General features: G+C 38.7%; 4 protein-coding genes and 2 pseudogenes across 7 annotated transcripts; 2 read left to right on the top strand and 4 right to left on the bottom strand.

Annotated features, from left to right (window-relative positions):
• The first annotated feature begins 29,823 nt into the window (after positions 1-29,823).
• On the top strand, positions 29,824-30,307 carry LOC134364509 (glucosamine-6-phosphate isomerase 2-like; annotated as a pseudogene).
• Positions 30,308-91,884: 61,577 nt separating this feature from the next.
• ABHD17B (abhydrolase domain containing 17B, depalmitoylase) lies at positions 91,885-136,687 on the bottom strand. 4 transcript variants are annotated; one of them, XM_063080774.1, is made up of 5 exons: positions 136,609-136,687; positions 103,240-103,299; positions 100,917-101,386; positions 96,897-97,076; positions 91,885-93,407 (listed from the first exon to the last, which is right to left on the bottom strand). In XM_063080774.1, the coding sequence occupies exons 3-5, from the start codon at positions 101,381-101,383 to the stop codon at positions 93,188-93,190; spliced, it is 867 nt and encodes a 288-aa protein (XP_062936844.1). In that variant the 5' UTR covers positions 101,384-101,386; positions 103,240-103,299; positions 136,609-136,687; the 3' UTR covers positions 91,885-93,187. The 4 variants fall into 4 exon arrangements, with proteins under 4 accessions (XP_062936844.1, XP_062936845.1, XP_062936846.1 ...); XM_063080775.1 differs by lacking the exon at positions 136,609-136,687 and adding an exon at positions 114,372-114,422; XM_063080776.1 differs by lacking the exon at positions 103,240-103,299.
• Positions 136,688-137,631: 944 nt separating this feature from the next.
• On the top strand, positions 137,632-198,538 carry C16H9orf85 (chromosome 16 C9orf85 homolog). The gene is made up of 4 exons (XM_063081057.1): positions 137,632-137,791; positions 179,879-179,985; positions 195,143-195,256; positions 195,743-198,538. Exons 1-4 carry the CDS (start codon positions 137,690-137,692, stop codon positions 195,894-195,896), a joined length of 477 nt encoding a protein of 158 aa, XP_062937127.1. The 5' UTR covers positions 137,632-137,689; the 3' UTR covers positions 195,897-198,538.
• Positions 138,417-139,382, bottom strand: LOC134365047 (large ribosomal subunit protein uL18-like; annotated as a pseudogene).
• On the bottom strand, positions 176,764-177,312 carry LOC134364951 (large ribosomal subunit protein uL22-like). Its single transcript, XM_063081165.1, has one exon. It carries the CDS (start codon positions 177,310-177,312, stop codon positions 176,764-176,766), a length of 549 nt encoding a protein of 182 aa, XP_062937235.1.
• Positions 198,539-239,824: 41,286 nt separating the features above from the next.
• Positions 239,825-271,839, bottom strand: C16H9orf57 (chromosome 16 C9orf57 homolog). The gene is made up of 4 exons (XM_063080408.1): positions 271,788-271,839; positions 267,204-267,326; positions 263,799-263,863; positions 239,825-239,926 (listed from the first exon to the last, which is right to left on the bottom strand). The coding sequence occupies exons 1-4, from the start codon at positions 271,837-271,839 to the stop codon at positions 239,825-239,827; spliced, it is 342 nt and encodes a 113-aa protein (XP_062936478.1).
• Between the last annotated feature and the right edge of the window lie 1,510 nt (positions 271,840-273,349).

The raw sequence follows: 273,349 nt of genomic DNA, 5'->3' as shown, positions 1-273,349 counted from the left end.
GAGCGTGATCCTGAGCCCGCATCACCCCCGGCCTGGCTGCAGGGGAGCCTGAGTCCGCATCACCCAGGGTTGAGCCGGACTGTGCGCTCCATCAGCCCCCAAGGGCCACTCCCGCGAATTTTCCGAGCGTCGGGTCCCCGCACCACGGCCTCCCCCACCTGGCCAGCCAGGAGCGCTGGGTTCATAGCCCTCTTCGGAACCAGCCTGCTCTCGGGCTCAGGACAGCTCCTCGAGTAGCTTGCAGCGGCCCTGGCACCCCGCTCTCGGGCTGGAATAAATATACCTACGTCTCCCCACGCCCCCTGCCCACGCTGGAGTGGCTGCCGCTTGCAGGGGTGGCGCTGAAAGCCACTCCCCAGCCCACCCCAAGGCCGCAGGACCTCTCCAGGGACGCCCGCCTCGGGTCTGGAGGAGCCCACCCAGTACCCAGCTCCCCCTCGCTGGAGCTGCTCTCAGAGAAGCCTTGGCTCGCTCCCGCGGAGGGCGCGGCTGGCCTTGATCAGTCAGACCCACGAGGTCCCGACCTAGTGACAGCTGCAGGACTGCCAAATCCGGGCCGTCGTCATCCTTTATTTAATTCAGAATTGGAAATTTTCCCGCTGGGGAATTCTTGCAGTGAATATCGTACAGGTAGTTCTCAGGGTTGCTCTGCCCCTTTCCCCCCACCGTTTTAATAAAAACCTGGTCGTGTAACCATGACACACCCAGCAGGCAGGAAGGGGAATTCCCTGTTTCGAGGGCTTTGGTTCAAGGCTTTGTAGAAGGGTTCTGTGTTTCCAAATCTTGGCTGATGATGAGAATCCCCTAGGGCACTTTGAGAAGACTGGATTCCCAGACATCACCCCATCTACTGAATCCGAGGCGCCGGAAATATGTAAGTTTGGGAAATGGTACTAGAATTAATTAAATTCAAGTTCATCGAAGTAATGAAAACCTTGGAAAGATGCCTCCAAAACCGCAACTGGCCTAGTGCTGAGACCTAACAGAAACCTTACCCAACTGCAAGACAGATGATTTTCAACAACAAGCTAGAAGGGATAAAAGACTATTTTCATGGTCCAAAGGTGCAATGTTTAGGACCATGTCTTATGAAGAAAAGACAGGTACTGTGTCATCCCATGTGGTAGGCTGAAAAATGCCCCCTTCCCCAAGATATAAGGTTCTGGAACCTGTAAATGTTACCTTATATAAAAACAGGGTCTTTGCAGATGTGATTAAATTAAGGGTCTTTGAGTTGGGGGGATTATTGTGGATCATCAGGCCCACCTTGATGGCCCTAACTGCAATCACATGTGCCCTTATAAGAGGAAGGCAGAGGGAGATTTCATGCACAGAGATGAGAAGGTAATGTGACCATGGAGGCAGAGATTGGGAGTGATGTGGTCACAAGACAATGAATGCCAGCAGCCAGAGGTAGGTGGGAAAGACAAGAAAGGATTCTCTTCTAGAACCTCTGGAGGGAGTGGGGCCCTGTCGATGCTTTGATATGGGCCAGTGAAACTGAGTTTTGTCTTCTGGCCTCCAGAATCGTGAGAGGATGAAATTCTATTGTTTAAGCCACCAAGTTTGTGGTAATGTGGTACAGCAGCCATAGGAAAATAACACACCCTGAGTCCAACTTTATATATAAATGCCCATTTTCTGCATCCTTATTAAACACCAGGCACTTTGCTTGGAGTTAGGATATGTTATCTAATTGAATCCTCCCAATAATTATTATTCCAGTTCTCGAGATGGGACACTGGGACTCAGAAAGTTTAAGGAGTCTACGCAAGGCCACGCAGCAAGAACCTTTTGGAATCAAATCTGCCAACCACTCAAATGTTTTAAAAAAGCAATTAAAATTTTGTATAAACTATTTTAATAAAATTTCTGGTTTTAAAGAGGTCTTACTTACTTCCACAATCTATTGCTGAAACCAAGGGAGATGGATGTTGGTAGAAAGGGAGGGTGTCTGGGTGCAGAGCTAGGGTAAAGGGGAACTCTCTGTATCTTCTGCTCAATTTTGTTGTGAACCTAAAACAGCTTTAAAAAATGAAGTCTGTCAGCCAAAAAAAAGATGAGAAATGGGGACTGAATCTTTGTGTTGCCTGTCTTTGAGAATTTTATAAACTTTTGTTCTTAGATAGTTATCTGGAACACGAAAAATCAAAGGAAACTCAATGTGAAAGGAAGTTATGGAGACAAAATGGGAGAACACAGATTTCTCTGGTCAATGGAATTGATGTCATAGATTGAGTTCCCAGGGAAGCAGGCTCTGAGACAGAGTGGCAGGATGTTCTTTCAGGGATGCCCACAGGGTCAACATCTGTGGCAGGAGGGGCAGGAAGCAGGATGGAAAGAGCTACAGTGTCCCCAGCGACACTACTGCAGGCTCCAGAGCTAGTCTGGCCCTTCAGGTTATTAGGCCTAAAGGGCTAGACCCTTCAATGCCCTCCTGAATCAAGCATTGGATGTGATCCAATGGGAAATGGTATGACATTGAACAAGGCAACTGTGCAGCTGAGGCAGTCCCCAAAAGGGCCAGCTGCCAACAGGACTCAGAGCTGGACGGCAAGTCCCTCTTTGCAGACAGATCTGGGCGGTGCATATCTGTGTCACCGGCTCACACAGTACGTGACATCCTCACCACTGCGCTGTTCTTTCCAAATGAGCAGAGCAAGCCCCAGCATGAGTGCGATGCTCACATCACACATTTTTTCCTGGTCGTTGACTGTGCATTCATGTGAGATAGCACACTCACTAAGACTTGACACCCTTCAGTCAGATCGCCTGTTGCTCACTAGGATAACTCTGGACAAGATGCCAAGCCTCTCTGTGCCTCAGGTTTTTTTTTATTTTAAAATGGGAATAATAATAGTGCCTAGCCCAGGGACTCATCATTACAGTTAAAACAGAGAAATGCTGGAAGGGACTTAACTACACATTTCATAAGTGCTCAGCAAATATTGGTGCCCCTGGTCATCTCTTCTTCGGCCCTCCATGGTTGGCTAAATTGGAAGTTTATATCAGATTACACTTGTAATGACTTCTAGGTGGGGATAGGAAACTGAGTGCTCTTGGGACTCAGGTCATAGGTGAAGGCCATGAAATATGCGCTACCTAAAGGAAGCCAGAACTTTCTTTCTAATGGTGAGAAATAGCAGCCATGCTCTTCAAATACCTTGTTCTTTTGAACCTCTCTGCCTCTATATTTGCTCCCCTGGCTACTTTGTCTCTCCTTTCTGTACCCTGGTGGCCCCAAGCCTTTACTACACTTGCCTTTTCGTGTCATGAGGACTATATCAAGTGTCACTCTCTGTGAAACATTACAGGGTCAGTCATGGCCTCGCCTCAGCTCCGATGGCTCTGCACACACACAGCTGCAATTCTTACCACACTGAACTGCAATGATTTAATGGTCTTACCCACACCCATTCGCATCCTGTCCCCTCCGCCCTCAACAGCTGGTGGACTGGGCACGTGAAGATTCAGAGATTCATGATGGAAGCTTATTCACTTATAAATCTTCAGAGCCTGTGTTTGCTGAGTGACACTGCCTGAGTGGATGACAAAGGAATCAGCAGAGGCCTTTAGAGAGGGGAAAAGACTGAATCCATGATATGGTGGATAACACCAACGTCAGGGGTTTGGATCTCCATTCAAGCCAGCCACCCCAAAACAAACAAAAAGCAAATGCCATGATATGGAAAGAGTCTGTGCACCTCTGTGTTCAGCACTTCCAGTACTTTTGCATTTTCGAGCTCCAAACCCTTTTAAGACAGAACCTCTCTTGACTATTCCCATCTTTCGCCTTTCTGTTTCCCCCAGGTTGTTAGAAATTATTTCCTTCAAACAGTGTTTCATTCCATGGGCATCTGAACAAATCATTTTTAAATAATATTTTGCTGTTCATACTTGTTTCTGATACTCCAGTGCATGGGTGTGGAAAAAATTCACCAAGTGACTAATGGCTCACTAGGAAGGTATTGATATGCACCTTAATTAAAAGTCTTAAAAGAATTTTCCTGCAGTTGGCCCAGGGCAATGACATTACAGAATGTCAGTGTGACCTTTCTCCACTGTTATGCAGCTGCATGTCTACAAAATCATCTTTTCTTTCTTTATTTCCTTCCATCCAATCAACTTTATTCTCCTGCTTCATCATCTCATTATGAAGTCTGCTTGTTTCCTGTTAAACAATCTGGACACTTGCTTTAAATTATTATGTAAGCAATTCTGATATAGCTAAAATTCTGACAGTCTTCCCAGAGAAAGGAAAACATTTATTTTATTTCAAGCCTCTAAATTCTGTTAGATCACTAAGAATTAAACCTCTTTTTTCATTTGAAAACATGGCTTTTTACTCTTAAAAAAAGTCATATTCCACTCTGATTCCCATCTGACATCAAAATTTACACAAAACTCTTTTAAGTTATATACTGTTAGTATTTTTTCTTTTTTTAGGGCCTATACAGTCATCTTTATATAAGTGGTTTTGCTTTGTTCCTGGCACCCGGACCCAAGAACTAGCAGGAACATTCCCCCAATTCTCATTTTATAGCTGAGGACACTAGTCCTGAGAAGAGAAACGAGTCGCCTGAGATCACTCAGCTAGAATGAAGGTGCTTCTGTAACTTACTTTAAATTAAGATTTTCTTAATTCAGGGGACTTCCAGTCAAGATGGTGGAATAGACGGTCCCCAGCATCACTCTCTCTCACAAATCAACCAATTTACAACTATAAAAAAGCAACAACAGCCAAGCTGAGGCTGCTAGAGCTCAGGGGAACAGGAGGTGAGACCTACGGAGTTCATGAAGGTGGGAGAAGCCACGATGAGAGAAAGAAAAAACCACTCCAATTGTTTCAAGCCCTGGCCACTTCCAGGCTGGAGCTGCTGAATGCATGCAGCGGGAGCCGGCAAAAGCCTCAGCTCTGCCCTTCAGATGAAGTTACTTGGATATGGCAGAAGAGGGCCTTGGTGACGTCCAGGCCAGCAAGACCACTAGTAGGGTTCCCATGGACCCACATGAGAGTGAGGATCCACAACAACTGAAAAAAAGGAGCCACTCAGAGGCTGCTGAGTCATCACAAGGGACCAGATCACAGCCCATCCCATGGGAAGTGTTTGCAGAATGGGCGGTGGGGAAGACAGACTCACCAGGAGAACACTGGGGCACAGCAAGGACAGCCCGCAATCAGCACAGGACCACTCAGAGGAGACTGGTCAGGAATGCAGAATTGCAGGGGGTGCAGCTTGATGTAAAGACTCAGGCCCAGACCAGAGTTTCTACACAACCCAGGTGCACTGGATCTCACCAGATCTGGAAGTACCTATAAAGCCAATCATTAAAACCTGAGCAGCACAAAAAGCTATCCCCAGGGAATCAGCAGCCAAGTAGCAACTTAGCTCAACCACACAGCTCAAGTACTGGTCCTCACAGGAAGTTTCCCCATTTTAGAAGTAAGCAAAAGACAACAAATTAGCTCCAGTGCAGAGTTTAAGTGGTGGGAACAGCAAATAATCCAACACAGAACTGAAAGAAAAAACAATGTACCCACAACCAGAGACAAAGTTTGATAGTAACTAGTAAAGGTCTCATGTCATCAAAGAACTGCTATAACATCTAGAAGGAGCAGAAGTCCCCTGGGCTACCAAACCAGAAAGGGGGGAGGGCCGGGATCCTCAGCCATGACCCCTTGACACCCACAACCAGTCCCAAAGGTGGGGGTCAAGGGCCTCAGCCACACACCCCTGACACATACAACCACCCCAGCAATGACCACTGAACCACCACAGTAAGCACTCCAGGCTCTCCCGGGCTGGGGTGGTGGGGGGCCTCAGGCCTCATCCATGCCTCACCCAACATGAGCAACCAGCCCAGCAATGACCACCAACCCACAGCACAAAGGGCCTTGGGTTCCCAAGCTCAGGTGGTGAGAGGTGAGGGCTTTTGCCACGACCCCCTGGCATTTGCACCTAGCCCAGCAATGACCAAGTCACTGCTGGAAGCCCCCCAGTCTCCCCTGGGGGAATGTGGGGGTGCCACAGGCCTCAACCCTGCTCCTCCCCCTTTCTCCTTCTTCCATCACATTTCCTTCTCCTTTCCCCTCTCTCTCTCCCTCCCAACTGCTCTGCAATAACCTCATACAATGTAAAAAAAATAGTAATATTAATAAAATTAAAAAATAAGAAATTTTCTTAAATCATGTCTAAGATATATGTGGTTTTGCCACCACTATCTTATGTTTGCTATATGCAGATTACATGATCTATGTAAACTGAAGAAATACACACAGGAAATGTAGCATGATTTTAGTATATTCACATGTGGATGTGTACTGAAAGGTTTTAAATAATTTTGTATAAGAATTGAGAAAGCTGGTTATGCATATAGATTTTCATTTGAAATGATACCAATAATACCAATATCCTGAAATCATGCATTATTTCCTGGGTTTTATCTCTTTCTTCCTGTTCCTCCCTTCCAGGCAACCAGCAAAGTATAAACACACTCTACCTAGAAAGATTAAGAATCCTGTATACTCTTCAAAGGGGCATAATTAGAAAGCAAAAGAAAGGTTAGGAGCACCTTACTTGCATAAAAGCAAAGCTGTCAAAATTCCCTGAAAGTACTTTAAATAAAAGTTCTCTATATTTTCCATTGTTTTTATTAAAAACTTAAAGTACAAGCAAAAAAAAGAAAAACCCCTGCAAAGTTCCCAGTCCATCTGCACAACAAAAGAGCTCTCCAGGAAACTGTGAGCTCACACCATTGATTCGAAAATCCAGTTAACAACTAATTAGAAGTTATCATCAGTCCAGCTCAATGCCACACATCTTTTTTCTGACATTTCTACGTTTCTCTCTAAAGAAATGAGCATGATGGCTGGCCTGTTAGCTCAGTTGGTTAGAGTGTGGTGCTGATAACAATTAGGTCAGGGGTTCAGATCCAGTAAGGACCAGCCACAAAACAAGCAAACAAAAAGAAATGAGCATGAGACGATTTCGAAAGATAATCAGGATTACTGGATTCTGTATGTGATGATGGATATGTTGATTAATTTGATTGTGGTAATCATTACACACTGTGTACATACTTCAAATCATCATGAACTACTTCAATATATACTAGTTTTTTTGTCAATTATACCTCAGTAAAGCTAGAAAAAAAGATGATAAAATAATTTTAACAAACAAAAATTATCAAATATTTCCCATTTCTAAGAATACAATGGGAAAATGCCATTCATGACAAAAGTAGAAAACTCTGAGTTTGTATTCCATTTGGATATAAGAATTTACCACACAATTAAACTATAGCATTGTTTTCAGAAAACCGCTGTTAAAATATACAAGGTGGTTTAAAAAAGAAGGAATGCCAAAGCTCTTCATGGTCACGTTAACAAAGTCTTTTGTAGACGAGCTAAACACAGCTTAGAAAACTCAGAGCTCAGCTGTTTATTCAACAAATATTTATTGTTGGCCTATGTCCAAACACTGATAGATTCTGGAGGGGAAGACAGCGAAGTTCCTACACTTCAGTAGGGGTTCCTCCCCTAACAAAAGGAAACTGACAAGTAAACCAATAAGCAAATGATAATAGAGACTGTGGTAAACTCTGTAAAGGAAATGAAATTATGAATAATGAGTGGGATAGAAGTTACACTGATTGCCTTCAATAAACCACACTTTCTGATATTCACATTCTTTGAGGTTCTCTCCCACATTGACCCTGGACTTGCCCATGTGAACTACCTTGGCAATACTGCAGTGAAAGAGTGACGTAAGCAGAAGCCTCAAAAGCATTTGCGCTAGGAGTAGGGGGTGGGGTAGGGGACAAAGTATTTAAGATAATGTGGCCAGGGAATACGTCTCCAAGGAAGAGATAGTTTAGCTAATATTTAAAGGATATCAACCCTGAGAATAGAAATTTGAGAAGGAAGGTAAGCTATAATGGTGAAAAAGGAAGGTTCAGAGCAGGTTAAGGCCTGAGGACAAGGGAATCCAGGCTTGAAACACTGTGGACCCAGGAAAACAATGGCAAATTTCTTGCATAATTTCTGCTTGGATTGCCCTAATTCAGATTCCACAAGAAATTAAAAGAGGTCATAAAGGCCCATTATTTTTCTGGACAGATTCTTCACTTTATACAGAAATGTAGAAATATTGCTTAGTTGAGATGCTCTTGCTCAGCCATCACCATGTGATGCCCTGTGCTGTCTCGGGACCAGATGTGCCCCCTGGACCTTAGACTTCCCAGTCTCCAGAATTGTAAGAAATAAATTTTTCTTTATACTTTTTTTAATGGGTTAGTTGAAAATCAGAAACAGTTTTAAGAAGGCCAAGCAGCTTTCATTTCTGTGTCCTTGGAAGCCCTGAGTTGCCTTGTAAAAACCTAGCTAACCCGCTGGAGAGATCACATGGAGAGTGTTGCACCCTTACTTTTAACTACACTGAGAGGTTGTATGTGGAGGAAGAGGACCAAGATGTCACAGACAGGAGACCCAGCCATCTCAGCATCCCAGATGAGTTTACCCTCACCTGCCCCACCAAATAAATGCAGCCATTTGGTGACTGCTGGCAAGAACAGCAAAAGATGTGCCCAGCTGAGCCCAATCCAGACTTCAGAACAATGAGCAAATAAAATAGTTGCTATTTTAAACCACTAAGTTTAGGGTGGTTGTTACGCAGCAATAAAAAACTTGAACCAGTGGTTCTTAAATGGAGGTGATTTTTGCCCCCCAGAAGGTATTTGGCAATGTCTGGAGGTAATTTTGATTTTCACACTGAGGGGGAGGGGTGCTACTGGCATCGAGTGCGTAGAGGGCAGACATGCTGCTAAACATCATGCAACACACAGGATGAAGAAATATCTTGCCCAAAAATGTCAATAGTGCCAAGGATGAGAAAGCCTGGCCCAAACAAAGGACTTACACCTTTATGATTTTAATAGGTAATTGTCAAACAGTATTCCATAGAGGCTATGCCAATGTATTTTTCCAAGAGCAATACATGAGAATACCTATTTTCCTATCCCCTCAGCAGCAGAAAATATCACCAGATATATAGACATGTAGAAGTAAATATAGACATAGACATATACCCATCTTTGCCTTATGAAAAAGTAATATGACTTCAATATATATTTCTCCAATAACAATTGAGGGTGAGTGTCTTTTCATACATGCAAGGGCCATTTGTAGTTTCTTGTCCGTGACCTGTCTGCTCATATGCTTTGCTCATTTTTCTATGTGGCTGTTGTTCTTTTTCTCATTGATTTATAAGAGCTCTATGTGTATTTTTTTTTCCTACTTGAGAATTTAGTTTAACTCACTGAAATAGAGCAGCCAAAAGTGCGTTTACTATGCTAAAATTCAAATTTAAGTGCATAGGAAATATTGATTAGCAGCATTAAAGAAATTGTTTAAAATCATCAGTATAAAACTCATTAGAACAACAGTGATACATCATTCCTGGTGATGAAAATACATATCTCATGAATGTATTTCCTGAAATTACAATTGTGAATGCCTATAACAAATTTTATTAAAAGCAGCATTAAAAAAAAAAAATGAACCACAAACATCAGTACAAAACTTAAGTGAAAGACAATGACACATCATTTGTAGCTCAGAATTAAGTATAATTCAGTGAAGTGAAGCAGCTAAAAGTGCTTCTTTCATCTACATCAGTGAAATTCTGTTTTTTTTTTTCCTTTAGAATTCATCTTTATATATTTCAGTATGTGTCTCTAAAAGATAAGAACTCTTATAAAAGACATAACCACAGTACATAATCACATTTTTTAAATCAATAATAATTCCTTGATATAATCAAACATTAAACATGTTTCAATTTCTCCAATTCCCTCCCCCTCCCTCTTTCTTTCTTACAATTGATTTGTTTACATCAGGATCCAAACGAGTTCTGCTGGTTGTATTGGTTGCTGTCAGCTGTCTCTTAAGTTCATTTTAATCTATAGGTTTCCCCTTCATCTAATTTTTTCCCCTTTACCCCATAGAGTTTCCCAAGGTCTAGATTTGCTGGCTCCATCCCAGTAGTGTCATTTAACATGTTCTGCCATCCGCTGCATTTCCTGATGATTGGTTGCTGGATCCTGAGGCTTGGTCTCACTCAGCATAGGTTTGGCTTTGGAGGTGAATGTTCTTACTGCAGGAGGCCCACATGTCTGATCGTCAGACAATGATGGTCATTTGCTAGATCCATTATTTCAATAGGAGTTTGCAAAATACCATCTTCTAATTATTTTATTCCCTCTTCATTTACTAGCTGGGATACTTCAATAGACAGAAATGTTCCCTCTTCAGTCATTTATGGTTACCCTGAGGAGCAATTCATATAGGAAAGACAGGATAAATGGTTGACTCTTTCCTTTTACTTAGTCGTTTTAGAAAAATTTATTGTTCCCCTGTCATCTTCCAAAGAGACTGAGAGTTCATTTGCTTTTGTTTCATTGTCATTATGGTTTTTTGTGGTGGTAAGATTTAATTTCTTTCTCTCTCTCTCATTTGCATTTTTGTTCTACTTTGGATTTTGTTCTTTCTTGTGTATTAATGGTAGTGATTATTGTTTTTCAGATTCCAGATGTGGGACTCCCTTGAAGATTTCTTGTGGGGCTGGTTGTGTGGTGGTGAACTACAGTTTTTGTGTGTCTGGAAAATACACTATTTCTCCCTTATTTCTGAAGGATAGCCTTGCTGGGTATAGTGTTGTTGGGCAGTTTTTTTCTTTTAGTATTTTGAATATATCATGCCATTTTCTTCTGGCCTGTAGAGTTTCTATTGAGAAGTCTGATGTTAGTCTGATAGGGGCTTCCTTATAGGTGACTTGACACTTTTCTCTTGCTGCTTTTAAGATTCTCTCTTTGGCTGCTGGCTGGTTAGCTCAGTTGGTTAGAGCATAGCCTTGTAACACCAAGGTCACAGGTTTGTATCCCTGAACCAGCCAGTCACACAAACAAACAAAAAAAGATTCTCTCTTTGTCTTTGAGCTTTGCCAGTTTGAGTATAATGTGTCTTGGAGAATATCTTTTTGGGATGAATCTGTTTGGGGATCTTTGGGCCTCCTGAATCTGAAGGTCCATATCTCTCCCTATACCTGGGAATTTTTCTGTTTTATTTCATTGAATAGGTTTTCCATGTTTTTTCCTTTCTCCTCCCCTTCTGGAACACCCATGATTCAAATGTTTGTGTGCTTAAGGTTGTCTGCTAGCTCTCTTAGATTTTCTTCATTTTTTTAAATTCTTTTTTCTTTTTTTTGTCTGTCTGGGTTATTTTGAAAAGACTATCTTCAAGATCAGAAATGCTTTATTCTGTTTGTTCTAGCCTCAGTTTTGTTTTCCATTTCATTGAGAGAATCTTTCAGTTCCATGAGCTCTGCTACATTCATTTTTAAGGTACTAATCTCTTCATAAATTTCCTCCTTCGTATCCTGGATTTTTTTTCTTTTTTCTCATTTCGTTATGCTGTCTGAGTATTCTCGTATCACTGTGAGTTTCTTAAAATTGTTGCTTGGAATTCCTTCTCAGTCATTTCAAGGTTTTCCTGCTCTGTAGGGCCTGGTATTTGAGAATTACTCTATTCTATCGGTGGTGTCATATTTTCTTGGGTTTTCATATTTCTAGTGTCTCTACGTTGATGTCTGGTCATCTGGTAGAGCAGTAGCTTCTTTTATTATCCTAGAGTAGGCCTTCAGGAGAGAGGCTTCCTCTTTCTGGTCTCCACTGGTGACTCTCCTTGTGTCAATGCAGCTGAGTATCTGGCAGGCTGCCTGCAAAATGGCTGTGATTACTGCTGTAGTGGCGAGCTGCTTCTGTGGCAGCCATGGCTGTGGTGGTGGCTGTGGGGGGCTACCCATGCAGAAGTGGTATTTTTGGCATGCTCCTTGCCTGCTCCCAGGTAGGGGATACTGCCTCTCGGCTCCTGCCTAGGACTCTGGGTGTGCTCCTTGCCTGTTTCCAGGTGGTGGGGGCTTTATAAGAGCTCTATATGTATTAAGGAAATTATCTCTTTTGTTTTGTTTTGTTTTGTTCCATTTTTTGCAGGGTTTTTCTTTTTTTCTTTTTTAATTATCACATTCTTTATGATTTGAGCTGAAACTATGCTTTCCCTGTTTAGCAGACTGACAGAGTAGTAAATAACTAGAAACAAACTATACTAAAAAACCACACTTAAGTAAAAAAATATGTTTGTAAGTTGCAACATAAACTAATGAAAGAAATTAACACGGGCTGGGCAGTTAGCTCAGTTGGTTAGATCACAGCCTTCTAACCCCATGATCATAGGTTCAGATCCCTGTACTGGCCAGACACAAAAAACAAAACAAAAAAAAAGAAAGAAAGAAAGAAGAAACTAACAAAACATATGATGTGTTAAGAAAAAAATACCAATATTTGCTGCCAAGAGCTGCAGAGTGAAGTATAAAGAGAGCCAGAGCATGTGGTAGGTGGTTGAATGAACTGGATGCTGAAAACAGGGCACAAAGAAGACCCCTCAGAGGCCAGATGTGCAGACTGTGAACCCGAGAGACTAAATTTCAAACTATAAGCAATTATTTAAAATAGTAGATGACATTACTGGTGAAGATCAGTTACATTTTACCTACTGAATCGTTTGACTCTTCTTCCTCTTTCAGAACCAACTAGTGTTCTGGAGCCACACTGTCTCAGATCCAGTCTCAGCTCCACCACTTACTAGCAGTGTGACTTTAGACAAGTTTCTTAATCTCTCTGTGCCTCCATTTTCTCATCTGTAAAATGAGAATAATCACGTACCCACCCCACAGAGCAGTTATGATAGTTAATTAGCTAATCAATGTGACACTTTCAGAAGGTCACCCAGTACGTGTATACACAGAATTAAAGCTATCTAATGTGTTTATGCACACTAATTCACACACATCTTTATTCTGTTTCAGACAAGTAACACAATATCTGAAATTTTCAGTCACCTATTAAGAATCATTATCTTCATTTCACAAGTAGAGAAACCAAGGCTGAGAGAAAGTAAATAAAACCCATCTTCTTTTGTCACCTTTAGGTCATCTGCAGTATTAAAGAAAGTACTATCTTTACAAGGAAAGCCTGGAGGAAAAAAAATCTTAGTCACACAGGCAACTGGCAAACCATTTTCAAGTATATGAAGGGTTGTTGTGGGGACCCAAAGTCACCCTTGCTCACTGTTGATCCAGAGGGCAGCAGTGACACCAATAGGTAGAAGACCAAGGGATGCAGAATTTGGTTCAGCTTTAGGAAGAACTTGCTGTTTTCACTTCCTGTTGTATCCTCCGTGCCTAGCTCTGTGCTCGGCGCACAGATCTCAGCTCTCATTAAATACCACAAGCACCAGGCAAATGGTCCACCAACCACTGGAGTGCATTCACACAAGGAGAGTCCCCAGCAGAGTCAAAAAAGAAGACGATGTCTCTTTCCACCAAGCCCATTTCAGAGTGACAGAAGGAGCATCTGCTCTATGATAATATTGGGGGACCCAATCATGTCTCTCAGCATCAGACAGATCATCTAGGCAACAAATTAACAGAGTAACCATGATTCTTTCAGAAGGAGAGAAGAAATCTAGGGCAATTAGAGGGGGGAGGGGGAGGAAATGGGGGCAGGGGAGAGATTGGACAAGGAGCATAAAGAATAATTACGATTTGTAACAATACATATGCTAGTAATATTGATTTGATCAACATATCTCAATGTTGAACCCCCAAAATATGTATAAGTGATTTTGATTCAATAAATAAAATAAAATTTTTAAAAAATAAATAAATATTTGTTGAATAAATGAAGTAAATAATAGGCACAAAAATGAAAACGGCTGCCTTGGAGCACTTCATCCTGGCCATGTGCAAAAAGAGCCTACATTCATATTTTACCTGAGTCTTCAGGGAGAAAAATGATATTAGTGAAAATGCAATAAAATAAACTTTCCTCAGAACCAGAAGGGACTGAATCCTGACTCCAAAACTTCCCCTACTAGAGGAGAAAGGAACGTCAAAAGGGACTCTTTTCAAAGCTTCTCTACCATCGTTTCTGTGGGACACAAGTTTCCAGAAGCAAGACCAATCTTTGATACTTTGTGTGGGTAGCATCAAGTAAAGGAGAATTCGTAAGCAGCCTGCCTCAGCAAGACAAAAAGGAAGGGATGGTTCAAAACAGCATTGGCAGCATATAAAGTGTTATAGAAAATAACAACAATAACAGTTCCTATCGTTTGAGACCTTACTATGTGCAACCACTGTGAAAAACTAAAGTCGCCATGGAAAAATAACATCTATCTTCCAATATGTGAAGATATTAGAGCCAAAGAAGCCCAAGTTCATGTCCTCACTCAACCATTTATTCATTGTTTGACTCTGGACAAGTTTCCCAGACCCTCTGTGCTTCAGTTGTGCCACATGTATGTGAATAAAAGGGGGATAAATAACTCCACAGGATTGCAGCACAGTATATGCAAAAAAATCTACCATCATAGCTAGTGTATTTTTTGCATCCTTGTATTTTTTGCATCCCTTCCTCCCTCAGTCACACATAGAAGGAGCTGCTTATGATAATTGGAACTAACCAAAGACTAAATGACTTGCTTCAAGAATGGGAAGTTGTCCATCCCTGGAGGTGTTTTTGAAGAGGCTGGACAGCTACTAGCAAATAACAACACTTTATAGTGCTTACTGTGAGCCAGGCACTATGGTGAGTGTTTTACAGATAAATATTAATTCCTCTCATCCACGCAACAACCCTATGAAGTAGGCATATCTACGTTTTATAGATGAGGGAACTACGACAGAGCCCCTAAGTAATTTATGTAAGATTATACAGCTAGTAGGTGCCAGAAATTTGAACCCAGGGAGTTTTGGCTCTTGGTCACTGCTGACTGCACATAAGCAACAGTGACTGCTGGGTGGGTGCTGGTGTCAATGACTTTGATGTCCCTTCCAGCACAGAGATCCCATGGGCCCATAATCTCAGTAAGGTGTGAACCTCTAAAGGGATTCAACCGTGACAGACAGAGAAACAAGTTTAAAACAGGAAGCAAGATACACCCACACCTGGTGCTGCCAAAGGACTAGAATCTTCCAAGCCCAGTGACAACACATTGCTCAGAGATGGGGCTGCTCAGGTGGAAACACTGGCATCCAAGGCAGGGCAGTGAACCAGAGATGTTTCCTAAAGCCAGACCCTCAGTGTCACCAGTATGACAGGGCGACCCATCATCGCCCCATCCTTTTGTCCTTGCATTTACACATTTCATACATATGACAGGAAATAACAGTGTCTGCAGCTCAGTCACTCACAGCGTGTGCTGCACAGGGGCTGACGCACAGGAGGGTGGAAGGGCGGAGGGGGGAGGTGGCTTGTTTGTGCCAACAAGTTACAAACTGTCCTGATGCTCTGCCTGCTGTGGTGCTCTTCCTTGCCCCGGGCCACACCTGGCAGCTGCTTACACAAGGCTCAGGTTGTTTGGAGCAGGGCAGGGGGAACAATCCACATTACATATTCACAGCTTTGGTTTTTGATATGTAATTGATACATTACATATCAATTCAGGTTTGGGGAGAAGGGGAACAAGAGGATTCATGGTGTCATGCCCTGTCACGCTGGTGACACTGAGGGTCTGGCTTATATCATCCCCATTATAAAGTCCTAACAGGACTTTTCTTCCCTTGCTCCCCTCTGCCTTTCAAAGTATTTAGATTTCATGTCTCATGCTAACTCTCCAGGTAAAAGTGGTAAAGTCATTCTGCTGGAAAAAATAATAAAAGTAATGCTGACTTACAGATGCATATTAGTGAAGGCTTTCACAAACTCCGTCTTGTCATCATAACACACCTATGGAACAGACGGGACGAGGACTATCATCCCCATTTTACAGATGACAAGAGTGAGGTTTCAGGAAATGCTTTCACTATTCAAAACAGTATTCAGTTTGTTTCTAAGAAAGAAAAACATCCCTGTTCAATTAAATATTTTGGTATAATTAATCTATGTTATGTATAAAGACTCAGCCTTATTCAAATTCCCTATTGACACCCCCCCCCCACCTTCCAGCCCCTGATCCCCCAGATTATTTGCTGTTCATAAGGGAGAAAAGTTACAGGCCAGAGCAAGGAAGGGGACTGTTTTAGATTACAAGAGAATTAAGATAAGCAATAATCAAATACAATATGTTGTCTTTGGATCCTGATTTGTTCAAATCAATGAAAGATAAATTTGAGATCAAACAGGAAAATTTGAACATGAACCAGGAATTAGGTGACATTAAAAAATTACTGTTAATCTTGTTAGGTATGATAATGGTGTTATAGTTATAAAGGAAAAAGTTTTCTGATTTTTAGAGTTCTTCAGCGAAGTATTAGGGGTGAAATGTCATGACATCTTTACTGTAAAATACATTAGCAGGGGGCAGCCAGTGAGCTCAGTTACTTAGAGTAGTGTTATAACACCAAGGTCAACATCCCTGTACTGCCCAGCCACCAAAAAAAAAATTATTCACAATAAAAAGTTAAAGAAAAACTGTTGGAAAACAGTCACTCATTTTTTCTTTTTCACTTGAATGTCTCTGTCTATTTTATTTTTTGTATTTTTATGTTATCCTTAACTCCCTTTCAGTGTGTAGAAAAACTGGTGTTCCCCATACAGGCCAGCTGCCAAAAAAATGGAAAAATAAAAATTGGTGTGCATGAGATATAAATTGAGTAAAAGGCCTGATTTCACATTTGACTGCAGTTTTACAGCTGTAACTATTTTTGATCCCATCCCACCCTATACCACTTGGGAAAAAAAAAAAAAAGTGCTCCAGAAAGGCTTTTTTTTTTTTTCAATTTTGCTTTTCATTTTGAAACCATTTCAAACTTACAGCAGTTGCAAGAATAGAGTAAGAATTTATGTACCCTTCACCCACATTCATCAATTGTTAACTCTTTGTCACATGTGCTTATATTTATTAATCTCTTTCTCATGATCTTCACAGTTACACACATTTTTTTCTGAACCATTTGAAAATAAATGGCAGACGTCATTCCGTTTGAGGCCCGATGCTTCAGTGTGTATCTCCCGGGAACAGAGTTTTTTGTTTTATTTTTTAATATAACTGCAACATAATTTTCAAGTTCAGAAAATTTAGCATACGGTCCATATTAAAACTTTGTCAATTGCCTCAACAAAACAATGTCCTTTCTAGAATATTCCCCAGATCCAGAATGCAGGACTAACCAAGGATCATGTATTGCATTTAGTTGTCATGTCTCTTCAGTCCCTCTTAATCTGGAACAGTTCCTCGGCCTTTCTTCATATTTCATGACAAGAACATTGACGAGTATAAGCCAAATGTTTTGTGTCATGTCTCTTAATTTAGACAGAAAAACTAATAACTCTATCTATAATTCCTATCTATCCAAGAATAGCTAGAATTATGTTTATAGGAAAAGAGAAAAATTGAACTGTTAAACTTTGAAAGTATACATAAAGAAAATTATTCTCCAAAATGTTCAGACAGCCTCCACTAATGAGTAAAATTACTTAGATGAATTTACAAGACAATATCAGTTTAAGCTAGTCAAAAAGACAACTAGCAGCTATAACAATTTATTATTAAAACATATTACCATGGGAATCTCTAGCAGTTTCTAAAAGCTTGAGTTTCTTTTTTTTTTAATTTATTTTTAATTTTTAAAATAACATAAATATTTCCTTATCTGGGATGTGCAACATATGTTTATACAAAAGCAAGAAAATCTAATTTGAAGTTAAGATATCTTCCAAAATTGGATTCTTATATAGAAGGAACCTTAGAGATCATCTAATTCAACTTTTTGTTTTACAAGAGAAGAGACAAAGACACAAACTATATCCTACAGAAATATTCAGACAAGTGCACATTTATACAAGGAAGTTCACTCACCACTGTTTATAATGATGGGGGAAAGGAAATGATTTCAGTGTCCCTCAATGGGAGCTTGTTTTCAAAGATTATTTTGTCAATACAGTAGATTCTCTATAGCTGTTAAATAACGGTGGGAATGTATATGTAGTGAAAGAAATTCATCATATATAAAATGGAAAAGCAAATTCTAAAATAGCCATGTATAATATAATCCCATGTTTGTAAAAGTAAATGTATATGGGTGTGTGTGGATGGAGAAAAGAGTCTTGAGGGCCAGCCTGTGGCTCACTTGGGAGAGTGTGGTGCTGATAACACCAAGGCCACAGGTTCGGATCCCATATAGGGATGGCCGGTTTGCTCACTTGGGAGAGCGTGGTGCTGACAACACCAAGTCAAGGGTTGAGATCCCCTTACCGGTCATCTTCAAAAAAAAAAAAAAAAGTCTTAAGCTAAATATTCCAAAATATCACTAGTGGTATCACTTTTTTTGTTCTTAGTAAGGTGTGAATTTTATTTCAAAAAGAGGCAAAAATCTTCTCTTCACTTACACTTTCACTAATGAATATTAACCACCATCAAAAGTGTTTGAAATTGTTACTGGCGGTGTTATTCTAATGTCCAAGATCAGAACTTCATTGAAAATAACAAGGAGGAAAGTTATCTCAAATTGGATTCATGGGCCGAGCCTGTGGCGCACTTGGTAGAGTGCTGCGCTGGCAGCGCGGCGACGCTCCCGCCGCGGGTTCGGATCCTATATAGGACTGACCGGTGCACTCACTGGCTGAGTGCCGGTCACGAAAAAAAAAAAAAAAAAAAAAAAAAATTGGATTCAACAATGGAATTACCACTAGAATTAGAATCTTGAGGGAAAACAGAATGTCTCACACTCATTTGAGAAAGACTTGCTATAGGGGATTTTTTTGGATGGATGGATAGAAGTGTGGATGGATGTACTTAAATATGTATGAATGTCATAGGATACTATTCTATCAAGGACTGGAGATGGCTGGGAGGAGGGAAAGACTGCTGGATTGGTTCTAGGTTTTCCTCCATTAGTATTCACAGCCAGCTTTCACAGTAACCATCTATCTTCATGTTGTGACACCTTCTCAGGGAAAGAAGGTAGCACTTCAGGCTCTGCTACTCCTTGAACCTTGTCCAGTCAATAGTCTTGTATCATGAAACGCTGTCACGCAGCCTGTGACTTCAAACAGCACATGGAGGTGTGGTAAGTAGAGACGATCACAACTATCTGAGGAGTTATAAACCTCTGTAGAAGGTGCTGAGTCCTCTTTGCACACTGAATAAAGCTAGGACCCATCCCTCCAGAAACATCGAGCCCACTATTCTGGCACAATTTCAGAAGATTCATGAGCTCCCAGAACCCTGTCCGCTGATTTCACTGAGGTTCACCAACTCCATGAGCTAAGTTGTAGCGAGAGGTGACTGGAGCTGGCAATGACAGGCAGAATCGACCATAGAAGCTTCAGCGATCAAGCCCATGTATCTCCTTTTGACATAGAGGACCCTGGCTACCTTGAATACAGCTGAAGTTACCAGACACTTAAAACTAGGAGGAAAAAGCTAGAAGTTAATATTTTTTTTGCTTAATATTTTGAGTTAAAGCAATGCCTTTCAGAATAAGTAATTCACCACAGTCCTAAGTGGTGAATTAAGGACAAGACTCCATGATTCCAGACAAAGAAAAGAAGGAAAACTAAGGATGTATTCATTTATTAGACTAGTCTATGTTGAGTTCCCACTATATGCCAGGACTCATTCCAGAAGCTGGAGACATAACAAAGAACAAAACAGACAAAGTGCCTGCCATGTGGAACACGCTTTCTTGCTGTGGTGGGGGAGGGAGACAATAAACAAATAATTATACAACATAACGTCACATTGTAATAAGTGCCCAAAAGAAAAATACAGCAGGGTAAGGAGAGAGCAAGGCTGCGTGCCGGGGCAGTTAGGGAGAGCCCCACTGACAAAGACATGTGAACAGAAGCCAGACTGGAGTGATGGGGTGAGCCAGGCAGGCATCTGAAGAGTTTTCCAGGAAAAAAGAACAGGAAATGCAAAGGCCTTGAAGAAGAAATGTGTCCCATGTGTTTGAGAAGCAGCTAGGAGGCCACTGGGGTTGGAAGGAGGTGAGCAAGGCAGTGGTGGTTAGTCTGGGAGGTATCCCAGGGTACCATGCAAAGGCTTGGAGGTCATGGGAAGGAACTGCAATTGTCTTCTGAGCGTAGTGGAGAGCCACTGGAAGGTTTCAGCAAGGTGGTGGCATGACCAGGCTTGTGTTTTATGAAGGGTCCGTCCAGCTGCCTGTGAAGAAAAGACAGTAAGAGGGTGAGAGTGAGAGCAGAGGAAATGAGACAGAGTGCGTGTTTTCCATTTCCACATGGTAACCCGTGATTTTTGGTGGCCCTAGGAAAAGAAGATATAAGATTATTGGGATCAAACTGCATCCTTTAGACCAGATCATTCTACTCAGTACTCATATGTTACCAACATCCAGCTGATAGGCCCTGCAAACCAGATAGCAATCACCCACTCCACATTAGCTCTTATCTGTTTTATGCAAATAATTGTTTGTCTTTTCCTCAGTCTTCCCAGTGCAAGGTAAGAACGATAGCTAAGATATAGCTCTGGACAAAGCCCTGGACTTGGATTAGGAAGACCTGGTTCAAGTCCTGGGTCTGACACCAAGAACCTGTGTAGATTGGGTAAGTTATTTAACTTCTCTAGACCTCAGATTCTTCATCTGTGAGATGAGAAATGATGTCAGATTCTTCACAGAGCAGTTATAAGAAGTAAAATTCAAAAATGTATTTGAAAGGGCTTTCTGAACTACAAAGGGCTATGCAAATGTAAGGAATTATTAAATCTTAACCCAGCTCAGACCTGGCAATCACTAAAAGAAAGAAGATGAAAAAAGAAAGAAAGAAAAGAAATGGTTCTCCCGTTACTCTGTTGCACTCAGCCCTGGAGATAGTACATTGGACAGCAAGCTAGGATTTTGCAGAATGGGAATAAACAGAGCAGACAAGAGAAAGGTGAATGGAGAGAGAAAGTGAGAGAGAGTGGGAATCTGAAACTGGAGGGGGAAAAAGAGAGAAACTGCCTGAAGAAAGGTGAGTCTGGGAAGTAGACAGAGGTGCACTGCCCAGATCCCCCTGCAAGGCTGGTGGTCAGCAGACAGCCTCCAATGATCAGTTCCATCAGGGTCTGTCTTGACTGCAGAGAGCCACCTCATCCAAGGCCCCATCCTCATGGGACAGCATGTATCCGTGACTGATACAAGAAGGAAATGAAGGCCCAGCCATTGTGACCCAATGATGGGCAACTATGACAGGCAATTCACTCCAACACTGCCACCCAAACTCTGTTTCAGCATCTGCTTCTGCAGAACCTGGACTATACCAGGAGTGGTCTGAGACAGCAGGTGATAAGGTGGGGTTTTAAAGCTGGTCATTCCTACCTGTTCCCCAATGTTCATCGCAGCACTCTTTACAATAGCCAAGAGTTGGAACCAGCCCAAATGTCCATCATCAGATGAGTGGATACGGAAAATGTGGTACATCTACACAATGGAATACTACTCAGCTATAAAAACGAATGAAATACTGCCATTTGCAACAACATGGATGGACCTTGAGAGAATTATATTAAGTGAAACAAGTCAGGCACAGAAAGAGAAATACCACATGTTCTCACTTATTGGTGGGAGCTAAAGATTAATATATAATTCACACACACACACACACACACACAAAAAAAAACGGGGGGGGGAAGAAGATATAACAACCACAATTACTTGAAGTTGATACGACAAGCAAACAGAAAGGACATTGTTGGGGGGGGGAGGGAGGTTTTGGTGATGGGGAACAATAATCAGCCACAATGTATATCGACAAAATAAAATTTAAAATAAATAAATAATTTTTTTAAAAGTTAATGGAATAAAAAAAAAGAAAAAAAGAATTCTGAATTTCACCACTCTCACTTGTGCTTTTTTGGAATTACTTAATAATAAACTTTAGATTTATTAGGCTCAAAATAAATAAATAAATAAAGCTGGTCATTCCTGCCCAGACTGGTGATAAGTACTTCATTATTGAAGCACGGACAATCCCTGTCATAAACTCTCACTGGTGATGAATTAAGAAGGTAAACTTACAAAAGGGAAGTTTTAGCCATCATGAAGTGTTAGGCATTTGAGACATATGGAAGAAATAATAACTATAAGGACAGGTATTAGATGGCTATTGCTAAACACCATTGATAAACTACAGAAAAATAATGAGTAGGTGAAGTAGGGCAATGGAAAGCTGGTGCCTGCAAGGGAGTTCTCATCTCCTGCAGCTGGAGGGTGGGGAAAATCAAGGTCCAAGCCCAAGTCTTAATAGAATGGCTGAACTTCAAAGATAATTAAAAGTCTAACCAAGGCTGAGGGCAATCACTGGGATAAAAATTCCTTGCCCAATATTCAACCCAGATTTGAATGAAGAAATGGACCAGTCACTGTGACAAAGCATTTCACAACATCCCATCAAGCATTTACAGTGGTTTTCTTAGTCCTTTCCCAATGGGGGACCAATGGCCACTTACTCATATAACCTGGCACTGGTTAAAGGAGGATACCAAGACATTTTGGGAACTGTTGGACACAAGATCTGAGTTGACATTGAAACTCAGAGACCTGAAGCATCATCATGGCACGCTGTTAAGGGTCGGGGTGTGTGGGAGCCAGGTAATAAGTAAAGTCCTGGCCAAGGTCCAACTTACAGTGGAGTCACTGGATCTGTGGACGCATCTGGTAGCCATTCCTCAGTCTCTGAATGTGTAATTAGGAGTGACATATTTTCCAATAGATCCAACCTTCACATTAGTTCTTTAGTCTATCAAAAGACTAGACTAAGACTAGACTAGACTATCACAGGGGGAAAAGCCAAGGGAAGCCTCTATAACTAGTCCTATCCCCCAGCCAACATAGTGAATCAATAACAATATTGCATCCCAGGATCTAAAGGATTTAGGAGTGGGAGTCCCTATCATATCTCCATTAATTCACCAGTCTGGTGCCTGCAGACAGGATCTATGAGAGTGACTGTAGACTACTGCAAACTTCACCAAGTAGTAGACTAATCACGGCTGCCAGACCAGACCTGACATCTTTGATAGAGAGATTAATATGGCCTCAGGCACATAGTTTGTAGCTATTGATTTTGCAAATGAGTTGTTTTCTACTCCAGTCAGGAAAGAAGGACCAAAAACAGTTGGAATTCACATATAACAGACAGTAATACACATTTGCAGGCTTTCCCCGGGACTGTATCAGCTCTCAGCCTACTGCCATAATACTCATATGGTCCAAAGATATCTGGAACATCTGGACAACCCACAGAAGATTCCAGAATGAAAGGGGCCCAATGCAGACAATGTCCTCCTTAGTCTCTGTTGATGGCAGTTTGACGTTTAGCAGTGGCAGTCTTAGTAAGCAGGAATCCACAACACATGTTCCCTGCATGACTATCACCCCTGCTATCATGGCCACTTGATTCGTGTGTCCGTCATGCCAGCACTGGGGTTGCCATTGACAGGGGCTGGCTGTCAGTAGGCCGGACCATTTTGTCTACTTGGGTTTCAGTGCCTCTTCTGTGGGTGCTCTCTGGTGGATGTTGACATCTGATGCACTTCCTGCCCATTCCCATACGTCTGTCCACATGCCTCTACCCCAGACCTCCAGTCTTTTTTCCTTCCAGGCCCCTGGACAACTGGCCAGGCCATTTACCATTGCCTTTGAGTTCATGTATATTCTGACCTCAGCCTACTGCCCTATTTCTCCTTCCACACAAAGTGGATGACGTAGCGCGCCACTCAGAGCTCCACTTGCTGGGAGGATCACCCCTCGCCACTGTTCTCAAGGCCACCTCTGAGTGGACTGTAAAGAAGCCACCATCCATTGCCAGCCTGCACTCACATTCAGGGCAGACCCCTCTGCAAAGCAAGTTCAGACTTTTATCTTCCTTCCGTCGGTCATGCAGAGTCCCCCACACAGCTGTGGGTGTGTGCTGGGGGAGGGGCACTGGGACAACAGTGGCAGGTACCTTGGGGGTCCGGGCTATTGCTCAAGCAGCTTACTGGTGACCGCTAGTCCTGTTTATGCTCAATCCTGGATGTAGCACCTTCATTTTATGATGGGTCGCTGCTGGTCTCCCTCATCTTATGACTTGGTTGATCTGCCCCAGCTCGTGATGAGAAGTTTCACTGCATGGTCACTTGATGACCATTGACAGGCTTTCTGTCTTTACCACAGCCCTGCAGCATGGCAAGAGTCATTTTTCAAAGGCATGTGATTCTTCACTGGAGATGGCATAGGCTTGCTCCCAGTTCCCAAGGCCCTGAATTGTGATTCTCCCACTGGTGCTTGCCACAAAAATCCATATAGCTGACACCTCCCACCACTGATACCTCCTACACCCGTGGGTCTGCAGGATCATATGACCCAAGTGACAGGGCCCAGACCTGCTGCAGAGTGCTTTCCTGCACTAGGCTCCACACAAATCTGGCAGTCTTTTATGTCATTGAGTATATGAGCCACAGCAATGAGCAAACTATGCATATGGCTTCAAGTTTTCATCAATTTTTGGTAAACATAATAATGAAGGTAGTCGAAAGCTAAAACTCATATACCCAGCAGAAGTACATCAGTTTAAGGTAAGGTCCAGCCTGGGTAAGTAAAAACTAGAGAATACAATCCCCAAAACTACCTAGGATAGGAAGCATGCAAAAATCAAACTTTCCAGTTGATTAGCCAGGCATAAGAGCTCTACCTTGACAAGAGGAAAGTACATCCTGTTGTCCTCATATCTTGATCTCAAACGGGCTCCTGTCAGATATCAATGCGCTTTGTTTCTTTAAGCACAGGAAGTGGTTAGGGCAAATTTTCTCAAAGGCTCAGAATGGCACAATGCTCCTCCCTTCTTCTCAGACATAGAAGATATCTGACAATATAAGATGTCTGTGAAAAGTTTGTGGAAAATGCATATAACGAAAAAGCTATGCATGAATTTCAAAAATTTTCTGCACCAGAATAAACTCATACCAACATGGTATAACATGTCTGGACAGGATCTAGTTTGGGGCACTAAGAAAGAAAAGATGTCAGTTTGAAAACAGCCCCTATCAGAGCAACTTGAATTCTGCTAAAATTGAAGTAAAAACAAATATTGAATTTAGGGTGAAACTTGGGTGGAAGAATAGTGAAATCATCAATGCTTTACAAAAAAGTTTATGAGGACAATGCCCCAAAGACATTAGCAGTTTTCAAATGGAGAACTCTTTTTAAGAAGGAACAAGAAAATGTTGGAGATAAAGCCCACAGCAGCAGACCATCCACATCAATTTGTGAGGAAAAATTAATCGTGTTCATGCCCTAATTGAAAAGAACAGACAATTGATAGCAGAAACAGTAGCTAGCACCACAAACACCTCAAATGGTTTAGCAATTTTTAGTACACAATTCTGACTGAAAAATTAAAGCTGAGCAAACTTTCTGCTCAATGGGTACGAAAACTGTTGTGCCCAGATCAGCTGCAGACATGAGCAGAGCTTTCTATGGCAATTTTAAACAAGTGGGATCAAGATCCTGAAGCATTTCTTCAAAGAACTGTAACAGGTGATGAGACATGTCTTTAGCAGTTACAATCCTGAAAACAAAGCACAATCAAAGCCATGGCTACCAAGAGGTGGAAGTGGTCCAGTCAAAGCAAAAGTGGACTGATCAAGAGCAACAGTTTTTGGGGATGATCAAGGCATTTTGCTTGTTGACTTTCTGGAAGGCCAGAGAACAATAACATCTGCTTATTATGAGAGTGTTTTGAGAAAGTTAGCCAAAGCTTTAGCAGAAAAACACCCAGGAAAGCTTTTCCAGAGAATCTTTCTCCACCACAACAATGCTCCTGCTCATTCTTCTCATCAGACAAGGGCAATTTGGGGAGAACTTTGATAGGAAAACATTAGGCATCCACCTTAAAGTCCTGATTTGGGTCTTTCTGACTTATTTTTATCTCCTAATCTTAAGAAATCTTTAAAGAGTACCCATTTTTCTTCAATTAAAAACGTAAGGAAGACTGCATTGACATGTTCGAAGTCCCAGCACCTCAGTTCTTCAGGGATAGACTAAACGGCTGGTATGATCACTTACAAAAGTGTTTTGAACTTGATAGAGCTAATGTTGAGAAATAAAGTTTATATTATTTTTATCTTTTTATTCCACTTTTCCACAAATTTTTTGAAGATTCCTTATATATCTAGCTAGTATGCATAAAGTTTTTATTGACGTGGAAGAACGGTCCAAGCAGTAATACATATCCTAATTGTTCTAGTGTAAATTAAAGCTCTATTCTTATTTGTAGTCTACCTTGGAAAATATTCAGAACAGCTCAGGCTTGGCTAATGGTATTTTTCTGTCCCACATCCTTTAGCATATGACTCAAATTTACCATGTTATCACAAGATAAATAATATTATTATTTATAATTTATTAGTGTTTATTATTTATTATTTTAATATAATGCAAACTATAATTTCATTTAATACTTAGAAAAATATAGTAAAGGAGGCTGTGTCAGGCACCCACATGGCCACTCCAGTACAAGCCAGCCACCAAAATAAAAAGGTGGGGGGAGGTCGTGGGGCTGGCCAGTTTAGCTCCCTTGGGAGGGTGTGGTGCTAGTAACACCAGGGTCATGGGTTCAGATCCATAGTGTTGGCATTTTTCTTATGTATGGGCACTGGGTATTGGGAAAGTCATGCAAAAATCCAGACAGGGCCTATCGTGACAATTGTTGGGAGTCTGGGGGCCCATCTGGGACTGAAGAAGAGCTGAATGTCACAAGATACCAGGAAACAGAAAGACTGAGCACCAGCTGAGACTCTGGAGATAACTTTGGAAGCAGGAATGAAGGCTACATTTCCTGGCACTTTCTTGTAATCTTTCCCAATAAACTTTTGCTTATTTGGCATGTGGGTTGCTATATTTATGACATGACGGGAAGGAATTGTGCAACAGACAGTGCTAATCTATTTAAAGTCTAGTAAAGTCTATTTCTTTGAGGTAAAACTGTGGCAGCACATACCTAGCTGCCAAGATGCCGGTGAGCATCATGAGTTTGTCCTGACCTACATTTCCTTGTGACACAGGAAGGCAACCACTTGGGCTGAGTAGTAGGGTTTGGTGAAGGTTGGGGACTGCTTGTAGCTGTAAGAGTTTGCTAATTAAAGGATCTAGAATGTGTTACTCTGAAATTATAAAAAGAGCTTGAGATTTGAAATGACAAAAATTTGGGGTTCAAAGCTTGCCTCAACCACTTAATAGCTTTGCATCCCTGGATATGTTAGTTTACCTCTAGAACCTTATACAACAGGACAACAGTGCCTGCTCTCTCTACTTTAGGGTTATTATAAGAATCAAGTGTATTAACAGACATGGAAATGTCTCATGAACTGTCACCCATCATAAAGATATTTTGGTGCTACCCAAATGACTTGCCATGGAGTGAGGCTCCATGCAACCTTTGTAGAGAAATTGTTCCTCGTCTCCCAGAATAAATTTAATGAACTGAATTAGAAGGTGACAATCCCCAACAATCCACCAATTTAATGTGCACCAAAATAAGAACTTTGAAAAAGCACTACATTCTACTTTTTTTTTTTTTTTTTTTTTCCTGGCTGGCCAGTATAGGGATCCAAATCCTTGACTTCGGTGTTATAACACCATGCTCTAACCAAGTGAGCTAACCGGCCATCCCCTCAACATGATATTTCTTAAACCTGTTTACTTTCTCTCTTGAATTTCTGGTTATTCATTTAAAAAATAAATAAAATAGAAAGTAAAATTAGTGCAGGTCCCTTTAGATCACACCTAAACAAAGAATCAAGTTGTAAAATGTGGGACAATTCACAAATATGATCCCTTGGAATAATGGTCCAATCTATAAGCCACTCAGATATACTCCTATGAAAACTATTGCCAGTAAGTATGGGTGAGGTTGCTAAATATTCTTCAAGCTGATTTTTTAACCTATTAAAAGATTTGACAGGTTATGCCTAAATTTCCTTGCAGTTGGTATTCTGAGTTGTTTCCACCCAGAGGTCAAGGTTTCTGTATTTGGGGTTATGATTTCTATTTTTGTATGTATTTGATAAGTGCAATTGTCAGTTTCATAAATGAACTAATTTCCTATCCTCTAGCTGTAATGAGATTTTTTTAAATGAGGAGGTTAGAGATGAAAGAGGCTCTTATTTTTATATTTTTTTATCTGTGAACATTTTATTCTAACATGTGGGGTACATTATTTGCTGATGTCCTTAAGCAACAGCAGCGTAAGCCAAGTTTCAGCATATGTGTAAGATCATTTTCTTAAACATATGCTTCCATTTTCTATCTATTCTATCCTTGAAGATGTCATATCCTTTGTAAAGAGCATGAATAAAATATAAAGTATGATATATTTCCATCTCTGCAGAATATTTTTCATTTCATTGAAACCTGATACATAGATTTCAACATAGAATATTAGTTCTAAAATTATTAAAGTGTCCTTTTTTGAGTGTCTATATTAAGATTTAGTAAATATTTTATTTTTTTGTAACATGATGTATTTTACAAGGTTTGTAGCTTTTTTTTTTTTTTTTTTTTTTTGGCGGCTGGGCAGTACAGGAATCCGAACCCTTGACCTCCATGTTACAACACCGAGCTAACCAGCCAGCCCCGATTTGCAACATTTTAAAAAGTATTTCCCTCCCAAAATGAATAGTCTTTTTTCTTCTTAATTGGACAATAAATAGAACTATTGAAAAGAAGCCATTGGTTTAAAACTACATAGCAATATAAAAGGCTTTTGCTTTCACTTGCTTTGAGGAAATTCAATATAGTGTTTTAGAAAGGTTGGCAGAGGTGCAGATGGGGAGAAAAGGAGGCCCGCTTGCCCCAGTTTCAAGTGTTTTTTTTTTTTAAAAAAGATGACCGGTAAGGGGATCTTAACCCTTGACTTGGTGTTGTGAGCACCACGCTCAGCCAGTGAGCGAACCGGCCATCCGTATATGGGATCCGAACCCGGGGCCTTGGTGTTCTCAGCACCACACTCTCCCAAGTGAGCCACGGGCCGGCCCAGTTTCAAGTGTTTTAAACTGAACTTGCATTCTAGGCCATCCACTGTGTGTGGTGGTTAGGCTCTTGGCTTAGAATATTTTACGTAGATAAAGAGAGCCTTTTTTAAAAAAAGAAGTGTTTCATAATCTGTATTGGAAAGAAAAATACGATGAAAGCCCCAACGAGGATAAGCAGCTCATACCACACTGTGACATCAGAATGCTGTGCCAAATTCTTTATGTCCCCAAACACGGTAGACCTCAGCAGTCAGCTGCAGGATAATTTCAGGCCTTTTTGGCAATGACATAAGGAAAGGAAAATACAAAGTGAAGATCATTACTTTGCTACATTCTCTATTAATGACATGCAGATTGCCTCTCCAAAACTGGTTCATTGTCAAATAGCCCATCAACTTTGGCTATTATGCTAATGTATGTCTACGCCAGCACAAAAGAGCAAGGAAATCATCTGATTAAGAAGAACAGAATAGTTTAATTTTTAATAGGTATAACTGCATCTATACCTTGATAAAAAGGAATTTGGCTCAATGCATTTAAAATTGTAGTGTCACCCAAGTTACTCTGTAAGTAACTGCAAGTTTAGACGCTAGTGTTGTGTAGATGGCATTCGCAGTTTTCTTTCCAAGAGAGAAAAATGGAAACATGAAAGTGTTTAATACAGCAGTATAAACCAGGTCATTTTTCTCTCTGAAAAAGCTGTCTGGGCTTCCTGCTGCTCTAGTGCCATTAGAGTCAGTTGGTCCATGGGGAGTACACCTCTAGGATGTCATTAAAAACTAAAGGACTATTGCAAGAATGGAGGCCCTTCTTTTAAATATGTGAAGACATTTAACATGGAGGAATATGTAAGAAATCATCCTGAAAGCTACCATTCTCCTATGTGGAATAACTTTTTAAAGCATGATAATATAGTTCCTAATAATGCTCAAATTCTTGATGGGAATGCTGCAAGTTTACGAGCAGAATGTAATGAATTTGAAAAGAAAAGTTAAAAAGCTGGAGGAGTAGATCCCTTTGTTGGAAGTACTGATCCTCACAACAGGCACACATGAGGCATTTGCCCTGTACATAACGATAGAGGAATAGCCAATACGTGTAGACGATTTCATCTTTTCCGCAGCATCTCCAAGCCATTTTTAGTGTGATGAAGATGCCACTTTAGAACTAAAAGTCAAAATTGTGAAATACTTTGAAGGTGTAATGCACATGCACCTTAAACTTATTGGTTCACTATAGAGCACAGTAGAAGGAAATTGAAGGAGACTGGAGTAAAATTCTGCTTGAAGAAACAGAGCACTTTTTATAAGAAGTAGATAAATTTTCAGCTATGCAATATGTCAAAACATGGTGAATTTTGGAGATTGTTAGTTTTTTAAAATTTCATAACAACATGCTCAACATTCCATATTTAAAAGGTGTCTATTTTACACTGGGGCTTAGAAGTAGTTTACTCTTGGGCCGAGCCCGTGGCGCACTCGGGAGAGTGCAGCGTTGGGAGTGAAGCAACGCTCCCACCGCGGGTTCGGATCCTATATGGGACTGGCCAGTGCACTCACTGGCTGAGTGCCGGCCACGAAAAAGACAAAAAAAAAAAAAAAAGAAGTAGTTTACTCTTACAACTGATCAGCTATTATAAATAAACATCTTATTTGTGAATAAACTGTACTATACATAGCCAGCCTATAAACAGCATAGAAATAAAATATCTGCGTGTTTAAAAAATTGTAAAAGTCATTTTATTTATTTATTTTCGGGGTAGGGGCAGCTGGCCAAGATGGGGATCTGAACTCTTGACCTTGGTGTTATAACACCACACTCTAACCAGTTGAGCTAACCGTGTAAGAGTCATTTTAAAGGCAAAGACTCAGGGCTAGCTAGTTGGCTCAGTTGGTTAGATCATGGTGCTGCTAACATCAGGGTCAAGGGTTCAGATCCCCCTACTGGCCAGGTACCAAAAAAGCAAAGATTCTACACATTAAGTACCATTCAAAATACAACTCCAGTGACACTACACTGCCTTAGTCCACCTTGGCTGCTGTGACAAATACCTTAAACAGGATAATTTACAAATATTAGAAGTTTATTTTTCACAGTTCTGGAGGCTGGGAAGTTCAAGATCAAGGCGCCAGCAGATTCGCTATCTGGTGAGGTCTTTCTGCTCCATAGATGGCATCTTCTTGTGGCTCCCTCACATGGCAGGAGGCAAGGCCCCTCTCTTCAACCTCTTTTATAAAAGCACTAATCGCATCTGCCCTCATGATTTAATCATTTCCCCAAAGACTCCACCTCTTAACACTACACATTGAGTATTAGGTTCCAACATATGAATTTTGGGGGGACACCAACATTAAACCATAGCATATACATAGATTTTTAGTCTTAGTTTTTTGGTAGCTAGCCAGTACCAAGGGATCAAGGGATCCCTTTGGTCAAGGGATCCAAACCGTTGACTCTGGTCTTATAACACTGTGCTCTTACCAGCTGAGCTGAACACCAGCCCCAGGTCTTTATTTTTGAAGTACGTGAAGTGAAGCCAAGTCTTTCAGGTCAAACAGCTATCTTTGCAAACTGTTATTTTTGAAAGGCTCTCTTTGTATTTTCTGTGAATAATACACAAGCTTTTCTGCATGCAGTTGCCTTAATCATCTTCCTGCAGTAGCATCTGAATGTCACAAATCCTGCTGTACTCAGCTGGGTAGAGCACAGCCTTATAACATCTAGGGTATAGGTTCGGATCCTTGTACCGACCAGCTGCCAAAAAAAAAAAAAAAAGTCTGCTATATATTGTTGGTAAAGGAAATTTGAACAGAAAGGATGCCTAAAAGTACAGTTTACGTCCTTTTGAAAAGTATGGATAAGTGCATGTTTTCTGTGCACCTTCTTCTATAGCATGTTTTTACAAATGTGTTTTTATTTTTATTTAACGACTTGGTTTTATTCCCTTAATATAAGTAACTTATCAATTATGAGCTCTATACCGACAATATGCTAAAAGAATTTTTTTGAAGAAAATTTTCTGATTATTGTTAAACTTCATACATAATTAATCTTATTTCTTATGTATAAAAAAGTCCAAAAGGATAATATGATGATGTACATGTAAAATAAATTATGTAAACTATTTTACATAACCATAGCAACTTGCATCATTAAATTGCAAATAAGGGACTTGCCGGCTAGCTCAGTTGGTTAGAGCCTGGTGTAATAACAAGGTCAACGGTTCAGATCGCCAAAAAAAAAAAAATTGCAAATAGAAGCATATTGTTTTTTTACCTTCAATTCAAATAAAGTTTATAATAAACAAACAAAAAACTATCAGGAAGATCTCAGCATGTACTATGGTCTGATTTAGTAGAATAACAAAAGCCATCAGCAATCCCATTCCCCATCCCCTTTCTGGAACTGGCCCTGCTCGGCCAGTAGAGGGCACCATGTGCATACCGGGCAGAGAGGGCCAAAGGCTTATTACAGTTGCCTCTTGCACTTGGCCTCTCGCTTTGAAGGAACAGCCCAGCCAGCGTGGGTGTGAGTGGATGAATGAGAGCTGGGATGGAGGTTGCCACAGCAATTCTGTGGAACTTCAAGCTTTCTCGTGATGTGCCTCGTCAGTTCAGCACCCAGAAGAGTCTGAGTTCAGCCTTGGCCCAAATGGGAACACAGAAAGTAACTATAATCAGATTGTTGTTTTTAGACATTGCTGGCAAAGTGGACAGAGTGAGAGTTGAGGAGGATTTGAGGTAGTCCATGTAGCAAAAATCAGACCAAACTGGGGGTCAGGAGACCTGGTTCTAGTCTGTTATCCCAGTTCCTGAGTCGCTTTGTACAAACCAAGAGGGGAAACCGAGTTTCATAGATAGTTAGAGGCTTTGCTTTTGCTTTTTGGGGGGTGGGAGAGGGGGCTGCTAGCTGGTACAGGAATGGGACCCTGAATCGTGGTGTTATCAGAACCACACTCTAACCAACTGAGCTAACCAGCCAGCCCTGCTTTGGTTTTTATTAGGCTCAGTATAAGAATTACTCATTTTTTTTTAATTTTGCTGTTATAATTATGAAAATTTATATTTCTATTCATTTAAATATTCATTAAATATTTGGTTTGGAAGAATACATTCAAACTTTTTATGCATAGTATGTCAAAATGGATTAGAAAGAAGCATGAGGAAAATTTTTAGGTGATGTAAATGTTTGTTAAAAAAAGTCCTGATTAGGGGCCAACCCATGGCTCACTTAGGAGAGTGTGGTGCTGATAACACGAAGGCCACGGGTTCAGATCCTACATAGGGATGGCCGGTTTGCTCACTGGCTGAGCGTGCTGCTAACAACACCAAGCCAAGGGTTAAGATCCCCTTACTGGTCATCTTTTAAAAAAAAAAAAAAAAAAAAGTCCTGATTGTGGTGATTGTTTAACAGGTATAATATATCAAAGGGTACACTATATACGTGCAGTTTACTGTATTTCAACTGTGCTTCAATGAAGTTTTTAAAAAGTGGGGAAAAAAGATTTAACTCCAACTAATATTTATTTTAACTATGTAATGTTAACGTAATTTAGATTAATTTAACTAATTTTTAATCTAGCAAAGAACAGAGAGTAATAGCTGACATTACTGCAGAAATTTGCAAAATTATACATATTTAATTTAAGATTTCTTTGAGACTGTCCTTAAGAGCAGGTAAAATGTCCAGCTTTCCACTTTCCAGAGGCAGAATTTTACATAGACCAAAAAAAAAAAAAAAAAAACGATGTACATTGTAGAATTATTCAAAATATCAGACATAATACAAGGTGTCTTCAAAAAGTTAGTGGAAAGATTTGTATTATTTTTTAATTTCACCTCTCCACAAACTTTTGAAGTACCCGCCATGGGAAATGATTGACACATACACAATAGTGGTCTCTCTTTCTGCTTTTTGATAACATTATTTTAGCAGTGGTGGCTGCAGTTAAAGCTGCTTTCTCTAGCTCATAAATCTAACCTGGAAACAACAGGGCCATCTCCTGTTCAGGTATTGTCATATCTATAAGGAACACAAACAAATCCTGCCAAAAAGAGCAATGTAGAGGTTATACAGGCCTTAATCTGGGTCTCTTGAAGAGGCAGCAAAACAAAGGAATTTCATTGCACAGCACAGAGCAAATCTTCATAAACATCCTCCTTCGAGAACATCTACCTCTCCTTTTCTCCCACATCAAGGGCTCCCTTCTTCGATCACTCTCCGTAAAACACTCACCCTTCAGCCTTTATTCTCCAGTCTCTTGCTTCTCATTTTTCTTTTTTTCTTTTTTTCCTTTTTCTTGCAGCTGGCTGGTACAGGGATCTGAACGCATGACCTTAGTGTTATAAGGCTGGCGCTAACCACTTGAGAACCGGCCAGCCAGTTCTTTGTCCTTGCTTCTGTAGAATAATAATTCAGCTTTCTTCAACTTTGCATCTGTTTCATTTCCTTTCTCAACAAAAATCCCTGGGAAAATAAAGGAGGGAGAAAGACTGTACTTCTTTGTATATCACATAAGAAATAACGGGACTATTGCACTTACAAAAAGAAAAGGAACAAGAGAGAAAGAAACTCTGAAAAGAAATTCTGCAAAGAGATACTTTTCAAAATAATGTTTGCTTTTGCTAGATTCAACATCAGCCAAATTATTGACCAAATTTGACACAATCTGCTAAATTTCATGATCAAAATTACAAACACAATCAGAAACTCTTTGACCTGGAAGGGATCAGCAAGTCCAAATCCCATATTTTACAGATTGCACGGCTGAAACCAGAGAGGGTGATTGGATCGTCCAAGTTTTCCTGATTATTTACAAAGATCACAGTCCAGAAGCACTGACTCCCACCTTCTTTGTCCATTACAGCACACTGCCTTGAGCTAAGTTTTCACCTACACATTTGCATTGTGATGAAGTCTTTCTTAATATAGGAAAAGCCAGAATCTTAAAACAGAAATAAAATCATCTTTCTTAGGATTTTCTTTTCCCACTGGGATTATAGAAAACTTTTCTGACTACACAGAGAGCAATCAATATTAAATAAAATATTTAGTAATCACTATAAATACTTCAGAAACATAACGTATTTTTATAAAACTTGATTTTGCAAATATATTGAGGAAACCATATGTAGGTAACATTATACAAGCTAATTTAAAATACAACCACTAAACTTTTTTTTTTTGGCAGTTGGCCAGTAGGGGGATCCAAACCCTTGATTTTGGTGTTATTAGCACCATGCTCTAACCATTGAGCAACCGGCCAGCCCTAAACTTTTTTATTTATTTATTTATTTATTTTTATTTTTTTATTTTTTTTAAAGATGACCGGTAAGGGGATCTTAACCCTTGACTTGGTGTTGTCAGCACCACGCTCACCCAGTGAGCTAACTGGCCATCCCTATATGGGATCTGAACCAGTGGTCTTGGTGTTATCAGCACCACACTCTCCCAAGTGAGCCACGGGCCGGCCCTGCCCTAAACTTTTTTAAAATTGAGATTTGTCTATTTTTTTTTTAATTTTTATTGAATCAAAATTGATTATATATATTTTTGGGTTTCAACATTGAGATATATTGATCAAATCAATATTACTAGCATATATATCGTTACAAATTGTAATTATTCTTTATGCCCCTGTCCAATCCCTCCTCATTCCCCTTCCTCTCCCCCTCCCCCCTCTAATCACCCTAGATTTCTTCTCTCCCTCTAAAAGAATGGTTACTGTGTTGATTTGCTGCTCAAATGATCTGTCCAATGCTGAGAGGCATGATCAGGTCCCCCAATACTATCATAGAGCAGATGCCTCTTCTGTCACTATGGAATGGGCTCTGTGGAGACAGATATCCTCCTCCTTTCTTTATCTCTGCTGGTGACTCTCCTTGTGTCAACTCACTCCAGTGGCTGGTGGACCATCTGTGCAGTGGTTGTGGCATCTAGCCGCCTTCACAGCAGCCATGGTTATCGTGGTGGCAGTGGTGGGTCACCCACATGGAGATGTTTCTGGCCTGCTCTGTGGTGCTAGCGGTGTGCCTGGTTGTGGAGAGTGTCTGATCCCTAATTCCATGCCCCAGGTCCCTGGAGGTTCAGTCCCCTTCTGCATGCCTTGGGTCCCAGGGCAGGCCCTGAGGCACTGGTGCAGTGTTTCTGGTTGTGGGAGGGGATCCAGTCCCCTTCTCCATGCCCCGGGTCTCAAGGAAGGCCCCAAGGCACTGGCATGGAGTGCCTGTTTGTGGGAGGGGGGTCCAGACCTCGGTTCCATACCCAGGGTCCTTGGGAGGGCCCCGGGGTGCTGGCGCAGGGTGCCTGGTTGTGGGATGGGGGTCTTGTCCCTGTCTCCATGCCCCAGGACCCCAGGTAGTCCCCAAGGTGGTGGCACGGTGTGCCTGGTTGTGGGAGGGGGGTCCAGTCCCCTTCTCCACGCCTCAGGCCCCTGGGCAGGGGAGATTTGTCTATCTAATCGTCTCAATTTTTTTGATAAAGAGCATAAAGAACTCTTTTTCTCCTTTACCATCTCTGGTTTTGTTCTCAGAGTAAGTGCTAAACCTTCAAGAGAAATACTAAATTCTGAGCAGAATGTATTTCCCCACACTGTCACAGGCACTAGCAATACAAAGATAAGTAAGTCATTCTCTTGAGCACTTCAGCCTAGTAGAACAACCCAGCTAGTCTCACTCTTAATTATTTAAACCATCCCATCAACCAAAATGTCCTCCTCTCTAAGGTCTTCTAAGTAATTCCACTAAAAATCCAGAAGGTAAAGAAAAGTCTATTCCAATAATACTTCTGCTTTCTGAAACACAACAATACATTTCCATCTTATCAAAGTATTGCTACACATAACACAATAAAAGAAAAAAATAAAGAAAGAAATAAAAATTGAAAAAAAATAAGAAAAAAATTTTGCTACACAGAAGCATTTATCCTGACTTTCCTGGCAGCATACCTAAGATACACACAAAAATAAAGTTGCTGGAAATATTCTTACCAGCTCTGAAAAAGACAGGGTAACCACTTTCTCTACAAACAAAAAAAGAAAGAGAGGTGGGGGGGGGGACGAAGGGATGAGTATTAGCACCTGCAAACTGAATCAAGGATGGTATCATGGCTTTCAGTGTGATTAACAAGAAAAAAAAGATTGTATTTGCAAAACTATCTCGTGTGATTGTCTTTATCTGGGAACAAACGCAACTGCCCATGAACTTTTGTAACCTAAGCTTGGTTGAAATTCAGAAAACTTGCTGTGGAAAACCACCTGCATTTAAGTGTAGAGGTCAAATGCTAACATTTTTCATTTATCACATTGACAAAGATTTTAAAAGCTACCTCCCCATATTGGTGATGACACTGGGAAATTTGGCTTTTAATACATCATTAGTGGAAACAGAAATTGGCATAAAGTTGTTGGCAGGCGATTTGACAGGGAATAGCAAAAGCTTTAAAACTAGAAAGTAGGGCCGAGCCCGTGGCGCACTCGGGAGAGTGCGGCGCTGGGAGCGCAGCTACGCTCCCACCACAGGTTCGGATCCTATATAGGAATGGCCGGTGCACTCACTGGCTGAGTGCCGGTCACGAAAAAGACAAAAAAAAAAAAAAAAAAAAACTGGAAAGTAGTCATGACCTATGCCTCAACAATTTTGCTTTTAAGAATTTTTATGAGGGGCTGGTATTATAACACCAAGGCAACAAGGTCAAGGGTTCAGATCCTGTACTGGCCAACTGCCAAAAAAAAAGAAAGAAAGAAATTTGCTTATGAAAACAATCAATCAGAGTTAGGGAATAAGGAGGTTTATGTTTATCACCACATTACTTATAATAATAAAAAAACTGAAGAACACTTAAGTATCCAACAATAGGGGACTGGTTAAAATATTACACAGAATGGAATACTATGTGACTGCTGAAAATATTGCTCAATAAGATTTAATGGTACAAGAAAATGTTTATGATGTATTTTAAGAAAAAATAATATATACACACACATAGAATACTACAAATATTTTAAAAGTTGTGAAGAGTACATAACAAAAACTTCACAATGTTTCTCTCTAAATGGTATTATAATAAATGGCATTTATTTTCTTCTTTGTATTCTTCTGTACTCTCTAAATTTTCTGCAATAAACATGTATTACTTTTGTAATTAAGAAAAAATGATTTTTTTTTTTTTTAAAGCCAGGCCTTCCTCAGTTGACTACGTAAATGCTGTAAGGACATGTATTTAGGAGAAAGTCTGCAACAGCGCTGCAATGCATTCAGGTCACATGTGCTGTTGCAGTTTCGTGCAAACCATTTGTCAGGACTCAAGTACACCCTTGGCTCTGGAGCTCAGCACAGTTTCCCTTCCTTTAACAGCTTGCAATCCAAGGAGGAACACCTCAGCGGGCTGCTCCTGAGCCACTAAGTTTTCCAAAACCCTGTTAGAGTAGCAGAAAGGCCAATTCCCCACCAAACAGGCAGATGGCAAAACATCCCCTTGGCTCTTATACATGCAGCCATATGGGTGCAGACACAGCTGAAAAAAGACAAGCTATTTCCCCAAGGCCAGACAAAATTAGTCCTCTCTCAAGAGAGTGCTGTGCCATGCCAGCTGGCATTTCCTGCCATGCCCCCGGCCTGTTTCAAGGGTGACAAGAGGGCTTAAACTGAAGGCCTGCATATCTCAACCAGTGAGGGCTTTGAGCAGTGTGAACACACTGTTGGGAAAGGACAGTCTTTCAGAAAGCAAAGAATCCCTTATGGCAGCAACATAGAAAGAGGCCTGGACCGTGACAAGTTAGGATCCCTGGGTGATTGTGACTTCTCACATTCCCCCTCTTTAAATTCCAGTTCCCTCTATAAAATATTGGGGTGGGGGTGGGGAGTAGATAGATAAAATGAGCTACAAGGTTGCGTCCAGCCTTTACAGACTTTATAATGATTTATAATGAAGTTATACAGTACACATTTCAGTCAATGAAAATTGACCTTATGCCTGTTATATGTGGCAAGGAGTAGCCACGTAAATAAAACACTGTGCCAACACACAGGACTCACAGTCCAAAGCCTTCAAAAACTTCCTGGTTCTGAGATGTATGATTATCCACTACACCATTTATTTAAGAGAATGTTTTTCACCAAGACTGAATTTCCTCTGTTGCCAATAAAGCTTGTCTCACTGTTACTGAGCAATGTGTGTACCGTATACTGGGAGACAATACAGGTTTGGGTTAAAAGCATGAATTACAGAATCAGAGAGTCCCAGTTAAATCTGAGCTCCACAATTTCCTAATTCGGTGACTTTGGAAAAATTACTTCAATTCTCTCAGCTTCAGTTTTCTCATCTGTAAAATGGGAAGAATAACATCTACTTCCTAAGGTACTGTTACATTCTCTCTGTGTAACGGAGAGGCGAAAAAGGATTACTCAAAGCAACATGAATGCAACAAGAAGCCCGAACATACTGCACCTCAGCAACTCCTCTGTTAGAAGGAGAAAACTGGGTACAGCCCTGATTCAAAGTTAGCTCCTGTTTTTTATTGTAAAGACAAGGAAGTTTCACAAGAAAAATCAGTTGATTCAATCATTTCGAAAGGACACAAAGACATGGGCCATATGACAAAAGTTATCTAAGGCTATGTATAGCTTAAACAATGGAAACCAGTAACATCAGTAAAATTCACAAAGTGACATTGCAAAGTACAATTTCTGAAAAGCTAAGATGGTCAAACCGTGATCCTTATCTAAAATATAACCTCTCCTTAAATGATTTAAGCAAAAGTTACATTCTTATGATTAAATCTAAGTATAATTATCTCTAAAGTTTCCACCAACAGACAGCTTGCCCTTAGCAAACATTTTTTCTCATTTTTCCCTACAGCAATTCTTTAAAATCTCTTAACAGGAGTGGTATGTCAACCATCTGTAAGCTCTAAAATCGCTAAAGTATACAATCCCATACTTAAACAGTGATTAGAGTTGATTAGATGGGCTGTTGCCTCGCTATCTGTGGGCTTTTGCCCCTTAACCGAGGGCTTTTGCCCCTTAACCGAGGGCTTTTGCCCCATACATGCATTACCTAAAAACCGTATTCTAAAAAGCAACTGAGAATCAAGATTTCTAACCCTCTACAAGGTACTGTTTTAGAGACTAGATTACCTGAAGCATGCCAAGTAAGTTCTCAGTAAATCACTGTTATTTGTTATTAGTATAGGGAGTATAAAAATAATTTTAATGTCAGTTTAAATAAAGTACAAAATCTTGTAGTGTTAGATTTAAAAGGGACCCTAGAAATAATTTCATTTTAATCCTCTCATTTTACATAAAGAAATTGTGATTCAAAGAGGTTAAATAGGGCCTGGAGACCCCTAAGAGCTATTTTATTCTCTTTATGTATTCCGTTAATTAATTAGAAAATATAATGTGCTTTTCTGAGAAACTAAAAATGTATTTATTTGCAAATCATGTGGAAACTATTTCTACCGATTCTATTATTTTGCATTATCTATTTGCTGCTTACTGAAATTTGACGACCTTTTCAGAAAGTCTTTCCAAGAAGAATCTGGCATTTTGGCTTAACAGCTCAATTGACCCTTGCCCCAGCTTCACAAAATTCATTGCAATTGACCTAAGTAGATTCAGAATTTTCCTCCCTGTGCATATCTGCCACTCAGCCTCTTGGTTTTCTTTTTCCTCTTGGCTTTTCTAGCCACTTTTAACTAGGCAGAAAAAATAATTTCAAGTTTAAAAAAGCTTAGTTTGTTTCATTGACCCCAATCAGACAAAAATACCTTTTCTAGAAATCAAAACTGTGGATATATGACAGTATCTGGAGAGTAATAAGAAAACAGAAGGAAATGGGACTCAGAGATTAGAGAGAAAGGGAGCTAACATTTATCTTATGCTTTCCATGTGCTCAGGGTCTCATTCAGTCCTCACGACAACCCTGTGACTTAGATATTTACTATCCCCACTACAGGTGAAAAGGCTGAAGGTCAGAGAGCGACTCACCTGAAGTTACAAAGCCAGGAAATGATGGAGTAGGAATTTGAACACAGGCCAGTCTGTTTCCAAACTCTTTCCAGTAAGTCAGCCATTCTCCCTGCAACCCACAGTCTTAATTATATTCAACTGATAGAAAACCTCTTAATGCAAAAAATTTTTTTTAATTAAAATAGTTTGTACAAGATGGTGTAGTCACATATTTGGAGAAAAGAGATACATTATGCAATTCTCTAAAATGTGTCGAATGTCTACTAAGTGTTACCAAAGCACTAATTTTCAATCATTAAGACTCATTCAAAGTATGATAAGTGATGCTTTAGTCCTTCTGAATATGGTTTTCTGGTATGATGTATTATGATTGTTGTATTGTCAGAAGAGAGTGAAACTTAACAGATAGAGATGAAGAAAAAATTTTAAGTGTACATTTTGAGTATAATTTTACTTCTCTAAATCCAAATGCCTTGTAATCGACTGGTTCATTTTTTGTGGCCCTTTTGAAAGTTAAGGTTTTGTGTTCTCCTTAGCCTCCCTCCCTGGCTTTCTTTCAAAGCATTTTTCCAGTCCACTTACAGTTGAGAACAGATGTAGATGCTGGCCTGCTCCCAGAATGTTGCTGCTAAATCATGACTCTGCCATTCCCCGTGGACTGAGTAGTGCCGAAGTAGAAAATGACTTCAGTCCTCAGCAGAGTCTGTGTTGCTGCCAATCCAGTTTAAGCCCAGAGGAGTCAATCCTATTTGCAGCATTTTTTTTCATTTCCAGTTCATACCGAGAATGTTTGTACAGTACATCCATTTTGATGATTTATAGATTTTATCTTAAGGCCTCTCTCTCCCCTACCACCCAAACATTGTCATTTGTCAATTCCCCAGACTTGAGGAGCAGCAAAATGAGCAAAGTCTTCAAAAAACCTACAGCACACGATAGATCAAGATGATCTAGACTTGGCTGCCATGCCAATGAATACAAACTCAAAGAGAAAATAAGATGCGTCTTTATGAAAATAACTGCAAATCATTTAAAATGTGAATAAAGTTTGAGTATATGACCTGGAAGATTAATACAGCATAACTTTGGGTTACTCATGGGTACTTACATCAGCTGTGTCATTTCCCCGTCACTGATGGGTACAGGAAACTACTGTGTCGATAAAGAGCAGATGAGAAAGGGATGGCTGGCAGTAACTCAGCCCTTATTACAGGAAAACTATTCCAGAAAACCCTGGCCTCAAACTATTGAAACACACAACAGCAGGAACACAAAGGGACCAAAAGATATTGTGACCAACTTCAATTCTAGAAACATTTAGAGACTATCCCCACAGAAAGGTGTTAAGTAGGTACAGCCGAACATCATTCCAGATAAAGCAGAATCACCAAGTGGTGTCTTTATGGCAAATTTGGGGGCACAAAGAACCTATCTTTTCAAGGTTCTCTTTTTCACTTGCTTCAATAGACAGGGGTACTTCAAAAAGTGGAATAATTAAATTGAAAGATAATACAAATCCTTCTATGGACTTTTGAAGACCCCTCATATTTAGGCTCTTTGAGCTACAACATTCCCCCAAACAGGCTTTTTAACCTCATTCACTTTTTTTTTTTTTTTTTTTTGTCAATATACATTGTGGCTGATTATTGCTCCCCATCACCAAAACCTCCCTCCCTTCTCCCTCCCCCCTCCCCCCCAACAATGTCCTTTCTGTTTGCTTGTCGTATCAACTTCAAGTAATTGTCGTTGTTATATCTTCTTCCCCCCCCCCCCGGTTTTGTGTGTGTGTGTGTGTGTGTGAATTTATATATTAATTTTTAGCTCCCACCAATAAGTGAGAACATGTGGTATTTCTCTTTCTGTGCCTGACTTGTTTCACTTAATATAATTCTCTCGAGGTCCATCCATGTTGTTGCAAATGGCAGTATTTCATTCGTTTTTATAGCTGAGTAGTATTCCATTGTGTAGATGTACCACATTTTCCGTATCCACTCATCTGATGATGGACATTTGGGATGGTTCCAACTCTTGGCTATTGTAAAGAGTGCTGCGATGAACATTGGGGAACAGGTATACCTTCGACTTGATGATTTCCATTCCTCTGGGTATATTCCCAACAGTGGGATAGCTGGGTCGTATGGTAGATCTATCTGCAGTTGTTTGAGGAACCTCCATACCATTTTCCATAGAGGCAGCACCATTTTGCAGTCCCACCAACAATGTATGAGAGTTCCTTTTTCTCCGCAGCCTCGCCAGCATTTATCGTTCAGAGTCTTTTGGATTTTAGCCATCCTAACTGGGGTTAGGTGGTATCTCAGTGTGGTTTTGATTTGCATTTCCCAGATGCTGAGTGATGTTGAGCATTTTTTTATATGTCTGTTGGCCATTTGTATATCTTCCTTAGAGAAATGCCTACTTAGCTCTTTTGCCCATTTTTTAATTGGGTTGCTTAACCTCATTCACTTATTCATTCACCAAATATTTGTTGAGCTCTACGATGGGTCAAGCACTGTCCGAGGTACTGGACAGAATATTGAATGAGGACAAGGTCCTTGCTGTCATGAGACATTCATGCCAAAGTCATTCTTCGCATGTTCTCAACAGGTAAATTTTAAGCATGTGAACTATTATCAGTGTAGAAAATTCTCAGTCCTCAGAACTGGTATTTCAGAATGAACTTGTTTTACTACTGATTTCAAAATTTTTTTTTCTCCAAGGGATCCCTTCATTTTTTAGCCACAAAACATATAGTCTTAAATAATAGTAAAAACAAGCCATGAAGACTTAGAGCTTTTAGAAGATTCATTTATTGCTATAAAACTGGGCTAAGCTTACTCTACCCTAAAATCTCTGTAGAATAAAAACTTAAGAATCCAAAGGGATGCACATTCACCTGGAGTATGGGGCGCCAATCTTGGACTTACTCTAAAGAAATAACTTGTTAGTTTCTGTTAATGTTTGATGAACTTTGACAAATTAGCATGAAGGATTACATCCAATGAGCTGTCTGAACAAGAGGTCTAATCACATAAAACACAAAATAAAATGTAACTCTCTTACAAGGGATGTTAGACTAAAGCATACCCTTTCTATAGATAAGAAAACTGAGACTTCTATAGGGGACAAGGGAAGACATCCCCTTCAACCCCCTGAAGGTTCTCTGAAAAATTACCTGATAAATACAGATTAATGTGAGGAAAAGTCATAACAAATTTTATTATATCATAGTTTTACATGACACAGGAGACCTCTGAATAAAGACCCAAAGATATGGGGGAAATTGTCCATTTTTATGTTTAGGCTCTATGAAGCAGGCACAGCCATGTAGAAATGTGATTGGACAAGACACGTGTGATCTGATGCCAATAGACTGAGTGGGGAAAGATTCTTCTTGCCCTGTCTGTGTAGTATTCATTCCTCCAGGGTATGGGGCTGGACCCTTTCTGGAATGGGGGTCTTTTGACCTACAATCAGACAAGGTAGGTCAGAGAATTTTTTTATGAACAGCTCCCAGACAGAGGCAGGGGACAGTTAGAGTATATCTATGATCTACCTTGGGAAGAGGGATTCTAGATTCTATGGCTGCTTCAGGGGAGAATGGGGCTGAGAGACAGGGGGGCAGGAGAAGGTCAGAGGAAAGTTTGCTTTTGAGGCTGCTTCTGAGGCCCTCACTTTGGAGTATCACTTTCTGGGTCCCAATACTCTAAGAGGTAAAGCGACTGGCTCCAAAACATAGGATTAGGGTAAAGGGAAAGAGATCACTGGGGACAGCTAGAGTGGGGGTGAGCTCTGTAAGTAACAATCATGACCACTGGATTTCAGCTCCTCATCAGTGAAGGCTCACTTCCTCCACATGCAGATAAAGCTTAAAAAATAATAATAATTCTAGTGAGAGTAGCTAAGAGCCAAGCCTCAGCTGGGAACATCAGGAAGCAGCAGCAAATTGAGTTCTCTGTGGCAGCTGCAAATGACAAGAGGTAAGGAACTAGCATGTCCAGCAAATGAAAATGGATCTCTGAATGTGAGAGGACAGAAATCAGGATTTCAGGATCTGAAGGTGGAGTAATGCATAAGACATGGGGCACTCTGTTCTGAAGAAATCTGAGTTTAGAATAGGTGTCGCACTCTTTTACCTGCCAGTAATCCTGCTGACTGGGCCAATTATCGAGCTAGGGCTGGGTCTGGAGCTCACAGACTTCTCAAGTCCATTCACAGACTGGGTCACAAACCCTTCATATGCCAGGCTGGGTCCCCAGGCCCCACACATGCCAGGCTGGGTCACCAGACCCCTTCACGCAGGTCTATGAGCTAGCATAGTAACTGGCGAAAAGGTCCTTGGAAGCTGACGGAATTTGGATGTGTTGTCCCCTCCAAAACTCATGTGGAAATTTGATCTCCAATGTGGCAGTGTTGGAAACTGATTGAGTCATGGGGGCGGATCCCTCATGAATGGATTAATGCTCTCCCTGGGGGAGGAGGGGTAGTGAGTGAGTTCTCGCTCTGTTAGTTCCTGTGAGAGCTGATTGTTTGTAGGACCCTGGCACCTCCTCTTGCTTCGCTCTCTTGCTTCCTCTCGCCATGTGATCTACTCGTACCTGCCAGCTCCTTGCCACTTTCCACCATGAGTAGAAGCAGCCTGAGGCCTGTGCCAGATGCAGCTGTCCCAGAATCGTAAGCCAAATAAACCTCTCTTCTTTATAAATTATCCAGTCTCAGGTAATTCTGTTATAGCAACACAAAACAGACTAAAACAGAAGCCGGAGGTTGGAGAGCATGGCCGCGTGTGGTAGACGCCTGAGGCAAACACCAGCCAAGCCATGACAGCACACATACACACTAACTCCACCCCCTCACATACAATTTGCTTACAAAGAATGCACTGCACCACTCCCAACCAGACCTAAGGTGAGGGGGCCTGATTAAATTATTCTATTTTCCCAACAATCCACCCCTTCAGGGTCCCTCCCCATACAATCTACATATTCAGAATCTTCTGCAATGTTCCTTTGGTGAGGATAGATGACCCTTACATTCACATATTATACATTCCATCCCAGACCCAAAAGTCTTTAGCTTGTTGCAGCACCAACTCAAAAGTCCAAAGTCTCATCTGAGACTAAAGGCAAAATTCCTTTCAGCTGTGAACCTGTAAATAGTCATAAACAAGTTTATCTACTTCCAAGATACAGGGGAACAGACATTGGGTACACATTCCCATTCCAGAAGGGAGGAATAGAAAGGAAAAATAGGCCCCAAACAAATCCAAAACCCAAACAGGGCAAACAGTAAGCACACTGGGGCACCTGGACCACTAAAGCGCTGGGCCACTTCACTCCTACAGCTCTGCCAAGTGCAGCCCACTGAGTTGCCCTGGTGCTTGCAGTTTTTCCAGGCTAGCACTGCACACTGCCAACAGCCTCACAGTTCTGGGCTTCTGGTGGCAGTCTTGCCATCCTGGCTCCACTAGACATTTCCTCAGTGGGGGCTTTCTGTGGGGGCTCCAACCCCACTTTTCTGCTCCACATTGCTCCATTGATGACCTCTGCAGTGGCTCCACCCCTGCAGCAGGTCTCTGCCTGAGTCCCCTGGCTTTTTCATACATCTTCTGAAATCTAGGTGGAGGCTGCCATGGCTCCACTGATGTCACGTTCTGCAGGCCTGCAAACTTAGTACAATGTGAACGCCCCCAAGGTTTTCAGCTTTTGCTCTTCAGAGCTGCTGAGGCAGGATTGCTCCTGCCAGAGCAGTTGGGATACAGGGAGCAGTTTGCCTAGGGCAGCAGTGCCCCAGATCTGTCCTCCAGAGAAACACAGTTCTCCTAGGCTTCAGGGTTTGTGATGGGTGGGGCATCCTTCCAGACTTCTTAAATGCCTTTAGGGCTTTTTTCTCATTATCTTGGCTCTTAGTATCTAGCTGCCCCATCCCCGGCTCCTGAATTACTTGAAACAGCTCTGCTTACACTGGCTATTCACTCAGTCTCAGGCAGTTCTGCAGAGTTCGCCCACAGCTGTATTCACTCGGTCATCAAGGAGTGTCTGCCCTGCCCCTGTGCATATCTGCTTCTCTCCTGTAACTGCTGCCACCAAGACAGGTGTGTTGTAATGGAGACTAAGTTTTCCACCTTTTCACCAGGTGAAAACATACCTGAAATTCTGCAGGTGCACCTGTCCTTGGATCATCTGCCCATCTGCATGTGGCACTCTTTTCTTGGGTTTATATGGCACTCTTCAAGCCATCAGGTTTAAGTGGCACCCTTCGAGCCTTCTGCCTTTGGACAAACATGACCTGCATTTACTATATTGTCTCCAGAGCATGTTACACCATCCACCCCTAGGTCCCATGGCTTCAGCAGCCAGGGGCTCTCCCTGTTTCTGCTGCTTTACTGTCTCCCCAAGTCAACCAGTTCAGCATGGGTATAAAGGACATAGGTGTTGAAGTGCATCACTTGTGGATCGCCCACCGGTTGTCTGTCCAGTCCCATAGGCTGCTCGCGTTTCAATTTCTCATGCACAACAGGTCATGCCTGGAGACACACAGTCTCCCTCAACTCACCACTGGGTTGGTCGTCTTCCCTGGTGTGAGAGGCAGGAGTGGCCAGTCACTGCACATCATCCTCCAGGATGTTCATTCATGCTTCCAACGACTCTCCTTTCTGCTGCAAATCTCGATCAGTTTGCAGCCAGGCTCCAGTCAGCAGAAAAGTGGCCACTGGGCATCACATGCTCAAGGATAGCCACATTTCCTCCCCTTCCCAAGGGGTTTTCCTTTGTAGTGCTTTGTCCCAACCCCCAGGATATTCAACGCAGACCCTGGAGGGGGGAGTGGGAATTGGATGGGACAAGAGACACGAGAAATGGAGACAAGACAGTATTCTGATCAAGTCTCGTTTATTAGCCAGAAGGTCACAGCTTATATAGCCAGCAGGAGGGAATCAGCAGATAAGGAAGTATGCAGATGTTTTCCGGGAAAAACCACAGGGCAAGTCCTTCCGGGAAATGGAACATTTCTCAGCTATCTAAAGCAATGCAGCTGCGTTATCTAGGGCTGTGCAAGCAGTAAGAAGAAGAAAAGGGCGGAAAGGTCACAGCATTTATATCTTTAGTGCCAGAGGGCTATTGGCAGGGCTTCATGACCCTGGGCAGGCTATGACTGGGCTCTTTGGCCCCGGACAGTGCTTGGTCTATGCTGCCTTGCAGTACACTGTGCAGCAACCAGATCCCGGTCAACAGGAAGGTGGCCATAGGGCAGAGCATATTCAGAGGTAGCCACATTTCCTCCTTCTTCCAAGGGCTTTCAGCCCCTATATCTGCTCAGAAGCCTGCTGACCACACCTATTGTCAGGCTCTTTTACCTGCCTGTAATCCTGCTGACTGAGCCAATTGTTGAGCTAGGGCTGGGTCTGGAGCTCACAGACCCCTTAAGCCCATTCACAGACTGGTCACAAACCCTTCGCATGCCAGGCTGGGTCAGCAGACCCCTCACACACAGGTCTATGAGCTAGGTAACTAGCAAAAAGGTCCTTGGAAGCCATAAGTTTGAGGGCATAGACGCACATGGTGCAGACACCTGAGGCAGATGCCAGGCAAGCCACAGTGCCGTGCATGCTCACTAACTCCACCCACACACACATAATTTGCTTACAAAGAATGTACCACACCACCCCCAACCAGACCTAAGGCAAGGGGACCTGATTAAATTATTCTATTTTCCCAACAATAAGAAACAGACTAATTACACTGTGTGAGAAAAGGAGACAAGAATCGGAATGAGGAACACAGTAAGCTGAAGGAGGCAGGTGATTAATTCATCAAACAACACAGGCCTCATCCAGGAGGGGTTATATGCTGGGGATTAAAGCATAAACTGGAGTTTCCCAGGTAGACAAGTGGGGGAAGACCGTAGCATCCCAACTTGGAGAACAGCGAGTGAAAAGTAATGAACTCAAATCATGTACAGTGGCTGAAGTGTAAACATCAGAGGAGAGAACAGTAAGAAATGTGTCTGGAGAAATAGCTAAGGGCTTTCTTTGGATATCATTCTGAAAACAAACAGTGAAGTATTTTGTTTTGCTTCTTTAACTTTGTTCTGAAAATCATTTTAAGCTTACAGAAAAGTTGGAATAACCATTTTGGGGTTCTTTTGGGGCCGCTGGCAGAATGGGTATCCAAATCCGTGACTTTGGGTTTATACAGCTGCACTCTCACCAACTGAGCTAACCAGCCAGCCCAGAAAAGTTGCAACAGCAAAAAACGAAATTACATAGACACCCGCATACCATTCACCTATTGTTAACATTTTGCCTTATTTGATTTCTCTCTGCCTTTCTCAATACACACATGCACATAATTATTTTTAACTCTTTGACAGTAAAGCGCATACAGACATTGAAGTGATTTTATTAGTGGGAGAACATCAGATTTGTGTTTTAGAGCAACCATTCTCATGGAGGCAGGGAGACTTTCAGGAATATACATCGAGGTCTGGAAGTAAAGTAATGAGAGATCAAATGAAGGGAGTGTCTGTGAGGCTGAGGAGGAGAAAAGAAAGAAAGAAGTATTGACAATTGGACGTGACATCTGAGGGACAGGGGAGCAAAGAGTGGGACCATGTCTTGGGACTGGGTAACTGAGTGGTGAAAAGTAATGATAACTCAACAAGAACATGAATAGTTTATATAGATTGAATGCTAATTATATGCTAGGCACTGGTCCAAATGCTCTCGATGTATTCACCCACTTAATGCTCACAACAAACCTATGAGGTTAGTTCTCTTGTTAACGTCATTTTACAAAGGAGAGAAAAAAGCTGCTTTGAGGAGAAAGGAGGTGGAGTCAGTTTTTGAGATGGTAAGCATAATGGAACATACCTTTCTAGAAGCTTCCCAAAAAAAGAGCAAGAGAAATGTGGGGCCATGGGTCTAGGAATTGCCTTACAAAATTCAGAACAAGGCTGGCCAGTTCACACCACCAGCACCAAGGAGCATGCCAAAAACTTCACCTCCATGTGGGTGGCCCACCACAGCCACCACAATAACCACGGCTGCCGCGAAAGCAGCTAGATGCCACAACCACCATGCAGATTGTCCACCAGCCATTGGAGTGCTTTGACACAAGGAGAGTCACCAGCAGAGAAAAAGAAAAGAAGAGGATGTCTCTCTCCACAAAGCCCATTCCAGAGTGACAGAAGAAGCATCTGCTCTGTGATAATATTGGGGGACCTGATCACACCTCTCAGCATTGGACAGATCATCTAGGCAACAAATCAACAAAGTAACCATTATCCTTTCAGAAGGAGAGAAGAAATCGAGGGTAATTGGTGGGGGGGAGATTGTACAAGGGGCATAAAGAGTAATTACGATTTGTAACAAAATATATGCAAGTAATATTGATTTGATCAACATATCTCAATATTGAACCCAAAAATTATGTATAATCAATTTTGATTCAATAAATAAAATAAATTTAAAATAATAATAATAATTTTACCTAGAAAAAACCAATTACTCTATAATAATTTCTTTAAAATATAGCTTAAAACTTAAATAAATAAACTTAAATAACTAAATAAATAAAATAATAAATAAATAAATAAATAAAAACTTAAATAAATAAATAAATACATAAAACTTAATAAATAAAACTTAAATAAATAAATAAATACATAAAAAGGCTGGCCGGTTGGCTCTGTTGATTAGAGCAAAGCCTTGTAACACCAGGGTCAAGGATTTGTTCCCTGCACCCGACAGTTGGAAAAAAAAAAAATTAGGAATATTTAACCTTCATTCTCCTCAGGAAATAGCTTGACCACTCTCCAAACCTCTGATCTTAGCTTAAGTGCTGAAGATTACATTAATTTTACGTATAATTTTATGTGTCCGTAAATCTGGAGATTACGTACATATTATATTTATTAATATAGCTTTAGCTCACACAGAAGAAAATTAAACTTAAAATACTGGAGAGTAAGAGATGCTTTCAATCACAAATATCTTTTAATTGATATAAAGCAAAATTAGGTATGGAAATGGCAAATCAATTTTATCTCTTTTGATATTCAAAATGGTTTTAAATCACGGGTATGAAAATCAGCATTTCTCAGGCGCCTCCTTGTGGCTTGAATTAATGATTCCCAAATTTATCTGATGGACAGAATTTACCTGGAAAACTTTATGAAAACAGTTTCCAAGGCTGCATCCACAAATTATCAGAGCAGGGTAGAAGGAGATCTATATTTCTGGAAAGCTCTCCAAAGTGATTACGATGACCAGCCACTGTGAAAGCCTGAAGCTTAAATATTCTTTTTTATCTGAAACAACTTCAGAAACAAACTTTTTAGAACCAGAAGGAAACTTAGAGATTATTTTGTCCCATCGTTTTATTTTACAAGTGAAAAAGCTGAAATCAGAGATATGAAATGGTTTGCCCAAGGTCACAGAGTCTGTAAACGTCAGGGCCAAGAGCAGAGCCTAACATCTCCTAGCTCTAACTCTGGTGTGATTCGTTGAAACAATGCTGTCTAGTCCAATCCAACTCCACATGCTTATCCCTTAAGTCACTGAGAATTCTACAGTGTTCCTACCCCCCACATCAACCTCTGACTGAGAAGAGCATGGGCAAAGTTGCCAACTGATATTCTTTGGAGATAAATTCTTCCCTTTTTAATATGTGGCACACCTTACAGACTGATTTTAAGGAGGCACAGGGAAATGAGCAGGAGAAAGTATTCCTTACAGGACAAGCCACTTGAACAAGTTGAGTCTCTTCCCTCCTCCAGGCCTTGTTGATAATTGATATTGGAGGATCACTGAGCAGGGACCCTCCCCACAAACATCAAAGTATTGCCTGTCATTCCACATTAAACTTTTATTCCTTTGGGTCTTGAAATTTGAAAGTGCATCTGAAAATGCAGCTTTCCAGGGAGGGGAGAGGTAAGGTGTAACAGGACAAACCAGCTGCCAGTCTGCCTCCAGGCAAGGATTAGTTGACGATCTGCAGAAAGATGGACTAAGGCCTGGGCAAGATGTAGAATGGGAAAAGGAATTCGGAAAGTAGGGAAATAGGCCTGGCTATATTTGTCTGCCTCACCATTTTGCAAGATCTAGTTCTGTTTATCCCCGACATATTTATTTATATTTCTGAGATTTCTTTGGGTCCTTTGCCTCTGATCTCTCTCAGTGCCCTCATCTACTTTGAGAAGTTCTGAGTTCATCTAAAGCCTTGTTTTCTTAAAAGTCAGACCAGCAGCATGGGCGTCCCCTGGGAGCTTGTTAAAAATGCAGAAAGTTGGGGCCCCACCCCAGACCTACTGAAGTAGAACTGGCATTTTAACAAGATCTCCAAGTGATTCATATGCACATTAAGGTTTGAGAAACACTGCGCTAAAAGCTCAACTGCAGTATCCTGTGGCTGGCTGAGAACCAAAAGGTTGCCTAGGCCAGTTCGGAATTTTCTCAACTGTATTGAAATCTAGGCTTTCGTGAAACGTTTCCATGATTCCAAGAAGCATAGTTATGTTGTGCTGAAATTGCTGAATGTATAAATATTTTAAGTTTGAGGATTGTATCAGAACCCAGTTTCTTCTTCTCTTTCTTTAAATCACACATTTAACTTCACCTAGGGTGGTGCATTGGTTTCCATTGGAAACTGTTTTTTTATTTTTATTTTTTTGGCAGCTACCCAGTATAGGGATTGAACCCTTGACTTCAGTGTTATCAGTAATAAATCTGCAACATAAGCAGTGCCACTTTAGACAAGCCCAAGTACAAAATGGCACCGCCCACCTCCTCCCCTCCCTTCCCCCTTCCCTTTACGAGAAGCCTCCTGCTTTAAACAGAAACCCCTTTTGCTTCCGCAAGGACACAGTTCACCCGGATCCACGTTAGCATAATGCCCCTCCTTGATGGTATCAGCCAGCCCTTGGTGCACTATATAAGCTCTACCACCCCCACACCTGGTGCTGTCCCCCATTTTCAGGGCAGCCCTGGGCCCTGTGCCACTCTGAGTACAGCCCAGCAGATTTCTTCCTTTAATAAAGCTTGAACGGTACTGAGCAGCTCAGCTCACTTTCTTTCAATCAGCACCACACTTTAACCAACTGAGCTAACTGGCCAGCCCCTCATTTGTTCCCAGTTCAACCAAAGAGAACCGTATAGCAAACAGTTCAAGCTGTCACTTGAAGTAGAAAATATAAGAAGACAGCAGCTCTCAGAATGTAATGAGATATGTGGACTTCAGCAAATTACTTAGTTTTCTTGAATATTATTCACTACATCAATAAGATGGAAACCATTTTGTCTGCTCTGTATATGTCTCCCCAGAATGTTAGAAGATCAAGAGTTCCCATCACCAAGGTCAAGGCTTCGAATCCTTGTGCCAGCCATCTGCAAAAAAGAAAGAAAGGAAGAGTTCCCAGTCTCCAGAAATGGCTCTGCTAAGTGGCTCCAGTCAGAAACGTGGAAGCCATCCTTGACTTCCCACGTCAACTCCTTCGCCAATTAACACCAAGTTTATCACTCCTCTCAAAACTTTTCCTTTCTGCTGTCCTCACTGCCATGACTCTGAACCAAGCCACCATCATATTTTGCCTAAACCACATCCTCCTTTTGGTGACTCCTGCCTCTACCTCCCTTCAAATCATCATTTAGCCTGAAACTAGTGGGATTTTTTTTAAAGCATGATTTTGATTACAAAAATTCCTCTACCTCTAACTCTTCAATTGCTTTCTAAGAAGGTCCCTTAGGGAAAAGTCCCAAATCCCCATATGATTTTTTCTTCCTTCAGATCTGGCCCTTGCCACCTTCTCTACAATCTCTTCTCTTGCCACTCTCTACATATATCACAGTTGAAAATCAGGACGCAGGGCCGAGCCCGTGGTGCACTCAGGAGAGTGCGGCGCTGGGAGCGCTGCGACGCTCCTGCCATGGGTTCGGATCCTATATAGGAATGGCCGGTGCACTCACTGGCTGAGTGCCGGTCACGAAAAGGACAAAAAAAAAAAAAAAGAAAAAAAAGAAATAAAAGAAAATCAGGACACATAGAATATAGTCAGGAGGAAACAACTTAAAATCTGTCTCCCACCGTCCCTTTAACCCTTGTTATATAAAAGTTATTGCAAGCCATTGTTCTGGATTAAGCTCCTGCACCATGTCCCAACAGACTAGACTAACAACCAGAATGGAGTCACCCCTGCTAAATTCCACAGCACAGGCCAGTTTAAATCTTCAATAGGCATGATAAGGAAGCACCCCCTGCCTTAATCCTTACACAAAAGAGATGCCTGAAGTAACCTGATGTCAACTAATCACTTACTTTCCTATTGTTCTGTCTCCCTGTCCCTGCCTCACAAGGAAAGTGACTTTGAGATGACCAGCCCACCTTTTGTTCTTTGTCTCTGCTTTCTTCAGCCTCTTCTGCCTATAAAACCCTTGTTATTTACAATAGACTTGGGAGCACTTCTCTGACTCTGTTGGATGATGTTTCCTGGGTGGGTCCTCACATTTGGCTCCCAATAGACTTTACAAAATTATTTCTGCCTCAACAGCCTTAATTTCAGTCGAAACTCTTCAAATGATCGTTCCTTCTCCAACACTTGGACGAAAGTGCCAGCAGTTTCAATAACTTTTTGGTTTCTTTGGGGGTAATAGAAAACATTATAGGGCTGGCCAGTTTGTTCAGTTGGTTAGAGCACAGTGCTTGATAACACCAAGGTCAAGCGTTTGGATTCCTATGCAGGCCAGCCACCAAAACAGAAAACAACAACAAAATATAGTCACTTCAAGTGCCAAGCACATTCACACTTCAATATTTTAAAACATCTAGTCCCATATAAACCATCAAGACACTGAACGTGATTTCAACTTAAATTGTGCCACTCCCACACTGGAGCCCAGTGTGGGCTGGCAGCTCGTGGAGGACAGGCTGGGTCATGGTCCCTCCCATTTTCTCCTGTAGCGCTCCCACCTTCTTCAACACTAAATCTGGTTTCTGACTCCACCAGGGATCCAAATCCATAACGTTAGTGTTATAAGGCTGCACTCTAACCAGCTGAGCTAACCAGCCAGCCCCAAGGAGAGGATTAAAGTTCTTCCTGGCTGATATTACTGGAGGATGCCTCACCAAATGTAAAAGTCAAGCTGCTCCCACTGCTGGCCTCTCTCCTGACTCTGCCTGCAGATGACTCCAGCCATTTTGCCTGGAGACTTTGAAAGCATGAGTTGACATCTGTCCACTGGGTTCCCCAGACTTCTCAGGATACACGTCAAATCCTCCTACTGATCCCATTGAAGTCCTTCTCTCTGGTCTTGAGCTGAAAAGGAGTACCCCATTCCCCTTCCCCTTGGAGGGTGCTATGGGACAAATGTGTCACCCAAAAGTTCATGGATTGGAAACTTGATCTCCATAATAGTGTTAAGAGAATGGGAAATCCTATTACGGTATTTGAAAGGTGGGGCTTTTGAGAAGTGACTGGATCATGAGGACTGTGCCTTCGTGAATGGATTAATTCATTCAAGAGGTAATGAGTTATCATGAGCATGGTTCTGATGGTTTTGTAAGGTAAGAGAGTGAGTAGCTTAGCTCTCTCTTGCTCAGCCCGTTCGCACCATGTGACACCCTGCGTCCCTGCAGAGTCACAACCAAGAAGGCCCTTACTAGACATGTTTCCTGAAACTCGGGCTTCCCTGCCTCCAATCTGTAAGGAATAAATTTTATTTATTTATAAATTACCCAGTTTTAGGTACTCTGTTATGAGCAACAGAAACGGGCTAATACAGAGGGGTTGGACAATCAGCTCTCCCTTCCAAAAATCATCTCCACAAATCTTTTCTACATATCCATTCTCTCAACCCTTTTGTATTATTATATGGCTAAGGGATTTGAGAGTAATATAACCATCCTGGCCAGCTGCCAAAAAAAAAAAAAAAGTCATGTACCAGTTTCTAGATACCTTCAATATTAGTCACTACAGCAATAAGATGGAGATAATATTGTCTGCTCTACCTATCTCCCAAGAATGTTAAAGGATCAAAAGAGTTCCCAGTCTCTGGAAATGGCACTGCTGATGGCTAAGTGGCTCCAGTAAGAAATGCAGAGCCTTGAAATTACTATAGGGTAGTCTGTCTTGGAACTCGCTTCAGATCCTGATCTCTCTCTCACCTTAAAGTCAAAACTTGCATTTTAACATTGTGTTGCATGGGATTTCTGTTGGTTTCTCAAATACCATATTCTCACTGACGTCTGAGCTTTCAGACATGGTGTCTCCTCTTGCTGGACCCTTCTTCTGCCTGGTTCTCCTCATTTGGCTCATTGGTACTCATGCACCTTCGATTCCTCATCCACACTGCAGATGCTCAGAGAGTGACGACAAGGACAGGATTTGTAGGCCAAAGATATGGACTGGCATTTATTTCACAGATAAGGAAATAAGTAAAATTGATAAACATAAGAAAAGATACACATTCTAATTAATTATGCAGGAACTGCACATTAAAACCATAAGACACCATTTTCCACCACCACACTGGCAAACATGAAAAAGTGTGACAACATCAAATGTTTGGAGGATATATCAACACTTAACTATGGCTCATAGGAGTGTAAACTTGTCCAAACTCCTTAGAAAACAATTTGTCATTACCTTGTCATGGTGAATACGTGCGTATGCTGTGACTCAGCATACACCTAGAGGAACACTTACACATGTGAATCAGGAGACACGTACAGTACAAGAATGTCCAAGATCAGGCTGGCCCAAAGAGCGTGGTACTGATAACACCAAGGTCAAGCATTCAGATCCCCATACTGGCCAGTAGCCAAAAAAAAAAAAAAAAGAATGTTCGTGGTAGCACTGCTTGTGGTGGTCAAAAACTGGTAACAATCCAAATGCCCATTGGCAGAATGGGCAATAGATCATGGCATGTTCATATAGTGGGATGCTATCAGCAGTGAAAAATGAACAAACCACAGCTCGTGTGACAAAATAGATAAATCTCAGGAACATGATGTTAAATTTAAAAAGCAAGTTGCAGGCCAGCCGTGGCTCACTTGGGAGAGTGTGGTGCTGATAACACCAAGGCCACGCGTTGGGATCTCTATATAGGGATGTCTGGTTAGCTCACTTGGGAGAGCGTGGTGCTGACAACACCAAGTGAAGGGTTAAGATCCCCTTACCGGTCATCTTTTTAAAATAAATAAATAAATAATAAAAAGCAAGTTGCAAGGCATTCGCTGGTTAGCTCACTTGGTTAGGGCAGGGTGCTGATAACACCAAGGTCGAGGGGGTCAAGTGTTCGGGTTCCCTTACTGGCCAGCCATGCCCCACTCCAAAAAATAAAAACAAGTTGTAGAAGAAGACTTGTAGTATAAAACCTTGTGTATAAAGTTCAAAAGCAAAGTTAATAGTATATTTTGGACAGACATATACATAGACATGTATTAAAATCATAAAGAAAAGCAAAGGAAGGATAAAAAAAAATCGGGATAGTGGTTTTTTTCTGGGCCAAGAGACACAGTGAAGAAATGGTACACATAACTGGATGATGGACACGTGAGTGTTTAATTTATTGTATTCTTTATATTCTATCTATTTTATACATATCTTATACGTATGAATGACATATTCATAAATGACTTTGTTTTATTGGTTTATTTATTGGCAGTGGCCACTTAGGGTATCTGAACCCTTGAGTTTGGTATTATAACACCACACTCTAACAAACTTAGCTATCGGCCAGCCCATAAATAATTTTGTATGTATAAAATACTTGATAAAACAAAAAAAGTGGGGGTTTAGTTATTTCTCCCTCTATTATCAATTGTTTCTGTCATAATCAGTCATCTCTTTGTTATCTCAAGGTGCCACAGGGCCTATGAATGTCAACCTCTTTCAAGGCCACCATCTGAGTCCATGTCTGAGGACCCATTTTGCCCATGAACTAAATTTGGTATTAGACAGTCGGGGAAAGTGGGAGGATAAAAGCTAGGTTCTGCAATGCTTTGTAACACCAAGGTCAAGGGTTCGGATCCCGGTACCAGCCAGCCGCAAAAAAAAAAAAAAAAAAAAAGTGAGCTAGATTCCAGTCCTGGCTCTACTACTTACCAGCTCTTCAGTCTTAAGAATCTTAGCCTTAGTTTTCTCTCCTCCAAAATGGGATTGACAGGGCCAGCCCGTGGCTCACTCGGGAGAGTGTGGTGCTGATAACACCAAGGCCACGGGTTCGGATCCCATATAGGGATGGCCGGTTGCTCACTGGGTGAGCGTGGTGCTAACAACACCAAGTCAAGGGTTGAGATCCCCTTACCGGTCATCTTTAAAAAAAAAAAAAATAGGACTGACAACTCCAGTGTTACAGGGTTGCTGTGAGGACTAAATGAGATAAACAGGTATCAGGTGCTTGGAACGTAGTAAGTGCTCAGAACACGTTAATTTCCTTCCCTGTCATGAAAGAAATAGGTAAGAGGGTGTGCTCAAAGTGGCATACAACTATCACCGTTACTTACAAACCAAATTTAAGCCTGTACACTTTTTTTTTTTTTTTTTTTTCTGTCTGCCGGCCAGTGTGGGATCCAAATTCTTGACCTTGGTGTTATAGCACCATGCTCTAACTAACTATCCGGCCCTCACTATTTTAGTGAACTCACTCTTTCATTTGACAGATATTCATTGAATAGTTATTATGTGCCACATATTTTGGTGCTAGATCAGTAGCTTCAATCTCACACATGAAAAATGGTGTCTTTTCTAACCTTAAGCCTAGACTGAATGAAGAGATTTCTGACCCAAGCCATGTACTACATAAGAATGGAGTAACAGAGACTCAGGCTCTGGGCAAGTGAAATGTTTAATAAATAATGACAATATGACCCTCGGCGCCAGGATGGTACTTAAGGCCATTCACACTCCCTTCCATCCGCTGAGTCATCGCTAAGCTGGGGAAACAAGAGTTCCCGAAGCTACCTGGAAGGCTGGTTATGTCATCTCTGGTTGAAATGGATCCGAAATATATGTCATCTCCTGGGTGGTGACAGAGAGGTTTTAACTCCTGGGAAGTGAGACATGATTTTGTTCCAGTTTACAAAAATGATGTATTAGACTCCATTCCCAGAAAATGTATTCTGAATGACTTAAAGCAGGTCTAAGGAAACAGAATGCATACTTTTAATGGACTGTATCTTTCTCTGAGCTGAGCTCCAAGTCACCTAATACATTTTAAAATTCCCAAAGAGCTAGCTGCATTCAGAGGGACTCCAAAGAAGATGTTCTCATTTGGGATGTCACCAGCATCACTGCCATAAATCATTGCAAACAAAATTGCTGCTTTAATTGTAGGCTGTATGAAAAGATGTCCTTTTCGTCCTCCTCATCTGCTTTCACCTTCTTCACTTTATTGGTTATCAGTTCTCAAAATCAGGATACGAATCCCATCTATCCTCTCATTAATAATTTAGATGTTAGGTCACAGAAGTGCCATAGGATCTCGCAGCTGGCAACTGGAGCTTGGAGTTGTCACATGCGTTGCTCAAGGTCGCATGTCTTAGTTCGGTCTTTCTAAATTGTAGTGAGCATTAGAGTCACCTGGAGGACTTGTTAAAATGCAGTTAGCTGGGCCCCATGGCAGAGTTTCTGATCCAGTATGTATTGAGTGGGGCCTTAGAATATGCATTTCTAGAAAGTTTCCAAGTGTTACTGATGCTTCTGGTCCAGGAACCAGGCTTTGAGAACCACTGCCTTAGTTAATTGTAGGAAAAGGTATAGGAAGTAGTCTAGTACTTTTTCCAAGGGGGGCCTTCTCCAGGGTAGAGATTTTATGCTGAGGTTATGGAAGCCACATCTGCATTTCACAGTGAGAGGTTTTCTTCTCCTCTGGGACTCCTGAAGTAGGAGGATTTCATTGGAGCTAAAAAGCATGAGCTTTGGAATTAGATTTGTGTAAGGGATCAGGCAGTCCACAATTTAGCTATGTGACTCTGGGCAAGTTACTTAACTTATTTCAGTCCCAGTTTCTTTATCTGTAAATTAGAAATTAGAAATTACTACTTCTGAAGATTTGACATTTCTGAAGTCCAATAAGTATCTAACATAGAGTTATAAGATTGTAAGCATCTAATTTATAAAACATCTAATTTAGTTTCTTCACTTTTCAGATGTGGAAATAAAGGTCCAGGGAAAGTAAGTGTCTTAGCCAAGATCTCATGGAATATGGCAGAAGGAAGACCAGACCAGGTATTTTAATGATTTTTGTTTTAATCCTTCATGCTGGATGAATATTTTCAAACTGGACACTTCAAAAATAAACATTTTAATACTGGAAGTTTATTGTATTCGTCCATTTCTGTTGCTTATAGCAGAATACCTGAACTGGGTAATTTATGAAGAAATTAAATTTACAGCTTACAGTTTTGGAGACTGGAAAGTCCAAAGTCCAGGGGATGCATCTGGTGAGGGCATGTCACAGGGTGTCACATGGTGAAAGTGAGCTGACCAAGAGAGCAAACCTGCTCACTTTCTCACCTTATAAAGCCATCAGAACCATGCCCATGACCACTCATTAAACCATCAATAGATTAATCCATTCACAAGGGCACAGTCCTCATATCTAATAATCTCCTAAAGGCCCTACCTTGCAATTACCATAATAGAATTTCCCACCCTCTTAACACTGTTACAGTGGAGATGAAGTCTCCAACACATGATCCTTTGAGGGGCACATTCAACCCATAGTGTTTTGTTTTTTTCATATGGCAAGATATAAATGTAGGCTCATGGCAAGCATTTTAGCCATTGTATTAGTCCATTGATTAGTCTGTTGCTTATAACAAGATACATGGAACTGGGTAATTTATAAAGAAAACAAAATTTATTGCTTACAGTTTCTGAGGCTGGGAAGTTCAAAGTCCATAGTCCATCTGGTTGTGGTGACAATGACCTAGATGTCTCACATTGCAAGATGGTGGAAGCAGAGAAAGCAGAGAGAGAGAGACAGAATCTCCTCTTCTTTTAAAGTCCTCAGAACCATGCCCCTGACCACCATTTTTAATCCATTCACTATGGCATGGTCCTACAATCCAATCACCTCTTCAAGGCTCCACCTTTCAATTACCATTACAGCACTTCCCACCCTCTTAACAGTCACAGTGGGGGCTGAGTTTCTATACATAAAACTCAGGGGACACGATTCAAGCTTCAGTGAGTTTTTTTTTTTTTTTTTTTTTTTTTTAAGATGACCGGTAAGGGGATCTTAACCCTTGACTTGGTGTTGTGAGCACCATGCTCAGCCAGTGAGCGAACCGGCCATCCGTATATGGGATCCGAACCCGGGGCCTTGGTGTTATCAGCACCACACTCTCCCGAGTGAGCCACGGGCCGGCCCAAGCTTCAGTGAGTTTTGATGGGACATAATTCAATCCATATTAGCTAAGTTCTGTGATCTAATCCACTTTTCAAAATACCATTCCTTGTACAATGTTGGGAAACATTATTAATAGTAAAATAATAAAGAATTTATTCTGCTCACCCCTAACTACTAAAAGAAAGCTTATAGGAAGTCTCCTAAATTGATTTATTTTTCTGTATAGTGGATTTTCAAACAAGAGTCTTCTTTTTGGCATACTAGTGTTTTGTAAAAAGGGTATGATTATTCATAGATTTCGTGTCTTCAATGTTAGAAATGATTATATTTGAAACAGGAGAGATTAATAGATGAGAATCAATTTCCACATCCAGGAGAAAAAAGTTTTAAATAAATTAGTAAAATAAAAGTAAACATTTAAAAGAAAAAAAATGCAACTCAAAGGATTTACTCAAGCCATACTATTGTACTTGTTTCAGACGTATGAAAATGAGAGTGTTTTAGAGGCAACTAAAACTCTCGTCTTGTAGACATGACCCTGAGCTACAGAGGTGTTGAGAGATTTGCTGGACTGAGCAAATGATAATGGAGGGGAGCAGGAGAAGGGGTGTTGAGGCCCAGGGTTCCTCAACCCCAGTTCAGTGCTTTTGACACTGTAACCAGCTCATCATAATCATTTTCATTTTTGAGTATAATATTTTGGTGAAGCTAGTAAATAAAGGGCCAGTCTTGTGTATTAAGAGGCCATTACATGCTTTGGTGCTGTCTTGTTATTTGCCTTGATATGAGCCAACTGTTTTACACCTGTTAAAGAAAAACATTGGGCTGGCCGGTCAGCTCACTTGGCTAGAGTATGGCGCTGATAACACAGAGGTCTAGGGCTCAAGTTCCTTTACCCACCAGTCACCAAAAACAAAAGACAACAACAACAAAAAAAACCCAAATCCTTGTTAAAGATGGTAAGATCAACTAAATTCAAGAGGGGCTGTGGTGATAGGTATAGGGACCATTACAACAGGGTCTTGCAATGGAGGAGAGAGATGGAACTCAACTCTGACTCCAACAAGGTATTTATAACCAAGAAGCAGTGGGGGTCAGTGCAGGGAAAATTAATAAGAGGAAATATCAAGCATAAAGGGCTTCTGGCTAAACTGACTTGATAGGATTATTGCTGAAAGCAGACCAGAATGATGAGATAAGGGTGGTCAGATACCAAGGGTAGGAGATTTTTGCTAAAGTGATTTAGCAGGATTCTTGCTCAAATTGGCCTTGTGAAGCAAAGGGCTCAGAGGAAACTGACTAATGTTTTGGTCAAAGGAGAGAGTCTTTGTCACACTTTACTCAACACTTGGTTTATAGTTAGACTAGGACCAATAGTATATTTTATAAAGTTACTTTGATCCAAGGAATTTGAAGCACTTATTCTAAGAGCTATATTCTTTAAGTGACCACTAGCTGGCTAAGTAGACAAACAACTTTTCATAGCTGTTTAGTTACTTGTTTGAAGCTTCAGCACCCAGATTTATTCAGTGATGAAGATACTCCCGCATAGCAGAGATTTTCAACTGTCAGTGAGGGTGGGGAGGGAGAAATGTGTTCACAGCTAAGGGGCAGGGAATTGTGAATATCAGGAAGCCTACGTTATCTACCCAGCACCTGAAAGTTAACAACCCTTAGTGATGGGAAGGTGTATTGTCTCAGGGAGATAATGAAAAATCTCTTTAAAAAGCCAATTTGACCCTGGCCAAAATTTACAATATGTTCTTCCTCAGATGATTTGGAGCTTATTTAAATAGGCTTGAAAATCTGAAAATAAATTATTTTGAAGTGATAATATGAATTATGTATGAGTATCAATTGAATATTCAAGGATAATGAGTTTATGGAATACAAGAGAATGTTTCTTTTGAGAAGCTGCAACACTGCTATTGTTAGGTTCAGGACCCAGCTGATTGCATATAAAAAGGCTTTGTGCAAATTTGAAAAAGGCACCCCCTCTGAGTGATGCAGCCCTTGGGTACATGATCTGGCAAGTAGAGCTTGGGCTGGATCTTAGCTCCCTTTTGTCCCATTCGGTGGTTCCAGTGCTTAAGTGGCAATCCTGATTGCTATTGGAAATGAGCACCAGCAGAAAAGATTGAAAGGCTTGAAGGGCTTGCGTTGGTTGTTAGAAAGTACTTTTTTTTCCCCAATGCTAGTCAAGCAAAGCAGTGGGAGTAGAGAAGGAACAATGAAATCTGTAACTGGCTGTGACCAATTAGTTGTAAACACCACTGCTCTTGGACTGCTGAGAGAACATTTTGAATATGTAGGGCTGGCCGGTTACGTAGCTCGCTCACTCGGTTAGAGTGGGGTACTGATAATACCAAGGTCAAGGGTTCAGATCCTCATACTGGTCAGCTGACCAAAAAAAAAAAAGTGGAATATGTAAAAATGATTGGCTCTTACCCCAATATAGAGTTTATTTGCAGGAGATAAAGTGTCAGTTAAGCTCTAAAATACCATGAAAACAGGTGGAGCCTTCATGACAGAGAATTGAGATCTTGCCATAGTATGTTCCCTCAAGAACTGCAGCTGGTGGGGCCACCCTTCCAAGCAGAAGTAAATAACCCGACACCTGGAAAATTTAGATTTTTGGCACTAGAATCCCCATTTGCCACCTGCTGCATAACACTGGAAGAGAAAAGCTGTGTTGTGGTAGGTATAGAGCTAAAACTCTGTACACCCACCTAGATGGATTGGAACTTAGGGGTGATGGGTGTTAGCAATAAAAAGTATATGGGCTTTAATGTCCATTTTCCCTCCTAGAAACATTGCTTTATGATGACACGGCAATGAGACCACAGGAATCCAATACAGTTTCTGTTTCCAGGACAAAATGAACTAGACACACATCTTCCTTTTCCTTCTGCTAAGTACAGCTTACAGCCGTGGACATTATATGTAAAACATATATAAGAATCTTCTCAAAGATAGAGAGAAGATGGCTTCGGCTAAGGAATCTCAGGACCCAAAGAATGACATGGCAACATGGGTTTTCTTCTTGTCTCATGTAGCTTAGATAGGGTGCTGGAGAAGCAGTCTGAAGATGCTGACAGGCGCAGCCAAAAAGGCATGAGAAAATTCAGCTCCCTCAAGCTATAGGACAAGGAAAGGGACAGCCTCACAAAACAGATAACTTTTAGACAATAATTGCTCCAATCCAGCCAAATACCACAGAAACAATGTGACCTGCCCCCATCCACACCAGTGAAGGCCAGTTTAGGAGCTAGAATTATGCCCTGCACAGCTACAACAAGTCACCACCCCCACCTCCCATGGTGTTAGAGAAGGCCTAGTGGAGAGTGGGACTTTTATCCCCATCTGGCATTATCAAGACCACCTCCCCAACCTCTGCCCCAGGTTTCAGTAAAGACCACGTGGGGATCCAGGACCTCTACCCCAACCCAGCAGTAATGAGGTGCTCCTCTCTGCTATGGTGACAGGGCTGAGTGGGAAGCTAGGACTTTACAACATTCCAGTGATAACTAAGCTTCCCAGACCCACGTAGTGTTAGCAGAGGCCAAGTGGGGAGCCTGAACTTCCATAACATCTGGCAGTAATAAGGAATCACTCCCTTTCCCTCACTGGTGTGGTATCATAGAAGCTCCATTAAAACGAAAGATTTAAATATGACCCAGAATCTTATAACATAACAGCAAAAATATTCAAGATACAATTGAGAATCTCTCATATCAAGAATCAGAAAAATCTCAGCTTAAATGAAAAAAGACAGTCAACACACACTAATACCAAGATTACACAGATGCTGAAATTATCTGATAGGAATTTTAAAGCTGCCATCAGAAAAAAACATGCTTCAAGAGGCAATTACAAACACACTTGAAACAAACGAAAAAGCCAATAACCTTGGCAAAGAAATAGAAGATATAAAGTGGAACCAAATGGGAGTTTTGAAACTGAAAATACAATAGAATAAAAAAATCAATGGCATTAAGAGCAGAATGTAGAGGTAAGAGGAAAGAATTGATGAGCTTAAAGATAGAGCAATAGAAATTACCCAGTATGACTGGCTGGTTAACTCAGTTGGTGAGAGCACAGCCTTGTAATACCAAGATCAAGGGTTTGCATCCCCATACCAGCCAGCTGCCAAAAAAAAGAAAAAAACAGACTAGAAAAAAAAAAATAAACAGAACACCAGAGACCAGTGGGACTATAAAAAGGATACAATAGTTATGTCATCAGAGTCCCAAAAGGAGAAGAGAAATAGGGTGGGACTTAAAAAGTATTCAAAGAAATAACTGCTAAAAGTTTCCTAAATTTTTTGTGGAAGATGTTATAGTAAAAGGAAAAGAAATTCCTAAATTTGGCAAAAGCTATAAACATAGATTTAATGAAGACAGTTGTGCCTCTGTCCATTTTGGTTGTAATGTTTTTCTCCCCCATCCTCTCAAGATCAGAAACTGAGCAAACCCCAACCAGGAGAGTCTAGTACTGAGCCTTCTTTTTGGAAGGAGCTGTAAGAAGATGTCAACTACACAGTCAGGTGAGTCACATTTTTTTAAAAAAAGGGTGATAACATTGCTTTACAGCATCACTGTCATATTGTTAAGCATAGTAAGTTAAAAAAAACACACATAAGGGCTGGCTGGTTACCTCAGTTCATTAGAGTGCAGTGTTATAATGCCAAGGTCAAGGGTTCGGATCCCCATACCAGCCAGCTGCCAAAAAACAAACAAACAAAAATAAATAAATAAATAAATAACATACATAATTTGAGGATCGACAACTTAGTTTCAGAGAAGTTTCCATCTGCTAAGCAAATGCATGGTAATGTAATTCATTCAGTCAACCACCAAAGTGGTTTGGGGAGGTGATTTTTCAGGAGAAACTTTGGTTTTCATAACCTACCCACGTGACTCCTTCTACAACTTTCACATTTATTTATTTTCTACCCTCTAAGCAGTTTGGCAGCAAAATTAAGATATGGGTATTTAAAAATAAATGTATTATTGTTTATTTAATGTATTTAGTACTTAAGTTGTTTAAATTTAACATTCTAGTGAAAACAACATTCAGAATTTCTATTTTCAACTAAATCCAATAGCCACATATATTATTAATTCCATCTAGAAATAAGACCAGCTTCTTTGGCAGCTTCTAGAATCAAATGAACCAAAGAGATGAGACTCCTCTGGCAAGCTGATTATTTTTCAATGTGTATAGCAAAGGGGGAAACTAATTTTGTCACAAAAATGACATATGGAAAGTGCTTGTTGGTTCATAAAAATTTTTATTTAAACATTTTCTCCTGTAGTCCTCATAGCAACCCAGAAAGCCATTAACCTTCTCTTTATAGGGAAGAACAAGGAGATTCACTAAGATGAAGGTTTGTGCAGGTCACAAATCTGATACCCTTTCCACTTCAGTATCTCATAAAGCATACCAACATCGTCTCATTTGGAGGTCTTAACTACCAACTTACGGGGGAAATATCACCTAGATTTATGTTAATCAACCTGAAATTGTTTGCTAAATGATATAGACTATAAATGAGAATATTTAGTGTTCCACAATAAATATTCTTAATAAAAGAGTAAATGAAAACAAAAACAAAATAATAAACACAATAAGTATTCTTATCCCAAAGCTGTATCTTGTTCAATATCTACTAGCTTTAAAGACTGCACTTTTTGATTATTTTCCCTCATTTTAACAAATATTTGTGTCTACACATGGGTACCTCAAAAAGTTTATGGAAAAATAGAATTGAAAGATACTACAAAGGGGCTGGCCAGCAGCTCAGTTGGTAAGAGAGCTGTGTTATAATACCAAAGTCAAGGGTGCAGGTCCCTGTACTGGCCAGCCACCAAAAAAATAAAATTAAATTAAAAAATAACAATAACATGAATCTTTTCATGAATTTTTTGAAGACCCCTCCTATGCCAGGCACAAGAATGGTTCCCGCTCTTGAGGAGGCTGAAAATTTGGGGGAAATATGGCCATTTGTGTGTTTTGGGGCATATTGAGTTCTATTATCAGCTCTAATCTCAAGAATCAGAGCTTTGTGTCTTTTGAGTCCTTGGATAATGTTCTTTTATTTTTTTCCTCCCAAACCATCAAAATCAACTATTTGTTAGGTGATCCTCAGTTTAGTATTCAGAATACTACTAAATACTTTCAACCAGAAGCCTGCTAAGCAGTTAAAAACTCCAAGTAAATTTTTGTGCATATGTTGTAAAATCTCCTGGTTTTTCCTTGTTCCTCCATCCCCAGCCAGTCATAATGGCCCAACTAGAAACTGTCTGAGCAAGAATATGTCAATTCATTAACCTGCCCTCTCCCAAGAATCAAAAAATCAAAACATCATCCTCTCCACTATGTCTATTTCTTCCTCATTTTTTTTTCTCTCTTCTCTCCACACTCTTCTCCCATCCAAATGCTTTGCCATTTAGTATTTCCCCATTTTCCCTCCCCCACCCCACCCCCACACCTCCTTTGATTACAGAAGTTTTGAGAACAGGCTGTAATCCTCAGGGTAAGTACGAGAGATTTCCAGCATAGGTTCAGTTGTTTCTTGTCTTGTTCATAAGAGACAGTGTGGGGAAGTCTTCAGTCCCTTCCAAAACGGTGTGACCTGAATCTGATAAGATCATGGCAAACAGCTTGATTTGAGTTTGATTTTATCTTTTGGCATCTTCTTTAGAATCTCTTAGTTCTCTGAAGTTGTGTTTAAAAGTGCTGAGGCTTGGGCGTGGCTGATTGTGTTTGAATTAAAAATATGATGCAATTCAATGTCATATTAGACATGATAGTGAAAAGGGACTGTCCTTGCATGCCCTCTTACTTTATTTGCCAACTATGTCTAAGTTTGGTAATAGAAAAAAAGTATATTCTCTTGGCACTGTGCCTACCACACGTTTCTTAGAACATGCTTTTTGCGGGGCCAAAATTCAGTGAGTTAATACGAATAAACAAAGTCTGAGTAGCTCCACTCTACCCAACAGAGCAGGTGTCAGAGCAGGTTGGACCCTGCTGAACTTCATGATGAATCAACAAATCAGTTATTTCCTGAGACCAGAGATTCACTTTTCATCATAAGGTAATATAAGCATAGTTATTAGTGGTTACTGTTTATTGGGAAAATAGAATAATTTAATCAGGTCCCCTGGCCTTAGGCCTGGTTGGGGGTGGTATGGTGCATTCTTTGTAAATAAGTTGTGTGGGGTGGAGTTCATGCACATGCACAGCTCCATGACTTGGCTGGCGACTGCCTCGGGCATCCACCGCGTGGTCGTGCTCTCCAACCTCTGGCTTCCAAGGACCTGTTTGCCACTTACCTACCTCATAGACCTGCATGTGAGGGGGTCTGGTGACCCAGTCTGGACAATGGGCTTGAGGGGTCTGTGAGCTCCAGATCCAGAACAAGCTCGACAATTGGCCCAGTCAGCAGGATTACAGGTAGGTAAAAGAGCTTGACACTGTTCGTTTATTTTTGCATAAGAGATTATTTATTTATTTATTTAAATTGACATGTATCAATTGTACATGTTTATGAGGTACAGAATTATATTTCAATCCATGCATACAATGTGTGATGATCAAATCAGGGTAATTTAGCATATTCATCATCACAAAAATGTATGGTTTCTTTGTGATGAGAACATTTGAGCTCCTCTCTTCTAGCCATTTGAGAACATACAGTAAGTTATTGTTAATTATAGATGCCTAGCACTCCTGTACACCACTGGAACTTATTTGTTCTGTCTAGCTGTAATTTTGTGTCTACAACCAACCTCTCCCTATCTCTGCTACCTCTCCCCTTCCCAGCCTCTAGGTTACTGTTTATTTTTATTTTCCAATTTAAAACGATGTAACAGCTTGGTGAAATGATCTGTTGTTGACTTAGAGAAAATTTTGAATGGCATTCAAAAGAGGGGATGAAACAGAGTAACCAAACTGACTCCATTTTCCCTGCAGAGGACAGTTTGTTACTTTTCCACTCCTCAGTCATGAGACCGGCAGGGCACATAATTACCCCATGGGCCGTCCTGGATAAGAGGAAACAGATATTTACTGAGTTGCAAACCCCTCCCCAAGACTTGTTTACCGTAATTGTAAAAGTTACAGATTAACCTTAAGACCCCTTTAGGAATTCCCACCTGTGCACAAAGCTTCAAGGTGACTGCTATGATGACCCTCCTGGGGTGACAATGATGAACACCACTGCCATCCTGGACCCACTGAGCATGCACCCATGACGCAACCAGGAAGAACAGAATGAGCCACCTCCAGTGACGCTGGCCTGTACCCCTTAACTCCTTTCCCTATAAAAGGTCCTGAACAGCTCCTGGGGGGGGGGCGGGGGGGGCGGGAGGCTGGCTTTACTGTAACTACCCGCCTTATGCATAAATCTGTCTCCTCTTTTAATAAAGCATTGCTTGCTTTACTGCTGGGTGCATCATTCATTGCTATGACTTTGAAACCCAAGAGTCTAATTTAGTCACTAGCGAAAATTGGAAAGCCTCGGGCACCAGAGGAGATTCCAGCTGCAAGAGGCAAGTGGCACCTGGGACTATTTTGCTCCCATGTCTCTGCTGCTGGTAAGTCTCTCTTGGAGTCCCCAGCCTAAATTTTTTTTTTTTTTTTTTTTTTTTTTTGGTGGCTGGCTGGTACAGGGATCCAAACCCTTTGACCTTGGTGTTATAACCCCATGGTCTAACCAACTGAGCCAACCGGCCAGCCCCAGCCTAAAATCTGACAAGGCAATGCTTTATTCTCTTTTACTCTCCCCCCGCCCCCCCCCCCCCCCCCCCCCCGCTTCTTTCTCTTGAAAGTGACTGCCAGATAACTACAGTTTAAACTCCTCTCACCCTGTGAGAAGCTGCTCCCTCTGGCAGGCAGCGGCTTGCCCTGATGGGTGACTAGCAGAGGTGGGAAGGCCAGTCCTGCACCGTGAAGACCTTGCCTGAGCAGGTTCCCCTGACGGGGGATGCATGAGAGTGCTGGGACTCATTCCCACCCCACGCAGTGACTGGAAGTCCAGAAGCCGCTAAAATTCTCTACCTTTCTCTGATTTTCTGAGCCCTCTTCTGCTGTTTGGTTGGATTGTATCCACTACTATGTAGGTGTACCCTGGAGGGTTTCCAGCTATGCTTTGCTTGTGATTTTCTGAGTCCTCTTCTCAGAAAATATAGGTTCTGTATAGGTGCACCCTGGAGGGCTCCTGGCTATGCTTTATTTCTCTGATTTAAATCTAGTCGGTATTTTTCTTCTTCATGCCGACAGCCGTGGGGACAACTGCTCTTATCAATTACTGTCAGTGGAATAGGTTGGCCCTGCCGATTGGGACTAGGACAAACCAGACCCCACTGCTCCTCTTTTCTTTGTGTTTGTTTGCTTGCTTAGACATTTAGTTGAGTACCGGTAATATGAATAAACCCTCCAATCCTTGCACCAACGTTTGGACTCTGAAGTCATTTGTTTAGTGGGAGAGGGCAAGCCGAGCTTGGTCTGTTGGTAACAGGGAGAGGGTAGAGGAGGAAGAAAGGGACAGATGAGGGGTAAAATTGAGAGACTAAAAAGGAAACCTATTTTTTCATGTGTTGAGAGAAGAGAAAACAGCTATAGAGATAATATAGAACCTAGGCCAAATCTTCCTGGATACAAATTGTTTCCTTAGGAGAGAAAATGTTTCCTTTTGCATTCTTATGAGAAGGCACCAATTCTTCTTTTTTATTTTACCTTTTTTTTTTTTTTTTTTTTTGGCAGCTGGCTGGTGCAAGGCTCTGAACCCTTGACCTTGTTGTTGTTAGCCCCATGCTCTAATCCAGTGAGCTAAACCACCAGCCCTAAGCACCAATCCCTTCTGAGCATGCAAGTAAAATAGCTGACTAATCCAAGTACAAAATAAATCAACATGCTTGCACGTAACATAGAGGGGAAGACGTTGAAGAGCCTGTCCACAACCGATCTGTCTAAGCCCTGTTCCCCCACCTCCTCTGCAATCACGTAGTAAGCCAGCTTCTGCAGCCACTTATCTCCATCTCTAAAATGAAGTGGCTTAGGGCAAAAGCTTGTTTTTCAGATCCACATTTTCTTGAATGATTTACAGTACAAAGTTGACTATTTTCTTGTGAACTCGGAGAATGAACTTTTTAGGAGAAATTCAGTCTTCTCTGGATTACTCCCACTTTTTCTATGAATTTTCCTGGCACATGATGAATCAGAAGATTTTTTTCTGGCCTTCATGTGCTATTAGATTGTATGTGCTCATAGTATGTAATATCAGACTCAAGTCAAATGGTATTAGGAAGGTAAATTGTTTGCCCTATTTATGTCTTATATTTTCTCCTCATGTTATTTTCCTTTTACAAATTATAATAACTTTTATATTCCTTGTTAGCTAACTGTCATTTTTGGCTCTGTTTCTATTCTTTTTCTCCTGTTTGTGGGTCACAATTTGCTACTTTTTTGCATGTCCAGTAACTTTTGATTGGATGCTGGACATTATGAATGTTACATTGTTGAGTGTTGAGATTTTGTTGTCCTATTTAAAAAACGTTAAAATTTGTTTTATAGGCAGTTAAGTTACTTGCAGATCACCTTGATTCGTTGACACTTCTTTCAAAGCTTTGTTTTTTTTTTTTTTTTTTTTTTTTCTTTTGGCGGCTGGCTGGTACAGGGATCAAACCCGGGAACTTGGTGTTATCAGCACCAAGCTGTAACTGAGTGAGCAAACCTGCCAGCTCCTGTGCAGTTTTGTTACATTGCTTTTATTCTAGGACCAGTGTAGCCTGACTCCTTAAGCTGTGAACCTTCTCATATCTCTTCTGATGCCCCAAATGTTCAAAGACGTCTCTCTGACCTGGATGGATGGAATTCGGATGTCCCTAAGCTTTGTGTGAACTTTTAGTCTTTGCTCTTTGCTGTGGAGTTTCACCCTGTGCTTACACAGAAAGTAGTATTCAGCCACGAAATCAAGGAGGTCCTGTGAAAATGTCTGAGACTCTTTCCCTGTGTAGTTTGCTCCCCTACACTATTCTGCCTGCAAAATCTAGCTGCCTCAGCCTCACCAAACTAGAATTTCTCTCTCCTCATCCTAATGAAATTGTCATACTCCATTTAGCTTTTCTCTCCCTGTGTTGCAGTTTAAAATTTACCTCCAGGTAGGACTGCCAGATTTAGCAAATAAAAATACAGTGTTGTATTTTTATATGAACTTCTATTAAAAAGTAGTCATCATGATCTGAAATTTGTTGTGTGAGGCTCATTTTAATTTTTTCTTTTCTCTCAGGAATCAAAAGCTTGAACCTATTGTGATCCCAATGACTGAAAGCAGTTGTTGCATATATGTCTCATATATACATCCAATCTTCTAGGGTAATTCTGTACCAGTTACTCCTTTTTGGCTAGAAGCAGAAGTCCATAGTGCATCTTTAAATGTAAAGCAAGTAGGCAAACAAACAAATAGGACAGTTGACCTAAGTGGAATTGTTCATGGAATCATTTAAAAACAGGTAATAAATGCATCATTTTTTTCTTTTACTCATCCTGGAGAAGCTACGAAGAGTTGCCTGTGCCAGAAAGCTGAATTATAATTCAGAGCATCTGCCTTTCATTCGCTATTCATATTTGAAATCACCGTTTCTCTTCTTGTTTTTAAAAGATGACCGGTAAGGGGATCTCAACCCTTGGCTTGGTGTTGTCAGCACCACGCTCACCCAGTGAGCGAACCAGCCATCCCTATATAGGATCCGAACCCATGGCCTTGGTGTTATCAGCACCACGCTCTCCTAAATGAGCCACGGGACGGCCCTCACCATTTCTCTTCTGCTTTAGTTTCCACAGGCATTTAAATGCTCCTCAGTTTCAGCTGCTCTGAACAATATCAACCTTTTTGGGGGAGCCACAAGGGTCCTGCAAGGTGCATTCTGTGCACTTCGCACATCTTGTATTGTTAGAAAGAGCATTCCAAATATACCCTCAAAGGTTGTGATTTTTTTTTTTAAGTTGTGAAATGTTATGCAGTCATCTTCCCATGAGAGGGTTTATTTCATTGACATAAATAAGTATAATGATGGTTCTTATATCTCGAGGAATTCAAACAGTGTTCATCAAACAATAGTACAGTAGGAAGAACTCATGCTAGTGAGGATGAGAAGGCTCATTTTCATCTTCTACTCATCTCCTACTTATTGAGTATCTGCTACGTGCCGAGAGTGACATATTCAGTAGTGTGCTGGGGTTGCCCGTGCTGGCTCATACAAGCTTGGGAGAGGCAATTGTTAAATTATCAAGAATTTTGCCAGGCTGTTGTTAAACCATTGGTAGTTAGAAATTGGCTATGGAAGGAATATTTCCACCATGGAAGTAATCAAATGCCACAAATCAGGGCTTCTTCATCAACTCTAAGTCAATTACTAAATATTTACCAGCACACCACTGTAATCACATTTTTAATTTTATTTTATCCTCCAAACAACTCTACAAGATACTAGAATGCAAAGTTTAAAGATAGAGAAAAAGATTACATAAGTAATATGCCCAAGTTTACCCAAAGAACAAGTAACAAAGCAAATTCTATGTAACTCTTTTATTTTTTTATTTTTTGGCAGCTGGCTGGTACAGGGATGGAACCCTGGACCTTGGTATTACCAGTACCAGACTCTGACAAATGGAGCTAACCAGCCAGCCTCTTAACTCCTTGGCTCTTCTTATGTTTCTGTACTTTTGAGGCAGGAGACTTAATATGTCTTTGCCTCAACACTGACTATATGATCTTTCACCAATACCGACCACTCTGATTGCCATCTGATCTGTTAGGTTAAGAAGATACTTAATCTCCAGTGTCCCTTTGGGTGTAATCCTCTCTACAGTCCACTAATTCTAACTCTGTCCAATTATGGCAGAGACATTAAGAACAAGTCTCTATCAAGTGGCTGCTAGAAAAAGGGGGTCTTCCTGGGGCTTAAAAGTATGATACCACCAAATTTGCTAGGTTCAAATGTCCATCGTCAAGGAGATGCAATAAAGAGAATATGTGCAGTGGGTTGATTTATTGATAATTTGACAATACAGTAACATACTATAAAATTAGCTGCCTTGTTTTTCTCAGCCTTAACCTTGAGAGTTGCTGACCACCACTCTGGTCTCAGAAGGATAACTAAGTCTTTGTATCATTGACGATCTCAGCTCTGAGGACAACTATGTAGATTTTTGTTTTCAAATAATTCATTATGGACATTAAAAGTGGAAGAAAATGAAGGAGTACTTCAAAGGCAGAAGAGGGGAATAATCCCATTTTAGAGGAGGGATATATTCCTAAAGACTGGGAGAAGAGTTTCAGGCTTGTAAATTTCAGAGGACTGAGTCTATGGGTTATGTATGAGAAGGACTGCTTGGATATAAACTAGGTACTACTAAGTGTCCTGCTTAGGAGCTCAGCAAAGCTGCTTTTTTTTTTTTTTTTGCTTATCAAAATATTTTATTTTAGGAGACCCCTAAAAAAGATCCTCCATATTCAGCAAAGCTTCTAATAACGGGGAATCAATAAAATAGAGCCACCAGCTTTTGAGTGGACTGAGAAGTGATTTCTGAAGTAACTGTAGGCTGAGGACCAAGACCTCTCTATTTTCTTTAACTTAGAAGGAAAGAGGAATGAGATCTGCAGACAGGATGTTATTTGTCTTTGATGATTAGGTCTGAGACCAAATTTAATCTGGTCATAAAGAAATTGGTGACCTAAAAAGAAACCAAGGGGCTGGCTAGTTAGCTTGGTTAGAGTGCAACCTCATAACACCAGAGTCATGGATTCGGATCCCTATACTGGCCAGCCACCAAAAACCAAACCAAACAAACAAAAACTCCTAAGAAACTTGGTCAAATACAGATAGCAAAGGATTATTGAGCAATAAGACAATTGCAACTGGTGAGACACATGAAACAGGTTGCCCTGAGAAATACACTCCAAAGAGGGCCCGCAGTGCTTAGCATATAATGATCACAAGAAGGGGGAAGGCTCAAAGGGAAGAGAGAAGGAAAAGCAGCTCTGCCTAATTACTTACGAAACTTTCTATTGGTTGTACATGATGTATAGATTCGGGATTGTTACTAGGTTAACGAAAGCATTACAAAAAGCATTCTAGGTTATTTTATGGCTTTCTAGTGCCATTAAGTCTGCTTCTAAGTAAAAATGGTCTTATGATAAAGTTTTCCTGGACAGGTGGATGTGACTACTGACTTATCCTGGATTTTTGCAAGGCACTGTAATTTAGCTGACCTGGTAAGAACAGTTTCTTGGTTATCAAAATGTAATACCTGTTATATACAAATTATTCATACTTTCTAAATATTATAAGCAAAGAGATTCCATGATTACATCTGTGTGGCAGGGTGGGGAAAATAAGGATCTTTAAAGCTGGCATTATAATTTTTTATAGTGTTTCAGTTCAGACCTTTCAAGAAGAAGATGGGCTGTGTGTTGGGGGGGGGGGGCTCGGTGCTGGCCGGTTAGCTCAGTTGGTTAGAGTGTGGTGCTGATGACACCAAGGTCCAAGTTTCAATCCCTGTACCAGCCATCCCCCACCACCAAAGACAATAAACAGCAGATGGAATAATTATATGTGCAAGAGATTTATTGGGGGGTTGGGAGAGATGTGAAAGATAGAGCAGAGTAGGTAAGGAAAGCCTTCAGTTTGTGATGAAGTTCTGACATCTATGAAAAAAAATCAGAAAGGAAGAATTTCTTTTTTGTTTTTTGCGGGGGGGTGGCGGGATTGCAGTTGGCTGGCTGGTAGGTGGATTGGAACCCTTGACCTTGGTGTTACAAGGCTGTGCTCTAACCAACTGAGCTAACAGAAAGGAAGAATTTGTAGCATGGGCCTCAGACTACAGCACAGTTCTGGGAAACAGTGTCGAGGGGGAGTCCCTGAGCAAAGTCCCTGTGGAACTCCTGTAGAGAAGTCCCATGTCAAGCCAGAATGGCCCCCTCTAGTAGCCTCACTGTGTGCTACCACTGGCTGGGAGCATCCGGGGGAAGTACAGTCTCAATGCAAATGCTACCGTGGAGTCAAAGGGTTGGCAAGGGAAGCTGTCAGTCAACTATGCTCCTAAAGCAGGTTGCCTCGAAGGGAAATCAGAGGGGTATTCCTCCATGCCTACCCTGTTTTAGACAATTATGTTTTTAGAAAAATATCATAAGACACTGCTTTGGAGTAGAAAGTGAGATCCTGAGGCCTGAGCTCACTAGGGAAAAGAAAGTAAAAAAGTGCTAAAATTTTCACCTTGATAGGATCAGAGATTTGGGATCACAATTCAAGAATAAGGGAGAGGCAGGCTGAACAACACAGCAGGAAATAGCCAAGGGAGTTTTTTACAGAGATATCTAATATTCAGAGTTGAATTTTTTGTCATTCCAAACCTTCAATAAACTCTGCCATATGAACAAACACCTCATGAGAGTCTCCTGTGGGTGTGGGTGTGTGTGCACGCACACATGTGTGCATCAATCAAGGAAAAAGGCTCTGGGTCAACAAGATACAAAACAGGGACATTGTACATAGAAAAAAGACAATGCATAAGTGAATTAATTTTGTAGAAACATGAGTTCAGAGCCAGGAGTGGTCATTAGACATTATAATTTACCGGGAATTCACAGAAATCTTGCAGAGGATGTTAGAGATTCCAAATTGTGCAATGAGAGCATTGGGCCAATTTTGTCTAGCTCTGTTAGGGTCCATGCAGATTGACTATGTAGGGTCCAAGGGAAAACTTCCTCTTCACCCCCCAAAATCACTGACAAATTTATTTTATTTTATTTTAATTTTTTTAAAAGATGACTGGTAAGGGGATCTTAACCCTTGACTTGGTTTTATCAGCACCATGCTCTCCCAAGTGAGCCACGGGCTGGCCCTATCACTGATAAATTTAGATCAATATGAAGAAATGGCGTAATGAATTCTATTAATGTGCTGGGAGAAGGCAAAGCACAAGAGAATCACAAGACAGTAATGTCCCAGTTTTCTATTGGGGTGCAGAGCTTATGTACTCATCTTCATAGGGAAAGGGGAGATGGGGGCATAGGAGTAAATGATTCTTAGGGGACACAATAGCCTGGGGCAAAGTCTATTTGGCCCACAGCACAGACAATGACTGGTAAATGATTTTCTTCAAAATACTGAATGGCCTTACCAGTGAGCCACCGAAAATAAATAAATAAATAATAAACAAACAAACAAACAAATAAATAAATACATATTAAAATTTAAAAAAATATATATATACTGAAAGGGACCAAAATAGAAAACAATGGTCTGTGACAATAGTTAGTCCAGGTGTGTTGACTGACTCCAGTCTTCCTTCCTGTGATGTGAGTTAAGTTAATGAAAACTCAGGGAAAGGACCAGAGGTAATTGTCTTTTTCTTTGGCAGGTGCAGACTTCAGGCAGATAAGGGAGCAGCTTCACCCTGTGCTTTGGAGAGTGACAGAGGATTGAGAGATGGCGGGCGGGCGGGGTGTGGGGGGAGAAAGTCAGAGACCTTGAGGCTGCTTCTTTATCCAGCGTGTCAAAGTACCATATTTTGGGGTAACAGTTTTCTACTCCCCAACAACTGCAGCTGCAAGGCCTTCATACTTAGCCACTGCTAACCCACAGATGTGTGTGGAGATGGGAAACGGTGATAAGAATAAAGAGAAGTCAGGAAATTACTCTGCTCTCCAGGGTTTCCCTCTGTCTTCTAAGCAATTATTAGTGCAATCCTGCTAATATCTTTTTTCGTCTTCTGTGCATCTTCTCTACAGCAGAGAATGGCTTCCAGGTCTTCCATAGATCTCCACTTGTGTGACTGGGCAGAGAAGAAATAGAATAATCTATAAAATACTATACATTATTTTTCCCCACTCTGCTAACAAATTCTTTGTTTTTAATCTAGTTGCTCTATGAGCTGGCTGGTTAGCTCAGTTGGTTATAGTACAGCCTTGTAACACCACCGTCAAGGGTTCAGATGCCTGTACCAGCCAGCTGCCAAAAAATAAAAAATTTAAAACGAACCAACCAACCATAACTTTACATACAAAGTGGAGTGGGGGAAAGGGAGATGGGGCGGGAGGTTGGGGATAATTGGGTGGGGGACATGGGGTGTAATCACAATTTGTGGTAATGGACATGCTGCCAGCACAGATCTGGCCACCACATCTTGGACATGACTGGTGACAATTAGCTTTGTATCCCATGAATATTCATAACTAATAAAATAAATAAATCTAGCTGCTCTATTAGCACTGCTCCCATAAGCAACCACCTGCCTCAGAACTGGAATGCCATCTCTCTTTACTTATTCCAATTTCAGCTGTTGTCCCAAAGCTTTCCTCAATTAATAATTACAACAATAATAATCTCTATGAATTTCTACCTATCTATTTACCTACCTACTTATCTAAATTCTTTTTTTTTTTTTGTCGTGACCGGCAGTGAGTGCACCGGTCCGCGGTGGGAGCGTCGCCGCGTTCCCAGCGCAGCACTCTACCGAGTGCGCCACGGGCTCGGCCCCTAAATTCTTTCACTTATATTTATCTTATCAGGTCTTTAGAAAGACCCAGTAAAGAAGGCAGGGCAGGTATTATATCACAACCACTTATAGATGAGGACATTGAGGTTTAGAAAAGATTGTACAGTTAGTAAGTGGTAGAGACAGAATTTGAATTTAGGTATTTATAGTTTTGTTGGGTTTTTTTTGATGGCTGGCTGGAACAGGGATCCAAACCTGTGACCTTGATGTTAGATGGCTGTATTCTAACCAACTGAGCTAACTGGCCAGCCTGAATCCAGGTAATACTTGCTCCAAGGGCTGACTGGTTAGCTCAGTAGGTTAGAGCATAGTACTAATACCACCAAGGTCAAGGGTTCAGATTTCCCTTACTAGTCAGCCTTCAAAAAACCCCAAGACAAAACACATTTCTTGTTTCAAAGACTCCCTCTTTTCGTTATACGGTTTTCATCTTTTTGTTTTTTGGCAGCTGGCCTGTATGGGTATCTGAACACATTTTTTTTATTGCTGTTGTGTGAACGTTTTATTATTTATTTTTATTGAAACAGAATTAGTTGTATTGTTGGGAAAATGGAATAATTTTGTCAGGCTCTCCTCACCTCGGAGCCAGTTCAGGGTTGTTCAGTAAACATTGTGTGTGTGGGTGGAGTAGGTGAGCCTGCACAGCGGCACCTCTTTGGCTGGTGTTTTCACTGCCTCCGGCGCCTGCCCTGTGTGGCCATGCTTTTCCAGACCTGCAGCTTCCAAGGACCGTGTGGCTGGTTGCCTAGCTTATAGACCTGTGTGAAGGGGTCTGGTGACCCAGCCTGGAGTGTGAACGATTTGTGACCCAGTCTGTGAATGGGCTTGGGGGGTCTAGGAGCTCCAGACCCAGCCCTAGCTCAACCATTGGCCCAGCTGGTGCAGGATTACCAGCAGGTAAAAGAGCCCGACAACTGGCATGTTCACCTAGCTTTACAATTGGCGTCACGAACAGGATTAAGAGCTAGACAATTGGTGCTGTGAGCAGGGTTTGAGACATTAGCCTCGCAGTAGCCCTTGTCGTAGCCAGACATGTATATATCTGTGGGGTACAGAGTTGAATATCAGTACCTGTGTGCAATATGTGATGCTTAAATCAGGATAATTAGTATATTCAACATTACAGGGCCGAGCCCGTGGCACACTCAGTAGAGTGCAGCGCTGGGAGCGCGGCGATGCTCCCGCCGTGGGTTCGGATCCTATATAGGAATGACCGGTGCATTCACTGGCTGAGTGCCAGTCACGAAAAAAAAAACCGACCAAAAAAAAAAAAAAAAAACACATTACACAATGTGATAATTTTTTGTGGCATTTTACCAATTTCTTCCTAACCCTCCCTTTCCCTTCTCTTTTCCCACCTCTGGTGGCCTCAGTTCTGTTCTCTCCTTTTGAAAGTTCAGTGAATTATTATGATCATTCCTTCTTTCTTTCATTTATTTTTTTAGCTCCCACTTATGAGTGAGGACATGTAGTATTTCTCTTTCTGTGCCTGGCTTATTTTCACTTAACATAACTTTCTCTAAGTTCATCCACCTTGCTGCAAATGGCAGAATTTCATTCTTTTTTTTTTTTTTTTTTAACAGCAGAGTAGTATTCCATTATGTATATCTACCACATGGACCTTGCTGTTTTCAGCCCCATGCTCTAACCAGCCAGCCCTCCATTATACTGTTTTTCTCCCATGTAGGTCTAAATATTCCATGATTCAATGACTCTGGGAGTGACAAATATGTTTTAAGCAATGGTAGTATCATTTTACGGATCCCCCAGATGTAGACCCTGAGACAAAAATTTGAGTGCAAATAGTTTACTATTCCAGGAGAATGGGGAAGTGATCGAGGCAGTGTGTGGGAAAGAACATTTTGGGACCCAAATCTAAAAAGCTTTTTTTCGGGCTGGTCCAAAGGTAGTGAATAATCTCAATTCACTGTTCACATTCTACTCTTTACACCCTTCTCACTACTGCAGTTGACTAGTATTAAAAAAAAAAAAATAAAATAAATAAAAATCTCTTTTTCAGAACTCTAGAAGTCGTAGGATAGCATTTTAGAACCCCTTAAAAAACCTAAAACAAACATATCAGTTGCTGGAATCAGAAAACACAAACCATGTACAGATGAAGTTTAAGTCAAACAGTAAAATTTTTCACTTACACACAATTTATATCACATTACAGGGAAGGACTATTTTCTTCATGAAGTAGTTTAAATTAAAGTGTGTCTTTCAATTATTTCAATGAAGCTACCAACTATGAAGCATTGGGAGAGCTTCAGGAAAGTCAGAAGTAGAAGATTTTGTATTTACTAGCTTGTGTTTCCGGGAAGCTAAATGAATGGTAACTCTGGACAACCACTTTAAAAGGATTATCCCTTATGGGTTGAATTTCTGTTTTAAAAAATTGTCCCACATAAATTCATTGATTCTTGGTTAATACAGAGGATTGACCCTGATGACATTATATTAGAATGACACAAACTGGCAGTTGGCTCAGCTGCTTAGAGCATGGTGCTGACAACCCCAAGGTCCGGGGTTCAATCCCTATGCTGGCCAGCTGCCAAAAAAAAAAAAAAAAAAAAATTAAAGACAGACACAGATTATGATAAGAACTTGGTCAAGGTGTAGTTTCTTGTACATCACATTTTTTGCATCATTATAAAGGGGAATATACTATGTTAAAAGATTGAAGGGTTTATATAGAGCTAGGGCTGGGTCTGGAGCTCACAGACCCCTCTAGCTGGTTGTCCAGACTGGGTCACAAACCCTTCACATGCAGGTCTATGAGCTAGGTAACCTGAAGAAAGATCCTTAGAGTCTTGGTTGAAGAAAGAGTAGTCTTTATTTCTGCACACACGTCTCAGAGCTAGGCAGTCCAAAGAGAAACTCAGAACTCAACTGCTACCGGCAAAGTCCAAAGAAAAACTGGGTAGCTGCCCGCAAAGTAAACATGCTCTATTTTTAAACATGAGCTCTCTGCCAGCCAGCAGTTCAGGGCCACTCCACACCCTCTCAAGAACACAATAGCAACAAAACTAAAAAGATATATAGGTGCGCATGTGTACTAACTCCACCCACCCACCCACAATTTGTGTACAAAGAATGTGCTGCACCACACCCAACTGGACCTGAGGCGAGGAGGCCTGATTAAACTATTCTTTTCCCAAGTTTACATTTTAATATCTTCCTTAAAAGAGGTTAACTGTCATTATTTATTAACACGCTAGTAATTTGTTTTTAAGGTTAAACATCAAAACTCTAACAAATTAAATTTAAAAATTAATTCTTATATCTGTGGAGCAGCATTGTGATTAAAAAATGATTTAGGCTTTTTTTTTTTTTAAAGGAAAAGTGAGCACTAAGGATCTGCTACTACAGATTAAATCTCTTCCGAAACCATGAAATTTTCATTTTAGCTGCTGCAGTGTTGTTTTCTAGCTTAACCCGCAAAGCTCAGAACACAAAGGCAGCATGTTTGAGGACAATAGGACACATTTAGAGCCAAAGTGTCATGAGAGCAGGGCAGGATTGGATGGGACAAAAGCTGCATTTGCTGTGGTTTATCCAGCTGTGCCAATTTCCTGGAGAACCATAACTTTAAGGCAGTACAGACAGGAACTTTTGGTTGCTGTAGATACTGCCAGTCACACATATATATATATGTATATATATAGATGTATATATATGTATATATATAGATGTATATATATGTGTATATATAGATGTATATATATGTGTGCGTGTGTGTGTGTGTGTGTATATGTATATATAGAGACCAGCTTTAATCACAGAGTAATTCACTGGTAAATAGGCACTGTAGGGACCAAGGGAAAACTTTCTCTATACCTGTGAAGGTTCGTTAAAAAAATCAACTGCTAATATTCAAGTAATATGATGAAAAGGCATAACAAATTTTTATTTTAATGTGCTGGGGAGGGGGCAATGAACAAGGGAATCTCAAGGGAGTAATTTCCCAGTTTCAGAAGCTTATTTACCAGTGTCCTTAAGAGCGAGAAGGTGGAGTTACAAGGCCCAAGAACAATGGCCTGGGACCAGGTTTCCCTGGAGCCCTGGGGGAGGTGGCGTCACTGGTGAAAAAAGGCAGAAGTTAAGGTAAGCAAAGACTGTCTTGTTATGCAAATGAAAATATCTCAGGTAATGCCAAAGCAGGGGCGTCTCAGAGGAAGGCTGGCTGTTTGCAAACACACTTGTAAATTTCTTTCCACAAAGAACTGCCTAGCCAATCTTGTTTTCTCAGTCTCCTTGAATTAGCCATCTTGAAATATGTCAAAGAAGTATATTTGGGGCTGAAATATTTTGCCTTCCCACAGCACATTATCAAGAATAAAAACTCCCTAAAAATTATTAAAAGTAATTCATGCCCTAACACTATTCATTGCTAGATACAAATTCACCTATAGAACATAGACGACCCCTTGTATCTTGATATTCCTTTACAGCACTGGAAGTATTCCCATTTAGGATTACTTAGTCTTCACAGTAAACCTCCAAGGACAAATGTACGGGATATTTTATCTGCCTTTGAATGTTGATGAGGGCCAGCCGGTTAGCTCACTCTAACTCACTCTGTCAGAATGTGGTGCTGATAACACCAGGGTCAAGGGTTCAGATCCCGGCACAGGCCAGACATAAAAAGAAAATGTTGATGAAACTGTGCCTCAGAGATTAATGTCTAAGATTTCAAAAGCTACCCTCCATCTTCCCTTGTACTGTTTGTTAATATTGCTAATTTCTTCTCTAACATCTTAAAGATACACAAGGAAATATACAAAGTCATTGACTTTATACTTTTAAATAAGGCACAAAAAAGGGAAAGACAACCTCTTTAGAACATTTTCTTCTTTATGTTAATTCAATTATCAGGAAGCTTTCAATTACCAAGGGAAGGGTAAAGAGATAAAAAGAGACATTCTCTGCCCTTCAGAGATTTGCAGTCTAAGAGATGAGGTATCAGCTTCCTGGAGGGCAGATCCATAATGCGGAGCACCAGTGTCTCTGGGGATCTTCTTTCTTCACCACACTCTGCATGTCACTCAAGTTTAGAGAACTACCTAAAACTGGGTAGGATTAAAAGGGATAGTACACAGTAATCTCTCTCACTCAGTCATCTTGGAGTAAGGTTTTGAGTTGAGGACTTTGGGAAACACTAGAAAAGATGTAAAAGACTGGTGCAGCCACAACAGCTATTGTCACACTTCCCTTACCCTTTCATATATATATTTTTTCTATTACTCTGGTGAACTTTTATATTCTCCTAATCATCATTTCTTGCTTATTTCACTTAGGCAGACCCTAGCTGCTCCAAAGCACAAAAATGCAGTCCAAATGTGACTAAAATCAGGGCTTATATAGTGCTGAAGAGATAAAGACTAATTTCTAGTTATATTTACACTAATACAGCCTATTTTCAGCATTTCAAAAAAGTTCCAGAAACAAAACAAAACAAAAAATAACAGTTCCACACTATCTATTCATATTCAAACTAGCTATTAACCCAGAATCTTGTTTTTAAATGTCAGGTTTCTCGTGAATTGCAAAATGTTCTTTAATTGGGTGTTTGGGCTGTATTTTTACCTACCCTGCCTCTCTCCTTATTATCTATATTTGCTTGAAATAATTTATTAGATCTAAAGCATATTTCTTCCTATTCTTTCCTTCATTTTCAAGGTCACTCTAAATTCTATTGCATATCTCCTAATGTTTGCAACTGCTTTTGTCTTTGATCCAGAAAGGAGCACTTTGAAATGCATCATCTCAATGATGGCTGTTAAACTGTACAAAGCCCAAGGCTGACTGATACATACTATCACTTCATATATTCCTAGTCAGTTTCTCAGATTGGTGATGAGTCATTTATAAGCCACCATCTCAACGCTGGTAAAATTTGGGAATGGTATGTTGCTGTTGCTTGAAAATACATGGCTTTAAAAAAAGAAAAGAAATATAGATGATACTAGTAACATTCACCAGAAGCAGGCTTCAAGCAGCAAGCTCTAGAAATCCAGATTTGCTGGACAGAACCCAATCAACTGGGCAGTCAGTAACTAATTGTTACCTCAGGGTGAGGCAGCTTTGGTCTTGGCTGTCTTGCTGTAGCTCATAGCATAGCCTTTCAAGGCCTTAAGCAGACCTATTTTGCTCTTAATTTAGATGCAATTTAACGAACTCAATTATCTGGTTTCCCAGATCATCTAAGTAGAAACACAGAAACAGTAAGTTAGAGCAGAAGAAAGAAACTCAGTACCCAGCAGTGACAGTTAACAGTGTCAAAGGACAACAGAGAAAACTGGAAAGCAAACATAAGCACATAAAAAGCAAAGCAAGCTTGGGTGAATTAACATAAGAGCAGATATCATCCTGCAGCCTTTGAGCTGAGAGTACCAGGAGAGGAGAGAAGAAAAAAATATTTGGAGAAATAATAGAAAACGTCACAAATTTACTGAAAAAATAACCTATGCATCCAGGAAGCTCAATTAACTCCAAGGATAAATGCAGAGTCCCACAAACAGACACATCACAGTGTAAATGCTGAAATTCAAAGACAAGACTAGATCTTGAAATTAGCGAGAGAAAAGCAATTTTCACTTCTAAGGGAAATTCAATATGATTAACACCTTACTTCTCATCAGAAACAATGGAAGACAGAAAGCAATGCAAAAAACATATTCAAATCGCTCAAAGAAAAAAGTGGCAACCAAGAATCCTATATTCAGGCAAAGCTATTTTTCAAAAATTAATGTGAAATATTTTCCCAGATAAAAACTGAATTTGTTGCTAGCAGACTCATAAGAAATACTAAAATTTCTTCAGGCTGAAAGCAAGTGACTCCCAGTAATACAGTTCTACAGGAACAAAGAACATTGAAAAAGGTAATTATGTAACCATAAATGCATATTTTTTCTCCTTCACTTAATTGACTTAAAAAGCAATTTTATAAAATAATATGTATATTATAATGTATTATTGGGTCTATAACATGTAGAAATGTAATATATATGTAAAAGATTTGTCAGTAATAGCACAAAAGAGGTGACTAGGCTAAGGAAATAACCACAGATGGTTAAGTGATAATTATAACAAAGCACTATTGAGTTTGTAACATTAATAGATGTAATATGTAGGCATTGCCTAGAAAATAATTTAGTTAGACATGGTACTCAATGAGGGTAAGTTTCAGATATTATTACATAATTCATTACACTTCCTGTCAAAACAAAACACAAAAATTCAATGGTACCCGAATACAAGGAACCCTCATCTTTTAGCTACTTTTATTTGCTGCTCTAACAGCTAGGCTAAAAACACATTTTAGAGTACTTCAAAAAGTTCATGTAAAAGGCCGGCCCGTGGCTCACTCGGGAGAGTGCGGTGCTGATAACACCAAGGCCACGGGTTCGGATCCTATATAGGGATGGCCGGTTTGCTCACTGGCTGAGCATGGTGCTGACAACACCAAGCCAAGGGTTGAGATCCCCTTACCGGTCATCTTTTGAAAAAAAAAAAAAAAAAAAAAAAGTTCATGTAAGGATTTGTGTTATCTCTTAAATCTATTTTTCTATGAACTTTTTGAAATACCTGTGTATTTCTTTATCTATTCTGGAGTCTTATAATTTAAGAAACCCAGAAGTTGGTTACTAACAGTGAAAACTGGGAGACAGTTAAGAGCCAGGTTTTTGTTTTGTTTTTCTTCTATTTTAGTAATAAAAAGTAACATAGTAACATAAAGGACTGTATGCAGGTTCCTGAAACAACTACAGATAGAACTGCCATGCAATCCAGCAATCCTGCTGCTGGGTATATACCCAAAGAAATGGAAATTATCACATTGACGGGACACATGTACTCCCATGTTTATTGAAGCTCTATTTACAATAGCCAAAGTTGGTACCAACCTAAATGCCCATCGTCAGTTGACTGGATAAGGAAAAGGTGGTATATTTACACAATGGAATACAATTCTGCCAAAAAAATAAAAAAATAAAAAAAATACTGCCATTTGCAGCAGCAATGATAAACTTAGAGAAAATCATCTTAAATGAAATAAGCCAGGCATGGAAAGAGAAATATTCCATGTCCTCACTTATAAGTGGGAGCTAAAAAGAAAGAACGAAAGAACGAAAGAAAATACAATCACAATGTTGAACTTAAAAAAGAGAACAGAACTGAGGCTACCAGAGGTGGGAAAAGGGGAGAGGGAAGAGTGAAGGAATTGGTAAAGGGCCATGAAAATCGATTACATTGTATAATGGTGAATATACTCATTACCTCGATTTGAACATCACATATTGCACACAGGTATTGATACTCGCTCAATGCTGTACCCCACACATATGTACAATCAACTATGTTCCAAATAAAACAAAACAAAAAGATGGCTTACTATGAAAAGAAAAAACACCCATAATCCTATTCCCTCAACACAATAATTTTGTCATTGTTTTTATTCCCTTCTGGTTTTATTACATTAAGCATTCATTTTATTTTACAGAGGTATAATTATATTTTTCTTTTTTCACTTGGTATTACATTGGATACTTTAGCAAGTGCAATTATCATTCTGAATAGCATCACATGTATTCTGGGATATGTAAGTTATTTTCTTGTGTCTTTCTTCCTCCTGCCCATTCTGTTTTCACGTGGTGGACATAGAAGGCATAGAGCGCAGACTTCCAAACAAACAAACAAAAAAAAGCAAAATCTCAAACTTTGGTGGGTTACTATAGATGGCCTCTGACTTTATCAAAATTATTGGATGTTTAAATACAAACAAGCTTCATCTCAGTAAGATTTGTAATGCAGACTACTAATTAGAAGTTTTGGCTTAGTCTATAATAAATCTACCAGACTTAGTAGGTAATTTGGAAAGCAACAGTACATTTTAAAATTTTGATACAGTTTCCCCTATGTCCATAAACCAACCTGCTACTGCTACCCTCCCTACTTCAATATACGCCTGGCAAGCAGTTGTGTTTTTTTTTTTTTTTTTTTTTTTTGTCTTTTTTGTGACCGGCACTCAGCCAGTGAGCGCACCGGCCATTCCTATATAGGTTCCGAACCCGCAGCGGGAGCGTCGCCGCGCTCCCAGCGCGGCACTCTCCCGAGTGCGCCAAGGGCTCAGCCCGGCAAGCAGTTGTTTTGAAAAAAAATTTTCAATTCTGAATTAATCAAGCAGTACAATAGCTGAAATTTGCATTTTATCAGCAGATAAATATAATTTAAAAGGAGCATTTCCCTGTATTTTTCAAACGTAAGAATCTCATTTCTTAAAGCATGCTATTGAAACTTTTTTCCAGATTGTTATTATTGTATTATGCAAGTTTAGTACATGCCTACAAGAGGAAATGGAGGGAGTAAAATAATTTCAAGTCCATCTGGCTTCATATGAAAGAAACAGTTTAACAGCTTTCAGCTCACTGACATTTGGAAAGACCCCATTCTTTACTTCCTGTTTTTTTTTTTTTTTAAACTCTAATGTCAAGTGATTTCCAGGCTAGAGGTGTTTGCTTCCTTCCTTAGCATTACTCATTCAACTATTCAGTCAGGGGCATAATCTGTTTAGAGATGTGGTAAACAAATGCCTTCTTTCTCCATCGTGCAAATTACAACTCAAAACATAACTTCAAGTATCATAAACATAAATTGTTACTTTTCTTGGTTGCTAGAGATCTGAGGTGTACATTATTAGAATGCAACATGCTATCATGGTGAGTATTTGCCATGAGTATGTTTGAGTATATTGCCTATTTTAAACCAAAGCAACAAGCTAAAAACCAATTAGTAATAACTACTTTGATATATTTTTTAATGTAATTGCTTTTTCTTGGCATGTTATAATTTGTAGTAAGTGGCTGCCGAAGTAAACACTTGATTGTTTATTCACGTGACCATGGTTACCATGCTCACTAGGTTTTAACACAACTAAAAAGCTGTTACTGTACCTAGTAATATAAATTCTACTGTTAAATACTTTAAATATACAAATCATTAATTTGAGAAATGTGAAATGCACAACCTACCAATTTACTACTCAATGAATAAATTAGCTGATAAGAATTTAGGAGCCATTAAAAAATAAAATTATGACTAACATTAGAGAGCAAGTAAATTTACGTTGTATTATAGTTTGAAAGGATCATCGGTATATTACTCCAGATGAACTTGGTAAAGAGAAGATAATGGGACATAGTACCACTGTTCATTGTAGATTTTGGGAAAGTCACTTTGGGTTTGTTTCTGCACCTGTAAAATGAGGGATTAGGCTTTCTGATCTCTAAAGTCTTTAAGATGTGTGAGTTTTATCTGACTTTCCATAATACCTGTTCATGAAAAATTGCTTGTTTTTGTCATAATGTCTAAATGCACCAAGAATATCACTATTTACACAATTACGGTCACTTTACAATTTCTAAAATTCATTTTCATTTATCACTCTCCTGAATACCAATATAATTATAGAAATCATAAAAAAATTCCGTTATATATATGTTCTTAAGATGGTAGATTTGCATTAGTCAGAAGTCTAGAAAAGTGTGAAGATAATAAATCAATTTATGAAACTTATCTACCATTGTGCTTTTTGTACTTGCAGGATAACGGCAGGGGGTATGTATACAGCTGACCACTTTCCAACAATTAGCGTTACCATCCAAATTGTACCATGTTGGTATGCACAAAAGGCAAATATCAAAACAAGCTATCTAGACTATTCTAGCCAAGGCTAAAATTAAAAATTAACATGAACCATTACACGTGAGCAGGGCTGAGAGATTTTCATATTAGAAATATAAGGGATATTTTTTTTTTTTTTTTTTGTCGTTTTTTCGTGACCGGCACTCAGCCAGTGAGTGCACCGGTCAGTCCTATACAGGATCCGAACCCGGGGCGGGAGCGTCACTGCGCTGCCAGCGCAGCACTCTACCAATTGCGCCACGGCTCGCCCAGAAATATAAGGGATATTATTAAATCAGTTCCAACTCTTCATTTCTAGTGAGGAAACTGTTAGTAAGAAGTGATTTGCTCAAGGTCACACATCTAATCGGTGTCAGCTGAGAGCCCAGATCTGCCAATTCTATACACTATCTTCTTTTTTTTTTTTTTTTCCAAACCCGCGCAGTGCTCCCAGCGCCGCACTCTCCCGAGTGAGCCACAGGGTCGGCCCTACACTATCTTCTAAAAGCGATTGGGCAAATGATGCTCTGAGAAGTAGGAGAAATCTGAACGGAATATAAAATCATTAAAAAAAATTTTCCCAGTACATCTTTAAGGTTCAGTAATATAAAATCTTAAAGGGACCAAACTCACAATTCTTCTAATTTAACTTCCCATTTAAAGCATGGTGCTGATAACACCAGGGGCAAGTTTGGATCCCAGTACTGGCCAGCTGCTCCCCTCTGAGAAAAAAAAAATACCAAAAAACAAACCTTGCATCCAGTATATATAAAGAACTCTTACCCCTCAATGATAAATCTGGAATTTCTTTTGTGGCAACTATGACAGATGTCATGCAGCTTCTGCTCTGCCTCTAGTGGTAAGATACTCATTAAATTGTTAGAAAGCAATCCCTTTTCTTGATAGACAAATAACCATAAATTTCTTACAGAGTTCTGTGTCATTTTCACTTAGTTCTTTGTTCTTTAGTCACATCCTTCAGTTAGTCTTTGGGTTTGTTTATGGGACCCTTTCTAACTTGATAAAACACCTCAGAATTTGCTCTAATTTGTAAATCATTCTTTCACTGCATCCTAAAATGAAATTAATATTGCATATGTGGTTTGACCAGTACTTTGTATACTAAGATCATTTCCCCTTGATTCCTGAGATTTTTCAGCACCCTTAAGATTTGATCAGTTACTAAACAGTTGGCTTACGTTATTTCTAGCCATCTAAAATCTCCAGATTTTGTCATCTATACTCTGGACAAACAGAGTTTCATATTTGTATCAATGGCTTTCTGTTGTTTCTAGGATAAAGATCGGGGTCCATGAAACCGTCTAATATTGTGATCATAATTAGCCCATGTCAGCCTCAACCATCTATGCCATCCTTTCCTCATGACCTGTGATCAGTCGTCTTACATTTTAAATGCACCTTCCTTCCTCTAGGCTTCCATGTTCTGTTCCCCTCAGCCAGGAATGCTTCCTCTGGGTCACCCAGATCTAGTCAATTCTTATATTTCATTTTTTAAAAAATTATTATTATTATTATTTTTTTTGTGTGTGTCTTTTTCGTGACTGGCACTCAGCCAGTGAGTGCACCAGCCATTCCTATATAGGATCCGAACGCGCGGCGGGAGCGTCGCCACGCTCCCAGCGCCGCGCTCCCAGCGCCGCACTCTCCCGAGTGCGCCACAGGCTCGGCCCAATTCTTATATTTCAAAGCTAAGTTCAAACCCCACTTCTTCGTGGAACTCTTCCTTGCCCTGCCCATGCTCCCCTCCCAACAGTACCTTTCACCTGTTACAATATCCTACAAATCTCCATCAGCTTTTATCAAAATACTAATATTTGTGCAATGAGGTGTCTGCCTACTTAGCTACACTGTGAAGTCTATGAGGACATGCTCTACGTTAGTCTTTACCTAGCATAGGGTTTTGCATAATTTAGACATTCAGTATACATTTGTTGAATGAATGAACATATACTGGATTAGTATGATCAGTATTTAGTTGTTCCCAGGTAATAAACATTCAGTTAAACCTTGGGTTGTATTTCATACAAAGAAGGAACTGTATAGGTTGGTTACAAGACAATCTTGAGGGAAAAAACCACCTCTCCAAAAGTGATTATAAAATTTAGAAAACTTTAAACTTTGTCCTATAAAAATGAATGGTACCTTTTTTTCACTCTTTCTAGTGGGGTGGGGAGCGTGGAAGAAGGCAAAAAAGCACAGCTGAGTGAAATATTTGTTGTTTTACTGTTTGACATCTGAACCAAAGCATTCACAATACTTGATATACTTTGAAGAGAATCATATACTATAGTCTTAGACATAACCACAGAACAAGCAGAACAATTAAAACTACATAAGGCCTTAAAATATATCCACAGCGTGTATTATTTCAATATTCATTCATTTACAAATTAGACTACATACCGTGAATTTTATTTTTTTTCTTTCATTGTTTTATTCAGGCAGGATTCATTCAAGGAAAGGCAACTTAGTTTTTGTGTGTGTGAGCTTTATTTTTTTACTATATTGGTTAATATAAAAGTTATGAATTAAATGTTTTCTTATCTCCTGTATCCAGAAGCAGATCCGTGAAATTCTCAGATAGTAAATCTAAAATAGGTCCTATTCTTAAAAATAGCCAAAGTGAAAAGGGACCAAATAGCCAGTCAGTTTGTGGTCTTGAAGAACTAATGGACTTTCAGGTTTTCATATAACGAAGAGCACTGCAATTCTATGAGATTTGTCAAAATTTAAAACATTGCATACAAAACCATTTTTGAAGATCTACATGCCTTTCAAATGACCAAAATGAAAATTTTAAGTAGTTGCCTCACAGTGCCAACCGTATAACTCAAAACTAGCCAAAATCCAGTGTTATCTTGACTTCTTTTACAAGGTAACTAATTGGTAAATTAACAGATGGCATAAAAATTAAGACTTACATCATTTTTTTTTTGTAAAGATAAATGTATGATAACAAGAGAATACAGAAAATTCCATGTATTATACAATAAAATGACCGTTTAAACCTCTATCCCTATACAACAGGGTTTAGGTCAACTCTAGTGAACTTACATGTTTTCTTTTCTTTCTTTCTTTCTTTCTTTTTTTTTTTTTACAGTTTATGAGTACTTAATTGCTTTAGATATACAGCTGTTTTGGAAAAGAATATTACATTTGTATACCAGGATAAGATTTAGTACACTGAGATGTTTTAAAAATATTTATAAATTTGTTTCTGATATGCAAAAGCATTTGGCAATACTTTCACAGCATTTGATTTTATAGAATTAAAATTTCATACAGTACTCATCTTGATGTTTTAAAAAAAATTCACAGAAAAAATATAAATTATACAGCCTGACTGCATGATACTGTTACTTCCAGTTTCTAGTTCTGGTAATTTAAACCCTCATTAAGTCTGTTAACAAATCATTACCTGTACATTTATGAAGGCAACTGACATGATTTGCAAACAAAACCTTCAGGTTTTATGTTATTTGCTGAAGAGTGCAGTTCATCAAGAAAAGACTCAGTATGCAAACTTACAGAATTTTACAAATTTACCAGTTCCTGTGACACAAACTGTTTCAACCTTTCAAGGTATTGTCCATAAAGTTCCACATCATTGTGACCTGCTCCTTCAACCCACAGAGGCTCCACAGGTCTTTGGCAACGCTCAAACAACGCGAGGCCATGTGAAAAGTCAATGACTTCATCTTCAGTCCCATGAATTATTAATACTGGAGAGGTTATTTTAGAGATTTTGTCAATGCTGTAGGGAAAGAGGAAGGGGGAAAAAAGTCAATAAATTAACTATGCAAAGGAACATAAAACAAATTTTCTTGTGTTGTATCAGACAGATAATTCAAATAGCAGAACTACATAATAAATCAGTTCAGAAGGGACAGATGTTTTTTGGATTTTGAATAAGATTTAAAAGTTGCCTTTTACATACTCCCTGACTTCAGCTCATCTGAGGAAGTTATTTTTTAAGGTTTGCAGCTATTTTATTTACAAGTATACATTTAACAGTGAAATAAACACTGAACCTAGTTAACAGTAGTGTAACAATATGTGCCATTTTGATGATTACATTACTTAAACAATAAGATAAACTGAAAAAATTAATGCTGATAAAATTCTTGGCCATAATATTAAGAAATACATCATATAAACTGAAACTATGATTGCTTAAAATTTGAAAATATAAGTGATTGAACATTTGGACAGAGTCAAGAGTTTAATATAATCTGATAGGGTGGAGATGAAAAAAACCCTTCTGACTCAAACGTTATCTTTCAGGTTAAAAAAAAGAAAAAAGCAACCTAGTTTATCTTAAAGGATAATGGGCAGTTTGCTGCTTCAGGTAGAACAGATTCCCAGTGTCCTCAGGTTTTGCAACAGAATTACACCACTGAGCACAAAGACTTTGTGAAGCTGCCCATCTATTTTTTCTGCCTCCAAAATTATCCATCTAAAAACATCAACAGCAGTCTGATTTTCTTTAGCAGAAGATTCCAAGAAAGTTACCTTTATGCACTTGTGTTTTGCATTCAATGTTATTGTCACCCTTAGTGTGCTTTTCTAGTGTTGGTTTTTAGCAGAGAAAGTTAGGTTTCAAGGGGAGGAGGAAACTAAGGACCATTTCAAACTTCATCACTTTCTGTACTTGTTTTATTCCTTCTTCTTCCTAATCTTCTACTAAAATGACAGCAAAATGTTTTATGTTTTTTGTTCTTGTTTGAATAAACTCATAAAAACAGGGATAATGTAATAAAATATAACAAACTTTTGGAGCTGGAAAGCAGATGAATGTGTGAGACAACTGATTAAAAGGATGGAAGAGGGCTGGCCCGTTAGCTCACTACAGTGCGTGGTGCTGGTAACACCAAGGTCAAGAGTTCGGATCCCCTTACCATCCAGCTGCCGAAAAACAAGCAGACAAAAAAAGGACAGGAGAAAACCCAACTTTAATCAGATAGAAAGTGGTAAAGGGAAGAAACAACCCAATTTATACCAAAGAAAACCCTAGAAAGCAAAGGAATTGCCATGGGAATGAAGGTGGGTGCATGAAATAGGATTTGTTTGAAGTCTGTTTAAGAAATTGTTAGCCCCTTCTTTCCCAGGTCCCTTCTGCTCTTTATGCAGCTGGGTAGCTGCTCTCTCTCAAGACTGGAGGGGTCTGTGAGCTAGGGCTCTGCCAGACAGAGTTTAGGGCAGAGCTACTATAGACACCAAGGTAATATGACTGCTGTGAACCCATTTCCCTGCTTGGCTCCTAGAGTGCTGGCAGCCAGGCCTTCACTCTCCAAGATGGAGTTTTAGAGAAAGCCTTCTTTGGAGATTATATCAGATCAGCTCTTTAGTCTCTCACTCCTACACATCGGCAGACAATCAAGAATTATCAGACATCAGAGAAGAGTACTTCAAATATGAGAGAGAGATCAAAATAAATAATTTCAAAAAGGTAGCTTAGAGGAGACAGGAAGACAGAGAAGAAACCCTACCAACAAACAACTCTTTTAAAAAATCCTTGGAAAGAGAGATAAGACTTTATAACTAAAATGGGAATAAAATCTTGAAAATGGGAAAACCATCAATGAAATAATTTGAGGCTGAATTTGGTAAGAAAAAATACTTGTTGTAGTGGATTGAGTTATGTCCCTCCCAAACTCACGAAGCTTGAACTGTGTCTTCCAAGTTTTATGTATTAGAAACTTAGCCCCCACTGTGACTGTTAAGAGGGTGGGAAATGCTATTATGGTGATTAAAAGGTGGAGCCTTGAAGAGGTGATTGGATTGTAGGACTGTGCTGTAGTGAATGGATTAAAATGGTGGTCAGGGGTGTAGTTCTGAGGACTTTAAAAGAAGAGGAGAGTCTGTCTCTCTCTGCTCTCTCTGCTTCAACCATCTTGCAATGTGAGACCCCTGGGTCATTGTCACCACCACCAGATGGACTTTGGACTTCCCAGCCTCAGTAACTGTAAGCAATGTCATTTTTCCTTATAAATCACCCAGTTTCAGGTACTTTGTTAGAAGCAACAGAAACAGACTAATATGTTTGCTATCCAAAAGATGTTCAATAGTAGAGGAATTAAAACTTAAAAAAAAAATGAACTGAGATTGGTGGGGGTGGTAAAGTGGGAGAGGGAGGAGGGAAAGGGAGGAACTGGTAAAGGACCATGAAAATCAATTGCATTGTATAATGATAAAACAAAACAAAAACCCCAATACAACAAAAAAAGTATAATATTCTTCAAATAGTTTATTGTTAGTGCTGCTCTTTTGGTATGTCAGATGAAAGAGGGAGCTAGACAGAGATGTAAGTTGGCAATAGTTATCACCTCAAATACTTCCCTACCATTTCAATCATTTAGCTGGATAGAAGCAGTATAATGCATATACCTACCATTATCTAAAACCAAAACAAAATAAAAACTTAAAAACCAAAAACTTTCTACAGTCTGCTCTAGCTTCCCCACTAAAGTGATCCCTTACTGGCTAAAAAATTTGTTTTGAAATGAGCCTTGCTATTCTTATAGAGAACCAAGTGATGACTTGATCTTTGGCCCATCTGTCATTCACAAAAAAAATCCTTTGTATCATCACCAATTGGTGAAAGGAAAGAAGTTGAAAGTTGGCCAGCTTCTGCCTTCTAACTTTGAGAAAAACAGGCTATCAATTTTTTCTCCACTGTCTTGAGAAACATGAAGAAATAGCTACCTTTCTTTCAAATCCATCTAATACTGTGCATTTGCAGACTTTGTGGTGGCAATACTTACTCTAGTTCATTTAAGACTTGACTTTTTTGCAATTCACTTCTTTTCTAAATTAGATATCATTCACTCATTTCCCCCTCTACTTGTTCCTCTCCTCCAATATTGTGTGAACTCACTGAACAGCACCATCACCCATTAGCAGCTCAAGGCTTAAACCTGGGAGTCACAGCACCTTTCATATGGATTGCTATCACTCCAACACCCTCTTCACAAATTAGTATTTCACAATTTCTGTGTGCTAATATATGTACCAAAGAAGTTCATGGCCAAGTGAACTGTGTCATAAATACTTTAAATTTTTTGTTTTTGTTTTGGTGGTAGGCCAGTAAGGGGATCAAACCCTTGACTTTGGTATTATCAACACCATGCTCTCCCAAGTGAGCTAACCAGCCAGCCCTTGAGGCAGGAATACTTTAAGTGACAGAAACAAAATTCCCTAAATAGTTTCTTGATATTAATCTAATTTGAATATTGCTACTTACTTTGGGAATGCATCAAAGCAGTAGGTCTTCTTGGTATCAGGAAAAGCAACTCGCATTCCTGAGGTCAAAGGAGAATGAAGAATAACAGCAGCACTCTCATATCGAGCAGCAAGATCCACAGATGGTACAGTCCCTATACTTTGGCCATATATAATCACATTTTCAGGGCGAATGCCATACCTACAAAGTTCAAAAGTTAAAAAAAAAAAAAAGTTTAACTGGTATGAAGTGTTCCATCACTCTTAAGGATTTGTTCTTAGAATGACTTGGAATAAGATGTCAACTAATTTATATTTAAAATTTAAGTTTCTTAGTCATCATCATCATTTTTTTTTTTTTTTGTGTCTTTTTTGTGACTGGTACCCAGCCAGTGAGCACACCGGCCATTCCTATATAGGATCCAAACCCGCGGCGGGAGCGTCGCTGCGCTCCCAGCGCCGCACTCTCCCGAGTGCGCCATGGGGTCGGCCCCATCACCATCATTTTTAATGCTACAATAAGATCTGTATTCTCAGTTTATTTCACCTGTTTCAAATTGAATGTTTTTGAAAAATAATTGCTGAAGTGATGTAAGCTTTCAATCTTAAGAAATGCATTTATTAAATCGTTTATCATGCAATAGTAATTCACAACCTAGCATACTGTTGACTAACTTTGGAACACATTTATATCACTAGTATTTTAATGGACTGTGTTGAATGAATATATAACATTTATTTTCCATTCAATGTAACAAAAGTTCGCTATTTCTCCAGACATCAAGAGTGGCTCACTTTATTTCCCGAAATTGGTCATACTGATGAAATGCTATAGTTTCTGTACAGAATGAATAAAATATGTACAGTTTTAGTCAAAAGCAAATTACTACTTTTCTTGAAATTTGCCTTTCTTTAGTCATAGAAATGGACTACTGTTTGAAAAGATGAATGGATAAGGCCCAGGGTTCGATCCCTATACTGGCCAGCCGCCCACCTCCAAAAATAAAAAAAAGATGAACAGATAAATGAGAATTCCAAACACTGTATGACTCAGTTAATTATGAATAAACTTCATGCTAAAATCTCAAGAGTACAGTTTTATACCCTTTAAAACTGCTACAGACTCAATAAATATTTACTGGGTACCTACTAAGTTCTAGGAACTGTTACTTGTCTACAGTATAATTGTCCCAAGTATAAACTACAGCAAATGTAAGTGAGGTGCTACAGGAGCTAATGAATGTGGGATTAAGGATTACACTAACATTAAGTATGCCTTTCCACGTAGAAGGCAGACAGCAGCTACTTCTGGCAGATAAGTGTCATTTGCACAACAGCTTCTAGTCTTTTGGAAAGGTAAGAGAGCTTTCTGAGAATCTGAACATTCACCAGAAAAGAGCAAAGCAAACTGTCTATGTGTTCACTTCTAGAGGCACAAGACTATTTCAACTATCCAAGCAGTGACACACCTTCCTGTAATTTCTTCCAATCAACCCTAGACAAGCATTTGGATATGACCCAGAGGTGGTGTTCCATGTACTCCAGACCGACTCTAAATGTGAGTAAACCGAGAAAAGCTTTTTTCTTTACAACAGTCCTAGTTGTATATACTTCACAGGAATGAAGAAATTAGGAGAATGAATATTTGCAGCATCACAACGCTTGAGGCTGCATTATTGCTGTCAGCAGAATAGCAGCACTATTGGTGGCAACTCTGGGATTTGGGCTAAAGCTAGAAATGGCAAGGCTCTAGACAGAGTAGCAGGGGCAGCTGCCAGTTAAGCAGGGGAATCAACATAATACAATTTCAGAGTTAGAAAGGGCTTCAGAGACCATCTAATGCAGTCCAGCTGCTTAATAAGCAGATGTTCAGACTCACAGTGAGTTAGTGACAGACCTATAATTAGAACCCAGGTATACTGACTCCCAGTCCAGTGCTTTTGCCATTACAGCACACAGACAAAGAGCTCAAAGACTGTGAGAGAAGGCTGCAGAGTGACTATCAGGCACTTATTTTCTGTTGGTCCATCAGAAAGTCAGAAACTGGGATTAGAGATATCCAATTTTCCTGAAAAGGAGATCTTTCAAATAATAATAATTTAAAAGTTCATCATTTATTTTCCCCTTCCTGGTTACTTAAGTCTTAACTTTTTATATTTATCAGGTAGTTCTAATTACACATATTTTTGTAGATAACAGAACTCCAGAACAAGAAAGGATCTTGAAGATCATTTACTCAACCTCTTCATTAAACAAAGGCTCAGAGAAGTTAAGTAAATTTCCCAAGACTACCTACACTTACTAACTCTTCCAAATGTATTTATGGGTCAACATAAGAGAAAATATAAGTCTAAGATCCTAAAATACAAATGCTAAAATAGTTATGTGGGGTTATTTAGAAGTTTATATATTCTGCTTTTGTTCCTCATTAATACTGGTTATCAAATGTGTTCTAAAAAAGATTAATTTATCAAGACTGGGAGTCATTTTAGAAGATTCCTTTAAATTGGTATATGACAAGGTAAAAAAATAAAAAATAGTAAAGCTGACTACTTAGAAGAAGGGACCTTTTTTTTTAAACATAGAGATAGCATACTGAACGGGATACTAATATGTTTTGTTTGAATAAAGTTATCCTTCTGTGTTACTTAGAAGCATCAATAATGAAGGCTATCTGTTTTAACTTAGCACCCTTTAAAACCATACTATTCCATGGAAGTTATACTTTAAAAGTGTGAACATAGTACTTGAATTATATCTCAATAAAACTATCATTTTATAGTACTTTCGGTAGTTCTCATACTAAATTCAACTGGCTGACTCTGATAAGTAGGTATTCTTTTTTTTTTTTTTCGTTCTTTTTTAAAAGGCCTGATAGAACTGATATCAATACAACTGAAAAAGACTTTGATCTACACCATCCTCCTACCTCTTTCCATCTATATTTTTCTTACTTTTCAAATTCATGTCTTCATGTTATTTCAACTGATCTAAGAATCCTTTTTTACATAGAACTCTGCTATGAGAGCATAACTTTATTATATTTCTTGGAGTGGGAAATGATTTAGGCCCATTAATAAAATGGAGGGGGTTCTTCTCCTTGACTAATTGAAACCATTAATATTTATCATTAAATCAGAAACACTGAGTTTTCTTTATGTCCTCTAGCTTCAGTTTAAAATACTCAGGCAGCTTATCAATGTAGTAATATGAGGAATGGCTTATATAAAGATATCTTTCTTTTTTTTTTTTTAAGATATCTTTCTATTTATTGTACACTAACTTGACTGATGAGAAAATAGTCTACAAAATTGTGATTAAAAAAGATTTATAAGTATCCTGGTGACTGGAAAGGACTAATGCAATTTTTAGTTCCCCCAAACATATTCTCTGTTGAAATCAAAGAATAACTGGCATAGTAAGAAAATTTTCTTAAGCAATTTATCATAACATTACTTTTCTTTTTTTTTAATACTTGAAATCATCTGTCCAGATTTTAGGAATCCAGAATGTAAAGTAAAATCTCACTTTTACAGGATGAATTCTTTAAAAATGGTCCCAATATATCTTTAAGTAGCACCTTCCAAGAGATGATTAAATAAAATAATACAAGCTCTGGCTTAGGACTTTACTAAAAAGAAACCCAGCCTCTTACACTGTTAATGACAGATCAAGAGAATGATTAGCTAAATCACTGTTTTCTCTCATTCCCTTGAAACACTGCAACTTTGAAAAAAACATTTTTATATCACACCCCAAGAAAGTTGTAAAACCAAACGCTTGTCATTTAAAAAAAAATCATACAGACACACATTAACATAGACACATAAACCTGAACAGTCTTATAAAATTTTTTTTTTGCTAATATATGAAATTTAAAATTGCAGTCCAAAAGTTTAACAATTCATAGGTACATATTGGTAAATATAATCTATATAGCAGTTCAAGATGTGTGATAAAAACAGCTTTTTTTCTATTCTTATGCAGGTTAATTTTAGTTAATCACTACAAGTGTGAAAAATAATTTCCAATCACAATTTACCTTGTCCTAAGAGCAAGCCAAGCAGCTTCAATGTCTGCATACAAGTTCTTCTCTGTTGGTTTCCCAGAACTTGCACCATATCCAGAATAATCATATGAGAATATATTACAATTAATCCGTGATCCCAGTCCTATGTAAAAGCTGCTCATCTGACCAAGATCAACAGCATTTCCATGTGAGAAGAGTAAAGTGTATTTGGCATTGGGTGAGCAACGCACAAACATACAGGCAATTCTGTTGCCTTTACTGGTTCTAGTCATGAAACACTCAATAGCATCTTTTTCTCTAGAAGAGTACTGCCAGTCTGCTCGTTCTGACAGATGTAAAGTCCAGCGGCTTCCACTTTCATCACACATCAGTGTGTAAGTTGGATCAGGCGGCAAAAATGCTAATTTTGAAGCAATTTTCCCTGGACAAGGTGGACAGCAGAAGAGGCAACATAGCTCACTAAATGAAAGATTATTCATCTTCTGGAAAAGAAAAAGAGATAGCAAATGTTTTAGTAACTGAATGTGGATTCTACATTCTCATAAAATAGAAGATTAAAACAAAAACACAGCTAAATTTTATTGGTGGTCAATGTCTATTACTATTATTTCAAGTATCCTCCTCAAAAGATTTTTGGCATCTTTCTTGAAATACTTCACATCCTAGGGTGAGGCAAATATTTCTGACCATTAACTAGATAGACTAAAATATTATATGACATGTCTCAAATAGTAGTGATTTTCTCATTTAGCAAAAATGTGAAAAAATAGATAGTATTTATTGTTTCTCCACAAATAACAATACAGAAGGTATGAAACATCTTTAGAGTAGTTTGTAATTTCTGTGTAACTCAGTGAAATTCTTAGAACCTCAAGAAGAAGTGAGGAATTTAACATGATAAAGTAATAATAATAGCATTTATGAAGCACATTTGTCAGGCACTGTGCTAAGTGCTCTATGTGTATTACTTTGTTTAATCCTCAAAACAACCCTCTAAGTTGGTCTGGGAAAAGAAACTTGCACAGGGTGAAGCAGTGGTGGAATTAGGATTTGACCACAGGCTCAGTCATTATCTTTACTGGGACACACTGCCTCAAGACTTAGTTTGTCTCAGAAGACTATCATTCTAGCCACAATGCCAGGGAATAACCTATAAAACATAGAAATGTAAGTATGTGTGCATGTATGCAATTATTGCCCAAACTAAAAGCGCTATAATATAAAGTTTATTAGAAAAAAAGGGTGCTAAAATCTGCTAAAGGTAAAATTCTCAACCTACCACTTACTAGCTAATTATTTACTTCTTTGACCCTCATTTTCTTTGTAAGTGAGGAAAATACCTACACTGAATTGTGAAGATCAAATATGATGATGTAGTAAAGGCATATAATAAAGGGACAACCGTACAGTTGGCACATTCAAGAATAGTCCACTTTCTCCTATACCTTTTTTCATTAATATTTTTAGAAGTATCCACCTCATATTAACACAGGGACCAAAAAAAAAAAAAAGTAATACTTGTTTGCTCCACCAACATTTCCTTCTATCTTGTCCTTTCTCAAACTCCTATCTTTTTAACAGAAGTAGACTACTGCCCAGTTCCAGACAGAAGGCATTCAAAACAAACACCCAAGAATTTGGTGGCACTCAATTTTCTCCAAATAATGTCGATACAAGAATAGGAAAAAATATATAAAACTATACCAAAAATGGAAAAGAACCACCTAAGGGGACTGACTAAAGAGTTGAGAATATTTGGAAAGAAAGGAATACCCTTTTCACTCACTGCTGAATTGAAATATATCCTATAATGCTCAATACAGATGTGTTAATTTCCCAGGGTAAACTAATTAAGTAGAAAAATGCAGCAAAAACAGCACAGAGGGAGAACAAGGGTAGGTATGACATAAAAGGCTTCAAAAGATAAGGAACAAAGGTCAAGGGTTTGTATCCCTGTACCAGCCAGTGCCAAAAAAAAAAAAAAAAAAAAAGTAAGGGAAAGGTAGAAAAATGTCTTAGCTATTTGAAAACACTTTTGTTATTCTACCTTTATGAGGAGTCTTCAAAAAAGTTCACGGAAGGATTTCTATTATCTTTTAATTCCATTTTTTCATGGACTTCCGGAAGTACCCTTGTATTTCCATTCAGCCTTCAAAATAAAGTAGCTGAATAAGTTAATGTTTTAGTCTGGTTGGAACAAGAATTAGATAAAACAGAAATGACATGTAGGTGTCACCTCTAGTGCTAACTCTAAGTGGCTCCATGAAGTATTGGACAAGAATGATTCTGAGGGCATGCACAGGGCATAGCAAGCAAAGAATAAGTGATAAAGAACCTGGTGAAGATGATGGCAGTGAAGGGAGTTCAAAGAGTCTGGGCCAGAGGAGAAGATGACCTGGAGAAAGAAGATAAGAAGAAGGTACATCAATGGTGTCTGTTGAATAATCTGCCTGTGGTTATTTCTCATCCCCAATTACCTCACATGTCATCTGTCAACTGCTGACCCAAAACAGCCTATTAAAAGCATATTTCTAAGTAAACTGTTATAGCTAGATATGGTCCTATAATTTACCTCTTTAACTTTTATACACTATGATGAACTAGTTTGGAAATAAACCTGGTTGACTAAAAACATATATATAATGCTACAGAGATGCTTCCAGGGATGAACACTGAAGCAACGAAGCAGAAAGGAGAAAAGCTGCAAAGCCAGGGCGTAGTCTCATGAAAGACAACCTCATCTTCTTAATGGTGGTCAAAGAAATGATTCCCACCTCCAATGCCCCAGAGCCAGGTAACAGGGAGCCACTTGATGACAACTTGTGAACTATTGTTTTCCTAATCACAGGCTTGGTATAGGGCAGCCACACAGACCTACTTAAAAAAGTTATTTTCTCCTTTTCTGAATGTTTGAAAAACTTCACAATAAAAAGTATAAACAAAGCCAATGAACTTTAGTAAGATCTAAACAAGTTATTGAGGGAAAACATCTTATTCTTGATGAAAAATTCACTGAAAAAGCTTGTTAAATTCAGATAATTTTAAGTCCAACTTGTTCTTATAAAATTCATATGAATAAAAATATTATTTACTAGTCATTTCTTGGCCAAAAGAAATGTCTGTTCATTTCTTGAACAGACAAGGCAGTGAATAATCCTAGGGGGAAAAAAGATAACACATTTGGCAAGGTCCAGGGTTCAATCCCTGTTACTGGCCCACTGCCAACCCCTCCCAACCCCCCCCAAAACCAAAAAGAACAAAAAACCAAATTGAACAATTTACATCAGAAGTAACAAATATTTTTTTTTTTTTTTTTTTTTTTTTTTTTGTCTTTTTCGTGACCAGCACTCAGCCAGTGAGCGCACTGGCCATTCCTATATGGGATCCGAACCCGGGTCGGGAGCGTCGCCGCGCTCCCAGCGCAGCACTCTACCAAGTGCGCCACAGGCTCGGCCCCCAAAAATTTTTTTAACTAGATAAAACAAGGATTTATAAAAAGTTAAAAAAAAAAAAAAAAAAAGGAAGAGATATATAACTCTTAATAAGTCATATATAGGGCTGGCCCATGGCTCACTTGGGAGAGTGTGGTGCTGATAACACCAAGTCAGGGGTTAAGGTCCCCTTACCGTCATCTTCTTTTAAAAAAAAAAAAAAAAAAAAAAAAAAGTCATATATAACCACCAGAAAAATGGTAGTTCACAGGCTACATCTAAAGTAATTATGGGGCCGGCCCGTGACGCACTCGGGAGAGTGCAGCGCTTGGGAGCACAGCGGCGCTCCCGCCGCGGGTTCGGATCCTATATAGGAATGGCCGGTGCACTCACTGGCTGAGTGCCGGTCACGAAAAAGACAAAAAAAAAGAAAAAAGAAGAAAAAAAAAATAAATAAAGTAATTATGGTTATTAATTACAAATGTCTAGCTTTTAATAAAGTGTCCAGAGAGAGTAAACACAAAGAAACAAGAAAAAACAAAATTAAGGGCAGACATCAACAAAATAGAGAACAAAAAGCAATAGAAAACCAAAAGCTGATTTTTAGAAAAAGCATCCACTATTTCATTTTTTTTTTTTTTTATCTTATAGTATAGTTTATTTATTTATTTATTTATTTTTTTTACAGCTTCCTTTTTTTTTAAAAAATTTTATTTTGTCTATATACATTGTAGCTGATTAATGCTCCCCATCCCCAAAACCTCCTTCCCTTCTCTCTCCCCCCCTCCCCCCAACCATGTCCTTTCTGTTTGTTTGTTGTATCAACTTCAAATAATTGTGGTTGTTATATCTTCTTCCCCCCCCCCCGTTTGTGTGTGTATGTGTGTATGTGTGTGTGTGAATTTATATATTAATTTTTAGCTCCCACCAATAAGTGAGAACATGTGGTATTTCTCTTTCTGTGCCTGACTTGTTTCACTTAATATAATTCTCTCGAGGTCCATCCATGTTGTTGCAAATGGCAGTATTTCATTCGTTTTTATAGCTGAGTAGTATTCCATTGTGTAGATGTACCACATTTTCCGTATCCACTCATCTGATGATGGGCATTTGGGCTGGTTCCAACTCTTGGCTATTGTAAAGAGTGCTGCGATAAACATTGGGGAACAGGTATACCTTCGACTTGATGATTTCCATTCCTCTGGGTATATTCCCAAGCATCCACTATTTCAAATAGCATATAACTTAATAAATACTGAGTATTTATTAAGTGTCAGGAACTATTTTAAACACTTCTCATATACTAGCTAATTTAATCCTTTCAACAACCTTCTGGCACAGGACTATCATTACATCCATTTTGCAACTGAGGAAACAAATGCACAGTAGTTATGTAACTTGCTTAAGTCACATAGCTGGTAAATTGTGGAACTGGTGAGAAGCAGAATGACTCGAGCCTGAACTCAATGACTATTTTGTGGAAAGGATACTCAGAAAAGACTGATTACAAGAAAGAGATAAGCAAATAAACAAAATACTAAATGAAAAAGGAGAAAGAGCTAGACAGTTTTTAAAAACAAAAGAATATTACGTGTCAATAACCTTGATAAAATGCATAAATTTCTTGAGTAATATAAAAGGACAAAATTGGCACAAGAAACGAAAGGTTAAAATGTGTAAGCAATTGTGAGAACTCAGATGGAAATCAAAGACCACCTCCATTCAAAGTACTTTCAAATAGTTGCTAGTCCAGAAAAGACAGAATATTGCCCAACAATCACTTTCTGAAGCTATTACACCCTTTATCCCAAAACTTAGTAAAGACTATATGAGAGAAAACTATAGGTCCATTTCACTTTAAACATGCACATGAAAACTTAAAAAAATTATAACCAATATATAAAGTGTATGTAAATACAAAGTGATCAACTTAAAAGACGAATGACAAATCTTCCAATGTTAAGCCAAACTCGCCACATTAAGGGACTACACAAGAAAAATCACAACCAAAACAAAAAACTATGTAGGAATTAATGTAAAATAGAATGTAAAAAGCTTTTATCAGAAAAATTTTAAACAAGAATCTAAGAAAAGGGTAAGAATGACACAATAGGGTTAAGAATATTAACTCTCCCAAAATTAGAAGTTCAAGATATTCCAATCAAAATTCCAGCAGAAAATTTTGAGGAACTCAAATTATAAAATTTATATAAAAGTATAAAAAAAGGTTTATAGAAAACCCAGAAAATTTATATGTGCTGCCGAAGCGAGCACCCAGAAAATGAAACTAAGAAAAAAACCTCCATTTATGATCAAGAAAAATAAAATACTTAGAATTTGTATTGAAACAAGGGACATAGAAAAGCCAAAGGACTCACACTTCCTGATTTCAAGACTTACTACAAAGCAATAGTAATTAAGACAGTATGGCATGGGCATAAGGATAGACAAATATATCTAAGGAATAGAACTGAGAAATCCAGAAATAATCACTAACATATATGGTTAATTTTGGAAAACAATTCAATGGGGAAAAAATAGTCTTTTCAACAAATGATGCATGATATCCACATGCAAAAGAACAAAATTTTACTCCTACTTCACATTTCATATAAAAATTAACTCAAAATGGGTCAAAGACTAAATGTAAGATCTAAGCTATAAAACTCTTAGAAGAAAATATAGGCATAAGTCTTTGTAACCTTGGATTAGAAAATGGTTTCTTAGATATGATGCTGAGAGCACAAGTAACAAAGAAAAAATATAGATAAATGAGATTCCAAAATTAAAAACTTTTGTGCTTCAAAGGACACCATCAAGGCAGTGAAAAGACAACCTACCAAATGGGAGGAAATATTTGTAAATGATATATCTAATGAGGGACTTGTAATTATATAAAGAACCCTTTCAATTCAAAAATAAAAAGGCAACCCAATCAACACATGGGCAAAGGATGTGAACAGACATTTCCGCAAAGTAAAGGAATGGCCAATAGGCATGTGAAAAGATGCTCTACATCATTATTCATTAGATACCACTTTGTAGCTACTAGGATGGCTATTATAAAAAAGACACATAATAATCAAGGTTGGCTAGGTCATGAAAAAACTAGAATCTTCATATACTGCTGGTGGGAAGTAAAATGGCATCTCCACTTAGGAAAACAGTCAAACAAAAACAAAAACAAAAACAAAACAGTTCCTCAAAGACTTAAACAGAGTTACCACTTGACCAAGTAATTTCAATCCCAAGAGAAATGAAAACCTATGTCCACACAAAAACTTGTACACAAGTGTTCACAGCAGCATTATTAATAGTTAAAAGGTGTAAACAATCCAAATGTTCACCAGCTGATAGATGGATAAACAAAATGTGGTATTATCCATACATTGGAATACTATTAGGTGATAAAAAGGAGTGAAATATTGATGCATATTATAACTTGGATGAACTATTGAAAAAATTATGCAAAGTGAAAGAAGTCAGTCACAAAAGACCATTTATTGCATGGTTTCATTTATATGAAATGTCCAGTATAGGCAAATCTGTAGAGACAGAAACTAGATTAGTGGTTGGCTAGGGCTGTGGGGGACAGGAGCACTGGAGAGTAATGGCTAAAGGGTTTCTTTTTGGGGTAATAAAAATGTTCTAAATTGATTTGGGTGGTGGCTGTACAACTCTGTAAATACATTAAACACACTGAATTGTGCATTTTAAATGGGTGAGCTTTATGGTATGTAAATTATATCTTGATAAAATTGTTATAAATAAATAAAATTCTATAGAGAGCTAAAGTAATTTTGAAAAAGAAAAGAACAAAGGTATGTATGTAGTAGGATAGCTGGAAATTTTTCCCCCCAGATATTAAGACAAATTATACAAAGGCAAAATAATAAAGACGGACTAGTACTGGCACAGAAACAAACAGACCTAGTAACAGAGGACAAGGACCATAAATGAACCCATATATAAATGGGAATACAGTATGACAAAGCTGGTTTCTCAATGCAGTAGGAAAGGATAGATTTAGTAGATTGGGCTGGGAAAACATTGGAAGATTTAGCTTCATTCAAATAAAGGATTTCTATTCAGTGAAAAATGGCCTGGGAAAGACAATTTCATCATCCAAAACTGTCAAAGAGTTAATACTTAAAGTATGAGGAACTTCAGCAAAAACAAGAAAACAAAACAAAATAGAACAACCCCCCCTCCACCTCCCGCCAGGTAACTCAAGGGAACAAACTGGCAAAAAATACAAATAGGTAATTCACAGAAAGAGAAATTCACATGGCTAACAAGTAAACAAAGAAAGTCTTAACCTCAACAACTATCAGATAAATGTAAGAAATAGTACTTCAAAACTATAAAAAAAAAAAAAAGGAAGTAATATGAAGTGTTTATGAGAATGAAAAAACAGGAATCTTTGTGAACTGCTTGGTAAGCCATTCTGCCTACCAGTGATCCAGAATCCCACTCTTGGGGTAAGCACGACAAAGACTTACACAGGTCCCTAAGGTAACATATACTAGGGTATTCACTGCAGCATTATTTGTGTCAGGGCATAAAAAGCAACATAGATTCCATCCCTGGGGAATTGAGTAAGTACATGTGTTGGATGCAGATAATGGAATACTACATAATCAGAAGCAATAACTTTGATGGCTGAAGCTTTAAAAATATAGTCCTGGCTAAGAAAAGCAAGGAACAAACTGAGATCTATAATACATTAACATAAATTAAAAACACACATGAACATTATATATCTTCAAGGACAAATACATATCTAAGGACGTGTATATCAGAGTATATGCTTAAGGGGAAATGGGGATGGAGTTTGAAGGGAAAGAATGAACAACAATTAAGTAAAACAAGAGAAGGGACTATGTTCATAGACTGATGATAATGTGCCATGAAGTAGACTAGAAGTTCCACAGGCAACAATCACGTTTGCTTACAACTAAACCTCTAGGGCCAAGCAAAGTACCTGACACATAGTAGGATTTCTAAATTTTTTGAATGAACAAGTTAGTAAAGTAATTAAACCTAAAAACTCTCAGCATCTAAGAAGCTCGCACAAAAGGTTAAAAAAACTTACATGTTAAGAAAGAATGCAAAAATGTTTTGTGACTGTAACTTAGGTTTCTTGTGTGTGGGGTAAAATACTCATAGAAGCAGTCAAAAATCTATGAATCTAGGGCCGAGCCCGTGGCGCACTTGGAAGAGTGCGGCGCTGGGAGCGCGGCGACGCTCCCGCTGCGGGTTCGGATCCTATATAGGACTGGCCGGTGCACTCACTGGCTGAGTACCGGTCACGAAAAAGACAAAAAAAAAAAAAAAAAAAAAAAAAAATCTATGAATCTAAATGGAGGAGGGGAGCCAGGTGGAAAAGCACTGCTAGTTAGTAAAATCATTCAGTGTAATACAAAGCAGAGACTAGGATGGTCTTCCAGGGAAGAGAAAATCTTGCCCCTCTTGAAATCAATGCACAAAATGAAAGGTCACCTCCATATTAAACAGATGGCTCACTGTGAAAATTAAGGTTTTCCTTTGGGCAGGGGACTCAGAGTTTCTTTACTTACAGCAGGAGGAATTTCCTAAAATTGGATAAAATAATAATTTAAGAATCTGCTCTTCCTGGTAACTTTTTCCTGCCCAATGACAAAGGAAAAGGATGAACATTTGAGTTCTTCTCAGCAACACAAGAAGACTAATACTAAAAAATGTCTCTAAATAGAATGACCTAAACTATATCTCTTTCCTCTCTTCTAATAAAAGAAATTACTGACATGACTCCTGTCATTTTCTGATGCAGTAACAGTTTACTGGGGAAAAAAAAGTCTCCCTTCGATCTCCTTGCAATAGTTTCTTGGTAATGCAGATCAACTCATATTACTACCACCTACAAAGGACAACTGGTTCTTTTGTTGTACTGAACAGAACTAGTACTCAAGTTTTTTTTCGTTTTTTTTTGGCAGCTGGCCGGTATGAACCTGTGTCTTTGGTGTTATAAGGCTGTACTCTAACCATAGTACTCAAGTCTTTTAAAGCAGGTTTAGTGAAAACATTTCAAAGACAATATGAATCTTTCCATGAACTTTTTGATGTACCCTCGTATGCTGGTTTAAAGTTGTATCCTATTTATAGTGTAGGTAGTATATGACAAAGCATTTAAATTCTGACATGAATTACTTTGAGTTTGGATAAATCTGGGGGTGTAATATCACATGTTCTGTTCTGTGGAATGTCAGAATTTATCATGTCACCTTCTAGTTATAGGCCTATTTAGCAATTGAGGCTTCTAGAAGTCCCAATGATCAAGAGTAATAACACTTCCCAGATATTTTTTTTAAAAGCTATAAACAAATCTCTGAGCATTCAAAGATAAATAATTGAAAATGGTAAGACTGCACAAAACATAAAGATGGGTCCATTTGCTACCATAAGGAAAAAACCCCACTAATTATTGATGCTTATCTTTGGTTATAAAATTAAAGCCTGATGTTTTAGATGAATGGGCAGATGAAGAAACCAGAAAAAAGAAAAGAAAAAATAAAATTAGATTTATAGCTGAGACTACTAACACCAGAAATGACCAAATGAGGTGGATGTTTATTAATAGCAAGAGGTTGCAAAGATTAGAATGGAATAAAGTCACAGCAAAGACACTCAACTATGAAAAAGCAGAAAAAAAAAATTGTAATTTAGGTCATTTTTGTACAAGGAGACCAGGAGCCTAACAGTAGACTGACCCAAGGGAAATCACCACACTACTAACAAAGATGGGCAATTATATAATAGCTCAGCAGCTCAGGGGTATATCAGTACCAAAGCAAGGAAAATTAAACTCACTTCAGTATCCTTTGAGGACATCATTTGAGTTAGGCACTACGGCCCTAAGACTCAGTAGTGAAATCATAAGTGCTATGGTCTTTAAAGATGGAACCTTTAAAATACATACAATATTCAAAATTTCCACTAATTTAGAAAGGAGATGCTTAGTATAATGATGTTTTAACACATTACCTTATCTGTGTATGCCTTATGCAGAAATACAACTTATAAAGCTCTTGGCTCTTTGAGTCAGGCTGTGTTTCTTTCTTCTTTTAGGCCATTACAGGAATCAGCAGCAGAGGTACTCTACTATCTGTGAAATCACAGGACTTAAAATTTGGGTGACTTTGCTAGGAAAACTAAACTTTGAAGAGGTGGATTGCATGAATTGTGCTACATGGGAATGGAAGCTTATAAACTTGGGAAAAACTTTTTAAAAGTACTAAACTTTTTATATTTCAAATTGAAAGGAGAAATTTTGGCAAAAGTACTTTCTTCTTTGAAAAGGAATTGTGGGCCGAGCCCGTGGCGCACTTGGTAGAGTGCTGCGCTGGCAGCGTGGCGACGCTCCCGCCGCGGGTTCGGATCCTACATAGGACTGACCGGTACACTCACTGGCTGAGTGCCGGTCACGAAAAAACGACAAAAAAAAAAAAAAAAAAAAAAAAAAGGAATTGTGTCTGATACTTTTTAGGTAAAGTTACAATTTTTAAATACTAATGAAGTTCTAAGTAATCTTAGAGAGTAACAGAGCCAATGAGTCACTTGAAAACACCCTAGGAGACGGGTTTTGTTCGTAAATTGAACAAATGCCTTAATAACTGTGAGTTTAGAAAAGTTTTAGAGGAGTTTCTCAAATGGGAAAAAAACTTGGCAATGTCAACATAAAATTCCTTTTTCATTGGTGAGAAGAGTTGGAGTTAGACAAAAAAAAAAAGTTGAGGTGAAGATGTCAGGCATCTACCAGAGATATCAAAACAGTCGCAGTCCTAATGTGTTTTTAAAAAAGTTAGGCAGTAAGGATCAGAAGTGAGGAAGTTGAGTGGCCCACCACAGCCACCACAATAACCATGGCTGCTGTGAAAGCAGGTAGACACCACAACCACCACACAGATGGTCCAGCAGCCACTGGAGTGCATTGACACAAGGAAAGTCACCAGCAGAGATAAAGAAAAGAAGAGGATGTCTCTCTCCACAAAGCCCATTCCAGAATGACAGAAGCATCTGCTCTATGATAATATTGGGGCAACTGATCATATCTCTCAGCATTGGACAGATCATCTAGGCAATGAATCAACAGAGTAACCATTATTCTTTCAGAAGGAGAGAAGAAATCTAGGGTAATTGGGGGGAGGGGGAGGGAGATGGGGATGGGGAGAGATTGAACAAGGGGTATAAAGAATAATTACGATTTGTAACAATATATATGCTAGTAATATTGATTTGATCAACATCTCAATGATGAACCCCCCAAATATGTATAATAAATTTTGATTCAATAAAAATTAAAAGAAATGAGGAAGTTGAATCTATGATGATATTACAGTAGAAGATGGGAATTAAGGCTGAAAATCCTTTAAGTCTACCAAGTAAGCTAATTTGGGTCAGAAGTACTATACAGTTCAATGCAGCCATTTCTATACTTTTGTTTTCTCTCAGTTTTTTAACTATGACTAGACAATGCACTACTTAATACAGGCACCATTACCTGCATGTGACTATTTAAATTTAAGTTAATTAAAATTAAATATTCAGTTCTTTAGTCACATTAACCACATGTGGCTACTGAATTGCAAAGTGTAAAATGACCATGTTCTTCTCTGTAGCAAGTCTTCTCAGGCAGTGCTGAACTAGAACCTTTGAAACCCAGGCAATTCAGAACCCAGGGTTACATGCTTCACATCCATACTAGTTTCAAATGCTGGAGCTCCTCCTTTTCTGGCCTTTTCATCAAAGTACACATAGGCAATTTTGGTAGATGCTCCTGTACAACATGGATAAAAACCCATAGAACTAAATGAGATTACCGACACTATAAAATACTATTTTAGAAGACTGTGCCTTGAAAAAAATATTACAACACAGACTTACTTCTAACCCAATTCTAATGTAAAAGCCATTTTATTAAAGATGAGCAATGCAAATCCATTAGGCTATCTATATGTTTTAATGCATGGTTTTGGTGTATCAAAGGGATTCTTGTTATTAAAAGGTTCCGTGTAAACTGGAGTTGCAAGGAAACCATAAGAAACTGTAAAAACACTTGTAAGTATTAGCTAACTTCTGAGCACAGTGTAAGACAGTATTCTAAACACTTTTACAATCCTGATGATCCACTAGAGCAATGCCCTAACAAGTGAATCAAGTATTCCTGATTAAGCGGTAAGACAGGTTGTCGAATTTTGCATATGCTTATACACAGATTTTACCATAAAACTTTTGGTGACTGGAAAGTGCAATTAGCTCAGAGCTTTCAAAGTTACACCTCTACCTGTCGCTAAGCATAAGCTAAAACATGAACAGACACGTTTTCTGCCCTTAACCATCAGCTTTTGGCACTTCTATCATAAGACTCCAAACCATGCTTATCCTTAAAGGTCACAACATATTATATTGATCTAGAAACATTTCTACAAATACATTCCACACATATAACACCCATCTATATCACAATATAATCAAAGTAGTCAAGTTTCATAAAATTTAAGGATTACTGATTATAAATGATGAACATAATCTTTTCCAGAAAGATGCTCATATTACTGTCACCCCCATTTGAATTCTAAGAGTTACAAGAAAGATTATAAAACCATTTACAGTCAACACAACATACAAAAAAGCTACTCATAATACTGGTACCCCAGTTTGAATTCTAAGAGTTTATAAAAAAGATTATAAAACCATTCAGTCAACATAGCATGCAAAGGGCTGGCCCGTGGCTCACTTGGGAGAGTGCGGTGCTGGTAACACCAAGGCCACGGATTCGGATCCCATATGGGGATGGCCAGTTAGCTCACTGGCTGAGCATGGTGCTGACAACACCAAGTTAAGGGTTAAGATCCCCTTACCAGTCATCTTAAAAAAAAAAAAAAAAAAGCATGCAAAAAAAACTACTGTTAAGCATGCAAAAAAAACCTACTGTTAGCCATTCTTTACCAACTAATAAATAAAATTAGCTCTTCCAGTAAAGTCAAAAAAACTTTACCAAACAACAAAGCTTTTGTCCTCAGGTAATTGAAATTGCTGTAAAACATTTCTAGAGGGAAACAAACAAACAAAAAAACATTTCTAGAGTGAAAAGACAGAAATGTAATAGTGATAACACTACTACTGGACTCAAATAATTATTAAACAAACTATACAAGTGGGACTTGACATAATATTTTAATGAATAACATTGCAATTATGAAAGTATTATATGACATTGTTTTAAAAACTTCAAACCACATAGAAGATTAAAAAAAAAAAAAAAAGTCTCCTTGCCAGGCTAAACAAGGATTGGTTAAAAGTCAATTTGAGAATTCAGCTCCCTAGATACTCTACCCAACTCAGAAGACTGAGGAATCAGACTAATCTGAAAGAAGGATCTTAGAAGATACCAATATGGGAGATTACACAGGGAAGTTGGGGGAACAGGAAGGATGTGTGTGATAGTGGGACAGACACCTATATTCTCTAAGGGGTATGTAAGAAGTAGCAATATAATATTGTTATCTTGAGATATGGAGGTAAACACCAAAAGAATCATCCACAAAAAGTAAATGTCCCTGGGAAGGGATCTATCAAGGAAAGGGGGCCATGGCTTGCCAATTTTCATAACAAACTTAGAATTTTTTGGCTTCTTAACCGTGGGCATGTATGACATTGATACCAATAAGAACTTAAAACTTTTTTAATGTCTTCCCCAAACCCAGCCCAAACCTCAGCCTCGCTCCCAGAAATTACAACTTTGGGTAATTTGTTTTAATTTTTCTAGTGTTTACTACAGTACTCATGTATTTCTTCATTATTCCTTATCATAATGTACCATCATTATATAAGATTGAATTTACCCTAATTTTTCCCTTCTCCACTCATTCTGATTTGTTATTTTTAGTTTTTACTGGTTATAACTTCATATATTATAGTTGAACCTCTACTTCTTGCTTCATCAACTTCAGAAAGTTTCTACTGGCTCCCCCATGTAATCATATAACATTGTTCCTGGCTATAAAATCACTTTCACATTGAGTTTTATATCATTTGCAGTTTAACTATCAAGTTGTTCTGTTTTATCTGTAGGCTGATTTTTAAAAATGGATAACAAGGGCCGGCCCTGTGGCTCACTTGGTGAATGCAGTGCTGTTATGCCGCGGGTTCAGATCCTATATAGCGATGGCTGGTGCGCTCACTGGCTGAGCATGGTGTGGACAACACCAAGCTGAGGGCTGCGATCCCTTTACCAGTCAAAAACAAAACAACAACAGCACCAACAACAAAAAATTGGATAACAATAAAAAGTATTCACAACATTACTCACTGCCCATCTAAGCAGCATGATAAAACCCCCCAAAATGGGTAGTAATTCTATGTCACTAAATTCCAAGTGTCAAGGTGTTTTCACTCCAGTAATTGCTCAAAATCAAGGCACATTTGTTTGCTTCATGTTTGGACTTATTGAAGAGCCTTTAAAAGGAGCCACTCAAAGGCTGGTGAAGTCATCGCAAGGGACCAGCACACAGCCTGCCCCCTGGGAAGTATTTGAAGTGCAGATGGTGGGGGAGACTGGCCCACTGGGGGAATATTGGGGCACAGCATGGACAGCTGATCTGCCCCCCAATCAGCACAGGACCACTCAGTGGAGACTGGTCAGGAATACAGAACTGCAGGGGGTGCAGTTTGCTGAAAAGACTCGGGCCCAGACCAGAGTTTCCACACAACCCAGGTGTACTGGATCTCACAAGACTCAGAAGTGCTTACAAGGTCAATAACTAAAACCTAATATACACAAAAAGCCTTCCCCAGAGAATCAGCAGCAAAGCAGCAATTCAGCTCAATCACAGGACTCAAATGCTAGTTCTCACAGGAAGTTCCCCCGTTTTAGAAGTATGTAAATTTCAACAAATTAGTTGCAGTGCAGAGTTTAAGTGGTGGCAATAGTGAATAATCCAACACAGAACAGAAAGAAAACACAAAAACCTTACAGATCAGAGATAGAGTCCTGATATTAATCAATAAAGATCTACCACCACCCAAGAACACCTATAAAACCTAGAAGGACCAGAAGCCTCTTGGGCTCTCAAGCTGGGGTAGAGGGAGGGCTGAGGGCCTCAGTCATGCCTCCTCGATGCCTGCATCTGGCTCAGCAATGACTACCAGGATGCCACCGGAAGCACCCCGGACTCCTGAGCTGGAGTGGTTGGGGGCTGAGGGCCTCAGCCATGCCCCCCACATCTGCATCCAGCCCAATGACCAACTGGCCACTGCTGGAAGCACCCCAGGATCCCAGGTTGCAGGGTGCCAAGGGCCTCCTCAGCTGCACCCCCACAAAATCCACATCCAGCCAAGCCACAACTGAGCCGCTGCTAGCAGGCCCCTGGGCTCCCCTGCCAGAATGAGGGGTGTATCACAGGCCTCAATCATGCCCCCCCTTCCTCTACCCCCTCCCCCAACTGCTCTGCCACATCTTAGAATGTATAAATGATAATAATCAATAAATTGAAAGAAAAAATTTATAATTCAAAAAAAATTTCAGGTTCTCAAAGCTCACCCCCTCAACTTGAAAAAAAAAAAAGCAACCAAATGAGCACATTAATTTATCTTTACAGTTAATGAGTTATAATTGGGTGGGGCAGGTGATGAGGTGGGGGCAGGGCAGAGGTGTTTATGAGGGGGTAAGAGGTTCCCATTTCTCACAGTTCTGTTTTCCAAAATGAGTTATTTCTTTATCTCCTGGCCACTTAGGAAAATAATATTTTGTTTTTAAAACTGTGGTAAAATATACATTAAATTTACCATTTTAGGTGTACAGTTCTGTAGCATTAAGTATATTCACATTGTTGTGCAATGATTAACACCAGCCTTCTCCAGAACTTTTTCATTTTTCAAGTGAAACTTTATACCCATTAAACTATAACTCTTCATTCTTTTCTGCCCTCAGCCCCTGGCAACCACCTGTCTCTATGAATTTGACTACTCTAGTTACCTCGTAAGTGGAATCATGTACTACTTGTCCTTTTGTGAGTGGCTTATTTCACTTATGTCTTCAAGTTGTATCCATCCTACTGCATTTGTCAGAATTTTCCTGCCTTAGGCTGAATAATATTTCATTGTATGTATATATACCACATTGTTTGTCCATTCATCTGTTGATGGATAGTTCTCTGGCTATTGTAAATAATGCTGCTATGAACGTGGATAAACAAATATTGATTTGAGTCCCTGCTATCATTTCCTTTTCAGGGGGAATAATGTTTTGCAAAGCATAAAAATATTTTTACTTTTATTCTAACATCGATTAATTTTGTTTGAATTATTTCTTACTTCCCATCAATTAAAACCAAAATAGATACTATAACTAACCAGCTTGTATATTCCATATATATACATAAAAAGAGTTAACACTTCCAAATAAATTTTAAAATCTAAATTAAATATACTTTAAATTATAATATACTAAACATGAAAATTATGAGCAGTGTCATATTAAGGTTCTAAAATAGAAACTTCATATTTAAATTTTTTAAAAAATTTAAATTTAAACACATGCCCCACAAATTCCCTAAACATCAAAATTTAATTTTGTACCTGTAGTACTCAGTGCTTTATCACTGAAAAATTAAATTGCAGTCTGTACATATTATTAAAAGGTATCTTCTAAAAGCATGGAAATGTAGATAAAGGGCCTAGAAAATCCTGTCTCAAAAGGAGCTAGACTTCTTGGGCTTAAAAATGTTTCTTGTTGGGCCGGCCCCATGCCGCACTCAGGAGAGTGCGGCGCTGGGAGCGCAGCGACGCTCCCGCCGCGGGTTCGGATCATATATAGGAATGGCAGGTGTACTCACTGGCTGAGTGCGGTGCGGGCGACACCAAGCCAAGGGTTGCGATCCCCTTACCAGTCACGAAAAAGACAAAAAAAAAAAAAAAAGTTTCTTGTTTATTGTATAATTAATCAACTGAACCACTTTGTAAATCACCAACAATTTACTAACCATAATGACATGTCTGTCCTTATTTGTTTTGAACCATATCACTCCCTCTCATTGTACATATTGTACTTAAATTCAAGTATACTTACACCTAGCAATGGCTGCCACACAGAAAAAACAAACAAACCAATGTTATCTGAGCTAAAGCTTATTAAACAAAACAAATCACTGACTTTTGGTATTGAAGAATCTAAACTTGCAGGTTTAAAATTTTGGTGCGGGTGCTGGCCAGTTAGCTCAGTTGGTTAGTGTGGTGCTGATAACACCAAGGTCTAGGATTCAATTCCTATACTGGATAGACATCAAAAAAAAAAAAAAAAAAGAAAAAGAAAAACACAACCCCCCCCCCAAACAAACCCCAAACAAACAAAAAACCAAATATATGGGAATGAAATGTTTTGCTACTATATGAACATGGAAAGAGGGTATAATGAGTCCAGTGGGAAAATAAAGATGAAATATCTTCCCATTTCATATACAAAAAATAAATTCCTAATACTGGATTTAAGAAATGAAGGTGGAACAGCTGGTCAGAATATATGAGAAGGTTTATTTGGGTAAAGAGGAAGGAAGTGGCCTTGGCTACTAGCTGGCAAAAAGGTAAGAAAAACCTAGACTGGCATCTATAAAGTCACAGCTTTGTTCTCTTCTCCCGAAGATTCTGAAGTGTGATTTAAAAAAAAAAAAACTGACACATTACAGTAGTCTTCAAATTTGTAGGGATCTCAGGAAGTCTTTGGACACATGCTTCAATAATGTCAAATTTCTATTTTATAAAACATACCTGAAATGAACGACTGAACTGTGCTCAAGTGGCATCAGTTTGCGTAACACCTACACAACCATCCATGGGGATTTATCATTTGGATTAATTTTGATATCTTACTGAATAAAAGTGAGACTATGTTGGGGTGATGATGAATGACTCTGAATCTGGAAATCAGTTTGGGAAGAACTGAAATCTGTGAGTCTTTGTATTCCTGAACAAGTTCTCTGTATACATCTTCTTAAAAATCCCATTTGTTGATGTATAGAAATGAATGGATTTTTGTAACTGACTTTGTATACAACTTGATAAATTCTTATTCTCTTGTTACTTTTTCTTGGTTTACTGCCTTGGGAGGATTCCCGCACAGTGCTGAATAAGCTCCTGGTCTTAATGGTGAAACACTGACAGTATTCTTTTTAAGTGTAAATTTTCCTATAGAATTTTTATGAATATACTTTAGAAATTAAGAGTTTCCTTCTTTTCCTAGTTTTCTAACAGTTTTAATGGGGTAAATGCCACAAAACCAATCTTGCATTCCAGGAATAATCCTATTTTGGTGATTACATGTAATTTTTTTATACATGACCAGCCTTGCTTTTCTAATATTCTGCATAGGATTTTTGCATTTATATTTATGACTGAGAATGGCCTTTAATTGCTCTCCTTGGTTATGTTAACTTCATAAAATTTAGTTGGGGAGTATTTTCTTTCTATGTTACAGAAAAATTAGTTACAATTTTCTCATAGATAATAATGTTTCTATATTTTTTCCCCAAAGATTTTCTGTGTTGTCATCTCTTGCTATTTTTTCCCTTGATTTTAACTCTCAAAATTACTGTAATAGCTTTTCCAATAAGGCCAAAGAAATTGATGGTACCTCACAAAAGAATACTGCCTACTGCAAAGAAACTACCAATATAATGAGTCTGAACTGAGCAATGCTTGATATGATACATACGACACTTTGGGAGTTTACGGATTTAATCAGTCTTGACTACTAGAGGACAAATGCAGAGGTCTATGACTGCAATAATGTACGTAATGGAAATTTACCCATCTCACAGGGATGCTTTGAGAATTAAGAAAGCAAGACTTAACACAAATTGGAAATTCAAGCTTAAGAGGTTCTATCAGCTGATTGTAGCATAATTCTACCTCAAAGCTTTAAATCTGGCCTTGAAAATTTGTTTCTATGGAAGTTTGGCAGGCTCCTTGGGGCATATGTTAATGTGGACACCAACACTGGTGTTGGTAGCATATATAAAAACCTAGAATTTGGGCAAACTTAGAGCCCTTGAATAGCTCCTTCCCCAGCTTGAGATGAAGGTACCATGTGGCCATGCCGCACTGCACTATCTTAGGAAATATTTCAGGCTTCTACATTTTACCCTTCTTTTTAAACCCTCTTGCTCTAGTCTGGTATTTCTAGTTTCTGTTCTGTTGCCTCCTGCCTAGACTTTCCCTTCAACTGAGGGCTGCGTGGTTTAATTGACTTTCAATCCATCCTCAGCTCCATGCTCTGAAGCACATAAATCACCTACCTCATCCCTATATTAAATCCAGGTTTCTACTTGGGCAGGGAGGGAGGAAAAAGAGAATGATGCACAGAGGGCACTGGACAGAGAGAGTCAGGTTAACTGGCTGTCCATAATGTACCTTGGTTAGAGCGGAGACTAGTCATCATTGTGAGAACAAGCAGATCCACTGGGGACTCTGTGGCTTGAAACTGAAGAGGATCTGAAGTCAATATATATTGCTGACTGGCAGGAAAGATGATCAATTCTGCTTGTACTTCAGGCCATTTAAACAAGGACAAGCCACCTGAAAAGCCTCTATTCTAACCAGGAAATTAATCAGGATGGCTGGGTCCAAATACATGCCTTTTTTGTTTTATTTTTAACTTCTCGTCTCCTTGAGGATAGCTTCTTTTGGAATAATTAGGAGCCAGGAATATGGCAGACTCCTGAGAACTGGGGAGTTTTGCAGACCTTGGGCTAATCCAGTGGGCACGTACACAGTGAGACCAAAACTCATCACTGTCCAACAAGCTACCATTAATCAATGAGTGGTAGTGAGTACACAGGAAAGCCCAGAGGTCTGGAAGGAGCTTTGAGGAGCACCATGAATTTATACTGCTCTCCTTACTGTTAGTGAGTACTGGAGCTGTCTTGAGTAGAAATCATCAATCTCCTCATTACATACTGCTTGAAGTTCTATTTTTTATCTACTTGCAATGTCAGTCAGAAGTGTATTTTTGGAGTTCAAAGGCTGTCATCAGGGAAGTGTTCTTAGATCCGGAAACCAAGAACTTATAACTCCATAAAAACTGTGACTAGACGAGTACTTACATGCTTAAGACCTATGCCCTGGCCAAATGGGTATATATATTGTCTCTCAGGGATAAATTATCTGTCTTTACATCTTGCTTTCAAGATTCTCCTGCCTTTTATAGAAAACCAGTGTGGAGAATCTCAGCTCCACCAATTTTAAGCAATAATTTAGGAATTGTTCCTGTTGCTGCTCATCCTGCCCTCTTATACCAGCTTTACGCAGCCTGGATATTAATAAAATTGAATCTATAGGCAGATGAAGGAGGCTATAACCCGGTATGGATATTTGAGGTAAAAGACTACTACATTACCTTTCTTTGTAAACTCTGGGCAATGTGAAGAATGAATCAAGCTCATCAACCTTTGCAATGCCACCCTGTCAATGTTCTGATGCTTAATAAAAACTCTTTCTTTTTTTTTTTGTAGCTGGCCGGTACAGGGATATAAACCCTTGCCCCTGGTGTTACAACGTGGCAAGCTAAACCGGCCAGGCCCTAAACTGTTTCTTATTAACACTCTACCTGAAAGTGGTAATGTATCAGGATAACATAATACTATATATTGCTCTCAGATCTGACTTTGTGCAAACCCATATCTGGATGGTTCTGAGCTAGGAACTATTTAATAAGCTTCAAGCAGAATCAGTTAATGTGCCAAGAGCTTGGGGTCAAACCTGAAAATTATCTTAGCAACAGGACTATTAAGGATATCTGTGGCTCATGGAGAACCCCTGAAACTATATGCACAATTTTTGGACAAAAGATCCAAAACATTTAATAGTAGTGACTTGAAAACCCCCTCTTCAAAATTCTCAAGGTACTTGGGTTAAGATATATTATATTTTCATTTTATGCTTCTCAAGCCTTACCATGCACCCAAAACAGAACAGCTGCAGTTTCTTAACAGAGATATTTAGAAAGCTGAAAGAACTTCCCTTATGCACCTATCTGATTTGTGGTTAAGACGGATATCTCCAATGCTGCACTGAGGAATTTCTGTTACAAAAGAAATCAAACTGAATCTCAATCGACCCTATCTTCTGTAAATGCTCATTCTGTACCCAACTTCACTTCTATATGATTAACATTCTGAGCTCTAGATAGGCATTTCTACTCTGTACTCCTGACTTCAATTTCTTTTTCCCTTTTGGCACTGCACAAAATCCAGATATAATTCTGGCAGCAGACTTCTTTTTCCTGGACTAGGAATATGTTTTCACGCAGGCATTAAGAAATCTCTGTTACTTACCCAGTGCAGGTATGAGAGAACCTGGTCAAGATACCATAAGTCTAAAAAACTTTAACTTTTAAGTCCTTATTGAAGGTAGACTTACAGGTACTGGGAAGGGAGAGGGTTAAAAAATTTCAGCCTGTGAATAAAGATGATACCAGATTTTTAGAGTATCACTGCCAGCTTTTCCTTGTGGAAGATCTGTTTAAAAGGTACTAAGGTTATCATTACAATGTCAACCAAAGAAACAGGATATACACATTTTTTTTCTCCAAAAACACGAACCTTCCTTTCCTCAGGACATAGAACTATTTTTCTCCTTGCCCTTTTAAAGTCAAATTATAGCATTAAAAAGAAAAACAATAATAAATGGATATAGAGAAAACTGATCAATCCACATATACATTTTCATGTTGGTACAAAATGGGTTCCTTTTCTGAGCTGAACAAGCTGAATTAGGTTAGGAAATGCCATATGTATTTCTCTTGTAGCAGTCTTGAGGCTCAATATACGAAAAACTTCTGAGAATAATGTTTAAGACGTATAGCTGTAGGCTCCCAGGAGGAAGCAAGGAACATAAGAAAGTCTTTAGGGTCTCTTATGGAAGACATATCAATTTGTAACTAAAATTAACCCAAGGAAAGCTACAGATCTCTCCCTCCCTATAAGTAGCAGCTCTAAGAATAAACTATAAAATTAATTAATAATATTTGGCTTAGAGGGCTTCAACCATTCCATACTATTAAACTTTAACCTTGTTCTATATGAGATAAATTCATTCTGCTAAGTGGAAATTATTCATATATACAGTGTAACCTGTCAGTCAGTCCTTACTAAGGAGGCCTTCAGTTTGTCTACCTACAGTTTGGCTATCTACATAAACTGCCATCTCTACCACTTCCTTTTCCTCTGGCTGCCAGCTGCTTTCCCTTAGTCATACTCATCTGTAAGTAAAAGCTTGAATAAATACCACTACTCTTAGAAGATGCGTAACACACACTAGTCACTTGTGCTTAATACTTTTCTAGCCTCAACGAGTCTATATTTTACCAATGTTTCCTTAAACATGGGAATTTTGCCTTTTGTACACATTTTCTTCGGTAATGTATATAGCAAGAACTGCAATATTTTCAAAGAACAGCCTAAATGCTTAATTCAAGAAAATAAAGACAATATATTTAACAGATTGAGAGTCATTTAATTCTTCAAGACCTTGGATAAATCATTTAATCACCCCGGGTCTGTTTCCTCATTTAAAAATAAAAGGTAACTGGCCTAATGTTCATTAAAGTCTCTTTTGAAATTCTAAATTCACGTGCTCTTTTGTAAATTGGTAATTAATATTTTAAATACATGATAAACTAACATAACTTAATACTAATAAATTAATACTCTATAGGTTCTTTTCATCTTAGTAAAAATTAAGTGCTATGTACCATGGGGTAGATTTTAAGCTTTAGAAACCAGAAGAAAGTAGAGATCAATAATTAGGTAGGAAAGCCTTCGTGAAAGAGTTAGAACTTTAGACTTAGATATTATTTCCAAAAACAGAGGAAAAACCCTTTAGGCTAGGAGAAGAACACTGTAAACTATGATAGTGAGAAAGAACTAAAACATGGGGTATATGGTGAAAAGGAAGAAAAAAAATGGGACAGGGTGGGATAAGATAAGTGAGAAATTTAAAAACATGTCTGTTCAATAATGTATGGAAAACCATGGCAGTTCTACAAACCTCAGACACAATTCAACCTGTTCCATGGAGATATGTCAAACACACACTACTAAGAAAACAGAAAATTAATAAATAAATGTCTGTCATATCATTTACACTGCAAAACGTATAAACCACATCCTTCAGTTCAATACTTGACTACATTTAAAAGTTTCTCCAAATTTCCAAATTAGTAATAAATACAAATTTTTCTACAGACAAAATAAAGACAATCATTATTTGTTGGATATTTCAGTTTATAAGAATTTTGTTTTGTGTTCTCTTTTTAAAAGAGATAAGTAGCAATAATTTAAATAGTTTTTTTTTTCTTTTATAGACAACTTCTAGGGTAGATCTGAAAAGTACTGTAGCCTAAGCTGACAGACAACAATGAGTTTGCCAAGAAAAGCAACTGGAGAAGAGTGGGATGCTGGCAAGAGGAACACAGGTTTGAAAAACGGTTGAGGCATATTCTTTACTTAAGATGAATCTGATAGCTTTGAGCCTTTAGTTTTTGGTAGTCTGCATGTCTACTGTTATCTCTGGTGTAAATACTTGTTAGGGATGAGGAAGAAAGCAAGCATTCAAGATGGGTGGTCCATTCATCCTTACAAAGGCTTCCCACTTGGGTTACTAAACATTACCTTGCCTACCATGTTAGGTATGTATGCCACAGACATGTAAAATCGCCAGAGAAATACTAAACTCATCCAATTATTTTTTGCATTGCACACAATTTTTACCATCTGAGAAGTTTTGCTTCACATTACACATACCTCATTTTTATAAAATAAAGGAATAGTGGAAAGAGCACCAGCCCAGGTGTTAGGAAACTCAGGTCCTAACTATAATCGTACAGAAAAGCTCTTATGCCCTCAACTGCCTCAATTTTAATATGAATGGACTAAACTATGAGATGTAGAGCTTTTCCAGCAAGGACATTTTATTAAATAAATCCTCCCTCTCCTCTGTAAACTACCTAGATTTTTTTGGCATCACATCCTACATTACCATTATCTCTATACAACTAGATATGGTTCTCTTCCTCTCCTTACCCCAGCAGAAAAAAGAAATCTGACTCCGCAGTCCACTAAAAATATTGAGAATAAATATGACATCTGTAAAGGAAAGAAAAGTAAACCCTTTGGGAGCACTACCCGAAACAAGCCAAAACAGTATCACATAGGCAGGAAATTTTTATTGACCTCAACATCATTAAAGTTCAAAACCAAAAAAAGAAAGCTCCATTGGAAGGTCATTCAATCTGTTTTCTTTAATTATATAGATGAGAACAAATGTAATTCTCTGCATTTACTGAGATTACCTTTTCAACCTTTTGCAGTAGTTCCTGGCTTTGAGAAAGAAAGGATGGACTAGGGCTATACAGAATAAGACAACAGAAGGAACAACTCAAAACGTGAGTGAACAAACAAATGGAAAAATATTTGAGAGTAAATGTGAATTTCTTCCATTCACATCTTTTCCTGATCTACAATTTTTTTGGTTTTTTTAAAGATAGCCTACAAGGTGATCTCCTTAAGAACCCCTTGATGGATTCCCTCTGTACTTGTAATAAAAATCAATCTTCTCCACAGGTCCTTAAAGGCCTTGCATGAACTGGTCTTTGCTTACCACCCCTCCAACCTTATCTTGATACTCTCTCCTTTCATCACTATGGTTAAAGTCTCACTTACCATCTTTCAGTACCTTGAAAGCATGAAGTTGTTTCCACATCAAGATTTGCACACATGCTTTCCTCCTTTTCTACCTGACTTCTCATCATTCAAGTCTCAAACGCCACTTTCTTTTTCTTTTTTTGGCAGCTGGCCAGTATCAAATCCTAGATGTTGGTGTTACCAGCCCCATCTTCTAACCAACTGAGCTAGGCCCATCAAATGCCACTTTTTCAAAAACATTTTCTGAACTCCAAATCCAGATTAAGTTACTCTTTCTCATAGCACCCAGTTCTTTCCCTTTATAGCTGAGAACTGTCATCCCTGCCATGTATTCACCTGTAGGCTTACTTGATTCATGCCCATTGTCTCTATTACACTTAAAGCTCTATGAGATCAGCAACCACGTGTTTTCTTCAGCAATATAGGCAGCACCTGATTAATAACCCATTAACTAAATGAAAGAGAAAACAGTGAAGAAAATGAGAACTTGCAGTTATACTTAAACACCCTACAGAATATAAAGATAATACTAAATATAATCAAAATAGGTTTTGTTTGTTTTGTTGTTTCTTTTTAAATATATCAAGTTATATCCTGAGCATTCCCTGACAAGGCTAGAAACCCCACCTTATAAAGGGTCATTTGGATGGTGGAACAAAGAAATCTGAAATGCTTTCCACAATTGATTAATTTGGAAGGCCATTTTAGAGAGCCTGGTACTCATGAATTATTTTGAATAGATAATTTAAGTTTTGTATTGGCAAAAACTAAACATTCTCTTATGTCTGACTGAGAGTTTCTTTTGAGATGATGTGATATGCTTTTTGAAATGTGTGCTATTGGGAACAATTTACATCCTTGAAGCATTCATTTTTAAATGACTGGGGCATTTTAAAAAAAATAAGTGATTTGCTCCTGTGGCCTCACTCAGGTACAGCATGTGTCCCTAAATAATAAGATATTAATTGATGCCCTAAACACCACAAAAGCAGCAATTTTGCCTCTAAAAGTGCTTTGCCATCTATTCAGTGTGGTCAACTGCACCTGCTGAAAATGTCAAGTGGTTGAACTTATAGCTCAGAATGTCTGGGATACTCAGATGGCAAGAACCCAAGTTCTTCCTGTCTTCTCCACCTTAAGCACCAACATCAGGGTGTACTAGTGTGCACTCTGCTAACTAACCATCTCCACACTCTTTAGGACTCAGAGGAGGCAAATGTTGGTAATAAGAGTGGAGGTAAGCCCCTTAACATTTTTCCTATGTTCTCTCTTTACCAGTGCCATCTCAGGCAGAAGCAGGAAAGTCGAATTTTAGACTATCTCAGTCCTTCACTGTGGTAGGAACCCTAAAATCATGAATTACAAATGTGTAGATTAAAGATGTACTGTCATAGTTGGTTAAGCAATATTTACTTTTTTATAAACAAAGGAGTTTATGCTTACGAGATAATATTCCCCCCAACGGGGCAAGGCTGAAAGCAATGGTACAAAAATACTATTAGAGCAATCTGATTTCCTAATCTGAAAATATTTACATTGACAATGCCATTCACCAATTTCTTAAATAAGCCATAAGAAATAAAACACAGAAGTATCTAAATTGACAATTCATGAAATACTTCATGAATTAATGCTATATTTCTGAGAGTTGCTTCAGTTTATCAGTAATAAGCAGAATCCTTAGAAATCAATTTACAGCAAAACAAAATATGAAAAAAGCTTATAACAAGGGGTAAATACAGTAGTTTTTTGAACACAATAACATGTTCAGCTATACCTGGATTTTGTTTTAAACAGTAATATCGTACTATATTTTCATGTATAAAGTTGTCATTTCATGAGTATTTCTTGGCAATGGTGGTTTGAGGACTGATGCTAGTCATGATACAATTTCTACCATTCTTTGCCAGAATGAGAAAAGCTAAGGACAAATGCAGTGACTTTAATGCATTTAAAGGGTTGCCTGCAATTCAAAAATTAGGTTCTTATTTTTCTAATGTTAAAATATATCTTTTTGTGAAAAATGAAACCTTTTGTAAAAAAACGAAACAATGGTAATAAGTACTAGGTTTTATTTCTTCAAAATGATTTGACTGGGCAAAACTTAAATTTGTAGCCTTCTCTACGTTTTTTTAGAATTTAAAAACGCCCCCCCCCCCCCAAATTAAGTTTTAGAACTACTGGACTTTGGAACTAGACATAAATACCTTCAAATCGTAGCTTAGTTACCCTTCTAGTTGTATGGTTTTAGGCAAATTGCCTCTCTGAGACTCAATTTTCTCATCAGTAAACTCTGCAGAGTTGCTGGGAACATTAAATGAGATAACATTTAAATTCCTGGCATAGTAGATCCAGAAAAAGATGTTCTTTTACTTGGAACTGGCAGGCATGTATTTGATTATCTCTTTCTGTACCCTAGAAATCAAATTCTGATTGCCTTTTTTACTCCTGAGAAGAGGTCTCTCTCATCACCAATCCCTCTACCCATATTCTGAAGGGTTCCATTACTTCTAGAAACCCTGCCTAACAAATTATCCTATTTGTATGTTTCCTGTATCTTTAGCCTCTCCTGCTCTATTGGTTCCATATCTTCTGTTTATAAACATATTTAAGACTCTCCTCTCTTAAAAAAAAAAAAAGTAAGTGTATCTATACCTAGATTATATCTCCCATATCTGAAGTGTCCTCCAGAATCAAACTCTAATTCCCACTTCCCAGTATTCCCTTATCAGGCCCCAATGAATTATGATCTAACATCTATTATCAACTTGTTGATCTATTTAGGATCACTAACAACCTCTTATAATTTTGAAGTGCAATAGGTATTTTTAAATCTTCAACTTTTACAGGATCATTTTGTGGCATTTAACACCATTGTCCTTTCCTTCCTTCCTTTTTTTTTTTTTTGTCTTTTTCGTGACCGGTGCTCAGCCAGTGAGTGCACTGGCCATTCCTACATAGGATCCGAACCCGCGGTGGGAGCTTCGCTGTGCTCCCAGGGCCGCACTCTCCCGAGTGCGCCACTGGCTCAGCCCCTTTCCTTCCTTCCTGAAATTAAACTTCAACCTTGGTTTCTCTGATGATCTCTTCAAAGGTTAATTTTAATTAATTTGTTTCTTCCTTCATACATACAGATTCGTCTTTTGTCTTCCTCTATTTTTTTTATCTTACCCAAACTCAGAACTTTAACAACCACTTGTGTGCCAAGTCATCTAAATCTAAAAATCTAAATCTCTAAAATTTCTGATCTCCTCCTTAAACAAGACCCTGAATATCTCCATCTGTATTTCTTTCTTTTCCTTTTTCCTGGTACTTACCCTTCGTTCCTCTCATTCAATCAAGGCTTGTTTCCAACATCTCTCTCCAATCCTCTCAGCCACATCTTATCTCAGTAACTTTTACATAACCCTCCAATCCACACTCTATACTGCTTCCAGGTGACATCACTTTTCTGTTTATAATCTCCTAAAGGGCCTTACAAACCCTCTTGAATAAGTCTAAATTCTTTAGCATGCCATAATAATTTCCCCCACCCTCCTGGCTTCCTGGTCCCTAGCCTTATTTCTGAACACTTCCCTTTTCATTTATTCTAATGAACATGCTGTTTCTCAGTAAGAGACATTCTTTTTTGCTTCTATGCCTTAGCGCATACTGTTCGTTCTGTTCATAAAATCCTCCCAACTCACCACTTCCCCTTCAAATAAATAAAACAACTTTTACTATCCTCCCTCCACGCCCCCTTTTTAAGTCCCTTTAAGTTCTATTTCCTTCTCTAAGGAAAAAAATTTCCCCTGAATCATGCCCATGCTGAATGACTTAGGTAACCTCTTTAGGTAAATTTTTGTTTGGGTGTGCGCATATGAATGTATTAGGTTATGAAGCAAAATGTCTTTCTTATGGATTCTAACAAATAAAACTGAAAGCCATCACCCCAGGGGTTTGTAGCAGAATATCCTTCATGTTTAAGAAGTTCTTCTTGCTTTTACCTTACTGCCCTAAATCTACCTTTAATTAGTAAAAGTGACATTGAGGTCTGTTAAAAAGCTCTGAACAAAATTTAACTTATGGAGTTTCAGATATACGCTTGCAAACACGTGTTACTAAATGACATTATTTTCTTTGCTAATAACTGATGTACAGAGAATAATTTTTACTTTGGGGGGTTGGGAGTAGCAGAGATAGGAGTAAAAAATTATCAGCACACTAATCAGAAACAAAATATCTAGGTCACAGTCTACAGATGGCATTTTTGGAAGTTTATTACATGCATTATTTCAGTTGATTTTAATTTTCAAAATACACTTATTAACAATCTAAATTCAGGAGCTAAACAAGTCTGTTGCGATTGATAAACTGATAACGTCTTCTATTTTTGTTCCTGTAGGCACTTGCTTTTCTTCAGGTTTGTTGGGACTGGAATGGAGACTTAATTAAACCAAGTAATGAGATTATTTCAAACCCCATTCCTTCATCCTGACCTACAGTTAAGCATATACCTATTTTCTCAAACCTATTCTTTTAATGTGACTACATCCTCAAAATAAATCTTAGTTAAATACTCCAAGACAGTCATGATGAAACTTTAACTGCTTGTTGTACTTTTAATGGTAAAGGCCTCTAACTCTTACCACTTCTAATATCACCTACCTCAGACATTGTGAGAAGCTTCACTGGGAAAACTTTAAGTCAAAACTAGAATACTAATTGCTTGTTTCTTAATGATTTCCCAAAGGCCATGATCTAACTATATTTAAAAAGCTACATATTTTTGCTTTTATACTTTAAAGAGAGATAGTTTTAACAATATTTCAGAAAGAAAAAAAAAGCAGCTTAGGAAAATGTAACCAAATGTAATCAGATTTGATCTAAATTCTTTGATTTTCTATGTCACCTTATACAATTCTGCAGCTTCAGTTTTTTCAAGTGCAAGATGATATATATCCACTCCCTTTATCACAAAGATGATGTGTGGTGATTAATGAGCTAATGCCTATAATACAATCTGAAGCTGTAGCATAAATACACTATAAATATAAAACACTTTCTCAACAAACCTGCATGAGATAATTTTCAAATGAAAAAAAGGTTTTAGAGGTTGTCTACAAATGACTGTATGTTAGTGAAATATATTACTGTACTGACTGGTTCTTCCCATCAATATTTTAGAAGGGGCAAGATAAAGATTTATCAAATAATGACACAAGCAAATAATACAAATAAATGAATGCTATGAAAATAAAGTAGAGTGCTACCTACATGAGAACAAGGGTGGGGGGCAGGAGGTAGGCACTTTTACTTGTTATATCTTTTAATCTTAATACTCTTCTCCTGTTATATTTTTACATGTAAGGAAATCAAGACTTCAGGTTGTTGACTATATTCTGTCCACTCTTCCAGGATTTTGCTAATATCTGCATACCTAGCACCCTCACTGACTGCACATTTCTGTTCATTTTCCTCTTCTCAATGAGGCCTACCCCAACTACCCTATTTCGTAGGCCAAACTGCCTCCATTTAACTCCCCTTACCCTTGTCTACTTTTTCTTTTATTCCAAAGTATTTATCACTTTCTAACTAGATATTTTATTTGTTGTGCATATTATCTATGGTCCTCCGCTAGACTGTAAGCTCTGGGAAGTTAGGGATCTTTGCTTGCTTTGCTTACAGGTGTACCCTCCCCTCCAACCTAGAACAGTGACTGGTAACTAGACACGGGCCCTTCCTTCTCTTCCCACTTTTCATCTTTAACTGTATGCATGAACTTGTTTAATTATTTTCACTTTTAATTCCTGGGAAAGCAAAATTGTTTGGATCTATATCTGAGCCAAATTTGCATTCAAAAATCCTATTGTTAGAAAGAAATTAGGGTCAGAGCATCATTTGAAAACTTCTAACCATAATAAAAAGTGATGAAAAGACATGTAAAACAAACTGAAATGTGAAGGACACAAATGATGATCAATATTTAGTATTTATTCAGTACTTAATTTAAGAGTACCTGCTCAACGTTCTATAATGCTGTAAAGGCTGCTCTTTGAGACACCAGAGAAATCTAAGAACGAGAGTACTCTAAAGCAGTGGTTCCCAAACCATATGAACTTCAGCTAAATTAAAAAAAAAGGTTGGAGAGACAGTTGCCAAATTTAAATTTTGCCACAAAGGGATATTAAGAACTAAATACAATTATCACCACTGCAATTTCATCAGAATATGTTCACATAAAAAAATGACAATTTCTGTATAAAAGGTAGTTATTTTTACTGAATAAGTTTAGTTTCATAAACACCTCATTATATAAAAATACTTTCATGTGAATTTAAGATCTAAATGTTAAAAGTAAAACTTTAAAAAGAAGCTATAAAAGAATCTTCATAATGCCAGGAGAAGCCTTTCTTTAAAAAGAAAAAGCACAAATCATAAAAGAATGATAAATTTAACATTAAAATTGAAAACTTCTAGTCATTAAAAGACACCATATTTAAAGTGAAAATGTACATTAAAGACTGAAAGACATTTTAAAAGCCTACCATAGTACTGTTATCCAAAAATATTAAAAACATTTATAAGTAAGATAAACAATCCCACAGGCAGACAATTCATAGAAAAAGAATATGAATGGCTAATAAATAAAGTACTGTCAATTGGGAAGATGCAAATAAAAACTACAGTGAGGTACCATTTCATATTCCTCAAACTCTAAAGTATCTGGAAGGTAGAAAAACAGACCCTTCTCATCCATATCTGGGTATAATAACCACTTTGTAGAGAAAACTGGCGTTTATCTAACAGAGCTGAAGCAGCTCATACCCTGTAGTCTAGCAATCTTGGATTTATATACCAGGACAATCTTTCCCAATGACAGTTTTTGGCTGTTATAGTGAATGAGGGGCACTACTAAATAGAGGCCTGGGATGCCAGGCACTCTTCCTGCATAAAGATAATAATCTTCTATGTCCCATGACTTCTGAGCATTTATTTTGCTGGACATTTATTTTTCCTCCCTCTATACAGGGGAGGGGGGGAGGGGGAAAAACTCCACAAATGGCTAAGGTCAGATACTTCTAAACAGGATTTAACACAAAGTATACTTTAACATCTATGTTTTAAAACAGATGAAGATTTTTAAGAGAGCAACCACTGTGCAAAGAGCAAGATTACACTTTTACTTTTGTTCAAACTTTACTGAGAATAGTTCGTTATTTCAAAAAAAGCATTTTCCAACAACAGTGCCATTATTGGTATTTGAATGGCCAATTCAACATACCTGTTTCAATTTACAGGAGTAGCTGTGGTATTGATGGTGATACTATCCATTGTGCAAATTATCTACTACTATTTCTTCTAGCAGTGCCTCTTATGTGGACACAAACCACCTGGGAATATTGTCAAACTACAGCATGAGTCAGTGAGATAGGGTTTGAGGCTCTGCATTTCTAACAAGCTCCCAGGTGATTCTGATGTTGGTGGCTACCATCATACTTGGCAGCAAGACTTGACTTTAGTCTTGAGCTCAAGTATTTACATAGTGAAATGCAAATTCTTATGTTTTAGTAAGGGCACTGCTTTCTCTAAAATATGAACATAGGTTTATTATTATGAACTTCAATAGGACAGTATTAAAGAAATGGCAACATATTTTCTATAAAAATGGGACGTAGGATTAAGAACCAATGCCCTAACCCTAGAAGTCCTGCACAAGTACCTAAGTAAACAAACAAGAATATTCCCTGTTGCTCTGTTTAACAGCAAACAATAGGAAACAAAACAAGACTACAGAGGATACTTCCAAAGGTTCATGGAAAAGATTCACACTGTCTTTCCATCCTATTTTCCTGTGAACTTTTGGAAGTACCCTCGTATAATGTTCATAGATATAAAGTTATGTAGTTAAGTATAAACACACGGATATAGGAAGGATGCATGTCAATTTTAGGTTATGGTATGAGTTGGGGAACAAGGAAATAGGTCTTAGGAGTATACAAGATACAGAGCAAACTTCATTTTGATTTGTAATCTTATTTCTTCCACTGGGTAAGGGATACATGGATAATCATTATATTGTATGTTACCAATACTTACATTGCTATATTATTTCTCATTTTATCTGGATTGACAAAACTGTTGGGCATAGCCAGGTGTTTGTAAAACACTGCTCCAAAGCAAAGGACTCAGGATTAGTAATCAGAATACCCAGGTTCAAGTCTCAGTTCTGTTTCTTACTAATTGTTAGGCGATTTTAATAATTAACCTCTCTGGCCCTCATTTATTTCATCTGTAAAAATGTCATAATATCACTTTCCTTCTCCAACTCACAATGCTGGATTTGAGAGGCAAATGGGGCAATGTATGTGAAATATTTTTAAAAGGGTAAGAAAGGTAGGAGTAATTTTGAGAATTAAGAGCAAAGCCTTGCTTGGATAGATTAGCAATAAAATCTACCAGTAAATAAACCAATTTATTCAGTAAATTCTATTGTCACTGACTCTAAAGATTTAACATGGAAGAAATTTTCAGTTTATCAGTTCTTAAATGATGGCACATGGATAGGAATTCTCCCTACTATAATCATGCTTCTTTATGCTAATTCTTCAAAGAACTGAAACTCTTAATACCAAAACAAGAGTATTGCATTAAAAAGTATTCTTATTTAACTTAAATCGGTGTCACATAACCAGAGTGAACTGTTGCTTATATGGTTCTCACTACCATTCCTATAAAGTGAGGAGGTGGCTTATTTTATTAGCTCTACATTACAGATCGAGAAATTGACTCAGATGTGGGCTAGCATGCCTGGAGTTGTAGACCAATTCAGTGACAGAACTTGGAACAGAAACTAACTGACTAGTTCTTCTGTGTTCATTAAGCTATTAAAAACATTATTTTGCCATGACACTTTATGGTGATTTTGTTTGTCCCAGCAAATAGAAAATTCTTTGCCAGCTATAATTTCATACACATTTTAAATGGGCAAAGATCCTCAAGGAAACAAGCCACTAATCAACTAGAGTACTGTACACCAAGGGACAAAATTAAAACTGCCTAGCCTGCTAAAAATCTAATCCTGTCCTTGCCAATTAACCTTATTAATAATACAGTAGGAGAATAGAGAGGTCAAAATACCGATGAGGGTGCTATTAATTTCCTCCCGGGTCTCAAATAGTATAAACAAATTATTGCCAGACAGAGAGATCTTGTATCTTTTAAAAGTTGAAACACAATTACCTCCACTGTTCCCTAGGTAATGCCACTAGCCCTACTCCCCAAATAACTCACCAACAAGCAAGGAGGTGGGCGGTCCCAAATTAGAACAATGGCGATTGTAATAATTATCAAAATATTGGCTATCATTAGATGTCCTCCAACTGAGTTCATGCTATAAACATATGAAGAGACAAGCTACGGAGAAACGTTCATTTTTTTGTAACTCTCCCTATTAACGTTAACATATGAACGTTATTACAATAACATACCTGACTTTCTATTCAGACTCACTAGGTAGTTTCAAATGTTGACATAAGACCTCCAAAATTCTTTTTACTTATTGAAGGCTTAAAAAAAAAATCAATGAATCAACTTATGGATCAAGCATTAAGTATCACAAAAAGTATTAAACAGGAACACCTTTTTAACTAACAGCTAGAATTTAAAGGTCACACTCCGTATTCCGTTATTCATCCTTTACTCACCAAATCTACCTCACACTCACTTAAATCAGAGCATCGTTTTAAAAAATTCTGTTCTGGAATTGGCAGAAATCCACTATACATCAAAGCTCTGAACAAATTTTTTCACTAACAACAACAACAAAAGCTCCCAGAAGCCGAGGTTAAACACTCTCCTTTACAAAAGCCCTACACAGTACAATCTGAAACAACCTTCTTGTTTCGGGGTTAAATAAAATTCCAAACGAAAACTCTAATTTTCCAATTCAGAAGCGATTCCTGATGGGCCCTACCCTAGAGTTCAAAGACAGGTACTATGAAAGTTCAACCACATAAAGATAAAGAACCCCACGACAGCCCGGCCGGATACACAAATCACTAAGCTCGGTGCAGACTCGATCTAAATTCTAGGCTGGCAGAGATGAGGACATTCAGGAGAAAGATTCTGGGCACCCGCGAATGTCACAGTGAGCCCGGGATGGCAATCTGAACCTGACCCATCTCTCTGTCCACCCACTGGAAGAAAAGCAAAGAACGTGAAACGAGACCCTTCCCTGCGTGGAGGACCCGAGACCTTTCCCGGGGTGTCGGTCCGTCCTCCGCCCGCAGACTCCAGCAGCCTCACCGACTGCAGGGTCCCTCTTACCGCCCCCTTCACGGAACCACCAGAGTCCTCTCACAAATACAGACCCGATCGGAAGTGGCTTCCCCGCCTTTCCCGGCGCCGCAAGGGATCCGGGTCGCCAACAACAAAGACGCCTGCCGCTCCCCTCCCCCCGCCCGGCCCGGCCTCGTCCCTCCCGCGCTGCGGCTCCGGGCCTAGCGCCCCCTCCCCGAGCCCCGTCGCAGCGCTGCCGCCCCCCGCGGCCCCACGCACCTGCACTCGAGCGGCCGCGGCCGAGGCGCCGGCCCCGAAGAGTCGGGAAGGAACCTCTGCCAAGGCGCTGTCCCCGACAAGCCGCGACCCGCGCTCTCGCCGGCGGCGGACGCTCCCCGCCTGCGGACCGGCCCGGCCGACGAGGCGGGACGAGGGCTGCAGTCCCCGGAGCCGGGACGAAGGAGGTCGGCGGCGCCCGAGGGAGCCCGGCTCGCGCTCCGGAGTCTCGCCTCGCGCCGGCCCGGCTCCTCCACACGAGTTCGTGTTCTGCTGACTAACGGCCCCGGAGCGAGGCGCTGGAGCGGCCGCCGCCGCCTGCTCTCGGGCCTCACGTCCCGCGCGGCCGTGGTCGCAGCCGCCACCTCCCTTTCTGGCACTGCAGACACCACCCAAACCCAGCCAGGTCTTTCTTGTCTTTAATCCTCCTTTCTTCTCTCCTCCTCAGCCTGCCAGGCGCGGGGCTCGCTCCCGCAGAGAGAGGGAAACGGGATGGGAACCGAAGGGGCGAGCACAGTCCTCTCCAAGCCGGGAGTTGGCCACTGACTGGAGGAAGGTGCCAAAGCTGACCCGGGCTCCAGCCTGCGAGCGGGCGAGGGGAGGGACGGAGCGCAGACTTGCCCGGCTTTCACCAATCACAAGCGACCCAGCAGAGTCGGTAGTTCTCCGGGCTCTGAGAGAGGCTAAGCTGACTCGGCAGGAGGCGGGGATTGCGGTGAAGAAGAGCCAATAGGAGCAAAGGCTCCCCGCCCCTCCGCCTTGATGGACTGCCACGTTTGGACCAATGGGGGAATTCTCATTTCGAAGAAAGCGGGACTTGTTCGCCCGGTTTGAGGGAGAGGTTGTGAGGAGGGGGAGGGCTCGAGGCTGGGCCGCGTGGAGTAGCTTGGCCCGAGAGCAGGCAGGGCGGGAGGATGTCTCTGACCGCCTCAAGGAGTCACGTGGGTCGACCCGGGGCGGGGGCGGAAAGGCAGGATAAGTTTCTTCCGGGTCATTGACAGAAGTGTCTACACCGTGGTTAGTTGGTCGGTCTTCCCTCCGTGTTTTTCCCCGCACGCGGCTCAAGGTGGTTGTGGTTTCAGCGATGAGCTCCCAGAAGGGGAACGTGGCTCGTTCCAGGCCTCAGAAGCACCAGAATACGTTTAGCTTCAAAAATGACAAATTTGATAAGAGTGTTCAGACCAAGGTAGGAATCTGCTTATTGCACTGACTCTGACTCCAGGAAGGAACGTTTCAGTGGAGCGGGGAGAGAGGAAATGAGAGGAGTTGGCGAGGGCGAGTGTGGACCGCAGCCCAGAGTTAGTCTTGGCTGCAGTGCAACTCTTTCTAACGTGTTATTCCCACGCCCTTCTTTGGACCTGCGTATGTTGTCTTCTTGTAAATATGATGGTCAACACACTTTACTAGTTGCACAACGAGTGAATGGGACCCTCAACAAAGCTAAGGTGCAAGTGAGGAAATTGAGTCGTTGAACGCTTCTATCTGGATCACATATTTGCAGTGGAACGAGGATTGTAGCCCAGGTGTCTCTTTCAAATCTAGCATCAAGTATATGCAGTTCAAATTTCTCTTTGGAAAACTTGAAGCCCTTAGGTTTGCAGGTATAATGAGAACGATTAAGCGCTCTTAGCCTCAGCGTCCTCACCAACATAATGGGAATCCAACATAGTGGGAATTTCTGTCTGTCTTGTAAGATTGTTTTGAGGATCAAGTTATTTGATTAACGTGAAAATGCTTGTTTTGCTGTTTATGTCTTTTACTCTTCAGCGGGATTTCTGTAAACTGGAAGATTTATTTTATTTTTTAATTGCTTATTCAATAAGTTTATTGTCTTTATTTGAAAAACTCATGGAAAATTGTTTGGTTAAGTTCTCATCAGCCCGCTCCTGAGCTCTGAGGAAACTTTTCTTTTGAGCTACCCGATCTTTCTTCTGGGAAAGGGACATTTTGGGACGGTTCCATCTCTTCTTTTTAATTTCTCTGTTGGGCTTCTTCCCATAGACTGGATTCTCTCGTATAGCAGCATGAGCTTTCTCATACATCTCCTCCTCATGTCTGGAGTCACGTTGTTTTTTATGTATTGAGAGAATTGTTTCTTATAAGCATCTTCATCTTTTTCCATTAAGTAACGCATATAATCTGCAACATTCTGACCCATGATGTGTTTCCGATGTATTTCTGCATTAAATTCCTTGTTCTCAGAATCATAACCAGGGAATCGTTTGGTACTGTGAGGGATAGACAAGTCTCCATCCACTGCACCCTTTAGGGCCCCCAAAACTTTATTGCCAGTGGTAGTTCTGGCAAGGCCTGCATCCAAACAGCAGGTGAAGGCACCGGGTTGACCATCAGTGCTTTCCACATTGTATTCATCTCCAGTCACCTCCACTAGGCCTTCATAGATCTTGTCCATGCCAAACCTGTTGAGAAGCCTGCGGGCCAGCAGCAGACCAGTACAATACGCTCCAGCATAATTTGTCAGGCCAACTTTCACACCATATTTTGGTAGTTCATGTGCATAAGCTGTACAGACTATCATATCTCCTACTATACGGGCATAAGCAATCTGACAAATGATATTTCTGTTAGTCACACGAGCTATCATCCTGTATTTGGGTGTGTTGTACTTATTTTTATCCTGGACCACCAAGCGTTTCCTAGCATAGTAATCAGTTTTACCCTCTCGTCTTCTAAATTTCACTTGGTATCTCTTAAAGTAGGCCTTATTCTTGACAACCTTAACAAACCCCATTCTGCGGAACACAGACCCTTGTCTGCGGCTCGGCAGCGCTAGGAGGGGAAAAAGCTGGAAGAAGATTTAGACTGTCTAGATAGCCAGAGGACTTGGAGCATATTAAACTACTAATTTGCTGTGGATATCTCTCCCTGCCCCCTTGGCTGTATGGAGAGGAGATGATTGAGAAAAAGGGCATATGTGAGGGCCATCATCACATCCGATAAACCTGATATTCACATAAACTGGAGTTTGAATTTACTAGGTGTGTTGCTCGAGTGAGTTATTTAATGTTTAATTTCTCTGAGCCTTACTTTGCTCTCAGATGAGAAATTTGGCAGGATTGTTGTGAGGCTAAACTAAAGGCTGTATGTAAATGGTCTGGTCATGATTGGTGATTAATTTCTCAACATTGATTAAGAAAGCAAAGTAATCTGTTTATGGTAACCCGTGGTCTCCTTTCCTCTTTCTGTCTTTCTTCACTTGCTCTACAAATATTTAATGAGCACGTTCCATGTGCAAGGCCCTATGCTCATGGGTTTTCAGTGTTCAAAAGAGTTGAGACTCTGCTTTCAAGGATGTTATAGTTTTCTGGGTGATACAGACATTAATCAGAAAGATACGGGGCCGGCCCGTGGCTCACTCGGGAGAGTGCGGTGCTGATAACACCAAGGCCCCGGGTTCGGATCCCATATACGGATGGCCGGTTCGCTCACTGGCTGAGCGTGGTGCTGACAACACCAAGTCAAGGGTTAAGATCCCCTTACCGGTCATCTTTAAAAAAAAAAAGAAAGATACGTATTTACAAGTTGTGATAAATGTTGGTGAAGGGAAAGACAGTTCAGTAAGGAAGAATAAGGGATATTTTAAATTTGGTGCTCAGAGGACTCCTATCCCCTACTTAGGTTGAGAGGATTTTCAGAAAGAAAACCTGGAGCGCCATTTAGGAAGACTTTCCCAAGTGTGTGCCCATGTAACTGAAACCCCAAAGGTCTGTTTGCTCACTGCTCAATAGTCAATAATTGAGAGATAAGTGTTGGTGTTAGGTAAGGTAGCCTTTAATCAGGAAGCCTGCAGCTTGGGGAAATGGTGGACTTATGCTTCAAAGACCATCTCTGCTTTTCCCAGACTTGTCAAAGGGTTTTATAGGGACAGGTGGTAGGGGGCTGATTCATGGTGACCTAAGCAGAGACATGGAGGCAGAATCATAAAATTGTAGATAAGCATCAAAGAACTTCTCGGGTCTGAGCTGCTTCATGATGACCATCCTCTATGAAGTCAAGTGACAGGTTCAGTTCCTGTTAACCTCAGAAAGATCTAGTTAGTAAGCTGGTAAAGAGTGACCATCTGGGTTAATAATTTCTTCTATAATTATTTTGTGTACAATGTGAGCAAAAGTCATTACGTTCTAGCAGTCATGTGAGCAAGAATCACTGTATTCTAATGTCCAATTGCAAGCTATGCAGTTTGGGTTACAAGAGTAAGAAAAAAAACTTTTGAATTTAGAAGCTTAACAAAATGGAGTCACTTCTGTTCAGGCTTTTACAAACTCTCCACTGTCAAATGTTCATTCCATTTCTATAGAATAAGGGATGTCAAGGTCGTTCTGACTGCTTCTAGCTGAATGGGGACAATGAGGGGATTTGGAATGAAACATTTTGACCTTTTTTTTGGGTCCCCTTTTGGGGAACAGAACTCTGTATCATAATTTTAGATTGGGAGTGAACATCCTTTGAGTCAGTTGTTTCTGTATTCCCATATAAAGATTGTAGCATCAGTATATGGTACAGAACAGTAAAATTTTTAAACACTATAATTATTAAAATTATTGGTACCTTTTTTTTTTAAGACAGTCTTTTTCTTCTAAACCAGGAAAGAGCCAGTCACTTAGAGATAAAGTGGAATCAGTCATAGAAACAACTTGAGATTGTATATCTTTTAAAGCACGTGAAATGTTAACTGAATTATCTGGGATATATATACAACATTTAGCTTTAATTATAGCATAAGTTCCTTCTTGAGCTGTAGTTAGCACATCCAAAGACATTTTATTTTGTAAAACAGTTTTTATCAGCCCATTTTTGAGTTAATTAAAGCTATTTTATGTGTAGTGTGTTTACAGAGAGGTGGTTTAATAGTCTAATTTGGGGATATTATTGGGCCAATGGTCATAAGTACGGTCTCTTTGTTTGCAGCAGAAAGGGGCAGTACAACTTAAATGCCCGATGGTGAGAGTTAGATAACCACCAAGGTAGGCCTGAAGTGCTAGAAATAGAAAATAGCCCATATATCCAGCAAAAATCTACTTGTGGCCTGTCAGCATAGTGTTGGGCCCATTATAAAAAAAGTTGGAATCATTTGTTTGGCACAGCAAAGTATACATAAGGGTAGCAATAGCAAACGGTTATTAAATCCATGGTGTTAATTGCTTTTTTTAAAAAAATAGAAATTTGAGGTCCTCTGACAGCTTATAAATCCATGGGTCAGGCTTAGATTCCTCTTTCGGTGTTTTTTTTTTTTTTTAAATCTGTATGTGATAAATTCAAGACTTAATATTGTCAAGCTTTAGGGAGGTGTGGGTGGTCAGTAAGACATCATAAGGACCCATCCATCTTAAAGTCAGTCGGTCTGGACCTTGGACTTGCCATGTCTTTAGCAGTGTTCTGTCTCTTGGGTTAAAGGGGCGTAGAGGTTTGTCTGCTGGAAAAGCTGACCTGGAAAAGGCAAACTGATACAGAATAGGTAGAGTTTGACATAACTTACATGTGAAAGCTTATGTATAACAGCTATGTTTTATATCTAGAGAGAGAATCCCTAATATGGAGGCTTGGAAGGGTTTCCCATATATATAATTTTAAAAGGACTTAATTTGAGTCCACTTTTAGGTGTCACCCTGCTATGAAGCAAGGCACTAGGTAATGTTTTATCTCATTTCAGTTTAGTTTCCTGGCAAATTTTGGCTAGAGTTCTTGTGAACAAGAATTATTGTATTCTAATGTCCAACTGCAAGCTATGCAGTTAGAGTTACAAGACGAAGAAAAGAAACCTTTTTAATTTAGAAGCTTAACAAAACGTTAAAGGCTGTTCAGGCTGTTACACCTATTGTTAATAGGTAAACCAGAGTAAAAAGCTGCACTATTCCAAATAGATGTCTGCATCTTTTCGTGTAGTCTTATTCTAAGATTTTGCACAAACATTGGATTCTGATTGTTTTTCATCAGATGATAAAAAGCAGTTTTAGAAAGCATTTAAGGCTGACCAGTTTGCTCAGTTGTTTCGAGTACAGCCTTGTAACACCAAGGCTATGGGTTCAGATCCCTGTACTGGCCAGCTGCCAAAAAACCCCCACAAAAACCTTCTAAACTACAGTGTAGCTGTTCTTAACTTCTTGTACTGTACTTGTACTTTTCATTGTGTTTTCTTGGTGTTATCTAATAACTATGTCATTCTGGTCAAATGTTTTCATGGGTCTCAGGTTCAGCCTTTAAATTCCATTTTATCACTTAATCTTTAATTCCTTTCCCTCTTTTAAATCATAAGGTCTTATTTGTCAATTGGTAGGATCACCAGGCACTTTGATACTGGAGCTTCTGATAAAAACAGCACGATATTTTACTGAGGAAAATCATTAGGTTGATTGTTCATCTCTGTAGTGGAGAACTCATAATTGGCCGTGTTCACAGCATATTCTTCAATCAGCTATATGCAGCTATCTAAAGCCAAGACTTTGTCAGAAGCACCTGACCCCATCTTTGTGCCTGTGCTTAACAAAGGAGTGGTGAGAACTGCATGGTTCTCTGTAACTCCCCTAAAGGATTGTAGTAACAATTGACTACTTTACCTTATTATTTGGTAGGGGTCCTGCATGATAGTTCTCGTTTTCCTTCTCTGCCAAGCAGTTGGTCAGGACTTCACTGAAATTAGAAGTTGGATGACAGATGTTTTATTTTTGGAAGTTTATCTAGGTAAAGCACTCATTCTCATAGGATCCCGGTGATGGTTTACACACACACACACACACACACACACACACACACACACACACACACACACACACGAATATATTCTAGAGTGGGAGATGAGCTTGTTGTATGCATTCTAAATGACCAAACTTGGAAAAGGGTCAACACACACACACACACACACACACACGAATATATTCTAGAGTGGGAGATGAGCTTGTTGTATGCATTCTAAATGACCAAACTTGGAAAAGGGTCAACACACACACACACACACACACACACACACACACACACACGAATATATTCTAGAGTGGGAGATGAGCTTGTTGTATGCATTCTAAATGACCAAACTTGGAAAAGGGTCAACACACACACACACACACACACACACACACACACACACACACACACACACACACACACACACACACACACACGAATATATTCTAGAGTGGGAGATGAGCTTGTTGTATGCATTCTAAATGACCAAACTTGGAAAAGGGTCAACACACACACACACACACACACACACACACACACACACACACACACACACACACACACACACACACACGAATATATTCTAGAGTGGGAGATGAGCTTGTTGTATGCATTCTAAATGACCAAACTTGGAAAAGGGTCAAAGTAGTTAAAGTAGGTTTCAGCACAATATGATAGAATTGTCTAGCAGTGAAGGAGCTTGCACTCGACTTTTGTAACCTCTCCTTCACTGGGTTTATTTAAAAGAGACTCGTATGGCCACTGGTTAGCAGTGCCTTCAAATGACTGAAGAGAGTTAGGAGGGGTAGATGGGAATAGATTTAAATATCTGCTCTAGTCATTTGATATGAAAATGTTGATTCTGCCAAGGCAGCCTTGTTTCTCTTACTGGAGAGGCAGTGATGTGTGATGAAAAAGAACATTGAAAGAGATAAAAGAGCCACATTTTAGCCACAGTTCTGTCATTTGTTTAGCTTTGCGATGTCAGGCAACTTACCTATAGTTTTTAATCTACAGCACTGAGTTAATATTGTCTCTTGTCTTACTTTCCTCTCAGGATTGCTGTGGGGATTATTACAAAAATATTTTTGAAAAATAAGGATACAATTATTAACTAAGCGTAAGCATATAATAATTTATGTGGACCTGCAGTTGTTCAAAGGCTAAAATAATTAAGAAATGCATGCTTGTTGAAGAATACTAAAACAATTAGAGAAGTGTGTGAAGTATAAAAGTGAAAGTCTCCATTCCCAGTCCTACAGTGTAGTCACTGTTAAGTTTGCTGCATATGTTTCTAGACATCTATGTACAATGCAGTGCATCTATAATAAAAACACATTTTTTTTCTTCTCATTTATTCAGTAAAGTGGGTATGTCAGAACATAGAGATTAAGCTCATTCTCTTTAATGGCTGTATAATATTGTGTAGTATAAAAGTAGGGTAACTTATTACTTTCCTATTAATAAACATTCGAATTGTTTTCAGGGTTTTTTTTTTTTTTTTTTTTTTTTTAAAGATGACCAGTAAGGGGATTTTAACCCTTGACTGGTTGTCGTCAGCACCTGAGCTAACTGGCCATCCCTATATGGGATCTGAACCCATAGCCTTGGTGTTATCAGCACCATACTCTCCCAAGTGAGCCATGGGCCGGCGCTCAGTTTTTCAGTATGCCAGAAAAGCTGCAGTGAAATGCTTGTATTCACTTATTTATTCCACAAATACTATCTGGTACTGTAGTGGATTGAATTATGTCCTCCCAAAACTCATTGAAGCTTGAATTGTGTCCCCCAAGTTTTATGTATTAGAAACTTAGCCCTCACTGTGACTGTTAAGAGGGTGGGAGATCCTATTACGCTAATTATAAGGTGGGGCCTTGAAAAGGTGATTGGGTTGTAGGAGCTTGCAGTAGTGAACGGATTAAAATGGTGGTGAGGGGCGTGGTTCTGAGGGTTTTGAAAGAAGAGGAGAGAGAGTCTGTCTCTCTGTTCTCTCTGCTTCCACCGTCTTGCAATGTAAGACTCCTGGTTCGCTGTCACCACCACCAGATGGACTTTGGACTTAGCAGCCTCAGAAACTGTAGCAGTAAATGTCATTTTCTTTATAAATTACCCTGTTCCGTGTATTTTGTTATAAGCAACACAAAATGGACTAATACAGGTACCAAACATTGTGCTAGATGCTGGGAATATAGAATTGAGCAAAATATACAGTTAAAGCTTCAGTTGAAACTTACAGTTTAGTGGGAGTAAAGTGACAAATATAAATTAAATAATCTTTCAAGTATATTAATACCAGCGTCAGAATGAGCTATGAGAGAAAAGTCACAGGAAGTCTTGATCAAGTTTGGAGGGTGAAGGATGAGTAGCAGTTAACTAAATGAGATGGGAAGAGCATATATCATTCTCCTGAGGATGCTGTTTGTTTTATATGTATAGTCAGCACTGTTTTTACTAGGATTTACCCAAGTGTATTTATTTCTTAGAGCCCTGGGGTCATGTGATCTTAATAGCTTCAGAATAGCTTTTATGGTCAAATCACTTTGGAAATACTTTGTAATAGGCCTCACTTTTAGTAGATCACAGTGCATTGGCCCAAAGCACTGAGGTGTTTTGCAGGTAAAAATTATTTAACCAAGATTTGGCTTGGCTATGGAACTCTTTGGTTTACATAATACATACTGAACTAATTTATTGTGAGAAGTCTGTGGCTATACTCTCTAAACAGTTTTGGAAATATAGTTTTATTAGTAATAGTATTTATGTACTTAAGTGTGTTGGGAACTACATATACTTGATATACACAAACTAATTTGATCTTCAAAATAACCCCAAGATAGATGCTATAATTATCCCATTTTACATATTGGCTTAGAGGTAAATGGTGTGCCCAAAATTATATAATTAGCCCTTGGCTATCCATTGATTAGGTGGGGTCCATGTGAGGAGACCTCAACTGATAAGTAAATCAAGAGCCCTCCATTGTGTATATATGTGTGTGGTGTTTTTGTTTTTTAAATACCATATTTTTGTGTGTAATAGAAGCAGTGTGACACCAGATTAGGGTCAGACCAGAAATGAGTAAGCTTTACTGACACTCTCCCTGAACACTGCTTGTTTGAAATCTTCTAGGGAAAGAGTCTCTCCTCATGAGGTGGGGCCCCTGGAGTGTCACATGTCACAGATGTTGGGGTGGGTCTCACCTAATCACCTAGGGCTCTGTAGCAGAGGCTCCTTTTACTTACTTAATGTGAAAACAGATGCTAATTCAGTCCAGTTCCTCAGATCCTGATTTAGGCAGAAAATTGTCTAAAGTTTAAGGTTAGTTATGGTTACATATGTATAGCAGAACAGGATTTTGTGTTTACAACTCCCTTTGTTCACAATAGCTATAAATTGGGAAAAGCCCCAAATATCTATCAATAGGAGAGTATATAAGCAGACTGTGGCAGATGCATACAATGTAATACTCCTCTGCTGTTTTTTTAAATGAACTACTGGTACCTGTAAATAATGTGGATGGATCTCAGGAACATCGTGTGAAAGGAAAGAAGCCAAATACAAAAGAGCATCCTGTGTGATTCTGATGGAGTTTGGATGTATTGTCCCCTCCAAAACTCATGTGGAAATTTGATCTCCAATGTGGCAGTGTTGGAAACTGAGTAATGGGGGCGGACCCCTCATGAGTGGATTAATGCTCTCCCTGGGGGAGGAGGCGTAGTGAGTTAGTTCTCACTCTATAAGTTACCACGAGAGCTGATTGTTTAAAGGATCCTGGCACTTCCTCTCTCTCTCTCTCTCTCTCTCTCTCTCTCTCTCTTCCTCTCTCTTGCTTCCTGTCACCATGTGATCTGCTTGTACCTGCCGGCTGCCTGCCACTTTCCGCCATGAGTAGAAGCAGCCTGAGGCCCATGCCAGATGCAGCTGTCCAGAATCGTAAGCCAAATAAACCTCTGTTCTTTATAAATTACCCAATCTCAGGTATTTCTGTTATAGCAACACAAAATGGACTAAACAGATTCCATATGTAGAAATCAGAACTATGGTTGCCTTGGGTGGTAGGGATATTTACTAGAAGGGGCACAAGGAAACTTTCTGGGGTGATGGAAATGGTGAAGATCACGAGAGTAATACATTTATCTATCAGAACTTATTGAATTGTACATTTAAGGTCTATGCATGACATTGGCGTAAATTTTACTTCAATTGAAAATAGGTATTACAGCAAAAGGACTTAGATATCATGAAGTTCTGTTTTTGTTGGCTTTTTGTTTTGGGAGAGTTGCAGGAACACTACCTATATTAGTCCTTTTATAAAAGAAAACTATCCTTCAGAAATAAAACAAAAAGAGGTTAACATTCTAACAAATGTTGAACATCTTAGCTAACCAGAAGTCACAATTATTCTAATAGTTGACTTTTAATCTTTTCCCTTTCTGCAGTCTTTCTCTCTAAACTCTAGTCATGATACTTGAGTTTATTTGTTTCTCTGTGAGAGGAATACAGATGATAGTTAGAAAGTGGATTTTGTGTATAAATACTGAGGCTGGTTATTGATTTTTTTTTTTCCTAATTTCCCTCCAGGATAGAGTCATAATCTTAATTTATTTGGCCATGATGCTTTACACTGTAAAATGAATGAATACAACTTTGTTATGAAAAACCTCACTGTACTATTGGTGAGGCTTATTTTGTCCAGGTAGCTTAGAGTTAGATGTTACTGGATGTTTGTCCTCTTTCCCCCTGTTGAGCTTTAGGGATCAGTCCCAGACTGGCTTAAGTAATCCCTGGTATTAGTAATTTCAGTGTGGGTGATGAAGTGCCAGTGATGGAAATAAATGTTATTTCTCAACCAATGGATGTCAGCAATTAGAGTATAAACAAGGGGGTAGCCTTTGAGTAAAGCAGGTGGGCAGATACAGAATAGACTATAGTTTCAAGGTGACCATCTCTGGCATTGTAGAGATCATTCTAGTAATATAGAGATCATTCTTTGGTCTTTTCCCAAATTGGAAAATATTCTTTGATATGTTTCCCAGTGCTATCTATTAAATGAGTTTATGTTAAATGTATCCCCACTCCCCCATTGATATTAAATTCAGCATGCTTTTTCAATTGGCAAGGTGACTTAATTTATGGTGTGCTGGGCATTGTGATGTACGTAAAAATATTATACCTAATAAAAGTCATAGTGCTAACGAAGCTCTTTACTTTTTCTTTGTGCTTTTTCAATATTTTGAGGTATTATATTCTATAATATTATCTACCTGTTATTTTCTCTCCTTCCTTTCACATAAAATAATTTCATCTGTGCTTGGGGATATTCCATATACTTACATTCCCAAGAGGCTTCTACTTGAAGCCACTAAAGCAATTCTGCATGTTTCTTAAAGTTGAAGCCTGCTACAATGTAATTGTTTTTTCCTGCAATAATCACATATTTAACTACAGCATCATTCTGCCAAGTGAAAGAGTTAGGCATAAGTAAGAGTCTCATTATGATAGGAAATTTTGTACTGATGATCTTGGAAAAAGCTGTTCACAGTATGAAGTCAGCAACTTATCCCCATTTGCAGTTTGAATTTCTCTGATTACGGCACTGGATGTTTTGGGGGAGCTTTGTGTGGCCCACGCATCAGGAGTGCAATTTGTCCCTTGAAATCTACATTGAGTTGTCCATCTTCAGCTTATTGTTCTTAGTTAGACAGTTGTAGCAGATATTAAACTAAAAGTCAGAATCCAGTTTTGTCTATAGGTAGAAAACAAAAACTCAAAAACTGTGAACATGGCTACAATCTAATAACAAGTGTACTATAGTTTTCTTTTGAAATGTAATTTATTTTTCTACAGTCCCCTGTTTCTACCAAAGATTATCGTGGTAAGACTAATTTGCCTGTTTATTGCATAAGTATGACAAGAGTAACTACATAGGCCCCTTTAAATTTGCTTTGCTGGAGATTTTGACAAAAAATCTCAAATTGAACTTTTAAAAACCTCTTGATGCTAGGAAGCCAAACCAAGGCAGACATTAGATTTTGCGTGCTGTATCTAATATCTTGAAATTTTGGAGCCTACAAGGAAATTGCAGCTTTTTAGTCATTCACTGTAAAGCTAGGAACTCTTGAAACCAGGCATGCATATTTTCAAATGTGATATTCCAGTGAAAGCCTTGGTAATATAATCAATGTTTCCAATAGTATCCTGTTAAAGAGAACAGAATCTTTCTAAATCTGTGCAAATAACCATGTTACCATAAAAATAAAAACACTCAGGAGTAGTTTTCAAGTTCTGAAGGGATCAGGTAGAGAGGAAAAGCAAATTTTCTCTTTTTGTTTATATAAGTATGAATTACAAAATTGCTGTAAGCTATAGATAGCTTTTTTAATAGAAGTTTTCTTAAATCTGGAAAACAAAACATTAAAAGAACCAGCAGTTTTTCAAAATAAAGCTGTAAAAAAACCATAATTCTTCATATGTTCAGTCTCACATAATTAGTGATTTCCTAAACCCATCAGTTTCTTCACTAGAATTTTAGAATTCAGTCCAGTGGTATGAACTCAAAGTTATTAGAAACCTGTACTTCTCAGAGTTCTTTTCATTCTTTCCATGGACTTCTTTGAGGACATAACAGTTGAGGATTATAATCACTTCCAAAGTGTTTTCAGAAAGAGCATCAGGTAAAGCAATCAGCTGTAGATATCAAGACTTAAAATGGCCAAAAGATCTGATGAAGTTGCAAATTGACAAGAAAATTTGGTTATTTCTTTGGCATACAACAATTAAACAAAATTATGACTTATAGCATCTAACTGAGACATATTAGATTTATAGGAACTTTATAATTTTAAAACACATGCTAGTAACATCTCCATTTAGATATAACTCAAAGAATGTTAAACATTAGTCCTTATTTGACAATGCTTCCCATATAATTTAACCTACCAAATAAGCCCATTGGTTTTAACATCCCTCTATAATAGATCTTTTGAGAAATTCGGGGCCCTCTGGAACTTCCCAAAGTTATTCAAGTTCAAAAAGACTTAATTTTTAGAATTAGATTTTGAGAAGTTTGTGAAATATCAGAGGTATCACAACTACTATGAAATAAAACCAAACTGACAAAAATTTCAAAGGAACAAAGCACATGAAATTATCTTGATATAGCATGGAATCTGTTTCATAGATCCAGTTACGTTAAAAGGGAAAGAAGAAAACCTTTCACAATTTCTATTAAGAGCAGATCAATGCTTTGAGAAAACCCTGTTCAAATACAGAGGAGCAAACACTAGCATTACGTCAGTGTACTTTTGATATGAATGCTCAATTTTTAGAAAAACTTATAAATAATTCCCTTCCAATTTTAATAAATTTGATCATATAAAATTCCTTTCACGAGATTTCTTTACTAGAAACCTTCTACAATTTGCATAATTCTTCAGTGTCCTATACTTTCTTTTTTTTGGCCTTCTACCTTTAGAAAACTTTCCTTTCCTTTTTCCCTTATTTTGACCACACAGTTTTCTTTCATGCAGAAGAGGAAACTGCTCTCTCCTTTCAACTTTCTTTATAAAAAAAAAAAACACCTCAATTTTTCTCACCAAAAGCACATCGTATTTTCTTTGTTCACTTTGCATACAGAATTGTTCCCGTTTCTAGTAGTTTTAATTACATGTATTAATTAGTATTTTTAAATCTCAGTAACCTAAGATACCATGACAAGACACCTCATAAATTTGTGTGCCACTATGAAAGAACAAAGTCTGACAAGTAAACCAGGTTGTACCACCAACCATTTGATGCATTCTGACTCCAGATGTTTAAATGTTAAGACATTGAGAACCAAGAAAATATGGTTTCTCTAAACTTATAACACATACCAAGAAAAAAAAAATTGTGAAAACCTAGAAAGTAATTTATTTTGAATTGTTTGTCACATACCACCATTTTATGAATCTACATTTCATAATTTCTAGAAACATGTACTTCTGCACTGAACAAGTTTTTCATTTTTTATTAATAGAATCAAGTATATTTAGCTTTTCTATACCATATAAAAACAAGATGCCAAAGTATATAAATTTTATTTTTATTTTATTTATTTATTTTTTTGGCAGCTGGCCAGTATGGAGAAGCAAACCTTTGACCTTGGTGTTATTACAAGGCTGCTCTCTAACCAGCTGAGCTTGCTGGCCAGCCCATAAACTTTAAACTTATGCTTAATAATTAATGTTTTAGTATTTTAACTTATTTACAGATGACCTGGACATTTAAGGAGTATCTATTACTTTACTTTACCTTAAAGTTTCAAGTTACCAAAGAGATTTTTTGAAACTGTGAAGAATTAATTTATACACATTTTTGCATAATTTACTTATTTTTAACAATGCTTAAGCTGTTTATGCACATTCTATGAGACATTGAAGAAAATTCCCTCTTAACCATTTTTGCAATATGTGAATGCTGGGCAGTCACCACCTAAGCAGAAACCCTAAAGTTAAATACATGGGTATTTTGCTGACCAGAAGACACAGCTGTTTTCATTAACCCAACAATCTGAGTATTAAAGTGGCATTATTTACCTAAGATTTACCCCCAAGTCACGTGAACTAAAAGGCATTTGAGTTACGTTTTTTTCCTTTGTTTTTAGTTGGATAAAATATTTGATTTAAGCGCTTACTTTTTCTTGAAGCCAACTAATTATAGCTCTTTCATACATTTTGGTCAAGAAATATCACATAAATGTAATACATATAGACCTACAGACAGAAGCAGATCTTAGTTTCTCTCTTTGTCTCTTTGACTATTAATCTCTTGATTACCTACTCCATTGCCTTAAACAGTTGTTATCTAGGCACCTCAAAATTTGCACTTCCAAAGGGATGATGCCCAGATGAAAGAAGTAGACAATTTACACTATTATTTGCCAAAACTCAGAAAGGCATAGATAAAGGCTCAGTTAAAACAAAATGGTCAGGAAAAGCACCTTAAACAAAGGTAAGGTTTGTTGTATAAACTTTAAGTCTTCCTCATTTAAAAAGTTTCTAGTAGTTTAGATCAGAGATGGAGATACTCTTACAAGTGGAATTTCCTTTGTAGATGTAAATTTCTTTTATAAAGTATTTCAAAATAGTTAAATGCCAGAAAGTTGTAGTTTGGAGACTATTTATAGGTGGTCTTTTCAATTTAGCTTGTTTCTTAATTAGATTACGTATTTCAGGGCAGTGCCCTATAAGGAATAGAGAAAAGAAACCATTTTCTGTGCCTTGTTGACCTGAAGGCCTAACTTTTATAAATACTTTGTCTAACTTTCTTTTTGCCTTTGGGGATAGTAACCAAGGTTAAGCTTTTCATTTGGTATTCTATGAACAGTTTTTGGGTTTTTTTTTTTGGCGGCTGGCCTGTATGGGGATCCAAACCCTTGACCTTGGTGTTGCAGCTCTGCTCTCTAACCAACCGAGCTAACTGGCCAGCCCTTATGAACAGTATTTTAAAGAGGCAATAAAAAATTTTGAAATCTCTTTTAGAAGCTTCTGGGTGGGCCTAATTTGGATGCCCTCGTTTTTCAATGCACTTTAGCCTCCCAAGACCCAGAGCCACTCCCCAAAACAGTCAAACGAAAGAGAGACTTCAATTGATCCTTTTCCTCTTGTGAACAGCTATTGCTTTCCTGTTTGTCTTTTTTGTTTTTTTTTTGGTAGGTGGCTGGTGTGGGGATCCAAACCCTTGACCTTGGTGTTATCAACTCCCATGTTCCAGCCAAGTGAGCTAACTGGCCAGCCCCTGTTTGTTTTGTTCATGAGCTTGCAACAGTTGGTCTAGCCACAAATGGGGTGCAATCCACATTTCTGTTTGGCCATATTCTTGGGGCTCCCTACCTTTAGGTTGGCTGCCCACATACAGGCTCGATTTGGGTGCCCCCACAGATGGAAAGTTGAACCAAGTTCATAGGACAAAGTACAAGACAGACGGGAAAGGAATAGCTGTTTGTGGAGGAAAAGGATCAATGTTAAAATGTCATGTTGTCAGGCTGGCCAGTTAGCTTGGTTAGAGCACAGTGTTAGAACACCACAGTCGGGTGGGATCCTATACCCGCCAAGGGCTCGGATCCTATACCTGCCAGCCACACATTCTACATAATGATCATCATAATTCTGAATTATCCTTAGTAAGATTTTGCCTCTTTTGTAAGTATTTGCAGCTTCCAGGGCCACAATTCTTATATATGAAAAAGGCAGGCATGTTAGAAGGCATTGAACTCAAATCTTTCAAAATTAGGATCCTATTCTTATGGTTGGATCTTGGTTTTCTCAGAGCCAAGATGGCTTTGACTCCAAGATCTCCTTGACCAACTTAGCTAATGATTTTCCAGTTTCCCCCTGACCCAGCCATACTTCCTAAGCCTCCGTTATCTAAGTGTACAAGATAATAAAGAACCCACATACCAGCAAATTCAGAAAGCTGGAGTTCACACCCTCTGCGGTAATAACCACTACTGCAACTGCTGTCAGTTAACGTTTATTACAGCTCTTTTTGCCAGTAACTTGTCAGCCACAAACCCAAAGGTCATGTGCCCTGTCACAGCACAAAGTTAACTGTTGGTACCCCAAGATCAAGTGCTCCATCACAGCACAAAGTAACCCTTGGTACCCCCAAAAGCCAAAGAGATCAGGGAGCTCAAATGCAAAAAAAAGAGAGCATAGCTCAGATCTAAGAGGGACTTAGCGATGACTTTCTAGGCTCCAAGAGGAAGATAGTGGTCCCTGCCCATCCCCACAAAAAAAGTGGGTTAGTGGTGCCTTCCTATTTTCCTCAAAGTGTCTCAGGGTCATCAGTAGTCTCCTTCAAGTCTGTTTGTAGTCACCAGATTTGTCAAAAGGACAAAATAATAACAAACTTAAAGATCTCAATTGGCTTTATTGTGGTTCTGAAATTGGGCAGCAAACGCTTCATTCCATAAAATAGAATAAGTGTTTCTTATATATTTTAGGCATTTCATTTTATGTGTAATGAATGACAACTGCAATTAGTTTGTCTTGATTTGATCTGTTGTGTGAGGGAATGGTACTATATTTATTATGGGATTATGAAATTTTATAATTTTGTCAACACTTGTTTCTTCAAAAGTTAAATAGTACACTGTTAGAAATAAAGTATTCACAAAAAAAAAAAAAAAAAAAAAAAGAAATAAAGTATTCACAGAATTCTTTATCCAGGTAAATTAGTTCTCCTGAGAGAAAGTTTTAATTTTTATGAATTCTCCCCAACATGTGCGTTTTTTTTTTTTTTTTTTTTTTTTTTTTGAGAAACACTGTAGTAAGGAGTGACACTGTTGGACAAAAAACCTTAGGGCTGAGGTTTTAAGCTGTGACGTTTGTTATTTTAAGCTATAGGACTCTTTCCACACCTGCAGAAGTGTTATAGTGAGGTCACAGGTTGGTGTACAGAGAATCCTGCTTGTCCTGAGAACACCCCTGCTGCCAGCTCACTCGTCCTCAGTTATCGGTGCTCATTCTCACCACTGACTTTTGTGAAAGGAAGAAATGAAATGAGAAGGGGATAAAGGAATAGCTGGCATGCCTAAGATTCCTTTCTTAGATTTTCCTTATCACTCCAGGCCAAATAGCACTTAAATGTATTGAATGAATTAAATAAACATTACTTTTCTGAACTTCTCTGATGTGTGAAGGCAATTACCATTAGGGTTCTTTAGTTGCTAACTCAAGCAGAAAGAGAATTTATTGGAAAGATACTGAGCTACTCTCATGACACTTATAAAAGCATTTGTTTGCTTATGTGATTTGGTTGGTTTTTGTTTTTGTTTGTTTTTTTTAGTGTCTGAGATTCCCAGGTCAGCCATCTTTACTGGGAAATCTTATCTCCATGTGGCTTTTTACATACCCTAACCTGATGGAATCTTCCAACCTTTCAATGCCCACTCCCCAAACCCTTCCACTTTGCCTTCAGGAATTTATAGTTTATTATCATTAAATAGATATAGGGTTGAAAATAAAATTTCTTGCACTTTCTTGCTCTACCTGACTATTCCTGGGAACACTGTCTCCCTGTGGCCCTCTTGAGTGATGAAGTTTTTTCACCATGCATCTTCACCTCTCCACCACATGGAACCTTTTCCCCACTTGCTGCTTTAGTCTGTTTCTCCTCACTCAGAAACTCTAGCTCTTCTGAAACACATGCTTTCAGACTATTATCCCCTGCAGATCTGTACTAACCTCCTAGTTATACCTCTTCATTAGTATGTGGCTCACTGCCTTATAGGCACGTTTCCTGTCACCATACTTGGTAATTGCTACTTAAACATGTATAATCTATCCAACATCTGATCTCTCAGCTTTTAGGAACCCTCCCTGCCCCACCCTGCACACACACACCTCAAAGTCTAGCCCCGTGGTCATGGTCAAACCTAAACTTCTCATTGCTGGTAACTGCTCTACTTATAAACTTTTTAAAAAACTGACCACCATCTATTTATCTGGTTTCCTTATTCACTGAATAATTTTTTTTTTATTCTATTGGGATTACTTATATCCCACTGTATATTACTTTTCACCGTACCTCATTCATGTCTTTATTTCCCTCTTTATCTAGCTCAGAGTCCAGGTTCTATCAATATAATTGCTCCTGTTGTTTGCATGTGCCTCAGCCTGTAGTTGACCTAAAAAGATAGCTGAATGGATTGATCTTAAGCTGTGAATGAAAATTCCCATACTGTCAACATAGGCCATCATTCTTGCAAGTAGACATGTGGTCAGTTTTGTTTTAGTTTTGGTCAGACTACTTTGAAGCAGAAAAACATTTTGAGGTGTATGCACTGGGTAGGAAGAAAATTCCTTGTTTTTGTCAGATTTCAGATGTGGGTTTTTGGATTTTTTGACCCAAAGTATCAATATACCATCAGTCTTATTCAAAACTATGTCTTTAGTGGCAACATGGTATGGTAGGAAGACATTGATTTTGGAGTCAAAAGATTTAGGTCAAATTTTTTGCTATTTACTGGCTGTGTGATCTTAGGCAAATAATGTAGCCTCTCAGGGTCTTAGTATGTTCAGCTGTATTGTAAGCATTAATTAAGGTTTATGAAAATGCTCACATGGTACCTGACTTAGAGTATTAAGCGTTTTGCAAATGTTGCTCCAGTGTTTCATCTTACTGAGCTGTTCATCATGCTCACATGCTACTCCCTCATTTATGCCTTTCCTGGTTAATCCTGGCTGGAATGTCTCTCTCCTTCCCTGTGGCATTTATTGCCCTCACCATCCATATGGTGCATGTCATAGTAATTGTTAGTGCACATGCCATGGCTTCTTTCTCTCTCACACACACATGTACCAGTACTATCTATCTTCTCCAAACAAGGACTTAGATATTTTTGAACTACTCATGGTGTGTAATATGTATTCTGTAGCAGCTATTCTATGAGGTAGCATGAAAGAATGGAAAGCAAGTAGTTCTTATTGACACTGTACAATTGTTTACTGTTCTGTATTAATTCATGTGTCTTTACTGAGCCCCTATTATGTACTAAGCACTGGTAAGACATGAGTATGATATAAAGTCTTCATTCAGGAATCTCAGTCTAGTAACTAATTTTAAAAGTGAAAAAAAGGTAAATATGGAGTATTTTCATTTAATAAGCTTGTGTTGAAGTACACAAACATATAGAAAAGTGTACAGATCATAATACTGTTCAATGAATTTTCACAAAGTGAACACAGTCATATAACCACCACTCAGATCAAGAGGATGTCACCAGCCTCCCCTAGTCAATACCATCTCTCTTCCTGAAATGTAACCATTATCCTGAGAATGTGAAGTATTTAAAAATAATCTTTAAGCAATAATCAGCTACAATGTATATCGACAAAATAAAATTTAAAAAAATAAATAAATAAATAAATAAATAATAATCTTTAAGTCACAGCTTTTGAGGTCAAAGCAGAGGGAGGTACAGGTACCTAGATGATCAGTCTCTTTTTTCAGAAATACTACTAGTGGATATGGACTGGCATCCTGACGGATCATCTTAACTGTTTAAATATGCATTACAACTTTAGATAATCCTTCTTTGGGCTGAAAGAGATCAGTGTGATTTGATTTTCAAACAGTGATTAATTTGATCCCCTTAAGATTTTTGGCTTCTAAAAATATCAAGAGTAAACTTGGACTTTCCCATAGCTTTGGAGCTGATTATCTCAACTTCAGTCCTAATTCTCTTCCAATTCATCTGCTTATTCATGAAGTTGAAAGATATTTTCAGAACTTTATGGTAGCCATTCTCTTTGTTATTTTATAAAGTTAATTCTAGTTGGAATAGCTGGGTTTATATTCTATAAACCCAGTTAATACAATCATTCAAATTGTTTGTTTTGGAAATAAGTTGAATGACATGTTTTCTTGTTTTGTTTTGGCAGAGTCATATGTCATTAACAAGTTAGTATTTCTTCTTGTAGGTGATGGAACTGTGTATGTGTAATAATTTTCAAATAATGGTCCCTTAGCAGTAGAATTTTAGTATAAGTTTACATTAATCGAGCCCAGTTTTGAAGGTTATTTGATATTCACAACATCATGGATATGAAATACTAAGCTAAGCTAGGGATTATTTTAAATGCTTTGTTGTTCTGTGAAGATTTATATATTATTAAATGCTTAGCCCTCTCCTACCAGGTGGCTGACTTGTTTGTTTTGAAATTACTCATGTCACTGAAGTCATCAATTTGAGTAGTATATTTGACATCATAGTATATACTTATATATGTGAATTTCAATATACCATCATTAGCTTTTATCACAAGACACTATAGTAATATGATATGTTTCCTGTAAACTTAAATGACATAATTATGCTAGATCAAGCTTTTAGTAAAATTAGAATAGTCGTGTGGGCTAAGTTGTCATCTATTATCTACATAAAAGAATGTCGTGTTTACTTTTAGCTATGTAATGCTGTTGCTTGGATTTCAACTCATTATTACTGAACCATGGGCAGTTCTTTGGCCCCCATACGATGATTTCAAGGTTCCCTGGTACATTTAAACAAAAAATTCCTGGCTCACTGTGGTAGTTAACTCTTAATTTTGAGAATTCTCTAAGGAAACATTTATGAAGGCCTTCTTTTTGCTGCCCAGTAAGAAAATGAGTCTAAAGTTTCTAATTCAAAATGGCTAACTGAGAACATGTACTTATCTGTTTTTTCCTGCTAAATCTCAGTGAAAAGATAGGATAAAAATATAAAATAAGACTATGATATTAAAGACTGAAAAAGGTGCTGTCAGTAGAAAAGAGCATTAAGAAGAGCAGCAGCAGGACAGGCCCCTTCTCGGAAGCGAGAAGGAATATTCTCGGGGAGGAATATGACAAAGAGATATAATTCTGAAAAACTGAACATATACCTGAAGGGATATGGTTTAGCCCAGTCAGTGGCTTCTAACAAAGATCAGATCATTTATAAGAAATGTGCAAGCTGTTTCTTCATATATCTGAATGTAGAGACCATTATAACATACATTGAGTGTTTAAACAAAAAAAGTAAAATAAAAAAATCTTCATAAAAAATTTAAGGAAATTTGAAATATAAAGTAAATAGGATTAGACTGATATAACTAAACAATATATGAATCTATAATACAATATGGTTGGAAGTTAAGATTTTTCCAGTAAAATTCTAGAATAATGCCAAGACAAGGTCAGAACTCTGTAAAGTTGGAGAAATGCCATGAAAGAGAGAGGCAGAGCAGTATGCCTGATCATTTTTGGTTTTAGAGTTTAAGAAAAGAACCCCTAGACTTGGAAGCAACATTCTTCCTGTGCATGCTAAGGCAAAACCTATAGGCTGTTAATTCTTATTCTATCAATGAGAGCCAGAGATTATATAATTAATATCTGAATTTACTTCCAGGGCAATAGTGATTCTCAATTCTGCTTTAGTAACCCATTCTATATCTAATGCTGATTAATTTATACCAATACTGTCTAGTACACCTTGCTGTGATAATGGAAAATATTCCATATTAGTGCTAATCAGTGTGGTAGTCACTAGCCACATGTACCTATTGAGCACTTGAAATGTGATCAGTGCAACTGAGGAACTGAATTGTGTTTAATTTTAATTCAGTTTAAATAGCCACATGTGGATACTGGCTAGCATATTGGAGAGTGCAGAAGTAGGGCTTCATTTATAAATAGAAGCTGACTACTAAGCAGCACTCAACTTTTTAGGAAAAACAAAACTATGAGATGCATGACCAGAAACCCTACCTCCCATGCCCAGTTAAGAGAGGTAATATAAGACACAGAAAGGAACTTTTAAAAAGTTTAATTGATATCCTGAATGGTTCAAAAAGCTCTCAAAATCCATACAACAAAGATAGACTGCTGTAAAAAATAAAAAAGTCCTATGACATTTGTTAAAAACCAGAACTATGGTTGCAGAAATGTAAACATCTTAAAAGGTTGGCTGAATAGCAGTATGAACAAGGCTTAAAGGCTAAATTTGTGATTTGGGAGATCAAGCTGATGGATTTGTTTAAAAACTAGTCTAAAAGTCCAAAGTGATCAAAATTATGAAATGAAATTTGAGATATGGAGGATCAAGCTGAGAAAGCCACTCTCTTTAAAGTAAATTCTGAAGCCAAGGAAGGTGAGGAAGAAATGAGAAAAAGTAAAGAGAAAAACAAGTTTCCCAAAGTTGAAGCACATCTTAGGCTTTCAGATAGAAGGGTTCTGTCAAATGCTTTATAGGAATATTGTGGAAAAAAGACATTACCTAGACATATTATGGTGATATTTTTGAACTCCAGTGATAGAGAAAAATTCCTACCAGTTTCTAGAAAGAGGGGGAAAAAAGAGATTATCCATAAAGCAACCGTAATCCTATAGGCATCAGACTTCTCATCTTCTATTTGTATAAAATAGGGCAAGTTCTGCAAATTGCTGTAAAGTAATATTTTGAATTTAGGGTTCTTATAGAGCTGAGCTATAGCTTGGATGTCAGGGCAAAAGAATCATCCAGAAAAAGGTTTTTTTTTGTTGTTTGTTTTTAAATGAATGTACTCCAGAATATAAGAAGACACATGGTAGAAAAAATAGTAGTGAATCAAGAACCTAGTAAAACTGAGTTAACTTTAAATAATGATTGATAATATGGCAGTGAAATTTATTAAGACCTTCTTATAATAAAAAGCTTATGATTAAAAATAGCTGAATTAAGGGCTTGAGATTAATTTTTAGTTGAGTTTAGTAAAGTAAAAAAGTTGAACTGCAATATTATTCATATAACTGCAGGTTAAAGACATGGGATTTCTCCTCTCTGTAAAAGCAGGTATCTGAATCACTTTATGGTGTCCCTTATCAAGTCACACGCATGTCAGGAAAGGCTGAAACACAATGGCCTGTGTGAATATCTGCATAGGCTGTCAACTAATCCTGGATCTGTGGTGATTCTTCCTTATCCAAATCCTTCTGAAAGCCCAGTTTGAAAAAAACCAGCCAGTTATTATCTTATTTTCAACACCATTTTAATTCTAAGAAGATATTGCTTGCTATTCATATTTACTTCGTGCCCATTACTTTTGTCTCTCCAGCTAGATTTTGAGCACCATGAGGAAGAGACTACATCATAAATCTTCTGAATCTTTGAGATGACCAGCATAGTTCTAAATGCATACTAGCTCACACTTTTTTGGATTGTTCCTGTAGACAACAGAGAGATGGTCATGATACATACTGTGCTCAATTCTAACCTATGACACATTTTATAGTTTGATTTGTTGGAAGGAGTCCTAAACTTGGAGTCAGGGCAACACCAGGAGTGTACTACTCTGTCTCCTAGGGTGGCTACTGAGTCACTATTTACATAAGGTTGGGGTGAGTTATATCAACCTTCTATAAGTTAGAATAACAATAAAAAACAGTACCACTTTCTTCCTTCCACATAGGGATGATTTAAGAATAAAATGAGAAGAATTATAGGACAAATTAAGATTCTGGAAAAACTGTAGAAATAAAATACAGTAATATTTTGTTATAGGTGACTTACATTCTTCATTGAAAATATATCTTAATTTTATCTTTTAGTTTTTTATATTTTTTTCATCAAAAAAATCTTTGTGTTATTTCTCTTCTTAAGAAGGAGAAAATGCTCTCAATTGAAGTTAAGTAAGTCACATATGAATACCAAGCTTTAAACTAAATTAATCATGGTACAAACCTAATTTTTTCCTTTTGTGACTTGACTCCTGAATCCATTATCCATATAAATAGGTTATGTTTATGACATATTAATATGACCAGAGCAAGGCAACTATCTTTGAAAAAGTAAACTAGCTTCAGGAAGGTAATTGTCCTCTTACACTTGCCCTCAAGTAAACGCCTTACAATGTATATTTATTTTAAATGGTAAAACCATTTTGTTTGTGGACATTACCCATTATTACATTGAAAAGAGTTAAATCCATAAATTCCAAAAATGTGTTGTTAAGAGGAAATGAATATTTTTTTTTCTTTGTTTAATACATGTTAAACAATGGTCTATCAGCAGTTTGTCTCTTTTAAGATCACTAACTCAGGGCATACCATACCGGTTGGACAAGATCTCATATTGTGACTGATTTTTAATGAGTACTTATAAAAACATGTGTGTTGCATCATGACACTACACAATTGCTGCTTGAGTAGGTTATTGCATTCCAGTTGAATTGTACATAGGTTGGCCTGTGTTGCTCACCATTTAATTAGCCTTCATTGTTTAGATTTTGAGGTATTGAAAATCTGTGAACAACATGATAGGCAAGTGAAACCTTCTCTCTGGGAATACTGTGTAGCAAAGATGTTGCTTTGCCTCCCACGGATTTGTCACCCCTTTTCCCCTGGATGACAGAGCTGCCAAAGATTACTCAAAGCCCATCTCTTCTGAGCAGTGAGAAGCCTCACAAAGGGGTTAATCTCCCCAAACCCTCAAGAGCAAGGCGTTCCTTCCATTTTGGGAAATTAACCACGAATTGGGGTTCTCTTCCTGCATTTATTCTCCAGACCAGCAAGTTACAGGAAGAGACATAGGTGGGGTTTTTGCTAAGTACAGTTTAACAAGTTTAAAATAGAAGCTGGTAACATGCAATTAAGTCGATCCACTACCAAAAGCTTGATTTTAGCAACCATTCTCTTCTTACAGCAATTTCCTAGTATCTTTACATATCAGTCAGTAACCTGTCTGTCTTTGAGCCAGCAACCTTGCTGTGTTACAACTCTTTATCTTACAACAGAGACTCAATAGCCTGGGGAAACTTTCCTGTTTTTTGTAAGGTCAGTATTTGAAACTGCAAGGCTTTGGAAAACCAGGCCCTGTGAAGTACATTTGCTTTATGCATACTTCACACGAAGATAGTATTTTTTTTTCTCTAAATGAATTTTTCCAACTTTGGAATTTTATGCCTTTTAAACAAATAATGTATAATACTGCAAGGTTACCTTAGGAACGAGCTAGCAGGTTTAGCCCTATTTGCAAAGAAATGAATATACCGGCATTAGAATAAGTCAAAACACAATACACATTGAAATGTATACTCTTCAAAATTGTGTATGTATTTTCTTTTAATATTCAGAAGATCTTGAAAGCTGTAGGAGAACACTTTCCAATTGTAACTCAGTAGTGTACCCTAAACTTAAAGGCATCTTTTTATGGGTTTTGCCTCTGCTGCTCCTGATTAATTTTGTGACCTCAAGCAAATCTCTTAATTCTCTGAGCCTCGGGTTTCTCATCTGCAAAATGAGGATAATTATGCCTACCCTTTACCACAGGAATGTTGTAAAAATAGCAGGGAGAATTTTTATAAAGGATTAGCATGTGGTTTATAGATTTATGGTAGCAGTCTTTTGTGTAAAAATTTAGTTTGCTATTATTTTTATAATAAAAATCAAAAAGCCTATTTTATAATAAACTGTGTGAATAAACAACTCTTCCCTAAGAATGCTTTGTCTAGACACCTGACCAAAGTACAGCCATGTCCCATGGATGTGAAATTACTCAAAGACTTGAGTAAGCAAAGGAACATAACCAAGGAACATACAAGCAAGGAACTAAATGGAACTAAACAAGGTCAAGGAACATTGACCAGGAACATAACCAAGCAAGGAACTAAATGGTAAGGGCAGTAGAAGGTCTCTTGAGAAGATAGAAATGCATGCATATAGCTATATCTCCTTTAATTTTGATAAAGACATTCTCTGTTGGGAGATAACTTATCAGGATCTCTGTCCCCTGTCCTTTCCCAAAGTACTCATTACTCTCTTGTTAATTAAGATATACCATTTTCTGTATGTGATGATGAGGGTGTGGGTAGGCAAACAGCAGCAGAAACAAGAGTTGAGAATCACTGGTCTAGAAATTACTCACATTTCCTAGTATGTTTCTAATTTTAGATTCCCTAAACTAATGAGATTTGGTCTGACATTTGATCTTACAACTAAGACAGGGTAAGAGAGAGAGGGAAGACTGAAGAAGGAGTAGTTTCCCAGCCTTCAACGTGTTTAGATTTGGCTTAAATTTCAAGAATAGGAATGAAGGCCAGAAACTACTGATGTAAATTCTATTTTTTCTGACCATGAGAAAGTCCAGAAAACAGATGGTTTCTATGTAGTGCATTATCAGTGTCAGACCATGTCTGAATAAAGGGACTTTAAGACATAACAGAGTGAGAATCTGGGAAAAATTACATTTGGGGGAGATAGCTTTTGATGTAAAATTTTAGAAAAACTTCATAAATAATAGAGCTTCTGGATTCCTGATTTATGCCTCTAGCATAGCTTTTCCTGTCAGTTCTGAGGTTATTCTGGACACTTTCAGATATTTGATACTGTAATCTAGCATGCTAACTATCTAGTCTGTAGACACTAGATGTTTCAAAGGTTTCTTTAAAACTCAAAATTCATCATCCCAAAGAACTGATGCTCCTGATGGTGAAACTAAAAATCAATCTGAGATTTAGTTTCTAAAAGACAGGGGTATGGAATAGTGGGGCAAAATTTGGAATCAGAGGACATGGTCTTGAGCCCTGGTTGTAATACTCGGTAGATGTGTCATTTTAGGCAGATCATTAAACCTGTCTAGATTTGTTTCTTTGTAAGTAAAATAGGAATAATAGTATTTAATCCCTCAAGGCAGTTGTGAGGAAATGATATAATTAACTGTGAAAACTGATTTTTAAGCAGAAGGTAATATATACTTGTCAGTTATTTATTATTTCTCACCTATACTAACCAGTGGTGTTTCAACAATAAAACTCAAAGCTTTTTTTCTATGGAAAAGTATATCACCTCCTTAATAGTAGTATTCCCAGTAGAGAGGTAAGGTAGGGAACATATTCTTCTAAAAATATCAACTTGCATTGGCTGCCCAAGACAGTGGTTCTTAAACTTTGGTGTGCCTAAGAATCATCTGGAAAGCTTGTTTAAAATCCCAGGTGCCAGAAATTCTCAATCAGTATATCTTGGGGTTGAGTCCAGGAATCAGCATTCTTAAGCCTCACAGGTGATTCTCATGCACGTGGTCCCCAAATCACATGTGAAACTACTTGCTGATTACCTTCCCCTATATATGATACTCAGATGTGATACTCTAATCTACATGAGTAGCTTTCCAAGGATCAGACTTTCTCAGCTTGTATATTTAGGTTTACCTGTGGTGGGGGGAGGCGGGGGCAGGCCACAGTAGGGATGGTTGTCATGGAAGATCACCTTGTCTGAGCTCTTTCTTAGCATTAATCATACCTTGCCCTAAAACATTCCCCAATCCTTAACCACAGGTTGTCAAAGTGTGGTCTGTGTGACAGAAAATTCTGAGTTACAAAATCATGATCTCAGGGAGTAGGGCCCGGAAATCTGACTTTCAATGTGCTCTCCAGCTGGATCTTATATACACTAAACTGACTTAAAATTTGTTCTTCCCCAGAGTCTTGACTTTGCCCTAACTCTATACTACTCATCCTTTTCTAACCATTTACTGAATGTAGATCATTCCTTCGTCTTTATTATCTTCCATGTCTGTGCCCATCTTTCTATCCCCACTGCCACAACCAAATTTACTGTTTTAGTATATCATTTCCACATTGCTGCAGGAACTTCCTAACTGGTCTCTATACCTCCCTCTAGTCTAATCTTTATTTGCTCCTTAAGATCTTATCTAATCAGGTCCCTTCCCTGCTTAAAAGTCTAAATTCTTCAACTTGGCAAACAAGTTCTCCTATAATTTAGCTCATTCTTCCCATTCTGCTTATACTGTGTTGTTCAGCCCTTCCTAACTGCCTGCAGTTTTCCAAAAGGGCTGTATACTTTCTTATGCTTTCATGAGGCCTTCCCTGTGCACTGTGTACTTTGTCAGAGAGAGGATGATTCCAAAGCATCCTTTGTTTAACTGTCATAGTAGTTTCCACACTGCTATACTTATCTATTTGTCTGCTTACTACCCATGACCTTCGTGTTATAATGCTGCACTATAACCAACTGAGCTCTTCAGCCAGCCCCTCTTTTTTTCTTTTTTCTTTTTTTAAGACCTGTATCCTACCTATCTAATATATGCCTAGCCAACAGTAGGTGTTCTGTATGTTTGCTGAATTGGATAGGGAGTATGATGAGAAGTTCTACGAAGGTTTTTGGAGGAATGTTTGGAAAACAAAGCCGGAATTTGAATGAAGAATTAAACTTCAACATGCAAATAAAAGTGTACTTCAACAAGTTTGTGGAAAAATAGAATTGAAAGATAATATGAATCTTTCCATGAAGTTTTTGAAGTATGTTTTTATGAAGGAAAAGGAGATTTACTGTAGGCAGAGAAAATGACTTGAGCAAAGAGAAGGAGGTTGAGACTTTTTACCAGACTTGTTCACTTGGAAATGCTTAGATACATGGGAAGGAAACACAGTTGACAGGACCAGAAAGGAAAACAGGGATCAAATTGTAGAGAACTCTGAATATAAATCTAAGAAATGACTTAAGGAATATAACTTTTTGACCAGAAGAGGAATACAGATGGATGTCTATTGAACAATAACTGTTGGATAGAGGATTCTGGGAGGATTGCCAAGTAGAAAACACCTGAAATTGGTCTCCTTATCTAGGCAGCAATGCACCAACAGAGTCTGTCTGATGTAGCTATTTTGGTACTCTGGAGTTTATTGAAGGCTTTACACTTGGGCTATAAATTTTCATCAATTTTAGCACTTAGTACACTGGCAGTTCCCCACCCTCTACCTGCTAGCCTCATGGCAGGCAGCTGTGCATGCACTGCTATAGCAGCTTACACTCAGCTTGCAGGTACTAGGATAGGCAAAAAGGACCCCATCATTTAAATACAGGGATCTGTGCTATGAGCACTAATTGCTACTTCTGATCATACAGGTGCAGATGAAGAGGGTGGTGGCCATTGTTACGCTTCTTGTCATTGTTTCAAGCCCCTCTCCCTCCGGCTGAGTGACTTCCAAGGGATTTAAAGGACAATCACCTCTTCCCCACCCGACCCTTCATTTCTTTTCTTCCTCCTTTGGTAGTCAGATATTGAAGACTAGGACACTCAAACACAACTGCATATATGGGGGTAATTAGAATTATACACATGCCCACAGAAAGGTGCAGGCTCAGAAAATAACTGAGAAGACCTTAATTTATACCTCTGGCTGATCTCTGGCACAGAGACAGCCCACAGTAATAAAAGAACAAAACCAGAACAGCAAACAGCAAACCCTGAGGGAAGGAGAAATTTGACTTCCAGAGTTATCACATTATTAAATCCAAATGTCTGGTTTTCAACAAAAAATCACAAGGCATACAAAGAAACAGGAAAGTATGGCCCATTAAAAGGAAAAAAGTAAATCAACAGAAACTGTCTCTGAAAAAGAACTGATGTTAGATCTATTAGATGAAGACTTTAAAACAGCTGTCTGAAAGATGCTGAAAGAACTAAAGAAAGATGTGGGAAAAGGAGGACAATGATGTATGAGCAAAATGTAAATATTAGTAAAGACAGAAAACCTCTGAAAAGAAACCAAAAAATTCTGGTGCTGAAAAGTATAGTAACTGAAATAAAAAATCACTAGAGGGATTCAAAGGCATATTTGATCAGGCAGAAGAAAGAATCAAACTTAAAAATAGGACAATGGAAATAGTCAAGTATGAGGAACAGAAAGACAAAAAGATTGAAGAAAAACAGAGTCTAAAGGAAAAAGACTGAAGACAAGCAGAATCTAAAGGACCTGTGGGACCAACATACACATGAAGAAGAAGAGAGAGAAAGTGGTAGAATATTTGAAGAAATAATTGCAAAAACTTCCCAAATGTGATGGAAAAACATGAATGTAAGCATTCAAGAAGCTTAGAGAACTTCATGTAAGATTAACTCAAAGACCCACACTGAGACACATTATAATCAAACTGTTAAAAGCCGAAGACAGAATCCTGAAAGCCGCAAGAGAGAAGTGACTCATCATATATTAGGGATCCTCAGTAAGATTATCAGCAGATTTCTCATCAACACCTTTGGAGGCCAGATGGCAGTAGGCTGATATATTCAAGGTGTTAAAAGAAAAACTTGTCAACCAGCAGTCCTATATTTGGCAAAACTGTTCTTCAAAAGTAAGGGATAAATTAAGATATTCCCAGATAAACAAAAACTGAGGGAGTTTGTTACCATTAGACCTTCCAAGCAAGAAATGCTAAAGGGAGTCCTGGAGGTTGCTATGAAAGGACACTAGACAATAACTCAAAGCCATATGAAGAAATAAATATCTTGGTAAAGGTAAATTCATGGACAATTATAAAAGCTAGTGTTATTGTAAAAACAGTGTGTAACTCCACTTTTTGCTTTCTAAAAGAGACTAATACATTTTTAAAACATGGTCATTTGTCTAAAAGTATTATTGTAACTGTAGTTTATAACCCCACATTTTGTTTACTACATAATTTAAGACAGTGCATTAAAATGAATTATTAGTTTATGATTTTGGACACAATGTATAATTTTGTGACATCAGCAACTGAAAGGATGAGGACAGAACTTAAAGGAGCAGAGTTTTTGTATGTTATTGGAGTTAAGAAGGCATAAATTTAAATTAGAGTATTAAATATAATCCCCATAGTAACCACAAAGAAAATAGCTATGGAATTTACACAAAAGGAAAAGAGAAAGGAATTTAAATATTTCTCTGCAAAAAAACAACTCAAAAGAAGATAGTAATGAGGGACAAAAAACTGTCAGGTATATAAAAAAACAACAAAATGACAGAAGTAGTCCCTTTTTATTAGCAATTACTTTAAATATAAGTGGATTAAACTCTCCAATCAAAGGACAGAGATTGGCGAAATGGATAAAAAGAATGATCCACCTATATGCTGTCTGTAAGAGACTCACTTTAGATTCTAAGACACAAATAGGATCAAAGTGAAGGGATCGGAAAAGATATTCCCTGGGAAAAGATACAACCAAAAGAGAACAAGAGTGGCTATACCAATATCAGACAAAATAGACTTTAAAAAAAGAGTTAGAAGAAACAAATGAAAACATATATTAATAAAAAGCTCAATACAGCAAGAGGATATAACAAGTGTAAACACATGTGCATAATAACAGAACATCAAACTATATGAAGCAAAAATTGAAAGAATTAAAGGGAGAAATACTTTTACAATAATAGCTTTAGACATTGCTACCTCAGTCTCAACAGTGGATAGAACAACCAGACAGAAGATAAGGAAATAGAGGATTTGAACAGCACAATAAAGGGACTAGTTCTAACAGACATGTACAGAACATTACCCAACAACAAAATACTTTCTTCTTAAGTTCAGGTGGGACATTTGGGATAGACCATATCTTAAGCCACAGATTAAGTCTCAATAGATTTAAAAGGATAGACTCATACAAATTATCTTCTCCAATGATAATGGGGTGAAGTTAGAAATTAGTAACACGAAAAACTGGAAAATTCACAAATTTGTGGAAATTAAACAACCAGTGGATCAACAAAGACATCACGAGAAAAGTTAGAAAATAGAAATGAGGGGGAGAGGGAGGAGGGAGGGGGGGTTTCGGGAATGGGCCACAATAATCAACCACATTGTATATTGACAAAATAAAATTAAGAAAAAAAAGAAAATAGAAATGAATGAAAATGAAAACCCAACATACTAAAACTTATGGGATACAGCAAAACAGTGCTATGGGGGAAATTTATAGCTATAAATAAACACATTAAAATGTAAGAAAGATCTCAAATTAGCAATCTAGATTTACAGCTTAACGAACTAGAAAAAGAAACAAAACCCAAAGCTAATAGAATGAAGGAAATAGACTGAAGCAGAAAAAAATGAAATGAGAATAGAAAAACAATTGAGAAAATCACCAAAATCAAAAGTTAGTTTTTTGAAAATATCAACAAAATTAATAAACCTTCAGCTAGATGGAGTAAGAAAAAATAAAGCACTCAAATTACTAAAATCAGAAATAAAAAAGTGGGGAAATTACTACCAGGTACCATGAGCCAACATAACCTAGGTGAAATGGACAAATTCCTCGAAACTCAAAACCTAAAAGACTTAAACCATAAAGAAGTGGAAAATCTGAATAGACCTACAACTAGTAAGAAGATTGAATCTGGTTAGCCTGTTAGCTCACTTGGGAGAGTGTGGTGCTGGTCACACCAAGGTCACTGGTATAGATCCCAGTACTGGCCAGCCACTGGGAAAAAAAAAAAAAAAAAAAGAAGATTGAATCAGTAATCAGAACTCTCCCAATGAAGAAAAGCCCTGGACCTGATGACTTCACTGGTGAATTCTACCATATACTTAAAGGAAAACTAATACATCAGTATTTTTCTCAATCCTTTCCAGAAAATCTAAGAAGAAGGAACACTTCCTAACCCATTCTATGAGGCCAGTATTACCCTGATACTAAAACCAGACAAAGACACTGCAAGAAAGCTGCAGACCAATATCCCTTATAAGTACTGATGTAAAAATCCTTAACAAAATACTAGCAAACTGAATTCAGCAGCATGTTAAAAGTATTATATATCACAGCCAAGTGGGATTTATTCCTGGAATGCAAGGATGGTTCAATATACAAAAATTGATCAATGTAATGTACCACATTAACAGAATGAAAGAAAAAAAAAAGACATGATTATTTCAATTGATACGATAAAAGCAGTTGACAAAATTCAACACTCTTTTATGATTAGAAAACACTTAAACTAGAAATAGAAGGAAACCACCTCACATAATAAAAGCCATATTAGGAAAACCCACTGAACATCATACTCAATGGTGAAATACTGAAAGCTTTTTCTTTCAGATCAGGAACAAGACAAGGATACCTGCTTTTGCCACTGCTATTCAACATAATACTGTAAGTTCCAACCAGAACAATTAGGCAAAGAAAAGAAATAAAAGGCAGACAAATTGGAAAGGGAGAAATAAAATTAGCTCTGTTTGCAGATGATAGGATCTTCTATGTAGAAAACCTTAAAAAATTACAAAAAACTTAAAATTAGTAGATGGATTTAGCAAAGTAGCAAGATAGAAGTCAATACTCAAAAATTAGTTGCATTTCTATACACTAACAATGAACAATCTGAAAAGGAAATTAAGAACACAATTCCTAAAAGGTTTTTTTTTTTTAAATTAAAAAAAATTTTTTTATTCACAGTAGAATCAAAAAGAATAAATACTTAGGACTTAATCAAGGAGGCGAAAGATTTGTACAATAAAAACTACAAAACATTGCTAGAAAAAAATTAAGAAGACATAAATAAATGGAAAGAACCCACACTTATGGATTGGAAGACAGTATTGTTAAGAGGTAAACACTACCCAATGTGATCTACAGATTCAATGCAGTCCCTATCAAAATCCCAATGACTTTATTTCAGAAATAGAAAAACCTATCCTAAAACTAATATGGAATCTCAAGGACCCAAATAACCAAAGCAATCTTGAGAAAGAAGAACAAAGCTGGAGGACTTACATTTTCTAATTTCAAAATTTATTACAAAGCTACAGAAATCAAAATAGTATGGTAGTGGTATAAAGACACATATAAAAATCAATAGGAAAGAATACAGAGTCCATAAGTAAAAACTCACATATATGGTGAAATGATTTTTGATAAGAGTGTCAAAGCTGTTCAATGGGAAAAAAGTCTTTTCAACAAGTGGTGCTGGAATAACTGAATATTCACATGCCAAAAAATGAAGTTGGACCCTTCCCTAACACTATATACAAAAATGAATGCCAAATGGACCAAAGACCTAACTGTAAAACCTAAACTATAAAGCTCTTAGAAGAAAACATAGAAGATAAGCTTCACAACATTAGATTTGGCAGTGATTTCTTGGCTATAATGTTGAAGGCATAGGCAACAAAAGAAATAAGTAGACAAATTGGATGTCATGATAATTTTTAAATGTTTTGCATCAAAAGACACTACAGCAGAGTAAAAAAGGCAACCCATAGAATGGGAGAAAATACTTGCAAATTGTTTATCTGATAAGGGATTAATATCTAGAATACATGGAGAACTCCTAATACTCAACAAGAACCAAACAATCCAATTCAAAAATGGGCAAACGTCCTGAATAGATATTTCTCTAAAAGATATACAAATGACCAATAACACATGAAAACATGCTGAACATCACTCATCATTGGGGAACTGCAAGTTAAAACTACAAGATACCACCTTGTATCCATTAGGATGGTTATTTTTAAAAAAAAAAAGTAACAAATGTTGGCAAGGCTATGGAGAAATTGGAACCTTTATGCACTGTTAGTGGGAATGTAAAATGGTACAACTGCTGTGGAAAACAGCATTGTAGCCCCTCTAAAAACTAAAAATAGACTTGACATATGATCTCACAATTTCAATTCTGGGTATGTACCCCAAAGAATTAAAAGCAGTATCTTAAAGAGATATTTGTACGTTGGTGGTCATAGCAGCATTATTCACAATAGCTAAAACTTGGAAGTAACCCAAATGTCTATCTAGGGATGAGTGGATAAGCAGAATGTATTATACAGACAATGATATATTAATTAGTGTTAAGAAGGAAGGAAATTCTGACATATTCTACAATATCTATGAACTTTGAGGACATATTGCTAAGTGAAATAAGCCAGTCAAAAAAAGACAAATACTGTACAATTCCACTTATATGAGATACTTAAAGTAGCAAAATTATAGAAAGTAGAATGGTGGTTGCCAGTGCCTGCAGGGAGGAGAATGGGAGTTATTTTTTGAGTATAGATTGTACCTCTGAATTGTACATTTAAAAATGTTTATGATTGTAAATTTTATGTGTATTTTGCAACAACAACAACAACAACAAAAATTGAAAAAAAAAAAAAAACCCTCAAATGAAAACTGTTGGCAGTCTGGCCTCCCTTTCTCCATCTTCCTACTTTCTAGTTTATCTTCCATCTGGGAGACTACTTCTGTAACAGAGATCAGAAACGAGGAATTGATATAAGAAAGTGGGGAGATGTAAAGAGAGGACAAAGTGGAGGGAAACTGTAGAAGAATTGGTTTTGTCAGTACTGGAGTTTTGATGAAAGGAGAGGGAAGAGTAAAAAGAGTACTGAGATTTTTATTTTACCTGAGCTTACTAGAAGATCTTTTAAAGATGAAGAACAGATTTTATTGCTAAGATAGTGATTTCTGTGTAGCCCGTGAATTTGTGGCATCTCAAGGAAAATGCATTCAATCTGAGACATCAGGGTCTCTGGAGAGACATTAGTTAGAAATGGGGACATAATTTTGGATGTAATCTTCATTGAATTGAACTCATAGCTGAGCTGTAGTTAAGCATTCAGTTGACCAAGAAAGAGTAAATGGTGTGAAAAGGAAGGATGACTGAACAGGCACCTAAGGGGGAAGAGACGGTGGAGAGTTGATGACTAAATGAGGTAGAAATGCTAGCAAACGACCTTGAGAAGGAGTGGATGGGGTTGGAGGTACCATCCTACTTGTAAGATGAGTCTTTTTTCAGGAAAGAAAAACAATTTTTAGATAAAACCATTGGTATTTTGAGAATTTACAGCAAAATTTTGAGGAAGAAAAGGCTTGCTTTCCATAGCGCTGCTCTAATAATAAAGCTATTTGTTTCTATTTAGAAAAATTTTTATGGGTTATTTATTTACTAAAAATGTCCCATAGTTAATAATGAAGTTACCACAAAGATAATTGAAAAGACATTGTCTTAAAATACTAAGTACCTGTGTTTTAGTGGTTGTAAGGCAAAATATGTCTTGTTCTGCTTAGAATTTGTTTTTAGGGTTGCATTCTGGGTCCTTACAAATATTTTCTAATGTTCATAACATGTTCTCCTGAATTGGAACAGAATAGAGAGACTGTTCTGACTAGTCCTTTATTTATCAGTTCAATGTTTACTTTTTGTTAAAATACGCAGCACCAACTTATTTTAGTTTTTCCTTAAAAGTGAGTGAAATCTACTTTGGAAAATAAACTTGCTTCAATGTTTCCTCTACTGCCAGAAGAAAGTTCTGCTACAGTGTGTTTTTGCCTGTAGGCAGGTGTGGCTCCATTTAAGTTCTGCATTAAGGTTGTCTGTGAAAATCTGGATAATTTGCTTGGCTGCTGAAATAAATCAGTACGTAGTTTGTACATAGACCCTCTCTGTGTAATTGCAAACGACAGTAGCTCTACCCGCTTACTGAGAGAATAGTCCTCTGTTTGGGATGATCAGAACTCATTTTATATTCAGTCTTTAAATGAAAATGCGATTGTTTATTTTTACAGATGTCGTTTGTTAAAGAATCCAGCAACAACAAGGAAAGCGGGTGGAGGGATCAAACATTATTTCTTGACTAAAAAAAGCTTATGTTGTAAATGTATTGAAGAGGAGCATTTTGAGTATTTCTACTGTATATTTTCACTTCTCTCTGTTTGTTTTTGGTGTTTTAAGGACTTGTGGTGAATTTAAAGTGAAAGGGAGGAAGATAGGCTAGACTTCAGGGAAGAAAATTAAATATTTTAGCTCCCAGTATACACCTCCCTTTATGCCTTAGATATCTTCAAATTAAAGTTTTATATATTAAAAAATAGAATATTTGTTACTCAAATATTTATGTATTTGAGATATATACATATATCTCAGGTATTTTAGAATAATATTTTTCTTGAAAGGGACTTGGGCTGAACTTTTTTGAGGAATTCTTATAAATGTTGATAGCTAATCTCTAATCTGTCTTAGAACAGATGTAGTTTCCTAAGAAAAGGTATGTATTTTTCCTTAAATGACAATAAAACCAATTTCAGTACTAGAACTTATTTCAAAAATACTTCTGGGCTATTTGTATGACTAGTTCATTTTGTGAAATAATAAAATGCCTTAAAAAGAGTAAGACTTAATAACTTACCCAAATAAGGTATTTCTGAGAGTAGTAGACATTCAAATTATTATTTTATGTCACATTAAAAAAGAGCTTATAGATTTGAAAGTTTTAAGTAACAAGAACTCAATATTGATATCATGGATCATATAATAGTAGTGTTGTATCTATAGTAAATGTAATAACAGATTTTAAAACTTTTACAGAGAAGCAAAGGAATTAGAATAGCCAAACAATTTTGAAAAAGAACAAAGCTGAAGAACTTGCAGTACTGATTTCAAAATTTACCATAAAGCTACAGTAATAAAGATAGGGTGATATTGGTGAAAGAATAGACACATACGAGTAAATTAATGTAACAATCCACTTCAGAAATAGACCCAAACATACTTAATCTTTGAGAAAGATATAAAGGTATTTCAATGGTGCTAGAACAATTGGACATCAATATGTAATTTAAAAAGAACCTCTACCCATATTCTGCACCATGTACAAAAATTAGCTCAAAATATATTATAGACTAAATATAAAACCTTAAATTACTGAACCTGTAGAAGAAAACATAGGTGAAAATCTTTCTGATTCTTCAAAGATTTCTATGGTTTGACACAAAGAGAATGGCTCATAAAAGAAAAAAAAGATAAATTATTCTTCATTGAAATTAAAAAAGTCTGCTTTTAGAAAATACTGTTAAGATAATGAAAATCAACCCACAGACTGGGAGGATATATTTGCAAAGCACATATCTGATAAAGGGCTGGTATCTAGAATATATATAGAACTCCTGCATCTCAATAATAAGAAAACAAACAACCCAATTTTAAAAAGTGGGCAAAAGATTTGAATAGACACTTCACCAGAGAAAAAACATGATGGCATGTAAGCCCCTGAAAAGATGTTCAACATTATTAGTTATTAGAGAAATGCAAATTAAAATCACAATGAAATAACACTGCACACCTAAAACAGTCTTAGTCATCATTACTTCATGCAATATATACTTCAGAATAAGAGTTATCCCTGCTTTAATTAAGCATTTTGTTGTCAGGCTTCTGGTCAAAATGGCAGAATAGACAGTCCCCAGCGTCACTCTCTCCTACAAATCAATCAATTTACAACTATTAAAAAGCAACAACAGCCAAGCTGGGGCCACTAGAGCTCAGGGGAAGAGGAAAGACCTATAGAGTTCGTGAAGGCAGGAGAAGCCACAATGAGAGAAAGAAAGAACTACTCCGACCATTTCAAGCCCCAGCTGCTTAGAGGCTGGCCCTGGTGAGCACACGGAGCAACAGCTGGCAAAAGCCACAGCCGTGCCTTTCATATGAAGTTGTTTGGAGGTGGCAGGGGAGAAGAGGGCCTTGGTGGCCCCCAGGCTAGCAAGACCACTAACAGGGTTCCCGTGGACCCACATAGGAGCGAGGAGCAAGAAGACAACTGAAAAAAGGAGCCACTCAGAGGCCAGTGAGTCATAGCAAAGGACCAGCGCATGGGAAATGTTTGGAGTACAGGAGGCGGGGGAGATGGGCCACCGGGGGAACATTGGGGAACTGCATGGACAGCTGATCTGTCCCCAGTCAGCACAGGTCCCCTCAGTGGAGGCTGGTGAGGAATACAGCACTGCAGGGGATGCAGTTTGCTGAAAAGACTCAGGCCCAGACCAGCATTTCCATGCAACCGAGATGTACCAGACCTCACAAGACCTGAAACTGGGTAATTTGTAAAGAAACAATATTTATTGCTTACAGTTGCAGAGGCTGGGAAACCTAAAGTGCAGGGAACACATCTGGTGAGGGCGTTATTGGTGCGTGGTGACAGTAGGGCATGGTCAATCTAATCACCTCTTCAAGGCCCCACCTATCAGTTACCATAATAGGATTTCCCACCCTTTTAACACGGTCACAGTGGGGATAAGTTTCTAATACATGGGGCTTTGGGGGACACAATCCAATCCATAGCAAAGACGTGTGTGTGTGTGTGTGAAGTAGGAGTGTTTTTTGATGAACCTTAATTTTATTCTAACTTTTTGTTTGTTTTTATTTTATTCTGAATTTATTCTCACGCCATAAGTTTTTGTTTCTTCAGTTTCTTCTGGGATATCTTTTTCTTCTGTGCAACCTCCTCTTCTGGTTTGGGAGCAATTTGTTCCTTTTCAGTAAGAATCATCTCAATGTGGCAGGGGGAGCTCATGTATGGGTTAATCCGACCATGAGTTCTATAAGTAAGGTGGCGCATCTTGGGTGCTTTATCCACCTGGATATGGTCAATCACCAGAGAATCTACATCTAAACCCTTAAGTTCAGCATTACTCTCTGCATTTTTAAGCATGTGCAGCAAAAATTCAGCACTCTTTTTGAGCCACCGATCCTGTGTCCAACCCCACCCTTTGGCCTGGGCACACCTACCAACTCCAGCATTGTAATGCCTGAATGGTACACATTGCTTCCATAAGGTGACATCCTTCAGATACTTGGTGGCTTTACGGATATGCATACCCTTGATGGCCTGAGCAGTTTCACAGATGTTCTTAAAGTGAACACGAAGATTTGAACCTCTTGATTTGCATGATTTTGTGGGGTTTTCTGGGTCAAGCGAATAGCGAACCATTTTCAAAGATCGCCTTAGGCCGCTTACTGGAAGAGCATTTATTCTAACTTTTAAAAAAAATATTCACTTAGGCTGGCTGGATAGCTCAGTTGGTTAGAGCATGGCCTTGTAACACCAAGGTCAGGGGTTCGGATCCACTCACCAGCTAGCTGCCAATATATTTTTTTTTTTAAAAATGTATATATATAAAAATAATAAAAAAGTATTCACTTGATAAATAAGGTTCTCTTTTTTAGCTGATTCCTAAGTTCAGTGGCACTTTCCTCTCATGATTTTTTTAACTTTAAAAATCTGGAAAGTAGCTTGTTGAACTATATGATCTATAAAAGCTTTTGTGATTATGAAACTGTTTTATTTTATATTGGGGCACACTTAAACCTTGACCTTAATAACCTGTGATCTTTTACCAAGGGGGATACACTAAGATTAATCCCTCCAACAGGGTTAGTGGTAAACATAGGCAAGAGAAAGGTAAGATTTCCATCTCCTTTGCCCCAGGTAGAATGATTCCTAGACCTAGGATTTAGCTTTCTTTGTCCACATCTCTGGACTTCATGTCCAGTTTGCCAAAATATGGTAAAACAAGGTGTACGCTTTTCTTTCTTCACCTGTTTTTAAGTGAAAGTACTATTCATTCTCATCCCTACCCTCATTCATTTCTTCATACATAAGAATCCAGTTTTGTTTTGTAGCAGTGCCTGTTAGTCATGTGAACCCTGTACAGCATCTCCATTTACACTGCTTCACACGTCACTCACAGGACGAGTTCCCACAAAGAACTGTTTTGTTCTGCTGGCGATCCACCCTAAAGAAACCAGTTTCCAAACTATGCCCAGCTTTGTAAATCAAGATAAACTGGTCAGAAATTGGATACAGAAACAAACAACAAACCAAATAATGCTTCCTAGTTAAGCAGAGTGTAATAAAATTGTAGGTCATAAAATGTTTTGCATTCTAAGAATATTCCAGTGAGAAAGTTTATATCACATTCATATTGTAATCAGTCCAAAGTCGTTAGTTTTTTCCTATTACTGTTAGAGTTCAACAAATATAAGTAATGCTTTTGGAAGATATTTAGGGCAACAGAGGGCAGTGAAAACAAGTGATGAAATGTGAACTTTCGTTCTGTGATTCTTAGCCAGTCCAGTATGAGATAACTAAGGACGAGGGTTGAGAAGAGGAGGAGTTTGGTGTGTAGGCACAGAGTTCCTTCTTTTGGGCAAGTTATTGGACCACAGTGAGGAGGGAATATAGTCGTATTCAGAACTTATTTTCCCAGATACTCTTCATCTATGTCAGGAAAAAGGATTATTCCATACACAATCGGAAGTAACAAAATGTGTTTTTCACCACAGAGTTACACATAGTGTATTCACAGCTTAGTTTATGGTTTTTGAAAATACTCTGGACATATTTTCTCGTTAAATAAATGTTTTCTCAAACAAAATTCTCAAAATGTTTCTCTTTTACCTTCTTGTTTAGAACTTTCAAGAATGTCAAGCCCTGTTCAAAAGGTTTGTTTTCTTTCAGATGACCTAGTCTTTTAACTTAGTATCAAGTAGCCTTCCTAGGAATCTGCATCTTTGTGATGTGTTTTTTTCTCCCTTGAGAAATTAAAAAAGGAAACAAAAGAAGCAAAGAAAATTTAAAATGTCCTCTTCTCATTGTTCCAGCCATAGGCAAAGACCAAACTTCCATAGCCAAAACAAGTTAGAGAATTCTCAGAGTGCTCCATGGAAATAGATGGTCTAGGTCTTGAATCAAATGAATGTTACACTATATAAAACTAGTATAGAGAATAAGTGACATCTAAAATTTTCCCCTTCTCCTTTCCCAATATATTTTGAGAAGAAAACTATAATAAAAATATTTTTTTCCTCATAAAGCTCTTTCCCTACCACAGATATTCACATGCACATATTTACTTGGTGTGCTGAAGAAACTAGGTTAGCAGGGGGAGCTTTTCTAAAACTTGTTTCTTAAGTGAGAATACAAAAGGGTTATATGGAGTAATGAAATGCCTTCTTGCTTCCAGCTGCTTCTCCCTGGCACTCTTTCCTCAAGTTTCATAGTCTCTGCTCTATTCTACACACTGATGATTCAGGACTAACTGATTTCTCAGTTTAATTCCAACTCACTTGGTAGGATTTGAATTGTTAAAGCAATAATCTTAATATATGAACTAGGATTTCTTTTTTAGTATTACGTTTTTATGGAGGTATAATTTATTTAGTGTAAAATGCACATATCCTTACCTGTACTTTTTGAGTTTTGCCACATGTATCCATCAGGATCAATGAGGAGGACTTTCTCAAAATATGCCTGCCAGGAGGTTAAGAAGTTTTCTAGGTGATTCTGAGCTACACCCAGTAAAAAACCATTGCTTTTGTAAAGAACCAAATTGAGTAATGTACATAACAATGCATCATACATTTTAAAATGTCATGCAGATGAAAGTTAGGTTATTATTTTTAAAAAGCTTAAATTTCTCATGTGCCTTTTTGTAGGGTTTGCCATACCGGCTCACAAGTGAAATTCTCAATTTGCTTTTCTATTTGTTTTTAAGAAAATTAATGCAAAACTTCATGATGGAGTATGTCAGCACTGTAAAGAAGTTCTTGAATGGCGTGTAAAATACAGCAAATACAAACCATTATCAAAACCTAAAAAATGGTGAGTTAAGTTTCTTAATTGCCTTACGAGTGGTATATGTATCATAATCTTGTTATTTAATTTCTATTTCTGATTTTTAAAGTTGTGTCCAAATAAATTTTAAGATAAATAAAGGAAAAAACTTTGTTCTCCCATGTAGAATTTCATCTTGCACGCTAAATCTTGGATTGTGATGGCAGACATATTGAAAAAGTAGATTCATCATTCCCTGCCCTATTCTTCCATAAAAAAATGCACCATTTTTATAGAAACTTGTTAATAAAAGGTGGGTTAGGGCAGAGAAGACTGTTTTGCAAAATTTTCTCGTTCACTGACAAAGTAACCGTATTTACCATAGGTTATTTTTTTTTTTACCAATTCTTGAAAGGGATCTGACCTTTCAATGCAACACATGAAGATTACTGAAATGGCTTAGGTTGAGTATCATAAGGGAATATCAGTAGATTGATAATTTACAGTTTCATTTGGAGATTTAGGTCTAAGTGAAAAGATACTGGACTTACTTTCTCATCCCTGTATCCCTAAGCCTTCTATAATTCTGGGATTCTCTTATATCAGCCTATATACATCTTGTGCTGCTTCTGTACATCCTTTAGCTTAACTGAGTAAAAACAATATTAGACAATAAGTGCTACGTGAAAGAGAAAGTGATTTTTTAAAATTAGCATTATTCTTTTTACATTTTGAATGTTAATTTGGTAATCTATATAGTAGCTATTTAGAACATATATACTCATTGTTGCTTTATTTTCCTTTTAGCTATTCAGTAGTTGCATTTCCCTTGAACGAATTTCCTTTTTATGTGAGCAAATTTGATTTAAAGTTTGGAAGGTCGGTCTAAATAATAAATATAATATAACCTTTGGTATATAATTTTTTTTTTTTTTAAAGATGACCAGTAAGGGGATCTTAACCCTTGACTTGGTGTTGTCAGCACCATGCTCAGCCAATGAGCAAATGGCCATCCCTATATAGGATCTGAACCCATGGCCTTGGTGTTATCAGCACCGCACTCTTCCGAGTTAGCCACAGGCTGGCCCCTTGGTGTTTAATTCTATTGAAAATATTATGTCAGCCCCTTTGGGAATCTAAAACTCAAGCTGTGGAGTAATTTACTTACTTCAGAATATTTAATGGCTGTGAGTGTTTTAACTTAGGTGATTTATTTTGCCTAAAATGCTCCTTTTAAAGGTAAAATCCTCAAGGAAGTATAAATAAACTTAAGCTTTTTAGATTTTTTTTTTTTCCTGTACTACTCTTTCAGAGCAGAATTTGTGGTATTTAACACGTTCTCACTTACTGGTGGGAGCTAAAAATTAATATATAAATTCACACACACACACACACAAAAAAAACCGGGGGGGCGGGGGGGGAAGAAGATATAACAACTACAATTACTTGAAGTTGATACGACAAGCAAACAGAAAGGACATTTTTGGGGGGGCGGGAGGAGAGGGAGGTTTTGGTAAGGGGCAACAATAATCAACCACAATGTATATAGACAAAATAAAATTTAAAAAAAGAAAAAAAGAAAAAAAAAAGAATTAGGTCCTTATCTGAACTGTAAAAAAAAAAAAAAAAAAAGAATTTGTGGTATTTATAACTGTTATACTTGACACCCCCTTTAATTAGCTTTACAGGTTTCTTTCTTCTGTCTTGAAGTCTTTTTTTTTTTCCCTGTTCTGTAGCATTTCCTCCCCAAAAAAACACTTTATTTTATTTATTTTTTTGGCAGCTGGCTGGTATGGGGATCTGAATTCTTGACCTTGGTGACATAACACCACACCTGCCAGTCGTTAACTCCCCCACCCCCAAAAAGCACATGGTCATCTATTACTGATGTGTAACTGGTACTTCGATCTGTTAGAATAATTTTAAATATCTCTGAATACTCAAAAGCTTTAGGTCTTCTTTATAAAGTGAAAGGCTCTGTAGGAGGCCAGGGGAAAACTTCTTCACCTCTGAAGTTTCTTTAAAAAAAAAAAAAATCAACTGTCAATATTCAATTAATATGAAGAAAAGGCATAATAAATCTTATTATTTAAAAATGCTAGGGAGGGGGGCAATACATGGGGGAATCACAAGAGAGTAACTTCCTAATAATCCAGTGGGGCTGTAAAGCTTATCTACCAATGTTCATGAGAGAGGGAAGGTGGGGGAGGTACAAGCCCAAGAACAGTGGCCTGGGACCAGGTTTCTCTGGAGCCCTGGGGGAGGTGGCGTCACTGGTGAAAGGAAGGAAGAAGTTAAGGTAAGCAGAGACTGTCTTGTTATGCAGATGAAAATATCTCAGGTAATCTCAAAGCTGCCCTCAGAAAGAATGGATAGTAGCCAGTGTAAGCATGCCTCAGAGGAAGGTTGGCTGTTTGCATATGCACATGTCCACTTCATTCCACAAAAAACAGCCTAGCTAATCTTGTTTTCCTGGTCTTTCTGAATTAGCTATCTTGAAAAAGTCAAAGAAGTATATTTTGGGCTAAAATATTTTTCTTTCCCACAGTTAATAAAGATAAAAGCACAAAGACCCATTGCTACCCTTTTTTTTATAGACTGCCACTTAATCAGAAGTCAGGACAATCTGTACCAGGATTCTCCCTCCCTCTCATTTTGGCTCATGTCTTTTGATCTTAAGGCCAGGAACTGCTACTCCCTGGTGGAGGGCTGCTATGGTGCTGTCAGCATCTCCTTTGACACCAAATGGCATAATCATTACTAGACCTGTGTAAGAGGGTTCAGACTTTACGATTATTAATATGTGTAATTATTGTGGTTCAGGACAAGCATAAGTCTTTTTGTATGAAATGTTATTTTTCAAGTGCCTTCTCTGACTTTTGAAAAAGAAACCCAAAGATAAATGAAAACCATTCTTTTCTATTTCTGCTGAGTCCCAAGTCACGTACAGGCACTGTAAATAACCTTGGGTGTGGAGCTGAGTTATTGGAAAAGCAAGTGGTCTTTTATATATATATATATATATATATATATATATATATATATATATATATATATATATATATATATATATATATACACACATACACATATATATACGATTTATATAACTTTTAAAGAAGGAATCTTGATATGTTTTATATTTAAAAAACCCACTTGTAGACATTCATTCTTTTTTCAAGTACTAGAAGTATAAATCGTTAAAATACTTTGTGCCCTTCCTGAAGTAGTGCAAGGCCAGCAATGAAGTGAGTTCTTTTCTTCTTCATTCTGAGCTCAGAGGGATTAAAAGTTTTACCGAAGACAAAAGTAGAGGAGATGGAATTAAGATTCAAATGCAAATTGATCGGATTCCAAAGCCGTGTTTTCCTACTCTGTCACAGTGACTTCTCTGTGTGGTATTATTCATTCAAAAAGTCCCCCCCCCCCCTCTTTACCTGATGCTTTATTAATTTTTTACAAATGTCACTTGTCTTGTTTTTGGAAGTTGTCTCCTGCTTAGACCACATATATAAGGATACTTCAAAAAGTTTGTAGAAAAATGGAATTAAAAGATAATACAAATCTTTCTCTGGGTTTTTGAAGGCTCCTCGTCTTCAAAATTCTGAGTTCCACCCTGCCTTTTTTTCCCCCCTTAATATATGTATCTTTGGAAAAATAAATAGGTTTTGCTTTTAGGTCCTGAAATGCCTAAGCCGGCATTTGAATCAGGAAGGAATGCTACCGGCACATAGTGGGAAGAGACTAGGGATGCTGCTGAATAGTACACAGGACAGCCCCCCATACCAGAAGAAAGCCAGCTCAACATGTCAAGAGTGTCTTGGTTGAGAAACCTGCTCTATAGGAAATAGGTGGATACTCACAGGGCCAAAGCACAGAAATGTCCTTTATCTTTGTTCAGTGGTTTTCAAACTTTTCAGCAGAACTCTTTAATAAGACAAAAGCTTATCAAGGAGTCTCATGAACACAGGCTGAAACAGAACTGCCTTAAATGGGGAAAAGAGAGCCCAGATCTTAAATGTCATGAGATGAATGTTCATTGAACATAGATTCTATCATAAAAATATTTCAAGTGAAAAAGCCTTGGAACCAGCATTGCTCCAGAGATAATCTGACCTAATAGTTTCATGTTGTATGGGTGCTTTATGCCTAAAAAACGCTCCTTTTCATTAAACAAAGCCACTCCTCTGGCCTTCACATCCAGGCATTTAGCATCTCCTAATTAAAAAAAAAAAAAAAAAAAAAAAGTAATACTAATTGGGAGAGAATGAGAGAGCAGAGGATGAGATGTTGCTAAATAGGTCATACCACCTTATGGCAGCCTCTCTAACCACACTCGCTCTCTCTTTACTATAAAGCTTTAAAAAAAAAACCAAAAACCCAAATAGCCAGACCAACACCTTAAAGATAATCTTTTATCTACCACTCCCTTTCCTTTTTAACCCCCTTGTTTTTAAAGGGAAAAAGTTCTATACCCCTAAAATTCTGCTTATTGAAGAATACCACTGTCCTCATTTTTCAAAGAAAACAAATTAGTGCATAGAGAACACCAGATATATCTACCAGCTTATGATTAAATTCGTGATAGTAACTTGTGTTCATTCCTTGGCAATGGATTATTGTATTTGTCTATCAATGTTTATTAAGCAACTACTATGACAAGCCTCCTTGAACTAGTAGTAATCACAGTTTAGATAGGTAGATTCTTTTTGTAACCATCCAAGCTGTACTTGCTTTTAGTACTTAGAAACTGAGCATACCACTCACTAGGAAGTACCTGAGGAGTAATGAGTGCTGTATGCAGTGATCAGTCTACACTGATCCCTGTTCTTCATATAATCTGAATTTATAGCATCTGAGTAAAGATATTTTAGGACATCTGAAAATTAAATGCATTATTGTACAATGTATAGATTGTTTTATTTTTGCCACGTAACTAAATATAGCAATTGGGTTGCTTACCTGGTTTATAGATTATCAGGCCCATTCCCATCCTGCCCATACATCATTTTTGTTATTAATTTAGGGTATTAGATTGAGTGTATATAGAAGGTGGAGTTTATACCAGTTGCCCATTACATTTTACAAAGTTTATTGGCTAAGAAAGAAGGATTGGAATTTTTAAGTGTTGAATTAAATTTTGCACAAAACTCCAGGTGACATTCCAATCAATTTCATTCAAATAAATACATTATTAGAAATAAATTCATTGTTAGCTATCACATTGCCAGACAAGTGAAAAATTGGTTACTTACTGCTGCAAAGGACATGATGAATTAGGAAGAAAAAAATTGTTCTAAAATACAGAGAAAAAATAATAAACAGGAGAAAGGGATATTAAATGTTTAAAACTTCGTTGTCAGTCTGTTCTTCTCTCTAGATGCATGTTTTCCTGTGTATAGTTTATTTGAAAATTCAGGTAAGTTTGTGATGGCAGAGGTTATTAGGATGAAGGTAGTTGAACAATATATTCTGTATGTCAGAATTCAAGCAGAAATAAAAGATAGGAAAGACTTCAGCTGTAGTTCAGTTCTTTCATTTCTTTCTCCTGCCTGTCCCTGCCTTCTCTAAACATGCTGAAGGTCAGCTGGGGAAACCCCTGAAGTTGGGGACTTTCCCCCCATAATACAACATGACTTCCAAGAATGAGGATTAGGAATGAGCAAATGAATAAACAAATGACTATTTTTGTGAAACCAAAGGATAGGACGTGTCATTTGCTCTTGTTAGTTTTTCTTTCTTCTGGTTTCATAACCTTGGTGATCCATGAACATTAATCAAAGTTGTCTATCAAAATGAGGTTTTGGTCTGCTTTGACTATATGAGGGTACTTCAAAAAGTTCATGGAAGGATTTGTATTTTCTTTTAATTCTATTTTTCCACAGACTTTTTGAAGTACCCTCATATGTTTAATGAAAAAGACATAAGACCTGGAATTTTTGGTTAGTGGCTGGATCTGTATCCTTAAAAAATCTGGTTATCTTTTTTCGTTGTTCTTTTATTAAACAAAGGTCAGCAGTGTTATATACTACAATTTTATCAGTCCCTCTATGGGTACCAGTGTGTGACGATACACACTGGCCTCTTTGGTTGTGCTTTCCAGTTCCAGCATTTCTTATGATAGGCTGCGGCTCTGAAGTTTAATCTTATATGAGAGTTGAGTCACCACATTCCAGGCATATGAAAATGTCCTAGAGTGGAGTTTTATGATAGCTATTTCTGTCACATTGCAGTAATTGGTGACTGTAATCTCTGGCTTTATTCTTGTCTTAATATTTTTAAAGGTAAACACTGAGAGTTTTCATTACTTCCATCAATTGTTTACCTGTACATGAAGACTACTTTTTAACAGTGTTTGGTGCAGCGAGTTTTGATTTAAAATTGCCTGCCCTAAAGTATTGGATAATTTCTATTTTTCTTTGTTTTTTTCCTAAGCAGTTCTTAGTCAGAGGAGAATATTTTGTGCTTTAAAGAAGTACGCTAACGTTCTACTGCAATAAGAAGAGGTAGTATAACCTCTCCATTTACTTTCAAACACATTATCTAGGGACACAGGAAGTGAAGTGTAACTTCTTGTACTCAAGCTACTTGGAATTTGGGCATATTATTTTCTTAAAAGCATTTTATAAATAGCATATGATATCATCCCATAGTATGGTATTAGAATCTTCCGATGTTGAGCAGATTACTTAGAGCTACTGCAGGAAATGTGATTTTATGAAACTCTATCAATGTTGAGTTTGTTACTTGCACACCAAGGGTGGAGTACCACAGCTCACTGTTTACAAAAGCACCTAGTCACCACATATGTGAGAGTACTTCAAGTGGAGCTGAATGATGGTAAAGGTTAAAGTGTAATAACCAGAAAACAAAGGCGGTGCCAGAAAAGTTGTAACAGATTAAAATAAAGCCTTTTATTTCTAGCAACAACTAATCTGTTTTATGTCAGTCCCAGTGGAAGATCCTAAGAAGGTAGACAAGAAATTTTACCTCCCCTACACAGATCTTCCAAATGTTGATATGTTTAATTATACACTATTAAAAGTCATGTTATTATCACAACAGTGTCATCAAAAAGTCTTTTGAGGGTTTTTTGTTTTTTGACTGAGATTTTGATGAATGTAGTGATTATTAATATGATTTAATGCCACTGTCTTTGTTCATGCTAAGGGGACAGCACTTTTAGTACCCATTATAAAGAATGGGACTCAGAGACTTTAAGGTGATGTAGTGGCTAAAGGAAAACTTTACCCTTAATGGTTAATTAATAAAAATCACTGACAAATTTAGATCAGTAGGAAAAAAAGGCATAACAAATTTTACTGTTTAACATGCTGGGAGAAGGCAAATCACGGGGGAATCACAAGAGAGTAATGTCCCCAGATTCCAATGGGAGTAACAAAGCTTACATACCAGTGTTCATTAGAGAGAAGATGGGGGGAGGTAGAAGCCCCACAACAGTGGCCTGAGACCAGGTTTCTCTGAAGTTCTGGGAGGAGGTGAAAAGAAGGAAGTCAGAAGTTAGTTGACAGATCTAGTTTGCAAATGAAAGTACTTCAGGTAATCTCACAGCTGCCCTCAAAGAAGAGAAAATAGCCAAAGGAGGGACAACTCAGGAAGCCTGGCTGTGTGCATTTACAGATGTAAATTTCTTTTCACGAAGAAAACAGTTTTCTAGCTAGTCTTGTGTTTCCAGTCTCTCTGAATTAGCCATCTTGAAATATGTCAAAGAAATATATTTTGGGGCTGAAATATTTTGCTATCCTACAGTGACTTTCACAGATTATATAGCAAGGACATGTCAATGATGGGCTAGAATCTGTCTCCTGTTTCCCAAACCAGTGTTCATTTCCTGCTATTTCACAGTGGTCCATTGAAAACTTCAAATCTGTCCTTGATTTTCATCCTTAAATGTATAGTGAATATTTACTAGTTTTTAATTAGTTTTTCTTAACTTTTGTTTCTCATTGTAAAAAAAAAAGTGATAACATTTTTAAAAAGTGTATTACTGTCTCCTTTGTCAGTAAACATGGTTGATAGGAGTGACCTGTGTTTTTATTTGACCACAGTTTCCACTGAAATGATTAGTTGACGTGTATGCACGGTCAAGATTGTTCGATTGTTTCTGGGAATTGTATTACATAGAGAAATGAAAAGAAGGAAAAACCACCATTATTTTAACATCTCTGAAGTTTTCTTAGCTATGGCCTCATAAAATGCTTAATGTAGTCATCTTCAAAGGAAAACTTGTATTTAGGTAAATTTAAAGTTTTTCCTTACTATGAATTTTTTAAGAAAAAAATACCAAGGATTGATTAAAGAATTTATAGCTATTTATAAAAATGTATCAAGATACTTCATAGATTTTATGACAATTTGGTATGCATATCTCTTGTCATTAAAATAATATCTAAACCATTCTCATACTTTAGAGTAATATTCTTTGGATAGGTAAATGTACAATTGAGGTGTAAAGAATGCAGATACTTTTACTTCCAGACCTTCTCTCACTCCACTCCTAATCGAGCATAAAGCCTTGTAGGAGCCAAAGGGGAAAACTTCCTCTTCACCCCTGAAGGTTTGTTAGTAAGAATCACTGCCAAATTTAGATTAATTTAAAGAAATGGCATAACAAATTTTATTATTTTAACATGCTGGGAGGAGGAGTACGCAGGGGAATCTCAAGAGAGTAATTTTCCAGTTTCCCAATAATCCAAACAAATTTATATACCAGTGTTTATGAGAGAGAGAAGGTGGGGGAGTTACGAGCCCCCGAACAATGGCCTGTGACCAGGTTTCTCTGGGGAAGGTGAACACAGGAAGAGGGAAGATGTTGGAAGTTAAAGCTGGGTAGAGACCTCCTATATGAGATGAAAATACTTCACCTGTAATCTCACATCTCAGAAACAATATATGGTAGCTAAAGGAGGGGCCTCAGAGGAAGCCTGGCTGTTTCTCTCCCCACCAAAAGGCTTCCAGCTAGTCTTGTTTTTCCAGTCTTCCTGAATTAGCCATCTTGAAATAGGTCAAGAAATATATTTTGGGGTCGAAATATTTAACTTTCCCACACCTGGATTAAGAGTTTCGAAAGAGAAGGCACATTAAGGTCCTACTTCCTCGACAGAGAAACTAGAAGGTTGTGAACTTCAGAATTTTTTGTAATTCATGTTTTCACAATCATATTTCACATTTATAAAAAGGAAAAATGTCATTTAAGTGTGTGAATCCTAGCCTTGCTATAGATAGGTATATTTATATTCAGAGCTACTATCCTAAGAGAACCTGATTTTCAGAAGGAATTAAAATTTGAAAAGAGCATAATCACTTTCAGCAATAGAATTGGCCATTATAGTCTCAACCAGTAATAGGAATACTGGAAAACCCCTACTTGAATATCAAGGCAGTATTACTTTGATACAGTCAGTAGTTCTCAAATGGTTGTGTGCGTAAGAATTTCTTGAAGAGTTTTATCCCCAAGATTCTGGTTATGTAAATAATACTCTCAGCCCAGAAATATGCATTTTAATAAGCTAGGCAGGTGTTTGGCTCTTAAAGATCACTATTCTTGGGACTTAGAAGACTTACACTCTCTAGAATGTAAAACTTTTCTTGACTCCAGATGCCACAACAAGATGGCCTATTTTAAGCCTATTTTACATGTAAATTTTAACACTAACAATTCTGTAAATACAATTTTATCCCTGAATTAGTGATTTGAATATTTAAAGACTGGTCTACCCCAGAGTCTGTAGTATTGTTTTAGTCCGTTTTGTGTTGCTATAACAGAAATACGTGAGACTGGGTAATTTATAAAAGAAGAGAGGTTTATTTGGCTTACGATTCTGGGACAGCTACATCTGGCACCAGCCTCAAGCTACTTCTACTCATGGAGGAAAGTGGCAGCAGCCAGCAGGTACAAGCAGATCACATGGCAAGAGGAAGCTAAAGAGAGAGAGAGAAGGTGCCAGGGTCCTTTAAACAACAAGCTCTGGCAGGAACTAATAGAGCGAGAACTCACTCACTACTCCCCCTCCCCCAGGGAGAGCATTAATCCATTTATGAGGGATCCGCCCCCATGACTCAATCACTTTCCAACACTGCCACACTGGGGATCAAAATTCCACATGAGTTTTGGAGGGGACGACACATCCAAACTCCAACAAGTATGAAACAAAATATTCGTAGAAATTAAAATGTATTCCAATTTCCTTGAAGCCACAGATAATCCTAACCAAGGTAGTCTTTCTTTAACATTAATTTAAAAGTTTAAAAAATTGAAGCCTAAAAACATTATGAACATTTTTGTAATCCATTTAGATTATTGGAACTTTATCCATGTATATTCTAATAGTATAAAAAAGTTTGTAATCTATGTTTTCTTGCACAGTAATTTAGTAAAGCTTTGGAAAGCTAAAACACAAACATATTAAAATAATTTAGCAAACAAATTTTAATAATTATTTTCACTTAGATCATATCTCAGAGAAATTTTTTTAGTTCTAATTTATTTTTCCCAGTCAGGGCTCTTGAGGTATAATTTACATTCAGTAAAATTCACCTTTGTAATGTTTAGTTTCATAAGTTTTGACAAATGCATACAGTTAGTTGTGAGACCAACATTATGATCAAGACACAGAAAGTATTTTTAATACCCCTAAAACCTTTCTTTGTATTCTCTCTTCCCCCTCTTCCAGTCCCTGGCAAACATTAATTTGTTTTCTTTCTCCATACATTTGCCTTTTTCAGAATGTCATATATATGGTATAGGGGCCGAGGGAAAACTTCCTCTTCATCCTTAAAGTTTCATCAATAAGAATCACTGACAAATTTAGATCAGGATGAAGAAAGTCAACAAATTTTTTATTTAACGTGCTGCAAGAGGGGGTAAAGCACAGAGGAATCACAAGACAGTAATGTCCTAATTTTCCATTAGGACAATATATCCATTATTCATAAATACCCATCTCCATAGGGAAGGAGGAGGTGGGGGGTGCAATGGGCCTGGAGAACATATTGTGAGTGGTCTGGGGCAAAGTCTATTTGGCTCACAGTGCAGACAATGACTGGTAAATGATGTTCTTCAAAATTCTAGTATCTCAGGAGCCCCAATCTGAAAGGATACTTGCGTAGTGTTTTCCTATTCCAAAGAACTCACCCAGTTCAATAAGTAGAAACGTCAGTTTATTAGACTTATGGGAGTTGCTGACAGCGTTAGGCCAGCTGGAAATCTGCGCTGCCATGGGGTACATACAACAGTTACATACTGAACAGATCAAAGTAGAGGTGTAAATCATTTGCATGCTTATGCATAGACCCTCACCCAGCTCACATAACTCAGAGGGCTCTGGAGATCTGGCTGAGTAGATGTTTATCCTGGCATCAGAGTACTTTAACACCAGTGTGTTAGTTTACTTAGGGTCCCTGCTTCCTTCATTCTTCCTTTTGTCTTAAAGGGGACGTGCCTTTCCTTGGGTAACTACCTTGGCCAGGGGTGGTTTTCTGGGGGGAGGGGGAACTCTGATATGCATGAGGAGGGGGAATAGGTCTGTGTCCAGCATTTACACTACAATACTGAATGGGACAGACATATAGGACAGTTGTGACAAAAGTTAGTTCAGGTGTGTCAACAGACTCCAGTCTTCCTTCCTGTGATAAGAGTTAAGTTAATGAAGTACCAGCCAGCCACCAAAAACAAAACAAAACAACAAACCATGAGGAAAACACAAAAGAAACTCAGGGAAGACCAGAGGAAATTGTCTTCCTCTTTGGTGTGTCCAGACTTTAGGCAGATAAGGGAACAGCTTCATCCTGTGCTCTGGAGAGTGACAGAAAATTGAGGGGTGGCAGAGAGGATAGGTCAGAGAGACCTTGAGGCTGCTTCTTTATTCCATCATATCAAAGCACCGTATTTGGGGATAACAGCTTTCTGTACCCCAGTGATGGAATTATACACTGTGTATTGTTTGAAGTCTGGCTTTTTTTTAGCTTAATTTGAGATTTACTCGTGTGTGAATAAGTAGTTAGGTCCTTTTTATTGCTCAGTGGTATTCCATTGGAAGGATGTACCACAGAGGGTTCATCTACTCACCAGTTGATGGACATTTAGGATTATCTAGCAGTGATATTGCTGGATTGTATGTAAGAAGTATGTTTATAGGAACCTTCAAAGCTGTTTTCCAATGTCGTCGTACCATTTACATTCTCACCAGCAGAGTATGGGAGATGCATATGTTCTACAGCCTCGTGAACACTTAGGATTGTCAAGTTTTTTTTTTTCTTTCAAGTTTTGTTTTGTTCTATTTTAGTCATAAATGAGTAGCTGTATCTCAGTGTGATTTTTAATTTGCATTTCTCTGATGCCCAGTGATGCTAAGCATCTTTTCATTTGCTCATTTTACATCCTTATTTCTTCATTGGTGAAGTTTCTTTTCAGGTCTTTAGCTCATATTCTTATTGAGCTGTTTTGTCTTCCTGTTACTGAGTTTTGAAAGTTCTCTGGCAGCTGGCTGGTATAGTGATCTGAACCCCTGACCCTGGTGTTCTCAGCATCATGCTCTACCAAGTAGACTACTCAGCTGCTGCAAGTTCTTTATTTATATATTATGGGTACAAATAAGATATGGGTTTTGCACATATTTTCTACCAACCTCTGGCTTGTTTTTTCATTCTCTTAATAGTGTCTTTTGAAGAGGAGAAATGTTTTATTTTCATGAAGTTCAATTTCATAAATCATGATTTCTGGATTGTGATTTTGTTGTTATAGCTGAGAAATCTTTGCCTAGCTGAAGATCATAAATAGTTTCTCTTATGTTTTTTTCTAGAAGTTGTATAATTCTTGATTTTATATTTGAGTTTATGATCAATTTACTGTTTTTTTTTTTTTTTTTAACTTTTATTTTGTCGATATACATTGTGGTTGATTATTGTTGCCCCTTACCAAACCTCCCTCCCTCTTCCCACTCCTCCCTCCCCTGCAACAATGTCCTTTCTGTTTGCTTGTCGTATCAACTTCAAGTAACTGTGGTTATTATATCTTCTCCCCCCCACCCCCGGATTTTTCTGTGTGTATGTGTGTGTGTGTGTGTGTGTGTGTGTGTGTGTGTGAATTTATATATTAATTTTTAGCTCCCACCAATAAGTGAGAACATGTGGTATTTCTCTTTCTGTGCCTGACTCGTTTCACTTAATATAATTCTCTCAAGGTCCATCCATGTTGTTGCAAATGGCAGTATTTCATTCGTTTTTATAGCTGAGTAGTATTCCATTGTGTAGATGCACCACATTTTCTGTATCCACTCATCCGATGATGGACATTTGGGCTGGTTCCAACTCTTGGCTATTGTAAAGAGTGCTGCGATGAACATTGGGGAACAGGTATACCTTCGACTTGATGATTTCCATTCCTCTGGGTATATTCCCAACAGTGGGATAGCTGGGTCATATGGTAGATCTATCTGCAATTGTTTGAGGAACCTCCATACCATTTTCCATAGAGGCTGCACCATCTTGCAGTCCCACCAACAATGTATGAGAGTTCCTTTTTCTCCGCAACCTCGCCAGCATTTATCGTTCAGAGTCTTTTGGATTTTAGCCATCCTAACTGGGGTTAGATGGTATCTCAGTGTGGTTTTGATTTGCATTTCCCGGATGCTGAGTGATGTTGAGCATTTTTTCATATGTCTGTTGGCCATTTGTATATCTTCCTTAGAGAAATGCCTACTTAGCTCTTTTGCCCATTTTTTAATTGGGTTGCTTGTTTTCTTCTTGTAAAGTTGTTTGAGTTCCTTATCTATTCTGGATGTTAATCCTTTGTCAGATGTATATTTTGCAAATATTTTCTCCCACTCTGTTGGTTGTCTTTTAACTCTGTTAATTGTTTCTTTTGCTGTGCAGAAGCTTTTTAGTTTGATATAATCCCATTTGTTTATTTTTCCTTTGGTTGCCCTTGCTTTTGGGGTCATATTCATGAAGTCTGTGTCCAGTCCTATTTCCTGAAGTGTCTCTCCTATGTTTTCTTTAAGAAGTTTTATTGTTTCAGGGTGTATATTTAAATCCTTAATCCATTTTGAGTTGATTTTAGTATATGGTGAGAGGTATGGGTCTAGTTTCATTCTCCTGCATATGGATATCCAGTTATCCCAGCACCATTTGCTGAAGAGGCAGTCCCTTCCCCAGTGAATAGGCTTGGTGCCTTTGTCAAAGATCAGATGGCAGTAAGTGTGTGGGTTGATTTCTGGATTCTCTATTCTATTCCATTGGTCAGTGTGTCTGTTTTTATGCCAGTACCATACTGTTTTGGTTATTATAGCTCTGTAGTATAGCTTAACGTGGGTAGTGTTATGCCTCCAGCTTTATTATTTTTTTGCTCAGCATTGCTTTGGCTATGCGTGGTCTTTTATTGTTCCATATAAATGTCTGCATAGTAATATACCTAGGAGTGATTTGTGTTTGTTTTGCTTTAGTGTTTATCCTTTTGGGTGTGCTCTGAGTATTTTGGATATAGAGTTGATGACTTTTGTTCTTTGGGGACTATTTTCAGCCATTATCTCTTTTAGTATCTCTTCTTCATTTTCTCTCTTCTGATATTCTGGTTATATGACACAGGATGTCTTTCCATACTGTTACGTCTTAATGATATTTTGTAGTTTTTAGTGTACTGGTCTTGCATTTCTTTTTTTCTTTTTCTTTTTTTTTTCCTGTGACCAGTAAGGGGATCGCAACCCCTGGCTTGGCATCGCCTGCACCGCGCTCAGCCAGTGAGTGCACCGGCCATCTCTATATAGGATCCGAACCCGCGGCTGCGGCGCTCCCAGCACGGCACTCTCCTGAGTGAGCCACAGGGTTGGCCCTTGCACTTCTTCTGTTGAATTTATTCCCAAGTATTTTATTCTTTTTTGGATTGTTTGGTAGTATATAGAAATACGGTTGATTTTTGTATCTTGATCTTGTTAGAATGTTTTTAATGATACTTTTAAAAAACTTCAAGAAAGTAGATAAATATCAAGTACTATTATTTTGCAACTGTAAACTGTTAGTGACCTAGACATGATATATAATTAATTTAAAGTAACATAAGAGAAATATCTGAGATTGAAATCTAGGAATTTGGATTTTTAGGCTTCTCACCTATACAGTTAGCTACATCCCCTTATTTTATTAAATAAATCTTAAATAATTAGTAAAAATTTTTTATTTTCACTTTTAGTGTTAAATGTTTACAGAAGACAGTGAAGGATTCTTATCACATCATGTGTAGACCATGTGCCTGTGAACTTGAAGTTTGCGCAAAATGTGGAAAGAAAGAAGATATTGTTATTCCGTGAGTATTTCCATTTACTTTTGGATTTAACTCATAGTAATCGATACATGAATTTTCTTCTAATGAGATGTTCAGTAAATCGTAGTCTTAAGTTGTAGTATATGACACTAATGTAGACTTTTTTCCACCTAGGAGGAAAGAAGTCATAAGTATTTGTTAAATTTTTCTATCATTACATTAGAGGCGAAAGCTTATATTTTCAAGAAAATAAAATATTTATCCATGAGGTTCACATTCATTACAAAAGAATTACTTATTATATAACAACTTTTCTAGGACGTCATGTATTAATTTCTTTGAGCGTACTTTAGTGGCGACAATATTATAATTGCTTTGATCTTGAGTTAAGTTAATTTTCCAGGATCTTTTTCTCTATACTTATTTCAGTGGGCTTCCTGTTAATCAAGAAATGTATGTCTTTTCAATCTATGTAATTAAGTAATGAAAGCCTGGGAAATAATTAGAAGTTTTTTCTTCCATCCTTAGGTTTAATAAAGAAACAGAAAAAACAGAAAATATTGAAAATAATCTGAGATCCAATTATAGAAGAAGCTGCAGAGGAAATGAAGAAGAAAGCGATAATGATTTCGATTTTGATATTGATTTAGATGACACAGAAGATGACAATCGAGTGGAATAATATAACTATATTAAAAGTCAGTTTGAGAATGCGAAATTCTGACCAGCTTTTGACTTTGAGGATTTCACAAAAAAATACTGTGAAACCCTAATGAGGAAATCAGAAAAAGCTATAGGCAAAATTTATACATGAACAATATAAGTTATGTATGAAATATGAATAATTATAAAACTTTCATCTAGAGTTTTCTTGTATCAAATTTTTAAGTTACATATACTCAAATATCTGCCAAAATGAGTATTTGGGTATCATACTGCAGTTTTTGGGTTGTTTTTATGGTTTTATTGGCTGCTAACTTGCAGGGATTGAACCTTGGTCCTTGGTGTTACCAACTGAACTAACTGGACAGCCCTGTGGGAATTATTTATAAGAATGTTTTACCTAATACCAAACTAAACAAGATTCAGAATTGATGGATAATAAGAATTATCTGATGTAAAAATAAGATGACATTTTATATTGCTAGCCTCAAAAACTGGTCCTTGGTAAGTACCTTTTGCCAGATTGATCTCAAGTAAATGACCCACATAGCAAAAGCCCTCTTACTTAACATTTGCTTGTTACAAAGCCAAACAGTTTTTAAAAAATAATTAACAAGTGTATAGTGAGTTTGTTGAAAGTATTTTTATATATCTCATCACATTATTTTTTACCTTTTTTGTCTTGTGAAATATACATACAGAAATAAAAGCATAGAATTTATATGTATAATTTGATAAATAATTATAAAGGAAAGTTTATGCATTTACATTCAGGCGAAGAAACTGCCAGCACCAGAAGCCCCACCATGCTCTCCCTCATCACAGGTTCATCTTTCCTCCCAGTGTGGGCATTATCCTGTCTTGATAATTATTTTCTTTATCATTTTACTAATGTTTGTACTCCTAAACAATATAAATTAGATTAGTCTGATTTGGGCTGGCCAGTTAGCTCAGTTGGTTACAGTGCATTGTTATAACACCAAGGTCAAGGGTTTGGATCCCCATACCACCACCAAAAAAAAGATTAGTCTGATTTTTGAACACTTTTCTGTCTTTTTATTTTGAAAAATCTGAGACCTACAGAAAAGTAGCAAAACAGTTCAGTGAACCTTTGCATACTCTTTACCTACATTCCCAATTGTTAACATTTTACCATTATTTTTTTTATGTCTCGGTAGATGGATATGTAGTACATATATATTTTATTTGCTAAACCATTTGAACATAAGTGGCAGACATTGGTTTTGAACTTTACTATGCAGTTTATTTTGTATCTTTTTTTCCATTGTTATTAAATTTGTGGGATTGATCCTTACTTCAGGAGCTATAATTTGTTCATTTTACAATACTGTGTATTATTCTGTGTATTTACATACTACGGTTTGTTTATATTTTCTAATGTTGAGAGACGTTTGTTGTCTCAGTTTTTCTTATTACAAACAATACTGGTATAAGCATTGTTATATGTGTCTCATGGTGCATGTGTGTGCATTTCTGTAAGGTACATATCTAGTAGTGGTTAAAGGGAATCAGGTATATGCATCTTTAGTTTTACTATTGCAGGGAAAAAACAGTTCAGTTTCTCCCACATCTAACAACATGCTTCTGGTACCAGATGTGTGGGTTCCCCCAGCCCCATACCAAGCAAGCAATCAACTCTGCAGTGAAGACCAACTAGGTGTCCTCCAGTTCAATTCCAACACTATCTACCTGGAAATAGCATTATATCCCACAGGTTGAGGGCTTTGTCCCCGAGACTTCCCCCTACTTCACATGCCAGTCACAAGCTCCATGTTGTTTTACCTGTGCTTCTGACCTACTGGCTATAAATTGGTGTTCCTACAGCCTCTCCTTGGTTTCATTTAATTTCCTAAAGCAGCTCACAGAACTCAGGGAAAACACTTTCTAGTTTTTTATAAAGGATATTACAAGGGACACAGATGAAGAGACGTGGTGAGGTATGGGGAAGGGTTGTGAAGCTTTGATGCCCTCAGTGGAACCTCAATGTGTTCAGCTATGCGGAAGCTCTTCAAACCCCATGCACTTGGGTTTTTATGGAGGCTTCATTATGTAGACATGTTTGAAGCATGGACAACTTTGTAGAAATGTGATTGGACAAAAAGAGTATGATCTAATAGTAATAGACTGGGTGGGGAAACCCAGCAAGGTCTGTTTTTGTTTGTTTGTGGGTTTTTTTTTTTTTTTTTTCCTTTGGTGTTATAAACCCAGGCTCTAACCAACTGGGCTAACTGGCCAGACTGGCCTATTTGTTTAGATTCTTCTTGGCCTCACTGTGCAGCATTCTTTCCTCCCAAGTATGGGGCAGGACCCATCCTGAAATAGGGGTCTTATCACCTACAATCAGACAAAGTAGGGCAGAGAATTTCTTTATGGTCAGCTCCAAGACAGAAAGGTGGTGGAAGATTAGTCCTGCCTTAGAGAACCATGAACGATGGACGAAAACCTGTATATATATCATAATGTCACTGTTTGTATATTATAATATATATATCATAATGTCACAACTATATAATAAGAAACTATTTCCAGAGGGATTATTATCCCCCTTTCCCTCAGCAATGTATTAGAGTTTCAGTGCTCTGCATCCTTTCTAACACTTGGTATCAGACTTTTTAAAATTTCTGCCAATTTAATATGTGTACAGCAGTATTTCTTTGTCTTATTAATTTGTATTTCCTTAATTACTGATAAGCTTGAGCTCTGTATTATGTTCATGAACTATTTGGTTTTTGGTAATACATGATATTAAGGAATAATTTTTGTTAAGTGTAATATTATTTTAGAAATGCATAGTGAAATATTTAAGGGTATAATGTCAATTTACTTGAAAATATTTCAACATAAAAAAGTAAAGAAAGACACAGAAAACATTTTAGTGGTATCAAAAAATATGTTAACTAGTAATAAATCAAAAAGTATTCAAGACCTCTGTTGACAAAAATATAAAATCTTAAGACATTAAAGGAAACAGACAAAAATAAATGGAGAGAGATACTGTGTTCATGATGTGGAAGTCTCAGTATAAGTTTATAGTCTTACAAAAAGTTTCTTTTCCATAAATTTGTGTGGGTTCTCTCTCGCATATGAACTTATTAATTGGACTATTTAACCTTGGTGATTAAAGCCACTAAGTTATTGTTAGGCCTAGCATAGATTATTTCTCATGTGAGTTATAATTCCTCAGATTACCTTACCAGGAGAGAAATTTAACAAACAGCATCACCCAGTGACTTATATTAATAGCTGCATTTCATTCTTTAGTGCTAAGAAAGGTTTTTTGTATTTTGGGGGGCAGGGGTTGTGAGGGGTGGGTTTTGTGCTGGCCAGTAAGGGGATCTGAACCTGTGACCTTGGTGTTACCAGCACCATGCTCCAACCAAGTGAGCTAATGGGCCATCCCACTAGGTTGTTTTGATTTTTAAGCAGACTTCAATTGTTATATTTAGTTTCTTTATATTTCTTTAGGAATTGTCCTTTCTAATCTAAAAACTAATTTTTATCAGATCTCAGCTTGTAGAAATGAGATGAAGGACTTGTTTTGTTTTAATGTAATCAGTTTAATGTAGTGAATTAGTTTGTCTCACCTTTACATTTGGCAGGACATCAAGACTGCATCACATATTCTGAAATTTACAGTCCTTTGTACAGAATTCTCAAAATTCTGATTATAAAATTCACATGAGGAGCTTGTAAGAAAATTCTTATTCCTGTGATACTGTGATTATTTGGTCTGGAATATAGCTCAGGAATCTTTTTTTTTTTTTTCCTCTCAGATGATTCTGATCATCAGCTACAACAAATGTGATTAGTTGTGTATGGCAAAAAGCCATTCCAATGCTTGCTCACTTCGTTCTAGTTCTTTGAATACTATACAGCTTTGTCATGTTCTCTCTTGCAACTAGGAGTAGTGGGCCATGTGAGGGGAATTGACTGGCAGGTTTTAGGAAAGATTAACTTCACTGACAAGAAGAAAGCACTTTTTCTACTAGGCTTTTCCTGCCTGAATATGGTGTGAGAAGATATGATGTCTAGTGCTTGCAGCTCAGATGGGGAGACCAAATGCACTGCCGGGACAGTGATCCAGAGCCCTTGAGCTGTTGAACTTATGACCCCTGGGCCCACCCACCTCTAGAATTCTTGTAAGATAAATAAATGTCTAATTACATAAGCTACTGCTAATCAGAAATTCTGTTACTTGCAGCCAAATGCATTCCCAGTTGGTACCTCAGCAAGTTTGATAAACTCTATTCTACAGAACTTATGTGCTATGGCAAAAAGAAAAATTGGTATATCAAATAATTGATAATGATTTATCAATTTGGTTGTTTGCCTTTACTCTGCAAAAGAAGAATTAAGGTATGCGAGTGTGTATGTGTGTGTGTGTATATATATATAAGTAATCACTACTAATCATGTAGTAGCAGTAATGATAATATCAGTTGTGTAGTACTCTTTTAGGTGCTAAGCATTTTACATATATTAACACATTTAATCCTCCTATTAACCTCAGGGAAATCAAAGCACAGAAAGATTACCTTGGACCAAGTCATACAACTAGTAAGTGACAGAACCAGGATTTAGATTCATGCTGTCTGGTTCCAGAGTCCATGCTTTTTAATTCCTACACTCTACTGTTGATCGTTCTCATGTCAAAAGCATGTCTAAAGGTAAATAAAGCTGTATTAGATGGAGGGCATGGTATGACAGATTATTTGGTGACTTGGAATAATATAATAACTGACATTCATTCAACAATCATTGAACACCTATGTGTGCAAAGGCACTCTTCAGTACACTCGGGGTACAACAATGAACAAAACAAAGTTTCTATCCTTGCAGAGATAACCTTTCAGTGGGGGAAGACAGACAATAAGCAATAAACATAATAAGCAAGTTGTATATTAGAAGGTGAAAAGTTCTATGCGAAAAAACGACATGGTAGGGTGATTAGGAGTCTGAAGGCATGGATGGGCTGGGGATGAGGGTGCACAAGTGAGTGGGGAGGGGGATATGGTTTTTAAATAAGGTGTTATATTAGTTCATTTCTGTTGCGTTTAACAAAATCCCTGAAACTCTGATTTATAAAGAAAAATGAAATTTATTTATTTATTTTATTTTATTATTTTATTATTATTTTTTTAAAAATTTTATTTTGTCGATATATATTGTGGCTGATTATTGCTCCCCATCACCAAAACCTCCCTCCCTTCTCCCTCCACCCCGCCCCCCCAACAATGTCCTTTCTGTTTGCTTGTCGTATCAACTTCAAGTAATTGTGGTTGTTATATCTTCTCCCACCCCCCCCCGGTTTTGTGTGTGTGTGTGTGTGTGTGTGTGTGTGTGTGGATTTATATATTAATTTTTAGCTCCCACCAGTAAGTGAGAACATGTGGTATTTCTCTTTCTGTGCCTGACTCGTTTCACTTAATATAATTCTCTCAAGGTCCATCCATGTTGTTGCAAATGGCAGTATTTCATTCGTTTTTGTAGCTGAGTAGTATTCCATTGTGTAGATGTACCACATTTTCCGTATCCACTCATCTGATGATGGACATTTGGGCTGGTTCCAACTCTTGGCTATTGTAAAGAGTGCTGCGATGAACATTGGGGAACAGGTATACCTTCGACTTGATGATTTCCATTCCTCTGGGTATATACCCAACAGTGGGATAGCTGGGTCATATGGTAGATCTATCTGCAATTGTTTGAGGAACCTCCATACCATTTTCCATAGAGGCTGCACCATCTTGCAGTCCCACCAACAATGTATGAGAGTTCCTTTTTCTCCGCAACCTCGCCAGCATTTATCGTTCAGAGTCTTTTGGATTTTAGCCATCCTAACTGGGGTTAGATGGTATCTCAGTGTGGTTTTGATTTGCATTTCCCGGATGCTGAGTGATGTTGAGCATTTTTTCATATGTCTGTTGGCCATTTGTATATCTTCCTTAGAGAAATGCCTACTTAGCTCTTTTGCCCATTTTTTAATTGGGTTGCTTGTTTTCTTCTTGTAAAGTTGTTTGAGTTCCTTATCTATTCTGGATGTTAATCCTTTGTCAGATGTATATTTTGCAAATATTTTCTCCCACTCTGTTGGTTGTCTTTTAACTCTGTTAATTGTTTCTTTTGCTGTGCAGAAGCTTTTTAGTTTGATATAATCCCATTTGTTTATTTTTCCTTTGGTTGCCCTTGCTTTTGGGGTCGTATTCATGAAGTCTGTGTCCAGTCCTATTTCCTGAAGTGTTTCTCCTATGTTTTCTTTAAGCAGATTTATTGTTTCAGGGTGTATATTTAAATCCTTAATCCATTTTGAGTTGATTTTAGTATACGGTGAGAGGTATGGATCTAGTTTCATTCTCCTGCATATGGATATCCAGTTATCCCAGCACCATTTGCTGAAGATGCAGTCCCTTCCCCAGTGAATAGGCTTGGTGCCTTTGTCAAAGATCAGATGGAAGTAAGTGTGTGGGTTGATTTATTGCTTACAGTTTCTGAGGCTGGGAAGTCCAAAGCCCATCGGGTGGTGGTGACAGTGACCCAGGGGTCTCTTATTGCAAGATACTATAAGCAGAGCAGAGAGTGAAAAAGACAGACTGTCTTATTTTAAAGCTCTCAGAACCATGCCCCTGACCACCATTTTTAAACCACTCAGTATGGCACAGACCTGCAATCTAATCACCTCAAGACTCCATCTTTCAATTACCATAATAGGATTTCCCACCCTCTTAACAGTCACAGTGAGGGCTGTTTCTAATACATAAAACTTGGGGGACACAGTTCAAACTTCAGTGAATTTTGGGGGGACATAATTCAGTCCCCTACAGGTGTTCAGTGTAGGCCTCAGTGAAAAAGTGACATTTAAGCAAAGACTAGAAAGGAGTGAGAGAGACATGTTGGGTAGTGGTGTTCCAGGCAGAGTAAACAGTGGCTGCAAGGCCTCTTTGTTTTCTTTGCAGCCGGTAGGTACAGGGGTTGAACCCTGGACCTTGGTGTTAAGGCACCATGCTCTAACCAACTGCACTAACCAGCCAGGCTGTTTTATCTATCCATCTATCTATCTATCTATCTATCTATCTATCTATCTATCTATCTATCTATCTATCTATCTATCTATCTATCTATCATCTATCTATTTTGTGAGGCCTCTAAAGTAAGATTGTGTCTGATGTGTTCAAGGAACAACAAGGAAGGAAGTGAATGAGTTGGAGAGTTAGAGATGAGATCAGGGAGTTAATGGAAGGCCAGATCATGTTTTTAAGATCTTTATCTTAGATTTTCAACTGTTTGGCTGCTTTTTAAGGTGTGAATTTCTTATTTATCCTATTTAAGGTTTTCTGAATTCCTGAAATATGGTGGTCAATGTCTTTAAACAGACTTGGGAAATTGTTAGCCATTATTTCTTCAAATACCGTTTTCTGCTATTCTTTCCTCCTAGACCTTTTTGACTGTGTCCTGTGTTTGCTTTCTGCTCTGCTCTTTCTTTTTTTCCATTTGTTTTCTCCTCTCTGTGCTTCAGCTTGTATATTTTCTATTAGCCTTTCTTTGCATTCGTTAATTCTATTCTTCTAGATACATAGGATTAATGTGTTCAGTCTCCTTTTAAACCCATCTCATAAATTCTTAATTTCAGATACTGAAATTTACCATTCTAAAATGTCTGAGTGCTGGCCAGTTAGCTTGTTTGGTTAGAGCATGGTGCTGTTACAATATCTGTTTGATTCTTTTAAGTCCTTGTTCACTTTTGTTTGCTTTTATTGGCTATTTTATCTCTTGATTATTGATCACTTTATGCTGCTTTGCACGTCTAATAACCTTAATTGTATTCTAGAAATTGTGGATGATACATTATAGAGGATTCCTCTAAAAATTAAATTACCATAGATCATTTTGATCCTGTCCAAGACTTGGGTATAGGCTTTGTTAGGGGTGGTCTATTTCAGTTTCACTCTTATTTCTTGAGTTCTTTATTCCATCCTACCTCTTACTCCTAAAGTATTGTCTTTATTTCTAGGCATTTTTTTTTTCCTGGGGTCTTAACAATGCGAAAGGTAATCACCAAGTTATCTTTATTCTGGCTGAGCCCAAACTCCAACATCACCTCAGCACTGTGAGACCTCTGAAGTCTCTGCCTAGCTCTCAGCCTCTCTGCACCTGCTCTCGGCTAGGATTCCTGGAGTTTTGCCCTACCCGTATGTGGCTTAGAATTCAATCTAGAACTCAAGGGACTTCTCCATAGCTCTCTCACCTTAGCAGCCCCAAACTCTGATCTGTTTCCTGCATTTCAGCATGACTAACACTTTCTGCTTGGGCTTTGTTTCCCTGTGCCATGGTTTATAAAATGTCATCAGGTAGAATCCAGGGTGGGAGTGGTGTTCTTCCCTTCATGTGCTTTTCTTCTCAAGGTTTATAGTCTACATTGTTTACTGTCCAACTCATGCAAACAGTATGTGTGTGTGTTTTATAGTTATTTTATAGTTAGTTACAGAAGGATAAATGCAATACCAGCTACTCCCAGATGATATTTAAAGCCAAGGGTCTGGATAAAGTCACCAGGAGGGTGACTATTGGTAGATAAGAGGACTAAGGACTGAGATTTGGGGCTATCCAACATTTAGGGATCAACATGAGAAGAAAGCAGCAAAGGAGACTAAGGAGTGACCAGAGTAGAAAGAGAACCAAGAAATGGTGTCCTGGAAGCCAAGTGGCTCATAAATTGAGCACTTACTATATCCTGACATTGCTCCAAACTCAGCCCTTTACCTAAAAAGCTCATTGAATGTTCATTACTGTCCTGTGTGCTGGTAACTATCATTATCCATATTTGCACATGGAAAGCTGAGGCTAGATAATTTTGCATACAGTCAGTAAGTCTTAGGCCCGGGGTTTGAAACTGTACAATTACCTGATTCCAGAACCCCTTCTGCACATTTGCAGTAAGTATATGTGAGAATACTGTATAAGTTGCTGATTGGACAGCTCCACTATTTTCCATACTGCCCTTCCAGGGTGCTACTGACAGCCCCTCTGCCACCCTTCTACATTATCTTTCATCATTTTAGACAACTTGTAGATTTTATCTCTTTTTTTCTGAAGACTCTTCGAGTTCCACGTGTTGTTGGAGTGTGCTTTAGGTTTTTACCCATTCCTGATGCACCTGAATTCAAATCACTTTTTAAAATACTTCCCCATGACTATCGATATCCACATATGAACCATAATACCTGTAATATTTCTAATTAGGTGATGTTACTTTATTGTGAGACCTACTTGTATAATATAGTAGTTATATTGGAAAGATAAGTTGTAGGGACTATCTCCTAATAAAAATTATTAGGAGAAGGAAAGGAAAGTTTGTGTGTGTGTGTGTGTGTGTGTGTGTGTGTTGCTTATATTACCTTTTAATCATGTAAGATAAACGGCAGTGTTTCGGTTGTAGGGACTATCTCCTAATAAAAATTATTAGGAGAAGGAAAGGAAAGTTTGTGTGTGTGTGTGTGTGTGTGTGTGTGTGTGTGTGTGTGTGTGTGTGTGTGTGTGTGTGTGTGTGTGTGTTGCTTATATTACCTTTTAATCATGTAAGATAAACGGCAGTGTTCCGGTAAGTGCTGTCCATTTTTCAGATGCCTCAATTAAGGCTCAGAGAGGTTAAGAAACTTGCCGAAGTCAAAAAGAGAAATAATAAACCTGAGATATAAACATGGTATATATGGCTCTAAAGCCTTTATATCTCAACTACATTTATGCAAAGTTACAAATATTTTATAATCCTAAACTTTTTTTCTTAAGTGAAATTTGTAACAACATTAACACATCTCTATCCCTTCCTTATATTCTTTCTAGGTCTTTTCCTTTACTCAGTCCTATACTAAATGGTTGCCCTCTTCAAAAGCTACATTTTTTTAATAAAAAGATTATAGATATCCTCCATATAATTGGGACTTATAACTTTTGTCGCTCATTTTGTTCAGATTTATGAGTGATATTGAGTGTTGCGGGATGATTTTCCACAGTATTTATTGACAGCTCACTATACTAGTGAGTCCCACAATTTGTCAACTATTATATGTATGGAAAACATTATGTATATAAGACTCCCCAAATATATATAAGACTTTTTAGGAATTAAAGTGCCAGGCTTTCAACAAGTTACCACTACACAAAATTACACATAAGGTAGCATCTTTTATTTCTATATAATGTTAAAAATTAAAAACAATTTATAATCTAAAACTTGTGTTTCTTTATGAAGGGAATAACTTGCAATATCATAGAACGTATAGTTGTTACTTAATTGGTATTAATAAGGAAGGTTTAAAAAATATATTGGGTATAAAAATACAAATAGTACCTAAGTGTTCAGAAGTTGACTTTAAGTGACACAATATTTCTTCAAAACTTGGTTTATAAATTTCTGTAACCTCCAGCAACATTAATTTGAAGTATAGAAATTAAATAGTTCAAAGTAATTTATGATGATAGACACCAGAATAGAGTTTACCTTTGTGAATGTGGTGTTGAGTAGGAAGGGGTATGAGGGAAACTTCTGGAATGCTGGAATCATCTATATTTTGATCCAGGTGGTGCTTACACAGGTATAGAGATATAAAATTCAGCACTTAATATTTGTTTGCTTTATTTTAAGTAAATTTTACCTCATTTAAAAAGTAATAATTAAAAAAAAATAATGGTATATTGTTCTCAAATCCATGCCTTGAAGTAAAACAACATAAATCTTAACTTAGAACTGGCCAGTTGGCTCAGTTGGTTACAGTGTGGCGCTGATCACACCAGGGTTCAGGGTTTGATACCTGTACTGGCTAGCCACCAAAAAAAAAAAAAAGAAAGAAAGAAAAAAAATCTTAGGAGTAGGAGATAAAGTAACTCTGAGGCAGAAAGATCTGCTTGAATCCTACTGCTGCCTCTTACTAGTCAGTGTGACCCTGCACCAGTTTCCTTACTTTTGTGAAGTTATCTTGTGTGTGCCTTTATTTGTAAAATGATTTCTGCAGTGTGAAGTTACTGTGAGTATTAAATATTTAGATATTTCCTGGCATAAGGTAGGTGCTCCGTTTATGAGGTTTATCAATATTGTATAATTTTTGGTTTAGACATTTTCTTTCAAATTATCTAAGAGGTTTTGTGAGCATGGGAAGAAGGTAAACTGGAAACACTTGGATGCAGGAAAATGAAAGAAACCTTGATACAGAATTTCTGTTACACTGCAAGAGAAGAAGCAAACTCCTCCAATAAAAATGTTTATACCAATGTCAGGCTTGCCTACTGGCTATGTTTAATGCTTGTGAGCTGTAGACCCTTCAATAGCTCCATCCACAAATGTCTGAGTGCAACAAAAAGGCTTTAGAAAAAGTATGTCTGATGGTCACAAGTTTACAAACTGTCCTTCATTTCTTTATTAAAACTAAGTGAAATTGTTTTAATAACTGTAATTGATGTCACACACATAGAAAACTTAAGAAACTTAGTAAATCAAATGATCAAAACATACTTTAAAATTACACAGTGGACTAAAAATAGAGAATGAATTAGAAAAGCATATTCCATTACACTGAGCTTTTACTTTAAAATTTGTATATTTATGTTACAAATAAACTTGGGGGAATTGAGTAGGACCTTGTCTATTCCACTTTTTACTTTTAGTTATTTAATTTAGTCACAAATTTATTTGGGGAATATATTTTATTTAATCTGTAAGAGTTTTTAAAAGGTCTTTTACCATTATGAAGAAAAAGTATGGGAACAATGACCTAAGTGACTGATGTAGGAAATGAATTGGCCCTGAGGAAATTGCCAGGACCAGCTGAGGTTAGACAAGATGGTCTACTACAGGACAAAACTGACATCCCTTAGCAGAGGATATTACAACATGTCCACAAATTGAGGAAACTTAAGATAAGATGATCTTTAAACTATGTTATTTATATATATTACTTTCAAATAGGATACTCAGTGTGTTTTCTGCTGAAGTATTCTAATGCAATAGGTCCAGTTGTTATTCTGGAAAAAAATTTAATGTGCTATAGAGTATCCAGAAAGTGTGGAAACAGGGAGAATAGAGTATTTCTTATACTTCACTCCAAAACATATTGAGCATACTTTTGGAAGTGTAACTGAACAGATCCACACTGTTTTAAAACAAGTTTCTCCTATGCCTCTTGCCTTTGCAACACTTGTGACTGCCAGCTGACACAAGGCAGGTGCAGTGTGAGGGGCTGCCAGTGGACAGAGACAAAAACAAGACTTACTGAAACAAACAAGTGTTTCTTATAAATATTTTGGAAACAGCTTTGGAATCCATTCTTGGCAATGGAAATAGTACATTTCATATCCTATTAAGTGATTTATATGTGGGAAGTCCTCTCTTGGGAATGCTGGAAATACTTAATGATGCTATGTTACTATCAGTAAGTTTGAGAGGATATCCTACAGCAAATGAAAATTCCAGAGGAAGGAAGCCACAGTGAGGTCATGAACGTTTCATATGAAGTTTGCATTGTAGACGTGTAGTGACACAACCAGATACAACTGAAATGGGTCCTAGGGGATAGATTGGAAACAAAACAGGAATCCACAAAACAGTTCCCTGATACTAGTATGTTTGGACGAGCAGCTAGCCAGTCAACCTTTCCATATTCTTCAGCCATACAGCATCCTCTTTTTCTACAATCCATTTATGAAGTACATTTTGCCCACAGACAGGATGTGCCTGTAATCCAAAAAGTAAGTCATGTTCTTCCCAGCTGTTAACTGACTGCAGAGATAGCTAAAAATATCATGCAATTGAACTTAAAGTAGTAATTTTGCAATTGTTTTTGTTGTTGTTCAATGCTGCATTAAGGAGGTGAAAAGCTTTTGAGGGAGTTTCAATTCAGGGGCCACCGTCCTTTGAGTGATGCCACTTATATCAAGGAGCTGGTAAATCCATGTGTGCACTTAGCATTTGTTAGTTCACTGAAGAAATAATACATCTTGCATATCTATATACTACTGTTATATGTAGTAGATGTGATTATTTAATTACTTCAGACAATTACCGAGTTCACAGTACTCCTGAAATTCTATATTTCCTCAATTTAAGGTTTGCTATAGATTGAATGTCTCCCCCAAACTTAACCCCTTCTTTTACAATTGAGGGTGGGAAATCCTATTATGATAACTGAAAAAGTGGCACCTTAAAGAGGTGATTAGATTGTGAAGACCATGCCCTGGTATATGGAATAATCCGTTGATGGTTTAATAGTGGTTCTGTTGGCTCTAAAAGCAGAGCAAGTGAGAGTCTCTCTCTCTCTCTCCCTTGCTTCTGCCATTCTCATGATGTGATACCCTGTGTTTCTCTGTGGTCAACACTAGGAAAAGGCCCTCACCAGATGTGTTCCCTGGACTTTGGACTTCCCAGCCTCCAAAGCTGTAAGTAATTGTGGGGAAAATAGGATAATTTAGTCAGGCTGCCTCTACATTTCATGTAAACAAGTTGTGTGTGGGTGGAGTTAGTGCGCAAATGCACCCATGTATCTTTCTAGTTATTGCTTTTGTGTGTTCTTCAGTTTGTGAAGTAGGCTGGCGGCAGAGCTCCAGTCTAAAAATAGAGCATGTTTACTCTGCTGGTAGCCACTCAGTTTCAGTTTTTCTTTGGACTTTGCTGGTAGCAGTTGAGTTTCTGAGTTTCTCTAGGTACTGCCTAGCTCATAGTGTTGTGTGTGCTGAATAAAGACTATTCCTTCTTCAACCAAGGCTCCGAGGACATTTTTGCTGGTTACTTAGCTCATAGACCTGCGTGGGAAGGGTTTGTGGATGGGCTTGAGGGGTCTGTGAGCACCAGAGACCCAGCCCTAGCTCTACAGTAATAAATAGTTTCCTTACAAGTTACCCAGTTTCAGGTATTTATGTTATAAGCAACAGAAATACAAGGTTCAATTCAACAATTGCAGGGCTGTTACTGTTTCTGTTGTTAAAAGTGGGCTGTGGGGTGGGGGGTAGGGGGTGGGGCGTTGGCTGGTTAGCTCAGTTGGTTAGAGCATGGTGCTGATAACCCCAGGGTCCAGGGTTTGAGCCCTGTACCCACCAGCCTTAAAAAAAAAAAAAAAAAAAAGGGATTCTCGGCCTGGGAATGGTTGGGAACCACAAACAAAACCATCACCTTCATTGTGCTATAAATTCTGTAAAATTCTATAACAGTATTTTCCACATGTAGTGATAATTTTGTCTGTTTTTTAAATGCTTTGTTGAAGTATAATTTATATGCCATAAAATTTGCCCTCTTTAAGTGTGTAATTTAATGATTTGGTAAGTTTACAAGCATTACACAATTATTACCTCAATCCAGTTTTAGAATATTCCCATCACCACAAAAAGATCCCTCATACCCATTTGTAATCACTCTCCATTTCCACTCCCCAGCCCCAAGCAACTAATCTTTCTGTGTCTATAAAATTGCTTTTTATGAAACTTTCATATAAATGAAATCATAAATATGTACAGCCTTTCGGTCTGGCTTCTTTCACCTAACAACATTTTTGAGGTATATCCATGATATAACATATACCAGTAGTTCATCTTTTTTTTTTTTTTTAGCAGAATAGTATTCCATTGTGTGGTCATACTAATTTTGTTTACCCATTCAAATTTGGATTGTTCCCACTTTTGGCTATTATGAATAATATTGCTATGAACATTTGCATACAAAGTCCTTGTGTGGACATGATTTTATTTTTCTTGGGTAAGGAGTGAGACTGCTGGACTGTATGGTAAACTTGTGTATAATTTTAAGAAACTACCAAGCTGGTTTTCAAAGTGACCACACCATTCTACAATTCTGCCAGCTGTGTGTGAGGTTTCCACACTGAGGAGGTTCCGTATCCTCTCCAACACCTGCATTGTCCGTCCATTTTGATTATTCCCATTCTAGTGAATTTGAAGTCTCATTGTGATTTTAATTTGTATATCCCTAATGAGTCATGGTGAGCTTTTGTGCTTTTTTTTTTTTTTTTGGCAGCTGGCTGGTACAGGGATCAAACCCTTGACCTTGATGTAATCAGCACCACACTCTAACCACCTGAGGTATCCAGCCAGCCCGGTCTCATGGTGTTGACTCAGCATCTTTTCATGTGTTTATCACTCAATCTTTCCTGTATCTTCTATGGTGAAATGTCTATTCAGATATTTTGCCCTTTTTTTGTTTTGGGGCTGCTGGCCAGTATGGGGGTCTGAACCCTTGACTTTGATGTTGTAACACCACGCTCTAACCAGCTGAGCCAACTGGCCAGCTCTTGCCCATATTTAAAATTGAGTCATTTGTTTTTTTATGGAGCTGCAAGAGTTGTTTATATGTATTCTAGATACAAGTCCTTTATCAGATATGACTTGAAATTATTTTTTCCAATCTGTGTCTTGTTATACATCAATTAAAAATATCTTTCACATTAAAATGCTAACATATGGAGGTATAACTATCCCTCTGGTAGTGGTGGAGGCATGGGGTCCTGAGGCCTGACAGACTATCTGCTGCCCCTCCCGCTACATGCTATGTCATTGATGAGGATTTTACAACAACCATTATGTTTGCAGTTTTGATTGTGTAAGCAGACTTTTAGAATTGGAAGACATGTAGAGAGCGTGTGGTCTAGTACATTGCCTCAGTAGATAAGTTAGTATAAACTTTTAAGAATTTTTTTCTTCCATGGTGGGTATATTGTGTACATGTCCAGTATGACTGTGGGGAGAGAAGGGGAGCAGCATCCCCTAAGAATGTGAAGAAATGGCTTTTGTTATCTTTAAGTCAAAGTGGGATGCCGGTAATGGAATGTACGTATGTATGTATGAGTATCTATGTGTGTGTGTAATTAATCATGCTTGGAGGGGGTGGTTCAATCAGGGACTTCATGAAGGAAACAATAGCTAGACCTACCTTCAATAATGAAAACTGTATATACAGAAAACAATAAAGCCAAAATGTGAGTTCTGATGCCAGCATCTGATTCTTCCTGAGAACAATGCTGATATAACCATTGCAGTTGCAAGGATCATTTTGGTCCATTTTAGATCCCCATTTTGTTTTGTTTTGTTTTCTCAAGTTACTATTGTCCACCACTGGACTGGCTGCTTTTTGCTCTGTTTCAGAGAGTCCTTAAGTCTTTGCTTATGTCCTTATTCAAAAATGAGTTTGCTTTAGTTGCTTTCTACAGAAAATGTTTAGAAATACATGTGAGTGCCGTGCACCTGCAGCCTCTGGCTGATGCGGTTCCTTTTCTCTCCTCTCCTCTCTATTCCCATTTGGTAGAATGAATCAGTTCCTGTTTGAATTCTGAGCTGAAAATATTTTCTCCACTGTCCAAAAGTGTGGACACTATGAAAATTACTGAACAATGTAATTGAACATCCCCACCCCCAATAGTGACTAATGATGATGATTACTCATTAAATGTCCAATGTGACATTGGGCAGTGGTCCCCATACCTGAATGTATATTAGAATCTCCTGTGATGTGTATTTAAAATACAGATTCTTCGGCCTCATAGTCAAAGCTCTTCTGCCATGTGATACACTGACACAGTTTAGGGAGTCCCTAAGGCAGGCCCCATTGGTCAGCAGGCCAAGGCACAAGCTGTCGGTACACTGTGTCATTTCAGCATGCTTAGCACAGCTGGGAGGATGGGCTCACACCCAGCCTTAGGCACAGAGCTGTCTACATGCCAGGTGTGGGCCACAACTGTTGGGGACAAGCTGGTCATATCTGGGAAAATCCTATTGTAAGAGGCAAGTGTGAGTGAGATTTAGGAGTCATAGGGAAATACAGAAAGCCAGAGTAAATCTTGTGTTATGAGAGAAATGCAGAATAAACAGATAAACTGTTGCCCAAGGTGTCTCCTGGTTGGGTGACTTGTGACCACATGGGTCAGGCAGGTTGCCACAGCTCAGATGTACCCTTTCCTGAGCAGCGGTAAGTGTTCAGGCTGCTGGAAGGAATCCCACAGCCTCCATTTCTCATCCCTCTTACCCTTCTCAAGTCTTGATTCTAGTGTATGTGATCTGCTTCCACTTCCTTGGCATGCTTAAGCTTTTGCAAACAGGTTTATGGAAAAGAGTTACCTTACCCAACCCTTCAAACATCTCCTTGGTTTGTTTTGTTGGGGGAAAGTGGTCTCTTACTATTGCTTTAGATATACCATTCAGTAGTATCTATGTATGAATCTATCAGATTAGAGGAAAGTAATTGTGAGGCTCTGTTCTAATTACAACTTTGTTGCTAACTGGCTCCATGACTCCAGCAAATTACTTTGACTGTCTGGCCTGCAGTTTTTCCTTGTGTAAAATAACAGAGCTGGCCTCGATCAGTGGTTCTCATCATGTGGTACCCAGAGTATCAGCATCAGCATCACCTGGGAACTTGTTAGAAATGCAAATGTGGGGGCTGTGCCCCAGATCAGAATCACACTCCGGGGGTGGGGCCCAGAGATCTGTGTTTGAACAGCACTCCAGGTGATTCTGATGTTGGACAAAAGTTTGAGAACCACTGGTTTAGATTAGTAGTACTAAGTCTTGGCTGCACATTAAATTCACCCAGGCAACTTTTATAACCCACTTAAACTGGGCTCTTGCTCCAAAAATTCTGATTTAAATGGTTTTAGATGGGGTCCAGACATTGTTATGTTGTTCTAATGGACATCTCGATGCTATCTTTCTTTTAAAACTAAATGTCAGGGGTTGGCCGGATAGTTCAGTTGGTTAGAGCATGGTGTTATAACACCGCAGTTGAGTTCAGATCCCTGTACCAGCCAGCTGCCAAAAAAACCCCCCAAAACCCTAAGGATCAGTGTTACCAAGTAGTAAATGCACACCTCCAGACCTGTAGCCTTCTTAAGCCACTAGGTGTTGCTATAATAGAGAAGAACAGGCACTTTCAAAACTCTGCCTTTGGATTTGCACAAGGAAGAAGAAAATGTATTTCTTAACTTCTGATAAGAGGGTATTCTGTGATTTATATCTGAGTGCAATTTGTTAAATATTCACGTCCAATTTGTTACATTTTATTCAAAAGAATTATTGTCCATCAATGATAGAATGAATAAGTAAATTGTGATATATACATACAGTAGAATACTCCTCAGTAATAAAAAATCTAGTGACGCACACAATAACACAGCTGAATCCCACAATATAATGATGAACAGAAAGACACAAAAAAGTAATATGGCATGGTTCCTTTTAAATGGAAATCTGAAACAGATAAAAGTAATTTATGACGATTAAGGTCAGAATAGTGATTACGCTTGGTAGTTGGATAGTAATAATTAGAAGAGATCACAAGGAAACCTTCTAGAGTGCTAGAAATATTATACTTCTTGATCTGATGATAGTTATGTACATGTACATATACACACACTATACATATATATACTGAGCTATATATTTAAAAAAAAAAAAAATTTTTTTGGCAGCTGGCGGGTACTAGGATCCAAACCCTTGACCTTGGTGTTGTAACACCATGCTCTAACCAATTGAGCTAACTGGCCAGGCATACACTCCTAAATTTGTATACTTTACTGTATATATGTTATTTTTCAGTAATAAAGATTTACAAAAATTGAGATGTAACCCACAAGAGGACTGGCACATCAGCCCACTGTCACCAGGTAGATTATTTGTGACATCAGTAGTCACTAAGAGATAAACATAGCACTTTGATTTCATGTTGATTTTTTAAAAATCTTTTTTATGTTGATATTAAGTTATAATGGATCTGTCAATGTTTGTGTTTCCAAGAAAGTAATGGCACAGTCTCTATTTATTTAAAGCCTTAGCTTGCTTTGAATATTTGCTTGTGTCCAGGGCCAACATTCTGCAGCAATACACTTGAATGATTGAATCCCTTAGAGAAACCCTCTGCCATCTCTTCCTTACTCCTCAAATCTTGTAATAGAATCTAAGAAATAAAACTGGCTGGTCTTTATTACAGAAGACCTCACCCCCTCTCCTGTCAGTGACAGGAGGTCAAATGCATCCTAACAAATCAAGGTGAGATAAGAAGAATCAGTTTGTAGTAGAGAGAAACAAATCTCTACAAATTATACAAAGCCATGCACTGTGAAAACAATGTATATTAGAAGGGCACTCAGGGAAGAAAAATGTGTTAGGGAAATGAAAACCAGAGTCACTTAGTAGAATGCACAAAAATCCACTGGAAAGGGAGTCTCATTGTAATAGCTGGGAAATTGCCATCCATTACTCAGCTATCACTTTAAAGCCCTCGGCTGGGTGATCTGATTTCAGGCAGTACATCTTAAGCACTGTTAATCAAAAGCAGGGGCTGGACTGGCTGATGCCTTCCTGCGAAATCATTCAAGGAGAGCCAAAATCTTTGTTCAGCTGGGACTGTATTAAATGCTGTCAGAGTTTTACCTCATTCCATCATTTTGAAATGCTGTGCTCTGTGCCATTCTCTTCCTATCACTTTGATCTTCTTCTGTTGGAGTTGGGTAGAATACATAGGGCAGGTTATATATGTGTGTGTGTATGTACGTATATATATAGTTTCATATATAAAGCATAAAATTATGCTTTATAACTAGGGCTATGGACATGTTATGACATAGCTCTGAACATTGAACTAGGTTCATTCATTCACTCATGCCAAATTGTCCCAGGTGCTAATGGGAGAGATAAGACACAGTCTCTGCCTCCAAGGAGCTTATAATTAGTTGGGGAGACTAGACATAAAAACACACAAGGTAATTTTTAAAAACCACAGTTCAGGCAGTTGTTGACTAGTTTATTTCTGAGTCCTGCCCTTGCAACCTGAGCAGCTGTGCTTTCCCTGAAACCTGTTTCATCACTTTGCTGGGAGCCACTGAAGCTTGTGTTCAACCCCTTCCTACTTCTTGCTGCTGTAGTGCCAGGGGAGCTGCACAGGTGGCAGCAATGGTGCCCATTGCTTATAGTAGCCAAACACTGGAAGCAACCTAAATGTCTATCAGCAGGGGATTAAATAAAAGATGGAACACTTAAACAATGGCAAAATATATTGCCATAAAAATAAGCTCTTTATATGCTGATATGGAACTACTCTCCTAGACATTTTTGTAGATGAACAAAGCAAAGATATCTTCCATTTGTCCCCCCAGGCTCACTGTCAACCCTGCTCTGCCCTGCTGTGTACTCTGGGAAGCTGACCTATCTGAGTTACATCAATCAGTGTCCTTGTCCTTTGGCTTCCAATTTGGATTCATTCAATGGGAATCCCTGAAAAAAAGAGTCTGCTTGCTCCCTTCCTATGGGATCACCATGAACAGACTGGGTGGTCTGATGGTCTCCTACATACACACCTCCTTGTCTTCTAGTTCTGGAAGGGCCTTCTAATCACTCTTTCAGGTCTAGGGGTGGTAATGGTGCCATGTTATTACTAGCCCTAGGGTCCTGTACCAGGTTTTGTGGATTTCCTATGACCTACTCGCATCCTTGTAAATAGTGCCTTTATTAAACTCTTTAAACTGAACAATTGGACTGTGTCATCTGTTTCTTTCCAGGATCTTGACTGATAGAGAAATTTCTACTACAAGTGTCCCCAGGAGAAAGACACTTGGGATGGAATTCTGGGTTTGGATGGCCCATGTATTTGAAGAGCATAGAGATACCTTATTTGCCAGTAGGAAAAGAGACATAGATAATCCCTGGCATTTGGCAGCATCATGACTAATCAGATTATTACCATGTGAGCATGAGATGAAGTGCAAGAAGATCTAGGCATTGGGAGAGCAAGTCCTGTGGCATTGTCATCACGGTGATGGTAATGATTATATCACCCAAGGAGCCACCTGGCTTCTTTTCACAGTCCTAGAAAGTGTATGAACAATAAAGAAGAAATGAAACTGTGGGTTTCCAATTGAGATTGCAAGTGGATAATCAGAAAGCCTGGGTGGCAGTTTTTGAAGGATGAAGCATCTCCTGTAGTCACAGAGGACATGACACAGCCAAGCCCAGTTCCTGATGCTGAGAGTTGTAGCAATATTCAATTGGGTTGCAGCAGCAAGGAAATGCTTTAACCTCACTAGGTCTCTTTTGCCAAGGAAAGGGCCCTGGCGAAGGAGTGGGACTTGAGACAGAGGTTGAGGCATTTGGATAGAGTGGGGAAGACTGAGAATGTTGAAACTTCAATGTCCCTTGAACTTCCCTAGCTATCAGAGGCAGCTCTTCCTCCACTGTTTGAGAGAACCAGTCCTCACCTGCATAAAATCTTTCAATGACTGCACCTGGGGCCTCCGTCTCACAAGCTGATGCCAGTGTTCCTCAGAACCCTCCCATTCCCAACACACACCCCTCATTGCCACTAGGCCATTACTGAAAGCAACTACAAGTCTTGAACTGAGTGGTGGTAGCCTGTACGCAAAAAGAAGTTCAGATCAGGATTGCACCAATCTGGATTGTCAGGAGCCCGAGGAGCCCATATGGGAGTGGATCCTAAGGGTGTTAGACCAAGGAGGAAAAAATATATGGCTTGATTGAGATAAACTCACAGAAATGGGTCAAGATTTAATGTGGTGGCTGTGCCACCTAAGAGTGATGTTAATGGTCTGTGAGGCTGGCTAATTGAAGCCTGGACTCAGTGTGATCTGTGGGTCAGCAGCAGTGGATCACCTGGGAGCTGACTGGAACCCCAGAATCTCAGAATCCACTCCAGACCTACTGAATCAGAACCCTGCATGTTAGCAAGACCCCCAGGTGACTTGTGTGCATATGAGAGCTTGAGAAAAACTTTTCTAGGCCTATGATATAGTGAAGTTGAAATATTGAATAGTGGTTTTCAAACAGTGTCCCCAAATAATGACATTGGCTTCCTCTCAGAATACAGAAATGCAGATTCTTAGACCCCACCCCAGACCTTCTGAATCAGAAACTCATGGGGTGGGGCCCAGGAATCTGTGGCTTCATAAGCTCTCCAGGGAATTGTGATGTATGTTCTTGTTTGAGACCCACTGTCCTAGGTTTTCATGACCTGCTTATGGCCTATAGTAATTAGGTCAGAATGCGGGAACTTCCCTGGATACCAAGGAGCAGTACTTCCCTATTACAAGCAACTGCTCAGTCATCCTCTCATCCACTAGTCACCAAAGCAGCAGGAAATGCATTAGTGTGGGATACCAGCATGCTTGAAAAGCTGGTGGCTGTTCTTGAAAGGCCAGATATGACCTTGGGGGAGGTTGCAAAGGGATTGGTACCTGATCGCATGGGAATATTTGGATTCCAGAGGCTTGAGGCCAAATGGCAGAGTTTAACTCTCAAAGACAAGATGACCACAGTGACCACAGTAAGCCACAGAGATGGGGTAATCGGAGCATTCTGTCCAACCCACAGGCATCTGCATCGATAGCTAAATGATCACAGGAACTCTTGAAGTTAAATATATAATCACTACCGAAGTTCTTCTTGATATATACAGGTGGAAAAATTGGAGGTGTAATGGGAAGACACCTATCTCAGATCTACATAGTGAGGAATACTGGCTGCTTAGCTCCTGGTTCTAAGCCAGAAGAGGGGAAGAGTGGGTCCCCTGAGGAAGGATGCTGTAATAGAGGCACAGGGGTTTACCATGAATTATCCTTCTCCTCCTTTCTGGGTGAACCTATTGTCATTTACTTGGGAAACTAAACATACAGAAAACTACACATAGACCTCCCAGTAGTTATTAGATACTTGTTTTGAACTGACATTTATTCCAGGAGACTTGAAAAATGCCACTGTTGTCCACCAGTCAGATAACTGATGGAGTCTGGGCCCAAGTCCGTCTTCCAGTGGATCCAGTAGGATCTCGGATCCATACTGTGGTTATTTCCCAGCTTAGAATGTATAGTGGGGTTAGATATACTCAGTAACAGGCAAATGCCCATATTTGTTGTCTCATTCATGGAGTGAGAGTTACTACAGTAGAAGGGGCCAAATGCAAACCCTGGAACTGCATCACCACCCCTCTTCAAGATAGTAAGCCAAAAGCAGTTCCCCATCCTTAGGGGAACTGCAGAGGTTGGTGCCACCATCAAGCATTTGAAAGATACAGTGGTGTGATTCTTATCACATTCCCATTCAACCTGGCTGTTTGGCCAGTGTAAAAAGTCAGATAGGTCATGGAAAATTACTGTACAGATGCTCCTTGACTTATGATGGGCATTACGTCCTGATAAACCAATCATAAGTTGAAAATACTGTAAATCAAAAATGCATTTAATATCTCCATAAACCCACCACAAAGTCGAAAAATCATAAGTTGAACCATTGTAAGTCGGGGACCGTCTGTATTACTGCAAACTTAAGCAGATGGGGATGCCAGACATGACGGTGGCCTGGATGCAGTATCTTCATAGGAACAAGTCAGTTCCTTGCTAGGTATCCATTGACCTGGCCAATGCTCTTTCCCCCATTCTCATCACTAATAAAAATCAGAAGCAGTTTGAAGCAATTTGCCTTTTCAAGGCAGGGCAATATTATACCTTTACTTACTTTCCTCCGGGTCATGTGAACTCACCTGGTCTCTGTTATAAAACAGTCCAAAGGGACTTTGACCATCTTGATATTCTACATAGCATCAGTTTAATTCATTACGATGGTGACATAATGCTAATTGGAAATGGGAAACAAGAAGCAGCAAGTGCCCTAGATATCTTAGTCCTGTTCATGCCAGAGGGTGGGAGATAAAGTCCTTGAAACTTCAGAGGCCACCACATGTGATATTTTAGGGAGTGCGATAGTCAAGGCATGTCTCTCACTCTCCAAAAGCAAGAAGTAGGTTGCTGTACTTTGCACTGACCACTACAAAGGCACATAACATATGTAGGGCTTCTTTGGATTTTGGAAGCAACGTATGCCACATTTGAGCATGCTGTTCCAATTCATTTACCTCATAAGCTATGAAGCTGACAGTTTTGAGTGGATTACAGAGCAAAAAATGTGTTCTGAAGCAGATCCAGGCTGTGGTGCAAGCTGCCCTGCTACTTGAGCCTAATGACCCAGCAGACCCAATAATACTCAAAATATCTGTGCCCAACATAGATGTCTTATGGAACCTCTGGCAAGCCTCATCACAGGCTCATGACTGCTGGCAACTGTTAGAATTTGTAAGCAGCTCTGGCTTGCTCCTGGGCCCTGGCAGAAGCTGAAAGGCTTACAATGGGTCACCATGAGTTTGTGTGACCCAAACTACCCAACATGAATGGGAGTATCCACTGAATCCTAAAACTGTATGTGTGCAGCAGCACTCCATTATAAATGGAAATGGATGTACGCAGTCAGTCCCATGTAGGTCCAGGAGTCAAGTAAACCGCACAAGCAGGTGGCTCAACCTCCTACATTGCCGGGTCCCCTGCCTTGGTGCCCTCACTTGCCTCACACACGGCCTCAAGGAGAGATTTCTGTGACGCCTTGGTGGAGCAGAATAGGCCTGGTTTACTGAAGGGTCTTCTAGATTGCTGGCTTCTGTAGTTCAGCTGCATTCAGGGGTGGCCCCAAAAGACCAGGGAGAAGGGGAATCCTCCCAGTGGGCAGAACTTTGAAAAGTACATCTGATTGTCCACTTTGTGTGGAAGAAGGGATGGCTCAGATCTCTAATAAACAGTGGTAAATGGGTTTTGTAGCTTGTTAGAGACTTGGAGAAAAATCAGGAAAATCGGTGTCATAAAGGCTTGGGAGAAAAGCGTGTGAAGGGATGTTTCAGAACAGGCATGGAGTATGTACTGCAGAGGTGCTCTTAATAGATGGATGGTCAAGATAACCTGTCCCGTGAATGTCAGTTCATGTCTTTCTCTAGCCAGTCTGGTGCTTTCTCAGTGCACCTGTGTACAACATGGCTATAGCGGCATAAGCTCTACAACACGGACTTCCCCTCATGTGGCCACAGTTGCTGTTGAGAGCCCAATCTGCTCACAGCAAAGGCCACCCTGAGCCTCTAATATGACAATATTCCCAGCCAGCCCTCTGGTGACAGACTGATTACACTGGTCTCCTTTCATCACGGAAGGAACAGTGATTTGTTCCCCACAAGTTCAGGCACATACTCTGGATACTGATATATCTTCCTTGCTTCCAACATTTCTGCCAGAACCACTCTCTTTGGACTTGGATGTGCTTGATTCATAGCCATCGTATCCTACATAACATTGCCTCTGATCAAAGAGCATATGTTGTGGCAAAGGAAGCACTGAAATGGGTTGCATGGAATTCACTGATCTGACCTTGTGCTCCATCTCCCAGAATAATCTGGCTTGATAATGGCAGAATAGATTGCTGAAGATTCAACTAAAGGAGACTGATTTATATGTTTGGGTTGCTGTCTTACAGGATGCAGTATACGCTTTAGATGAGCAATGAATACATGCGGGGCCTCTCCCCCAGAGCCAGAGTGCACAAGTCCAGGAACTGAAAGGTGGAGATGGGAGTACCCTCTCACTGCTACATCTGATAGGCCCCTTTAAGACTTTTTGCTTCCTTTCCCCACTATCTTGAGTTCAGGAGAAGTTTGCCCCCAGGAAGCATGGCTATGGTTCCAATAAATAGGGAACTCTGACCATTTTAGGCTTCTCATGTCACTGAGCAAACAGGCAGAGAAGAGGGCCATTTTACTGGCCAGGGTGATCCGGATACCACATGAAATTAGGTTGCTACACTACACAGTCAGGGAAAAGAGGACTATGTCTGGAATGCAGAGGATTCACAGAGACACCTCTTTAGTTCTCATATACCTAACAGTCTTAATCAATAGAAAATGTGGCCACCCAATATAGCAAGACCACCCAGGACTCAGATCCTCCAGGACTAAATGTTTGAGCTACCTCATAAGATAAAGAGCCCCACCCAGCTGAGTTCTTACAGAAAACTTGAAATGGGTGGTAGAAGAAGACGTCTGTGGTTACTAACAGAAACGGAGATTACAGCAGCACAGTTTTTTCTTAATTTATTGTTTTGTTTCTCCCTTCTGTTCTTACATAATATGAAGAGCACTGATGGTGCTTAATGTTTTTGATTTCAGCTGGGAGTAAGAATGAATGGATATCCCCAGGTAATGATATAAGAGCTGATGAGCTTTTGCATATCTCTGGTGTTGGGAACATGAGTTTTCACCTGGGTAGAGTACAAGAGTGGATGCTTAAGGGAAAAGGGAGTAGACTGTGCAGAAAGCTTTCCTTTGGCCCTGCAGATCCACTCTGCCTCCTTCTTCCCCAGCTCCATGCCCAGAGAGGCTGGCATTTATGAACCACAGCAACTTGCCTCCCTGGCTTTCTGATTTCCTATGGATTTGGCCTTTGCGAGGCATCTACAGGGAATTAGAGGGCAAAAGGGAAGAGAGGTCCAAGGATATTTTCCCTCATCCCCTTCATTAAATGCTGCTGCAGGCTGGCAGGGTCCCTCAACTGAAGGCCCTCTCCACACAGTTGTTTAAGTTTCTGGGTTCTAGTAACCACTCTTTCCCTTAGCTCTTTAGGCCTAGACAGGGTAAAGGAGCCCCACTGTTATTAGCCCTGGGCTAGTGCACTATCTCTTATGTGTTCCCTGCACCTACCCTAACCTTGTAATTGTGCATTTATTACAGCTCGTCAAATTACCCAACTTGAGCAGGCCATTTACTTCTTGTCAGGACATTTGTGTAAAACATGAAAATAGTTAATTAACAAAAAAAAAAAAAAAAAAAAAAAGGAGATAAATTCAGCCTTCTCTCCTCACCCTTATCATTTCTATCAGCCAGACCAAGGCTTGGAGGGAATCAGGCTTAGAGGGTTCAGTACTTAGTGTTAGAGATCCTGAAGTTAAAACTTGAGGCTTATGAATCTCAGGCTTAGAAATTCTATTAAAAGTAACAGAATTATTGTTCAGGGCTCATGGCTAATATGAGAATTCAGCTATGGGTGTACACTTGCCTTTGACTTGTGTGTCAGTGGTATGTTTCTAGGAGAAATGAGTCTTGCATACTAACTGACCTATAAACTTTAAAACAGTATATAGTTATTACATACCCACTAGAATGGCTAAAATTAAAAAGACTGACAATATCAAGTGTTGACAACAATGAGGAGGTACTAGAATGCTCATACATTGCTCATGGAAATTTAAAATAGGACAAACACTTTGGCAGTTTCTTGAAAAGTTAAACATATCTACAATATGGCCTAGTCATTCTACTCCTAGTCATTTCTCCAAGAGAAATGAAAGCATACATCCACATAAAGTTATTCATGGCAGTTTGTTGTTAATAGCCCAACATTGGGGGGAAAACCCAAATGTCTATCAACAGGTGAATGGATACACTGTGGTATTTCCATATACTGGAATAGTACTCAGCAATAAAAAGGAATAAATTATTGATACATGCAACAATACAGATGAATCTCAAAATACTTATGCTAAATGAAAGAAGTGATACAAAAAATGAGTACATGTTGTATGATTTCATTTATATACAATTTTAGAAAATATAAACTAGTCTATAGTGACAGAAAGCAGATCAGTGACTGCCTGGGGAAGGAGGGTTGAGAGGGTGGGATTACAAAGAAACACAAGGAAATTTTTGAGGACAGAAGGGTATATCTAGTATCTCGATTATGGTGATATTTTCATGGATTTATACATATCTAAAAACTCATCAAACAGTACACTTCAAATATGTGCAATTTATAGTATGTCAATTACACCTATATAAAGCTGTTTGTTTATATTTATAACCCAATTCAGGAAAAGATTGCCTGGGTTTGATTAAACATGTAATACAGGAGTTGCAGGAACAACTGTCTCTGAGAAACAGCAGGCCGGCCAGCCTTACAGAGGAAAAGCATCCTTTTGGGAAAGCAGAGTCAAAAAGACTGATAATGGCAAGCAGCAGTCAGATATTTGGAGGCCATGAACTTTGGGGTAGATAGTTAGGACTTTGTCCTACAGCCTGTGGATCCTAGTGAGTAGTGGGATTGGGATGGGAGCAGGGCTGACTTACCCACTAGGCAGAGTAGGTCCAATGCCTAGGGACCAGGATACTTTCAGGAGCCCACAAAATGTTTTCATTTTAATTTATCTTAAAATGAGTAAAAAAATAATGAATATATAAAATGGATCCAGTCTGGATTATATCCATCTTTCCACCTGGGCAGTTACAGAATACAATTGTGTGTGTGAGAATATTTTTAATAGAGAAAGGTGCCCACAAGACAAATGAGCCTAGAGCCCACGAAAACCAAAACATGGCCTTAGACAGAAGTAGGATGATTTAGGGTGACTTCAAAGTTTAGAAGATGAAAGAGTTAAACCAAAAGGCTAGATGTGTCATTGATTGAGATGAGGAAATCAGGAAAAGCTGGTTTAGGGGAAATTCTGATATGAAGTGATAAGGATTTTGGCCAGGGTGGTGGCTTCGGAAGAGCAGGGTGTCTTTGAAGTAGTGTCTAATTGGATTGGGAAGAAAGGTTGAATGTGAGAAACCGGGAAGATGGGAAACCACGTCAGGAATACCCATCTCACCACCTGCTGGTTAATCCCAGACTTCCTCTTATTACCATGACAGGAGGAAGTTGAGAGGTGGCTCTCAGCAAGGGCTGTCCTCCTGGGTCACAGCCCCTCATATCATTAACCCCCGTCTCTCTCATCTACTCCATCCCACCTCATTCATTGCAGTTCCCATGTAGCATACAGTATCATTTACAGGATGTTGAAACTGAACGACAATGTGAAGAGCACAGAGTCATAGCAGTGTTAGCAATCACAACTTTTATTTAGAAAGCACCTTCTAGATATAAAAGTGTTTTCTAGTAAGTGTGTTATGGAATGCAACACTCCCAAGAGACAGGAGTGGCAGGTGATTTCATTTCCCAGTCTACTGATGAAAGAGCTGGTCAGAGATCTCAGTATGTGGGAGAACTGGGATTAAAGATCAAATCCCTTGACTTCAGTTCTCTTTCAGCTTTCCCGCTAACAGTCAGCTTAGATTTAGCATAAAGGTAGTCAAAATGTCCATCACTTTGCAGTTTACAATTCAATTTAAAGATGCCAAAAATTTCTTTATGGACAACCTTGGTCTCCCCTGCCCATTCATCTTGGAGATACTTTCCAGCCCTGGCAGAAGCCCTTGCTCCTGGATGTCCTCAGCCTGGATGTATGTCATTCCACCTTGGAGCAGCGGTGTCTCTCCCTTCTCCCCCCATGTCCTATTCTGTCTGGCCTTGGCTCCCTCCTGCCCCTGCGCCATTTCCTCTCTTTCTCCCTGCACTCCCCTCCTTCTCCTCCCCCTTTCTTCCTCCCTTTTGTGTTTGTATCTTGACCCCAGCTCCCTGACCTCTGTCCTGGTATCACCGTTCTGTCTCCTGTGTCTCTGTCTAAACATTCACAACATCACCAAATAGCCTTGATCTATTTTCCTCATGCTTACCAAAATAAGCTTGGATTTCCAAAATAAATTCACAAACTTTTTAAAAGTATATGTTCAAACAATCCAGTTATAGAAAATGGGTGGAGGACATGAAGAGGCATTTCACTGAAGAGGATATATAGTTGGCAAATAAACACATAAAAAAATGTTCAACGTCCTTAGCTGTTGGGCAAATGCAAATGAAAACCACAGTGACATATCACCAGGCATCTATATAGCTGCTAAAACAAAGAACAGCAACAAGACCAAATACTGACATGAGGAGGAGAAACTAGATCTCTTACGTTGCTGGTGGGAATATAAAATGATACACCTGCTCTGGAAAAAGCTTTGGCATTCTCTTAAAGAAGTAAACACATGCTTAGCATATCACCCATAGTCACTCCTGGGTCTGTACCCAGAGAAATGAAAATTCATGTCCACACAAAAATCTGTACATGAATGTTTATAGAAGTTTTATTTGTAATAGCCCCAAACTGCAAATAACCTAAATGCCTCTTGATAGGTGAATAACCAGTTAAACAAATTGGTAATTGATACCTTGGAATAGTATTCAGTAATACAAAGGAACAGGCTATTGATACTCAATGCAACTGAGTTGGATCTCAAGGGCATTGTGCTAAGTTGAAAAAGGCCAATGTCCAAAGGCCCCATATTGTGTAATTCCATTGATATAACACTCTCAAAATGACAAAATCATAGAGGTGGAATACAAATTAGTGATTGCCATGGTGGAGAAGAAAGGGTGGGCGTGATTGTAAAGGAGTAGACCCAAGGGAGGTCTTTTGGGGGATGGAATAGTTTTGTATCCTGAATGTGGTGAGGTTATATATGAATCTGTACATATCATAAAATGGCCTAGGACTATACACACGTGCATTATACCAAGGTCAGTTTCCTGATTTTGATATTGTGCTGTAGTTACATGAGAGGTAACCACTGGGGAAGACTGATTGAAGGGTACAGGTGCCTCTCTGTATTATTTTTGTAACTTCCTGTGAAGCTACGATTAAAGTAAAAAGTTTTTAAAAAGTATATGTTAACATTTTGTAATATGCAGTAGATTCACAGGATTCAGAAACCAAAAAGTATAAAGCATTATACAATAAAAAATCTCCACTTTTCCCCTGAAATCCATCAGCTCAATAGCCATATCAGTCAAGGACCCCGTAGGGAATCGATGGCAAACTCAAGTGGGGTAGGTGAGGAAATTTAACGGAGGGACTATTTACAACATTTTGTGCATGGTTAAGGGAAACCAGCAAAAGATGAGCAAGCATACCAGTGCTAACAAAAGTGGGGTTAGAGGGCTCAAGGTGCAAGGGGAGGGAGCAGTTATTGGAACTAGATACAGTTTTAGAAGACTGTGGCCCAGCAGTAGTTGTGGCTGTAAGCAGAGAATAAGTCACTTCCAACCTGCATCTGGTCGAGCTAAGGAGAAATCCTGGCTTTCTCCACCGATCACATTCTTCTGCCCTGACATTCCTGCTTTAGCTCCCATTTGCCAAATTCAGCCCAAAGTGAAAGGGCTTCTCTAATGCATAACATTCAGCCTGCTGGGAAAGAGGCAGGTAGGGAAAACTGAAGATTGGAGCTGGAAGGAAAAAATCAAGAACATCGAGCACAGTATCCTTCCAGAGCTTTTAAAATTTGCTTGCATAGGTTGTAAGTTCATATTCTTTTCCATCTTATATGTACAAGGTAGTATATTATACACACATTCTGCATTTTTTTTCCCTACTTGATATATCTTAGAGATATCTTTAAATTGCTTCAAGAATAATTCCCCATTCATTTTTGCAACTGCATAATATTCTATTATAACCAGTTATATGGATCTTAACTTCTCCGACTACTTTTCTATTATTGATGTTTGGGTCCAATCTTTCTTCTGCTGTCACAATAATATATACAATGAATAACCTTGTATACACATGTCATTTTAAAGGTATGCACTTATGGATGCAGGATAAATTCTCAGAAATGGAATTGCTGGATGAAAGGGATCTCCATTAATAATTTTGGTAGTGACAATTGGCCCTCCACTGCAGTTGGATCCATTTAAACTCCTATGAGCAATGTGTGAAAAGTGCCTATCTTTCCATATCCTTACCAGCAGAACACGTTGTTACTTTTTTGCATGTTTGCCAATCTGATAAAGGGGAAACTATCCTGAGATAGTCATTATGAGAGATGTTAAGCAACTCTTCATAAATTTAATGTTATTTGTGTTTCCTTTTCTGTGAACAGTCTGTTCATATTTGCCCATTTTTCTACTGGTTTGTTGGTGTTCCTCTTTTTGATATCTAGGAGCTCTTTAAATATTAGAGAGATAAGTGTTTCTTCTGTGATTTTTAATTGACAAGATTTTTCCAGGTTGTCATTTATTTTTTGACTTGGCTTATAATGTCTCTCTCCCTCCTCTCCACCCCCTCTCATGCAGAAGCTTTACTTTGTTTTTCTGTAGTGGAATTTAGCAATTAGCCAATTTTATAATGGCTACTAAACATAACTAGTAAGGTCTTCACCACTTCAAAGTTTTAAAAGAATTTCGATTTTTTTTTTTTACAACTTGTATGCCTTCATATTTTACATTTAAATCTTTGATCCACTTGATATTTCTTGGAGTAAGGTGTAACATAATAGTTTCAACTTAATTTTTTTCTCAGACACTAACCAGTTATTCTAACACTATTTACTGGATAATCATTTTCCCCCACAGATTTGAGATGCTTCACTTGCTACAGTAAAAATCTACATATATTTAGATCTATTTATGGACTTTCAACTCTCTTCCACTGGTCTATCTGAGACAGGACAGACTAGAGACATACCCCAGGGAGGCTGCTCACAAGTATTCAGACAGGATTGGCACTAGCCGCTTCCTTGTTTTGCAGTTAATGAACCCATAATGAGCTGACAGCAGCTTAACCATCCTGCCAATCAACATGGTACACCTGGAACTTTGTAGTTTACAAAAACTGCTGCACCTGCACACTAGAGTGAACAGATGTGCAGACGACCACCATACAACCTTCTACCCATGACACGAGACCAGAAAGGACAAAGTTAAGGGAAAAGTGACTCCACTATACATGACAGGAAGCTGATGTAACCTTGCATCAGCCTGTTAGGCCTTAATTACCCTAGATCCTCCCCCCACAGCTGAATGTTCCTCCCCTAAGTAAGGATAGAGAAACACCCCCATACAGAACAGCACAAACCTGCCCCTAAGAATCCATGGTGTGTTCCTCCCTCATGGAGATGCCCGCACACCCTTCTGCATGTGCTTTTGCTTTACAATAAAGTCCTGCTGTTTGAATGTTCTGTCTGTCTATCCCTCTTCTTTTTCCTTTCATTGTATGGATGCTCCCCATGATGTGGGCTCCTCTCAGTCTTGTGAAAGATTTTTCTTCACAGTTTGACCAGGAACCTAGAACTGCCATCAGGTAACATATCCATCATACTATTTTAATTATTGAAAATTTTTAGTATGTTTTAATATTTCATAGGATTAGTCTCTGCTTACTGCCCTTCCCATTTAAAAGTTTTTGTATCATTTTTTGTATAGAGGGATTTGATTGTTTGGTTTCAAACACACACACACACACACACACACACACACACACACACACACACACACACACAAAACAACAACAAAAGTATTGTCTTGGTTGCACAGAGAAGACATTAAATTTATAATTCACTTTGGAAAAAATTAACATCTTTAATTTTTCCATCTTAAGAACACTGTATGTCTTTGCACTTATTCAAGTCTTCCTTTATGCCCTTCAATGTTTTAAGATATTGTTCATATAGAACTGATGCATTACTTTTTAGGCTTATTCCTAGACTTATTTTCCTATTAAAATTGGGGATTTCTCTTTTATCATATCTACCTGATTGTTGGTTAAGTAAAAACTATTTGTTTTTTATATTATTTCATGCTGTACCACCTTACAGAATTTTATTCTTTTTTATAGTATTTTTCAGTTGATTACTTTGGATTTTCTAGTATAGAACCATATCACTTGCAACTAGCAAATGTTATGCTTTTTCCTTTCTTTTCTTTTCTTTCTTTTTTTTTTTTTTTTTGGCAGCTGGCTGGTATGGGGATCGAACCATTTACCTTGATGTTGCTCTTTTATATATTTTTCTTTTGCAAATGTGTTGGATAATACCTCTGGTGCAATGTTTAATAAAAATAGTGATTATGAGCATATTTGACATTTTCCTGACTGTGGTGGGAATGTTTCTAATGTTTCCCCATTAAGCACAATACTGGTGTTTTTTGGCTGAGATAGACATGTTATCATGTTAAAGATATCAACTAGATCAGGTTTGATAATAGTGTTGTGCAAATACTCTTCATTCTTACTGACTTTTTGGCCTGTTTTTCATAAAAACAGAGAGGTTTGTAGGCTGGGCAAATATTTATTAAATAGGATACAAAAATCATTAAAATAAAGAAAAAGGTTGATAAATTGGACAAAAACAAATTAGAAAATTCTGTTCATCCTAAGACACCACTAAGAGAGTAAAAAGGCAAGCCACACAATAAGAAAAGATATTTTCAATACCTATACCTGAATATGAAAGGAACGAATATCAAGCATTAATATAGTCCACTGATAGAGTTTGGATGTGTTGTCTCCCCAAAACTCATGCAGAAATCTGATCTCCAATGTGGCAGAGCTAGAAGGTGTTTGAGTCATGGGGGTGGATCCCTCATAAATGGATTAATGCTCTCCCTAGGTGGGGGATTAAAGAATGAGTTCTTACTCTATTAGTTCCTGCGAGAGCTGGTTGTTTAAAAAGACCCTGGCACCTCCTCTCTCTCTCTCGCTTCCTCTCACCATGAGATCCGCTTGTACCCACTGGCCGCCTGCCACTTTCCATCAAGCAGCCTGAGGCCCATGCCAGATTCAGCTGTCCCGGAATCATAAGCCAAATAAACCTCTTTTCCTTGTAAATTACCCAGTCTCAGGTATTTCTGTTATAGCAACACAAAACAGACTAATACATCCACCAACATAAAAATGGGCAAAATACTTGAACAGTCAGTTCACAAAAGAGGATGTCAAAATGGCAATAAATATATGAAAAGTTGCTCATTAGCCTTCAGGGAAATTAATATTAAAGCTACAATGACAACCCACCAGTATAGCTAAAATTCAAGCGAAAAGACTTGAATATAAAGTGTTGTTGTTGGTGAAGCTCACAGGTTGTTATACCAAAATATGGTGCATTGACACACTGGAATAATAAAGCAGCCCCAAGGTCTTTCTGACCTCCCACCCCTCCATCTCTCAGTACTTTGTCACTCTCCAAAACAAGATGAAACTGTTCCCTTATCTGTCTGAAGTCTGCACCTGCCAAAGAAGACAATTACCTCTGGTTCTTTCCCTGAGTGTTCACTAATGCAACTCCTATCACGGGAAGAAAAACTGAAGTCTGTCAGCACACCCAGATGAACTTTTGTTACAGTCTTCTATTTTAGTCACATTCAGTATTTTGAAGAGAATCATTTACTAGTCATTGTCTGTTCTATGGGCCAAATAGACATGTCAAGTGAAAGAAAACAGACACGAGCTCATATGCTGAGTGATTGATTATGTTTATAAAATGTTCAGCAACAGGCATAACGAGTCTGTGTTTTCATGAGTGAGGATAGTGGTTACCTTTGAGGAATTAGGAAGGGCATGGCAGGTGCTTCTGGAATAATGCTCCTGTTCTTGATCTCGGTGGTTGTTACATGGATGTTTAGTTTGTGATAATCCATGAAGGTGTACACTTGTGATTTGTACACTTTTCTATGTTATACTTCAATTAAAATGTATTAAAAAGAAAATGATTGGCTTTCTTCCAAGGGTCCACTTGGTGTACGAAAAAAACACATTTGTCAGCCTCCATCACTAGAAGCACAGGATGCTCCTCTGTAACCCTCTCTACTGACCTTCTCCAACAAGGCCCTCACTTCCAAAACCTTCCTGTCAGGATTCATGCACCAGTCCCTGTCCCCCTACAATTCAGGGAGTGGAATTCTGGTTCTTTCACTTGTTCTCTTGAAGCCCCCCTTGCTTGGGTTGGAGTGGGACAAACATCTTTTGCATTTCTAGGATTTGGTGACTCAGAATGGATAGAGAGGAAGTAAGTGTGTTTGAGGATATGGCAGTGGCTCTAACTGCCTCAGAAGAGGTCCCATGGTTTTGGGTGGCTCCTTCCTTGGTTTGTTCCCGACTCTCCTGGTGGACAGGAGAGTGGAAATAGAAGCTGGCCTGACATTCCCCTCATTTGCACTCACACTTGCACACAGCAGGTGTATGCAAATGCTCTGTGCTGATTGACCTGTGACCATGTGCTACCAGTGGTTAAATGTTTTTATTATCCACCCCCCAACCCCCGTAACATCCCCATTCCCAGTGGAGGCTTCTTTCTACTTTCTTTTGGCTACAAAGTTCAGTTTCAGAGGTCACAGTTTGTACTGGCCACGATGGTTTCTCAACCAAATGATATTTATAGAAAATTAGGATCTACCCACCTGCTGGTGGATGTTTTAGTTTTGAAATCCTTTTGGGACCACCTATCTTTTGGTAAGTGTCCCTATGCTTGTTCCAAGGGCAAGCCAGGGAGATGATTTAGCCAGGGTTCTACATCTGAACTCTTAACCAGGAAGAACTTAGAAGCAGGTCTTTGAATTGAACTCTGGAAGTTATACCCATTTTTTTTGTTTGACTTTTCTAAAAGTTGGTGTGCTAGTAACAGTCATTGCTTTATCTATGTTTTAAATAATTTAATAATTCGTTTATTGGAAAGTTTTCTTTTCAAGTTGAAAAAACAGTGGCCATAAGAGAACCAGATACTGGGATATGTCATGTCCTGGGATTGTGATCTCCTAGAGCAGTTATTTGTAACTGCGGTACATCAGAATCACCCAGGAAGCTTCTTAAAGATCCCGATACCTCACTCTTACAGCTCCTAGCCTGGCCCATCCAGCAGGTGGGTACTTGAGGAAACGGGATTGATGTTTAATGAGGGACACAGGAACTCTTGTCTGCCTATCCCTCTAACTCAGCTCTTTTTTTTTTCTTGCTGTGGAGTCCGGATTCTTTACCTAGGCTCTCAAGCCTGTGTAATCTGTGGCCTGTCAAACTTCAACCTCATCTGGTAGAATTCTTCTCTTGACCTGTGGTGTTTTGGCCACACCGGCCTTTGCTGTCCCTCAGATAAGCTCATGCGCACATCAGAAACTTCGCATTAACTGTTCTCTGTGCCTGGGATGCGTGTCCCCAGCTCTTTGCCCACCCAACCCCTTCCTAATCTTCCGGTTTCAGCTCAAAAATCCCTCCTCAGAGAGATCCTCCCTAAACACCTTATCTGAAGTGTCCTTCCCCAGAAACTCTACATTTTGGCATCCTGTTTTTATTTTTATAGAATTCTTCAAAATCTTTACTTTCTTACTTACTGACCTTCTCAGGGAGCCTCGTTTCGTGAGGTCAGGGAGCTGGTTTTTCTGCTTCCCCTCTGTACATAAGTACCTGGCATAGTGTCTGGCACACAGTGGGCCCTCAGTAAATAGGAAGTGGACTAAATGAATGGACTCACAATGACATACCATAATGCTTTTGGAAATTGAATGGCAGGAATTATGAGGAAGATACGGTATATATGTTTTAATATAAAACATCTTTAAACACATTACTTTGGCAATGCTGGTAACAGTTAACCTCAGGCCCCTAGGAGAAGTGGATACCTGAACCACTGCTTCTTATTAAACACGTGGAAAGGAATAATTTGTAGCAGCTTCAGCCTATTGTCTTATCTCACCAAGGCTCTGTTTTATGTGCTATAATATTGCTTGACTTTTCATTATCTTTGAAGTGGATTTAAGTGAATTGCTAATGCTTTCCTACCTTAAAAAGAGAAAGGAGAATCCAATTTATTCACTTATTTATAGTTAGAAGTAGAAGGTTCTGGTGCTCACAGGCACTGTTGACAGAGTATTAGCAAAACATTTTCAAGAATCTTAAAATTGCTTTCCTCTGCAGCAGCCACTGAAGAGCAGCAGCCACGGCTCAGTGCTGCCCCATAGTCATGGTGACCAAGAACTTGGGCAAACTGAGGCACAGCCGCCACCGTGGGGCACATCACCACGCATACATCTGCGAGGTGTGTGGTTTTGCCCCCTACCAGTGCTGCACCTTGGAGCTGCTCAAGGTCAACGAGGGCAAATGGGCCTTCAAGTTCATCAAGAAAAGGGTGGGGACAAACATCTGCACCAAGAGGAAGTGAGAGGAGCTGAGCAATGTCCTGACTGCTGTGAGGAAAGTGGCTGCCAGGAAGGACTGAGCCCCTCTCCCTTCTGAGAAGAATGAAACCTTTACAGATACTCGGGGGAAGGGGGAAGAACATGAAACTTAGAGTTTTTAAACTGCATGCATTCTTAGAGATCACTTGGTTTGCCTCTGTTTTATTGGAAGACTAAATAGCTAAGTGGACAGAGACATTCACTGGTATACATACTGCCCACTTATGAACCTGTGTGACCTTCAGCAAATCATTAAGGCGGTACAGGCCAGCCACCAAAAAAATGAAATGAATTGGTTCGTGTTTGCACATATGTACATATGTCTACATCTCACTTCTCTTACTCTCAGTTTTTCTATGCCTTTATGTTTTAGATTTGTCTCTTTGTATCTACGATATGACTACATTTTTTATTTTCAACTTGAATATAGAATCTCAGTCTTTTAACTGGTAAATTGAGTTTATATATTTTTGTGACTCCTAATGGATGCATATTTATTTCTACCATTTGCTTTCTCATTCTGCTGTTTCTGTGTTCCCTCTTTATTATTGCTTTCTTCTTAAACTTTTGTTTTGTTTTGTTTTGTTTTGTGGCTGACCAGTGCGGGGATCCAAACCCATTACGTTGGGGTTATAAGGCTGTGCTCTAACCAACTGAGCAAACTGGCCAGCCCTCTTCTTAGATTTTTTAATACTACATTTGAAGTCCAATATATACAAAATACTATCATTTCAGCATGTGTCATTATAAAAATTATCAAAAAGTTTTACATTTGTACTGACTCTTCTAAACTGGTGTGTATTGTACATTTACCGCAGCACACTTCAATATTATATGCTAAATTTTCATCAGAAATACATGATCTGATTTTAGATTTTATAAAATTTATTCTCTTTTACATTTAAAATTTTATTTATTTATATATTTTATCACTATACAATATAAACATTTTTTGTGTCCCTTTACCAACTTATCACCCTCCCCCTTTGCCTCCCCTGGTGGCCTCAGTTCCATTCTCTCTTTTTGAAAGTTTAAAGAATTATTGTGATTGTTGTATTTTTCTTTATTTTTTTTTGTTTTTTGTATTTTTTTTTCATGTCCCACTTGTGAGTGAAGACATGCAGTATTTCTCTTTCTGGACCTAACTTTTTCACTCAACATAATTTTCTCTAAGTTCATTCATGTTGTGAATGGCAGAATTTCATTCCTTTCTTTTTTTTTAATCAATATACAGTGTAGTTGATTTTTGTGTCCCTTTACCGATTCCTCCCTCCCCCATCCCTCTCCCCGCTCCCACCCATCAACCTCATATCTGTTCACTTGTCTTAACTAGTTCAAGGAATTGTGATTGTTGTGTCTTCTTCCCCACCCCACCTGTTTGTGTATTTATTTATTTTTAGCTCCCACAAATAAGTGAGAACATGTGGCATTTCTCTTTCTGTGCCTAACTTATTTCACTTAATGTAGTTTTTTCTAAGTCCATCCATGTTGCTGTGAATGGTAGTATTCATTCTTTTTTATAGTAGAGTAGTATTCCATTATGTAGATGTACCACAGTTTCCTTATCCACTTAACCGATGATGGACATTTGGGCTGATTCCAACTCTTGGCTAGTGTAAATAGTGCTGTAATAAACATGGGAGTACAGGTATCCCTTCAACATGATGATTTCCATTCCTCTGGGTATATTCCCAGCAGTGGAATAGCTGGGTCATATGGCAGATCTATCTGCAATTGTTTGAGGAACCTCCATACCATTTTCCATAGAGGCTGCACCATTTTGCAGTCCCACCAACAGTGTACGAGAGTTCCTTTTTCTCTGCAACCTCACCATCATTTATCATTCTCAGTCTTTTGGATATTAGCCATCCTGACTGGAGTGAGGTGGTATCTCAGTGTTGTTTTGATTTGCATTTCCTGATTGCTGAGTGATGTTGAGCGTATTTTCATGTGTCTGTTGGCCATTCGCATATCTTCCTTTGAGAAATGCCTATTCAGCACCTTTTTTAAAATTGGGTTACTTGTTGTTTTGCTGTAAAGTTGTTTGAGTTCCTTGTCTATTTTGGATATTAATCCCTCATTGGATGCATAGTGTACAAATATTTTCTCCCATTCTGTAAGTTGTCTTTTCTATCTGTTGTTTCTTTGGCTGTGCAGAAGCTTTTTAGTTTGATATGATCCCATTTGGTTATTTTTGTTGTTTTCTGTGCTTTCGGGGTCATATTCATAAAGTCTTTGCCCAGTCCTAATTCCGAAGTGTTTCCTCTATGTTTTTGTTTAATAGTTCTGAAATTTCAGGTCTTTAATCCATTTTTAGTTGATTTTGGTATACGGTGAGAGATATGGGTCTAGTTTCATTCTTCTACATATGGATGTCTGGTTTTTCCCAGTACCACTTATTGAAGAGGCTGTTCTTTCCCCAGTGTATGCTCCTGTTGCCCTTGTCAAAGATCAGTTGGCTTTTAGTCTGTCGGCTGATTTCTGATTTCTGAAGTCAGGTAGTGTAATGCCTCTGACAGTTTTTTTTCCCCTGTCAAGATTGCTTTGGCTATATCTGAATTTATTTTTAATTTGACTTTTACTTTTTTCTGTTTGGAATTTATATACTTATTTCTATTTTTTTAGTGATTAGTCTTAATAATTTTTTCAAGCAATCAGATATGCAGAGAAAATATTATAAAATCTTACTACTCAGAATATGTTTGCTATGGGTCAAATGTGTCCCCTAAAAGTTTATGTGTTGGAGGCTTGATTCCCCATTGTACCAGTGTTAAGATGGTGGTAATTCAATTATGGTGTTTGAAAGGTAGGGCCTTTAAGAGGTCACTAGCTTGTGAGGACTGTGCCCTCAAGAATGGATTGATCCATTCAGGAAGTAATGGGTGTGGTTCTGATGGCTTCATAAGGAAGGTAAGTGAGAATGTTAGTTCTCTTGCTCAGCCCATTCTCATCATGTGACAGCCTGGTCACCATGGGACCTTGTAGAAAGTTTCCACTAAAAAAATAGGCCCTTACCAGATACGTTCCCTGGACCCTGGACTTCCCAGCCTCCAAAACTGTAGGAAATAAACTTCATTTTTTAAATAAATTACATAGTTTCAGGTATTTTGTTGTAAGCAACAGACATGGACTAATATAGAAGTTCATGAACGAACAGCATCAGGCATCACTTGCAGCTTGTCAGGAACATGGAATCTCAGGCTCCAACCCTGACATACTGAATCAGAGTCTGTACTTTAACAAGATCCGCAGTTGATTCATATGCACATTAAAATGCAAGAAGCACTGGTTCTATGAATTTAACAAATGTTAACATCTTTTCATAATTGCTTCATATATTTATTTTTCTCTCACATACTTAAAATTAAGTTGAAGAAATTATGGCATTTAAATTCTAAATAGTTTAACGTGGATCTCTTAAAAATAAGACCATTTCTACATTTTCACAATACCACTATTACACTTAATAGCATTAACTACTATAATTCTTTAATATCACTCAGTATCCAATTAGTATTCAAATTTCTCCAATTGTTTTCAAAATAGTTTTTACTGTTGCTTAGTGTGAACTAGAATCCAATCATGGCCTATATATAGTTTTTGGCCATTATTTTATGTTTCTTAAGCTTCTTTGAATCTAGAATACCCTCCCCCAACTCCACCTCCTTTTTTTTTTAATGACATTGTCTAGTTGTAGAGACCAGGTAAATTGTCTTATAGAATGTCCCAAGTTCTAGAATTGGCTGATTTCTTCCTGGTGGTGGAGTTTAACTTATTCTTCTAGCCCCTGTATTTCCTGTATACTAGAAGTGAGAGCTAAAGGCTTGATTAGCTTCAGCTTAAACATTTTCGGTAAGAATACATCATAGACAATGCTGCTTACTTCACATTACATCACATCAGGATGCACACAATGTCTCACTCCATTAAATAATGATGCTAATATTCATCACAGGGTTCAGATGGGGTAAACCTGATGCTTTCATTGTAATGTTTGTTTTTTCTTCTTGTGACTCACAAGTAACCTGGGAGGTGATGCTTTATTACTTTGCAAATATCTGGTCCCCATCAACTTAAATATTTTGCAGTAATTGCCTGACATTTTTCTGTGTTGCTATTGAAGATTAAATATCCTTTTGATTCCTCACCCTTTGTTTGTGTCCTGTTTTTCCACTCTGAAAGTGCTTGGAATCTTTTATTTACTTTGTTTCTCCAAAATTTTATTGTGTTATGCCGAGGTGTGGTCTATTTCATTTGTATGAATTGTGCTCTTGGTGAGCTCTTTCAAGCTGCAGACTTACGTTCTTCTATTCTGAATTTTTTTTTGTATTAGTTCTTTGATAATTTTATTCCTTCTATTTTACCTATTTACTTTTTCTAGAACTTCTATTAGTCACTTGATAGATATCTTTATTTTTTCCTGTAAGTCTCTTGCCTTTTCTTTCCTATTTCCATCTCTTTGTCTTTTATAGGTCCACATTCTGGGAGATTTATGTAATTTTATTGTCCAGCCCTTCTACTGAATTTTCAGTTTTGTTATTTGTACTCTGTGTTTTTAAGAACTTTTTATTATTCTCTATGCCTCTGTCATTGCATCCTGTTTGGTTTTTGTGGTTGAAATATCTTTTATTTTACTGAAAACAATAATGACAGTTTTTTAAAAGTATTTTATTCGGCTTCCAGCATTATACTGTTTCCTCTGGGCTTCATTGTATGTTGTGTGTGTGTGTGTGTGTGTGTGTGTGTGTGTGTGTGTGTGTGTGTGTGTCTATTTTTCCTACTTGAAATTTCCACAAATGTCTGGCTATCTTTGATTCTTAACCAACACAACATCCTATGAAAGAGGCTTAGAGGACTTTAAAGTACAAAAGAGATTTGCTTTGGCTAATTGGTTTTAAACTAAAATTCTCAGTCTTGAGTTTATCTTTCTTTCAACTTCATATATTATTGTTTTTGTAGAGAAAAATTCCAAGCACTCTTAATTTTTCTAATGATAAAAATGTTTAATAAAACTATAATATATATACTATTTTTATATAGTAAAACTATATTTTCTATGGGTGAATGTAAATTTAGGCACAGACTTGTGGGGAAATTTTTGATAGTATTGATTATATTTCTTCGTCTTAAGTTTTGTGAGGGCCAATATTTTCCCCACACATACTTGTAAGAACATTAGACTATATGTTAGAAGGACTGGGTTTTATCTAGTTCCGGGTTCTTGCTGTGTGATCATAGACATATCACCTACCTTCTCTGAACCCTTAGTTTCCTCATGGGTAAAATGAAACCCACTTCCCACACTGAACTATTATGGGGATCTAATACAATTTTTAAAAATTGCTTTTTCTTCACCCATGAATCATCAGTTTGAAAGTTCTTAAATCTCTCCATTTCATATCTATCAAGCAAGACCCTTACTCCTCAATATATTATTCTTTTAGAAAATATTAACATTTAGTAAGGGTTTGCAAACAGATGCCACATTTTTATTTTTCCTGATTTCTTTGTTTTTGTTTCTCTAGGAACAAGGAAATATTTTTCAATGGTTTGACTCCTGGAAGAGAATTCCAAGCCCATGTTCTATTGGATTGAGCTCTGGTTGGTCTTTTAAACACAAACATGAAGGATATATCACAAATTTGATGTCAGGAAGAGTGACTTTAGTCCTACAGTCACCTGGGTTGGATAAGAAGAGTAGCCACTGCATGTATAAAGGAATCATCTGTGAGGGACTGAGGCTAGAAGTGATCCTTCTGAGAACTAGGTCAAGCAGTTTGTTTAGGGATTGGGTGGTGAGTCAGCTGGAGAGGCTTGGACTTCCAGGATGAGGAACTTGTGCGATGTTTGTGTGAGTGTGTGTATGGTATGTGTGTGTGTGTGTAGCTTGTGAGAGGAGCAATTCATCCTTCTGGAAGAGTCTCTGTCTCAGTCTCATCCTCCTTCCATCTTGCTCCCATGCTCAGGAATTCTCTCTGTCCGGCCTGCTCTGACTCCTGCTTCTTGCTGGCACCTCCTTTTAAGGACTAGTGTGAAGCTTTTGCTGAGACATGACAGGGTAGGGGAGGAAAGAGGGCTGGTAACCCCAAGGCTGCCCTGATGGAACTGGGTCTGAATTCCTGTTGTTTCTCTGTCTATTCCATCCTCTATCCTGTCCTGCTTTATTTGAAATCCAAACTGATGCTCACAGTAAACTTCAATGAAGGCCCAGCCCCTACTGTCACCTCTTCTCCATCCTCATTTCCTCCGACTCCTGCTTTAGTCTATGTCTCGAGGATCCCCGGGCCTTTGGAAATATGAGGGAACTCAACTGGTCCTCTAGCTGGAAGGGGCAGAAGACAACATAGATAAGAAGGGAAACATAGGTGGGGAAGTTTCATTTAGTTCTCAAGAGGATCAGATGGTGTTGAAGGGTAACCAGTGATTGTTTAGCTTTAAGGGAGACATTTTACGCATACTTTTCTTTTACAAACAACCCATAGTCATGACCAGTTCTGACACGGAAAGAAACATAGACTAGTAATTAAGCGCAGGTTTCTAAGCAGTATTTTATAATCTTTGACAAGACTATGATCCAAGAAAGACAGTACAGAGATAAGAAGAATAAATCTGTATTTATTGAGCCTGTGTGCTATCTGGAAAGCTGGAGCAATGTTAAAAATAAATGATTCAAAGTTCACTGGATAAATATAGCTAGATGAGAACAAATGAGTGACATTGGTAAAGTCGATTGTGTCTCTACTCAGGAAGAGACGTTGTATGCCAAAACTCAATTCCCTTCAGACGTTTATTAAGTATACACCAGGAACTGGAGGGAGCTACAAAAGAAGTAAGTCTCTGTTAAGGAAATAAAAACTCCCTGCTATTGTATGTGTATGTCGCTCATTCAGATTATGCAGTTCATGTGTTGTATTTTGTGTATGTTCTCAATGGCTTTGTTCCCGTGAAGGCCGTGGGATAAAACCTTCTACTGCCTTCATAGGAATGTGCATCTGCCCTGAAGAAGGGCTGGGGAAGAGAGGCTCCTTCTCAGCCAGGAAGCCAGAACTTTGTCAGCACTCAGAACTCAGAGCCACAAAGTGTAAGGCACATTACATGGTTGGAGCTGGTTCTCTTTTTGGTTTTTGGGTTTTTTCTAAGTTTACTTTATATATTTTTTCCTCCTGAGCCTTTGGTAAGGTCTCCTTTCAAAATTCTGGCCTTGTTTCACCTGTTCTTCTGAAGACATAAAGAAGGGCTCTAGATCCTTGTGAGGAGTGGTTCTCCAAGTGTGGTCTCTGGGCCAGCATCATCATCATCTACCAGGGAACTCACTAGTAATGCAAATTCTTAGGTCTCACCCAGACTTAGTGGATCAGGAACTCGAGGGGTGGGACCCATTGATATGTTTGTTAACAAGCCTTCCAGGGGATTCTGATGCTGGCTCATGGTTTAGAACCACAGCTTTTCAGTCCAAAAGTGGGATGGGGAAAAAAAAAAAAAAAAAAAATCACAGCTTAATTCAGAGAACTAAAAGGAGCAGCGCCCTCTGGAGGCCATGTGGTCACAGCAGCCATTGAAAAGTAGTTACAGACGCTCCTCCACGACCTCCGATAAACCCATCCTAGGTTGAAATTATTGTTAAGTTGAAAAGGCATTTAATATACGTACGCTACCGAACACCATAGCTTAGCCTAGCCCACCTTAAACATGCTCAGAACACTTACCTTAGCCTACAGCTGGGCAAAATCATCTAACACAAAGCCTATTTTATAATAAAGTGTTGACTCTCACATGTAATTTATTGAATACTGTACTGAAAGTTAAGAACTGAATGGTTGTATGGGTACTTAAAATACGGTTTCTACCGAATGTATATGCTTTTCACACCATCTTAAAGTCAGAAAATTGTAGGTGGAATCATGTAAGTTGGGGACCTTCTGTATATCCAGGGGGAGGTGGGGCAAGAATCTGGGTTTCCAGGCTCATTTATGTCCCCTCTACTGTGGTCAACTGTGGAGGCTCTGGCTTGATTTAATTAAGGGAGGTAGCTTCTCTTTATAGTAGTCCCGGCTCTCAAAGTGGGTGAAATGGGTGAACTCCAAAATTAGTATTTACTGTTCTATTTACTTTTTCTGGTTCCGGTGTTTATATCACTCCCCTGCTCAAAACCTTTCAGTGGTTCTCTAGTAAATTCCTCTCAGCCCTGTCTTCAGGGCCTCTGCAGTAGGGCCCAAGCCCCAACTCTCAGTTCTCCCTCCCTCCTTCCTTCCTGGAAAAATGTTGCTTGCTTTCTTCTGGGTTCATGGAGCTCATGCAACAGCAGCAGCTCACACAGTGTGTCTATTTACAGCTATGTCCGTCTCTAAACTGAGCTCCTTGAGGGCAGGAACCACATTCAATTCCTTTTTATCCCACACTTAGCACAGTGCCTGTTCGTAATAGCTGATAGGAAAATGTTTTTAAAATGAACAAATGGAGGAATATAACTCATGGTCTAGCTGTGTGGAACTCGCTGCTGCTCCTGGAACTTCTTAACTGACTTTCCTTCATGCAGTTCCTTTCAATGTGAAATGCCCTCACATGTCCATCTCTAGCCTCTCAAAATCCCACCCATCCTTTAAAATTCATGCAGAGTGGCCACTTAAGAAACACATGGGAGTGAAATGTTGAGTATGGAATGTGAGCTCAATCGAGCCAAGTCATCAACTGGCAGGTTTACAAAGTCACACTGTTCCTGGGGCAAAATGCAAACATGTTAAAAAACAACATAAATGACAACAATGACCTTAATCTATAATATTAATGGGTTGGATTGGTTGAGATCTTATCATGTGCCAAGTTTTGCACTAGGCTTTTTACATATAGTGTCTTCTTTCTTTCTTTTTTTTTTTTTTTTTGGGTGCACAAAGCACAAACATGCCTCTGCTTTTTTTTTTTAAATTTTAACTTCTCAATATACATTGTAGTTGATTTTCATGACCCTTTACTCATTCCTCTTCCTGCCTCCCTGTTTCCTCCCCCTCCACATCATATCTGTTCACTTGTCTTAAAAAGTTCAAGGAATTGTTGTGATTGTTGTGTCCTCTTCCTCTCCCCCAACCCTTTATTTGTTTGTGTGTTTACTTTTAAATTTATTTTTAGCTCCCACAAATAAGTGAGAACATGGGTTATTTCTCTTTCTGTGCCTGACTCATTTCACTTAATGCAATTTTCTCTAAGTCCATCCATGTTGCAAATGGCAGTATTTCATTCTTTTTTATAGCAGAGTAGTATTCCACTGTGTAGATATACCACAGTTTCCTTATCCATTTATCTGATGATGGACATTTGAGCTGGTTCCAACTCTTGGCTATTGTAAATAGAGCTGCAATAAACATGGGAGTACAGGTATCCCTTTGGCATGATGATTTCTATTCATCTGGTTATATTCCCAGCAGTGAAATAGCTGAGTCATATGGTAGATCTATCTGGAATTGTTTGAGGGACTTCCATACCATTTTCCATAAAGGCTGCACCATTTTGCAGTCCCATCAACAGTGTATGAGGGTTCCTTTTTCTCCACAACCTTGTCAGCACTTATCATTCTCAGTCTTTTGGATATTAGCCGTCCTGACTGGAGTGAGATGGAGTGGTCTTGATTTGCATTTCCCAGATGCTGAGTGATGTTGAACATTTTTTCATGTGTCTGTTGGCCATTCATATATTTTCTTTTGCGAAATGCCTATTCAGCTCCTTTGCCCATTTTTTAATTGAGTCATTTGTTTTTTTGCTGTAATGTTGTTTGTGTTTCTTGTATATTCTGGATATTAATCCTTTGTCAGATGTATATTTTGCAAATATTTTCCTGCACTCTGTTGGTTGTCTTTTCACTCTATTGATTGTTTCTTTTGCTGTGCAGAAGCTATTTAGTTTGATATAATTCCATTTGTTTATTTTTTTTTTACTTGCCTATGCTATTGGGGTCCTATCTATGAAGTCTATACCCACTCCTACTTCTTGGAGTGTTTTCCCTATGTTTTCTTTAAGGAGTTTTATTGTTTCAGGATGTATATTTAATTCTGTAATCCACTTTGAGTTGATTTTGGTATATGGTGAGAGGTATGGGTCTAGTTTCATTCTCCTATATATGAATATCCAGCTTTCCCAGCACTATTTGTTGAAGAGCCAGTCTCTTCCCCAGTGTGTAGACTTGCTGCCTTTGTCAAATATCAGATGGCTGTCAGTGTATGGGTTGATCTCTGGGTTCTCTATTCTATTCCATTGATCTGTTTGTCTGTTTTTATGCCATGCTTTTTTGGTTTTATAGATTTGTAGTATAGTTTAAAGTCAGGTAGCGTTATGCCTCCAGCTTTATTTATTTATTTTTTGCTCAGGATTGCTTTGGCTATGCGTGGTCTTTTGTTATTCCAGATACATGTCTGGATAATTTTTTCCATTTCTGAGAAAAATGTCATTGGAATTTTGATGGGGATTGCATTGCATTTGTAGATCACTTTGGGTAATATGGACATTTTTACAATGTTAATTCTTATGATCCAGGAGCATGGGATATCTTTCCATCTTCTTGTGTCCTCTTTAATTTCTCTCAACAGTGGTTTGTATTTTTCTTTGTACAGATTTTTCACATCCTCAGTTAACTTTATTCCTAAGTATTTTATTTTTTGGGTGGCTATTGTAAATGGGCTAGCTTTCTTGATTTCTTTTTCTGCATGTTCACTATTGGAGTATAGAAATGCTACTGATTTTTGTGTGTTGATTTTGTATCCTGCAACTTTACTGAAATCATTTATCAACACTAGGAGTTTTTTTGTAGAAGCTTTAAGCTGTTCAACATATAGGATCATACCATCCACAAACAGGGACAGTTTGACTTAATCTTTTCCAGTCTGGATGCCCTTTATTCCCTTCTCTTTTCTGATTGCTCTGGCTAGTACTTCCACCACTGTGTTGAATAGGAGTGGTGAGAGTGGGCATCCTTTTCTAGTTCCTGTTCTTAAGGGAAAAGCTTTCAGCTTTTCCCCATTCAGAATGATATTGGCAGTGATATCATGAAATTTCATTTTAATTTCATAGATGAAATTAAATCCATTATCATATATGGCTTTAATCGTGTTGAGATACTTTCCATCTATACCTAACTTATAGAGAGACTTTATCATGAATGTTTAATTTTGTCAAATGCTTTTTCAGCATCTATAGAGATGATAATATGGTTTTTGTCTTTGCATTTTTTGATGTGGTGTATCACATTTATTGATTTACGTGTGTTGAAACAACCTTGCATCCTTGGGATGAATCCCACTTGATCATGGTGTATAATTTTTTTGTTGCTGTATTCTGTTAGCTAGTATTTTATTGAGCATTTTTGTACTATGTTCATCAAGGATATTGGCCTCTAGTTTTCCATTTTTGATGTATTTTTGTCTGGTTTTGGTATCAGAATGATGTTTGCCTCATAGAATGAATTTGGGAGAATGGCCTCTGTTTCAATCTTTTGGAATAGCTTGTAGAGAATTGGTATCAGCTTCTTTTTGAAGTTTTGATAGAACTTTGCAGTGAACCTATCTGGTCCTGGGCTTTTCTCTGTTGGGAGCCTTCTGATAACAGCTTCAATCTCTCTTATTGTTGTTGATCTGTTCAGATTTTCTATATCTTCTTGGCTCAGTTTTGGTAATTTGTGTGTGTCCAGAAATTTATCCATTTTCTCCAGACTTTCAGATTTTTTGGTATATAGTTGTTTATAGTAGTCTCTAATGATTCCTTGTGTTTCTGAGGTGTCAGTTGTAATATCACCTTTTTCATTTCTAATTTTTGTTATTTGGGTCTTCTCTCCTCTTAGTTAGCCTTGTTAAAGGTTTGTTGATTTTATTTATCTTTTCAGAAAACCAACTTTTTGTTTCATTGATCTTTTGTGTTGTTTTTTGGGTTTCTATTTCATTTAATTCTGCTCTGATCTTAATTATTTCTTTCTGTCTACTAAATTTGGATTTGGGTTGTTCTTGTTTTTCTAGTTCTTTAAGGTGAAGTATTAGGTTGTTTACTTCCCATCTTTCCATGCTTCTGAAGTAAACATTTAATGTGATAAATTCCCCCCTTAGTACTGCTTTTGCAATATCCCATAGGTTTTGATACTATGTATCATTATTTTCCTTAGTTTCAACAATTTTTTTGATTTCCTGTTTAATTTCTTCTTGAACCCATATGTCATTAAGTAGAATGTTGTTTAATTTTCATGTGTTTGTATAGTTTCCACAGTTTTGTTTGTTATTGATTTCTAATTTTAATCCATTGTGATCAGAAAAAATACATGGAATAATTCCAATTTTTTGTATTTGCTGAAACTTGCTTTGTGACCACAGATGTGGTCTATCCTGGAGAATGTTCCATGTGCTGATGAGAGGAATGAATATTCTGAGGTTGTTGGATGGAATGTTCTGTAGATATCTGCCAAGTCCAATTGGTCTAATGTGTTTTTTAGAACTTGTGTTTCTCTATTGACTTTTTGTCTAGATGATCTGTCCAATGCTGAGAGTGGGGTGTTCATGTCCCCTGCTATTATGGTGCTAGTGTCTGTCTCATTCTTTAGATCAAATAGTATTTGCTTTATAAATCTGGCTGCTCCAGCATTGGGTGCATATATATTTATGATTGTTATGTCTTCTTGATGGATAGATCCTTTTATCATTATATAGTGGCCTTCTTTATCTGTTTTTATGGTTTTTGGTTTAAAGTCTATTTTATCTAAGAATAGCTACTCCAGTTCTTTTTTCATTTCTATTTGCATGATGTATCTTTTTCCATCTTTTCACTCTTAGGTTTTTTTTAATTGAATCATAATTGATTATACATATTTTTGGGATTCAATGTTGACATATGTTGATCAAAGCAATATTGTTAGTATATATATTGTTATAAATCATATTTATTCTTTATGCCCCTTGTCCAATCTTTCTCCATCCCCTTCTCCCCCCCCACTACCACTACTGATAACCCTAGATTTCTTCTCTCCCTCTGGAAGAGGAATGGTTACTCTGTTGGTTGGTTGCCTAGATGATCTGTCCAATGCTGAAAGGTGTGTTCAGGTCCCCCAATATAATCATAGAGCAGATGCTTCTTCTGTCACTCTGGAATGGGCTTTGTGGAGAGAGACATCATGTTCTTTTCCTTGGTCTCTACTGGTGACTCTCCAGTCACCAGTGTGTGTCTTTACAAGTCAGGCGAGTCTCTTGAAGGCAGCATATTGGTGGGTCTGTCTTTTAAATCCAGTCAATCAGTCTCTGTCTTTTGAGTGGGGAATTTAATCCCTTTACATTTAGAGTTATTATCAAAAGGTGTTGATTTACTCCTAGCATTTTGTTGATTTTTGTTTAGGTGTCTTAAGCACCTTTTGTTCCTTTCTTTCTAATTTTCTGTTTGTCTTTTGTATTTGTTGGTTTCTTGGGGTGGTAGACAAACTATTTTTTTTCTTTATTGTTAGCATTTTTGTTTTGCTGGTAGATTTTGTTCTTTCTTGAGTATTCATGGCAGTGATGGTTGTTTTTGAGGTATCAAACCCAGTACTTCCTTGAGAATTTCTTGTAAGGCTGGTCATGTGGTAGTGAACTCCTGCAGTTTTTGTCTGAGAAATAAACTATTTGTCCTTCATTTCAGAAGGATAGCTTTGCTGGGTAAAGTATTCTTGGCTGGCAATTTTTGTCCTTTATTATTTTGAATATATCATTCCATTCTTTTCTGGCTTTTAGGGTTTCTGATGAAAAGTTTGATGTTATTCTGATTGGGACTCCTTTATAGGTGACTTGCTGCTTCTCTGGCAGCTTTTAAAATTCTCTCTTTGTCTTTGAGTTTTGCCAGCTTGACTATCACATGTCTTGGAGAGGATGTTTTTGGGTTGAATATGTTTGCGGATCTTTGAGCCTCCTGAATCTGAAGATCTGTGATTTTCCCTATACCTGGGAAGTTTTCTGCTATTATTTCATTGAATATGTTTTCAAAGCCATTTTCTTTTTCCTTTCCTTCTGGAATTCCCATGATTTGGATGTTCGAGCACTTAAGTTTGTCCATTATCTCTCTTAGATTTTCTTCAATTTTTAAAATTCTTTTTTCTTTTTTCTGGTCTGCCTGCGTAATTCAAACAGCCTGTCTTCAGGGTCGAAATTCTCTCTTCTGCTTGTTCTAGCCTGCTTGTTAGACTCTCTGTTGTGTTTTTTATTTCGATGAATGAATCCTCCAGCTCTACAAGTTCTGCTACATTCTTTTTCAAGGCATTTATTTCTTTGTGCATTTCTTCTTTCAGATCCGATATATTTTTTTCTCATTTCATTTTGTTGTCTAACTGAGTTTTCTTGTATCTCATTTAGTTTCCTTAGAATTGTTGCTCTAAATTCCTTGTCAGTCATTTCAAAGACTTCCTGTTCTATAGGATCTAGAGCTTGAGAGTTATTATTTTCCTTTGGTGGTGATGTGCTTTCTTGATTTTTTCCTATTTCTGGTCTCTTTCCTTTAGTGTTTTGTTATTGTGGTGGGGGTATCACAGTCCACTCATTTCACCCTGATGTCTGGCTTGTATCCTGAAGGGACTTCCAATTCTGGGCAGCAGGAAGTAGCCTGGGCTGGAGTTCCCATGGCACCTGCCTGTTCTGGCACAGCTGACTTGGGGTGTGTGAGTCTTATGGTCCTCAGGCCTCTCTGGGCAGCAGGGACTGACCTGGGCTGGGAGTCCAACAGGGTTTGCCTGTTCTAGTGCAGCTGACTTGGGGTGTGTGGCTATGGCAGCTCTCAGGTCTCTCTGTGTGGGGGGGACTGGACTGAACTGGGGTCCCACATCACCTGCTTCTTCCAGCGTTGCTGACTTGGGGCATGTGGACCCATTGGTTCTCAGCCCTCCCTGTGCAGCGGGGACTGGCCTGGACTGGGAGTCCCATGGTGCCCGCCTTTCTTGGCACAGCCGACTCTAAGCAGTGGAGACCGACCTGGGCTGGAGGTCCCGTGGCACCTGCCTTTTCCGTTGTGGCTGACTCGGGGTGTGTGGGCCCCACAGCTCTCAGGCCTCTCTGGGTGGTGGACATTGGCCTGGACTGGAGTCCCGTGGTGCAGGCCTCCTGCCTGTTCCAGCGCAGATCTTGGGCCTCCTGTTGTTGCTTTTTAATAGTTGCAAATTGGTCAATTTGTGGGAGAGGGTGACACTAGGAACCATGTACTCCACCATCTTGACCAGAATTCGTCTTATTTCATTCTTAAATCAGCCTATGAGGAAGTTGTTGTTACTTTTAAAATTAAAAAATGAGAAAATGGAGGCACAGAACTGTTAAGTAATTTGCCTAGAGTCATATAGCTAGAAATGTCAAAGCCAAAATTAAAACCCAGGCCTATTCATGTCAATGTCAATGCTCTTAACTTTTAGCTAAACAGATTACTGACAAAGTATATAGAAATTAGAGATCATGGCAACACAGAATTGAGAATCTAAACAGACCAGCAAGAATCTGAACTCCTGTGCCATTCAATGAATAAACTGATATCTATTGAGCACCTACTATGGGACAGGAATTGTTCTAGGAGCAGGAGGGTATAGGAAAGAATAAGACAGCCAAGGTCCCTACTCTCAGGGAATTTACTTTCCAGTGGGAGGATCTGTTTGAGGAGGTAGCATTTGAGCCAGCTCTGGGTGATGAGAAGGTGCAGCCATGTGAAGATTTGGCAAGAGTCTGTCCCAGGTAAAAGGAAGGAAGAACAAGTGCAAAGGCCCTGAGGCTAGACAGACAGAGCAACCAGCAACAGAAACTGCTGGATGTTACTCACCCTGTGGAACCGACCCTGGATCAAGCTTTCTGGGCACAGCTTCTGTAAAGTAGGAAGCAAACCCAGGCTGCAAGTGGCCCAGAACAGGTGAGCCAACTACCGTATCTAGGAAGGAGGACTGGGTTGAAAGCAGATCCTGTTACTACTTTGAATCTTTTAGGCTGTATCACTTACACTGTTTCCAGCCCTTGAAAATGAATCAAATTTGTAGCCAACTTTTGGGCAGAAGCAAGCATCATCATTAAATATCATCAATGCCCTTTTCAAAAAATCAATGAAGCGTGTAACTGTCTAGGCAGGATCTTCTTTTCAAAGGCATCATACTGACTGGGTTGCATGTGCTAGACATCTCCCTATATTGTTGCCTTTTCTGAGTAACTTTATAAGAACCAAGCCAGAGTCTCACTAATGCTTTGCTTACAGTAGCACTATCCAATTCCCAGGGTCTTTATAGCCATGTCGAGAATCAGGAGTGAGGCCCAGAGGAGAGTGAATCTTTGGTAAGAACACATGAGGCAATATTTTGTTTCCAATCCAGTGGTCTGTGAAAATGGGGGTGGGCAGGAGGGTGTTACTCCTAGGTGCAGGTGACGAGGAGCTGCCTTATCTGTAGGGAAGTTAACAACAATAATAAAGCTGGTGAAATGTCAATCTGCTTTTTATTCTTGCCATGTGCTTGCAGTTATAAACAAGGTCACTGATAAAATACACCTTCCAGTGGGGCTGGATCATTCCCACAGCTGACCCCCTGGCATGTCACTGTTACAATTTCAAATCCAGTTTGTGATACCTTTTTGCTTCTTCTTTGACCCCATACTTGACATCTTTCATGTGGTCTCGCCTGGGCCTGGCTTCTCTCTCCAGTGGTTGTTGCCTTTTTGTGTGTGCTATGAGGAGCATCCTCCCTTGTTTTGGGGTTCACAGTGCTTCTCCTCACGAAAGGACTCCCCCATGCCATGCCACTCCCCTGCTGCCGACTGAAGTGACACTTCCTTCAGAGCGTCCCTGAGAAGGAAGTCCTCTGTGGCTTGTAGAGCCATTCTGCTCTCTCGGTCACAGTGCTAAGCAGTTAGTGGCCACAGCCATCACTGTAAACATACTCCAGGACACCTGCCCCCTCAATTAAACACATTTATTACAAAAAAAGTGCACACTTAAGCACAAATATTTAGTGAGTACCTCCCATTGGCTATGCACTGTCTGGACACGGGGGAGACAGCACTAAAACAAATAAACATGTCCCCTGCCCTCAGAGCAAACTGTTGAAAGAAAAAGTGAACAAAGTAATTGCAGAGGATGATAAGTATAATGAGGAAAACAAAAGAGGATGATGAGAGAAAGCAATTGGGGGTGACACCACTTAACTAGGCAGGCGGGGCCAGCCTCTCCGAGGATGGGTATTTGACCAGGGATCTGAATGCCCAAGAACAACCAACCAACCAACCAACCCAACCAACCAACCAATTCTGTATCTTTCCACTCCCAAGTCCAAGACCTTTCTCTGTGTGCCAGCCAAGTGCAAAGTAAGATGAATGGCAAGCATGAGAGAAGGATGTTGTATTTTATTTGTGAGTATTTTAAGTACATGACAAAGGAGTTGGTGTGTGTGTGTCCTGGAGAGATACATTTCTCAGTGGACCAGTATATGCAGCAAGGGTTCAGTTAGCTTTGGGGTTTAAGAGAAAATAGTGACTATTGTCATAACTTGCTCTGGCAGAGCACTTACCGTGTGCCAGACCCTGTCCTAAATGTTTTATAAGCCAGCCAGCCAGCCCATCAACCAACCAATCAACAAAACAGTTTTTAAAAGAACATTATAGGCAGAGGAAAGGACAAAGTTCCTGAGACAGGAGTAAGTTTGGTGTGTCTGATGAATACAGAGAGGTAACTGTGCTCAGAGCAGGGAGGTGCAGTCATTCCAGTTTTATAGAAAGGAAACCGAAGTATGGAGAAGTGAATAATTTGCCCAAGATCACACAACCAGTGGCAAGAACTCTAGAGCCCACACTTTCAACACCATCATGTGCTGCTATTTATTGAGTGGACTATAGCACAGGAGCTCTATACAAATTATTTATGACCTAGCCCTGAGATATGGCCATTATTAGCCTCCTTTTGTGGTAGATAATTGAAGTTCAGAAAGTATCAATAATGTCCCCAAGGTCGCTCAATGAGCTGGGAATCGAATCCAGATGCACCTAATGCCCCAATCCCCGCTCTTTGCTTTACATTCTGCTGCTGCTTAGGATCTTCAGGAAGGGACCATCTCTTAAATTGGACCAAATAGAAGGCCTTTTATCACCCTGAAGTAAAATTCTGAACTTGGAATCAATAGCATCTTAGGTGTTCTAGTTATTCTTCTTGTTATTAGTCCACTAAGATGCTGAAACAAAGTAGCTCTGCATCTTGCTGAGAGGTTGGTTAAAGGATTTAAGGGTCAGGACCCTTCCAGGAGTCATGGCTAAGGATACGGCTTCAAACACTGAAAGCTACAATTTCTTCCACAAAGAAGAGATGCATTGTATGGCAACTGCTATAAAATGACTTTGGAGAACCTGTCCCTGTACTTATAGCATCAGTCCTGTTTGCCAGCCCATCTTATTTTTTTCACACTTTTCCCATGACCTTATCCATTCAATACTTACTACCTTCCTTATCCACCAAGAGGCAGGCATAAAGCGACTGATTTTTGAGCAAGAGTGTTCCATGGTCATATATGAATACAAATTCTTCAGCTCTTTCTTTTATGAATACAATCCATATTTCTTATTACTCTCTTAAATATCTTTTATAATTGTTTTCTAACAGTCAAATCCTTCCAAATATATTATTTAATTTACTTGTGTGTTGAGGGAGTATTTATAATGACGATTGCATGCTCGTGTTGTATTTTTTGCTGTGGCATTTCATAACCATGAAACTCACACAGGAACAACTTTCTGAAATTTCAAGTTCAGTGTCAAATAATTAACATTTTGGACAATGAGGTTAAGATATAATAGATCCATTGAAATCTTAGTTAAATTGGTATCTATATTTAATTTCACTAAAAATTCACTTAAAGTTTCTATTGCCTGTTTCTCTAGGGCTTTCTAGTCTTATGAAAAGTACTGAAATGGACCATTAAAATGGTCTATTTCATTGAATCTATGTAGTCAAAAGGTAGTGTTGCCACAAGTAAATCTTAAATAACAAAATCCAGAACCTTCATGAATGAGGATCTTGTGGGTTAAAGAAAGGACTTCTGTCTAAGGGGCTAAAAATCCATGAGGTTTTACTATTTCTGTAGACTATTAATTTAATTAATATTGAAAGGTGGCCCTACCAAGTGCAGCTTGGAAGTGAGGGGAGTTAATTGCCCCAGGGGCAGTCTTCAACCAGCAGGGGGTGGGAGCCTGTGAACAAATGCTCCAGCCTCCCCTCCTTCATGTGGACAATCCCAGGAAGTGTTTTGTGCCTTTCCAGGAGGTGTTGGAGGAATCACATCAGGAGCAGTCTTGTTGATGTGCTCTTGTATGCCTTTCTTCCTTCCCAGGTTCACCATCCCCTCTCCCTCACTCCTATTTCCTGGAATCATCTCACAAATAAACAAGCTGGGGGCTGGCTGGTTACTCACTTAGGAGAGCTGTTGTGCTGATAACAACAAGGTCAAGGGTTTGGATCCCTGTACCAGCCAGCTACCAAAGAAGGAAGGAAGGAAGGAAGGAAGGAAGGAAGGAAGGAAGGAAGGAAGGAAGGAAGGAAGGAAGGGAGAGTAAGAGAAAGATAAACAAGTTGTATGAAAGAAAGAAAGAAAAAAAAAAGAAAAAGAAAGAAAGAAAGATAAACAAGTTGTATGCAAATCCTCATCTCAGGTTATTCACGGATGGGATGGCTGGTGGTAAGTGAGGTGGAGTTAACGCTTGCATGCTGCAGCATCATGACTGCTAAGGCTCTCCGTGGGGTGGGCTGGGCTGAGTTATAAGTGAAAGGGAAGCAGTGAATGTTCAGCAGCCCAGCACTTGAGAGGTACAGGGCAATGGTAATTATAGCGATGATGGGGTTGGCTGGATTTCTGCCTTGGCATGGTTGAAGGAAAAGAGCAGACACAGGTCAGCCAACTGTTGACTCAAGGGAAGCTATAGAAGCCAGGAGGCTTCCTTGGAAGCATATAAAGAGAGTTATATCTCCTGTAGCTGTAGGACAGCCTGTGCTAAAAGTCGGGCCCAAGATTTAATAGTAAGGTGGCAGGGCTGCAAAGAACACATGAATATGTAGTCTCCATTAGTCTCCTGTGCTAAAATCAGGGCTCTGGGGAGAAGAAATTTGCATGGATGTGTCTGAGAACCTCGTACCCCTCCCTATATTCCTCTAAACCTTCCTGGCTGGCAGAAGCAACTGTTCTCCTTCCTAAAGGACAGCAGCCTCCCCTTGCCCGGAGTCCATGCAAAGACCTCACCTGAGGTGGCTGTGTCAAAAGACGATGCTTGGAGTGTTCTCAACACAAACAGGTGACAAAAGTTTTTTGAGTTGATGGATATACTAAGTGTCCTGAAATGATCATCACACACAGTATGTATATACCCAAATATCACACTGTACTCCACAAATATATATAATTATCATGGGTCAATGAAGAGAAATAAATTAAAAAGGAAAAAAAAAAAAAGAGAGAAATAGAGAGTACAATAGTGGTTTCCAGAAGCAGGGAAAGGGAGGGGGCAGGAGGGGTAGAGAAAGGTTGGTTACAAAGTTAGTTAGGAAGAATAAGTTCTGGTGCTCTAGTGTGACGATAGCTAATTATATTGTATTGTATATTTCAATATAGCCAGAAAAGAGGATCTGGAATGTTATAATCACAAAGAAATGATAAATGTTAGGTAATAGATTGCTAACTATTCTGATTGGATCATTATACAATACATGCATGTATCGAAATATCAAACTGTACCCCATAAACATATACAATGAAAAAAAAGATGATGCTTGCTCTCGAGATCTAACACCTCGACCCCCACCCTCCAGCTCACTGTCTATGCCCAGTCTTGAACTTTCCAGCCACCAGAATCATAAGCCAAATAAACCTCTTTTTTTTTCATAGAAATTAGCCAGCCTCAGGTATTTTGTTATAGTAACAGTAAATAGACTAAGACAAGTACCATTGGATCTGTTGGGTCATTTAGCACATATCTAAGCCCCCTCTAAATTTTTAGCATCTCTCTTTTACTTTAAACACATGGTATAATAAGGGTTTGCCCAGGTTTAACAAAAAGAATTCTGACACTTTGAATCAGTGCTATGATACCCTTAGTTAAAGCAGCCAGTGACTGAGCACTTACTGCCTACTAGTCATTGGGCTAGGTGTTTTTCATAAAGTATTTTATTTAACTTTCAGAACAACTACACAGAGTAAATATTAGAATCAGGTAACTTGCCCAAGCTAGCCAGTTGTACTGCTAGGATAGAATCCCCTGTGGTGCTCAGCAGTGCATGCAGAAGTCCCACTTGCTTTTCGAGCTTCAGAGCTACCTAATCTACTAAGTTAAGTGCATTCACTAGGCCCAAGAATCATCTTCCCTCCTTTTTCATCCTAAATTTTACACTTTGTCCTCCTCTGTCAAACTTCCAACTTCCTCCATAGGCACTTTTACAGGCTTTGATTCATTCACTTGCCATGTTTGGCGTATGTTTTTATAAGTATAGGTTGTTTCCTCTGTGGGAAACAATGACTTGTGTGGGACACTGGGACCTAAAGAGATAAAAAGCAGAGCATCCTGGCTGTATGGGTCCAGGAGAGACCTAGGGCAACTGTTAGGTTGGACCATAAAGTGCAGTTACCCTCATTGGCCACCAGATGGCAGAGACACTCAGGGCAGGATGGCGGGGGAGGCTAAGGTGAGGCCTCACACTCCGAGATCCAAAGGTGGGTTTGTTAAATGCATCCTCAGCAGGGACGGCCAGTTGTTCAGGCAAATATAATTCAGAAAGGTAGAAAATGGGATTCACTGGTGAGTTTCAAACAGACTCGCTTTTTTTTTAATAGAGGACTTGTGCTAGGAAAATGAAATCTAGGGAGGAGAGAGAGAAAAACAGAGAGTTGGCAATTGGGCCATTGGATGAGAAAGTTTCAAAGGATCAACATAAACAAATGAACTGGAGATCAGACTGAATGCAATCACCAGGCAGGACTCAGAAGAGATGATTAGCATTTTAAGGTGAGTGATGAATTAACTGTAAGTGAAATTCAGGGTATGATGAGGGTCTAGAAGGGGATTTAAAAACTTTTCCATGCCCTGGACCTATTTGACACCCGTGTGACCCTTTTACGGATCCTGTAGTAGATTGCGTTTTACAAAAAATGTTTTTCCAGAAGCTTAGTACTTCCCCACTGAGAGATGGAGCCCATGCACTCTCCCTGTGATCCTGGGTGGGCCTTCATGACCGCCTCAACAGAGGACAGTGGAACTGACACGTAGTTTCTGAGGCTAAGTCAGAAAGATGGTACAACTTCCGTCTGGCTTTCTCTCTCTGGGACCCTAGCTTTGGAACCCTGAGTGACCATGTGAGATGTCAGGCTACCTTGAATCTGCCATGTTAGAAGGACCAGGTGGAAAGATTACAAAAGGGCAGGGGGAGATGCAGGATGGGTGCACCTCTCCCGTCCCAGCTGTTGGGTCTTCCAGCCCAGGTGACGGACATGCACGTGATAAGCTTTTGGATGATTCCAGCCCCAGCGACTGTCTGACTGCGATTCCATGAGGAACCTCAAGCCGGAATTTCCTGGCGGAGCCTGGTCAGCCCCCAGAGTCATGAGACATAATAGTAAAATCATTACTGTTTAAAGCCACCAAGTTTTGTGGTGATTTGTTACACAGCAATAGAAGCATAAATACAACCCTTTTCAGAATAATGTCTCCAAATGCCTAGAAAAATGTATAGGATTGTGAAGTGATATCAAAATATTAAAAAAACAGATACGGTAATACACGTGCTTCTTTATTAATGTGTTAAGATCTAGTTTTGGCTATAACTACCGTAATTTTCAAGAGTTGTTGAGCATAAATGGTATTTGGAGATGTCTGCACAACTATGATATTGTATAAAAATATTTGCTATTTTTTTAGCAACAAGGTCACAGTTACTTCTAATACTATTGTGACTTGCTGATTTTATTAAGTATGGAAGAAAAAGCTAAATGTCAGTTAGAGACGAGGTATAAAGGTATAATTTTTTCCCATCCAAGTTCATGGACTGCTCCTCCACACTCCCAATCCCCATGGTTGAGAACCACAGGGGGTTGATGCTAGCAAGAATCTCAGGGCTCGAAACCAGTCTTGTCTTTTCCAGATGGCAGAAGGGAGAGGAGTGACATTAAGTTCGTGCCCCAGCTTGCATGGCTCTGTGGCAGTGATGCATTTTTTCTGAGTCTCTCCTCTGTCTCTCACTCTTCCTTCCATGAATCTGTCTGCTTCTCTCTTTCTCCATGGCTTTTTCTTCTGCTGTGACCCTTCCTAGTCATGAAATGAAATGGAGATCTTTAAAATCAAAGCTGTGCGTACAGTCACTCCTTTCAGGTTCTTGCCCACAACCCCAGAGTCCATTTATCGAGTACTCAATGTTCTACTTTACATGCTGTGAATTTTCACATGAACCTTCTACTTAAACCAAATCCATGTATATCCCTACACCCCACCCCCAGAATGTTCTGTACTTTCTTTTCCACTTATCTAAATTAGTGTCTCCTAAACGTGTGATCTGAGCACTACTTGCAGCAGAACCACCTGGCCCCATGCCCAGCCTAATGACTACCTGGGGTGGAGCTTGAGAGCTTGCATTTAACAAGCTGCCCTGGCTGATCTAGTGGCCCTGAAAGTTTGAGAAGCACTGGTCTGAGCCCACCCTTGTTGAAAGGCCACTCAAGTTCCACCTTCCCAGAGTGGCCTCTTCTACCCACTGCTGTTTCACCCTCATCTGGACACTTCCATTTTTAGTATTGCTATTTATCTTATCATGCCCTGCTTTCTGGATTAAGACTTCAGGGCAGAGAGGAAGAGAATTAGGTGATGAGCACTTAGGTACCAGACACTCTGCAAGGTCCTGTGAAGTAGGAACTATTTATTGACTTGTTTACAAATAAGGAAATTAGAGTTGAGTAATTAGTTCAGGGTCACACAATTAGTAAGCGATAGAGCTAATCTTGCAGCCTTAGTCTTTTTTAGGTCCAAAGCCTCTGATCATCACGTGACAACAGATCTTATTCAACTCAGTGTCAGGGCTGGAGCATATCTTTACATAGGCTGAGTCCCAACATAGGAAGGTACTTCAAAAAGTTCATGGGAAAATATAATTAAAAGATAATATAAACTTTTCCACGAACTTTTTGAAGACCCCTTGTATATTCCTTTTTTACAATAGCCTGGACTGTCCCTTTTTCCTTTAGGAATTTCTTTCTCATCTTCTGCCCACCCCATTCAGCATCCGTCTCTCTAAAAGGTCTGCACTGGTCTCCTCTCCTCATTCTATACTGAGCTCATTTTTTGCACCTATGTGCTGGAGGCCTGTCTCAGTCTCCAGCTGAGATTTTCCTGTTGAACTTCAAACCCACATGCCCAAATGCCTAATGTCATTCCCAGTGACACTAAAATTCAACAAACTGGACTTTGTTCCTTGGCCTTACTTTCAACCATCTTTTTCTACAAACCATCTCAGTTGCTGTGACAGATTCTACGGAAAGACTCTTTTAACACCCCTTTCAGCCTCTATGTGGAGCTCTGCAATGCACAGGCCAGAAGACTCCGTCTCTTTTATTCTACCTCTAAATTTTGCAGGGCCCCAGGGTTTCGTTCTAGGCCCTCTTTCTTCCCACACTTATTCCTGACGTGGTCTCATTCAGTTCAAAGGCATTTAATAGCACAGATTTGCTGATGAATCTCAAAGGTCTCTTTCTCTAGCCAAATCTCTCCCCTGAGCTTCAGACTTGTGTATTCTGTCTCATACTAGTTATCTTCATATTGGTGTCTGACTAGCACCTCAAACTTAATCTGTGCAAAGAGAATGCTGAGGTCCCTGCTGTCTGTGGTACTCACCTTGCACATGGCTGGTGACTTACTCCTCCACCCTTTTCAGGTCTCTGTGCAGAGATGCCTTGCTCTGCCCATCCCATCAAAAACAGAGCACCCACCATCACCTTAATCAGATTAATTTTATTTCTGTAGCATTTGCTTTCAGAAATTAGGTCACATATTGTTCGTGGTCTCATTCTTCCACAGTAACATAAGATCTCTAAGAGCAAGAGCTTGCCCACTGCTGTATCTCCAGTACCTAGCAGAGCTCCTGCACACAGTTAGTGCAAGAAATATTTCCTGTTCTCAGATGCCCACTGCCACTTTTCTGATTACAGGACACTGTTATCTGTCGTCTGACTTGCTGCAAAAGTCTAAATGCTCTCTTTGCCTCCAGTTCCAATCATTTTCCAAGCTGAAGCTTCTGTGACCTTTCTAAAATGCAGATCTGTTCACTCACTGCCCTTTTTAGACCTTTCAGGAAGGTTCTGCATTAGTCTGGACCCTTGATCTCAAGCAACAGAGACTCAGCTTGCTCAGGCAACTACAAAATTTTTCTCTTTTTTTTTTTTTAGCTCTGCATGGGCTCTGATCTCCTAATCCAGACACCAGGCACACCAAGCTTCTCCTGTGCCTTAAAAGCCTTGGCACGTGTCGACCCTCTGTTTAGAAGCTGAATTAGTCAGGGTTCTCCAGAGAAGTAGCACCGATAGGATGTGTGTATAGATAGAGAGATTTATTTTAAGGAATTGGCTCACACACTTGCAGAGGTTGGCAAATCCAGGATCTGCAGGGTTGGCCGGCAGGTTGGAGACTTGGCGGAGTTGCAGTCTGAGAGTGAAGGCAGTCTTCTGGCAAGATTCCTTCTTCCTCAGGGGAAATCAGTCATTGTTCTATTCAGGCCTTTGACTGACTAGATGAGTTCCACCCATCTTTTGGCGGGTAATCTGCTTTACTCAAAGTTTATTGACTTAAAAAAAAAAAGGCCTACCAATTTAAACGTTAATCTCATCTAAAACATGCCTTCACAGATACGTCTAGAATAATGTTTGACCAGATAACTGGATATCATGGCCTACTTAGTCAAGTTGACACATAAAATTAACCATCCCAGCATCGTTTTTCTTCAAACCTTCCAATTCTTTTTGGCTAATTCTTGTCTTTCAGATTTTGGCTTACATGCCCCTTCCTGGAGAGTCCTTTGTGACCAGCACTGGGATGGGTAGCTCGTTCCTGAACTCCATACACAGAATTACTCTGTACTTATTCATAGCGCAAATTTATTTCATTATGTTACAAAATGACAATTTTTGTTGTCTCTTTACTCATACCAGAAGCTAACTGCATGAATGTCTGAATTGTTCACTACTGTATCCTCACCTCCATAATACCTGCCACATAAGAAGTGCTCAATAAATACTTACTGAATCAAACAAGAGAAGAAAAGAAGAAAAATTAATTGAATCGAGGATTTCCTATGTGCTTTCAATTTCTGTCATTGCCTATGTCTTCTTTCTTTCTCTTCCTTCTCCATAGACAAAGCTGTAACTAGACCTGGCCACTATGCTTTTGCCCCAGGGCTCAGAAATTTACAAGTTTTTAAAATGTGCAAGTTTTTAAAATGATTATGCAATGAGTTCCATAGCACATGCACATAGTATCACTAAGTTTCACACCTAGTTAGCAAGAGTAATTAATTAAAATAGGAACTACCAGATGGAAAGTATTATCAATAGCACCCATATGTGAGCAGAGACATGAATCACAATGTCGATTTGAGGGCATGTTTTATGCTTGCTCTGGCACTGAAATTGCTAGTTACAGCTCAGCCTGCATATTCCATTGTACACAATAATTTCTGATGGCAGATCTATTAACTTTATTCAGTGTGTGTGGAGATAAGAAGGTAGAAAATATATCCACGCCAGGAAGTTATAGGTAAAATAGAATATAGATGAGCCTGTTTGTATTTGTCCTGCTAATTGAACATTAGGATTTGAGGTTCAGCCAAAGGAGGTTACAGCATTTCTTACAGGTGGTGATCTGCAGGGATCAACAAAACTTGCAAGCTAAGACATACGTGTCTGTCAGCAGGTATGGCCACCTCTAGTGCCTTTACTTGTAAGATTTGCAGCCATATGGGTCAGCCACTGGCAGAGAGAGTGGGAACTACTCTGAACAGTCTGTGCTGAAATGGCCCCACATCTCCTCAGAGATGGAGTGTTTTACCATGTCACCAGCATCATACATCAGCCAGCAATTTTAGCCATAAAGGTATGAGCATATGAAGTCCTTCACTGCAGAAACTCAAGAGCTAAAAGATGGATCCCTATCTACATAGCTTGTAACATTCAGGTCTCACTTTTCCCCATCATCACCTAACTGAATATTTCTTTCTGTCCAAAGTCCTCACTTAGACTCAGAGTTGCTAGTGAAGCTCAGGAGCTAGTCACTGGCCATGCCCAATCCTTCTATTTCTCTGCTCCTGTGCCTCCTGCAAAGACTCCTGAGCTTCACTTCTCAGAGCCCGGAAGCATATTCTCAGAAGGCAGAGCAGCAGCCGCCCGGAGGCTAGCTTCGCTAGAGAACCCCGAGGGTCTCTCCAGGGATGGCATTTATGGAGGACTGAGGGTCAGCTGGCACATCACCACAAGTTCCTGCTCTGCCACCTATCAGGTCTGGGGACTTCAGACTCCTCACCAGTGTGGGGAGAAATAGCAATAGCTAGCCCAGTTATAAAAAGCGTGCCCTCTGGAGCATGCAAAAACCTTACAGCTAAGTGCCCGCAGGAAATATTTTAAGTCCCTCCTTTGCTAATGGAATCATTTCAGTCTCTACCCTGCTGCAGCCTCCAGATGCCTTCAGTTTATCAACTGCAGACTTTTCTTTTAAATGAATCAAGAGGCATTAAGTACTGAGGTTTCTATTCCAGTTGCAGAAAAAAGTGTAATCAACAAGAAAGCCATTCAGAGGATCAAAGGTGGCCCTGGATCCATTAGCCCTTCAGTCTGATGTCTTACAGATGACATTCAGGCTAACCTGGCATCATTTTGTCTTTAGGTGTGAAGAACTTGAAAAGAATAAACTTGATAGCTGTAGAAATCTTGAATGGGTAGGGGCTTGAGTGGGAGGTGTTGGCTGAAAAGACATGATTGCATATTTGTAGGCCATCTGTGTGTTTCGAGGAAGTTCTGGAGGCTCTCAGGGAGAATCTGCGTCCTTGCCTTTTCCAGCTTCTAGAGGCTGCCCACGTTCCTTGGCCCGTGACTCCTTCCTCCTTCGTCAAAGCCAGCAGAGTAGCCTAGGTACGTCTGTGACCTCTGCTTCCACCCTCACACCCCCTCCTCTGAGTCCGACCCTCCTGCTTCCCTCTTATAAAGATCCTGATGATTACATTGGACCCACCCGGATATCCTGATAATCCCAATCCTAAAATCCTTAATTTAAGCACATTTGCAAAATCCTTTTGCCAAGGAGGGTAACATGTTCACAGGTTCCAGAAATTAGAATGTGGACCTCCTTGGGGTGGGGGTAGGGGTGGGGGTGGAGCACAATTCAGGCTACCACACCAAGGATGTGAAAGTCATCGTTTGCACAGTGACTTTTGGGTCAAATTGGCCTGCAGTAAACTGCTTCCATGACAGCCACTGGCTTGCATTTCTTCTCTCATTTTTCTAGATTATACAGACCTGGGTGAGCATTGATTGTCCAGCCTGTGTCTGTCTCGTGGGCTGTGTTCAGCACCATCTTATTTTTAATTGCAGAAAACAGCAACAAAGAAGTATTAGTCAATATTGAGTCATAAATAGATGTTAGAACTTGAGGAGATCTACAAGACTGTGATCCAAACCTCTTTCTCTTACACATGAGGAAATGAGGGGCAGAGAGGCCAGTGTAACTTGCCAAGGACAACAGCTAGTTAGAGACACTGGCTGCCTAGTTCTCTTCTCATTAAATCACCTGGATTGTGAATTAGGCTTGGGAAGCCCTCTGGACTTAGTCATTGATTGTGTGATCCTGTCATCCACCTCCCTGCCCCATGATATTTGGTAAATAATGTTACATTAAAAAAATAAATAAATAAAAAAGAAAAGTTAAATTTCCATGAAGTTCACTGATCTGAAGTTTACAAATGTGGCTGACACAAAAAGTGACAGAATAGGGGCAAATGAATTTAAATCTCAGCATGAAAACATTTTGCTCTTAGGTTCAGAATATGGCCTAAGGAAAATAGATGAAATAAGTATGGAGAAGAAAAGTCTAGTTTTCTGGGGTTTTTTTTTTTAAATGTTTGATTTTTCTCCAGTTTATAGAAAAGCATTCTTTGAGGGCTTGATGTGTGAGATGTTGTCCTAAATCCTGAGAAAAAGACAATCGAAGAAGATGTTTTATTGACATTTATGATTTACCTTTTGAATTTTTCAAACTCCTGAAAATACAGAGAAAAACAACTTTAAATTAAATTTTAAAACACTCTAATCTTCAAGTTGCAAAAATAGGGCATTGAATGGTAATAATAGAATATGGGACACATCCAAAAATGTGGTGTGTAAATCAAAGTACATTCATAACCCTTTTAAGTTGTCTATGTATGGGAACCTGTTCTCCTATTCTCCTGCTTACCTTGAATTGCTTAATCTGCCAAAATTAGTCAAGCCAAAGAACTTAGGCATGGTTAAGATATGGAAATCCAGAATTTGGACAAATCCTTGTGATGATGGAAGAAATAAGTGCCAGCCCTCCCACCTGCCTCAGCTCTTCACCTTTTGGTTTTATAGTTCCCAATGCCTGGTTTGCTGATTCGTGGCTTATTTTTTCTTATAGTATTTGTTAAGTCAGTTTTTCCCATACAGTAAAATACCCCACAAAAAACAAGGCAGTTTGCTTTGGAAACCAAATGAACAATCTCAGGTCACTTGGCATCTTGTGATGCAATTCATTTGTAACTGTATTTGGGGGCATTTAGGGAAATAAGCTAATTAGAGATGAAGTGCATAGTTTGACTTGGAGAATCACTAACATTTTTACTTCTCTGTAGCATTGAAATCACCTCTGGTGGGAAGGGGAATTAAGCAGAAAAGAGGAGAGGAGAGAGACGGTGTTGAAAGGGATGTTTCTGAGATGAGTTGGAGGTGATGGGGAGGAGTTGGGCATCTTGCAAACCAAAGTCAATTTTAGACCATGACCCCGATGACCTGCAAAAGTCCGAAGTTATTGAAGAAGGCTAATTGACCATAGCTGCCATCTTGTGATAACCAAGTTCGGCTTTGAGACTGATCGATCAATCAGGCAATTTGGATATGGGCCACCGCCTCAGAAATTGCACAAAGGACGGTGGCAGCAGTGAGTAGTGTGAGTTTTATAAGTAGTTACAGTTCTCTTGAAGCACTCTGCTTCATTCTCTGTGCAGCCTTTAACTGAATACCACTGAATACCACCTGAAGGAAAGAAAAGAGGGAGGGTTGAAACAAATCTCTTGGGAGGTACAACCTACCTGGCCTTAGATGCTTCAGATAACTAACAGGTTTAAAAAAAAAAAAAAAGAGAGAGACAAAGCAAAACAAAGCAAAAATTCTAGGTTTATCAAGATACAAATCTAGAGTTTCTACCACTAAGAATGGCTCATTTTATCATTTTGTCTTTAGGAACTCCCATTTAAACTGTTCTAGTTGGGCACATTGCAATAGGCAGCCTTTGAAATTGTGAAACAAAATAGCTTTGAAACTCACATTATAAAAGACACGCAATCACCATTGGCTATGTAGAAATTTCTGAAGTGTTTACTGTTTGGAAGTTTCCTGATACTCATTTCCCAGTTTTACCCAGGTCATGAGTTATTCAAAGAGCTGAGTCCACAGAAGAATCATTTAGATGTGTAAGTGCTTCTCAGAAATGAAGGCGTGTTTATGACCTCACTTATTTTTTTTCCACAATTAAAGAAGTGACACATGTTCACAGTGTCTGTAATCTTATTTCCCTGAGCTTCAGTTGTTTGGTGAAGGGTAAAAGTAGTAATTCCCCAAAGGCAGCAAAACGTATGATGGGGGAAACTTGAGAAAACAGTGGCTTCTTGGCTGGGGATGATTTTGCTCCCCCATCCCCAGGACATTAGATATGCTCAGGGACATTTTTTTGTCACAACTGGTTAGGCAACAGGGTGGGGTTGAGGTTGCTCTCCACATCTAGTAAGTAGAGGCCAGAGATGCTGCTATGCATCCTACAATACAAAAGACATTAAATACAAAGTAATTAACCTGCCCAAAATGTCAATACTGCCAAAGTTGAGAAACCCTGTTGACAAAACTATCAAAAGTGTGAGTTTGTTTCGCATCAGTGTGACATGGCAAAATTTCCCGGTTAGAAAACTGCTCTTCCCACAACATCGTAGTCATTCTAGGCCTTGGATGCACAAAGAACTGTTGTTAATATCATGCTATACAAGCTTCGAGGCTCTTTCTTAGGCATGGAGTCCTTGAATACTTATCCTGATGTCAGTCTGACTAGATGACTCTCTGTCCACGTTCAGGAAGAGAAGAGAAATCTCTGAGAGCCAACATCTCGTGGCTGCTGGGGTCTAGGCATCTTTCCCCTTCAAGAAAGGAGGGGCTCTGGCTAGCGAAGGTGAGAATCACAGGGAACCTACAGCTTAGAGAGGGGACTTAGGCTAGAAAGGTTGAACAGAGCTCAAGTAACCCTCTTAGTACCCAAACCCCTTGAAATGTGAGCCCATGATTCTCTTCCTCTCTTTCAACTAACTCTGATCTCACGTTTTGTTTTACCCTTCCAGTGCCATGGAGAAATTCAGAGTTTTGCTTTGTGGATTTTTATTCATAGTGGTATACTGTGTGTACTCTATCGCAACTGAGTTTTTTCCCACTCAACAATGTTTGAGAGATTCTCCCATGTTAACAAGTGGATCTAGTCCATCCTAAGTATTGCATAGCATTTCATGGCTGGAATATAACATAGTTTAATTAACAGTTCCTTGTAAATAATCATTTAGGACATTTGTTTCTTTCTTTTTTCTTTTTTTTTAAACACCAACTTTATTTATTTTCTTGTCCTTTTTTGTGACTGGTAAGGGGATCGCAACCCTTGGCTTAGTGTCACCCACACCGTGCTTGGCCAGTGAGCGCACCGGCCATCCCTATATAGGATCTGAACCTGCGGCGGGAGCGTCACTGCGCTCCCAGCGCCGCACTCTCCCGAGTGAGCCACGGGGTCGGCCCCATTTAGGACATTTCTATTACTTTATTATTAAACATAATGCTGCCATGATAACCTTGTATTATGGATTGAATTGTGTCTCCCCCTCCCACAAAGTTTAATGTGTTGGAGGCTTGGTTCCCACTGTGACAGTGTTAAGAGGATGGGAAATCCTATTCTGGTAATTGAAGGTTGGGGTCTCGAGGAGGTGATTATATTCTGAGGATTATGCTCTAATGAATAGATTAATAATGGTGGTCATAGGGGTGGTTCTGATGGCTTTAAAAGGATAGCACATGAGAGTCTGCTCCACCATTTTCTACCGTGTGAGACTCCTGCATCGCTGAAGCCACCACCAAGGAAGGTCTGCACCAGATGTGTTCCCTGGACTTTGGACTCCCCAGCCTCAGAAAGTGTAAGCAATAAATTTTGTTTTCTCACAATGTACCCAGTCCCAAGTATTTTGTTATAAGCAAACAGAAACATACCAATACACCTTGATATATGCCTTTTGTGTTACATGTAAATATTTCTCCACCGTAGATACCAAGCAATAGAATTGCTTTGTAGACGGCTGTACTTATTTAAAATTTTAATGGAAATTCACAGATTGTCTAAAAAAACACTGAGCCAATCTAAACTATAATTGGAAGTGTATGAGTGTTTCCATTTCCCCCACACTGTCACTAACCCTTGACATAATAAAACTTTTATGTTTTTTACCAATCTGGTGAGATAGAAATTATGTTATTTCTATAATTTGCATTTCCTTGAGTTTTACTAATAAGATTGAACAGTCTTTTATGTTTTGGGGTTATTTATATTTCTTCTTCTGATAATTGCCTTCATATTTCCTTTAACAAAACTTTTTTTTTTTAAATGATTGCTGGTCTTGTTTTAAAATTGTTTTTCAGAAGTTCTTCATTTTAGATAAATGTTATTTTTTCTGTTATCTATGTTTCAGCTATTTTCACCCAGCTTATTCCTTATCTTTTGCATTTTGAAGTTACTATTCATTTTGTAAATTTTAAAATACTGATACATTCAAATCTATCTATCATTTTCTTTATGACTTTTGGGGTTTATATGTTAAAGAGACCTTCTGTCTTTTGAACTTAAAATATGTTCTCCAGTATTTTCTTCTAATGTTTTCATCATTTGGATTTTTGTGTGTAACTCTTTAATCCATGTGGACAAGGCCGGCTTCACAGGCCCTGAATCTAGAAGGGCTCTGTAAATTACGTATTAGTTTTTTGTGGGGATGTTAGTGGTGTGAATGAGGCAGAACATATATTTGTTAGGATTCAAAGTACTTGCTCTGAATTTTGGCTACACACTCATTAGCTGTGCAACTGTGCAAATTATGTAATCTTTCTGTGCTTCAGATTTCTCATCTTTAAAATGGGGATAGTGACAGGATTCAACCAGCCCATCTCATTGTTCTGTTGGCATAATGTGGTCCTGGTAAACCCCTAATACAGCACCTGGCATGTAGAAAATATTCATGTTTGCTGCTATGAGGATTTTTCCCTGTGCTTATTGTAAATAGATTTTTTAAGTGTCAGGACTTACCTTTAGTGTGGACCTCTTTTATACAATACTGACCAGGTTTTGCTCTGCAGGTTCCAAAGTCTAGAAGACATCCATGGAAGGGGACTGAAAGATTGCATGCTCTACAAATCACACCTCCAACACCTCCAAGTACAGGGGTGAAAAAATAAGGCGAAAACAGTGATGGAGACCATAGAGAGAAAAAGAGGAAGAGAGAAAGAGAGATCCAAAAATAAAGTGGTGATTTTCAACTTTAAAAAGTAAGCAATATTTTCACAGTTAATTCTAAAAACTCACATCAATTAACATTATTTTTACTTTAAGAATTTATGAGGGAAATTTCAAAGCATATGCTGCATATATGAATTGGAAGCACCCCAGACTGATGGTAATCAGAAATGAAGCCAGGTGGTCTAAACAACTTAGTTGGTTACAATTTATTCAGTTTCTCAGTGCCTAATCAAATTAAACCAAAGTTATATTTAATTTTAAAATTGAATAAAAATAATGGAGTAACAAAAAATTTAATTTCAGCCATATATCTACTGCCTGGACTTTATTTCACTGCCTGAGGTAACACATTATATATAGTGGGTTCTTCATGAATATTAATTGCTTGATTAATGTTTACATATTGGTTATCTTTTATTCTCAAATTCAGTGGCTCAAAAATGTCATTCATTTTAGTTATATAGGAAAAGCTCAGAGATTCTTGAACTTAGTCAACATAGGTGGGGTTGGAAGATATTATTTAGAATATTGGTGTTCAAATTCCACTGTGCATAGATGTATTTCAGCATTTGAAATAAGATAAACACAGATTTACAGAGTCGCTACAGATCTGAGTTAGAATATATGAGGTGGGGCCTGGGAATCTGTATTTTAGATATGCAGAGATAGCGGAGGGCGTGTGATTTGGCTATAGATGTCTGGACCAGTGTTTGAGAACCATTGATTATACCAGTTCAGGAATCTCCTTTATAATAACTCCTGTGGGGAGCCTTGGCCAGTGATAGAGAGCTCATCACCATTAAAAACAGCTCAGATTGTTAAAAGATCCTCCCGAAATTGAGCCAAAATTTGCCTTAGATTTCACAGTTCCTATCCTTCAATATATGATGATCACTTCCATGTCACTCTTATTAATTGATAGCTCCAAAGAAGAGTTTACCAGACATTTTTTGAGGTGTATTTTATATCTCCCTCTGCTGTAATGGGGGTTAGAATAGATAACTTTTACTAGGAAGCAGTCTGGCTGGTGAGGCTGATTAACTTCTGTTGACTGTTCTCCCCAGGTTCAACCTCATCTAAAGACACTTAGAAAATTTCACATTGGTTCTCCCACTGGGCATGTCAGACTTTCAATCCATAACCAATGATGAATCAACAAATGTTTTTTAAGAACGAGGCTTATGCTGAGGCCTCTGCTAAGCAATTTACATGCACTAGCCCTATTATTTCCCAAAATACATCTGTCAGGCAGGTGTTATAGTTGCCCACTGAGGCCTTAATAGCTTAAGGTGTCATCTTCAGAAAAAACTGAGGCCTTAATAGTTGCATAAGTGGCAGAGACAAGGGGAAAAAAGATCCGTTGGAATCCAAGCCCTTGTTCTTAGCAAGTGCCCTGTGTCCCTGGAGCTGCTACATTTTGCATATCCCAAACCTTCTGATCACTCTCTTCTTGCTGGAGATCTTGGCTCTTCCTGGATCAGGGTCAGTTGCCTGCCTGAAATACTAGGACTGCTGTTTCTTCAAGTCATTCCTGAGTGAATTTTCCTCCTGGACTTATGATCACTCATTCTTACAACTTGCCCTCAGAGACCCACCACGTTACTCAAACCTTTGGTGCCAAGAGGCACCCCAAGGTAGAGAGCTCATGTGATACCAGATTGCCCTCCACTCTGCCTAAGGTCGCTGGACTGTTTTCCTGGGTGAGATCTGTTCCAGCTTCTTTCTCTGCCTTTCAGACTTCCCTCCTTCTGATTCCACACCCAGCGTCCATAGCCTTCTCCTTCATGAAAGCTTGGCCCTGACATTCTTCACTGGTCTGAAGGTGACATCTTTTGCTGACTGCAATTGTTCAATTGCCTGAAGACTCACAATATATTCTCAGATCCCATTTCCTTTCTTCCAGTCTCTTTTTGTCTGGGAGTTTAGTGTTGATTTTATTAGCATATCATCTACATGATGCATTCCAGTTTGACAATTACATTGAATGCTTCAGGTTAGGTGTAAAATGAATAATGTTCTTACGTGATTAATTCTGAAGTATACTATTCTATTTATGACTTTATTAGCAGAAGAACATCCAACATATAATATGTAGGTAATTATTTAAATGCATATTGTAAATCATATATATATATACATATATATATAGCTATTTAAGCATATATTGTAAATCATGATAATGGTGATCTTTTTAAATAACCACTGCTTACCTCATTGGCAGTCCTGAGAAGCAGGGATAAGTTCCAACAACAAAATGTTTCTTTACACTGAGTTTTCCTCTTTTATCCTCACATCTTCCCTGTGTGTCCAGCAAAATTAATGCAATCCTCTAAATCATTTTTCAGATACCGAAGATACCAAAGATGGCTTTTTTCGTGATTTTTTTAAACCTATTTATATGCTCCCCTTTACATTTTTTATAGGAGAGGAGTATTAAGACTTAAAATGCAGCAGAGACCTGAGCTGTGAAGTTTGAGTTTCTTGCTGCCCGCTCTGCAAGGGGCAATGAGAACTCTACTGTGCTCTGTATTTAGAGACAAGAGTAGCGTGGGAAGTGGAGGCCACAAACTGGTGGTCTGTGGGCCAGACCTGCTGGGTTTAGCTTGCATAGAGTTTTCCAAAATTGTATTCGTTGTCAGCATTGGAGAATTGGGAGAGTTTCTCCTACATCTGAATTTCTGGTTTCTTCTGAAGAATCAGAAGAGTTGGCAATGGTGGGCTCTGCTTTCCCCATGGCAGTAAACATCTGTGGCTGGTGCCAGCTGCCCTCTGTTAGAAAGAGCCTTTCCTATTTTCTCGTAGCTGACTGGCTTCTCCCATTTATACTATGTGGCCAAACACTTGATGCATTTGAGTTGGTGACCCCAGTATTTGGTATCAAAAATCTCTAAGTCTCAGTATTAGAATTCTACTTGTCCCTGGGATGCCTTGTGGATTCTTCCTATTGACATATGGTCTGCACACTAATAGCATCAGCATCACTCAGAAGCTTGCTGGAAATGCAGAATCTCAGGCCTCACCCCAGACCTACTAAATCAGACTCTTCGTCTTAACAAGATCCCAGGTGGACTCACTGGTACATTACATTTGTAAAGTACTGCTGTAGAAGCCACTTTCTCTTGCCCCTCTTCCTCTGCTGTAGTGGATTGAATTATGTCCCCCCGCAACTCATTGAAGCTTGAATAGTATCCCCCACATTTTATGTGTTAGAAACTTAGCCCCCACTGTGACTGTTAAGTGGGTGGGAAATCCTATTATGGTAATTGAAAAGTGGAGTCTTGAAGAGGTGATGGGATTGTAGGACCCTGCAGTATTGAATGGGTTAAAAAGGGTGGTCAGGTGGGCTTTAAAAGAAGAGGAGAGTCTGTCTTTCCATCTCTCTCTGCTCTCTGCTTTTACCATCTTGCAATGTGAGACCCCTGGGTCACTGTCACCACCCCCAGATGGACTTTGGACTTCCCAGCCTCAGAAACTGTAAGCAATAAATTTCATTTTCTTTATAAATTACGCAGTTGCAAGTATTTGTTATAAGCAATAGGAACGGACTCATACACTCTGCCATCTTCTAACTCTGGGAGACTGCCCTGTTAGCTTCTGGGTTCAGTGTAGAGCTAGTGTGTGCATTACCATCTCACCATGTCAGTGAGAAGGGGAATCCCACGACGGTGCTTGAACCTGCCTCTTTGGGGACATTGCTTTTATGAACATCTGCCTAGCTTGAGGGGGCGTTAAGAATTCTGTAAAAGGCGTTGAAAACTTCCTGTTTTCTTCTCATGTGGTTCTTTTATAAGTGAAGGAATGTTGGAGTTTGTGCAAAAGAGCACTTATAACAGGAAAAAAGCATGAGGAGGCCCCTGTTTATGCTTTTTTTGTTTGAATTTATTTACTTTGCCATATTTTTAAGGGCTTCCAGCCTAGTTTGGTTAGTGCTAGCTTAGTGATAATAACTGCAATATGTGGTCTGCCTTTCACCAGCTCAGTTTCTTCATCTATAAAATGGGAAATAACACCACCTAACATAATAGGTCATGAGGATTTAATGAATTCATGTAAATGAAATGTTTAGGACAGAATCTGGAATATAGTAAGTGCCCAATAACTGCGAGCTCCTATTATTCTTAATTGAGTGTCACCCTGGCCTTATCATAAGCACCCAGAGGTAGAACCCAGAGGTTAACAGGGCAGAGTCTCTTCAAGTCAGAAGAAGGTTAACCCTAGAGGAGCTTCAGAGGAAGGAGCAAGAGAAGGCTGCTCCTACAACAGTACTTTTCAAATTTCCTTATGTGAGGTCACCCTCTACTTGGCCATGTTGTAATTCTGCTATTTCTTAAGCAATTTTCTTTCTCTTTGACTTATGCTTTCCTAACAACTTACCACCTAAGAGGCAGAATAAGATAAAAGCATCAGCGAAGACAACCCTTTTCATTCTTAGATTTCCAGCCAGAAAGAAGATGGAAGGAAAGACACCTTTCACCATTAAAACTTTCCTGAGGAAGTAATAAAATTACACATTTGTGTTAGCTATTTGAAAAATGGAAACGACTGGCTGAGTTTCATTTATTTCATTGAGAAAGTACAAATAAATTTATTTTGTGAAGGAAGAAAAATAAGGTACCTGTCTTTATAAAAAATGCACGATAAAGCTTTTCCTAGTTCCAGAACATTACAAGTTTAGGTGTCTTGTTATTACCAAATACCACTCTCTCCCTTCATTTTCCCCCCCTGAATTATAATTGTTTAATACAAAACTATGAAGATGCTTCTAGAATAATATCTTGTTAGCAAACCATTTAACTGTTGTCCAAAAGGGCAATATTCATCTCTGTGTTTTCACCAACTAAAGCTTTTATTAGAAAATATCATATATGTAAAGAAAATCATGACATGATAGTTAACAATAGTTAATACTTATTAAAATGAAGGAAAAGAAATAGTTGGATTGGCTAAAATATAACATTTCAGTTATTCATGACTTACCTGTCTCCTTCATGAAGGTACTGTGGGAATTTTCCTGGGTCTGATCTTCTTTAAAAAGATGACAGTAAGTAAAACTTCTGATGTAATGAAGTTCGTTAAAACTGGGACTAATAGGCCATCCCCCAATCCACCAGATTCCAAACGGTTCAAACAGTAAAAATTTCCCAAGTAAACAGGAAAGCGTTTCACTTGAGCACTCTGATCCATATGGATCTTAATCTCCTTGCTTATGAAATTAATAAAATAAGGCTAAATCAGTCAGCAGTTAAACTGAATAACACTAAATTTGACTAAAGATTTCTGTGTTCACTATGCTACAGATTAGTTAATTCAGATATACACAGCCCCATGGACATATTATCTATTATATAAAGTACTTGATCGTGAGTTTTTAAAAAGATGCCATATAATCTTTAGAGAAGAACTATGTGCATTCAGAAAGCAATTTGATGTTTTAAAAAATGTTTATGTATGAATTAATATATAATTCTAAATCAATACATTCTTCTTAAAACACATGAAAATATTAAAATGTTAAAATCCCTTTGGACCATGTTCCATCAAACCCAGTGTTTTCCCCACATGAAGCCACATTATCAATATATTGGGTATCTTTGTTAAAAAAATAATTTTCTTTTTTAAAAAAATTTATTTTTATTTTGAATTTTAATATTTTCTTGCACATATCTGTGGAGTACAGTATGTTGTTTCAATACATGCATACACTGCACAATGATGCACTTAGGGTAGATAGCACAGTTTTGTACCCGTTACTCCAGCCCCGCCCCCCCACACCCCCCACCACCTGCTTTCCAGCCTCTGGAAACTATTTCTATGAGAATTTTTTTTTTTTTTTTTAGATTTCACATATGAGTGAGATCATTTGGTATTCGTCTTTCTGTACCTGACTTACTTCACTTAACATGATGGACATGATGGTTTCCAGTTCCATCCATGTT

This window comes from Cynocephalus volans, chromosome 16, assembly GCF_027409185.1.
Source record: "Cynocephalus volans isolate mCynVol1 chromosome 16, mCynVol1.pri, whole genome shotgun sequence".
NCBI classification, from domain to species: domain Eukaryota; kingdom Metazoa; phylum Chordata; class Mammalia; order Dermoptera; family Cynocephalidae; genus Cynocephalus; species Cynocephalus volans.
This window is presented reverse-complemented; position numbering and strand designations above follow the sequence as displayed.

What these genes read in the sequence shown, in the direction of transcription:
- LOC134364951 (XM_063081165.1), bottom strand. Translation starts at nt 177,312, where the DNA reads ATGGTTCGCTATTCGCTTGACCCAGAAAACCCCACAAAATCATGCAAA.
- C16H9orf57 (XM_063080408.1), bottom strand. Translation starts at nt 271,839, where the DNA reads ATGAAAAGGGTTGTCTTCGCTGATGCTTTTATCTTATTCTGCCTCTTA. An exon ending in CTTATTCTGCCTCTTAGGTG is followed by an intron (nt 267,327 to 271,787) that starts GTAAGTTGTTAG and finishes CTGTACTTGGAG; the next exon opens with GTGTTGGAGGTGTGATTTGT. An exon ending in AAAAGAGGTCCACACTAAAG is followed by an intron (nt 263,864 to 267,203) that starts GTAAGTCCTGAC and finishes TCTTTCCTTCAG; the next exon opens with GTGGTATTCAGTGGTATTCA.
- ABHD17B (XM_063080774.1), bottom strand. Translation starts at nt 101,383, where the DNA reads ATGAATAATCTTTCATTTAGTGAGCTATGTTGCCTCTTCTGCTGTCCA. An exon ending in TGGCTTGCTCTTAGGACAAG is followed by an intron (nt 97,077 to 100,916) that starts GTAAATTGTGAT and finishes TGAACTTTGTAG; the next exon opens with GTATGGCATTCGCCCTGAAA. An exon ending in TGCTTTGATGCATTCCCAAA is followed by an intron (nt 93,408 to 96,896) that starts GTAAGTAGCAAT and finishes CTTTCCCTACAG; the next exon opens with CATTGACAAAATCTCTAAAA.
- C16H9orf85 (XM_063081057.1), top strand. Translation starts at nt 137,690, where the DNA reads ATGAGCTCCCAGAAGGGGAACGTGGCTCGTTCCAGGCCTCAGAAGCAC. An exon ending in ATAAGAGTGTTCAGACCAAG is followed by an intron (nt 137,792 to 179,878) that starts GTAGGAATCTGC and finishes TTTGTTTTTAAG; the next exon opens with AAAATTAATGCAAAACTTCA. An exon ending in TTATCAAAACCTAAAAAATG is followed by an intron (nt 179,986 to 195,142) that starts GTGAGTTAAGTT and finishes TTTCACTTTTAG; the next exon opens with TGTTAAATGTTTACAGAAGA.